The sequence below is a fragment of the Beta vulgaris genome, chromosome 2 (genome assembly GCF_026745355.1).
Source record: "Beta vulgaris subsp. vulgaris cultivar EL10 chromosome 2, EL10.2, whole genome shotgun sequence".
Classification (NCBI taxonomy): domain Eukaryota; kingdom Viridiplantae; phylum Streptophyta; class Magnoliopsida; order Caryophyllales; family Amaranthaceae; genus Beta; species Beta vulgaris.
This window is the reverse complement of record NC_079203.1, coordinates 4,410-207,452: the sequence shown is the minus strand read 5'-3', so window position 1 is coordinate 207,452 and position 203,043 is coordinate 4,410. Positions and strand designations below refer to the sequence as shown.

Genomic DNA, 203,043 nt, shown 5'->3' with positions numbered 1-203,043 from the left:
GTACCCATTTTGTGACCTAGCTTCTCAGGAAATTTCGCAGTCAAATCTGCAAATTGGCTCGCTCATAATTTACCCCCACAAGATCTGTAACACCCCCAAAATCCACACGCGCCTACCACTGCTGCGTCGCATCGACCTCGGGGGCGTTACCGCCGCGATGGAACGCAAGGCATAATAAGAGTTAACGATAACTTAAAACATTAACTTGAAAACTAAAATGCAGCGGAATTAAAATATAAATACAACTCGGGAATCATCAATGACCCCTTTCATTCAAACCACAAACCATATATAAGTCTTAGAAAAACCAATAATACTTATTTCAAAATGCTTTAATGTAAATACCAAAGCCTAATCCCCGTATGCTCGAGATTATGCAGCAGCACCAGCACACCTAGTCTGCTCCCCATTGTAGCATCAATGGTTCATCGCAGTTCATCAAACACATAATAACACACAATCAGCTATGCTGAGTACGTAATGAACCATTGAATACATATAAGCATAAATGATGCACACATGAACAATCTTAAGCATGATGCTACACTATGTTACATCCTTTAACCTTTATATCTTTAATCTTTAATTGGCATCGAACGGGCACCGTCATCTTACTAGAATCATACGGGCTACTGAATCCTTAACAGACACTAGGTCTGTTAGATGAAATGCAAATACGGTTTTGTTCCGTCTCACACCCATCACCTTAGTATGCATACCCCCAAGATCGAACGGAACCTTCCGCCTACTTGAGTGTCAAAAATATAAGGACACTACTGTCGTCACAGTAGGCCTGCGTAGGAGCGTAGGACAAGTCCCACACTCCCCCCATTGTTCATCACTTGTAGGGAGTCCAGCTACAAGATATTGCCATAATTCATTTTAATATTAACCATTCATTTCATAACCACATATAGTCATTTACCTTTTTTCTTAGTTACAATGCTCAAATCGTATCTCTTGTAACACTCTTGTTACACTATGGATACATAGAATCATTTACCTGTACTCTTAGTTACAATGCTCGAATCATATCTTTTGTAACAACCTTGTTACACTATGGATACATAGAATCATTTACCTGTCCTCTTAGTTACAATGCTCGAATCATATCTCTTGTAACAACCTTGTTACACTATGGATAGATAAAAAAAATGCTCTTGTTTATACTACGATAGAATTACGCATTCCAATGCAACATATCAAATTTCAATTACAAATGTCTAACCAGACAATCTCAATCAATCAAACTTCCCTATCATGCTTCTAGGTTCCAATAACATAGATTGCAACCTAATCATGATACTAATACTTGGGATTAAACTGGTACGCGTACGTACCTTGTAACGGAGAATTTTCGCTGTCTTAATCGAACGTTCCGCTTATGAAATTGGGACCTAAACCGTTAAATAAAACTTTAGTGCTATGTCGTTGATAACATTAACAACTACTACGTAACTAAGACTATACGGTTTAGTAATTCGAAGTAAACGATTCATAAACCCCTTGTTTAAGAATTTTCGTTACTTTTCTTATTATAAAGAGTTTAACGTTTTTTAGGAGTCAAAGCTAGTGAACATACTAATATTAGTTAGTGTCATTAGTCCACTATCTTGACCAAACCAGTTAAATTATAAGTCCAACCATGTTTTATGTCCAAATCTTATGTCCAAAACTCTTAGGTCCAATCCAGTATTATGTTCAAAGTTATATTCACAATTATAATCAGAATAATAAAATGAACTCATTAACTTGAATTATTAATTAACTAATTATAATTTAACATAATTATGAAAACAAAATTATAATTAAACTTAATATAATATATTCAATATATAAAATTTTATACCGTTAAGCTCGCCGGCAACTAACTCCGGCGACCAACCTCCGGCACATGGCCAAACCCTGACGAAGGCTCGCACGTCGCACAGCAGCACGCACAGCACTCGCTCGCGCACCCTTTCGCGACCCTTCGCTCGTCGCACAACACGAGCCTCGCACCAGCTTCGCTCGCACTACACCTTCGCTCGCACCAGGCCTTTGAGCACCTCGTCCACCCTCGTCGCTCGCAGCACACGCGAGCCTCGCACCAGCACCGCACTCCTCGCGCAACCTCGTGCGCTCGCTCGTCTCCGCACGCGCAGCAATCGATCCAGCCCTCGACTCGCACTACACCTTCGCTCGCGCGCTCGTCACTCCGCACCCACAGCAGCGTCACCCGTCACGCACCCTCGACGGTGAAGCGTTTAGGGGAGGCAACAAGAGAGCGAGGGAGAGAAGCTGAGGGACGAGCGAGAGGGGTAGGAGGAACAGTGAGAGAGGAAGGAAGAACAGCGAGAGAGAGGAGAGAGAAGAAAGGGAAGGAAATGACGGCTGAAGAGGAGAAAGGGAAATTTAGGGTTTCACAAAGTTTCTCCTCTTACTTTCCCTTTTTATACCCTTCTAAAAGTGGTAACCCTAGATTGAGTGAATTCGGTTTAACCTTTATAAATCCGAAATTAACACAACCGACTCGTATTATTATTATATTCTCATTATTCTGTAAATAATATTAAAATACCTTTTTATTATTTTCTTGGTATTTCTTAATTAATACGAATTAATTCTAAAAAATACGGAGTATTACAAGATCACTCTTGGCCTTTTATGTGGCTTAGAAAAATTTACATTCTGCCTAAATTAAAGATCTTCTTATGACAAATCTATCATAATAGCCTAGGCGTTAGAGCTACTTTAGCCAAAAGAAATATCCCTCTTTTCGACCATTGCGCCCTTTGCAATGTACAAGAAGAATCGGTACACCATTTGTTCCAACATTGCAACCTTTTACAACCCCTGTGGAATCTGCATGAGTTACAAAATTGGATCCCCCATACTTTTAACCAAAGCGACTTCCTTAATACATTAGCAAAACTAAGAACTGATAATCTAGCCATTGTCAAGTTCGTATTTTTAACTTGGAGTATTTGAAAAGAAAGAAATGGCATCATTTTTCACAATGCTACACTAAATATTCAAAAGATTTTCTACAAGGCAAAATTCCTTTTCTCATAATAGAGTGCTAGGAATGTAGTGAATACCTGCCTCTCCACAGGTACACCTTTCTCTTTCTCATCCACCCATCATCATCCTAATGAGGCGCCACATTCATCCATCCTAGTCACTTGGGAACCCCTTCCTTCCAACTTCTACAAGTTCAACTTCGACGGTTCAATACAGGACACCTTAGATCACCAGGGCAATCTCCTCACAGCTACAACAACAAATTTCAGGTTGGAGCCCCCTCGTATAAAGGATCTCCAACCTTCTTTTTTCTTACCTTTAAACTATATCGCTACAAAAATTCACCATATGAAGTTAATATTAATTACTAACTCGATGCGCACTAAGGACAATTTTTTAGGACAAAGTAGCAGGAAAAGAAAAAGAAAAATAGCGTCGCCTGAGAGATTCGAACTCTCGCGGGGAAACCCCATGTACTTAGCAGGCACACGCCTTAACCACTCGGCCAAAGCGACAGGATGAAAATAAAATCAAAAAGTTAGAATAATAATGATTGTACAGCTAATAGTTGATTCCTACGTGCTAGTAAAGGTGAGAAGAAATAGAGACGGAAAAAGGAAAGCTTAGAGAGGAGAAGATGGCAGGTGCAGGGGCAGGTGCAGGTGTGGGTAGTTTGTCGGGAAGCGATCGGCAAATACTGGCGACGGTGAACACGGTAGCGTCAAGTCTATCTTTGTTGGGATCAGGCTTCATTGTCCTTTGTTATCTTCTTTTTAAGGACCTTCGCAAATTCTCCTTCAAGCTCGTCTTCTATCTCGCTCTTTCCGTAAGTAATACAATACAATACGATACAATATAATACAACCAACAATTCTTGTAGTTGTAGTTGTAGTTGTAGTTGTAGTTGTAGTTGTAGTGTAGCTTTTTATTTCTACTTTTAGGACTAGGAATCATCTTTCATATCTAACAATTAAACAACAATTGCAATTGCAATTGCAGGACTTGCTTTGCAGCTTTTTCAATATCATAGGGTATGTCATGTCCATCACTTTTTCTTTATTTGATTTGTTCATTCGAATTTCAATACCTACTTTATGAGCATGTACATCAAAGTAAGTAGATTAGATAAGTAAGAGTGTACAAGTATTAACTAAGCGGTTTCCTTTGATGTACTATATATGTAGAGATCCATCTACAGGGTTCTTTTGCTATGCTCAGGGTTATAGCACTCATTTCTTCTGTGTTGCATCCTTTTTATGGACAACCACTATTGCTTTTACTCTTCATCGAACTGTTGTCCAACATAAGGCTGATGTTGAAGATTTAGAGCCTGTTTTCCACCTCTATGTCTGGGGTATACTATTACTATATATGCTTATTTCTTTTTCTTCCCTTTCTATAGCATTATATTCTCATCATTCATAGATTTATATTCATTTCAGGAACTTCCCTTGTCATGACTATCATGCGCTCCATCGGTAATCATCACGCTCATATACGAGCATGGTGTTGGGCTCAAACAGGTCGTTCTGGTAAGGCAAGTGCACAATTACCCGACTCTAGTCATCCCATCATACATCTATCATCTAACTTAACTATTGCTCTTCTTGCTCCTTATACTGTGCTTCTCACTAATGGAAGGGGAATGACAACAGTACATAAGCATAGTTGTAATGTGGACTGGTAGGTATAAGTTCCTGAAGCTCCTACTATTCTTTCCCTTTTTCATCCTCTTTACTCCTTAGTAAGGATGTACCACATTTTTATCATCTTAGGTGATTCAATGTAGAATGCAAATATAGCCTACTGTTAACTCAAGTAGATAATCTCTTTTGTGCTTGTGTCTCATATTCATTCGAATGCCCTTTTCTGCAGCTTGTTCACTTTGTAACATTTTATGCTCCACTTTGGGGTGCAATTCTTTACAATGGTTTTACATATCTTCAAGTCATCCGCATGCTGAAAAACGCAACTCGTGTATGTACTCACTCATGCTCTATAATTTGCTCTTTTTATCATTAGCATTTGTAGCAGGGACTGATCAAGTCATGCATACTGATCGTTCATCTTCTTATGTCATATGCATTTTCTGAGGCTCAACATTGATATGCTTGCCCTGCAAATTTCAGATGGCAGCTGGCATGTCGGATCGGGCACAACAATCTGATGCTAGACCAGACATGAGGGTTAGCAGTTTTTGTTTTTTCTTTTCTTGGATGGGGTTTATTGTTTATATGACAGATATGTTTTCCTTTTCCCTCCATTGATAAACTATTGGATGAATGGCTTGCTGTATTTGCTTTTGCAATTGCCTTAATCTCTGGAGTATCGTATTATACATGTTGCCGTCTACTACCACTCACCAAATCTGCTTTATGTCTCTACTTATACTTTCAATCCTCTTCTCTTTTTACATTATTTGGCAGAGTCCTTTTTTGTTGCCCAACCTGTCTTATTCCTTGGATTTCATGTTTTCCTTCATGCCTCATATGTTATTGTCAGAAATATGCGTCAATGACTATTGATGAGGTTTATCTACTAGCTTACGCTACTTCTTGCGTGATATTCTGTTATGGAAGCAGTAGGTCCATGTCATTTGAAAAATCTAGATGGTAACATGAAAATGATTACCAGTTATCAGTGACCATTGACTGATTATTTGTGGAACTTTGATGGTTTAAGCTATTGTTAACCCAGGCTGAATTTTCTACTTTCTTTGTTCTCAGGCATTGAATCGATGGGGTTATTATCCTCTGATTCTTATTGGCTCATGGGCTTTTGCCACGATTAATCGGATTCATGATCTGATTGAACCAGGCCATAAAATCTTTTGGCTTTCTTTTTTGGATGTTGGGACTGCTGCACTAATGGTAATTTCGAGATCTTTTTATAAATTTACCATTTGCGAGAAAGAAAATTATGCATCAAGCTTACAATCATAGTCCTCCCTTCTTGTAGTCACATGTACTATTTTAGGATGTCTAATAAAAGTCATGTTTCCTAATATAATCTCTGATCTTATTTCCCGTTATCCCACCACTTGAATTAGGGATTGGAAGAGAAATGGCCCAATTAAGGGGACTTTTTGTAAATCATGTTATGTTCTTTATTACGAGGGGTTGGGACTAATTTGCAATTAGTTTCTCATGCAGGGGTATATATATTCTCTTTTTTTTTGTTTATGCTCTACTATGTTGCGTTTTATTGATAGTTTCTACTGTTTAATTGTTTCCCAGGGTCTTTTCAACTCAATAGCATATGGACTTAACGCTTCTGTGAGGCGGGCTATCTGTGAGAGATTGGATCTGTAAGTTGAGGAAAACTGCAAAAATTATGTTTTGTCTTGAGACAATTTTATAACATTGAATGCAGATGCTTGTGGTCTTGTAGTATACTTTAGCTACACTAACAACCTTATAAGTATTCCTCTATCTCATTATTGGGGTATGCACATTACTGCTGCAAGAAAGATTCTCATGGATACAGTTTGATAACAGTATTTGATGAGTTTCAGCTAACAAGTTCAGATGTTGATCAACATGGTTGTCTTTATCTACCATTTGGAGCATCTAGTGCCATGTTGATTGGTTTACTTGCATGCTTCACTGCACACCAAACTAGATTAGACATGGAGTATGCACAATTGTTTGATAATTGGATTTCCAGCAAGCCACTCTGAGGAATTTCCAAGCATACATATATCAATGGCACTTTGGTCTACTTGTTGGGTGAGGGTACTAGCTCAGTACAAGTAGAATCACTATCGCACTTTATATAGATTTGGAAGTAGCCAAGCTGCAATTTTGTATTGTGACTATGGTTAAACCTTACACCCCCATCCTGGAACTTTGTTTCTGGAATACAATTTCTGAATATAGAGTGTTTCGTATTAATGGTACAGGTCCTGGTTATTGATATTGTGGTCTAACATATAATATGCTTTTCAAAATGATCAGATTTTGGCCTGAACAACTTAGAAGATTAGACCTGCCGCTTCGGAGTTCAAAAGTCAGAGGGAAAGAACAAGAAAGTGAAATGGTTCCCCTTAAAGTTCAAGAACAGCAACAGTAGCTTGATGCTCCTGAGCTCGGAAGATTTGGACAATGTTATTGACATGTACATTTCTAGAACAGTGAGTGACAAAAATGATTTGAGGCACGAACAAGGGGAATCTTGTCTTGTATTCCTATCTGAATGTGTGGTCTCCAGCACGTAGGAACAGGCTCACCTGATTCGGCAGACATATTAATCTAATTATTTTGACTTAAAGAAAGCAGCTCTCGAGACTTGAACATTGTCAAAAAAATACCTTCAACCAATAGAAACGGGTAGAGGTTGTTTCAGCCTCAGGGGGAAGGATTTCACTCCAATTTGAGCAATGTGAGGATGCTAAAAAAATGTTCTGGTCTGGTGTAGTCGTCTTCGAGGGTGGGGATTTTCTTTTAATTTGTTTTTATTGAATTGATCTGGCAACAATAGCTGAGAGCTATTGCAGAGATCACTGGTGTCTTACTTATTTGTGGTAATTCTGATGCCATGAAGTCTAACTAGTAGGATGTATTTTCTTTTCCTTTTAAGTGAATAGAATTATTTGTTTATGCTGTGTGAACTAGTGTTTTGTAGCAATAAGCTGGTAGTAACAGTATTTTTTTGCTTTTAAAAGATGAGTGGGGGTGATTTATAAGTTAACAATTTGGTGAACATTTGTAGTTCAGATGCTGAGAATATCTGCTGTAGTGAGTGATACTCTCGTAAGAAGTGACTTGCCTTTGCAATCAAAGTGAAAGCTGGGGAATATGGAGTTGATAATTTGTCCTCCATGATGCCTTGCATTCAGATGCTGCCCACTTCATCAACACTTCAGCAAAAGCTTAAATTGCCATGAATCATTTTGCAAGCTCCCAAAAAAGCCTGTGGCTCCATCAGTATTTCTAGCAAGATTGCAGATTTGAGGGTTTATCCAGTGGCATATTTTAGCTGAGATACTTAGTCCGAACTTTGTGTCACTCGGAAAGGCCTATAATAACACGGTGCTAGCTTGTTACAAGCCCTTTAGGTCGAGAATTTTACATAGGCCAGTGATTGCTCTGTTGTTGCCTTAACTTTCGAATCACCCAAAACTGCATCTTGCTCACTGCTCTTCTCAAAAGGGTAGTGGTACATTCTCTTTCAAACATATAAGGTGGCTGTGAGGGCTCTCCCCCAATAATGCCTTGAAGGAACTACAAGAGGAGGTTGAAGCGTGGTGGGTTGTGCAGTACAAGCGGTTGACGACCTGATGGATGGTTCCATACCCTTGTTGGCATTGGAAAGAGCTACAAAACGCATGTTCAGATTAAGGTATGAAGGTAGAAGCCTGTGTTGTTGACAAACATCATAGGTTTTTTTGTAACGAGCTTAAAAGTCTTCCTCATCCTAGGCCAAAATCAGTACTCTATCTTTACCTACACACTTTTAAGTTAGAGACTTAAACTAACTAATATAGAAGTTGCAAATATTCTCAATCAAACCATTTGAATAATACCGATTCTACATTTTGACAATATGCTATTAATTGGCTAATCAATTTGAAAGTTACATAAATTGGATGAAAGTGTTTGTCATTAACTATCAATTGGCTGAACAATATGTACTAGATGCAAGGTGCTTTCTACATTTTCACGATATAGTTTGGCATGTATGAGTGTAGGACTATATCTATCGATACAAATATATTAAAAGGCGTGCGAAAACAAGAAATTGTGCCAAGTACATATACTAAAGTTTTAACCACTAGGCTAAGTTGTATTTAGTGTTATTATCATAAAGTATTATATTAATAAATGAAATTTGTTCTTATCCGGGACATAGTCCGGGCCTAATAACTAGTTGTAATGTAAATCATGTTGCTAAATCTCATTCATTAAATTTAAAATTAGACTTTTATTTGGTATATTGGATAATGTAATAGTGAAAGAGTTCTTTTTATTCATTAAGGAAACTAGTGCTTGAAGTTCTAACAAGGTTTCTATTTCCAACAAAATAAATGGAATATACTTCCAAAATAGGGGCGTATTTTAACTAACATAGTAAATGGTCAATTTTATTCTTTATAAATATGATATCCTAAATTAAATAGGGTGATAAAGGATTTATTTATATTTCATTAAATAAAATTATATTGCAATACATCATGAATCATGAAGGATTCAGCTTTTAAGGACTATGAATTTAAGTGTTGAGTTTAGAAACTCCGTTGTAATCATATAGGTTCCCAAGACGAGTTTAAGAATATTTTAGTTGTTAATTTGAGATATTTAGGACCTATATTTGCTTTTGGCCTACACGTCACTTAAATAAATGCTCTGTAGACTATAGGATACGATTTCTAAATTCGGAGTAAATTGTTGTTGTTTAATAAACCCTTTTCTCTTATTCTTGAAAAGTTCACTTATGTCCTTAAATTAGAAAAATCCATGAAAACATTATGCTTCTCTCTTCTTAATTGCCACTGATAACAGTCCGTACTTTTATAATTGTACTTTATTCAATTTGCCCCTCCGTCATTAGTAAAGGAATCCATTAGGATTTTATCGACTAAAAATTTGAAAAAATAGTTAAAATATTTTGATGAAGATAAAATACACTTAGAAATTTATTTTTTTTGACCGATTTACCATATGATAGTATCATGAATATATCTCCCCCTTTTTGTATGTATAACATTTATTGATTTTATAGGAAATTGCAATATTTTAGTTTGATATAAAAAGTACATCTTACTTATTTATTTCATTTCTTAATATAGCGAAATGTACATCTTTAGTAATTATGGAATTGGATTTTAACAATTTTATGAAATCACTTTGAAACATTGAAATCCAAATTGAATGAAATGTTAAACTGTTCCTGAATTTGATAGTCAACCTTCATCAATAGAACAATTAAATTGAGTTTCACTCAAAAATATGATAATAAAATTGGTAAAATGAATTTTACACAAAAAAAAAAAAAAAAAACAAGTGGCAGATTTTTAGAGGCTTAGAAAATAGGTGTCTCATATCAATAGTATTGGTTGGGTGGAGTCTTGATTATCCAAACCCACCTCAAAGACTATCCCTTTTTTTCCCCTCAAAAAAAAAAAAAAAAAAAAAAAAACTATCCCTTTTAGTTTGATGAATATCGCTTAGTGTTTGTCAAGACTATCAAAGACTTCCTCTCCCTGCAAGAGCAAGACTATGCTCCATACTCGCCGATAAACTTTATTAAACTTGTTTTGTTTCTTCAATCTTACGGAATTCTCAAGCTTCAATTCATCTTCAAAGCTCGTTTCCAGGTTTTTGTTTTCTTCTTGGATGAATCTACTTGTTTTGACGATCTTTTGTTCTTATGATTTTTCATTTCTTGCGATTTTTAAGATCTACTTCATGTGATTATTCACGCCATTGATTTTTATTGTTTGTTTCATGAATTCAACTTCTTTTTTTGTTTATTACATGTTTTTAGGGATAATTTATATGTTATAAACTTATGATTCGAATTTCTGGTATTACTTTTTTAATTCATGTCTGTTTCATTGAATCTAATGATATTAATATGCGAATTGGTTATTTATTCTTCTTTGTTTCATCAAATCAATTTTTGAAGTTTTGTGACTGGAATTCTGGAATGTGTTAATTTGTTAATAGTACTATTTTACTACTAGTTGCAGTTGCAGACACACAATTGAATTTGTATTAATAAATATAGAGTAGTACTGTAAGTATTAGCATGTGAAGACCTTTTTACTTTTTGGTGATTAGCACTTAAACAGCTAATTGATCAAGTAGTTAACTTTTATCGGTTTTTGTTGTCAGATTTCTTGAGATCTCCTATGTCGCCTCCTCCTATACATATAGATACATAATAACCAAGTACATAGGAAGTTGCACATATTTTACCTTTTTTGCTTTCTCTCTACTCTCTTCCAACAACCATCTACCTTGTTCATTTTCCGAGCTCAATTTTGTTTTCATATATTTTCATCATCAATCTAATTTCGTAATTCTTTGAGCTTTTACCATATTGCCTTCTCTTTTCTTCTTGTTTCCGCCATTACTCTACTTTGCCGCCCCTTGTTTTTCGATTTATTTTCCTCGCTCAGGTACTCAGGTATGCTCAAATATTACCCTTCACATGTCCTGTACCAACCACTCAGATCTATTTTTCTATTATTGCGCTTCTCCATTTTCTTTCATTTTTTCCTCGTAACTTTATATTTTTGAATGTGACTGAATCTGGTACTTATATGTTGATGCTCAAGAATTTGGCCAGCCAATGGATATCTGCTACCTTTAGTAATTATGTATTATCCTCTCTCACTTGTACCAAATCATCTTAAATTGTTTACTTGATTTATCACTGCTTTTGGATATCAATAAGTGTATATTGATCAAACTCCTTACACAGGTTTTCGGTAGTCCTTGAGAAGGATTTCCTCTTCTTCTTTTTTTGGTTTTCGGCATCTGTATGTCTACTAGATTTTTCTCCATTTTGATAAAGAATGAGTTTTTCCAAGCAAGGGTCTCCAACCAACCTGAGTACGTCCACCAGGGGAACCAGTCTCAATCCTAATGCTTCTGAATTTGTTCCCTCTTCCCTTAGAGTTACGAGCATTGTAGATGCGGCTACAAAATTCCCTGCTTCTGGATCCTCTGGGAAACAGGTGCTAGATCGATCCGAGTCCTCTATTTCAACCAATTCTGATGAAGAGGCTCGTCAGTATTGGCAACAGCAACTCCCTGATGACATCACTCCAGACTTTAGGGTCACGGGAGAGGATGAACCTCATGGAATTGGTAATCTTTCGCTTACTGGCTTGTCATTGCATGGTAGCAGTGAAACAAATAGGTTCTCTGCTGCTTTGGGTACTGGCTACAAGATGAATGAAGCGGTTGAGTTAACTGCTCATCATACGAATGGTGGTGCTTTTAGTGATAAGATGGGATATCCCATTTCTATGTATGGAGATGATCTATCATCAACAAGCTATCTTCATAGGACAAGTAAGCCCTGGGAAATGCAACTTCTTAGTGCTGACCATCACTTAGGTAATGGCAGGGATGGAAACTTTTTTGACGAAAATACAAGACGAGGCAATCCCAATGATGCGGCTGTTGAAAGTGCCATCATAGAGAATAACGACATGAATCCTGTAGACTTCCTGGCTCTACAGTTTCCAGGTTTTGCTGCTGAAAGCCTGGCCGAGGTATATTTTGCCAATGGCTGTGACCTGAATTTAACTGTTGAGATGCTAACTCAGCTTGAGGTATGGTTGTTTCTTCACCTCAAAGGACACATTTCATTTATGTTATTGTTGCTTAGTCTCTTTCTGAAGCATTTACTAAGTTCAGTAAACAGGGTTTGTTTTAGCCTTAATGTAGTTACTAGAGTTATTAACTTATTACTTCTATATTGTAGTGCCTTGTCAAATGAAACGGGCATATTCCAGGATAAGACGTGTTATAAAATTATGGGATTACCTTTATATTTGTGACCTTTTCTGCACCTGGGTCTAATATAGACAGTTTTGTTCTGCTTGGTGAAAGTTGAAATACTGATGGGCATAAATTGTTTATCCGATATAGAAAGAATTCTAGTTTCATAAATGAGCCCGTGAGACATTCCTTGCATATGAAATTGCTAGGTTGGCAACTATATGATTCTACTATGATGTACTGGCTGGGCAGATAATGTGCTGTGTCCATTTGACACATGACTAGGTATGGACATGTAATATGGGATGTATTTACAAAAAAAAAAGCCAAGACCCACCTATATTATCTGCTGCTTTAGCAAAAGGAAACAAGTTACATTCTCTTCCCCTCTTCATTTAAAATCACAAATCAAGAACCTGAAACGTTAAGCCTCTACTGGCTGCAAAAATAACTTACAAAGGGTTAATTAGGCTCATCAACAAAAAAAACTATTAGGAAATGCTGGATATTTTTATTTAACTAATAAATGGGTAAGCGAGAGAATAAAAAAAGAAGAAACTGCTATGAGGGAAACTTTGTTATATCAGATCACTTCTTCTGGTGAAAATCTGCTATATGAGTTATATATTCAAGGTATTTTCTTATGAAAAGAACATTATTGGATACTTCTTAGTTCTTACATGATAGTTTGGTTTATCTTTGGCGTAAGAATACTCCATTTTTAGCTCTAGATTCATACTCCAATTAGACGCCCATATTTGAGTCGGAGTATTATAGCATTTCCAATCACATTGATTAATTAGTGATAAATTGGCTTATAATGTAAATGATACACTGGTGATTCTTAGAGAAATGGGTCGTGCACAAGATTGTATTGAAAAGAAGAGCTTGGAGCCTTGGACAAATATGGTAATGGAGATCTTAGAGAAACTGTATGGATGTATCAAAATTGTTTGGTTTTTGTTGGTCCTTCTTTTAATTAGAAAAATTGATGTGTTGTATTGTGTAAACACCATAAGTCCATAATTGTAGTAGATCTATGTCGAATATTGAACATCATGTTCAATTATATCCCACTTAGGTAATTTCTTTCCTCTTATTTTTGAAAATGACAAGCTTGTTGTCTCTGGAGCATGTGACATTGTTTCTATCAAGCATTAGCGGATACAGGGGAACAGTTGTAGCCTTATTATTTTGGGAAAAATGTATAAAGTATGAACTTGCAAAACTTATGCAGCAATTGATATTTGCTGCAGCGGTAAGAAAGGAACTTGAAAATTTATGCAACATAATTAGAGGCTAGGGACTAAAACAATTGATGATCGTTAGTCATTATGGGCCTATGGTGAATTCTGAAGAAATTAAAAGGTATATGGTGAATTTTGAAATATTGAAGGTTATATTGTAAAAAATAAAATTATTCTGTCGTGGTATATGGTGGAAAATCCCTTTTTTAATGAACTGATTGATTTACCCTTAATGAGAGTTGGGAATGAGGTTCTCGTTCTAATGAGATTCGTCCCCTGTGTGATTTTCTTTTATTAGAGGATCACTCTTTTTAGGGTGAATATATCAAATTAATGAGAAAATAGTTCTTTAAGATATCTACATATCAAAAAAGTGAAAGAACTTCTTGATAACTAGTAAGTGCGAGAACTTATTGGTATATCTACCAAAATTTCGGGAACATAGTGATTAGTGAACAAAATAAGAGTGTAGAGGGGTTCACGGCCTCCCCTCTTGCCGTAAAAAAACCTTAATTCGTAGATGAGGTTTGGAAATTATCTCACAGAGAAAGTGATAATATCTGTGATTTGCTGCAGTGTCGTCTTTTCAATATAGTCAAGCCTTCGTCAATACTGACGGAGACTCTTGCCCACTTCCCCATGACAGGGTCACTTGATAACAAAGTAGCTGTTTGTCATTGACCTTGTAATTTTCATCCGGAATGCAATATAAATATTCCACAGTTCCATTTATCAATAAGTAAGAAGCAGAATAATAAGAAGCATATGCAATTAATTCATAATATCCTTGAGCCAATTAAGTAATTTTGTGCCTGATTGGAAACGGAGCATAGTGGGTCTTATGACCATGGAATCTAGTAGCCTTCTTTTATACAAGTTAGGACGTCCAAGTTCAACAATGCTTCCATTCTTCTGTTCCATGTATGGCTTTTGCTCTCCTGTTGTTTGTATTTTTTAGTGATTGATCCTTATCATTCACGACAGACTTTTTAACTATCATTGTAGCTTCAAGTTGATGGAGCTTTTAATCAAAATATGAATTCGAAGACTGTATCATCCCCAAACCTGACATCAATGGACTTTCCTGCACTCCCTGTTCCAGACCATAAGACCAACCTGCGGAAATACACTGGAGATGAATTCCAGCAAAGTGCTAATTGTTATGGTTCCTCCGAAAAGGACAATATGCTTTTGTTTAGATCCAGTTCTTCCTTAAGTGCTAAAGGTGTGACTGACTTTGCTTCAGCTGTTCGTAAGTTATCGCCTCAGGATTCTTCCTTGTGGAAGTATGACAGAAGTGGTTCAGCTGATGTTGCCGTTGGTTCCAGTAGAAGTTCCCATGCTCTGTCAGGCTCTTACAACACTGGTGCTGGAAGAAGCGCCTATAGTGACAGGATGCAGGGTCGTGGCTCTGCTCGAGCTGCTCCTACTTGGCTTGAGACTGGAGATGCAGTTGGTAGTTTCCTTTACTGTCTTTAATATTTTGGGACTGGTACACACTGTAAATGTCTATGGTTTAACACTTGCCGAGTTTTCAGCCAACTTATATTCTGAAGTCCGAGGAGAAGCCCGTGATCATGCACGCCTACGAAATGTGTGTTTCGAACAGGTAAGTGGATGAGCTGGCATATTTCCTTTTCCCTTTTCTTCTTGTTTTATGGAGGCCTTAGTTATCTCCGGACTTTGGCATATTCAGGAGCTTTCACAAATTATTTTGAATTTAGCTGGAAATTTGTTGCTTTGCAATTATAGGGCTGAGTTTATGGACAGTTGAGCCCCCTACCTTGCCTTATTTGTTAGGTTAGAGCTTCATTAGGCATTGAGGTTAGGCAGTGGAAAATGGAGGCGGTTGTACTGTATGTGAATGTGTGCTCTGTGTTTTATGTGGCAATTTGCTAGTGCTAGAGTATGTAAATTATTAGCGCGTTTTTGTGGAATGGGCTGTCTTGAGATTGAGTAATATATAACATGTGTTTATTGTGGTATGTTTCACAATATATATTATTAGTATGTATTTTTAGATTAGGAATATAATGCGTCTGAACTGTAAGGAAAATCGTCGCATATAGAAATTAGGGATATGTAGGAATTGAGAAGATTGATACTCCCTCCGTTTCATTTTGATCTACACACTTACACTTTTCACGCATGCCAATGTAAAACTTTGAGGACATATATCTTTACTTTTGTATTTGTAAAAATTATAAAAAGTACATATTAATAAAATACATACTAATACGAATCTAACAAGATCCCACAAGACTATGTTTTTATTCACGTATAAATCACAAACGAGGGTCAAAGTGCAATTTGTAAATAGTGTAAAATGTCAAAGTGTGTAGATTAATATGAAACAGAGGGAGTATAAGATATTGACTGTCATCTTTCTTCAAAGATAAAAGTGAACATGTAATGGTGTTTTATGAGCGATGGAAAAAGCCAAAAAGGTCACAGACAAATATTCTAAGTTTCATCTAAATCCTTTACAATTCAACTTTGTTCTTGCTACTCTATGCTAAGTGTACTTTGAGAGCATATTACCTCTGTTTTAAAATAATAGGCCTCTCTTGACTACTGTGGTCAAAAGTGGCCAACTTTAATCATTAATTGTTTATAATATGTTAAGAGTTCTATTGTGAAAATGCTATTTATAAAGATATTTTCATTATATTATTTAATAGTTTTAGATGATGTATAGAGAAAGTCATGGTCAAAGTCGACAATTTTCGATCTCAGGAGTCATATTTGGCCTATTAATTTGAGATTGAGAGGGTTTTAATGTGACTCTAAAATTGTTCAAAGCAGTTTCTCAAAAGAATTTATTCTTCCATTTCAAGACTTCCATTGAATATCTTTTCATCTTGTTATTAATTACTCTTATGTATATCCGAATCAAATAATTATATGAGAAAATAGTAGAGCTGTTCTTGTACAGCAAGCACATACGCTCTCCTTTTCTTAATACTTGTACTATATTCCATTTTTGGGCTGTTTAGAAACACTTTTGCCTTTTTTGGGGGGGCAAGTTTAGTCTCTTACTTTGGGGAACACTTCATTGCTCTTACTTTTTATATATACTTCTACCATTTCTCTCTTACTTGAATCACATGGGTTCAAGATAATTATATGCCTTAAATTTCAACCCTTAAACTCTATGCCATTTAGAAATGGTAGACATATTAAAGAACGGAGGTAATAAAAAAAGCAATTAGCTTAAACAAAAGCAAGTGATTTGTCAGCAGACAAATTATGTATCTTATATGTTCTCTTCTTGTCAAGGATTTACATTCCTACCAAGTTGGTAAGTTCTCTTTTGTGACGATGCTGTATAGTTGGTGTTGTAGTTGGAGTGTCCCTTATCTTTTCTTGATAGTGTGGATAGATTGATACATGATCGCTTATTGGCTCTTTTGGAGTAGACGGGTGATACCCCTTTGTGTGTTTTAATTGATGCAACTATACATTTCTCATCTCATATCCAAATTAATGAACTATTATGATGTACAATCTGTTTGACAAAAAGGTTCAAGCTTGCTCTTTTTTCTTATTTTTGTTGAATACTTGCCCAAATGAGTTACTTTATGTAAATGATGGAATATTGTCTTTCAAATTTAATTTCTTGGTATGCAAAATGGGTTATTTTAATCATACAGTGATACTTAATTGTTGGATGTGTGTCTTGTGATATTGAGGTTGCGGGAATATTTAAAGAACAGAGTATGTTTTGGAAATCCTAAGCCCCACCTGAAAAAAGGAGGGAAAAAGGAAAAGGAAAAAAAAAATCAGTGGGAGGAAAAGAAACTGCTTGCTTTCTTATTGTCTCTTATACGTCCTTAAGTGTGTCCCCTTGCAGCATTGTTATAACTGGCTCTTCTTGGGAGAGGATAAGAAGGATGAAGCATTGTGATATCATTTTGAGGTTGCTTGATGCTAGCATGTGTCCTATCAAGTGCACGGTTGTGCTTGGATGTTATCAGCCTTTCCATGTTTGAGTCATTGTTGATGTTTTTTGCTACTATTCCGAACGTTAACGTTAGTGTTTCATAAATCTTTATTGATTGAGATGTTTGTATTAATCATTCAGGCTCGTCAGGCTTACCTAATGGGCAACAAGGCATTAGCCAAGGAATTGAGTGTGAAAGGACAGCTGTACAACCTGCAGATGAAGGCAGCTCATAACAAAGCTCAGGAATCTATATATCGTCAGAGGTTTGTTGTCATGATGGATTCTTCATAGTGAGCTGCTGAATGGATTAATTGCTTTTGCTTTGGGTGCTAGGTCATTTGTGCTTGTTGGTTCTGTTTGTGCTTGTTGGTTCTGTTTGTGCTGTGGTTGTATTTTTCTCATTCAATCTTTCATGTAATTTCTGATCTCAACGAGGGTATTCTGCAGAAATCCGACTAGTCCAGATCAGCAGGTTGGTGGGAGATGCCAGGAAAAGATGATAGACCTGCATGGACTCCATGTGAGTGAAGCTATTCATATGCTGAAGCAGGAGATGAATGTGTTGAAGAATGCAGCTAGGTTGGGTGAGCAGAGGTTACATGTTTATATTTGTGTTGGGACAGGACACCATACCAGAGGTTCTCGCACTCCTGCAAGACTTCCGGTTGCTGTCCAGCGCTACCTGCTTGAAGAAGAGGGTCTAGAGTACAGTGAACCGCAGCCAGGGCTGCTTCGTGTTGTGCTATACTGAATTTAGGGTAAGAACTTGTGTATGATTAGGATTTTTTTGTTGATGACACAGAAGAAGTCCATCCATCACTCTTTTAAATCATCATTTTTGTGCATCTTTGTACATGGGAAGAAAAAGATTTAGTGCATATTCAGGAGAAAATGAAAGGAAAGAAAAGGGGAGAAACCAAAAGAGGAAACGAAAATGTTGATAGGTAAAGAGAGGAGAGAATGGAGGCAGTCATGTATCATTTTGGTTAGTAGCAGCAACACATTTTGGATGGTATTGCCCGTCAGCCAATCTTTATCTTAGATTGATTGTATCTTAATTGGTTACATTTGGCAAACCCCTCTCCCCATTAGGTTTCACATGTATCCAATATAACTCAATTCATATTAGCAATTCAAAATTCTTATAGTATAATGCCCAATCCTTGTCTTCATGTAGTTTGTCTCTGGACATGACATCCAGAAGCCGAGGCCGACTCCACCATTGTACCGTGTCATCATTCATTTGAACTGCATGGTGAAATTAGTTGGCATCTCATATTACAAATTGATAGCTTAGAACATTGTAGGGTTAACTTAATTTTTAGATTGATAGTTTAGAATATTGTAAGGTATCTTAACTCATCTTCAAACACAGCTGACAGCACTAAGAGATGGAAGGACATTACGTCCCCTTCAGCAACACACTTTGGTGCTATTTAGTTGGATTGAAACAATTCCAATTGGAAAATAATTTTCTATGGAATTAATTGATTTTCCTTTTTCTTTATTCGGCTTCTCACACGAAAAACTAGAGAGATTAAGAAAAAAATGGAAATTAAGGGAAGAGGATGGAGGGGAGAAGAGAAAGGTTCAAGGCCATGTAAACAGTTTATCATTAACTAAGCATTGTAGGGTCTAAAAAAGTCCAAAATTAGCCTTAAAAATATCGTTATTGGAAGACTACAATGAACGCTTTTGATTTTCGAGGCTCGAGCACCCTGCCACTTGGGCTGCATCTTGGAGGAGTAGGGGGTTATTTCAAAGCTGCACTGTCTAAAAACGGGCATATGATCACTATCAAAGCTATTTCGAGGTTCAACTATAAATTTGCAAAATTACACGTAGGAGACATTTCAAGGCAATAAAAAAAGTTTCAATCAATTATCCCAAGGTATGCTAATATGCAAAGGTCTTGTATGCAAAAAGTTGCAAGGTCCGGAAAAGTCCACAAATATCCCCAAAGGAACCAAATTTTAAGTACACCACGACACTTTCGGAACAAAGATCAATCTACAAGCACGGACTGTCATGTTTAAGATTTGATTATCTTGAGTGCAGTATCATGATCAGATTAAGTTACAATATTTCGTCGATTGTTCCATCAAGAGAAACTATCCAACAAATTTTCAACTTCAAATCATACAGAAACAAGCTTTTATTCTTCAGTTCAGAACATCCCGCTCACTTTCAAATTCAAAGTAACGACAAAATCTAGCTTACACATGTCTGTCTCATTCTCTTAAAAGCAACTCATAGACATTGCTATTGTTATCTCCGCTTATGCGCTTCAACATTTCAAAACTTTTCCGGCTTCCCAGGAATTCTATGCGCTTGTACACTACATAGCCGATTTGTTCGGTTCTCTCGCTGCAATAAATTGATCGAAGCTTTTCAGCATGCCTTGAGTCAGTGTGAATTGCAAACTCTATTTCACGTTCCGACATATTCTCCTGCAGAAAATGCCACGAGTCCCCAGTCAAGAGGTTATGTTTGTTCAGTAGACGAAAAAACCTGAGGTCTCAACTCAATATTACTAGGTAAAAGAGTAATGATCCCTCCCTACCCCTAGCTCCCCTCTGCGGAGAGGATACAAGATAAGCCAAAGGATTTTGACCTAAAGCATCAATAAGAGAGGAGAGCTGCTTGGCAAGCAGAAAGCAGTATTAAACACACCATGGGAAATGAACCATATGTTCAAATGATCAAGCTAGAGATGTTAACTGTCGAGCAGCATTAAACACACCATCATATATTAGATAAGCCAAAGGATTTTGATCTACACCCTCTTCCAGAAAGGATAACTGTCAAGCATCTTTCTTTTTTTTTGTCACAACTAAAGCTACTGATAAGGAAGCAACACTATATACCTGGTAGAAGGCATGTATAAACTCCAGCACCTGCAGACAAGTAAATCCAGGATCACTAAAATATGTTCGTGAGGAAGGGCCCAACTCAGAAAATCGATCAACAGGATACAGTATGGTGAGGAAGTGATTTTTAAACACCAACTGATTTTTCTCACTGCAAAATAGTACGAAGATATGAGAGAGTAGTTAAAGTTGAGTAAAACATAAATTTCTAGCCATAAGTAAAACATAAACTCCAGCACCATCTTTTAAAAGATAACTAAATACACTTGATGCCGAAGCAGCTGAAGAAGGTGAAAAAAAATAATAATAGAATTGTTACTTTACTGTATCCCTTAATAGCTAGTATTTAAAGCTCACATACAGCTTGCTTAAATACATATCCAGAATACCTGTAACTACTCCAACTCCAACAAAACTTTTAAACATTTTGCAGTCGAATAAGGAACTTTCTTGAACTCTTTGAGACGGAAAATGTGTGCAAGCACATGAACTATCTGTGTGCTGTGGGTGGGTGATTGATGTGTGTTCAGTGTGTGTGTGTGTGTAGTGTACGTTATCTATAACTAGTGCCAGGCACAGGCAAAAAAAAATTATGGAGTAATTTATTCTGAAAGGAGCAAATGTGTGCTTTTTTATTAAAAATAATCAAATACACGAATCAAAATGACTATTTTGTTAAGAAACTCAGATTAGATGTAGCCAGAACATCAATTGTGTATTGGTTTCAAGAGAGCTATAATTAGCAGATATAAGTTCACCTATAAGTTAAAAGATGTTTTCTCATCCAAACAAAATGTATACTGAAATTTATTCCCACAATTTTGGGACCAAACTCAAGATTTTTTTTTTTTATATGTTCTCTGAAAGAATCCATATCATATTTTATATTAGCTCTTGTTAGAAATATGAGAAAATTTAAATGAAAAATGTACATCCCATATGGTCTGGATTTATTACAAATTTCCTTTCTTCCTCCCAATATCAAGGGGTAAAAGAGACTACATATTTCAAGTACTCATTTTCCATTATATATATGGCTTGATCTTTGTATGAACTATGAAGTATATAGTTTCATTATAATGTTGTTCCATATTTTCACATATTATTGTCATAAACTCATAATGTATAAGATGGACTCTGATACTTTATACATTTAAATGTTGGAATGTTTGCATATTTAAAAGAACAAATAAGTCATCAAACAAACAAAGACTCATAATTATCTATGTGCGCGGCTCTGCGTACAAACAAAGACACACCGAACATCAGTGCACATGTATAACCCACTACTTCAATGCCTCTAAACAAGGCTCTGGTCTAGGACAAGGTCGTCAACTATCAATATTTACCCTAATGCTTCCCCGCCTAGGGAAAAGTAGGGACTTATCAAAGCTATACAGCCTTAGCCCTTGGCCTTACCCAATATAGACCAAATATTCTCTTTTGGCCTTGACTGTACTACTAAGAGGCTATTTCCTTCCGACCCAAAATTCGAATTAAAATACCAAGCCTAGTACTCTATAGGAAATAAGAAGACGACAATTCAGTGAGATGTTGAAAAGGTCCAACATAATCCAAAGAGAAGAAGTTTCCATTATAGAACCTTACAACTTTGTCAAGTACTAATGGAGATTTGTAACAGATTGCTGCCATTAAGCCCTGAGTTTTTGGCAATTGACCTACTATTTCACTAAAAAAAACATATTAGAGCCGGGACACATTTAATCAGACATTTGGTTTAGTCGAATTCTGCCTTCATACTTTTAAGAACTTCCTACAATCTGTTTAAAACTATTTTCAAAAGATCTTCCTACTTTTACTTTATTCCCCATTTGGTAGAGGTTTGTTCCCTTTCCACACTACCTTAACCACTTGTTGGACCCACATAATTTTGCAGAGTCTCCCAAGTCACAACTACATTTGCTCTCCTATTTAAGTAAACAAAAAGGCTCACTCACATTCTCTCTCCTCCTTGCTTTGGGATCCATTGCTACTATAAATAGGAATATCTTTACAAGAATGGAGTATAAGCTTATCACCAAACCAACTAGAACACCTCTATGTTTTCACTTGGAAAATCAAAATATATGTTTGCAAGTATCCAGGTACAGGTAATGCTGATATCATTTCAAAATCAGACCAATAAGGTAAGTTAAGAGAACCTTTCTGTGAGCCGTCGTAATGAGTTTGAGAATGCAGCTTCAGGTTCAATACAATCTCCTCCAACTCCAACAGAGAGCCCATGTTTATGAATCTCAAAGTCATTCTTGGACATAAGAGAGTCTGCATAGACAGCAGCGCTGGAAGTTGGCTCAGATACAGACCAGCAGATATTGTCTAGAAGGCTGCTCGGGTTGATTGGACGCAGGGGTGCTTGACATGACTGCTACCAAAACAAATGTCAAAAAATTGATACGTTAACAGCATCAAAAATTGTGGAAGAGACATAAAAACTGTATTCCAAGGATACCTCAAAAACAAAAATGCACCAGTGCACCATATCTACATAAAATTTCTGAGTGTCAAACAGGCCTCCTAAATCATGCCCCCAGAAAGTAAAAGATACAAGAAAAGGAACTTCTAGTTGTAACCTACCTTTTAGATAGAGATTTTCTTAAGAAACCACTATTACTATAGTTCACAGAATATCCACCCTTCATACAACTTTTCCTTGCCATAAACCACCAACCTGTTAAGTGGGAATGAACAAGGCATTAAGCCTAGAAGAGAATAATTATTTCAGGTTCAGAACTGAAATCTACAGAAAGAGGCCAAACACATCACTAAAGACAGCTATTATGCTAATTGGAAATATTATGATGAGATGATAACCGAGAAAATATTATCAAAAAGAAAAGAAAAGAAAAGAAAAGAGAAGAAAAAGGAGATAACAAACCAGGAGGACAAATCATGATCAATAAGACTCAGCTATAAACAAAACCCTCTGCATATACGAGATTGGGAAACTTATAAATCCATATCATGCAAGTCCACAAGAAAGCTAAATGAGTTACTATATCCCAATCCACGTTGCATGGTAATAGGTTTCCTGAGAAGTGGGACGTTACCTACATCCTTATTTAAAAAATGCACCACAAACCATAAAAGCCACACCACAACTTTTCCTTGGTCACTGGGCATCTCCAATAGTTTTAATAATGTAAAGATAAAAACCAGTGACTCCCAAACCAAAGCAAACTACTCCTCCAAAGATACCCACCCACAAGACAATAAAGAAAGGTATGTGAGCCACAAAAGCTCACCGATATTTTGCCTTTCCAAATACAGTATTCACGTGGAGAGTGGTAGTGTGGCTGTCGCAGCCTTATGCCCAGGTCACAATAAGCTCGATAACCTTTACAATGTGGTCGTGGAGCAGATGTGCCCTATATAGTATATATGATACCATGAAATGGACACTAAAACAGCTACCATACACATATACTCCTCAACTCATTACCTTAGGACGGTCTCCAAATGAAAAAAAAAAAAAACCCCAAGAATTGTTGACATGAAAAACAGGAAGAAGACACATGAAGTTAGAAAGTTCAGGAAAATGACAAAGGGGATTATATGCGGAAAAAACCTACATCCCTCTATCTGCACGTTAACAAAGCCTGATAAATTGACCATCTAAGTCTCAGCTTGCTGTAAAGGAGTTACAAATTTGGACTTAACAGTTAACATTAGTGGATCTGCACTTATCGACCTACCCAAAAATAAAACTTCACTAGAATGAGGTTAGAAGAAATCTCTCAAGTAATAAATGCTCTACCTTGCTAATCAAAACTGATTTTTACATTCTATAAACGAGAGCGGTGCCAATGAGGGAAGAGGGTGGGGGAGGCCTGGCCACCCCAAGGCCCATAAATCATAAAGTTCCCTCCCCCAGCAAACAATACAAAAATGAAGCCTGCAACTATATGATAGTACATTGTGCTTGTCAAGTTGTCGCAGTGGTCAAGCGGCAGTTAATGCTTCCCCATGCAGCTAGAGGAGATTTCCGGTTTAAAGCCTCTTACTTCCTTTTTTGTTCTGATAGTATTCCCTGCTGCTTTGTGCTTTTTTTTGAATTTCATATCTTTCTCTTATCTCGCTTCTTTGTTTTTTTAATTGCATTTGATTCTTATCTCTTTTGAATTGTTTTTCCTTTTATCCAACTAAATTAATTAATTTAGAAAAAATTTATAATATGCAGTCAATTTTTTTAATGACTTTTAATTATTCGTTCTATATTTTTATTGTTCTGTACACTTGTTTTTGTACGGTCTCAAATAATATCTTTGTAGCATTGAACTAATTATTTATATTAACAATTGATAATTTTTGTGACATTGAGGTAAACATAGATACACGAGTACTTAGTATTGGCGCCCCTCCTATTAATAGCCTAGCTTCACCCTAAAGCACCCTTTTGTAATGAGACCCGCAAAACAGAAGAGGAATAGAATTAGCAATTTTAGAGTACTTGGTTAACAAAGACAATACATGCAAATTGGAGAGAATGGATCAATAGAATGGGATTGAAAATTATTTTGTTTACAGTTTATTATGTCATTGTTCTGAAGAAAGTGTTTTATGTCTGCATGTCTCGTATTCTTGTGGGCTGAACCAACTGTAATCAATTTTGAAGAAGCCTCAAAAGCATTAATTTTTTTGCATTTGGGAAAGTGAGACAAAGCTTTACTCCTGTGCTTTATGATGGAAAATTTTAGGTAGGAAAACAGCAGTACATCACCATTATTTTTGAGCTCCTATACTACATCATGTGACTTTAAGGTCTTCATTGGAATAAGAATAATAGGCTAAACCTATTTCAAACCACCCCATCTACCTGCCTCCTGAAGCCAACTTATGCACACTATAATAAGTACAGAACAGGAATGAGCACGCATGACAAACACCATAAATACATTAAGTTTGGAGTTTACACACCTGCAGACGTCGGACACGACGATTTCTAATACCACATTTTGCAAGGTTTGCAGCCTGCAGCCTTTCTTTTTGGTTTACTTTACTTCTATTACATACAGGAACGTGCTCATGGCAGTTTTCCTCCCAAGCTTCCTACAAAAAAAAAATTAAAAGTCAATATATTGTCATATATAACAAGCAGGGAAAAGGTCTACAGATGACTGAAGGATTAGCTGCCATATGTCACATCCATTTACTAGCAACAGTTTAATCACATATATTATATTGCCTTTTTTCTAGCGACTTGAAAAAGACACAGCACAAGAACCAATGCTCGGCCATAATTCATGGTAACACAAGTTGGGTCAACACTCGACAGGGCATGTTAAGTTGATGTACTCTGGTCTCAGAGTATGCAGTGGAAGAACTACAACTCAGAAAACCAAGCAAGGATGTTCGCTTCCCTATCATAGTAATAGTTTGCCAGAATTTTGGTCCTTAATTCCGTTAAATGGCACAAAGAAAATATTTTGGAAGTAGTAATTCATCCATGCCTTAGCCCTGAGGGCTTAATTTTTTAGGAAAAATTGACGTTGGGGGACTAACGATGGCCGGATATTTTTAAAAGGTCCCAACTATCTCTTATCCAGTTGAAATCCTAATTTTCGGTGATTAACTTAGACCTTGTGGAAAAATGACCCTTACTTGCCATTATACTTAGGTTAGTGATTAATTAGGTAGTTTGATTTAGGGGTTTTTGTTTAACGACGCGAAAAACCCTATTATCACTCGTCCACATCCTAATTTTGGATACTTATTAACTGAAGTTAAAACGTAAAACTTCTAATACATACCCTACACAGCTCATGTATCCAAGTCCAAGCATCATTTTTAGTTCCATCTGCATCCCTCTAGATATGTATAATGTCTAGATATGTACCAATCTTGACTACTAGTGTCATACATGGTATAACTAGACATTAGAAAACATCATTTTATGAAATTTTTGCAATATTGGGTCCAAAATGAAGTGTAAATAATCGATACCCATGTCGAGATAGTCAAAATATCACATATCACACAAGGTGAAAGGAACTAGTTCAATTACATAGTCCACGAGTCCTCCAACTACACTTACAGCCAATCCTGACTCCAACTACCCCACTAACAACGAAATAAAGCAGAGATTATTCCCTTAAGGCTTATTGTTAGAACGCAGCATCTATCAAATGCTACTGACGATATGATCCTCACCTCACGTGGTTTTAAAAAATCAATAGGTCAGATCATTTTCTGACAAAATTTCTATTAGCTTATAACATACCTGTCCTGAAGTTACATGTTGAAGGTTTTCAAGCATCACTCCCACATGTCTAGCCAGATCAGCAGAAAATCGAACAAATCGCTGCATCGATCGCTCTTTAAATGTCTTCAGAACCCATATGGGCTGTAACATGTGAAACATACATCGTTTCAGCAATAATATATAGATCTGGATTTCAAGAAATGCAAAAGGCAGAGCCTATGGAAGGCAAATATAAATAAATTTACAACATCAGCACATACACTAACAATGTTGTCACTATGTCCAAGATATCTTTGAGTGGATGACCCCTCACAAACAACATAGCTTGCACCGCAACCAACAAACCATTGGTCGACAAGCACGGCACCTTCTCGAGCAGCCACATCAACCACCTAGAACATAACAGCAAACATTCATCATCAGCAGCAAAAAGGCAAAATCCCCGATCCCCTGCTGGATGGATGAGAGGTGTCTATATAGGGCTTTAGGACAGGGAAGTAAGGTACAAACAAAAATATAAACGACTCGATTTCCTTGGTACCCCCAATAATGTCACTTCGGTAATCGATATATGAAAAATATTGAGGGTTTAGTGTTCAAGATAAGTAAAAGGTAAACGTGAAAAAGACTAAGTATGCATGATTCAATATCAATGACTCTAAGAAGCACATTAATGTGTAAGCGTATCAAATCAGCCAACTCCAAAGGGATGCCAAGATTGGCTTCAACCACATGCATCCATTTTGGGTCCAGGGCTGCTTGTGGAAAATGGTTTTGAAAGAGCATATTCCATTTCTTTCGAGTTCGGTCCTGAATCAGCAAAAAACCTTTTATTTTAGTATTAACGAGGTCCGTTTGCCGAAAGCTGCATTTCAATTTTGAGCTTTGTATACTGATGAGAGGATGTTTATATGTTGGATGTAGTTGCAACTTGGAAGCTATTTGTGTGTGTCTGGCTAGATTCCATTGGACGTCTTTGGATCCTAGGACTAATTTTCCCAATTAGAGGAGGATCACATTAAGAAGGCTAAACCTTTAGAGATTCCTATTTACAATTACTACATATCTACTCAACATGCTTTATATGTTTGGTTTCGTTTGTTCTTGTCGTGTTCTTGTATAAGTCTAATTGAGTTTATGTAAACTGTTTAAGATTCTTTAAACTTGTGTTATAGCTATGTTCTAAAATTGTCCCTATTTGAGCTTTTAAAATTATTTTTAAATAGAAAAAAGAGGTATTTTGGCCATTATGCTGCCCAGAAAAGAAGTTGTTCAATAATTTGGACTTTTGGATTGGATATAAACTTTCATGCCCAAATCCAGATTGGTTTTGGTGGAAATTTGGATAAGATTTATATACAAATTTAAGAAACTGAGTTAATTTCGGATTGGGTTGGATTTGAGCCAAATCCAATACCAAAGACCGAACTAGAATCCCTAAATCACTGGTTAATGACCCTATTGACACTCAACTGTTGATCAAATAAATAGTTGTGCTCCTTACATATTAACTATATTTGCACATTACCAAAGAAAAGGTTGAAGATACCTTACTGTGCAATTCGGCGGAAACATCAAAGTCAATGTATATAGATTGGCCAAATAATTGAGATTCTTTATTTACTTCAAACTTCCCTCCTGAATGACATTGCTTTTGTCCTCCACACTCTTCGGATTGATTTTCTTTATGCTTCAAACCTATCTGGATACAACTTTCATCAGCTGCAGGTGGATTGAGGAGCCTATCTTCCATTTGAACGCTGACTGGTGCAACACTCCAAACTGTATATGGTAATTCACTTAACTTCACTGAAACAAGTGCAAACAACTGTGTCTCAGTCATGCATCAACACTTTAAATTGGTTAAATCAGTAAATATAGATACAAAAGTGGGTATAATAAGTGTTGTGCAGTACACAGCAAGGTTCCTACTTCCTACAGTTGAGTGATGACGCAAAAGAACGCAAAGCATATTAATATATCATAGGTAACACAGTGACAAAGCTCTATGAAGTGGATTGTTAGAAAGCAAGAGGACATGAAAAAACAAGAAATGTAGGTGAGAAGCGAAAAGATGTTACCATTTTTGTTGACAGAATCAATAAACCATCCAAGAGTAACTACAAAAAGGCGATAGTTGAAGGCATGGTCTAATTTGTGTCCCTGAAGACTGTGAAGGGAGTGTCAAGGGAGCACAAATAAAGATTTGGAGATAGCATTATATGATATATGTTATGGTTGAATCAAAAAAGGAGATAAAAGGATATCTGAACCAGCAAGTGAGTGCATTTAGGATGCAGATTAGGACTATATGTACCACCTAATCTCTGAGTAGCTTCCATAACTTGCGTCCTTGCTTCTGGCAAATGGCAATCAAACACATAATTGATAATTTAGTATGAAACCCTAACAGAAATAATTTCAATAAATTAGAAAGAGAAGGTAATTCACCAGGTAAAGGTACCTTTTGAAAGTCCGGAGACGCAAATGCATAGGCCGGAAAAGGGCGCGGAGGCGGAGGTGGAGGCGGAGGAATCTCTTGCTCTTGGAAGTGGAGCCAATGCCATAACAATTAACAATAGGATATCAGTTCAATCTACCTTCTCTATCATCACATTCACTGCTAGTCTGCTACTACACATTACATTTTATCCACTTTCACTTTCAGAACGACTTCTTCCCAAGCGATGCATAACAATCATCATCGCTCGTCAAACGTAACTTCAAATTCAAACCCTGCAAACTTCAAACTTCAAACTTCAAGCTTCAAACTTCAAACTTCAAACTCCTAACTTCTTCTCTCCGCAATACCCCAGTGTTCACTTTCAAATTAGATAACTTCCCGCACAAATCACAATAAATTTCGGCCCGTTTGGTAAGAGGTTATAAATGGTGGGAATGGTAATGTATTATAGTGTAAATTTGTACTAGAAATCCAATGTCATTACCAATGGTAATGTTACTTAATCACAAGATATCCATTTTCTTCCTAAAATCTCATTCATATCCATTACCACTTGGGAAGGTGGTATTAGGTGGTAATGAAAATTTATAAAGGAAAATCCATGTTTTGTGATAAAGTTTCATTCCCATGGTTATGGACATGTGAAAATTTTTACAAATTTACACTAAATTTCATTACCATTACCACTATTTATAACCACTAACCAAACGGGTTAAAACCCATTACTAAAACTCTTAAAAGGAAAAGAGGGTGATTTTAATCAAACAACTTTTTGATCAACTACAAATATATAACTTGGGTATAACTTTTTAGATTCAAGGGTTCACCGTTTCCGGAGATGAGAAATTTTTTGTTAAGCAAATATCCAATTAACTTTTTATGTTACATAAATGTATCATCAAGTTTTTTGTGTAGCTGGTGACACGATTAATATTCATATTTTATGATTGTATGCATAAAAGACAAACTAACTATGTTGAGATATGTAGTAACTCTTGAAATATAAGTAATTCCAAAACATATAAATAACTTTTATTATATTGATCAATAACGTTTAAGATAGGTGATCCCAACAAATACATAAGTAACCTAACAATGATCAATAACTTGTGTAGTAGTAAGTAACTCCTCAAACATTCATTAGCAACTTTATAGTATAGAAGTAATAAATAACTTTATATATGGACCGATCACACCGTTAACTATATATATGGTCAGCCACATATAAACTTAGGCTCAATTTTTAATTAGTGGAGTATTGAATTGATCCAACTAGTATTTCAACTTGTGCAATTCATTGAATGTGTTATGTAAAGCTTAATTAGTGTAGTAAGAAATTAATATAGAATTCCATAAATTTGTGTAATTTTTTCAAAGTTTTATTTCTCTTTATATTAAAAGATAAGCAATAAAGTGAAAGTAAGGGAACTTAAAAACTTTTTGAATATCCATTATTGATTATCAATATAGGAAAACAACATGATAATTTTTTCTTCTTGTTGATAGAAGTGGAAACAAAAAGTTCAAATAAAGGTCAGTTAGGAAAAATTTATTTGTCGTTTGGAGTAACTAGTTTTGGGTTTAAATTGCAAGTTAAATTCTAGCTATATTCATATTGTTGATAAACGGTAAACATAATTGTTGAAGTTGTTGCCAAATACTAGTAGTACACCAAAGAAAAAGATGAATAGAGCCACTCAGTCACTAAACTATAACTTGGGCTTGTGACATAAATGTCAATGCTAAACAATACATCAATTTTATGTTATTTAATATACTTTTTTGAAAGACAAATTTAATTAATTAAAAACCAAACGATATATATATATATATATACAATAAATATTAAAGAAAAACAATATATAATCAAATAAGATTAAATCAAATCCATCTTCGAATAAATTATAATAAATAAGATCAAATAATCAATCCTTTCATATCTACTGAATGAAACTGTTATTATTGGGGAAGTCTATTCATTTTAACATTTGAAGCCCAATTACTTTTTTTTTTGAGTGGTTTTGAAGCAACAACTAGTAACTTGAAGTGTCAAAGATTTTGTGATTATTTCCCATAAAAAGACCTATACTATCTCTTTTTGACCAAAATCTCTATTTATTATTCTTTGGGATGTCATAATCAGCAGTTTGGTCGCACTGTTTCATAATTCTTACAGTTGGGGACTCTGATAAACCCTCTTTTACTTCTCTAGTTGTATTGAAGAGTGAAAACCCTACTTCTTCAGTTACGAAAAGCAGAAATGGTGAGGTTAACAGCAGACTTGATATGGAAGAGTTCTCATTTCTTTAATGCCGTCAAAGAACGGGAACTGGATCTTCGAGGTTAGTCCCCTTTCAATAATCACTACTCACTAATTAGGTTTTTTTCTTTCCAGAAATATTTCATCCCCTTACCTACATTATCAGTAATATGTATAATTATCAATTGCGATGAATGTGATGGATTGTGCCTTGTTGTTGTAGTAGTATGTATAATTGTGAGCTTAGATTTCCCGCTCAACAGATATACTCTTGTAAATTGTAATAGTTAATTGAATATTTGAAAGTAACACTCTAAATCAATGGCGACTAATCGTAAGGCTGAAGGCTGGCGGCTGGCGGCTGGCGGCTGGCGGCCGGCTGTTTTACTGTTATACCGATTAGCAACCCTTTCTTTACGCTGGAAAAACAAATACTCTATATTGATTTAAAACGCTTTGGAAATGGGAGAAACCATCAGACAACAAACAAAATGCCCAAAAGATAAGTAGAAAGCATTAGCAACAAGTGGCTTCAACTTTATGATTTTGTACCAAAGAAGAGGCTAGACACACAACAAGCTTAGCAACAACCTCTGTCTTGTCTTAGCAACCCTGTAAACAACTTTTAGTATGCAATGAAGTCTTAATTGCATTGCTTGTCATGTCTGATGGAATTTGTCCAATACTCACTTGTGAAGTTCTGCTTTACTTCGTAGATTAGAGAATCAAAGATACAAGACAGATGGTAATTTTCCCAACATCTCACCTGCGTCAACACATAATATGTTCTCACTAAACGTGGAATGCTATTATATCGAGTTTTCACGACATATCTTAGTCATCAGCTCATCACCATGTCATCTGAGTAACTACCACATTATGACTATGTATATGCCATAACATATGTAGAAAATTCTAGTGTTAGAATGACACTTGTATACAAGTAAGACATTAATAAAACTGTTAGAACTCACAATCTGATTTTGGGTTTCTCTCTCTTTTTACCTACAACAACGCCTTTGGCTAGGGCCAACTGTGCTCATACTTCTTTTGCATATAGTCCTTTACTGTGCCAGAATTATAACATAACATTATTCCATGCGCGAATCTTGACCTGCGTTATAAAATGGGAACACATTTCTTAACTCTGACTTTTCTGAATTATTACGAGGATTCTCAAATAATAGCTCTCTGAAACGCCCCTCTTTTTTTCAAATTTCTGGGATTATCTATCTTCACTTGTACATATTTGTGTCTTTTTAATTTTGATTGTTGATCACAGTCTTCTTTTGCTTTGCCTTTTGCTCTCAGGGAACAAGATTGCAGTTATAGAGAACTTGGGTGCGACTGAGGTATAGTGGATGCCTAGGAATGATTTTTTTTTTTTTTTGCTTGCACTATGTCTATTAGCATTCCCTTGTTATTCCTGCAAGCTTTATGATGTACATAATGCTTGAAGTAAATTGATGAAAGAACTGTTCTGGAACTAGGAAAATTATTGTTTGAACCCTAATCCTAGCACAGGGTAATTCACATACCCATTAAACCACTGTACAAATTTCAGATGTAATAATTCTTGTCAATTAGTGATTTACTAACATAATGTATAGCTGGATATACCATTGCAGTTTTCTTTCCATACACTGATATTGCTGAATGGCTTTACTTTACCAGTGTGTCCTCATATTTGATGATGTATCCTGTTGCAGAGTTGGAAAACAATTCATGTATTAAAGTACCTTAACTATTACTATTTCTGCTTGACTTTCATATCTGAGCGTTGGTGTGCAGGATCAATTTGACACAATTGATTTGTCAGACAATGAGATTGTAAAACTCGAGAACTTCCCTTATTTGAACAGGTTGGGAACTTTGTTACTGAACAGCAATAGGATAACACGTATAAATCCAAACATAGGAGGTGAGACTACTCGTTCACTCTCACTCATCTTTTATATTCTTTTTGTTTGGGAAAGAGGAGTGGTAGAGCTCCCACATCTTCATCTCTAAGTTTTTGACATTCAAATTTTATGTATTCCAACCACCATAATCTGTAAGGGACAGGAGCCTTATATTTATCAATTTTGTGTGGTTGGGTTGGGGGACACCTTACAACCTGAAATGGGGAGGGAAAACTATTTTCTGCTTGAGTCATTGACAAATATCTGTCCAAATTTGCAGAATTTCTACCAAAACTTCATACACTTGTTCTTACAAATAATCGGCTGGTCAATTTGGCTGAGATTGATCCACTTGCATCCCTTCCAAAGTTGAAATTTCTTAGCTTGCTGGACAATAATATTACCAAGAAACCAAATTACCGCTTGTATGTGATCCACAAATTGAAATTCTTGCGTGTGCTAGACTTCAAGAAAGTCAAGCAAAAGGTAAGGCTAATATCAGTTTTTGCAAAAGATTTATGTTCTTATACTCTGTACAATTAAGATGAAGCAGATTAGCGTTCAAGATGTTTGTGCTCGTGGACTCATCCAAACTTTGTAGTTCTCAGATGGACCTGTTCTCTCTACACTTACATATGTTTAGTGGGAAAACAGAACTACATTCTATTGGCTTAAGATTCATTCTCTCTTTTATGCTTATCGTATGATTGTGCATTTCATTTAATGTTTTTCTCATCATTGTCCCTTGCTGTGATCATTGTTTTTCACGGAACTGCTCACTGGACAAACTAGCTTGGTTGGTTGTGAGCCTAATATGATCCGTTATGCATTTAGAACGAGAAAGTTGTTAAGGAAAGAGTGAGGAAAGAGTGTGGTTCGGTTTAAAATTTGGTTAAGGGTGAAACATCAAATATAGGTGCGGGAATATGGTATTGGGATTTGGGAAGACCTCTGTACCTGTAGTGGTGAAGTTTTAGGGTCGCTCTGTTTGTGCCTGTTTGCCCTTCTTAAGTATTTACACATATGCATGAATTCCATGCCTTATCTTTCTCAGCTCAAATAGGCATCAATTAAGGACTCCTCTGTAGTACAATCTTTTAAATCTCTGTCTGATGTGAACATATGTTTGTGCCTATGGTCTCACCTATTGGGATACGTTCCATTCCAATATTTCTACCCAATTTTTATAGATACTTGAGGTTAAATTGCTGATGATATATATTTAATGTGGGTGTCCACCAAAAAAAATTCTTCACATTTTTCATTTTTGTTATGCCTTCCAATTTTTTCTCAACATTCCTGCATAGTGTCTATTGAGTATTGACTTGATTCTTTTTTCATGGAGAAAGGAACGAGAAGAGGCAAAAAATCTCTTTTCATCCAAGGAAGCTGAAGACGAGGTGAAAAAGGTCCCTGTGAAGACAGTCACATCTACCGAGGTTAAGGAGGTTCCGACAGAAGAGCATGCCCCCAAAGCTGTTGCTCCTACGCCAGAGCAAATCATAGCTATCAAGGTATTTTCGTTAATCTGTTGGTTGGTTTTGCTGTGGCTCAATTCTTCTTATCTTTCTTTTATTAGGTTTCTTTGCTTCTCAATAATGTTGAATACTCACTTACACTGAACATGATGTTTATACGATGTTTTTCTGGTATGAGGGACGAGTGTGTGCACGCACAAATTGGAAATGGGAAGACCACTCATAAGTTGACATTTGCTTATATAATTGACATTAATTTTTCCCTCAATTTCTTTCCAACCTCGCGCTGTCCAGAAATTTATTCCTTCATGTTGCATTTGAAGGGGGGAGGGTGGGGGGTCAGTGATTACCTTGAGTACATGACAATTTCTCATTAGAGTAATGTATATAGACAAATATAGACACTTCATTTATGTATGTGCATGCACATTAGCACATGTATTGAACTCTGTATTTCCATGTCACGCCGTGCTTATCTGTAATATTGATACATACTATATCTTCCAGCTCTATTTTTGCTTATGAGTCATAAGTTATGACTTGTGAAGATATGATTTTTCTGCCTCAGCATCCGTTTCCACAATTAAGGGTTACATATGGAATTACTTATATTAAGATTACTAATTTATATATAACTTGACTTATCTTGCACAAGTAATTGAACTAATGTTTGATTCCAGTATGCAATTAGCATCCAACTGTAGCAATAAAACTAAAACAAGGAAATGACAAATATTTGTATGCACAGTTTACTTGTCATATACACTTTGTCACACATTATGTGCCTTATGTTGACCTATAAAGTCATAGTCGAACCGTTATGTTATCATAATAGAAATGATTTATACTCCCTTTGTCTGTCTGTATTTTTCTTGCAATGAATTTTTTGGTCACATATTTGACGATAAGTTCCGACGAATATGCAAAAGACAACATAGCCATGGCCTCATGGGGGATCTTGTTTGATTTGTCTGTATGTGTATCTTCATAATATCAACCGTTTATAATCGTACGTATGTGTACTTAAATATATCGATGTTCTAAAACGTGCATTATAAAATTGTGTAGAAACTAATAACAAACAATAATGAGAAGGATTGGTAGATAAATTATACGACATATTTTACAAAATAATCTTTTATGGTTTTAAAATTTCAACAGTACTCATTTTGTCCCATTGTAGTTAGAGTGGACTTGTACTCTAGAGAATAAGTCTAGAGGAAAATCTTAGCAACACGTGTTGTATTAGAAGTAATTAGAACGAGCCATATAAAAAGGAGGATGTTAATTTATGTTTGGGATGGAAAGAGTATAGCAACAACAAAGCCTTCCCAAAATGATTTGGGGTTGGCTAACATGAATTTTATGGTTTGTACTTTAAATATGAGTATGTTATATAAAATGTTAGTATGTGTTGCACTTAAAGGGGCTCTTATAGTAAGAAAAAGTACAATGTGTACACAGAATGGGAATTCCAAAGAAACAAAGTCAAGCATACTGGTCTTGTTTACAATAAGTTGGTGTCTATGTGTCATATACAAGATGTGCCCTTTATGACTTATGAGTGTCTGGGAGTGTAGGACGTCCAAATTGTAGTATAGTGGAGAATGTGAAACAACGATAGATACAAATGGACAAGGTTACATAAAAGAATGCATAAAGTAAAGTGCAGATTATATTTAAGTAAATGAAAGAAAAGACGGATAATATCTGAGACTTTGAGCGTAAGAAGTTTGAAGGATCAGCTATAAACTTGTGGAACACATTGCCTTTGTAGGAACTTGGAAGCAAGAAAACCAAAAGGAAAAATGAGGTCATAGATAGATCAACATGCTGGAGTACTTTAGCTATCTATGTACCAAAAAATGCAAAAGAATTAAAATGACAAATACATTATCTTAAAAGTTTTCTATGAGCACCCGAAAAGCATAATTTAAGAGTTCTTAATATACTCTCCTTTTATGGAGTGAGTTAAAATATTATGAGAATTGAGAAAATAGAAAACTTGCTGAATTTATCACATATAAGGAAAGGACAAAGACATTAAAAAATTAATTTGAGATAGAAATATATATATGTGTGTCATGTGAACATTACTATTTTTAAATGCAAATATTATGAGTACATTTCTTGTTAAGATGCATTTCTCCACCTTAGGTGCAGGCTGAGGTCAAGGATAGTTTATAGGGGAGAATTAGTATTTTAGATGTCTCTGGGCTTAAGTTTATTTAATTGATGAAGCCCACAATGGTCACCCTTCAATGAAGGTTTGGTGAGCATATTCTAGTACAAAAAATTCGATGAAATGGCTTTGTAGGGTGTGCTATATCACTGGCTCAGCTGTATCCTTTGCCTGTCCAGCAATTGTCAGAGAGAAGAAAAATTGAACATGCCAGAAGCAATCGACTGATGTCCTTGCAACCTAGATCATCAGTTGATATTCTTTGTCTAGTACAATATCTTGTACTTTGTGCCGCAAGATCTACTCATGTTGGTGTATCAGTGGTAAGAAACTAGTCAACTTGTTCCGGGCATCCGTGATGTGCATTTTATCATCACTCTTAATATCGGGCATACCCGGTATATGTTGAGATATGTTGCGGAGACTCCATTACCATATTCGATTCCCGTACCCCTGTTCATGTAACATAGGTGGGAATAACCCTTTTACTCTGCTTGTTAGTGTTTGTATTGTTAAAGCCGGTCGGATACAGATTTGTGATAACTGCTGTTTACAGAAACCCTTCTAAACTGGCTTGTCTTTACGTCTTACTGAGTGGGCAGGTAGTTTTGTCTTTTGTGTATGGGTAGGAGAAAAAGTAGGGAGAGACTGTGAGGACCATGTCACCTAAACAGGACATGGAGCAATCTTTAAGAGCATACTAGAAAGGAAATGGGGGCAATCTTTTGGAATGGAGGGAGAACCGGACAAGCTTTCCAGAAACAGATTGGGATTCCAGCACCACCTTTATCATGTTATTTAGTATGGTTTTTAGTTTTAGTGCAATTTAGCATTTACCTTTTTCCTTTGACCCTTTTATAATTGATATATGGGCTATCAATTTCTTGAATCTTGATATACTTGAAAACCACGTAATGCTATCATCAATTAAACCTGGGGTAGCAATAAGTAATCAACAATTGTTTAATATAAATCATAATATGACTTTTTTTGCTATCTTGTTAACCAAGTACTTTGTATCCTACTATTTTTCTAAATTACGTGCTGATGTGTTGCTTCCATGTCATAATTGTGTCGATATAGCTATGCTTTGCCCTTGCAACATAATATGAAAATTTATGTTTGTCTAACTCGTTTTTCTCTATGCAGGCTGCTATTGTCAATTCCCAAACACTTGAAGAAGTTGCTAGGCTTGAGAAGGTGATTAGCTTCTGTCTTTTATTATTAAAATGATTAATATTTTCCTTGTTTCATAGATTGGGAGTTTTTTTTTTCTGAGTTCCAACCTTATTCTTTGATATTTTCTTTTTCTGTCGTCTTCTGAATTAATTATTGTAAGCTGGTACTTTCGTACTGGTGGTGGCCATGTAGTCTTGTAGATCCTTACAGATGCTTGCTTCTCAGTGACTCATGGTGGCTAACATTTCATTTGTATAGGCACTGAAGTCTGGGCAACTCCCTGCTGATTTGAAGATTCCTGACTATGAAGAAATTAATACAAGCGCAGATACCAAAGATGACAAGATGGTGACAGATGGCGAAAATGAGATGAATATGCTATCAGATGATGTTGGTTCGGTCAACAAGACTGATGGAGATACAGCAATGGAGCAAGATTAAATGGTACTGCTGCTTTTCTGTAACTTTTAGTAATCTACTATAAGCACTTAATTTTTTCCAGGTCTTAAGCATCTAGGTCTTATGCAACATAATGACACTTGTAATGTTCAAATTTCAACTTGCTGGTAGGAGAAGTAATGCTGCAATGGCCATTATTTTAGATGGACGAACTACTAGAGTGGGTGTGAGTACTGAATACTACCTCTGTTTTTACTTAGTTGCAACAATTTCTACTTGTAGGTGTTTTTTATTAGTTGCAACATTTCCCTTTTTAGGAAAGCTTTTGGGATAATTTGACTATACTAACCTTACTTCACCTACTCTCTCCCCATTTAATTATCGTACTAGTAGTAGGGGTAAGTGGGTCAATTATACTCTCTTTTCTCATTTCTTAAAGTTTGTGCAAAAAGGTGAATTTGCAACTAAATAAAAACAGAGGTAGTATTATAAGGAACTTGGTGATTAATTTTTGCTAAAAAATTAAAAACAAGGAACTAAGAGAATTCAAGAGAGATTTCTACGAGGAAAACATTCCTAGACGCAAATCGCAATAAGACTTATGAATTTCAGCCACATGGGATCTTGACTAGTATTCTTACTATAATAGGCCTACGACTTTGTTACAAGCTATTACTAACTCAGGCCGACTCTCGCAGACCTCTACGGATTGACGATCGCTACAAGGATTCCATCTAATCATTGATCTGATGGACCTCTAGCGAGGCCTTCTCTCTTAACTCTTTGGCTTTACTCAAAGCCTTTTTCTAAGATACAGAGCTCCATGAAACCCATAACTAATTCCCCAAATTTGAAGATTGTTTAAAAATCAAATTCTAAGAAAGAAACGCAGAATGATATAGGAATTCTGGAACTGGCTTAATACGTGGAACACAAAGTATACCAATGTCATATATATATGTCCACTTGAGTCAAACTCTGAAGTCTTTCAATTTATAGTAGTGTAGGTGGAATGAAACACTTCCCAGTTTCATCCTAGAAAATGTGGACATATAGAAAAGTGGCTTCTTCAAAGATTGTTGGCGTTGACTCATGATTTCCAGTTCTTGGGATGTAACAAATGGTACGAGGGTTAATGGTAGATATGCAACTGGATCTGCTGCTTCTGGTTGGGAGGATATATTTCTTTGTGTTTAGGAATTAGAAAGACATTTCATTGGTAAAACATATATTCTTTCTCTGTGATGTACTCTTGCCATCTTCTTTTTCTGTTTGGTACTTAAATAAGGTCCACATTTTGAGTGCACAACCTTTTCAAGTTTATATTTTTCTCGTTCCCTCTAATGAGGGGTGTAGAGAGCTTCCAATGATATGTAGGAGCTCATAATTTAGCACAAGTCTGATAGAAGTGTTTTCTTTCTTCTTTTATTAAAAGCTTGCATTTTTTTTATGAATATAACACGTTTTGAGGTTTTGTAATGGAGTGAAATTTATTTTTTGTGGCCGGAAAATCTAAAAGTTAAAGATTTTGAGTTTTCTTTTCCCCGTTTAGACACAAATCACGGGTCATTCTATTTATCGTCGCATTTGTTGATGAAATAAGAAGCCTGACCCAAAAGTTGAGAATTTTGCACTCGGAACTTGGAAAGTTTATGTGAGTGGAATTTTATGGGCCACTGAATCGCAATTTAGAAGGTGTACCCAAGTGCACAGTGCTCTTCGTGCACTTTGTTCTTTGAGTTTAAACTCTTATGTTCTTTTTATTCAATGTTCTTTTCATTACGACCTATGTTCTTTTGAATATGAATCTATTTACCTTCTTTGTACATACAAAAAGAACATGACTCAATATGAAAGAGAATATAAAGATGTTTAACAAGAAGATGTTAAGTACAATTTAAAATAGGTATGTTTTTTATTTAAAAAATTGATATAATAACTAAATAACATACTGGTTAGTTGATCTGTTTTCAATTTAAAAGGTTGATATAATAACATACTGGTTAGTTTAATTAGAACATGACATTAGTATTTAATATCAAATTCATTGGTGATATTTATTTTCAAATTTAAATTTAGAAAATATATTCTTTTATTATAAATTGTATTTTCTTTTGTATATATGTTCTTTGCATTATGATCTATGTTCTTTGATGAATGAAGATTAAACATGTTCTTATTTATTTTGAACTGTATGTTCTTTTTACTTAGAAAATTTGCTAAAAAAAGTTCATGTTCATTTTGATGAACGACATGCTCCTTGATGAACGACATGTTCTTTCGGGTGCACAAACCATGCTTTGCCATTGAATGACCTGCCAGTCTTATTATATTGGCAGACTTTTGCTAGCATCATTCTATCCCATGGTGTCACCTGCGTTCTTGTGCTGCCTTCTCCCTTCTGTGTTTTTTTAATGTTTATATCTAAAAAAATCTTGTATGTGAGTGCTTGTTGAAGTCAAATTGGCTGATATCATCCTCGGTGCAGGTTGGCGTGATTAGGTGTGTGGACTCTGGATAATGTACTTACAATGTGCGTGCACTAAGCCTTTTCTTTTTACATTTTTGGTGCAGAGCTCTGGAAGGTTTTGCTTTTCAACTTCACAGCTCATACCTTTAACCCACAAGACTCAACATGCAAATCCACCTTTCATGCGTCTTTGATTTGAATTTGGAGGATATGTGAGCTGCTTAGATTCATCAATCATCAACATTGTAATGTGTATTTACTGACATGTGGTCTTAGTTATGAAGAACGAGTTTTTTTTTTTGGCAACAGACTAGTAAAAGAAATATGGAAAGTAGATTCTGGTAGTATTATGTCATCCCTGTACATTTAAGATATGAAACTCTACCCAAATGCATTTCTCTATTTCTGCTGGTTCTATCTATTACTGTATTGAATTAATAATTAGCTCATAGAAGGAAAGATTTGAACCGTTCCTCTCCTGAACTTTCTTTTTGTTAATAGGTTCATATGCTAGACAAGACTAGAGCCAAATGAAGAAAGAGAATTGTTGAGAGGTGTCTCTTGCCCACTAGAGAGTAAAGGCAACCTTAAAAAGGGACCGGGGACTCTGAAGTTTTCAGAATTTTATGCATGATAGAATTTGGAGATAAGGAACTCTGGTTTAAATATCTTTGAAGCACAAAAAATTTAATCAATTTAATTTTTTGAGGAAAAAGGTAGGTTAGATTAAAGACAGATAACGTGTGGAAAGTCCAATACAATCATATCGGAAATCCAACAAGGATCTCCACTAAGCTAAACCTCATCACAAGAACTAAAGATCGCCCACTTAGCTAGCCATTTGGTATTTTTTAGGGTTGTATAGGATAAATGAGAGTTGTATTTAGTCATCATGTTACAAAAAGAAAAGAGAACCTGACAATTTGCTTGGTTTCCTTATTAAGGGCACAAATGATGTTCCTCACTTCACCTTCAAAGATTACATTTCGCCATTCCTGCTCCTTCGCCACCTCTATAGCCCTTTGCCCCTTACCATCCAATAGGTTAATGCAATCACTATTCTCAACATGTGCGCAACAATTTTATTTTTATCATCCCCTCCTGTTAGTATCTATATCATGTCTTCCAAAAAATTTCTTTTTGTTCTCATTAGTCATTACCCCATTCATACATTACCCTCTAGGCTCTATCCAAGTATTATAGTATTACTTTTTGATTCGACATTTCTAAAATGTGTAAGAATTTCATTTTTCGCATTTGGAAGTGACATCGGGGTTTTTGTTTGATCGAGGAAATCAACCTTGGGCAGTAGAGATTATTAGCTTGTGTTAAGTTTAGCTCTTCCTGTGAAGCTTAATATCACGAAGGCTAGAATAAATTCGGTTTCCTTTTCTGTGGTTTGGGGGACCGGCGATTTTTGTATAATCTGCACATTGAAAGCTCAAACTAGACATTCTTCATTGCCTCAGCCTGTATTTTAGTTAGTTGTAGCCCATTGGGTATTCTAACCTAGTAACCTTACCATCTTAGAATAATATATTGCAACAAGAGAGCACGACATATAGAACTCATAGATTGATATGACCTCAAGGTCTCTTCATTTTTCCTTTTTTTGATACAAAGAAGTTCAGAGAAACCGAAGGAACATAAATGCAAAATAGTGTCATATCCACAGTAAAACTAAGATACTCAGATACCAATACTAAGTTTCAAGTAGCTAATGCATACGACACTTATGAAAGAAATAGGGTAATGTCACCACCATCAGACATCAGAACCATAGAAACCAAATTTGCATCTACATTCATCTGTAGGCTTCTGGACGCTTAGGCTTGCTTTGAACAATGGCCTCAATTTTCTCCATTACAGAAGGAGTAAGCATGGGAATGACAGTAATAGCTTTCATGTTTTCTTCAACCTGCATTGGACAAAATGGATTCGCTTTAAAATACAAGTTTGAGTTGAATGCTAGAGTGGCAAAAGCTTACATAGTATAACAGTTTCAAAGTGCAAAAACGCAGATAGTAGATTCGATATTTTAAAAAAATGCATACTAAGGGGCCAAGAAGTTATCATACAGAAGGAAAACAAAATAAAGTGGTAATTGTAATGTGCTTTTAAGAATTATTCATGAGAGGAGAGGTTCCTTAATCCTTCCATTGCATTTCAGAGATAAATGGTAACCCCTTTAATGTATCCAAAAAGGCCAATTCATTGATAACCCTGTCCCCTTGTATTTTTCCAGAAAAGCTAAGTGATTTAGCTTACCTTGAACAATCTAGTTATAAATCCATAGCAACAAAAGTTATAGATCATTCAAAAATTCTTACTTATCAAATCCATCTTTACCTTGCATTATCATCTATTTTGCATCTATCTACCTATCTACATTCAGCATGAAGATGTAACAAAATAGATATATTTGTGTATGAGAGTGAAATACAGACAAAAAGAGTTCACCTGATATTCCTTTGTTGCACCAGTAATAACTGAGGAGACATTGGGATTGGCAGCACACCAAGCAATGGCAAGTTGAGGCAATGTGACACCTAATTCATCTGCAATTGGTTTGAGTCCGTTCACCTTTTTAAGAACATCTTCGACCAAAGACCTGCTGGCTAGATTCTACAATCAAATAATGAAGTAAATCAGGATAATAATTAAGAATCACAGAATAAGCAGCAAATATGGAAATACTATGAAAAATGAGAGAGAGTAGAGACTACAGACCTTGTAATTATCAAGAGCGAAACGACTGTCAGAAGGAATGGTACCCTTGTTATATTTACCAGTGAGGACTCCAGATGCAAGAGGACTCCAGGTGGTGAGACCAATACCATAATTGGAATAGAGTGGGAGGTATTCAGACTCCACCTTGTGCCTTGACAGAAGATTGTACTCAGGCTGCTCCACAACAGGGGCAATCAAATCGAGGCGTTGTGCAATGGAACAAGCTTCAGTAATCTGCTGAGCAGACCACTCACTAGTACCCCAATAGAAAGCCCAACCTTTATCAATGACATAATTCATAGCTCTGACAGTCTCTTCAATAGGGGTAGAAGAATCAGGCCTATGACAATAGATCAAATCAACGTAATCCATGTCAAGTCGCTTGAGTGATGCTTTAGTGCCTTCAATGATATGTTTCCTTGAAAGACCTTTGTCGTTTGGACCTGCACCACCCCAGAAGATCTTGGTTGAAATAACAAGGTCAGAACGTTTCCAACCAAGCTCTCTTATGGCTTGTCCCATGATTTCCTCAGCCCTTCCATTGGCGTAAACCTCGGCGTTGTCGAAGAAGTTGACACCATGATCTCGGCAACATTGCAGAAGTGATTTCGCTTCTTTCACATCAAGTTGATTGCCGAAGCTCACCCAAGCTCCGTATGATAGTTGGCTCACTTTCAGTCCCGAACGCCCTAAGTTTTTGTACTGCATCCTTTCTTCTCGTTTTAGATCCCCAATCTCTCTCTCTCTCGTCCCTTCTAATCTCTCTCTCTCTCTCTAATTAACTTTTAAACTTTTGTGTTTCAGAATGCTCCAGATCTCAGCTGATGCTGATCTGTGTGGTCAGAATTCAGAATCACAGATTGATTCTTTAGCAACTGTAAATATCACTTTTCGGACTTTACCTCGTGGCATATCAACCCATTCACATCTGCCTATGTCGTATGCGCCCACCGAAATTCCTAACCTTTATATCTGATTAACTGATGCACTTCTCTTTTTTATGCGAGAGAGACTTATTCATATACATACATACAAAATATATTATACTTTTATTCATCTCGTTCAAAATTGACACACATATTAAGAAATCTATATTACTATTAAAGTTTGTTCCCCCCAAGGCGCCAACCCAACCCAACCCCACCCCACCCCGTTCTTTGTGTAATCTTTGAGGGAATGAGAAACTTTTATATTTACACATGGTACAAGAAAATGATATAAAAAACAAGCTCATAATAATTGATCAACGAGTTCTTTGCAATCAATAAAAGATTTGTTCATAGACAATTTACAATCATTGTTAAAAGTTCATAGCTCATGCCTGCAGTATGCCTGCCAATTCAATTGAAAAACAAAAAATAAACGAAAGTGTAATTGCATATCAAATGATTTATAAAGTATGAACAATCTCCGACACTTCACCAACTCTTCTCGTTCCTTTCATATAAAAATCAATGCCCTATATTATGTTCGTGTAAATCATCAAAGCAACATTACTTGTCTAAATTACGGAGTCAATATCTTTCTTGTGCTGTTGTACATAACCTTAGACGACGAGTAACAGAGAATGGAAGAAGTAATTACATGGTAGTTAAAAAAACAAGATTAGGATATACTATAAAGTTTTATCCAACTCCAAATTCCAATACATCATCTCTTGAAACATTATCTATGTGTCAAAACAATAATAACAATAACCAAACTTCACATAGGATTCTATGACTTTCAATTTTCCTCCATCCCGCTCCGCTTGCTCGCCCGTCTTCACCTTCATCTTCCCTTGAATATTAGCCAAGGTCCGCACCTCATTTCTTCCTGTGGAACCCACGCCTAAAATGATTGATCTCTTTTCTTTCCGTCAGCATTAAACACCATGAGTCAGGACTCCTTTTGAGATTAATGGTAAAAGTTGCGCAATTATATCTTTACACAGTGCTGAAGTGCCAGGTGCCACCATCTGTCAAGAACCAAAATACAGCAAAGCAGTCTAATGGCACATGGATAACTATAAATAATTTCAAAACCAGTTCACTGATGTCTTGCCCTTTTAAGTGCTTCCAGAAAGCTATTACTGCTTGAGTATCTCAGCTATGTTGCTTCCATGCATTACATAACGAGAGATGATATCTGAAGGACCTCATTCCTGAATAAAGATTACAAACTTTTATACAAAATGTAAAATGTTAAATACATATGATGTTCCAACAACAAAATTCAAATATATAGTACATAAAGGAATACAATTAACAGTTAGGTCCATGGTTAAAGATCAGCACCAACTTAACAACAAATAAAGATTCCCATCCATTTTCGAACATGTAAAGTAGAACATTGGTACGTGACAGAAACAAAACCCCATTAAGTTTGGCCACCATAAAGAGAAAAGGAACATCCAGATACATCACCAAAATAACACCAATTCTGCATCGCTGTCGATTAAGCATTGGCTGACACTATCATAACTTGTTACTACGTAAACAAATGCCACAATACTGCTCCTAAATTCAAGGAAAAAGTGAAGTGCTCACTGCTCACATCATCGTACTGTGAAGCTTCCCTCTTTCCACCCCGTCCTCTCTTCCTTCCCCTGCCGGGCTCTTCTTTTTGTTCCTCCACTCCATTCTACAATCATTAGGCACATGAATAAGCATATAGATATGCAACATAGAAAAATAAATCAATAAGATTAGATGATAAAATAAAGCTAAACACATACTAATGTAACGTGATCCATCTTTTCCAACAAGAATGCTGAGTAAAGCTGCTTTGAGTTCAAAATCATCAAACTTTAAAAAACTGAATCTCATTCAAATGGCCGGCTTCATTTGCCAATTTCTCTTCTTCCTTCACTCTCGCTTCGAGCAATTTCTTTTCTTCTTCCGCCATTGCTTTAGATAAAAGAGCAGTATCTCCATTATTTGCATCAAGAAGTAAATTATCCTCTAATTTGACTTCAGGTTCTTCCTTGACAACATTCTGCAGGTTCGCAAAAGATTCAAAGTCATCATGATGGTAGTCGACATAAAAGCAACCACAAAGTCCAGACAAAAAGAGGAAAATGCAACAGCAAGACGAGACGAGACGTTTCAATAATAATGCTAGATTTAAACGTAATCACGATGGTAAGAAACCTATGAGCAATCCCTGGATACCAAGAAAAACAATTAACAAAAGCAAGTTTAAACGATTTTTTTTTTTAAAAAAAATATATACAAATTTGAGGAAATGGAGAGGGCTTTGAGGGAGAAGAACAATATTACAGAAACTTTAGGAGGACAAAGAAACTAATAACATTAACCATGAAATCCCCTAAAAAGATGTATAATTATTTGGGGTTTATCAGAAATTGAGAAAAATTGAGGAGAAAAGAGAAAATTATAGCTGAAAGACTTTGAGAGGAGAAACCTATAACTGACAATCTGTATTTTAGAGTGATGGAATCAAGATATGAAAATGAGTACAAGGATAGAAATTCACAATCAGTAGAAAACATGGACAAATACAAACATTGACTATGAATAGAGTCTACACATTTTGTAAGTCAGCTAGAATCCACTTACGTAGATAACAATAACAGTGTAGTCAAGTTCAAAGCCACTATAACTTCGTAGAGAGGTATTGATGGACATCAAAGGTTACTGTGCATATCTGGAAGTCATAATAAATATGCTTCAAAATGTACCAAACATGGAGGATACATGGTTGAAGGAAATGCAGGTTAATATGATATACATGAAATTCAGAAACATGAAATCATAAAAATCCTCCACCTTCATGCACACAACTAAAACATAAAAGCCCTAATGTCTTTGTACAAAATTGTACACATAAACGCAATATAGCTTAACGAAGTTCAGAAAAATCCATGTGGTAGCCTAAGTGATGCACTAATGTACGGCAGCAGCATTAAAGCATATGAATAGTGTAAAAGTGCAAAAATGTAAAGTTTAAAAGAGAACGAAGGGAGAATAGCAATGGTCTAAAAGCCAAGAAAACTGTGGTCAGCCAGCTATGAGAAAAGTAACCCAATTCACACCACCAAAAAATGCAGCCACAGAATATCACCAAAATATCTAACAGCAGTAGCAGCTGCAGAAAATCCACCTGCACCAGTGGCAGGTTACAGACTTCCCAATGTTGGAGCACAGCGCCAAACCCTTGAGAGATTGCAGGAGCAACTACTCCTGCAAAATAAGAGTTTGAGAGGTGAAAATTAGTTCCAAACAATTGCGAGAACAGTACTTTAACCACTGTCTATAGAATACAGACACCGGAGATTTTACCTCCGATTACAGTCAACACTACCCCTCCAGCCAAAAGCAGCTCTGCCAATAATGCCTCCTTGCTTCCATTTGACCCAAGGATCACTATCATCTCCCTTCTCGAATTCTCCCTTGATTACATCCATCAAGGAGCAGACCAATATTATCTCCAAGCGTCCTATTAGAAAACATACTCCAATCACTTTAGTTTAATGAAGTAATAGGAAACCGTAATGTGTGATGCCAATCAAGCATTAATCATAGAATTCCTGAAAGGCTTCTTAATTAAATGTCTTCATAAAAATAAAGTACGCCAACCAGGCTTCTTAGTTTGAGAAAGTTTGCATGGTTATTCTAAATCAGGTATAACTGAAGACAAATTCTTCTAAATTACAATAATGGCAAGTGGACATAGATAAAAGCTCTATTGTGATCGCACATTGTCCAAAACTCCAATTATGTATGATCATACGGTTTATGCTCTTATGGTCATTCTAAATCAGGTATAACTGAGATACAAATTCTCCCTCAATATTTACCTGCATCTTGTTTAACTATCTCAAATGTATTTTGTATCAAAACTTAACCAAGATATTCAAATTGCAAAGAAGCTCACCAATATTTTAAATCATGAATCAAACAGTCCGAACAAAAGATATGGGAAGCCATACTGAGTCTCAACTCTCAAGGTGGCATTAAATTTGATTATATGCGTTAAAGGTCGTAGTACACACAGCAAAAGTAAAGCCCAGTAAAACTATCTAGTATCTAGCATAACAGCTGAACCAAGTGTAGTACATACTTTCCTGCAATATACCGTGATATAACTCCTCTAGTTCCTACTCCACCAACTTCTGCCTCAACCAACCTTCCGATTCTTCAATACCAATCGATCCTTCAAGCCCAAGCCCTCCATTTCCCAATATTCTCTCCACCTCTCATCCTCAACAAATATGACAGTCAATATGCCATGATATTGATTGTTATCCTGATTCCTGGGTATTCTTCTCAAATAAAACTGGAACCAAAAAGGGTATTGCCATTGACTCACCATCTTTTAAGAGCATCAACCTATCTCTGGATATATGAATTCATTATTTTGGTAATAGATAATAGATAGACATAAAGCTAAACTAAAATTGATTATTTAATTACAAGCACTAATGTAGATCTACCAGTATACATGCAGCAAGTCAAAGAGAACCCAAACACAACCACACCATTCATATATAATCAGAATACCGGACCTTAGAAGTCCAAAAATGCAACTTTTCTTGCCTCAAAATCCAGCCTCTGAAACCTTGAGTCACACAAAATGTTCTTAACCAGGTTACTCTTAGTCAAAGATATATAAGGGAAAGGAAAAGAAAAATAATATGGTTACTCTTAGTCTCTTACTTAACAAGAATAACCCACGGTAAACAAGTTAAGTCAAAAGGTGCAGTTACCTCAGTCCACTTCATAACACAATTAATGTGGAAATTCAAAAATAATAGATGGCAAATTGTAATTCTATCAGGAAAAATTCAAAATAAAACACAATCAAAATTTTAATTTTGGAACATAAACTGAATGTAGCAACTACAAAGAATTAAAGAAAAGCATTTTGATTTACCTGAGTACAGGAGAATGGAAGGCGAAGATGAGAATAGGATAACAAAGATTAACATTAGAAATACATAGTTAGATGAAAATACAGGAAGCTGACTTTTTCAAAATTGAGAACAATATCATTTACTCCCTCTGCTTTTATTTATTTGCTACATTTTCCAAAAAGGGTTGCTTTTTTTTATTTGCTACATTTCCTTATTAGGAGACTTGGCCCACCAAAAAGTAATAGTATTATATTTGTTTCCCCTCTTCTTCCACCAAAAAGTACTACTTTTTTCCCTTTTCCCACCTTATTTAATGCTAAAGGGGTCAAAAAGTACACCAAAAAAGAATGAAAGGGACATCTCCTAAATTCTTGTGTAAACAAGAATGTAGCAAATAAATAAAAGCGGAGGGAGTACCAATTAGTTAATTCTAAATTTTCTAAACTGACTTGCCTTACCTTTTGTATATCTCAAGCACACCTTCTTTAAAGCATAAAGTTCCATCCTATACTCCACAAAAAGGAATAAGAATTAGAAGCAAAATAGAATGGAAAACACAGGAAACCCTGATTGAAGATCAAAATTATAATAAACATGGTTTCTTAAGTGATTGGAAAAAGAAATAAAATGCAAGATATGAGCTGACCTTTCTCTCATAGCAAAAGAGAAGCACACACAAAAATAAAGCAAAAGATGCAGAAACCAATTAAACCCAAAGCATTACCATCTTAAAATAAGCATATATAAAGAAAGAGAAGTTAGAAAATTAAGAGAAATGAAGAGATACCTTTAGGAGGAAGCACCACTGATAGTTGAGCTGATAAACCCTGAGCAAGAAAAAAAACAACAAAAACAAAGAAGAGGAGAGGAGAGAGAAAATGAAGGAGAATCATCTAGGTTATAGAGAAGGATGAAGATGGAGGAGATTTATTAGGAAAACGGGGAGGAAAGAGAAAGTAAAGAAAGAAAAGCAGGTACAAGCTGAAGAGAGGGAAGCAACAGCTACAGGGACAGAAAAAAGGCAAAGCAAGGGCAAAACCAGTTACCTTTTGTCTTTGGAAGGAACAAGGAACACAACGGGCAAAACCACCCATTCACTATTATATTGCTACAGCAACCAAACTTCTTGCTTTTTAAAGAGTAAGGAAATAGAAGTTTGTTCGGCATTTTAAGTTATGTGTCACTTAAGGTGACATTTCCATAAAAGGAACCAGAGAAAGTATACTAAAGAGTTAGAATGATATAAGACCCGTATTATATAATCTAAAATCATCCTAAATCATTAAATTTCCATTGTCATATTTATTTACGAACATCATAGAAATGTTCATCCGTGTACAAGTATAGAAGTACTCAATTAGGTAGACTTAACAAAATTAACCGTGATTCTAAAGGTAAGATTTGGACTCAAAATTAAGAAACGACATTTAAAACTATATGAAATAACATCTTCAAAGCTACAATGCAATTAACAAATTATAATATCGTGATCAATTAGATACCAAGGGGAAGAAAAACAAAAAAGAGAATTTACAATCTTAATCAGTATATTCGGTATCAATCGTGGAAAATACACAAAGCTAAGATACAAGGCCTTTCTAGAATGCTCTATACAAATCTGCACAAGGATGGACTAAGCTAGAAGATTCTACAAGAATGTACAAGGGTCCTCCAGAACGCTCAAGAATGCTCCGAAAGGCATTGATGTCATGCATGATCTCATACTTCTGGACCTTGATTCGAAAAACCGTCTTACCATTATCTTCAGTCACCTGAAATGTGTTTGGCCTCCAGAGAATCGAGATATCCCCATTATTACATTGCTGCAAAGTGAGTGCTCAGTGGTATTTCACGGCATCTAAAAGATAATGTGATAAACCAGTTTATAGGAGACTGGTGGCCTAGCAGCTCATGGGCGCCTCTAGAGTAACAATGATGCCTAGGTGTCAGCAATGAGTCGTGACAGGGAGTTTACTCATTTAGTTAACACAAAGCATTAAGGACAACATAAAGTGCAAGTGAAGAACCTTGAGCAAATATTAGAGAGCGTACACGACTACATGACCCTTTCGACTTATACGACAAAGATATGACACGTTTGGAGAACTTCATTAGCGAAGAAGGTTGGGGTAAAGTTTTAAGACTACCCAATTTGACCAACTTTTTTATCATAAAAAGGCGGATTGATCCACTTTGATCAAGGAAAAGGCCAAGTTAGACACCCATTTGGTCCAGTCATATGGCCTACTTAGCCTGTTACTTAGAGGATATAACATAACTTTAAGGTTCCCTTATCTAATTATATATACATAAAGTTGAATAGATAATTAGCAATCTAAAGAAAGATACACTACTTCTCATTAAAGTATTAAGGTCTCAGGCAACTTCCACTAAAATCAACAACTTGAATTGCTTACCCACTTGAACCCATGTCAGGATATTGATCCTACAATCTCCCCAAAAAGATATGGTAATTTTGCAACAGCAACCACCCTGTCTATGATACTCTATACCAAAGGACAATTATTTTAATAAGCATATCTAAATTTTACAATCACGAGGATCAAACCATTAACTACCCTTTCCCTGAATTACAAAAATATCTGAGAGCTATCTTAAAGCTTTGGTTCCTGAAAGGCAATGGTTGGAACTTGGAATGTGTAGTTAGCCTCCTCCTCAAGCCACAAAATTAGTTCTCAAAGACTCAATCAAAGCTAGCTCACCACACACAATAATTTTACGAGACTCAAAGGGTCATCTCTTCAGTGCCCGTAACCATGATTTATAACTCTCCATGGTCTCATTGGAGGAAGGCAGGGAGCTCATATTGACAGAGATATTAGGGTAGTGGAGGAAAGAAAGGGGAGGGGGAGAAAGGTCAAGGCAGAGTAGACAATGTAAAACACAAATGTATAAGTACATATTTAACTGAATCATCGGGATAAAACATATTAATATTGGTTCGATTAGAGAAAAGAAAAAATCATTGTTGAACTATGTGCATAGCATACGAAGCCAATGTCAATTGTCATACAACTTTATGATGTTCCAAATAAAGAAACATGAAAATATGGAAGTAGATTACTATCCCTTGTAATTGTCTGTGGTCTGTGTAGGATAGGCCCACCACCAAAGTGGTCATCCTGCCTACCTACTCCTATATTTACACGTAAGTATAATGAGAAAAGACGTAAAGATGAGCAACTATATGAATACTAACCACAAGTTCAACGAAATTCAACTGGCAGAAGCTTGACATCCATCTTTGTATGTGTACCATTGACTTCAAAGCATATAAGTCCAGACCAGGGTTTTTTCATCCGTATTAATTCAAAACATCAGCACAAATAGCACATCTTGGACAATATTTCTTATTCGACCATCACTACGTGTATCAACTTGAACTGGTGAAAGGCAACAGTCTCCAATACACATGGTCAGTTCGTTTTAACCTTCTAAAGCCACAGTTTTGCTAGGAATAGAAACGGCGGAGGCTTGGATTGCTTCTTTCTTGCCTTGGTTATGCTGCCCTCTATCTAAATCAGCATTTGGAAACACTTCAGCTTGCAAGGAAGGTGCAATTTTATTCACATGTGACCATGTCAGTTCCCATAAGCTATCTCCACCCGAACCACTACCCGGTATAAGCAGCCCCCCTGTCTTCATTATAAGCAATGAGTTTTTGAGGAGCTCAGGAACTAGTTCACGGAGCTTCTCGCTCTTCTTTCCTCTAATGTTGACCTTCATATAAGTTTCCATCTGGCGTAAAACAGCCATCCACAAGTTGTTAAATGTTGGTAACTGCATAACTTCATTGAGAGAGAGCAGAAACACTTTAGATAGGAGCTTGATGGCAACCAAAAGCATGGCTTCCAGGTTTCTGTATGCTTTTGAAGATTTCCCTTGCGCAATTTCGACAAAGTCGTCCAGCAACGGAAATATGACCACATCAAAACACTGTAACCACAAGTGTGAAAGATAGATCTCTTGCACCCCGCTCAAGCATTTCTGTAGAGAAAAAAGAGCGTGGTTCCGAACAACTTCCCTGTCATCCAAACAAAGCTTTCTCAATCCTTGCGCAAGTCTTAACCACATCTCACCAATATCCTTAGAGACCATAGCAACTTCATTCACATTCACAAGTTCCTTGCTCTCACGTGCCCACCGAACCAAACAACTCAATGATCCTGACATCAGATCCAATGCATGGACAGATCGCTCCACTTCACCCACACGAGACCCCGCAAATTGCGTTGCTCCATCAACACAAAGAACAAAATTTGAAGGCAACAAGTGGGCTCCCTCGCTCATTATGAAAGATAGTGCTTCAAATCCAGCTTCAGAAGCCTCTGGATGTCGTGCTGTAATTGCAAGAAGAGACAGGATCACACGCCAACCCATCTGTGATCTGATGCGATTGGCATTTGTCTTCACTAGCTGTCCTACTTCCTGTGTAATTTGTTCACAGTAAGCATCAGCAACCCGAGCATCAAGCTTCAAAACTAACTGCAGTGACTTCAAAATTTCATCAATTAAATCTTCTTTATAGGGTATTAAGCGTTGGCATATCCGAAGAAGCCCAAAAACAGCCTTTTCCACCAAAGCACACGGAACCGTAGTTGATTGAACAATATTAGAGATGTGCTCATAGACAGACTGCCATAGAAGTGAGATCCTATCTCGGTTGTTCAGAGTGATGGCAATCAATAACTCGAGACAAAATGCAGCATTAACTTCATTCTCCGAATAACTAGCTTCCGTTTGTATTTGCTCTGCCGCCACAATTGCACATACAAGATGCATCAAGGCATCAGCCTGCAAAAATTTGCTCTCAATAAAAATATTGTTGATTTGGCACTTCTGAATTGTCTCTTCGATACGCTGCTGAGCAAAAACTTCCTCTTCAGAGGGCTGTGCACTCGGCTCCTCGATCTCAAAGGATAGGAGCTGACTAAAGCGGCCCATGAGCCCTGAAGGTTTCTTAGGAGCAACACTTGATTGTATGTGAGGCAAAGGTAATGAATTTAGCAGAGGCTTTACATGTCCAGCCACTCCAAGAATAGCAGAGAAACCAGGTTCATCTGCAGTGTCACACACGGAAAAGGCAGAAAGAAAGCCAAATTCATAAAATCGCAAGATGCAGGTTAGTATGTTTTGCCAGCCTGTTCGAATATAATCACCATATATATTTGAAACAGTGAACACTGTCATTGTCGCCATCCTGGCCCTTGTGTCATTACTATATGCCAAAAGAAACTCCTCAAAATATGACGGATTCAAGAGTGTTGTAAACTTGCAAAGAGAAATGACAATATCATCAAGCACAGAGTCGAGATGGAAGTGTGCTGCAATCTTAGCAGCAGCTAAGAAGCCATCGATGCAAAGTTGGTAAACATCCTCATCCTCTGCATGATCAAATACAACAGAGATGGCAGCAACAGTTGGGCCTGCTATTAAAGCAAACATATCATCATCAAGATACGGCTTATCAACTGCTACTATATAAGGAGATGTATTACGGGATTTTTGCATCAGATCCATCCAATGGCTCTGTCTCATTTCACAGGAACCAGAACCTTGCTCTGGAGTAATACGTATCTCATGCTCACAGATTGAGTTGTACAACTGGGACAATAATTCTCGAGGGAGGTCATTACCATCATTGATACGCCTATTATTTCGTATAAAATCCTCCTCTGTCATCTTCTTTTTCACTTGTGCATTATGCCGATCAGTATTCAACAATATAAGTGAATAAGACAGCACTAGAGCAGCATCTTTGTTTGCAAAAATATGTGGCGACTGCTCATAGTACCTCGCTGAGAATGCTTCAAGCACTCTCTGTATCTTTTGTGACTCTCCAGGGAGTCTGAAGGTCTCCAAAAAGATCCTTAATGCATTATCCAAACTCATACCCTTAAAATCAAAAGTCTGAGCAAATTCATTAAGAACCTGAACACAAAACTCCTCATGATCTCCCAGGAAGTCTCCAACGAGATTCTTATCTAACCCACCAGTATATCTAAGAAAGCAAGCTACACTTTGAGCATCAAGTTTCTCAGGCAACAAATGTGTTCCCTGAAGAAACTCCAGTCCTTTCTTGGGGCCAAGATTGAAATGATCGGCACCAGTCATCAAGCGCTGCTTGATATACTTCATTTGGCGAAGAAATGGAACCCAATGACTCGGTTCCTCGTAACTATCACACTTGAACAACCAATATGGTTTATACACTTCAAGCGTGGTGGGAGTGTTGCCCAGACGAACTTCTTCCTTTGTCCTTCCAGCCATTCCCTGGATCACTGCAATCAAGCCTTCCAAAGCAAGAATGTGCATCGTGGAGAGTGTACTATTCACTGGAAATGCACTTTTTGACAACACATTAACCAACTCTTCAAAAATATTTCTAGAGGTTAGATTGCAATCAAAATTAGCATACATCTCCATTATAAATGTCTTCTGCCTACAGAAATCAACAAGGGCCTCCATTGCAACCTCCTGCTGCTGATAAGAAGCCCCGTAACTACTCTGTGCAAGCCTCAATATCACAGAAGAAAAGAAAGTCTCCAATTGTAGTTTCAGCATAACACGCAAGTGCTGATATAAATTGAGAACGATGCTACAAACCACAGAAAGAATAAGTGGGCTCATAGACAAGCCAAATTGCATCAGATTGCAGAATAGATCATCCTGAATCAAGTTTAGCAACCTTGGGTGCCTGTGCAATGAAGGACCACCTAACTCTATAGCTGAATTAATCAAGCCCAAAGCAAAAAGGGGTACATCTTCATCAAAAGCCAAAGAGTTGGATTTCCGACTCGTATCAACATGCTCTGTAATGTTCAACAAAGAACACAATAAACGAAGTACCTCAACCATACATGGCACTCCGAATTGCTGATTCATGAGAAGTGAATCATAATGCAATACATCATCCATGGTTCCATTAGTCATACCATCTACCAAAGGAATAGAGCTGGAAGTAGAACATCCCACGAACACTTCACTGTAGTTTGTAGTGTTATCATTAAAACCAGGTTCAGGAGCTACTAAATTGGGATCACTATTAACCTGCTGAATCTGCACAATATAAGAAATATTCAGAGAGTATTTTATCCAGAAAACTGAAATATTCTAATATGCTTTCCAGCCTGCAGAGAGTTCAACACTTCTGAGCAATAAGATAGCAATCACCACCAAATAAGGATCCTACCATCTTGAGGAGTCGAAATCTATGCAGCTTACAGACCAGTACAAAAACTATTTCTTATGATATGGGGATGGTTCGGAAGAGGAGGTACCTATTTACTGCAGGATCTCCAACTATCTACTACTAAAAATTTGTTGATTACAGCCACTAATCAACATGCCACACTCACAGTTGAGTCAAACTACAGACAAAACATCTCTGATAAATAAGTATATAGGACCACAACTCTAAAATAGGAATATTACAGAAAAAAACAATGCAGGCAACTGCAGCTTTAAAAGTAGGTTGCAGGAAAATTACCCCGAGATTGAGAAGTGGCTTTGTTGAGGTATAAGGTACCATCATACCAGTGTCATAGTTTCCATGCTAGCATTGCCCAACTTTATGTGTCCTTTGTGCTGTACTAGATTGTTAGATGAGGACCCTTTTCTTCTTTCCTTCGAATTTTGGTTCCAGTTATTTGGTTCAATTTTTTATCAGTATTCAGTAGGTTAAATTGTTTTTAAAAATGTATATTTTCATTTTAGTAATATCAAATTATAAAAGGATATGACTCCTTTTTTTCTCAACCTCGCATAGTTTAGTAAGAATTACAGTAGGTCAATAGCTTCATTTGAAAGTGTAAACAACTATCCTAACACAAGAAACTGATGTAACCTAGCTGAAATTGTCGCCAGCTTCTGTCCGCAAATACATAACACGCTAAAAACACATTGTGCTGCAAGTAACTTTTTTTTATCAAACCCCCAACCCAGCCATCCGCACAAAGCCACAAACTACCATCTATATCTTACCCATGTCCTGATATGTATAATATCAAAAAGAAAAGAGCATTAACTGGAAATGGAGAACAAAGCCATCTTGCTACTGAAATCACCCAAACAAAATTCACATCAACCTAGAAGACGAGTCAATTTTTAGCCATGATTACTCATAAAACAGGCTAGAATATTGTATTCCAAGAAGCTTAATGTTGAAAATTGGTCAGGCACGGAATGTGTCACTCACTTTTATATATAGAATCGGATTAATAGATCAATCTATCAATAGCTCATATAACCATGATCCATTCAAGGAACGACAGTAATACTGAAACCTTAAACCAAAATATGCAGTCGGGCTAATGATCCATTGAAGGAAATAAGAGCCTATGAGGACATTAGAAATCAACTTATGTTCGAAAGATGATTGAGTGGCTGAAAGCTCTGGTCTTAAGAGAACCATAGCATTCAACCTCCATAGCCAACATGTTCCTGGGTGAAAAGGGGACGCCAACAAGTCCATGGAAAAGCTTTCAGATTTTGTCCCACTGCCCAATATTTGGATATAGTATGGATGATGAGAGAGGCCATAACTCACAGCCTTTCCCCCTTTCTGTGTCCTGCCCAAGGTTGTATTGATCTGATTATGGCACGGTATTCACTGGAATACTTTTGTGTTGTCTCCAAATTACTATTTGCTAGTACTTTGGCACTACTAAACCAGTTAAGCACTTGAATCCTCCATTCATTAATTCAATATCCTAATTATGATTCTTTGTTAAGGGAGAAATCATGTTGTATAACCCGTCAAAGTCACTATGAATAAAGAAGAAAAAGAGTGTAGTCCAATGCACAAAGCAACAAGGAAAAAAAATATTAATTACACTAGCTCCAATTTATTAGAACAAAGATAATAACAAAATGGAAGCTATTGGCAAACAAAATGGCATGATGATAATCCTTAGATACAGCGCATAAGGTGAGATTTCTTCACTGAAAATGTCAAAACCTCCACAAAGTTTTCTAAAAGGACATGAAAGCAGGAGGGGGAAAAAGGACCAATACCTCATGATTAATTAAGTTGCCTCCACTAGTCAACTCATGATATGTGCGGTTTGCTTCTGGAAGGCGTGAAAAAATAGAACGAACAAGTTCATGCATTGAGTGACGAGCAATGCGCTGCACTAACTCACCCTTTGAAGCTGTTTGCTGAACAATCCGAAAACAAGTTTCCACTATATTGCAAACATGTTGATTACTCAAAGCAAGTGATGCTTTACTTCTTACACATGCTAAAAGAACCTGAAGAATCTTCATTAGTACGACTTCTTCAGAAGCTGGATCAGTAACCTCAAAATGACAGGTGGTGACAGCTTGAACAATCAAATGCATTGTATCTTGAATATTAACAGTATGTATATGAAATAGATCTAGTGTTAAGATCTTCAAGACAGACGACAAAGCAACACTTGTAATGGGAGCACCGGTTTCTTCAGATTGAATGACAGCAAGGAAAGGTTGGAGATACATGACAGGATTAATGGTGTGGCAGTGAGCATGCCATGTGAATACTTTCTTTCTCAAAGCCTTAAAAGACTGAATGAGAGTGTGCTCTTGTTGGTCATCAACTGAGGTAAAGCGACTCCCCCATCTGACATTCCTTCTCATTACTGCCAAAACAGCACTTATTTCTGTATTCAGCATACATGCCAAGGAACCAGATTCCATCTCCAAACAACTCATAATTACTTCACTCTTGAGTATGTTATTTTGCCGTGTGACAAAATTTGCATAGCTGATACATGGAATAAAAACACCAAAAAGTTGCTGAAAATCAAATGAAAATAACTAGATTTAGGTTACTGATGATATTATAGCGTGCACCTGATCCTAACATCTTATACCTAGGAATAGGATCCAAAAATATTTATTATGTAAGTGAATTTTCATGGAATAATCGTAATACAATTAGGCAATTAGGTAAATCAGACGAACTTACTTTGAAAATGGCAACTACTAGATCATGACGATGTTAATCTTCACTTGTTCAGTTGTTCAGTTGTTCAGCTGCTGCTGCAACGCCCTTCAGTATGCCGGTGCCCCAAGGCCAAGGGGAGTCGATTTCGCAAATTCAACATCCCCTTTCATTTTTATTTTTAACCAACACCCATCTACGCATCTATCGTCAATATTCAATTAGTCTTCAGGCTTCCTATTAGTTCCCCTCAAATGCCTAAAATATTACTCTTTCACTTCCTTTTTTTTTACTTTGATGGTAATGGGATTAAAACAATTAAATGTTACATTTAGAAACAACGTAATCGCTGTGTTTTTTAAAAATTTTACATAGTATCCCTAATATTTTTTAGGGAAATTTCTATTGGTAACCTTGTAGTTTTTCGGTTTTCAATGGTGATTCTGCGGTTTTCAAATTTCCAAAAATGACCTTGTACTCTTATTGAAATTTCCAAATGTGACTTTTTTCGTAAATTGAGATGTTTTTGACTTTCTGAAATGCAAATTGAGGCGAATCTAGTCATTTTTTGCAAATTTCGACCTTTAATTTGACCCATAAAGTGCTAAAATGCCCCTCACAGGGCTATTCCTTCAGAATAGTTTGCGTTCCAAAATATCTTGATTTGCATGCATTATTTTGCGAACCAAAAAAAAATAGTCAGGTCAAGGTTTTGGAGTCAATTTAGCCCTTTATGGGGTCAAATTTGAGGTCGAAATTTGCAAAAAAAATAGATGCCCCTCAATTTGTATTCCACAAACATTTCGATATGCGTATTGATTTAACAGTTAGATATAACGAAAATTTAACGAAAAAAGTTACGTTTGGGAATTTAACAAGAGTACAAGGTCATTTTTGGGAATTTTAAAACCACGGGATTACCATTGAAAAATCGAAAACTACAAGGTGACCAATGAGAATCTCTCTAAACTGACCCCAAAATGAACATACAAGGTTCCCCTTCATAACTTATATCTCTAAACGTTTTTTATTTATTCTGAATATATGCAAAAATAAGTTGTAAAGAACATACCCTAGGACATTGGAAGTAATTAGTTTCAATAACAGTTTTTGACTTTTTGTTGAATGTAGACGTGAAATACCAATAAGGACATGCACTTTATCCCAATTTTTGCTAGTGAGGATTTATTTAAGTTGTTGCAAGAATTGTACTCTTGTTTATTTTAAAATTGAGTAGGTTAACATTAATATAATAATTAGACTTTGCCATATCAATAAAATTTATTATATAACATAGATCTCAAGCTTGGATTCCTAAATTGAACCTAAGTTCAAACCTCAAATCCAAAATGAAACTAAGTTCAAATCTCACGTATCCAAAGTAAGGTCATGTAAATATGAGGTACTTAAAGTGTAATTTTGCAAAATCTTGGGTTTTCTTATCGAAACTTTCCTTTAATTCATAATTGTTCGAACATCGTCATATATACATAATCAATTGGAAATAACAAGCACAAAATGGATATTTACCTAATTTTTCATCTGATCTAAAAAAAATCACTTTCATTACCTCACAACTCAACAAATGATAGAGTTTGATTGACTTTAAAATACTAGTCGTTGTTGTGAACAGTGATTTGTGTTCAAACAACAAAGTGGGCAATCGAGATAGTGAGAAGTCTGAGAACCAAGCATGAAGTAATATTGTGATAACAATTATAATGGATTAGGTTAGGCACATAACGATAGCAATTTAATGATGCACAACCTCGTTCCCCTCCCAACTCTTCATCGCACCAATCCACATCAAAGTTGAGTTTACTAGATCTAGTGATGGCCATTGGTGCGGGCTGGTGGGCCGGACCGCGGGTCGTAATGGGATGGGCTGAGATTTCATGGCCCAGGACCGGACCGTGAAATTCATGGGTTGGGCGGACCGGTCTGCGGGCTGAAAAATCTTGGACCACACCGGTCTGTTATCGATTTTCACGATTTGTGGGTCTAGTGGGCTGGACCGGGCTGACGGGCCGGCATAAGATTTTTTTTTTCAAAATTAATTAATCATTGAAATTATTCATTATTGTTACATAAAATCTTTAAAATGAACTAAAAATATATACAAATATTAATATTAATGAATAATTTCATTATTTTTAAATTTGATTGAATTACAATATATGCAATTTGATTATAATATATACAATTTGATCAAAATATACACAATTTGGTTTAATATTTACTTGGATTGGGTTGGTCTGGTTCATGGGTCGGGTTGGACCAGTTTCATGGTCCGGGATGGGTGGTTTAAGTAGTGGGCTTTAGTGGGCTGGACTCAAGAAATCTGGACCACGACCCACCCACCAATTTCACGGTTCAAGCTGGACTGGATCAGACTTTTTACTGGCCCAGCCCACACGACCCACAAGGTGGGCTGGGTTGGATTGGGCCACACTCTTGGCCATCTCTAACTAGATCATTAATTAATTTACATTTCATGTAGTTTTGTATTTAATGTAATGTTCTATTGCAATAATTATTCTTTTTTATGATGAATGTGGCATGCTATCTGACAAAATCATAAAAAATTGCCTTTGAGGGTGTTCATGAGAATAACAACACATTAACAAATTTAACACCCTATTGTTTTCCAAAAAATAAAAAAGAAATTAAAATCTACATATATATATAAAGCTAGAAAATTTGCCTATGTGTCAAGCTATTACTCATTTCGCCACATGTCATCATTATACTTATTCTCATTTTTTTAGTGCCATGTGTAAAATGGATCAATTACAATCTTATAAATTTAAGTTAATAAGCAGGTTAGGGTTGGAACTTTGACCGATTTTCTAACCCATTGATTAAACAGGTAGGTTGAGGTTGACATTTTCGACTCGAAATTGACATGCTTTGACTTTATTAACTTACATATATGTAGAAAATTCTCGAAAAATTTATTGATATATCTAAAATTTGGCTTAAAAAGTAAATATTGCTAAAATTGGTCACAATTATTATAAGAAATATTAAACATGCATACTTTCAACTAGGGGTGAGCACAACCGGGTACCCGGTAGAATTTCATAGACCCGGACCCAAACCCAGACCCACTGGGTATTGAAAATCTGGAATTGGAATTGGAATTGGTCCAACTGGGTCCTAAATTTTTGGACCCAGACCCGAAACCGGTGGGTACCAGGTGCAGAACTGGGTACCCAGTTGTAAGTTTAACAACATACTAAGATGGGCCAATTGAGCTATAAAATATTTTTAAAAAATAAATGGGCCTAAAGGCCTATAATACTAACTTTTTACTTAACAACTATTATCCTATTACTAATTCTATATGAGTATATGAAAAAAACCAATTCTAAGTACTGGGTACCCGGAACTATCCCCGTTCCAACCGGGTACCCAGAGCCGGAACCGGTCAAACCGGGTACCCACCAGGTACCGGGTCCAAAAAAATACTACCCAGAATTGGAACCAGATGCAACCGGGTCCATTTTTTGGACCCGGACCCGACGGGTCCATGTCGGGTCTGGGTCTGGGTGCCCGGAATTTCTGCTCACCCCTACTTTCAACAGTGAACTCTCTCATATATACTTTTAAGAAAATAATTAATTTTTTGTATAATACTAATTATGATTAAATGGGTTCAACGGGTAATTCGCTTATCAAATAGGTCGGGTCAGGGTTGAGTATTTCAACCTGATTATTAAATGTGCAGTAAACCCGAAAGCAAATCCAACCAAACTTGAATTGATTGCCAGCCAAACTTGCTGGTTGCCTGCTCTACTTTTATGTTTATACTATTTCATTACATATTTATATAAATATAGGTACACCATGATTTCAAGGGACATATTATATAATTTTAAATATATATTGTCATATCAAGAGTTATTAGCAAAAAGGGTTTGAAAAACATTAATAGCTGATAAAGAACGTGAAAACTCAAATGTTACCACAGTACAAATGTATAGTACAAAGACGTGGTTCAAAATGTTTTTAAAATACTCTTATTATTATTGTCATTTAATAATTCATTTGTGATGTTCATTCACTTCGTTGAGATAAAAGGGTTTTTTCGTGTTTTCTCTTCAATGAATGCTACATGTAAACTTGCAGTGTTTTACCATGTATAACATAATATATACACATTCTTATTTGATATAAAAAATTAAATCAAAAAAATAAATTTCCCGTGCATTTTTGCACGGGTGAAAAACTAGTTAAAATATTGAAGCGCAAAAATAATCATATCATAGTAGCGTTGATTATAAGGGTGAGGAGCTAGCTCATGTGGTAGAGCACTCCCCTCTGATCTCTGAGATTAGGGGTTCGATCCTTACCCCCAACATTATGTTGGGATATTTCCTTAGCATGCTTTGCATGCTTTACCAGCCAATGTGCTGGTAGTTCCTACAAGGCTAGTAGTCTTGGTAGGGGTTAGCCCTTGAGCTAACTAAATTTCTTAATCAAAAAAAAAAAAAAAATAGTAGCGTTGATTATAAATTATAATCAATCAAACTAAGACTATTTTAAAGTTGCCTATTACAAAGAAAATAAGGAAACAACTCCAAAAGGAGGGAACACCAAAAAAGAAAGTAGCAAAGTTGTTCCTCTCTCTTGCAAATAGCCAAATAGGAATATAAAAACCGAGAAGTAACGAAATGGAGCGTATGAATCAATACTGAGATTAATCAGTCGCATAATGGAGTCTGTGTATCAATACAAATCTCTATCTCTTGAACATTCTGGAGGAATGGTGCGGTACCTAAGTTTATCCTTACAGTAATTATATATAGTAGAGTGTTTACGAACCCACCGTAATCTCCTGTATTGATATGCATCAAGGTCTTGGAATTCTTTTTGGTCCCACCATCTCTTTCCTTGAGTAGCACAATAACTGGCCTTAACTGAAGCCTCGCAACCATCAATATGGAATCCTTTATAGGATGCTACAAAAGGAGCCTTTGACCAATTTGTCTTCTCCAGACCACCTCTTGTAGCCCAATCATCTGCATTCCACAAGCTTGAGTATATTTTCATTGGTTGGTTGAAGGGAAATTTTACTCCCAAATCCTTGCAATTTTTGAACACTCTAATCGGTGTCTCATCCACAAAGAAGCTGCTTATTACCAACAACAATAATAATAATAAGAGTGCACCATTATATATATATAGGCATTTATTGTCTAGAATTGGAGAAAATTAATCCTAAATTCACATAGCTCTCAGTTTATATAATAGAAAAATGGGAGAAGAAGATTCTTGAACAAATGCAAAACTCACGCAGCAAGTTTTTCATTAATTGTTTGTTGCTTTCTGTAATGGAGTACTATATACCAAACAATAATTGTTTAAAAGCTACGTTTTCGATTTAGTATTAAGTGTATAAACACGAACTAAGTAAAAAATAAAGTTAATGTTGTAACTTGTAAACTTGTAATTGAAAGAAATCATAAAAAGAGAGGTAAAAACTTACACTATTTGATATAGATTCCACAAAACTGAGTATCTATGAAAGGTTTTGGTTGGATCAAACCATAAATATATTCTTTGCTCTCTGTCTCCCTTTCCTCCGGTGAACACATTAGTTTGTAATATATATGGTTGTCCCGTCCTGTTTCCCAAGAACTCAAAGTCTATTTCATCATGCTCCGAGGTTTGTGATGAGAGCTGGTATAAAATGTAGAAACCTATTTAATAAACATATAGAAAAAAATGAAGGAAATTGATCTTTTTAACTTGGACTTTTCAGTTTTAACTTCAAACATAGATACTTCTCACCATTGATCTTCTAATGTTAATAGTACGTACTATATTTGATAAAGGTATGTGTATAATAGATAGAGTGTGTAAATAAAAAAGTGGATCATTGTTTTAAGGTAATAAATTCCTTATAATTATTTCTTAGTTTTACTACTTCCAACATTCTCTTCTCCTATGCTATTAGTGCTTCTTTTATCTCATTTTCACCAAATAGAGTAGGGAGTATCTAATAAGAATTGAAACAAAAGGAAAAATGTTTCTGAATTCAAGTTTGAACCAAAAAAGTATATATTTTTGTTTGAAAATAAAAGGAGTGGAGGCTAAATTAGTAATACTAACGTAGAAAGCAGTGACGGTTCCTGCCGAATCTCCAGCTACTAATTTGATAGTCATGCTGAAGTGACCAAACAAATAAGAACCTTTAGACTGGAAGCCTGTACCTGCGAGACGAAATATTATGAAGTTGGCAATAATTTTCACTAATCAATAAGTAGTCATGAGAATAAATAACATTCGGTGGCCGTTTATTGTTTGTAAACAGTAATCTACTGACTCATAGATTATAGAGTAGGAGGATTCTCATTTCTCAAATCTCAAGCAGTTTAAAATAGTTTTAGAAAAGAAAAAACATTAGATAATAATGGAGAAGGAAATACTATAGTACCAGTGTAATTATCAAGTAGGAGCTGAATCTGAGAACCTCCATGGAAATACTTGATGTGATCAAAAGCCCATGTAGGCGCATAGTTCCTCCCAAAGGGTACGTCGACGGCCTTCCTCGGCGGTGCTCCCATGACTCTGCCGCCGCTAATAATGCAGCCCAGTGTCATCAAAACCATCACCACCACTGTCATCCTTTTTTTGTCGATCCAATGACTGAGCTGAACTTCCTATTCCTATTCCTAACCCACTAAATGAGTAAATGGAGTATATAATCTCTTCCTTCTTCAACTCATGAATGAGATTGCTGCTGCCTGCTTGTGACTTGTGAGAGTGGGTAAAGCAGCTGTTTATACTCTATATGTATGCAGTATGCCTTAGCTCAGCTATAAGTTATTCATCTGTAGAATTAGAACTAGTACTTTTTTTAAGCTAGACCTTGGTAATGAAATTATTTCCCACCTCAACAGTAGTAGTACCTCAGAAGTCATGACTAGAATAATTATTTAATTACATTAAAAAAAACAATTGTACTGTGCTTGATGGTATTGGTAGCTAGAGTACTAGCTAGTGTTAGTGTGAGTGTGTGACAACACTGCACTAAAGTCTAAACTCTGAAGAGCAAACTCCAAAGAGGAGCATGTGCTATTTGCTAATAGCCAATTGGAAAACAAAGTAGATTTTGTTGCACAAAGAACAAAGTGATAAAAAGTTACTCAGTCAATACTCATAAGTCATATACACTCATGTCATACACTGTCCTCCGCAACATCGGTTCTCTCGCACGCGAAAACAAACTGAGACAGATTTTATTTTTTTTATTTTTTTTGAGGGGAGACAGACTGAGACTGATATATGCATCTCTCTTTTTCCTGCCAAACCAAGAGGAACCCATGAAATATGAATGTATCTTGTTGTCTAACGTATGGCTCTTTGTACCTAAAAGGTTTTCTCCCTTACAATTTCTTTTTCAATTTTAAAAATTTAATCGCATATTTTCACCAATATTATACAATAAAAAAAAAACTCTATATTGAATTTTTACATTTCTTGAAATATGATCTCTCGGTGAGTGACTGAGTGGTCCTATGCGAGGGCAATTCAGAGAAAATTCATTTTACCATCCAAAAAAATCTTGAAGTACATATTGATTTTTACATTATTTATATACTTCCTCTCTTCATTCATAGATGTATCATATTGACTAGAAATTCTTATTGATGCATAACTTTGACTATTAATATCATTCATTATATACAATATTATTAAAAATTATAGAAAAGATAATAATTAGAAAATATACATTGAGATAACCCAACAACAATTAAAAATAATGATATCTTTTTTATAAAATAATAATTACATATGGTCAAAGTTGATATCCAAAGAGTATGAAAAGTCAGTATGATGCCTTGTTTTTTAAGATGGAGAAGTATTGATTTTAACTATATTTAAGTATTAAATAGTGAATATTTTGGTGAATATATGGTTTTGTTATTGATGAGGAGAAAATGAGAAGAAACAGAAGTAATAGAGGGTTGTTGTTACGAATACGGGATGTAATGCAATGATGAGGGTGAAGTTGAATGATGAAAGAATGTATAAAGTGATAGCTCATGTGCTCGTGCACGATCATGAGCTTACTCGTCCTATGTGGTAGCATTACCATCGTTCGGTGAGGGTCATTATTAGGAATGACAAAGCGAAAGAGATTATTGTAATTTGTAATGACACAAGCATCAATGCGACCTGTTGTACAATATCACTATGAATGTTACCAGTACGTACGATGGCGTGGAGGCATTTCATCATACTTCTCATGGCAACTACAACTTTGTGAATAAAGTTAAGATGAAGGAATTGAGGGAAGTGATGCATAAGTTGTCATCAACAAGCTTAGCCAGAAGGCCGCTAAAGAGGATGATTTTGTTAATAGAGTGAAATCAGATAGCTCTAGTAGGTTGTGTAATATGTTTTAGCGTGATTTTACGACGAAGGATGGTTATGAACAGTATGGGATGTTATTGTTTTTGGTACCATGTATCATACAAATAAGTATAGTTTGATATGTGGTGCGTTTGTTGGTATGAACAACCATTTGAAGAAAGTAGTGTATTGGTGTTGCTTCTTGTCCAATGAGACAACTGAGTCACTTGTGTGGCTTTTTGAGGTATTGAAGAATTGTATGGGAGGAGTTCGTCCTGTGTCAAAATATACAGATAATTATCAGGCCATCGTTGAGACATATGTAATTAACGAAATAAATATTAATGAACAATCGACATTATAAGACTTAATGTAGTTCACCAACAATGTGATAGCTACGTCCACAAGCGTACGAGAACCAATTTTATTAAGTTTAGAAAATAATACATAATACATAATATGGAGACAAATATTAATAATACTGCCTCTTTTCCAAGCTGGAGATAAGATAGGCTGATAACCGGGAAGATTTATACAACAACCTACTAATTAACCTAAAAAGATGGACCTCAACCCGAAACTAAATTAGACTCGCTATAATAAACAACATATACCAAAAGGTTAATCCCAGCGCCAGGTAAATAATTTATGGCATAGTTCAACACCATTAGTAATGCTTTGGCTCAAGTTTTGTTGAAATTATTTAGTCTTTCTGATAATGAAAAGGGTATTTAATTTGTGGCTTTTGAAAGTGATGTTTATTAAATCTTGTGCCCAATCCCTATGTTTCACTTAGGGGGCGTTTGGTTGGGGGTATTGTGGAAAGGGTAAGGGAATCAAGAGACTTGATTCTCTTACTTGTTGTTTGTTTGCTTAAATCAATGAAACCCTTTACCCTCTCCTTACCCCCAATGTCCTCTACTTTCATTCCCCTACCCCCCCCAAGGGTTTCACTTACCCTTTCTTTGACTTATTATTGACCTTCTCTTTGACCACCCCAACCACCCATTGACCCAACCATTGAACCACACCCGACCGCCCAACCACCACCATCTGCGCACCCTACCACCGCAACCCGTCCCCTCCACCGCAACCAGCCAGCCGCCGGAAACACCCTAATCATCCAACACCTAAACGACGCAGGGGAGGGGAGGGAGAGAAGGCGGTGCTGTAGGGGAGGGGAAGGGGAGACCGCGACGACGCAGGGGGAGGGAAGGAGAGACCGCGACGCCGCGACGCTGTAGGGGGAGGGAAAGAGAGACCGCGACGGTGAGGGAGGGGAGAACGCGACGGTGAGGGAGGGGAGAACGCGACGCGCAGGGGAGGGGGATAACTCGACGGTGCAGGGAGGTGAGGGGGACGACGTGACGACGCAAGGGAGGGGGGAACCGTCGCGGGAAGGGGAAGACCGGGGGGCCGACAAAGTGGTGTTACTGGGGTAGGGATAGGCAGCGTGGAGAATAGTAACAGAGGGAGGAGTGGTGGTGCTAGGGTGGAAGAAGGGTAAGAAAGAGGAAGAAAGAGAATTAACATTATCTTAACCAAACACCACTCTAAATCTAAGGGTTTTCTTTTCCTTTCCTCTCCTCTCCCTTTCTTGATTCCATTCCCTTTACCCCGTTGCAACCAAACGCCCCCTTATTATGGACCGGAGGAAGTATGTAGAGATGGTCACAAAACTACTTAAGCTGGTAACTTATAAATATACTGGGTATTAAATGAATTAAGTGGCCACAAAATGACTATAAATTACTTCGTAATCTTTAGGAACTATGTTGGTCACGAAATAACATAAAACTGGTTATTTAATGGCTTTATTTAGGTACTGCATTCATAAATATATTTCTAACATAATCGTGGTATGTAGGTGTTTTATAACACAAGGATTAGGTTACACCAATGTCATTTTCATTAGAATGTAGTTAGAGTCACTTTGGAACTTTGAAGAGTGATGACACATTTTTATTATGCTTTTATGAAATGTCTTTGTGGTTTTTATGATAGTATTGAGTTTAAGGCAAGTTGGAAGTATATGATGGAGAAGTACAGTATATAGGTGACAATTGGTTTGCTTGTTTCTATGAGTTGAAAGATAAGTAGTACACGACACTGAGCAATGACCTCTTCTTAGTTGTAATTTTGTCTTCTCGACGTAGTGAAAGTACAAACAAGATTATGGCTTTCAAGCTTCCAAGATAACGAGATTGTATGAATTTTGTGGTGTATTTCACATCATTGTTTTACGTTGGAGACAAACTAAAACCAATGATGAGTTTGTGGATTCGAGATTTGCCCCTAAGTCTTATTTACCCATGGCAAGCATGCTGAAACATGTTAGTCAAACTTACACAGCTACAATGTTTAGGGATTTTGAGCAAAAAATTTGGGTATTCTTTGGGTACCATTATGTGAGTTGTTGACTATGGATTAAACAAAATCACTATATAAAGTCTGGAATGAGAAGCATCCGCAATTGACACACCATGTCACTTTGATTGTTTCAACAAGTTTATTAGATGTATTTGTAGGAATTTTGAAGAGGCGGAGATGTTGTGTTATAATTGCTTTGGAGGTGCTTCACATGCACTCTGTTAGTGAGACATCTTCAGCTTATATTTTAAGGCGGTTAGTGAGTATGATTTTTTTTTTTCAAACTTTTCGATTTCCATGTAATTAAAAAAGGTGTTTGATAAATACATGTTAAGGTAGCCAAGAAAAGGCAACTTTCAAACAAATAAAAAAAATTAAGTCGCTTAATCATTTTTCCAATTACTTTTTACTTTTAACACCTCTTATTACTGAATCTATAGCCGTTAAGAATGCATTTTCACGCTCATACATGCAAATCAAGAACCTCCTCATTGAAGGAGATAATTTAGTCCTCATAAACCACGTTAAAGACATTTTTAGCATCCAGAGAAATTTCGATTCAGTTAAAATTGCATCTATAACCAGAGAAACAAATTCAGATGTTAGTCAGTCCAGCTACATAGGTCAATGCCTGAGAGTTTAAAAGAATCCGTATCCTTAAGCATAAGTAGGTATTGAGGTGAGTTATAAAGGTAAGTTACGCACCACCTCCACCAAACAAGTGTGGTTAGAAGATACATGTAATCGTTTATTTAGAGTACTATTTATAAAAAACTTTTTAACTAGAAACAGTTGTTTCATTTTGATATAATGTTAATTAGAATTCCCGAGCAAGCAAGAAGGGGATATAAAGGATAAGGAGGGCGAGAGAGCGAGAGAGAGATGAAATCAATGGCGTTATCAAACTGCATTCCACAGACACAGTGCATGCCATTGCGCAGCAGCGGGCATTACAGGGGTAATTGTATCATGTTGTCAATTCCATGTAGTTTAATTGGAAGACGAGGTTATTATTCACATAAGAAGAGGAGGATGAGCATGAGTTGCAGCACAAGCTCAGGCTCAAAGTCAGCGGTTAAAGAAGCAGGATCAGGATCAGGTGCAGGAGGATTGCTAGACTGCGTAATCGTTGGAGGTGGAATTAGCGGGCTTTGCATCGCGCAGGCTCTTTGTACAAAACACTCCTCTTCCTCGTCCTCTTTATCCCCAAATTTTATAGTGACAGAGGCCAAAGACAGAGTTGGCGGCAACATCGTCACTGTGGAGGCCGATGGCTATATCTGGGAGGAGGGACCCAATAGCTTCCAGCCTTCCGACGCGGTGCTCACCATGGCGGTAATTCTCTCTCTTTATTATTCATAATCATAATTCAATTCAATTCAATTCCATTCCTAACGTGGAATGTGGAATGTGGCATGTGGCATAGGTCGACAGTGGCTTGAAAGATGAGTTGGTGCTCGGAGATCCCAATGCTCCTCGCTTTGTGCTGTGGAATGACAAATTAAGGCCCGTACCTTCCAGTCTCACCGACCTCCCTTTCTTCGACCTCATGACCATTCCCGGCAAGATTAGGGCTGCTCTTGGTGCTCTCGGATTTCGCCCTTCTCCTCCAGTTTCGTCCTCTTCCTTCTCTCTCTCTCTCTCTCTCTCTCACTTTGTCTTTCTTATTCTAACTAGCTTTCTTTTCTTTTCTCATTAAAAAAAACTATAAAGTGACAGCCTCATGAGGAATCTGTTGAACACTTTGTGCGTCGTAATCTCGGAGATGAGGTCTTTGAACGCTTGATTGAACCCTTTTGTTCAGGTCTATTTCCTAATCCCTCATTCACTTGCTCACTCTAAAACTAAATTCTTATTTCTTAGTCAAGGTATAAAGAATTGTAAATTACATTCAAGTCATAGGATTTCTTTTCTTAGAAGCCTAACTCAACTAAGACTAAATGCAATCCACTAGTTAAACTCAATTATGGATTCTCAGTATGATTGAGGAGGAAATCAGATTCGGGTAGTTCAACCTTGTAGTTCAACGAGATTCAAGACTTAAAGCTCTTGGAAGTCGGAACTCGATGTTATTTGGGGTAGAGGATGCATAGGGAGTACATAGAGTCCTTGCTGGAATTCAGCTATTGAACTATCAACCTCGAAAGGCAACTATCAATCTACAAGCTTTTACCTCTATATTAACAATAGCATACTTATGGTACAAAGTTGTGTAATTATAGTTTAACTGGAGGCTTGCAGTTTCCCACATCGCACACCTTTAGAACTGACACACTTCTAGTTCTAGACTAACTTTTTTACCGTCTTCGGATGCCCGTTTCTGAATTTTCTCTTCTTCGTACCTAACTCCTATTATTGTTTTCCTCAGGTGTGTATGCCGGTGATCCTGCCAAGCTGAGTATGAAAGCTGCTTTTGGGAAGGTCTGGAAGTTGGAGCAAAAGGGTGGCAGCATAATTGCTGGCACTCTCAAAGCTATACAGGAAAGAGGGAGTAATCCTAAGCCGCCCCGTGACCAGTAATGACATTACTCCACTCCCTATCTATTTTCTTTTAGTCTCATCAATCATGGACCTACAAGATGTAATGTTTCCTTTGCTGTTATAGTGTTAGTGGTACCTTTCATCGTTTTACTCTCTGCATACTGCAGGCGCCTCCCTAAACCAAAGGGTCAGACTGTTGGATCCTTTAGAAAGGGACTCGTTATGTTGCCTACCGCCATTTCTGCTCGGTATCTTTTCTCGAAATGTGTTTGCTATAAGATCATAAGCTGTCAAACGTTCTCTGCTCCTATGCCAAAAATTTCTCTTCTTAGTAACTTATTATATTTTTTGCAGACTTGGCAGTAGAGTGAAACTATCTTGGACCCTTTCTAGTATCGTAAAGTCACTCAATGGAGAATATAGTCTGACTTATGATACCCCAGATGGCTTGGTTTCTGTAAGAACCAAAAGTGTTGTGATGACTGTCCCATCATATGTTGCAAGTAGGCTTCTTCGTCCACTTTCAGTAAGTATTGTATCTTCTTACGTTCGTAGATAATTGCAGCTTGATATTATTTTATTTGGCTATAATGGGTTTCCTTCATCTATTCTAATAACTCTACGTCTCTCCTGAACACATGGTTTCCTCAAAGAATATATCTTGCCATCTTTCCTCCCATGTTGCAATTAGAATGGAGGAAGTACTTTGTTATAAAATTGCCATGTACATTCCTTTCTTTTTTTTTTTTTATAAAAAAATAGAATTTCATATAATTACTTCTATTCACTAGGCCACTTTTTGAATTATAGCTTTTTCCAAAAATAAGTTGTAGATTACCTTCCCAAATGCCATCTTTTCTAACTGATCACATTTACTTTTGTTACTTCTTGCTATATATGCTGGCTTTTTTCATTTTGAGGCAATCATTAATCATTTGAATGACTTCAAATTTTAAATATACATTATGACTTCATTTGGGGCCAAAAGAAAAAAATCGACTAAAATTTGGCAAAAGGTAGCAATAATAAATCTAATTCGTTTGAAAAGATAGACATTGACATATTTTTCCCCCTAATATATTTAGAACCAAGTGTCCTATTGAATAGGTATTGATTTTATTGGAAAATTGGATCAGAATAATCTCAACTATGGTGCTTTCAATAATGCCAACTATAGGTTATTTGAAAATATTTCCAAGTTCCGATTACGAAAATACATCGTGACCAAGTGAACAAGTAATTTTTCCCTTTGTTTCTCTTTCTATCCGTCTTTCCAGCCAACATACCTCTTCCTTTCCATGGTAGCCACCGTCACTGTTCCTCTCCAACCTCCCATCATTCATCAATTCAAACCATACTTCACTCATCCATGTGTTGTTCCCCATCCAACCCGAACCCCTCAACCTCAGACTCCCTCTTGAGGGACTTGTTATAAAGCTCCCACAACTTATTGTACAAATCAACAAAACAAAAACCGATGTTCAAGAAAACTGCTTACATCTAACAACAGAAGGAAGAATATTGGACCTGAATCAAATCATCAAACACATCAGCACAAAGAGGAAGCTCCTCCATACACAAGACCTGAACAGAGGCACAAACAATTTCACTAAACGACTTAATTTTTCTCCTTCCTTCCCCAATCTGTCAACATCATACGCCCTACTCCCTCAAATTTTCTTCCACGATTTCGTAACTTTACTCAGTGGCATCAATCTCCAGTGTGGTTGCAATCATTTCTTTCGGGTTGAGAAAGAGGCCTTGAATTTCCCAGTGCCAGGCTGCGTTTAGATGTGGAGGGAGGTTTTGACTTTAATTAATGGGTGATTGGGTGTTAAATGTTGTTGATCTATGGCAAATGGCCTTGGCAGGGAAGGAGGTTGGTTGGTGGTAGAGATGGAGATGGTATGGGGAAGGAGAGAGACTGAGAGAGGGAGGAAACAGAAAAAAGGGAAATAATAAAATTAGATTTAGAAGTATTGAACCTATAAAGTTTTGACGCACCATGTATATATCTCCTATACCATTTTTTTCACGCCATTGGAGTGTTCTTGGAAGACATCCCTATTAGTTGGGATTATTTTGGAATAACCGATAGTTGAGATTATTAAAAGTGAACGTGCAAGGAATCAAGGGGCACACAACATAATTACATATGTGAGAAGAGGTAAAAAAGAGAATGCCAAATTGCCAACTAAGGGTGAACGTACAAAGGCCAGCAGGAGGCGAGCAGAGTATATTTCCCATAATAGTGATTATTCCTTGTACTAGCTGAGTGAGTGGAGAAATAGAGACGTTGGTATTAGGGCAATACCTGAGGTGCTTAATCGTAGTAGTATAAATAGCAAGCATTAGAATAACTCTCTCTCATGGAATATATTGTTATCTTTTAAGTTTCCTTTTGTGGAGAGAACTCACCTCTCGAAAGTGAGCACTTGTTTTGATTTTGAGGTCATTTGATCCAGTTAATATAACTTATCCTCTAATCTTTCCCTAGAAATCTTTGCATTAATCTGATTCCTAGCAGAACGGTCTCTAGTTGGGATTATTATGATCCGTTTTTCCTCTTTAGGGAGTTACATCGAGGAGAATTTTTTTGGATGGAATTATGTGGTTAATGCTTTGCAATATACGAGAGACACTACTAACTGCTAAGTGTGGAGCACTATCTTGAGTTGAACTATGAAACTGGTGTTCTCTCTATCTCTACTTGAAACACTCTTCTTTATCATCATTTATCTCAGCATAGTTTGAACACTTAATTTTTGGGAATGATCCCACTAGTATTTTGATACTTCTCTCTTACCGCCTTTAGCCCACTACTGACATTAGCTCTTCCAATAAAAAACATACCCTTATTTCTCTCTTTTTGAATAAAAAATACCCATTATCTCCTATCACATCTAGCTTTTTGATAAAATAACAAATTAACACTACCATTCAATGATTTATCTCCTGAAACTACGTGTCATGATAATTGTTTGAACCAATATGAGACCGAGAGAGTATTAAAAAAGAGGTCTTTGACAAAGTGGTACAAGAAAAGGTCTTTGAGCAACATTTTGGTTTGAGAGATGGGAATTATGTGGCATATTAATATAAGGACAATTCTCGTGTCATTTAGACCTTAAGTTTCTAAATTAAGCTTTATATATCAGATTGGAATGACATCCTTTTATCTCCCTTTTCCCCATTTCTCCCTGTTGATGATATAAATTACTATCAAATGGCTTAGATCCTCTCTACTAGTCCTCCCGGATGTGCCTCCTGGATGCAATTGGCTTAGATCCTCTCGACTAGTCCTCTCAAAAATAAAAGAGAACCTCTCTACTTAAGTCAATAAATATGATGAAGAATAAGAGTTTGACACGTAGTTTGGTGGGTTTTTTTGTGTGTAACACATTTTCAATTAAATCTACTTGTTTGTAAGTCTTTTTAAGTAACATTTTTCCCCAAACGTTGCCCTGTTTCCTTTTCATTGTGATTGCCACCTTCCCTGTTTTCCAAAATGTTTCCGTTTCTGTGTTAGGTATGGGGCACTGGACTCCAATATACTAAAAGCTTCGTGCCTTCGCCATACTTGTGAATATTTTTTGTAGATGTTGGATTCTCAACGAAATCATAGCTGGATTTTGGTAGTTATAGGCTGTCTTGTTGGCTGACAACCCATTTCCTGAATCATTTTGTTGCATTTTGTTGACTCAAGATGCAGTTATTCTTTGATTTGTATTTCAGATACTATTGAAATTCTGTCCATTAATCCCATAAAACCCACTTGAACTGATATTGTTAACAAACTCTAACACCATCTTTTCACACAGTTCCATGCATTTAATCACTTAGAGCCACTTTTTGGATTCAATTGTGTGGCCCTAGCAACAAGGAATGTGGGGAACACCAAATTTTGAATGGTTATATGTCATGCTACTGTTTGTTTGAAAAGTCTTTTTGACTAAAGCAATGATGAGTGTGCACTGATAGCTATGGGGAGGTTTACGTTCTCTTGTATAGGTGGACGTGTGTTAACTAAATGTGTTAGATTGAGAATGCAGGAAAAAGATCCATATAGTTATTTCTTGGTTTATTTTGCAACTCCATTCTCAAAATATGCACCGGGGAGATGTCTGTAGATGTGGACAAGTAACTGTAGCAGCTAGACTTTTTGTTTGTTGTTTTATTGCTTGCCTTGCACTTTGAATTTTGTGCTAAGACCTCACCTATCCACCTATACTCTACACATACACCAGAAAGAAGAAACATAAGGGCAGAGAGGTCACCACTCACCTTTCAACAGCTGGCCCAACCTCAATGGTTGGGGGAGAAATATTTTCTTTCCCACAACAGAATTAGCTATGTGAGAATGAGCAGTAGGGCAGTAGAGAGAAATTAAGAAAGAGAAAGTAAGAAAGTTGTAACAGATAGGAACTTTAGCTCAACAGTAGGATTTCGTTCAGAAATTGAGATAAGAAGTGGTTTAGGAGGGAGAGACCTTACCTCCCGAAAGTAGTGTATTAGAGAGATATCTCTTTCTTAATACAATATCTATCCTACTGTTTTCCCTATCTCTATTGCTTAATTTACCGTTTTGGTCAGCTAAGTGAATTGGGTCTTAGAATTTTGGAGTTTGGATTATAGAGTAGCAAGCTTCATTCCACGGTGCTAAACTGCTAATATATTCTGCTCAGGACTCTGCTGCAGATTCTCTTTCAAAATTTTACTATCCACCAGTTGCAGCAGTGTCACTTACTTATCCTAAAGAAGCGATCAGATCAGAATGCTTGATTAATGGTGAACTTCAAGGTTTCGGGCAACTACATCCCCGCAGTCAGGGTGTGGAAACCTTGGGTAAACACTCCAGTTTAACAATTCAGCTGTATTACATCAGTTAGGAGTTTATTTTCTTTGCTAAGAATGGTGTCACTAATGTAGCATATAATTCTTTGACTGGACTTTTCAGGAACAATTTATAGTTCGTCTCTTTTCCCTGGTCGAGCACCACCTGGTAGGATCTTGATCTTGAGCTACATCGGAGGTGCTAAAAATCCTGGCATATTAAACAAGGCAAGTCATTTTCAGGAGCTTTTCTAATTCTAAAATATTCGTACAGGATTGATGCTTTGTCGCCTTGAAATATTAAAGCATCAGAACTTAAACAGGGTGCCTCTCCATATAATTTGGTTGTTCATGTATTCCCCACTGAGAACTTTCAATATGTTGTTCATATTGTTGGTTCTGTAAGGATGACCTACTTTTATCCTTGAGCTTTTTATGTGTATCTTTGTTGGTCCTGTAAGGATGACCCTACTTTTATCATTGAGCTTTTTATTGTTGATCTAATACCCTGTATTTATCTTTTAAATGTATTCTTCTTATGGAACATTTCTCACCATGCAGTCGAAAGATGAACTTGCCGAGACAGTTGACAAGGACCTGAGAAGAATGCTTATAAATCCTGATGCAAAACTTCCTCGTGTACTGGGTGTGAGAGTATGGCCTCAAGCAATACCCCAGTTTTCTATTGGGCACTTTGATCTGCTCGATGCTGCAAAAGCTGCTCTGACAGATACAGGGGTCAAAGGACTGTTTCTTGGTGGCAACTATGTTTCAGGTGTTGCCTTGGGGCGGTGTATAGAGGGTGCTTATGAGTCTGCAGCTGAGGTAGTAGATTTCCTCTCACAGTACTCAGACAAATAGAGCTTCAGCATCCTGTGTAATTCAACACAGGCCTTTTTGTATCTGTTGTGCGCGCATGTAGTCTGGTCGTGGTGCTAGGATTGATTAGTTGCTCTGCTGTGTGATCCACAAGAATTTTGATGGAATTTTTCCAGATGTGGGCATTATATGTTGCTGTCTTATAAATCCTTAATTTGTACGTTTAGTGAATTACACCGCATTTGATGACTATCTATCTTTTTCATGTCTGGCTGGAAAAAATTGTTTCGAGTAATAATGAAAAATCCGACTATCCTGTTACTCATCATCATACATTGTTTAACCTAGTGTGATTTAAATTTAAACATTGAGGTACAGAGATAGTTTAGGGAGCTCAGCCTAGCTTGGATAAGAAAGTATTAGCGGCGTATTAAAAAAGACGAATAAGAGATGAAATTGGAAATTTTTATTGATGAAGCTGTAATACTGAACAAGCATCGGAGAGACTTCTATAGTTCCCAACAAATGCAAGCTAGTTTTGCGTAGATTTGGTTCACGCTAATATTAGCGTGGATCAGAACCACCTATATGGCATAGTGTTTATTTTTGTAGAGTTATCTTTTTCAATCTAAATTTACACTAATATGCCATTATAACATTATAAATAATCATTCATTACAATCTATGGCTATATCGGTTGTTTTTTTTTTTAACGTAATGACCCTCTTTTCATAAATTACACGTTCTAGCATTAGGTCCAAACTAAATTATTGTGGACCAGGTTCATGTAAGTATTTTACAACAATTGCTACGTAATAGTAAAAACATTAATTTGATATTTTTGTACTTTATACTATTTCTTATTTATACGAAGGTCGTGTTCTTTTGAGTTGAGTTGAACTGATTGAAAATGTAAAAAAAATAGATGCATGAAAGTGAATCGAAATTGTGAGCAAAAGAATAGGGCCTAAGTTCCCTCCTCACTATTCCTATCAATACGATAAATCTTCTCTCTAGCGACAAGTTTGACACAGTTAGTAATCAACTAATCACTCAATAACAATTAGTAAACTAATTTAATTAAATAATCGATAGACTATACCTACCACATTTGCTACGTATATAAAAAATTGTTAGAAACTATGTATCGTTGAATAAAAGAACAAAGACAAGAATTAGAGATGTTGTTTTGTACATCACGGAATCCCCATTTTACTATTAATAATTACTAATTACTAAAACTAATTAGTATCGAGTATCGAGGGAGTACTATACACATCTTCACATAATGCTTTGTACATCATCAAATCCCCATTTTACAAGAGACTTGAATTTACATTGAAAAAATAGTACTGTAGGTATACTTAGACGTTACACGGAACCTGAGAATAAAATTACGGCCTACAACATAAGTCGCAGCGACGCAGGTGGGGGTGCAGGCAGGTGGTGTCAGGTGTGGGCGGTGAGGTTTTGAGTGTTAAATTACTACGAATTACGATGCAAGACGCAGATGTGACAGTGACACTGAGAGAACAATGGATGGTGGAGAGTCAGGTCTTCGGCATCTACGGCTATTTCAGGGAGCTTCCTAAGAGAGCTCAAACAGTCATGTAATTTTCTACCTTTTTCTATTCTATTGCTTTTTGTTGTTGTTTTTGTTGTTGTTGTTGTTGTTGTTGTTGTTGTTGCTGCTGCTGCTGCTGTTTGGAGCTCATGTATTTTGCTGATAATGTCTGAAAAATGTCTTTTTTCAGGCTCGAAATTGCGACTGATACGCACATCGGTTACCTCACTAATGGCCTTCAACGCCTCCCCCCTTCTTTCTGCGTTCTCGATGCCAAGTGTGTTCTTTTTATTCTAGAATTTTACCCATTATGATTTATTCATTGCTGCTCATCAATCATGATGCCAACTTCAACTCCTGTATCTGTATGCTTGATATTTCACATTGAATAGGCAAATACTCGTATTTTGTAGACTGGATAAAATGTTAAACCAACTCCTTACAATTAAATCATATTTTTTGTTTGGGCAGTCGACCATGGCTTTGCTATTGGATTCTTCACTCACTTGCTCTTTTGGGTGAGTCTATTGATGACAACCTGGAGAATAGCATTGTTGATTTTCTCACTCGGTGCCAGGTTTGCCTTCTTCTCGTTCGTATTCGCTGATTGTGTTACAAAGTATGAGAACCTTTTGGATGGATTATGTAAGATGCTCTTCTTTTAATTGTTCTGCCCTGGCTTGGTGTCAATTTGCTCTATTATTGTCGCTATACCAATTTTTTTTGAAATTCTGGATTTTAGTCATTAATTTTGAAACTTATTTTGAGTTTGCCGTCACAGCTTTAGCATTTGATGTGCATTTGAGTCTAAAGTAAATGAAGTATACTATACTTTTTCTCCCATCTTGCGCTCATATTGGAGAGATGTGTAGGCGTGTAGCTTGTAATTAGGACGAGCATTATGTAACCAAGAGACACATAGTTGGGATAGTTCGTCCTACCTTTAGTATCATTTTGTGGGGTTTGCCATGTTATTTGATTGGATGAAGGATTAATATATCGTTGCATAATCCTTGCCACCTATTGGACTACTACCGTTGCTTATAATTAAATTGATTGATTATCAAGGTTAACAACCAATGGCTATTAGAGGAAATTGATATGAATAATGTCAATGATCTATAAAATTTGAGGAATCGAGCTTAGGGACTTTTAGAGATGAAGGTTTATGAAGATAGAGAGGAGTTATAGTTATTTTTTGAATAATGGCTGTTTTTTGAAGTCACTCTTTATCATACAAAGATCTCACATCTTTTATTGGTACACATGCCTTATTTTAGAGCTACTGTATCACTAAGGATTTCCTCTCAGTTTCACAGTCCGGTAATAGTTATAGAATTATCAAAACTATAAGAGTTGCAGGCAAGGACTATTGCAGTTGCGGCAATTTACTCAAAGGGTTTCTCTCCTTAGAAGCTGTAGTGCTGCATTTCCTTAATAGCATCACTCTCCCCATGGTGAAAATACTCATTATATGAGAACGTGAGAACTAGAACAGTAATCCAATGTTAGTAAAATTGTAATCCTTTATTAACATATTACATGGTTATTTTGTAACCTGAAAATGTAAAACTTTTGAAAGATTGTCCATGCAAGGATTACTACTTAGTGTTCTCACATCCTCATATAAGAGTTATTTTCACCGGAACTCGACCTTGTAGAGTTGAATCTCATGAGAACAATCCTCGTACAATTATATACTTTTATGAGAACATGAGTACACAATCTTTCTTAACCAATATGTAATCCATTTTAGCTAAATTGTAAACATTTTTTTCTCTCGTGGGGACAATCCTCCAACAGGATTACATTTTGAAAAAAAGGATTATCATGGAATATCTTAAAAAAAGATTACAGTTCTACTAAAATGCATTACAATTCCGCCGTCCGCACGTTCTCATGTAAGGACTTCTCACTTGAACTTTATTCTCTAACTCTATAGTATTTGGTAAAGTACTACTACTAACTACTCTAACTGTGCGAACCACCTTTATTTCAATGTTATTTTTGTATGTGTCAATTTAAGTGTTTTGGTTCATTATTATAAGTTTCATTTTTCAAACTTTCCCGTGTCATTTATTTTTTCTGTCCTATGTCAAAATGTCAATGTTAGTTTTTGCGATCTGATTGTCATTGTTCAAGTGTTTTCCAGTCATCTTTAAAGTGTCATTTTTCAAGTTTGACATTTTTGAAATTGCCATTTACAACTGTTCTATGTCATTTTTATAAGCGTCATTTTTCAAAACTTCAATTTCATTTTATGAAATTTATTATCATTTTTAAAAGGAAAATTTGTCAGGAATAACATTTTATAGGCAACTTTTTGTCATTACATCCTTTTAAAAATTTTTTTGTCAAGAGAAACCGTAAACCTAGAAAAAACTTTATCAGAGGATACCTGATAACGTCATTCCATCATTGACCAATATTTTATGGCATTGACTCACTTAATGACCCGGAAAATTTGTGAGAAGCAACCTTTTACAATGATTTTTTTTGTCAGAAACAACCTTTTATAGATTTCTTTGCAAATTAAAACCTTAAACTAAATTTGTTTGTGAGATAAACCTTATCAAGTTTTCCAACGCTGACTAAGTGATCTCAGATATTGACCTATGAGAGTGGCACTTGTCCTCGTTTCTTTTATTTATTTTATTTCCACCCTTTTCCCCAATCACCATACAAACTATTCTGCTTCGCTTTCTCTTTTCCATTTGTGATATCCCTTTTTTTAGCTTTTCTTATTCAAATCCTCCAAAAAAATTGCTGGTTTTGCAATTCAAGTATTGTCCATCTCAATTCAGCCTAATTCGACCAAGATAATGTTTGTTACCCTCTACAATTTCTCCTATTTTTTTTGCATTTTATGCATTAATTGAAATTAGGGTTTCCCCCCAAAATTTTCAATTAAATCAATAGAAAAAACAGGTTATGTAATATACAAGCGTGGGTCAACGTAGGAATAGCTTAGTTAACACCGGAAAATTAGTTAAGGTTTCATCTCGCAAAAAAAAAATTTAGTTTAAGGTTTTAACTTGCAAAATGAATTATAAAAGGTTATTTGTGGCAAATTTTTAACTGAGTCACTGCTGGAAAAAAATTGGTCAACACCGGAATGACGTCATTAGATTTCTTCAGACAAAGTTTTTAAGGTTTAAGGTTTCTCTTGACAAAAATATTTTAGAAAGTTGTTTCTCACAAAAAGCTACTTAACAAAAGTTGTTTGACAAATTTTCCTCTTTAAAATGATATGTTTCATTTTTATATGTGTGATGCTACTTTCCATTCGGTTCATACTGGAAGGACAATTCCCCGCCTAAGAAGAGAGGGCATTAAACAACGTTACCTTAACAATCATAGTTTGGGTAGTTGATAGGTTGTACTAGGGCCGTATGAAAGTGCATTAATGAAATTGCCTTCCAAATTATGCATATGCGTGTTTGTGTGTGTCTGACCCTAGGTAAATTTGAAAAGGGATCTTTCCCTGTAGGCTTGAACTTCAACAATTCAATCTATGACCATGTACTAAGGGAGGTGGCTGAATACACTAATTTTTCCTTCAAGTAGCTGTTTCTATTAGGATCAGCATCATTGTATTAATCAAAGTCAGAAGACAAGAGCTCCGTGTCCTATCAAAAGTGTGCACGCGCACGCGACTGTTTCACTCTAGTCAAATTGATATAGTGGTGTTTCGCACAGGGCTTCAATCTATGACCATGTATTGGGGGAAGGGGGCTGATAAACATACATTGGTTTTTCCTCCAAGTAGCTGTTATAAACAGGTAAAGCATCAGCTTATTAATTTAACGGTTTTTTCACCAAATATGCCCAACAAATTAAAAAATTCACCATATACCCTCAATGTTTCAGATATTCACCATATACCCTTAAGTTTTTGAAAAGGTACACCAGATGCCCTTTTTCTAACTTCCGTTAACTCACCATTAGCTTTATTTACCATTTTGCCATTATTAATCCTAAACCATAATTCTAATCTAATCCTAACCCTAATACTAAACCTAAACCCTTACCCTAACCCTAATCTTAAACCCTTACCCTAACCCTAACATCACCCCTAACCCTAACCTTAATCTTAAACCCTTACCCTAACCCTAACACCACCCCTAACCCTAACCCCCTGCCAGCCCCCCTCCCCTCCCCTCCATTCCACCCAGCTGTAGTTGTCTCTTGGTGCTGGCCTCCCTTGACTCCTTGAGCTGACATCTGGGCTGTGTCAGCATCTTTTTGGCATTGGACTTGTTAATTTTCATGCGTACATCATCTAGCAAATGATAAGATATTAGCTCCTTTGCGTTTGTTTTGAACACTGGTGGATTGCAAATTCATCATTTATGCTGTATTTAAATGCAGGACCCACTTGGTGGATATGGTGGTGGACCGGGACAAGTGAGTAACTAACTCAGTTTCACATAGCTTCGCAATTTAATATGATCATTTTTAATTTATTGGTTGATCAGTTTAGAAAATGAGATCCTACCTGGTAATAGATCTTTGAAGAAAGTAATATCAGTGTTGTTTAGGTGATGAACTGTCATTCTCTGTGCAATATTAAAACTTGAGATATTAATGATAAAAATACTTGATATCTTTAGCAAATATTATGTCTCCTCCATCCAAAGCCGTCTCTCGCTTCTCACAGAAGAAGGGTCTTAGAATGAGTAATCTTGAAGGTATAAAAATCGAGTCACCAAATGTAATGAAATGACATTTTCAATTATAATGCAGAGAACGACATACATCTGCCTTTTCATAAGGGTTTCTGTTTCACAGAAATGTGTAGTCAACTAGAAAACACGCGATCATATAATCAACATGGAAGTAGACAGTTCGAATATTTCCATTCATGTCAATTTTCCTTGTTCCTTGATGTTTGTCTATATATTCGAAACACTTGTCATTTTGGCTTACATGTATTTTGTCTTTGGTTTTAGAAAGGGACAAAGTTTTGCTTCTTTACTCTTTGTCTAGGAGCACATCATAGACCACCATTAACACCAAGGAAGAAAACTTTAGAAGATCCTTCTACTTTCTGGATCTAAATTTTTATTGAAAACTTGCTTTCTCTAATCATACAATTTTGAATGTTTTCCTTTTTTTAATAATAAGTTAGAAATAATTAAGATATAAAGGAAATTGAAAATGACGATGAGCTTTACTTTAAACAACACTACAAGAGTAAAACAGCCTAAAAAAATTAAACTTATTGAGAAGGCAGAGGTGGAACTAGAAATTTGAGAATGGGCGTGTATCGTGTGAATAATATGAAATAAACCTATTAGCACAAAGGCCAATTCCAAAATCCAATCAACTGTCCGAACTACTCAAAAACCTTAAGTAAAATTTTGTTTTGGAAATGTGTCAATAGGCGTGAAAGAATTTCATAGTTGGGTGGTTTTCGCTCTTGGTTCTTTGGTTCCCACGTTAAATTTCTGTGTCGCTCTTATCGTTGTTTTTGTGTGTGTTTATGGTTCACCTTACCATTGCTTGCTAACACTCAATTCGGTAGGCCACTGATCCTAACACATTTTAGGCTTGCTTTTCAGATGCCTCATCTTGCAACCACATATGCTTCTGTCAATTCACTTATCACATTGGGAGGACGAAATGCATTGTCATCGATTAATAGGTAGTCTGCTTGCTACATTCGAAGAGTTGAGGTCCATGGTTGTTCTTTTCATGTATACACATGTACAAACACCAATCATGGTGTAATACTTTGAATTTCTACTAACTAAATGGTCACTTAGAGTAAGTGCTTTATTATCCACACCGTTTATCATTGGAAGGGCTATTTAATTAGTCCATTTTCTTGGAATTATATTACTTCAATCAAATTTGTGTTGGAAGAATAACAAAAAGAAATAACATTGAATTGTGAAGTAGGATGTGCACAAACTCATTTAGATTATCAACATCAATTATAGTTGACATTAAGACTATGTATTGTTATGCAGAGATAGGTTGCAGGCATTCTTGCAGAGGATGAAGGACCCAAGTGGGTCATTCAGGTAAATAGCTTTTATCTTTTCACTTCAATAGAATCCTGTCTTGTTACAGACAGTGACACTGTTGCTGGGATCTGCTTCCATCCTCCTACAGTGATTCCTTTTTCATCTTAAAATGCATTCCTTTTTCATCTCGTTAGGACCCATGGTTAAATGCTTCTCTGTTGCATTCCATTATGTCAAGGAGTTATATAAAAAATAGCCAGTTCCTATACAAAGGAAACTCATCACGAGACCTCTTAATCAAATATTAGTCTTTTAACCATTATTTTTTTAAAAAAATTATTCCACTTCCTTTTTCACAATTTTCCGTTCCAATCTTATTATCACACTCCTTAATTTTCAGTAAAATATTGTAAGAACTGAGATAAAGGTAAAAGCCTTATTTTTGGGCTACAAATGTCATATATTATACACTGGCAGGTGTGGACCTGTATTTTTGTCTAGTTTTTTCATGTCTTTCTCATGTACTTCTTTGTCACTCTTAAGAAAGAGGGTTTGCATGACAGTTAGAGGAAAAGCTAGTAGTATCTAAAATCACCCTTGACTTGTTATTGGGGAAATGAGTAAATTTTTTGTTTTGATAAGTTTGGCAATTGCCATATTGTTGATGCTGCAAATATTTAGTTTCTATGGCAGGTATCCTGGAAAAGAGTTATTGGGATGATAACAATTTTTTAGGGATGTAGAGATTACTGTTTTCTAACATTTGTTCTATGAGACTGGTTTTATCATTTATGTTGCATGATTAGATATCTTTTGCTCTTCAGGATGCATGAAAAGGGAGAAATTGATGTTAGGGCATGCTACACCGCAATTTCTGTAAGGATGTTTTTTTTCCTTTTCACTTGTGCTTCTTCTCTCTCTACCTTAAGTTGTGTCACATGGTGTTACATGATATACAAGCATCTTTGCATACTTTATTGAACCAAACCAAACACAAGTTGTAACAGCACAAATACACAATGAACTTTGATTGATTGTTATGGAATGTGGCAATCAGGTTGTTGGAACTGGGTAGTGAGGTTCTTGCTCAGCTTGGCCTGGCTATGACAAGGGGTTGTCTATTCGATTTTTTGGGGTCATTGCTCATCCTGAATTGCTGGTTATATTAAGTATAAGTTAAGCTTGTGATATTCTGTTTTTGGTGGCTGATTTTGTGAGTAATTTTTTTCTACTCTCTCTATCTCAAGGAAGTGGGAGATATTTGGTAATTTGGGACAACCACGTAATTAGTCTTTTATCATCACAGATCATGTTAACTGCTTTTATAATTCAAAATTATCTGGAGTTATTGCTCATCCTGAATTGCTAGTTAAGTATAAATCAAGCTTGTGATATTCTGTTTTTGGTGGCTGATTTTGTGAGTAAATTTTTTGCTACTCTCTCTACCTCAAGGAAGTGTGAGATATTTGCTAATATGGAACTGCGTAATTAGTCTTATATCATCACAGATCATGTTAACTGCTTTTATCATTCAATAGCTTTAGGAATAACTTATTTTTGTGATGTGCAAGGCGCGAGGAATCCCTGAACCCTAGGCGCAATGAGAAGGGGTTCCCATATTTGGTTACTTGTATTTGGTTAGAGTTCCCTAAATTCATTACAATTTCATTGTTTTTAATAATGAGAGCTCCATAAGGATATAGTACTACGCAAATTCACCCAGATTTTGGAAAATAGAAGTATACAAACCAGAGGATAAAAAATAATACTTCCTACGTTCTTTAATAATTGTAACATATAGGGGTTGCACATTTTTTAAGGAGAAGAGAGAGATAGAGAGAGATGAAAAAAGGGATCCATGTGATAAGGAGAGAGATAGAGAGAAATCATTTCAAATTTAGTAATGTTGCAATTAATATGAAACTTCCAAATGAGGGAAATGTTGCAATAATAAAAGAACATAGGAAGTACAAATTAATAAATACTCCTTTGATAATAGAAAGTTGTGGGCTGTAAGCTTAGGAAAATTTTAAGAAATACAAACAGAACAAAGGTAAGCTCAAGGGTTACAAAATGGGGGTTTAAATAGGTGGCTGGAATTGGCCTTGAATTAGAATAGTCAAATTAATGCCCCTCCTCATTTTCAGTTGAGTGGCTATGTTCTGATAGCTGGATGAGTTTACTAAAAATTGGTCTGGATTGATTTGTGATCTCAGGTGTTTATTCAAAACTGGTGATGGGGAGCTGGGGATAGAGTTATTGATATTATCAAATTTTCTGTCATCGTATAGGCCATTTATATAGGCCAATTATTAAAAGTTATGTCCTAGGCCATATTAGAAAGGGCGATTCTAGTGTCTTGGAATGTTTCCCTTATTCCAAGAAGATATGGATATAATTATAGAGAGCTTCCTGGGAGCAAGCTTCGGCGCAATTCGTAACTAACAGCAACACAGGTACTCATAAGCGTCACCTCTAGCCGCTTTTGAGGGACGCGGGATGCACGGCAGCCTGGGCATTTTGTGTCATTTGCAGAAAGGGCTGGAGATTTTAGTTTAAAACAATAATATGATCAAGTTTCTCCGAATTAAGTCTTATGACTCAACCCAAAGCGTTGTATGAGTTTGATAATTTGGACCCTAAATTAAGTGTCTTTATTTAATAAAAGCCCTAATTTGAAAATCAGTCAAAAAGTATAGGTCTCTGATAAAATGATATGTAACATGTGACGGAAGTGAGTAGATACTAATGACTTCCTTTACCCATGATGCTTGGGCTATGTTGGTCGGACTCAGGTACTAGTACCCAGTATGGGTATGGATCCGAGTGTATGATATGGTAATATTGATAATTTTGGATATGGGGACAATCCTAAATTTTGGCAGTGGTATGGTGGTACGGCAATTATAAAGTATATCATTAACAAAATCCATATATAGTAATCTCAATTATAATTTTCTTAATCAATAATTTCTCTTCTGATCAACAGCAATATGGTACATATTTCATAAAGCATATTCATCTAAAATCTAGTCGTCATTTCTGGCTTTTGAAAATGAAGAGGGAGTAGAAAAGTTATAGCATTATGTAATTTGTTAAGATTGACAAGCAGTAAGCAGTAACCAATCTGCTTTCTCCCAGCTAAGGCCCACATGGTTTTATAGTACCCTAAGAAAAAAAGTTAGAGGGATGACTGATGATGTACAGCTACATGGCTTCACATGTTTCTCCCTCTCAAGTCCCATCCCCTTCTTAACCTAGAATAAGGGAAAAGAAAGAGAAAGAAAAACACTGACTGGTCTGTTTCTCTTTGCTCCATACTGGGATCCAATCATCCAACAGGTTAGCAGGAAGATAGAAGAAAAATAAAATAGCAGAAGAAGAAAAATTAAATATAAGTTTGATACCCTGCCCAACCCAGTCAAAATGTGATTTGGGCCCCTCGACTAACCATCTTTTTTTTTTGGACTCTCTCTTTCTCTCCGCATAACGACGTGAAGTGGGTCCTCACTAACACAATCAGTTTATCTTCTTCTTACTTTTACACTATCTACTTGAATAGCTTACATTAATACATTCTCACATTCTCACTATGTACTCTTAATATGCGTGCAATAGCTTTAGAGGACATCTATCTGTGGACGAAAGGAGTTTTTCTTTTGTATGTAGCCTATCCTTGTTAAGTTACCTTCCTGAAACAGCAATCTGTTCTTGAAGCCTGGACTAATATTTCCAACATTGACCAGGTTGCAAGTATTCTGAACTTCTTGGATCATGAGTTAATGGAAAATGTTGGGGATTACATTCTAAGGTTGGTTGCATATGGCTTTTGTTTTGTTTGTTTGCGCTATTATTCCTCTAGATCTAATTCCTATTTTTACGGAAGTGTTCTGTTAAAGATATTCATTGAAATACATAAATTGTTTTGACTACAATTGTTCTTTTTACAACATGATAATCCACTCTTGCTTAATGTGGCATGGATGTTTCTCCAGTTGTCAGACATATGAAGGTGGCATTGCTGGCGAGCCCGGTTCTGAAGCCCATGGTGGGTATGTATGTTCACTATTAATGATTAGATGTTGTAATTGCTGTTTAATCTCCATCTTTGCTCTTTTGCCTTGTAATGTAACATATACATTTGTTTTGACTTGCAATAGGTATACCTTTTGTGGGTTGGCCACAATGATACTTATCAACGAGGTTCATCGATTGGACCTGTCTGCTCTAATTGTAAGACTAATTCTTTCTTGTTACTCATTGTTTCAAATGTTTCACCTGCTGGTGAACAAAGAGGACGATCTTGCTTGTGTTCCTTGATTTCTGATTTTGAGATACATCTATAAGCATTTCAAGAAAAATGATACTTTTTTCACTTGAACAAAGTTGTTGGCATCTAATCTTTACGATGGTCAAGCAAATCATACACATGTGGGTCAATGTTGTCGAGGGAGGTTTGTGTAATTTGGCTAAAGGGGGGATCTTTATATATTTGTTGGGTAGACAATGTTATTTATTCATTTTGTTTCCCTTTTTTCTATTCTTGATTACCCCTGATTCCTGTTTTGTTGTGTATGTCGTCCAAGAGACTTAAACTTTTTTCTCAGTTCTGAATGATTCTGCCTCTGGTTAATGCATAGTGTTTCTGTTTATTTTGTTATGTGAACCAATCTGCTTATATTCATTAACTATAGAAGAATTGCACCTATTTGACTGTTGGAGTTTGGACATGGTGAAGCTTCATATATTTAAGGCATATTGGCTAAAAATAAGATGAATTTTCTCTCATATGTGCAAAATAGTACGAACTAAACTATTTGCTATGATTATTATAAACTTCATAATACACTGTCAGAAAACTATCTAAAAAGGATGTTTTAGAACTTTTTTAAATTTTTAAATATGTTGTTGTGTATGTTCTATTTATACTGTCTTTTTTTTAATTGGTATTTCAGCACAATACACGTTGGAATATTACTTCGTCCATGAGCCCCATATCATTTTGCACAACTACAACAGTTCAGTTCGTATTTTCTGCACATAACAGTCATAGTTCAAATAAATTTTAGCCAATTGCCCTTTAATTAATAGAGAAATCAAGAAATTCAGATCAGACTTAAGGATAAGCTTGTGCGACTAAAGTAAGATAAGCTGTTTAGTATCCTTGTGAATTTTTTGTCGCAAGTACTATAATCTTTTCTATCTTGTTATTATTTCTGATCATATAAATGCTGAACCAGAATTGGGTTGTATTTCGTCAAGGAGTTGAGGGTGGATTTCAGGGAAGGACAAACAAATTGGTCGATGGTTGTTATTCCTTTTGGCAGGTGATTGTTAAACATGTATGTCTGCTGGTTAATTTGTTTTCATGCAAGGGACTGACATTTAGGAAATGGATCTAGGGAGGTGTTTTTCCACTTATTCACAAATTGCATCAACTTGTTGAGGAGCAGTTGAGGATGCTGGATTCTTGTGAGCATGAACATGATTCTTCACAAAGATATCTTAATTTACCTGAGGAGAGATGTCAAATCGACAGGAGCCATTTTGAACAGAAAGGTCTGGAGTTGTCTCAATTATTGCTTTTTCCTGTTTGTCTAATGAGGCATATTATTTACCATGTGAATATAGTGATTTAGATACGTTAGGTAGCTTCGATTGGTTAGTAGATATCAAATTATTCCATACCCAAAGAGATACCAAAGAGCCACCTCTGAAAGACCATGCATAGTTACTTAGGAAGCAACCTTAGGCATCATAGCTTCACAACCCTAGGATCTCTGTTTTAACATGAAGTAGGGACCATGGGTAGTTTGTCTGTGGTATTCCTTGGGTGGCTACAGTATTTGAGTATCCAATATCTATCCCAGTAGGGATTTTGTATGTGTATTATACGCCACTGATGCACTATTTTCATTTTTGAGATAAGTTACCTAAATTTCAATTACTTTCTTCCTAAAGAAGGGTTAATAGCGCAGATTTATTTTCCAATATAATTTCAGACTTCATACTTTGCTTTGCCGAAGTCCATGTAAAAGGAACAAAGCTACACTAGAAAACAACCTGAGGGCGTGTGTGTGATACCGGGTGTGTGTGTGTGTGTGTGTGTGTGGGTGCATGGGCATGTGGCTGTGTGCAGGTGTGGGTGGGTACGTGCAGGTGGGGTGTGGATGGGTGGGTGTTTGTGTGCGTGGCGTGGTGTGTGTGTGGGGGGGGGGATGCGCCGGGGAGATGGGGGTGCGTGTGTGTACGTGAGGTGTGGTGTGGTGTGTGTGCCGCATGCATGCGGTGTGTGTGTGTGTGGGGGGGGGGGTGCGGGCAGTTGTGGGTATTTGTATGGGTGGGTGTATGGGCGTGCAGCCATCAGCATCACCAGAGCAAGGCCTCCGCTATTATCTGCCAACCTTAAATTCAACACCAATTAATTCCCGTTAATTTGTTTTAAGCCTATATTGTTACCGCGAAATCAAGAATCGTCATTCCAACAGATATTTGAGACTATACTGATTGATCGGGATAAGAAATGATTGTCCTCAAAGGTATGGCTGCAGTGGCGTGGATAATCTAATCTATTCGCATTCTGTCTAATGCGTCAATACGACCATAAGTTCGAGATCCTAATGCAGTTGCGTGATAGGTGCTGTTGCCTGAGCTAAACTGAGTTGCGGGAAAAGGGATCAGTGGCTTGCGATGTCTCTTGGAATGAATTCCAAGGGAGCAACAGTGAGATTAGAATATGTATAAGCTTGTGTATCCTTCTAAAACCCGAAAAATCACAAAGGCAATGATTGATAGAGGTTTGGGTGATTGGTTTGTGCTATGATGTCATGAATCTCACTCTCATCAATAGACTCCCTTTGCCATGATAACATGCCCCAAATACAAATTCTATTCTCAAAATGAGCAATTAGAATGTTCAAAATTTGAATGTACTTAAAACTTGTGATAATCAATTAACTAGTACTCCCTCCATTTCTTTTTGATATACACACTTTACTTTTTAATCTATACAGTGTTGCCTTTTCTATTCTTGGTAACATGCCCCATCTACTTTCTTCTCTTTTTTAACCCGTGTCATCCATTTAATATTCTAACCCACTTTTAGTTTCTCTTTTTTGAGTTTCTGTCTCCACCTTTGAGTTTTCTCTCTCATACTTTTGTACTTCCTCCTTGGTTCTCTCCTAAAGTGAAGTGAGTAAACTAAAAGGAAATGGAGGGAGTATTACTTATTAGAAAGGGTCAATTTAGATTAAAATATCACCAAAATTAAGAAAATCCACTATAAAGCATTTTCATTTTCAAACATTGTCGAAATTGAACCAAGCAAAACAAAGAACAGTCAAGATTAGGTCGCCGGACCCGGATGAATGTTGTATTGTTTGATAAGAGTAATCACACAAATTACGACCCTTACTTTCAAGAGGTAAGGTCTCTCCCTCTCTAGAATGATCTTACCAGTTTTCTGAATGACTTTCTCTGAATCAGTACCTCAGTGACCATGGGACCCTTGGCGTCACTCCTGACCCCTAGAGTTGAGTAAGGATGGTGCAGAAACAGGCAAACGCCCAAGCCCCAACAGCTTGCTTGAGCTTGAGAAGGATGGTACCAGCTCTAGTTTATAGGTCACTGAACCAATCTTCTGAAGTACCTTATAAGACCCATAAAATCGAGGAGCTAACTTCTCGTTAGGTCTTCTAGCCAAAGATTGTTGGCTACAAGGTTACAGTTTCAAGTAGACCATGTCACCAGGACCGAACTGAACATCCCGTATCTTCTGATTCTTTTTAAACTGCATGCTTTCCTGGGATTGAGGGAGATGGAGCTTCAACTCATCGAAGATGGCATCTCTCTGTTGCAAGACTTGTAACTGCTCTTCCAACGAGAAACAGCAGTGCTGCCTATTTCAAACTTGAAAAGGTTTTTTGGGGGCGGTCTGCAAATGAACCGCCTTACTGAGTGAAAGAGTGGGAAGAAGTATTACACCAGTACTCTGCCCATGGTAACCAAGCATCCCAGGTGCGAGGTTTGCCCGGAAGGAAGCATGTCAGGTAATTTTCCACATTTTGGTTGACCGCCTGTCCGATGGCCAGACAGGGGATGATAAGAGGTGCTTCGATGCAACTGAGTACCTTGCAATCTGAAGCATTCCCTCCAATGAAGCACTCATGAAAACCTTCTTTCTGTGGAGGGAAATCCATGTAAACGTACTACTTCCATAATGAAGAGTATGGCCACTAATTGAGCTGTAAAAGGATGCTTAGGACTCTAAACATGCCCGTATTTGGATAGTCTACCCACCACCACCAGAACAGTGTCCGCCCCCAAGGATTTTGGTAAGCCTTCTACAAATTCTGTTGTCACATCCTTCCGTATTCTAATGGGAATGAGAAGGGGTTGGAGATTCCCGCCATGGCTCAGGGTAGATCTTTTCTGTTGTTGGCAAGTAGAACAGTATTGCACAATCTTCTCAATGTCCTTCCTCATCCCCTTCAAAACCGTTCAGCTGCCATCGTTTGATGGGTCTTATGCACACAAGAACTCCCTCCAATGGGATAGGTAAAATATTCTGCAACAGGGACTGAATAAGAGGGGACCCCTGGGCGAAACCAACCTACTCGATGCCTTGCTCAACAATGTAGCCCTGTAGACTCATGGTGCCAGCTATAACCTCATCCGTCTTTATGTTAGTTAGATTAAATCTTGCGAGAGTCTCACGAGATCGAGATCGGAGACAACTTTTGGTCTCTCCTGAGATGTCACATGAATTCTCGTGAGATTTTTGTTTTATTTGACATATCTCGTGAGATTGTTCTGATATCTTCTCGATCTGAAGTTCCTATATATCTCACGAGATTATTTTATATAATAATCTTGTGAGATTTCTCTTATATTCACGTTCTCACGAGAATGGAGACAAAAAACTTGGTCTCTCGTAAGGTGTCACATATATTCTCGTGAGACTGTTCTATATCTCACGAGAATAAACACCAATCTCGAGGAAAAACATATATGGCAACTGAAAAATGATGCTGCGCAGAAGAACGTAATGTGTGTTTTCGAGTTGGGTAACGTATATGAATGAGCGTTTATTTATACGAATAATAGGATGGAGCACTCGTGTTTTAAGAATTATTCTCGGACAATTCCTGATATTTCAGTATTTCCATTTATCCCCCTGTTACGGAGGTGTGCATAAAATTCATGGCAGGAAGTATCGGAATTTGTCGCAGTTATTTTGTTACGGAGGAAATTTTTTTTTTTTTTTTCCAATTTAGGTTCACAATATTTTCTCGTGATTGAAATTTAAAATTAAACTCATTACATTCATTCCATAAAGTAAGTACATCCAATTTTAAATTCTATAATCAGAAGCAAATTGCAAAATACAAGACCTAACCTAAAATAGTAATTCATAGCAACCTCGATCTAAGTTGAAAGAAAAATGGGAAAAGGAAATTCATATAATGAAATGAGTTATGAATTAGTAAATGAGGAAGAGAGACTAAAAGAGAATGCAAGGTAGAGAGAGACTCACAGAGTGAGAAGAAGTGAGGAACTGAGGAGTGACTTGTGAGGAAGATGATTAAGTCGGCTACTAGGGACTAGGGTTAGAGATTTATCACTTATCGTAACAAAAGTTTTCATTTGCGATCTTGTCAAATTCGTTTCTTTGCCTATTTCCAAATTATCAACTTCATATTTCCCTGGCCTAAATGCATGATTAAATATATTAATGGCTAAACATGTCGCTAAGAGATAGTGTAAAAGTAATCTAGATAGAGCATACGACTTAGGACGGAGGCGATACTATATTTTGTATGTCCCAAAAAGTTTTTTGCCCCTTTTGAATAGAACTAATAGTTGGTTATTAATTATTTTTTAATCCACTGCATGAATTCTCTTACCATCTCTATCGACACATTTTTGAGGTGGTGGTTGTCTCTAGCCTGATGTTCTCTTTACCTTTTGTCCTCTTTCCATCGACTTCCAACTACGTGATTACATTTAACACTCATGAAATTGGTGCCAAAGTCGATTAGGAACTTTATTTTCCGATAGGAGGAATGTTCTTGATACCCTTTTAAGCTATGTTAATTGTTACGAAGTGTTTGGTACTTTGGTTCATGCACAGGTATGGTTTTTTTGTGGTTTTGGAATCACTCAAACAGTCAAACCCATACCACATGTTGCTTTTGTGCTTTAACAGATTTGGTGCCAGTGGAATCCATCTTGAGAAACCTTTGAGGCACGGAATTTTTGAACTTAAAAAGTAGGTTGGTTTCATCGAGAAATTCCTTTATATGGTTATAGTGTTATACTTTGATAATCAGCAACATAGCGAGTCAACCAGACCTGTTACAATTGTGACCAACAACCACCTCTATACCAACCGCCAGCTCGTAGCAAAGCCCCCAATTTCTATCTCTTTCCTCTCTCACACTGGTTCTCTGCATTTAACTGCACATCAACAGATCAACTACAGCAACTGAGATAAAAAAAAATGGAACATTTCTTTTGATTTTTCCTAGTTCTGCCGCTCTATCAGGGAAAGGGAACCGGGGATAAGGGTGATTAGTGTTGGACACAACAATTGTAATGGTTTTGGCCTCACTAGAGAAAAGGATGTGGTGGTTGAATGATGGTTTCATGTGGGATTAGAGAGGAGAGGGAGTAATGATTGAAGAATCGAGGATATGGGAGGAGGTGAGATATTTTATATTGTATGTTTTGAATTTAAAGTCTTGATCATATTTCAACCATGACCAGGTATTAAGTATGGTTATGTGGGATGAAAGATTGGAAATTGTTTAGGAAGAGTTTATTAGTTGGAGAGTGTTTGCTTCATTTTCCATATATCAATGCACGTTATTTTGTGTAGAAGCATGTAAGACATACTGGTGGTTGTACTTCTATCTGCAGGTCTACAAAGTCATCCTAATATTGTGAACCTCTCTGGCGTTGGTCTTGATTTTGTGAAACGTTCGGCAAATATTGGACCTCTCTTTCACAACCTTGCTCTGCAGCAGTACATAATTCTTTGTTCTCAGGTAATCTCTTACTGTAAATATTTTGGTTTGTTGTTCAAATGGATAATGTTCTGCTTGCTATTTCTATTTTTTAGGATATCTGTAATTAATGTTGCTCCCTTGTAGCATGCTTGACTGTTGTTTGGGTAGATTTTTCAGCAGTACAGATATATATTTAATGGGTCGCAACATAGTCATATGCATATATGCACACATTCTCCAGCTTTATTTTCCCTTTGAGTGTTCCGTAAATTCTTTTCTTGCTCGAGGAAGAGGTAGATTGCATACATTCCTCAATGCAGGGTCACTAGATTGTTTTATTTGTTGTGTGCAAACACTCTCAGTGTCCAACTGTTATGTGAATCCACATAGAAAGGACGAAATCAAATGCAAGAAACAAGAGGTACAAGAAATGTAGTCTAGTGAAGCTCCATGCAAGGCAGAAGCTCTATATGCTCTATTTTTGAAGTTCTTTCTACTAAGTGGAGCCATGATCAGCTGATCGATCTCCGAGATTGGTAAGAAGTAACTGATATGGATGCTATTTCTTTCAATTCCCTGATTTAATTGCTGGGGTTGTTGGGGGAGACAGTGAAAAGAAGGGGCGCTTTTTGGAAGTATATAGGGTGAGCTTGATAATGATCATCAATCTCAGAGATAAACCTATCGTTTCTATGAAAGTGAAAATGGGGGTTTTTCCCCTTTTGCCTTGTAAAGTCACTACCTTTCCAGGGCAGGTTCCATCTGTTTGTGGAACAGCTATTGCGTAGCTAGAATTAAATGCTCTATATCCAGCTGCTGACATCCTGATGGAATTTCTTTGGTTGACGATTATTGTGATTTTCATGATGTTTCGATCAATCTTTCTTAGTTCTGATTTTGTTCATAATTTTTTTTTGGAAGATGACATTGAGAATAAAGGTTTAGATTGCAGATATGGAACATTACTTTTGTGATTTGCTTCCATAGTTCCATAGGCTTGAGGCTTTGTTTGTTTATATCTCCAGTTATCAGGTTAGGAATCAAGTCATGTGTTTTAGAATGGATGACTTACCAATACCTGATAATGGTTGGTAAAAAGAAAATTCCTTGTTCCTTCACTTTTGTTTCTCTCCTTCACCTCTCTCATCTTCCTCACTTCCTTCATTGCCTCCTTTCTATCCCCTTCCACTGCCTCTTGTGTATGGTGGCTAAAAGATTAACTTTTGAAGTCAATATTTCTCATTTAAAATTTGGGTGACAAAAAACCACCATTAGTGGTCTAGATAAAAGGAGATGCCATATTAAGGTACGAAGATTTTTGTATTCAGTTGTCATTTCAATCTTTTCGGCCATCAAGGTCATTGTGTGTTTGTTTGTGGTGGTGATAAATGCTGATAATCATAGGGGATGAACATGGTGGGTATTGAGGATAAGACAGTGGCGGATCCAGATTTTTAAATTCGGGGTTGCACCATTGTGAACACATAAAATGGAATTCCAGCTGAAAATCAAGATTGCCCATGACAATACGTTATTGTGCAGACAAAACAAATTACTTATTTCTTATCATATATGATATCTCAATGAAACGTTAAACATTAATATTTTACTTTAATAATTTCATCCTTTTGACAGAGATTACATATAAAATTAAAGCAAACAACGATAATCAAACCAAATACAATTACAATAGACAATCATATTATACCAAAAAAATTGACAGATCAAACAACGGTTATATACAAATTAAAGCAATAATAACCCGGATCTTAATTAAATTTAATAATTCACAATCCTGAAACAGAGGAATAGAACTTGAGTGCTTGCAACAACGATTGTTTGTCAGTTCATCGGTTCATCCTTTATATTGATATAAATCGTAACTGTGTTATTGACACTTGGAGCGTCTTGATACAAAAACTTGCCCGTTGGACTCCTTAATTTTGGGTGGGTTATCTCCTTTTTTTTTTGGAGAAAAGGGGCCAATGAAGATGTCCGTTGAAGTATTGGGTGGATTGTTTGAGAAGATAACTTAAATCGAGTAATAGAGGAGAAAATGAAGATGAATGATTTCTTCCTGCGTGAGACGCACGGTCTATGGCACACCATTTATTTTTTTGCACGAAGAGCTTTTTTCTTCTTCCTAATTGAGCTTTATATGTTGACAAGTTTGTTCTTGCTGGCTAGCTTTGTCATGTAGTTGAGTCGACTGGCCAGGTGAGTAGAGGTCCTTTCTTTCTACATAAATCCCCTTTCTGGATTTGTTATTATTATATGTGAAATTGAGGATTGCCGGGGGAATACCTGTCGGGACTCAGATTGAAGGAAGAGGCATTGCTTATTAATGTGTTGGGAAGATTGGTTTCTGAATTTGCTGTTTAGAAATATATATAGCTGGTCACAAAAATAATTAACGGGGTTTCCTTTCGAGTGCACTTGTTTTATACTATGTTGTTTTTTTAGGCATATGGAGGAATTGGTGCGGCGCTTTTATGCAATGTCTTAAATATTCCTTACTGACCTAGATGTCTTTTCTTATAGGGGGTTTTGTGGTGCTGTGGAGGGAGAGGGGAAGAGGGGGGGGGGGGGGGTATGAACGAATCTTTCAGGAGATATTTGGCAAGGGGGTTTGCTGCATGGCATGTATCAGTTTTTGGGAGGAGTATTGATTTAGATCCGCAGAATGTGGTTTGAAAGATACCATTCTCATTATCATGAATCATGATCTTCAAAAGTCCAGATGAAGATTTAGGTTTGTGGATTTGTGTGGTGGCTTTTCGGCTATATTTTTCTAGAACTCTCTTAGTTAGAATTTCGAACTTCCTAACAAGGTCAAGACTTTCTGTGGAATGAGATATTTGATAATCAATACTACCAATTACTGTCTTCCTTTGTTGCTTACTAGGGCGGACAAGTAAGACGGTTTTGGCTGTAAACTTTTGTGGATTGAGATAAGAAATCAAAATTCCTTAACAAGCTCACTATCTTTCAAACCATTTCTTGCATTGCAATTGGCGCACTGGTGCACATTATCCGTGGAAATCCATCTCCCCATTTGCCACTGCAGGCTTGTGTTAGGTAGCCACATAAAATTGTCTTAGCTCCCTTCCCTAATTTTTGCTGAAAAATTGTTGCAGCTGATCTTTATATAGTGGATTAAGGTTCTGCTTTGATGGTAGAGTATGCACTGACCATGGGTTTTGTGAAGATTATCTTTGTGGATCATGAGCCACATTATTTGTTTGTTGTTGAAGCAAAATATGGTTTTGCTGGACACACTTCCTTTTGCGCTTTAAAAAAATTGAAGAATAACCCCCTTCGTCCACCCCTTCCAAAAGAGGGAGCAAGACAAAAAAAAGGGAGAAGAGAGAGGGAAATGCCTATTAATCATCTTTTTTCTTGGATATTATTGATGTACAACCTCTCCGCTGCTTATTTTGGCTGGTTAGGCGCATAAGTTAAGGTTGTGAGTTTTTGTATGTCAAATTAGCAGTGGTGGTGATGTGATGTTATTGTTGCAGGTTATGGACGGAGGATTTAGAGACAAACCTGGAAAGAGCAGAGATTTCTACCATACATGTTATTGTTTAAGCGGTCTTTCACTATGTCAGTATATCAGTTTGCAGGATGCTGACTCTCCACCTGTAGCCCAGGATGTTCTTGGTCCTTACTCCAATCTCTTGGAACTAACACACCCTCTGTATAATGTTGTTCTTGAGCGCTACTACAAGGCGCATGAGTTCTTCTCCCTCTCTTAGGTGGTTCTATCTACTAAAACGTGCATGTCTGTGACCTTGGTATTCTGTGTTTTGTTATGATTTCCGAAGGGAGCAGTACATAACCACCTTATAATCCAGCTGCTATAAAGTGAGAAAATATATATACATCTTCTGTTTCTTAATACTTGTGACATATATTCTTTTTTAATGTTTTCTAGTATTTCTTTTTTAATTAATTTTAATACAAAGAAAGTCTTATTAACTCTAAAAAACAAGTCTTATATTAGTGTTTTTTGTTCAAAACAACCTTTTGATTGATATTTTATCAAGATAAACCTTATATACAAAAAACTTTGACAGTACGTGTATAAGTTTGCAGAATATTAAGAACATTTACCAAGTCAATAAAAAAACAAGATTATATGTACAAGTAAACTACAATCATCTAGATTAAACGATAGAACAAATTTATGTTTTGCGGTAACAATATGCTAAGGCACGCTTAGTAGCAATATGCTACATTCTTCTGTAACAATAAGCTCTTTTTGTATTTTCTGATAACCTTGTATCATTATATTCAGTAGCATTATACTAGTATGCCGAACAATTACAGGTTCTTAAGCCGAAAATTCACATTAGTGAGGCAGCAGAAGCTAAATGGCCAAGTTTATTGATCTCGTTGGAATAATTGGTGTTAAAAATGATCATAATGGCTTTATTGATATACACCAAATCTCCAAGCTCTCGGAGGTTGAATCGCAGCATGATGTGTTCGACTGGGTCAGTAACAAGGCACAGAAGAAACCCGGCTGCAACGAACGATGCCTTCTTTAAAGAGTCACAATGAGGCAACTGGAACCAAGCATGATGTCTCTGATCTGGTTCCATTCCCCTAATTGCATAGACCTGCAAAATCAAAGCCCCCAACAAATAAGTAGTGAATTTTTTTTCTTGCTTTTGTTAATGTTGGAATCAACTTTTAGCTGTTTGAGTGTACCAGATCATACGTCCAATCTGTATTTCCTACGAAGACTCTTGAACCCTTCTCCGAAATGTCCATTGAAACTGTCACATGTGATTAAAAGAAAGAAAAAGAGTAAAAATGAACATGTAATCTTGACATTCCTTAATTTCCTTTAAAAATAAACAAGAAAAGAAGTTAGCTAGGACCTAGTTTAAAGGTGTTTGCTGCCTGATATACTTGAATCATCTCCCTCAAGTGATCAGATAGTATGACAGCCTCACAGGCGTAAGTAATGTTGGGAAATTTGTCGAAGCTAGCTTCCATTTCGAATAAATCCACAGCAAAAGAAGCATTTCCTGAAATAAATCATCAGAATTAGGAAATGTTCAGGATGAAGTATCAAAAATAGGACATCACCCAATTTATAATAAAATTCACTAACCAAAGAAGAAGGTGAGTTGAGAAGAACCATCAAGATGATGACAGGTGATGGTATCATTAGCAGCAGCATCAACAAGATTGTCGAAAATGTGATTCAAGTTAATGATCTTGTTATGGATGGGCTTGCTAAACTCGAAGTTGATCAAACCAGTGGATTTCAGGCAAAGATGGCCATCGACTCTGGTTTTAGCGTTGCAAACTGTGATCTCCAAACCAAATTCCCCAACTTCGATCAACCCTAAACCTTGTGGATTGAAATCGACATCGCTTAGAGATGCTAATGCTTGCTTCAATATGCTTGCCGGCCGTAATTGGAAGCTAAAGCTATTAGAATTACTTGGGAAAGATTCAATGATGGAGGTTGGATCATCTTTTAAAGGTTGTTCAATAATGGAAATTGGGTTTTTTATTTCTTGGGAAGAAGAATCGACATTGACGATTACGAGATCTTTCAAAGACTCAACAATGGCGGAGATGGCGGTTTGTTCAATTGGGGTTAGGGATAGATTTTCTTGTAAAGTCATAGTCATAGTCATAATCATGGCTGTTAAACGTATAGTCATGGCGCCGGTGGCAAAGTAACAGGGGAATCAACAGAATTTCAAACCCTTCTATTTATTATATTATTGTTGTTACTGTCACTGGACACTGGGTTTAAATAAATTAACAGCAATGCACAGTTGATATGGTTTTTTTTTTTTTAGGGGGAACAGGTGATATGTTAGTAGCTGACAATCATATCATCTATTGGGCGAATTTATTTTATCTTATTTTATCTTATTTTATTTGATGAAAATTCTTAATACTTTTATAAAAAAAAACATTAAAACAATACATTATATACTATCAATAATACAATTATAAATTTTGATATGTTTGTTTACATCATTTTATCCCTCTATTTGTGAATTTGCAATTACTCATATTGTTTTTAGGTGCAATATTTTTGAACTTTGTATAATCATATTTTGGTTAGTTTTCTATGTTTTTTGTTAACTTTAAGCTTGTAGTATTATCGTTGGCGAGAATATAAAACATCATTTTTACAAGCGTATAGATTAAAAAGAAATAAATGTAGTATATTGGAATATGCACATTATATCTAATATTAAAGAAAAAGGAGAAAAAGGATAATGTGCCTATGCTCCTGAGTCATCATTAAAGATTAAAATTATAAAAATATACATTGTTACGAATCCAACAAAATCTCTCATGACAATATTTTTCACATGTATTTCCTCCGTTCTTTTTCTATTGCAACAATGTGTTTTGGGTTTGATTTTTAAGGAAGTGAAAAACTTTGGTAATTTAACATATAGGTACTCTACTTCTTTAATTAACTAGAGTAGGAGAAAGAAATAAAATCTTAATAGAGTAAAAACAACTTTTTGAGGCAAATTGAGTGATTGATGATGGTTGTAGTTTGATCAAGTAAAGGTCAATATTCTCAACTACGGTTGGATTTTTTTTTTTACCAAAAGTGAAATTATTACAAAAAATATATAACTACCCAAAGTAGTAATTATTATAGAATTATAATAGAAAAAAGAGAGAGAAAATATTAATTAGAGCATATAGTCAAAGTTTTTAAACATTGACCTTTTCAATAGCGAATGTAAACATCTTCAGGAAATAAGGGGAGTAGAGGTTTATTTTAGTAAAACATTTACCTCAAATAACGATTTACTTCAGGTACAGTACAACTCATATTCGTAATGGTTGAAATATGTTTCAAAAATCTAAAAAAAATTCATAACCAAAACTACTAAGGTTAAGTGACATATTACATAAATGTTTGTAATCCCTAGAGATGGGATTATATTTTGTCTTTAAAGTAAGGTGAGAACTATTTTCAAGTTGCATCATTTTAGAAAAAATATTTGTTGTTCTATGATCAACATAAAAGGAAAATTAAAATCAAAATTCTACAAATTTGTAATTTTTAATTTTTTTTTTCTCAAAATTTCAAAAAAGATATGGTCAAATTTTTAGAGTTAATTAATTACTAGATTGTTCCCGTACTGATGCACGAGTTATATAGAAAAAAAAATATTTTTTAAGGGGAAAAAATTACTCATCTTATTCAAGAATTAGGAGAATCGAAGTTGTTGAGGTGTGAGAAAACGAACAAACTCAAGGGTGAGGTGATAGATTAAGTGACAACAGCTATCAGCTATGTCCACTGTTCAGTGTCATCCCTGAATTTACTCCCTATTAGGTCATAGGACAAAATATCTACGCAATCCCAAATAACAATTGAATTTACTCCCTATTAGGTCATAGGACAAAATACCAGCACTTTTTCATCTAAAATTCTAAACCATAACACCCCCAACGTCAGCTGCAAATGCCTGCAACAGCCTACAGTGCTGCAAGCACCAACAGGTGCTTCAGGCTTAATAAAAGAAACAGCAAATACGATTCAACCACAATTACACTGCAAAGAAACTTGCAAGTATTCATTTTAGAGCTAATATATTGATTTCTATTGATTTCAGAATCAAAATTCAGCTCAAGCAACTGATGTACAACTCAAACTATGCTAAACTGATGAGTGGCCAAAGACGAACCTGAAATTACCATCTGACAATTGCAAAAAAGTATTGTACAAAGTTTGTGCATATCTAGATGTATTTTAATCCTGAAATGTATTGTTGTCTTGATATTAGATACTGAGCCAAGGAATAAATAACTCCCAGTAGCCCTAATATTTTGACCTTGATCACATCTGTAATTATGATGGCTGGCAGATTTAGAGGTAGAGTAAGCAAAGGGGCCATATCCTTCTGCTTCGCATAGCTCCACACAAACTGGTTAAATAGAATATGGCTTGGGAATGTCAGAATCAGGAGAGCCACGTTTTTTACTGAAAAAAACCAGTCTGGTCCACCTATCTCCAACCCCCAACCAGCATTTCCATGCCACACTTCTTCCCAAATACTGTGTAAAGCAGTTAAGACTAAATAGGATGAAATAACAACAACAACAGGAAAATACCGTTGTTTGTCACCAAAGCCCGCAACAAAATCAGAATCCTGATTGAGTAGCAGCAAGATCGGTGCCAGCAAAAATATAGCACGATTTGAACCACCAGTGAGATTAACATTCAAGATCAAGCATATTGCAAAGCACAAAACAGTAGCAACATTACCAACTGCCGGCATCCAGGATCCCTCGGCAGCCATCCTCCTAATAGTAAATGTTGGCACCATGGAAGCTCTACGCTGCTGCAAAAATCTCATTTTTGCAGGGAAATTTGCCGAACTGCTTTGACCAGATTGACTCGGCTTATAGACACCCCTCTCAAGAGCTTTCTCCCGCACTAACGCAGTCAGCTCAAACTTTACTTCCAATGCGATAAGCATAAAAATTGCAGCATATAATCCAAGGAGCGACGTCCTCAAACCCTCAACAGCCAATATTGTAGTTAGTCTTCTTTCTTCTTCTGTGATGTCTCCACCATCTATGAGGCTTTTAATTCTAACCTGACCTTCTAATAAGTAGGTCACAGGAAAAAGTGCAACAAGGAGAGCAAAAACCCATGGCAAACCTCTTGTGCTAGAGGCAGATGGGAGATGCGTGAAGACCACGAACACGGAGGTGCAGATCATAGTTAAAACAATTAAGGCTTGCAGGATAACAGCTTGAGGGAAGAACTCAAAAGATATGTAGACACCCACAGCTATACCAATAGCAATGGAATAAAAGGTTCTTAATTCAACAATGTACTTGATGGGAATTAATGAGGTTGTTGCAGCAAGTGTGAGCAAGATAGCCACAATAAGGAGCCAAGACGGCCATGTTGGTCTCGCCGCCATAAAGCCATAGATAGAGATGTCATCTCCAGTCTGATGAGCAGCTCTAATGAGGTCAGAGTGATACGTCCATGAAAATGGAATAGGTGGCTGCAGCAAGATAAAGAGAAACCCAGTTGCCACCACCAGTACTAAGCACCTTTTGGCAATCTACACAAAACACAAATAGAAATCATTAGATCATTACTAATTAAGACACCACTATCCCAGAACGAAATATTCACCATTGATCTAAGGAAACACCCTTTAGAATATTTCCAAAACATCTAAATGAGTACAGAATGCCACAGCCCAACATGTCCCCAAGAACTTCTAATTCCTAATACTGCTGTGTCTAAGAGGTAACTGAGTTAACTGACTAGAAGCCTGTACTGCATCTCCTCATCAATCCTCAATGTGAAGAAGAACAAGTAGAAGCATTTAGAACTAACTTAATAAAAGAATAAAAAGTTGAACATTTCATGTCTTTCATTATTTTATTTTATTTTGAGAGATGAATAATTGAACACTTCATGTCTTGAAAGAAGGTGTCATGTATAGATGTCTATCATGAAGTAAGGTTTTGTTCATATCACATTTTGGTGTTTCACTATTCACACAACACTATTGAATTTGATTCTTGGAGCTGATAACTCCCAGCCAAATCCACAGCATACAAAACCTTTGATCAAGAATTGACTTGAAAAGCTTCCAGGACCATCGAAGTACAGGCATTGATCTAGGTTTTTAGGTAAGGCATGGCACCACTAGAAATATCTCCATAAGAGTGCAGTAATGCACTAACTGGAAATAGAAATTTTAAAAAATTACTTTGAAAACTAAATATACACATTTTCTATCAAGAAAAGCTATAATACCAAAATCACATGCATGCCCAATCACCACGTTAAACATATACTGGAAATTTGGCATCAAACAAGGTTTTTAAAAGAAGATTGGTTTCTGAACCTACAAGATATTTTACCTGAAAACAGAAGAGAGAATCACTATCTGTAGCATGCACCTCATATTACATGATCACCATATTATAAAGGACAACAATGACTTAATAATAGATTTTAGACAAGATCTTCCATTTCTTTATCCTATCCTCAAAAGGTGTCCATGTAATAAAATGAATTGAAAAATCAACATACAAAAATCAAGCCAGCAGAAAGATATCTGATATTTCAAGCAATTCTGTGAATTTAACATATGCTGTATCAAACATCAGATATCTAATTGTTCCAATTCTCCATGAACTGAAATCAAGAACTAAGTATAACTACAACAATATGTATCATACCAGCACATGGGAGAAGTGGAGGGCTACTATAGGAATGCAAGCCACTCCTATCAAAAGGATGCAGAAACCCAACAGTAGGCCATCAGGGGGTGGTCTGCCATACCACCATTGAAGAGATTCAAAAATGGCTTCACGACAAAACCAGACAGCCAAAGCAACCACAAAAGCATGCATATATCCTTGCCAACGTTTCATCTTTGAGGCTGTTTTTGACTTGTCCCTGCAAGATACAAAAGGAGATAGTTCATTGACTCTCACCAGAAGTAGCAAAGTTCAAAACTATGGAAAGGGATTGAGAACCAGTTCATACTTGTAAAGAAGCAAGGGTGGAGAAACGGCCAGTAATAGGACAGCTGAGACCCATACTACAGACTTCGACGTGATGAATAACATTGCTAGCTTTGAAGCATACAGGCAAGTCAAAATCCAAACTGCCTTGGATCCAATTCTGCTATCCAAAGTAAGCCTCCGTACCAGGGCCAAGCCCAGAGAAGTTGTTAATATAACCATGTAGCTTGGATACATCACATCGTCCTCCAGACCATAATAATATATGCTGCTATAATTAAAGAATCGGTTCTCAATATGGCACAGCAGCACAGCGTGGCTAATTAAAGCAGCCTCAGTCAAGAACTTAAGCTTAGGAGGGAAAAGAGCCAAGCCAGGAGTAGCCACAGCAAGGAAAACACCTGCAACAATGAGCTTACAAAAGGATTTAAGAGACATGCCTGCCAACCATATGTTGAGATCCCAGAAATTATGCATCACAAACCACATAACCATCAGGCTCCCAAGCACAACAAAAGCAAAATACGACGGCAAAGACTTCTTAATGAAAAAACGAGCAAGGTAAAATCCCGACGCTGCAGGAAGCGGAAGTAGCTGCAAATAATGGAAGGAGCCAAGTTAATGTGAAGAAATGTTAGCAGGAACAGAAACACATTACAATTTCATTATACAGATAATTCTTTATTTTCTTGTCTATTTCTTAATTCCCTTCCTCAGGTCAAAGTAGGAAAAAAAAAATTCAAGGTAAAACACAAGTACATAAAATATAATGAGACATGCATGCGCGATTTAAAGAATATTCTCTAAGGCTCGATTACCTTTGACGAACAGAGCTCTTACATAAATTACAGCCGCAAGAATGAAGACATCTACCACTAAACAAATACAGACTCAGCCCTTTACAATTCTAACCCATAAGTAATGTCATAATCAATATCTAGCACAAATGATTTACAAACCTTTCTAGACATTTTCGTCCCGAGTCTTTAAAAAAAAGGCAATTTGTCTATAATAACACATGATCTGGGTCTCTTCAAACATTGGCACCAACTTGATACTCTTTTAGGTTATAAGATATAAAACAAACTTCTAATACTCCTAGTTCCAATAAAACTCGAGTGCTTATAGAACTAAGATTGTACCATAAATGCTTACATGGCATGAGAATCTCATAGATTTAAAATTTTGTAACATTAAAAAGATGCTAATATTCCTAAGGAAAATTTATACAAAAAAAAAACCCTTTTAAATACAATTTTTTGTGAGAAACAACCTTTTATTAAAAAAACTGGCAAAAGAAGACCTTTAAATTTTGTAAGGAACAACCTTGACCCATTATTTCGACATTGACTCATTCAACCTAACATGTGTAGCACATGTGACCCATATTTTGTATGTTTCAGCTTATTTTTTCCATAATACTCATTTAAACCCATATCTTCAGCTCGAGTTTCGTTTATATGTGAGAATTATCAATTATGGATGGAAATGGGCTTAAACATATGAAATACGGGTCATGTGCCCTCAACATGTTAGGTATTGATGAGTCAAAGCCAGAAATACTTGGTCAATGCCGAAAAAAAGGTCAAGGTTGTTCTTTGCAAAAAAATTATTATAAGGTCTTCTGCCAGATTTTCCTTCAAAGGTTGTTTTCTCACAAATTTTCCTATTCCTAATTTTAGTTTCAAACATTTATTTCTTCCCAATCAGTGTCTCATTTCCTCCTCAAATCCAATGAGGGAGGAGCAAGAGAAAATAAAATGTATTTGGCGGGCTTGGAAGAGGAAGACTGAGGTGATAAAAGTTTGCATTATTGGTCATAAGGTGTCACATTAATGCACAATGCCCAAAGTTTGTGTTACTAAAGAGAGTTTCCAAAGAAAAGTAAATAATAAAACGAGGCAAAAGACACTTATCTAATAAAATTTACAAGACACAGTTGCTGTAAGCAACAACTCTTCTTGGATTCTTAAGAAAGTGATGGCAGAGACCAAGTACAGGCTTATGGAGGTTGGCAATCAATGTTAGTGAATGGAAGCTTTAGCATTCATAAAGCTTATCTTAGAATGAAGGCAGTCTCTGATAGAGTTTCTTGGAGAAGGGTGATAAAGGATAACAGAGCTTCCCCTATTCTTTGGCTAGCAGCACAACAAAGGTTGGCAACAACAGACAGGCTACTGAAATGGCATATCCAATGCAACCCTGTTTGCAAACTTTGTGATGATAAAAACGAAACAATTGAGCATTTGTTCTTTGATTGTCAATACACCAATACAGTGTGCAGCCAGTTCCTTAAGAGTTATTAATATTCACATAAGAGGGCAAGGATTCAATATGGAATTGCAGGCAGCTTGTAGAAAGGCCCATAGCAAAACTAGACGAGCAAGAGTTTATGTTATGCTATTCACTGAGGCAGTTTATATGTTGTGGCACTAGAGAAATCAAAAGATCTTGTGTAACACACTTATGCATCCTGATAGAGTTTACAAAGAGATCCTATTTAGAGTGGCAGCTAGGTGTAAAGAAGAGGATAGACATATGCTAGTTGTTTGATATTTTGTGTTTGCTTGATTTCCCTCTACTACTAGCTTGTTGCTGAGTATTTGGGATTTGTATTTTTGACTCACAACCAAGTTTTTTTGGTTTTCAATAATAACTTTGATTTGCCAAAAAAAAAAAAAAAAAAAAACGAGGCAAAGACTTGAAATATACAATAAAACCACACAGGTTTTAAGTGGAAGATTTAAGGGTGGGAGAGGGGCTAGCCCCATCAGATTTTGGTCCAAAAATCAATATACAGTAGAACTACACAGAGAGCCCGAAACTAACCATATTTTAACGCGTTTGCAATACAGCAAGACCCCAAATTCCAAATTCCTTGCCGCTTATCTCTTTTTTGTTCTTGTTTGCACAAAGTGCAATACATGTAACTTTATGGCTTATACCACTTCAAAAGAGTCAAACCCTTTGTATCACTGCATCTGCTATTAGCTTTCCTTTTCAAAGTTTTCTTTATCTTTTTCTTATGTTAATTGATTTAAGTGGACTTCATTTTGAAAGGCTTACACTACAATGAAATGGTTTTGGGTGATCAAGTGCTCAATTAATATAGGCCATGAAGTTTCTTGATTGCTTTTCCAGGTTCTTTGTCTAAGAAATGATTTGTTCATTTAAATTATCTTCTTTTTTTTTAGGGGAAAAGAGATGTGCATTAATCAAGGGACAAAATGTCCATCAATACATAAGGAGCGACTTCCCTTGGACAATGGTTCTCCCAGGCTCCACACCAAATGGCACAACTCTAGCAAGATTATGGGTAAAAGCATTCCCATCTCTCTTGACATGCTTGAAACTAATGGAATTAAAGTTCCTACTCAAACAAAATGACATCTCCTAAAACTGAATCTAAATCTGAAAAAAATAGAGAACCTTTTGACAGTCTAGAAATAACTACGAGGGCATCGGACTCAACTATAATGTCATATAGACCATGAGACCTGGCAAGGCGAGTAGCGTGCAATATAGGCTTACATTCCGCTACATCCGGGGGCCACCATGCTCGCTGCCTTCTAACACTCAATGAATCCCGAGCTATCGCCGCTATGCTTAGCCATAAATCCAGATATTGTACTCATTGTGTTCCCCTACCTGGCGACACACTCGTTGGCTAACAACCGCTAATGGCTGGCTTGTATTGTCAAAAACAAAACGGTTCCTTTCAGCCCAAATATTCCATGCCAAATAACATCCACGCTGAACCATCTTCTTGAGCTTTGACCATCTCTCCACCATCTCACATCCCCCCTCCTCGCCATCTTCACTTACCGTTGCTCCACAACCATGCTCCACCCACTGCCCACTGATTCTCGGGCACCCAAAAAGGGCATGGTGCTGCGTTTCCAGCTATTAGGACACCATGGGCAGCAGCCGTTGTCAATCACGTGACGAGCTCTAAGCATATCTCTCGTTGGCAGCAACATCGTGCAGTGTCTCCATAGAAAGTGCCTCACCTTAGGCGAGACATCAATACCCCTACAAAACAACCCAAGCTCGATGGAAGTCGTCTAAATTTCCACCTTTACCTAACATATACGCCGTCTTTACCGAGTAGAGGCCATCTTTCGTCAGAGCCCAAGTCAATTCATCCTTCACTCCTCTTGAGCTTAATGGAATCGACAGGACACATTTTTTATCTTGTTCCCCAAAATTCCTCTCAAAACAATCAACCTTCCATTCGTTCGTCTCTTCATCAATCAACTCATGTACTGCACTCAAACCCTCTTTTCAATGAATTTTCCGTTCTCATCGCCGATCCAGGGCTCACTCCAAATATTTATGTCCCGTCCATCTCCCACCCTCCAAATAATCCCCTCCTTCACTAGGCTTTTCGCACTCCAGATACTTCTCCATGAAAAGTTGTTAGAATAACCTAACCGAGCATTCGTCACATCACCATCAGGGTAATATTTTGCCCTCAACGCACGACCCAATAGAGAACTTTTTGCATGCAACAGGCGCCAAACTTGCCTACCCAGGAGAGCATCATTGAAAACTGATAGAATTTTAAATCCCATACATCCCATACACTTTGGCTTGTACATTTTTTCCCAACTAAGCCAATGCATCTTTCTTTCCTGACCCTTCCTACCCCACCAAAATCAAGCCATCACAGAATGAATAGCCTGGACAATTGTCGCAGGAATCTTGTACACACCCATGAGATATGTAGGCAAGGCTTAGATTAAAGCTTTAATCAACACCTCCTTCCCAGCACGAGACAACATTTTTTCCTTCCACCCTCTCATTCCATATCCTATCTAAGAGGTCTCTAAACACTAGCTTCTTCGATCGCCCACTAGTAGTTGGAATACCTAGGTACTTTTGGTGTTTGTCAACCTGCCTCATCTGAAGAATACCACTCAAGCTTTCTCTCCGTTTGCAACAGCTTACTCCTTTACTAAAAGACACCTCCAACTTCTCATAGTTAATTTTCTGGCCGGATGCTGCTTCATACTTGTTGAGAATATCAACTATTTTCAAGCATTCCTGACAGGTGGCTCTAGTAAACAACAAACTGTCATCTGCAAACAGAAGATGAGATATTACAGGTCCATTCCTGCTAGCTTTTGCACCATGTATCTCCGTGGCATCATCTACTTTCTCTTGTATCATATGAGAGAAAGCATCAGCTACCAATATAAAGAGAAAGAGATAATGGGTCTCCTTACCTCAAACCTCGTGAGGGAGTGACAGCCCCACAAACTCTTCCATTAATAATAAGAGTAGGAAACTGATGACATGCAACTCATCACCAAATTCACCCCACACCCATCAAAGCCCATTGTCAATAAAAGCTTCATGAGGAAACCCCATTCTACTTTATCATATGCCTTGCTCATATCCAGCTTCATTGCTATCAAGCCTTTCTTGCTATTATTCCTTTTCTTCATGGAGTGAAATATCTCCAGAGCTATCACTAATTATTCTTCCAGGGATAAAAGCACTCTACTTTTCTGTCACAATTTCAGGGAGGAATTATTTCAATCTAAGCACAAGAGTTTTAGAGGCAATTTTATACAACACATTACATAAACTGATAGGTCGAAACTCAGAGACAAGAGTAGGAGACTTAACTTTAGGAATGAGAGCAATATTAGTAACTTAATATACTCCGAGGAGGAATAATTATGCAACATATTACTAACAAACTTAAATACCTCGTCTCTAATTATATGCCAAAATTGCTGATAAAATATTGCATGGGTGCATCTGGCTGCAGCATAAATCTCGTCTTTTGAGTACGATTTCAATAGTATTGCATTGTAATCAACAATAACCGAATATTTAACATGTAGCACTTCATCCATATTATCACCTGAAGGCTCGGTCGACGAGAAAATGTTTCGAAAATAATTCCCGACCTGAGTCTCAGTTTCCTCCTCTTCAATTTGTCATGTGCCGTGGGGATCATAAAGGCCCTGAATTCTATTTTGTTTCTTCCTCTGCGATGCCTTATGATGGAAATATGTTGTGTTGCGGTCCCCATCTTTTATTTCCGCCACCCTCGATCTCATATACCAATGTGCTTCTAATTTCACATTCAAACTATCAAGCTCTCCTTCAAGCTCCCCACATTTGTTGGGTTTCCTATCTGAAATCCCCTCCTTTTGAGCATTATGAAGCTCTTTCTCGACCTTATCGACTCTTTTTGCCAAACTACGATCCCCTTCCTTATTCCACCCAACTAAGGTGCGAGCAACAACCACCAACCGCCCCAGTATAGTCTCGCCAATCGAACCCTCCCAAGTGAACAATATCTTCACAACTTTCCTCCAAAAGCCATCATGTCTCAAATTTAAAACATCTCTCTCGATGCCTAGAGGAGCTAGGCACCTCACTCTTAAGCACAATCGCTGCATGATCCGATTTGTATCTAACAAGATGCTCTGCACCCATGTTTGAGAAATGAGAAAATGATCCAGTCTCTCTCTAATCTTCGTCTCCGGCCTATCACCTCTCCCATGTATACCATTGACCAACAAAACGTAAATCATGCAAATCACAGTCATCAACAACCTCTCGGAAATCCCTCATTGCCCTTCGATCTCTCTCTGCACCACCTTCTTTCTCCCCATACGGCAGTATCTCATTAAAACCCCCTCCAAAAACTATTGGACCATCACATTCAGCACATAAACGCCTTATAAGCTCCCATGTTAGGTACTTATTCGACTCCTCCGACCAACCATAAATTCCACAAAACCTCCATCTCACTCCTCCTCTACTAACCACGTCGCCACAAATATGATTATGGGAAAAAGACTCCAACGAGAAATCTATAGTATCATTTTTCCAGTAAATACACAACCCTCCAGAACGACCCATACTCGACACACCAAACGCATTTGAAAAAATCAATACGATCCTTCGCTTGTTCTGCTATCTCTTTTTTTATCATTGTCTCTGACACAAACAGGATGTCGGGGGTAACGGAAGAATTCCATCTTCTGAGTTGACGAACTGTCGAGGGGTTACCCATCCCCCGACAGTTCCAACATAAAATATTCATAATGCCCGGCGGGGTTGGTCACCACCAACCTCCGCCTCGACAGTTTGAGACACACTGCCAACATCAACATCGCCTGCACATTTAAAACACTTCTTTTCCGCATCATCACAAATGCCCTCATTTACAATCATATTGGGTCAGGCCACTTGCTTTTCTCTCCACTATTCCCCTCATGAACCGATTTATTGTATCCAAGTGGCTAGTCTACATAAGTCACCTTTGTTTAATGAATTTTCACCTTCATTGATTTGCATTTATCAACCCCCTTATCCTTAGATGCAGTAAAGGAAAAGTTAGAAAGAGGTAAATCACCTGTAACATGGGTTGGTACTGTTTCTTGAAAAACAGTTTCGGGATCCCTCCTCTCGTAACCCTCCTCCATGCTCCACAACGAACTCGGCCACTTCCACTTGCTGCTACACCATGTTGTTTGACGGAGCCACCTCGGTCTCGGTTTGACGCACCAGATGATCGGTGATAACGTGCATGCTTCAAGAAACTTCGAGTCTCCTCCTCCAACCTAAGCCTCCCTTTTCTTGGTGAAGCCTGAAGCCAAGCTCCTCCACCATATCATCCTCAACTTGACGCATCGGGCAATCCCGTTCGATATGGCCGATCAAACCACACCCATAGCAGAAGGTGGGTAATCTTTCGTACTTATATTCAATAAGGGCCGAGACCCCTTGCTTAACAGACACCCGTTGCACTCTTCTCAATGGTTTCTTGACATCCATAAAAATGCAAACGCGGGCCGACGTATCCACCTCCATAACATCACTTAAACATCCTCCCACTCTTCGAATATGGCCCTCCGATCAACACCCCATTGGTAGGTTGTATAATCTGGCCCAGAAAGGGAAGCGATCAAGTTTGATATTTGAAGGTTGCATGGAATCATCAATTTCTTGCATCATAACTAAGTTTTGATCGAACGTCCATGGTCTCCCATGCAAGACCTTTTCTTTATCGCGGCGGCACGTAAACCGCACCACTAACAACCCATTTTCTATTGGACGAAACAACTATCGCCCAAATTTGGTTCAATGTTTTCTTTAGCGCCTCGAAATTGAAATTTCTAATTGTTAACACCTTGCCTATAAAGCGCCAGTTCAAGATTGAGATTATTTTTCGAGGTTTCAATGCTATCAAAATTAACAGTCGCATCTTCTTCTTCAGTTATTTGCTATATCATCAGCCATGAGAGCTGACAATCAACCCCATAAAGAAAATCACCACCCGAAGGATCGAGAAATCTTGATGGAAAAACCCAAAACTTACCACTCAAACCCTAGAGAGCCCTAATGAACCCTAGAGAGAGACTTTTCGAACTCTAGGACTCTAAATATTATTATATAGATAGAATTATTATTTCTAGTCCGTTCTCATTTAAATTATCTATTAAAAGCAATAAATGGTTCTTCTCTTAAATTATGTTATGGGTTACGAAAGTAATTTGGCGGGTTTGTTCATTACAAAATGGAATTAGGTTCTTAAATTAATAATGGTATTTCATACTCTGTAATTAGTTGTGATATAATTAAATTTTGATACTTGTTATCATCGCTTAAAACTTACAAAGTGAAATTGGGATTGTCCCCCATGAAGAAAGTTGTCAATATTGCATGTAAGCATACAGCAATAACATATAATATTTGAAAACTACATTCACATAAGCATCTTGAGTAAAATCTTTAATTAGGAGGAACATTCACAATTTGTAGTACATGCTACAAGGTGTGAAGTTCATGTCAGTTGTAGCAAATTACCAAAGTTAAAAAAAAAAAAAGGACATGAGGCACCTCACAACATACACATCGAAAACCTAAGAACATACTTAAAGCCATTCCTCTAACAATCCAAAATCTCACTAGTAATCAAGCATTAAATTTTGAGCTTTTCAACACAACTACCATGTATTAGCTTCTTGTCATCGTGGCCCCTTAAATGGAGGTTTTCGATGCATAGCAAATATCTATCTTGTTGAAAACATATTTAATATCTACATTAGCTTCTGCTCTCTCCTTCATATATTCAATATCTTGCTTTTGAAAGGTTATACACTCCATCTCTTTGTACAGCTAGGTTGCACATAGACGGGTACGGATACGGGTGCGGATTCGGGTACTGGGACAGAAAACGGCAAGATTTTGAAATTTTTGGAAAGGGTACGCGTACCCATACAGGATACGTATCGTATCGGGTACGGGTGCGGGTACGAGTACGTAACCCAGAAGAAGTACCCATGCTACATAGTTGTACAGACTTCACCAGAAAATATAAGATTATGCCTATGAGGAAGTCACAAACTGCTGGAATAATTTCTACCTTCATACCATCTAACAATTTATGGGTATCAAATAAACGGACTAACATGTAAATTAATGGAACAGGGCTAAACTACTCGATTATTTAGAAATCCAAATCCATGAAAACAGGGAGACACAAGTGTGTAGTTCTCATTTTTTTTCTAGTTCCTTAGAAGTAGTTTCAAAGGAATGAGTAAAAAAAACAAAAAAAAAAAGCTGTATAATGTTTTTATAATGTGGTCTGTCTTATCACGAGAAGAGAAAAACAGCAAAACTATAAGTGCAAAAATCAGAGAACATACCCAAATAGGGAATCCCACAACAAGGGCACCAGCAGCACTAGCTACAACAGCCAAGGTGACGAAGGCGAGAGAGGAAAGAGCATCAGCAATGATACCCAAGGCAAATGCACCCACAGCAGCTGCTCCACCAAGCATTGTGACAGTGACAAGGATATAACTAAAAGGAGGAGGGAGGTGGATGTAACGGCCGAAAGAATGGAAAATGACCCTGACTTCCAAGCAAACGACGACAACAAGTAAGGCAATGGCTCCATTGACAATGCGGATAGAGTGGAGGTGAGTGGGATTAGTAGTGAGCCACCAAAGAGAATTTCTGGTGGATGCATAAAGCAAAAAGAGGAAAGGGAGAAAGAAAAGAAGGAAGAGATCGGCAAGGGAGGAAGAGGAAGAAAAAAGGATGGAATAGTGAGATGAAATGTGAAAGAGCAAGGGAAAGAAAAGCAAATGGAGAAGATGGAAACAACTTTCAAGAGGACCTAGAATGAATAAGTGATGAGGAAGTTGACCACCATGGTAACGAGGGGAGGAAGAGTTGAAGGAAGAAGGACGAGGAAGAGAGAAAAGCCAATAGAAAATACAATTAAAAGACATGAGATAGTAAGAGGAATTGGACATACCAAGAGCAGAAACAGTGGCCCAAGTGAAGATGGAAGAAGAGACAAGAGGAAGAGAAGCAAAGAGAAGTCGTTCTAAAGCAAGTAGAGTAGAAGGATTCTGGAGTTGAAGCCATTTGAATTGGAGAGAAGACCAAACACCAATGAGGAAAGTAGTTTGGGAACATAGCAAAGAGGAGAGGATGGAAAGAGAGGTGGAATGGAAGACGGAAGAGGATGATTTGAAACCGAAACCCAAGAAGAAGGCGATCTGGGCGAATATTAGAGAAAACCAAACTCCAAAGAATGCGCCGGGCTTGTAATTGAGGGAATCGAGGATGTAAGAGCACATCAGCCCAAGGATTAAGACGGCAACCACGGGAGTACCACCAAGGTCAACCAGGAAGGCGGCGCAGGGGATAAGAGCAATGGCGACTCGACCATTGTGAGCGAAACCTAAACCTTTCAGTACACCAGACCTAGGGTTAGGGTTAGGGTTAGGGTTAGGATTCAAAGATGAAGATGAAGATGCCGGTGATATGTAAGGACGATACTGTAACGGTTGGAGCTCCGGTGGTAACATCTCAACAGTAATCACTAATCACTAATCACTAATCAGTAATGTAATGCCAACTCTCAACTCTCAACTCTCAACTCTCAACTCTCAACTCTCAACTCTCACTCTCAACTCCCAGCTCCCAACTCCCCCCAGATCAAAAGATCAGAATCAATGGAGAAATGCAATACTTACCCATTTCATCCCAGATCCACCAACCTTTTACTGTCTTTAACCAAATCCCAAGTTTAAGGATTAGTATTCCCCATTTTCTTACAACTATTTTTATATTTGAGAGAAATTATACATCATGATTTCCTAATTTCAATTTTTCTATTTGGGGCCCGCTAAAAAGAATTATAACTTTAAGCAATTATGATCTTAATCCACTTAAAACTTGGTTAATCATACAATTAAAGGTATATTACTAACTTGCCATAAGTTAATTAATTATCATAAAAAAAACCTCCTCAATTTGAAACGTTTTGAATTATTACTGTAATTTCGTGAATGATTTACATGTAAATCTAGGTAAACTCGTATCATGATGAGTACAAGATGAGAATATGTGGCTTTACCTGATTATAATAGTCAATTTATTATGGTTCTATGTTTATGCACGTGTGCGTTGCATTGCATAATTTGGGATGAAATTGAAATTGACAACCATGAAATAAAAGAACCAAAGAATAAACATTATGAGAGAATATACAAATTTGTTGATTGATGAGCACGTTAACAAAATAATATGTTGAACTTTATGCGTTCGATCAGAAATTTAGATAGATTTGATTTTGTACAGTAATCCAAAAAATGGGACATAATGATAGCCATGAAAGAAAATAATCAAATAGTAACAATGTTGAATCATCCTATTGTTAATTTGCATAATGGATGAAATTGTGTTGAGATTCAGATGTATGGGTAACACTGTTGATTGATGATTGATGACATTGATAATTAATTTAGGGATAGGTTAGTAATTAACCTTTAATTGTGTGGTTAGCCAAGTTTTTAAGTGGATTAGAGTCACTGCATATAATTGCTTAGTAGGATGTCACTTTGTATAAATCTATTTTTAGCCTGCCACCAAAAAGAAAATTTGAGAGTAGGAGGTCACCATATAGAATTTTCCTTATATTTATTTTTATTCTCAAATAAGAATATCATTATTCATTAATAATAAGCGGAGTACTTTAATCTTTATAAATATGTTAAGCACGAAAGCATGAATTTTTGGTGTTTTTAAGAGTTAGAACTATAATACTATGTTATAGCTTATGAAAATTGAGTACTTTAATCTTAATAAATATGTTAAAGTAACACTAGTAGAATAAATGCTATTTGTTGCGGTGATATTGTTGCGGTTTTACCTATACGCAGCAATATAACACGCAAAAAAAAATAAAAAATAAAAATTGACAATATTGTTGCGGTTCCCACCCAAAACCGCGGCAATATTGTCTAACGGTTACCATTTTAAAAACATGTGGGGCCCTTTACTGCTAATATTGATGCGGTTTCCTAGTAGGACCGCGGCAATATATTAAAAAAAATATTTTTTAATATATTGTTGTGGTCCTACTAGGAAACCGCAGCAATATTAGCTGTCAATTACCCATAAAAAAAAGGGGTTCTTTCAGCGCTCAAAATAAAGTAACATTTTCTCTCTCTCACCCTCAGTCTCTCTCAGCCCCTCCGTCTCTCTTCTCACTCTCATCCTCTCAAGCCCCTCTTCTCTCTCATCTCTCTCAACCTCTCAACCCTCACTTCACGAAGCCGGCGACTTCACGAAGCCGACGAAGCGACGAAGCCGACGACGCGACGAAGCCGACGACGCGACGAAGCCGACGAAGCGGACGCGATGAATTTGTGGATGAATTTCCGGCGACGACGCGATGAATTTGTGGATGAATTTCCACGAAGCCGACGAAGCGGACGACGCGACGAAGCCGACGAAGCGGACGCGATGAATTTCCACGAAGCCGACGAAGCGGACGACTTCCTTCTTCGGGTTTTTTTTCGTTTTTTTTTTTTCATTATTTAGATGAATTTCGTCCCTTTCAGATCTGAATTTTCGAAGTTCCTTTTCGAAGTTGTGGATGGGGTTTGTTCGAAGTTTTGTCCCTTTCAGATCTGAATTTTCGAAGTTCCTTTTCAGATGAATCTCCGGGAAAGAACATACGGCTAGATCTTATTGTTTTCATTATCTTTGTTTCTTAGATCTGATTGTTTTCATTATCTTTATTTTCTTTGTAAGTTGGTACAGTTATAATTTGGTACAATTTTTTATTTAGATTTTACTGCATAATATAATTTTCTGGTTCTTATTGTTAGTTTTATCTATTGTGAATGAGAAGTGATGTTGGTTTCATTTTGATTTTGGTTTCTATTAAATGATATAATGCTCATTTGTGGATGGGTTTGTTATCGGGTTTTATTTTTCAAATTTTATGGCAAAATGCAAAAAAAAAAAAAAAAAAAAAAAAAAAAAAAAAAATTCTTGTAGGACCCTATTGCTGCGGTTTTGGGCTAAAAACCGCAGCAATATTACCTCTCAGCCACCTTACTTTTCGCCAAAAAATTCATATATTGCTGCGGTTTGGCCTAAAAAACCGCAACAATATTGGTATATATTGCTGCGGTTTAAAACCGCAGCAATATTATTAATACCTATTGTTGCGCCCTTAATTGCTGCGCGGCCCAAACCGCAGCAATAGGGCACTTTTTAACCGCAGCAAGTAGCCTTTATTCTACTAGTGTAAGTTTTAAATAGTTTTAAAGATGTTCTATCTTGCTGAATTTTTTATAAGATACTTATGGTAGATTTTAAATATTAAAGGAGTGATTTTTAAGGGTTTTAATTAGGGTTGTTCAGAGTGTGGTCTGGACCGCACCAAACCGCAATCCAAACCGTTTTTTCGCGGTTTGGGTTATTTGCGGTTTTAAAATTGCAGTTTGGGTTATGATTTGAAGCAAATCACGGTTTGCGATTTGGGCTGGGTTTTAAATTTTTTAAACCAATACCGCACCGCAAATCGCAATTTTATATGTTTTTTTAAAAAAATTAAATACACTTGACAAGGTGGCATACAAGTATAAAACTGAAAAAAGAAGTTTGAGGTAAAGAACTTTAACACTTTTGATAAATCATTATTTAAGTTTAATTATGAAGTCAACTTCATATCTATCTGGACTCTTATTAACAATTTTTTTTACTCTTAGATTACAAAATTAATGTCGCGGAGGTAAAATTGGTTAAACCGCAAACCAAACCGCACCAAACCATTTTGCGCGATTCGTTTTGGGGAAAAGTGCAGTGCAATTTGGGTTGGAAAAATGTCAAACCGTATATTTGCGGTTTGGATTGGGTTCTATCCCAAACCGCACCAACCCAACCGCGAACAGCCCTAGTTTTAATTGGCTAGTATGGTAGTACTATATTAAGGGATACTAAATGTTGAAGTTCTAATGTTTAAGAGAGTTTAGAAATACTTTTTAAGAGAGTTTCAAGTATTTTAAAGTTGTTGTAATCTTTATTAGAGTATTAATACTTTGATGTGTTTGGTATTTGGTAGGCAGAGACTTTACTTTGAGTGATTTCTAAGGTTGAGAAAATGGCTCATATTGTCCACACAAGGTACGTACATATTATGTGTTATTAGACTAATATCATGTCATAAGGTTAGAATTGATACAGTATCATGTATAGGAAACCTTTTATAGTTAGGAAAAATTCACATAAATAATATCAACTATGCCCGATCTGCCAATATTAATCCGAACTAATGATTATTTCGGTATAATCCAGAATATTATGTCTTATCCACAATATTAGTCCCTAAACCTGATTAATTTGTTATAATCGGTTATTGTGAACTAAGTTACCTACTTGCCATATATTAGGTAATTTCCCTCATTTAAAGCAGTTGAAACCATTTGAAAGAAAAAAAAAACAGTTGCGAAAAATTAGAGAAGGAAGAAAGAATATTGCAAGTGATTCTTCCTCAGTTGGATTACAATGCTTTTATCGTCTTCATGCTGTTGTGAAGGTTGTGAAGCGAGGAGAAAATGTTGGGAGACGGTATTGAGGATGCCCTAAATTTCCACCGGTTAGTTTCACTTGCTTGAGAAGACAGTTGGCTGGCTTGCACTCTACTACTAAAAGTAGTTGGATTACCTTGTTCATCAAACATCACTCCTTCACCCTTAACACCCCTCCCACCTCTAACACCCCTCCCACCTCTCCCTCTAACAATGTTGACCCCTCTTCCACCCCTCCCACTTTCTGCCACCTCTGTCACCTCTCCCCCCTCTAACAACATTTTCCCCCCCTCCCACCTTTTCCAACACTATTGTTTTCAGCTTTTCCACTCTGACACCACCTCCTATGCTCCCTATACCCCTTCCCCTTATAATTGTTCTCCCATTTCTCCCTAGAGCGGAAGGTTTTGCTGTTTGTTGGTGATATTGTGCTTGTGATGATTCAGCTCCATCATTCTTGAACCCTACTTTTTTGGCCTTCCCCTAGGTCTCTTAGGTTTTGGCTCAACTACATTGTCCTTGTCAGGACACCTTCTCTTATTATGGTCCTTTGATTTGCACACACTACAACTCATTTCTACACCATGTTTGGTCAACTTCCCTGGCTTCTTGGGATCTTTAAATGGAGTTTTTCTTCTGTTCTTCCTTGGTCTTCCATGACCTATCTTAATAGGAGGAGGGTCTAATGACAGTTCTATCTTTGGCCGGTGTTTTTCTCCAACACATGGTGGGATTGAGGCTTCATAAATCTTCATGTATGTATCCTTAGTGTAGCACTCATGCACATAGGCTTCAGACTCCCCATGTTTGAAGAAGATATCAGCACAACCATGGTAGCATGGGACACCAGTGATATCCCACTAATGTATTCTAATCTTCACTCCAAGCTTGATACTTCATCATTCGAACATATCACTTCGATCTTTGATTAATTCTCCATTTTAATCTTCAATTAAGTATTCTCTTTGCTCGAGAATGAATTACCTAACAATAACATAAATAAAATACAATATGTCTTTTGTGGTTAAGTCATCTTCAAAACTCAAGGGTCAACAACCCTCTCCATTGTTACCTCCCTCAAACGCTTCTTGCTCTCACTCACTTAATTTGGCTTGTTCTACCTTGGGTTAAATTCAGGATCAGTAGGATCATAATCTTCAAAATTATCCCAAGTAGGGACTTCATCAGTCCATGAATCTATCCAATCATATGCAAACCCACCATCATGGTCTGCCTCAAGTGGTACTTCATTAGTCCTTGGACTGTGAATGTTATCTTCAGTAATTTGTGAAGATAATTGAGTGACTTGGGTGATTTGTGGAGATTGAGTTTTTTCTGGTTCTTAAGAGGTGTGGGCTCATTCCTTTGTTGTGAGTTATCAGTATTTTGGGGAGGTTCAACAGTTGAGGAGCTTGGTTTTTTTGCCCACCTCAGAAACCCTAGGTGTGGAATGGTCAAGAGTTGAGTCAGCACCCTTTTTAGTCAAGGTTCACTTGATTGTTTGACTTTTGTTTTTCTCTTTCTTTTTGGGGTGTATGGTTTTCTCCTTCCAACTACCCCTTTAGGTGAATTTCTTATTTCACCCTCCCCTAACACAGGTATAACCTCAGGAATGCCATGAATGACATAACAATCAGTACACCTACCCTGTTTTGTTTTCGCATGGGAAATCAACTCCATCACCTCCTCATCACTCTTAACCCTTCTAAGTCCCGCCTCAAGATCCTTCTCCCCAGGAATCATATAGTGAACCCAACAAGTTCATCATAATTTCCACATTTCTTAGCTAACTCAACCACGAAAACCAACACATCAAATCAAATTAATAAGAAAGGTCCTATATTTTCCGGCATAATATCGAAGAACATCATGCTTATCCTTACTAAAAAAAAACCCCATGCCACATTTTAAGAGTCCCCAAAATAGTAGCCATCCCCTAATCAAAGAAAATAACAAAATAAAACTAAATCAATTGCAAATTTTGCTATTCACAACAGCCCTAAATCATAATCAACATAAAAAGTTCAACCTTTTTCATCTCTATATTAATACATAAATTTGCAGAATTTATCCATTTCCAAAAGCTAAAATTCAAGCGAATTACTAAGTATATAAAAGAGAGGAATTAAAAAAATTACCTTTTTGTTGTTGAAATACTAGACGAAATTGCGTTTTCTGCTTCTGAAAACAGCTTCTTTGAATGTCGTCAATGGTGGCCGTACTTCGTCTCTTCCACGCAACTATAGCAAAGTTGCAGTAAATTCAAGGGTTTTACTTGGGTAGTTGGGGGTTTAGTTTAATGAAGTCATTTAAAAAAAAAGATAAAATAAAAAAAATTAAACTTTTGGAGGGAAATAGGAAGTTAATGAAATCTTGTGACTTATTTAGTTATTTAGCATGTAACCAGGTTTAGGGACTAATATTGTGGATAAGACATAATAATTTGGATTATACCAGAATAATTATTAGTTGGGATTAATATTGACAGACCGTTCATAATTGAGATTATTTATGTGAATTTTTCCTTATAGTTAATATGTGGCTTATATTTAAGTGAATTTGCATATTTTATACTATTGCGTAAAGCATGTCGCTTATGATGAATATTGTGTGTTTGTATGGATGATTGATGCAAGCATGTGGGTTGGAATTTTTTTTTTTTGATTAATTTACATGAGGGATTAATAAATATATTGGTTATTGGATCATGAAATGTATCATGTTCTTCCCTTGACATGTTGGTTAGTTGTTGATTTAAGTCAACATATACAGATTGGTTGGTTATTAATTAATGAATGAGATTATTCTTGGATTAATTATTGAGTTGTTGATCACCATATTTAATCATAAGATAAAATGAGAATTTTGTGTATATATTCATGATATTTATGTTAATTGTCTTATTATTTGTGAGTCACAACAAATAAATAATTTATTAATACTTAAAGTGAAAAGTGAATTCCCCTTAAAAAAAAATAAAGTGGAAAGTGAATATCAATAAGATTTACACTTGTGCACGTCTGAAGTGTTAGACTAGTATGAGTTGGAGTACATGGTGGTAGCCTATGACTTTTCTGGAGACTTGATTGATCACCTTGTTCTATTTAATTTAATTAGTACCTCGATGTTGTTGGTAGCAATAGTACGGAGTCGCGCTCGTACTTCATCTTCTATATTCAAGACGTGGTTTGGTCGGACAACTCTATCCATTGAGTATTCAATTTAATTATAATTAATCTATTGGTTTGTGGAGTCAAGTTCAATATAGTGAGTCTGTTATTTTGTTATATATATATATATATATTTTTTTGATTTAATGCTTATCAGTATCATGTTAGGTTATATGTTTTATTTATTATGTAGTACTCAGTTTTGCTGATTACATGCTTTTTTGTGTCGATCATGGTTGTGCCTCATTGATCCCGTAATGACTCATTTGGTGAGCAATCGTTTAGGATCAATAAAGCATCAACCATTACAGGTTTGAAGATGATACATCATTAGGATTCTGGGAACATTGGAAAGCTTGTGTTCATACTTATTTAATAATTCAGTACTTTGGATTTATTATGTCATGAGTTTGACTTTTATGATGGTTTGACGTTGGTTTGGGTTTGGAGTTTAATTATGTTTTCAAAGTTACTTATTTAGTTCCGCTGCAAAATTCTAAATAAGCCGATACATCATCACACGGATAATACTTTGGTAATTTTCTATGTTATGTGGAAAAAGGGTATTTTATAAAATAGAGAATTATCGCGACGTTATAATTATTTTTATTGTTACACTTTCCTCTTTAGTCCTTTTTTTATTGTTACATTTTGACTTTTTCCTTATATGATAATCTAACATTTTCATACTTTTCTACCTCATATGCCTCGCAACTCGTTTTATTTAGGAAAAAATGACAAAGAGGTGTGAACTTGAATGATAATATTTAAAAGTTCTGAACTATTGATTAACCTGTATCGGTCCCTCCTTTAGAGGGTCTTAACTTTTAATTGACATCAGTGACTTGAAGTAAAAAATATGTGAGATTTTTAATTTCAAGTTATTGAGGCCCACTAGAAGTTAAGATCTCCTAAGTAAGGACATGTAGGTTAATCGATAGTTCAGACCTTTAAAAACTATCGTCCAAAGTTCAAATCGCTATCAATTTTTCCATTTAATAATCCACGTAAAACTTTCCCACCTACCCTTATTTTTCTGTTTTCTATATTATTTTAATACTTATTTTACATTTTCAAAACCAAAAGTTCTTTTATTGTTATCGTATTTCTTCTTTGTTTTTTGCACAATTTTCTTGATCCTCGAGACTAGAGTGTTAAAAAAAAAAAAAGAACGAGAGGAGTAACGTTGTTTAGAAACCTCTTTAGATTTTTGGGTAGTGTGAATTGTGTTTTTTTTTTTTTTTCTCATTTGTAGCTTTAGACAGAAGAAGAGAAAGAAAGAGCAGTAGCGAAGCCCCACTCCCACTCCCACTCCCACAGTTCCACTCCATCTCAGTGATTTCTTTTCTCTCTCTCCTCCTCGCCTCCTCTTTCAAAATTCTAAGGCGTTCAGAACTTCAGATCCATGAATATGTTGGCTGGGAAGTGGCCTGTTAGTGGTGCCTGGTGATCCTGTGACTGGCTCCGCGCTGGTGCCTGGTGGAGTCTTTCCGTGCGTGTTGGATCTTCTGCCTGCTTCCCCTGCCGCCTTACGTCGTTGCGTTTTGCAGCCTGCAGGTCAGCCTTTTCTTCTCCTTTTATTTCCGTTTTGCATCTGATTTAATTCTTGATATTTAGGCTTACGGTTTTACGAATTCATTTTGAATTTTTGGATTCGTCAAATCTGTGAATTTATGGATGTGTGATTAGTAAATTATTCTAATTTATGAATTGTCAGTTGTGACTAGTGAACTAATTGTCATGTTTATGGGGTTTTCTTATAGTTTTTTTCAATGCGGAATCGAAATGGCAGTAAAAAATACTAGTTGATATATTTCAGGAATTTTCTCTATAATTGTGTTGTTGATTAAGGCTACGATAAATTAGCAATAGAGATATGACAATTAGAAAAACAATTGACAGTTGAAATTTTGATGTTTGTTCATAAATTAGACTATAATTAAATATAATCACCATATCTCAGAATCTGTAAGAGAAAACAAAAGAGGAATATTTCAATTCCTATTTCCAAAAAGGACACAAGATGAAAGTGGCTATAATTTTAATCTAATTCTTCCAGGGATTACCCTGGTTGTTCGCGAACACTTCGGGATCGGGTCGGTCAAAGCTCGACTCGTGGTGGCTCAGCTCGTATTCAATCTCGAGTCAAGACTTTAACCAGCCGAGCTAGGCAAAACTCGCTCGAAAGCTCGTGAACATGCTCGATTATACTTTTATGTAGAAAAATAATATATTTATATAGATATATGAATATATTAACCTAGATATCATACAGTGATAAGTTAATAGTTCCATTATCTAAGAGAAGACCTATAAATTTCAAATATTAATAAAGAAAAAACAAATAAACATGTAAAAACTAGGGGTGATAAAGAGTCAAGCCTGTTCGTGAACAGTTTGAGATTGGCTAGTTTAACATTTGGCAAAGTTCGGCTCATTAAGTTTCGAGGAGCTCGAAAAAAAAGTAAATGAAACAAGCCGAGCAGACCACAATTTGGGCTCCGCTCAATCGGTAAGCAGCCCGTTCCTCCAACTCAATTAAGCTAACAATATTTATCTACGTGGAATAGCATGGAAGATCAATTTTTTTGGTGATAGTTTACTATATCTTGAGAAAGATTTATCTATAAATGTATGAACTTTTAGGTTGTATTTGGATTTTGTATCTTTTGAATTTAATTGTTTCTGTGTTTGTATATTGCAATATTATGCTACCCTTGACCCAAATTTTCGGATCCGCCAGTCAAAGTAGCGGAGGAGAGTCAGCATCAGCAATCACTCCAATCCCCCCCCCCCCCCAAGGCAGGCGTAAATTAGCAAGTAGCCACAGAGCTCGTGCCGAGGCTGTCCACCCACCTCAGCTGAGCTAAGATAAGAAGCTAAGCTGAGCAGCTCTCTGACCAAGATGGGCAATTGCGGCACTAGAGAAGAATCTGCTGTTGTATCTCATGCTCAAGGTGGGTGGACCACTCATTTTCTCCCTCCAGATCTAAGGCCTTTTCTGTTGATTTTTTTTTGATGTGTTTTTCTTGGTTGATTTGCAGTTCATCAGCTTCACTTGCTAACCTCATTGCAAGCAGCGGCAGCAACAAATGGCAATAGTAGAAATGGTCATGGTGGAGCATTGGAAAAGAAACAGCAGCATAGTAGCAATAGGTCAGTTTCAGATGTGAGCGATCCTTCATCTACTCCTCGGTTGATGGGCGTGGAAGAAGACTCGAGGGAAAACGTGGGACTATATACAGATGTAATCGCTTTTACATTGTATGAGTTGGAGACCATCACCAAGAGCTTCCGTTCAGACTACATCCTTGGAGAAGGCGGCTTTGGTACCGTTTACAAGGGTTACATTGATGAGAATGTCCGTGTTGGCCTTAAATCTCTCCCAGTTGCGGTCAAGGTTCTCAACAAAGAAGGTCTTCAGGGCCACAGGGAATGGCTTGTATGTCGTCCTACTTCTTTTGAAAATTTCTTTTCCTCTTCGGTCTCAATCCTTGATAGTTGATGTCTCTTTCCTTCTTTTCTCGCAGACGGAGGTCAATTTTCTTGGCCAGCTCAGACATCCTAATCTTGTCAAGTTGATTGGTTATTGCTGTGAGGATGACCACCGCTTACTCGTCTACGAGTTCATGTTTCGAGGAAGCCTTGAAAATCACCTGTTTCGAAGTATGTTATTTCCGCCTCTTCCTCTTTTCTTGTGTGTTCTCTTCTTTTCACATTGGAATATGTTCAATTGTATTTTGCTAAATTATGAATCACCAAGATGATAACCGTGTGAGTGCACTTAATTTAGAGTCCAGGTTATTGTATTTCTTCGAATACCTTTTAGTGTCCCTGTTATCAGTATATGATCATTGCGCAACTCGTAAACAATGTTATGCTGCTCCTCTAGTTCATATTACTTAAATACATTGTTGCTGGACGTTGTTAGTTTATATGTCAGCTTAAGTTGTTATGGCTTTTCCTGAGGCACGCAGAAGCAGTTGTTCCCTTATCGTGGTCGACAAGAATGATGATAGCCCTTGGAGCAGCTAAAGGACTTGCCTTCCTTCACAACGCTGAAAGGCCTGTTATTTATCGCGATTTCAAGACATCTAATATACTTCTAGACTCTGTATGTTTCCTCATCTTTTCATTTATTTGAAATTTAAGTGGATCAAATATTTCACATCTTCCGGGGATTTTTTTTTTGGTTGTTATGTTTGATGACTGGGAAACAAACCCGTGTCGGTTTGTTGTTCTTGTTCTGGACAAACAGTTGCTGGTAAACTTGCCTACATGTATCTGTGTGTGTGTGTGTGTGTGTTTTGGGTGGTGGTGGTGGTCGTGGTGGTGGGGTATTAATGAGAACAAAGTTGATGATAAGAAAATGAGAGATGCACTTGCTGGGAAATCGATAGCTGACACTTAAGAGTAAAAGCCAACTGATGACACATCTGTCAAAAGTCCTTATTTGTGTGGGCAAAATTTTGTTTGGGCGTTCAAATTTTCTTTTGATACTTTTGTATGATTGAAGCCATGTATACCATGCGCTTGATCTTTCTTTCCTCTAGTTCTTCATATAGGGGTGTTTCCATGTGTTTGAGGGGTTGGTAGTTTGTCTCTTAACCATCCTTTAATACATTGGTGACACCTTCTTGATATCCTTCATTCATGGGTTCTATTACCTAGCCTCTTAAAATCCATCAATGACCGTCCCTTTCAATCCCGGGGGAGAAGGCTTGGTAACCTGGCGGGGGAAAAGAGAAAAAAAACGAAGGGGAGCTGTGAGGAGCAGTTTGCTGTTAACTGATGACACTCATATCACTGAGTGTAAGGAGGATGGAAGGAGAGAGAGCCAGGAGAGGGAAATAAAAGGAACCAGAGGGGGGGGGGGTTAGTCCACCTCAGGAGTGAGGTGCTTAGTGGTTGGGTGCACTGCTGGCATGGCAATGGATTGAGGAGAAATGTTATTTTCCTGTTCCTTTTTGGGGAGAGGTGGGGGAAAGCAATAATGAAAGCTGATGAAGGACATTGGGCCATTGGCAGGTTCACAAATGGACTCCTTGCTGTGGCGCAGGGAAACTCTTGACCTACCTGGTGGACAAAGGAAAAGGGGGATCATGGCTATAAGGAAGGAGGGAGTTGGATGCTATGTGCAACATGGCACCTGTTGGTGTATATTTTTTTGGAAAAATTGTTAGAAACTACCTATTAAAGACACTTTTTTAAAAAAAGCTACCTTATATCATGTTTATTTTACAAAACTACCTTATAAGTGGAAAAACTTTAAAAAGCACTACCAAATTCAAAATTTACTAACTATGATTAACTACTCTATCCAATTATCCCTCTAATATAAGATTATGAAAATACCCCCTAAATTCAGTACGTTACAATATGATATCATCACTTTCTTGATCACTTGATGCTCTATCTCTCAAATATACATGTGGCAAGTACAAGCACACCTTCTCTTCCTCAAAAGTTAATCCCAAAAACAAACCAGGAGTAAAAGTGTCTAGTAGAGTAAGCTTTGCACTATCATCAAACCATATTCTTCATCATCAACGACATCAATTCATGACCAAAAACCCAATTTGTATATGCTTTTATTACTCATAAAATTAATTGGTGAAGCAAAAGGTTGGGAGAAGAAATTACACAAACGATTAAAGGGGTATTCAATAGTTAAACGCTGTTGTGAGGGAAATTAACAAAGAGGGGTTGGGGTAAATAAGGGGATATTTTAGTAATCTTATATTAGAGTGATAATTGGAGGAAATAGTTAACCATGGTTAGTAAATTCTGAATTTGGTAGTGCTTTTTAAAGTTTTTTCACTTATAAGGTAGTTTTGTAAAATAACTATGATATAAGGTAGTTTTTTTAAAAAAAGTGTCTTTAATAGGTAGTTTCTAATAATTTTTCCTATTTTTTTTTTTTCTTGTGATGGTGATGGTTTTTTTGGGGGGGGGGAGGGGGTTGCTGACACACATTAATCTTCTATTGAGTCATGTTTAAAGGAGAAAGGGACTGAAAGGGTTTCATTTGGGGAATTAGTTTCACATATTGGTGTACATTTTTTTTTCTTGTGATGGTGATGGGTTTTGGGGGGGGGGGGGGGTTGCTGACACACATTAATCTTCTATCGAGTCATGTTTAAAGGAGAAAGGGACGGAAAGGGTTTCATTTGGGGAATTAGTTTCACATAATTTTGTTTAATGTAGAAGCATTGCCCTGAATGTCTGATCTCTACCCACATGTAGGGATGTTATTGATGTGCAAATACCTCTCATTTATTTCTTGTGTGTGCTTTCTGCCTCCATTTAGGATTATACGACAAAGCTCTCTGATTTTGGACTTGCAAAAGCTGGACCCCAGGGGGATGAGACCCATGTATCAACTCGTGTTATGGGAACCTACGGATATGCTGCTCCGGAGTATGTGATGACTGGTATGTATGGCACAGAGCTTAGGCAGCCAACCAAATAATAGACTCTTTTTTTCCCCTGAGGCTTTTTCTACTAAAATTGTCTCATATAACGGGGACAAAGTGCTATAATCTTCTCCGTAATTTTATTATTCTTTCTAAATTAAAAAATACAAGCTTAGAAGGTCTGACAGAAAGTGCTTAATACATGGTACCCTCATCTTTTTCAAATGTCGACCAGTTGAAGTATTTATGCCATAATGTTATCTTTTCATCGATTAATATGATCAGGTAGATGCTTTTTTCATTCAATCTCATTTTTGGGCATGAAATCAATTTAATTAGGCTAAACTTCTCTATTTAAAGTGGGAAGGAATAAGTTTGAATTTAAATTTTCCCTACTTAATGACAAATTGGCTAATAACATCACTTTCAAAGCTCCGAATTGAAGTTAAGAACACAAAGAGCATCTCCTTAACGTAATTTATTATTGAAGAGATTATAGTATATGCATCATTGAGACACTAACACATAGAGCATCTAACTAACGTAATTTATAATTGAAGCGATTATAGTATATGCATCACTGAGACACTGGAAAAGGTGAGGGTACAATGTAGAATTTCAATGAACAAGGGCAGACCATAGAAACACCCAAATACTATTAGTGAGGATCATTATTTGTAAACACCAGTAATTATGACAATTTGTATTAAACTTCCCTCTAATTTGCCTTACTTCTCCAATTAAATACATAAACACAATTTCTGTCATTAGCCATCAGACTTCGAGCGAACTTCCCATGTCGTGAATACTATTAGCTGCGAGCTTATTGTAGTAAGTATTAAAAAGATAAAGCCTCATACAAAACGTTATAAAAGTAAAAAATAACCCCCCTACTAGGGGCATCCAAAAACCTTTCATTTTCCTTCATGTTGCTATATGCTCCTCCCTACCCACCTCCATCCCCGCCCCCCTTGACCAAGCTAGATTCCCCTCTTAATTCTCAACCTCCTATTTTCATCTTTATCTTCTCCTTCGCCTTTCACATATGCCGATTTTGTCATCATGGAACTAGGGTCTGCGTATAGTTCCAACCCTCTTGTGTTTAAGATTAAGAACAGAGATCTCAATAGCCAATTTTAACTAAGAAAATGTTCAAATGGTTGATTGAAGCTAAGCGTGTTTATGGTGCAGGTTTTCACTTCCCCTCTATCTCTCAATGATAAGGTAGTTTATCCACTGAGGATTTGTTTGAGGGGTCACACTTAAAGCATAATGGTTGGAATATTGGAGGTGGCTGTTGGACATAGGCCAGGTGGTGGTAGAGGCGGGGTGTTTGTGGAGAGAGAGGAAAAGGAGGTGGTCACAGAACAATGATGCAAGTCAAGCTCGAGTTTGACTATACTCAACTCGAACTCGAAAACCCATACCCAAACTCGATTTGACTCGAAAACTCGCGAGCTTGAAATTTTCAAGCTCGCGAACTCTGTTTTAAGCTCCAACTCGAAATTGGTTAAAACTCGAACTTGGTTCCAGGTATCCTGTCCGTGGGCTTGCAGCGTGAACGCATGGTGGAGTCTGGCGTGGACGCGTGGTGCGCGAGGCCTTGCAGTGTTGCCTGAAGTAGTGGCCTTGGACGCATGGTGGGCTTGTGAAGTAGTGGACGCGTGGTGTGCGACTTGCAGCCTGAAGTGGCCGCTGTCAGCATGGTGGGCCTTAAGCGTCGCTTGAATTAGGGTGATGGAGTCATGGAGATGGAGATTGGAAAGGGAGGCGTGCAATTTGCTACTGGTGTGATTTTGTTTAGGGTTGAGTTATGTCTTCCACTCTTTCTTTATAATGGACGGCTAAGATATATTGTTGGATTTCTTTAAATCCCATCCATTAATATAGTTCTATTTCTTATAGGAGAACTTCCTTCACTTTGCCTTTTAGTCATCTAATGTACTGTTTTTCATGATTTTTTAAAAGAAAAGTTAAAGTATTTTTTTAAATAAAAGGTTAATTTTTTTTTTTTAAATAAAAAGTATATGTATATAATGTTTTCGAGTATCTCACGGGCTTTTTGAGTCGAGTATTGGGTTGCTCGACTCGACTCGTTAACATGTCGAGTCGAGTTCGAGTCCAGCTGACTTGAGTTTTGATCGAGCTTTGATCGAGCTTTGACCGAGTCGAGTTTGAGTAGCTCGCGAGGTGTCTCGACTCATTGTGAGCCCTAGTCACAGAGTGGTATGGTGAAGAGAGGGATAATGTCTCTTATGCAGTGGCGATTCTGGCGATTGATGGCATTGAGGAGGTGGGACTTTTTAGTCAGAGTTAAAGGGGGGAATTTAATGATTTATTATTATATTAAAAAGCTTTTACTTGGGTGAAGTGAGATTTCATTTGTAAAGTTAGCAGAGTTGGATCGAGAGCTAAGGCGTTTATTATATCTAAGATTCAAGCTCAAGGGTGATTTAAGTTGTATTTATGTTGTGGAGTGGCTTTGAGATCAAAACTTCTACTATACGGTTTTTTCACCAGGTACCCCTGTACTTTATCAAAATTCATGGGGTACCCCTAATTTTTAAAAAATGCACAAGGTACCCTTATTATTTTCACAAAATGCATGAAATCCCCTTAATGACTAACGGTGTTAAGTTTTCGTTAGTCATTCCCTTTAACCCTAATTAACCTCTCTAATCCTAATCCCAAAACCCTAAAAGTAACCCTAACCCCCTAACCCCTAACCCCTAACCCCTAACCCCCACCTTATACCCTAACTCTAATCACCCAACCACCCCTTCCCCACCCCACCCCTTCCTCCACCGTAGCCCACCCTCCCCCACCCCCGTTGCCACCCCCTCCCGCACCTGCCGCAACCCCTCCCGCACCTGCCGCAACCCTCGCACCCCGTAGCCCACCCACCCTTTTTCCCTTCTCTCATCTCGCCGCGAAACAGCAACCGCTAAGATGGGGGACTTTGACGGAAATCGACAGGGAGGGTGGGGGACTTTGACGGAAATCGACGGGGTGGGGGGGAAGTTCGTCTAATTAATTAGGGTTTAAAATAATTAATTAGGGTTAATGACTAACGGAAACTTGACACCGTTAAGGGCATATCATGGATTTGGAGAAATAAAAAGGGTATCTGGTATTAAAATTAGGGGTACCTCATGAATTTTGAAAACCCACAGGGTTAGGTGAAAAAACCCAAAAGTATAAAATCACATAAAACTAAACTTTCTTCACATTTTCGCATCCTGCTGAGACCAGAAGAATGAAGTTTTAGTATGTCACAACTTTCTCTAGTGCTTGTAAAATGGAATTTTGTTGGAAGAATTGGGGTTCTGATATGTGCTTCAGCTTAACCAGTCTTCCTTGATTTCTCCATGGGTCTCTTTTTTCTCGTTTCAATACTTCATATGACAGGGATTGTATTTATGCCAATTATATTACTATCTGAATTGGACTATACTGTTGTCTGACCTGGAATTGGCTTGAACGTAGGATGTAGGTGCTAAACCATGTCTGCTCTCAAGTGCATCGACTAATTGGACCCTTGACTTAAGTTTTTCCACCCCATGAATTTGCATATTTATCCAAAGTCCTCAAATGCAGTCTTATTGCATCTCTGGTGCAGAAAGAAAGTGGGTCTAGCTCATCTTAGAAAAGAGCTCTTTTTCACTGTCATCTTTCCTTTTTGATGATAGTTGCAAATTACAGTTGTTGCTTATAATTTTGTTTTCATTTCATCTTTTGCCTATTACATAGGGCCTTTCTACGTGCCTAATATTCGTTATTGATAAAGAAGAGGGTTTTTTTAAACATGTTCTATTGACTATTGGGAACAAGAGAAAGGGGTAATTTCGTAAATTGTATTTTGAAGTGGGCACCATCACCTCTCTTCTCTCTGTTTCTCTATAGAACATGTTCTCCAATTAGTTTCCTTCATAAAGAAAAGGGCCTGCAAATTCGCCACCTTTGTCGTTTACCTTTATTGTTTGTTTGGACTTCTCTTTTAATTTTTTTGGAGTATATATAAGTGGGGATTCTGACTAGAGTATATGTGAGCAGGTCATCTCACAGCTAGAAGTGATGTTTACAGCTTTGGAGTTGTACTCTTAGAGCTGTTGACAGGAAGAAGATCGGTTGACAAGACCAGGCCAAGTAAGGAGCAGAACTTGGTGGATTGGGCTCGACCAAAACTCAATGACAAGAGAAAACTTTTGCAAATAATAGACCCTAGATTGGAGAGTCAGTACTCGATACGAGCGGCTCAGAAAGCCTGCAGTTTGGCATACTATTGCCTGAGCCAAAATCCCAAGGCAAGACCCTTGATGAGTGACGTAGTTGAGACTCTGGAACCTTTACAGAGTATTGGTGATGGTGTAGGTGAAATGTCATCTACATCCTCGTCGTTACCAGTATCAGCATTCAGAAGTAAGCGCACTACTCAATTTACCACAAGAGGAATGTCGGATTACCCGATACGACAAAGATGTCACGATAATGTTAGTGCTGCTGCTAGTTGTCGCTCACCTAATCCAAACTGTTCTCCAAGTGTTCCTGCACCTTGCCGAGTGAGATGACTATTAAATGTTTAGTGTCTACCTTACACGCAACCTTTATAGCAAGTTAATCATCCACCTGCTTGATGTGATGTAAATGGTTTATTTGAGGTGCTTCCAATCTATTATGCAGATGGCCAACGTTTGTTTTCTTATTGCAGCTTTTTCACATACCATTCCGTTTTCGGTAATTCTGACGTTGTTTCGTCATGATGACGAACTCGCTCTTACACGCAACCTGTTATAGCAAGTTAATCGTTGTTGCACTCTTTATCATATGTGTAGTTAAAATATTTTTTTGTTTTTGGAGGGAACTAAAATAGGAGTTCCTGCTTCTAGCTAAACTCAATCAGTGCGCTGGAGTTCCGTCTTTTTAATCTCTTAGCCAGGGAAGTTGAAGTCTTCCTATTCTTGGAGCCAATGAATCTCTTTCTAGTGGTTAACTTTACCAATCTATATAAATATATTAAAAGGCGTGTGAAAGAAAGTTTATGTGTCACGTGACACTCTTTTCACATTTCTAATGCAAATGTTTTATGTCTATGCGTACTTCTCACTTTTAAAAAAAATGTGTAAGTGCAAGGTATCGAACATTTGACCTTTGAAATGAAAAGTAAGAGCTTAACTTTTTGAAACAGACCCAACATCACAAGCACGTTCGTTACCCAAAAACTCTCTTAAGCGCTAGTTCAAACGTTATTGTCAAACAAGCCCATTACCTCTTTTTGTACGAGAGACTAGGAAAATTTTAGCTGGTTTAATAAAAGATACATGTTACCTCGCAAATTACCATGGCTGTATTAATATTTGGATTATTCCCCCTCGATTTCTTATAATCAGGCCACTTAACTAACCTCGGCATCTTGCTGAGATTAATAGATATGCAGGACGATGAGGAGAGTACTTATAGATTTAGGAAACAATCCTATTTTGCATAAATATAAATTATCTTTGATAAGAAAAAAAGCTATGATTTTAACCGAGGTGTTCATAATACAGATCATATAGGCCACTTAGCCATCTTATCATTATCAAATGACTACAATATTGTACCAAGTTATTAAAAAGTCTACAAAAATGCCATGATATGGGATAAAATATCTAATTTCTCCGTAACAAAATAACTGTAACATTTGCCATCTTAGACGGTAACAAAATGACCAAGATAATGCTAATTGGGAAATGTAAAAGCTAGTTATACATAACCAAATCTATATTACTATATAAACCTAAGATCATTAATAACCCCCACCTTAATTATCAACCAACCACCCGTCACCACCATATCAACCAACCACCAGTCACCACCATATCAACCAATCACTAGTCACCACCATCCTTAACCCTACCACCAGCACTAACCTACCACTCGACCACCAACCACAACCACTCGATCACCATCATTAACCCTAAACAAACCAGCAACAACGATCACAACAAACAAGCAACAACAACCAGCAACACACCCATCCACATCACTCCAACCGCCGATTTCAACCACCACCGTTGAAATCATCAACCCCAAACAAACCGCCGGTTATATTTACATTTCTTTTGCATTTATTTGATTTTCTTCGATTTCTTCAATTTACTAGTTTGCTCGATGTGGATTAATTTCGTTTTCTTCTTGTAAATTACTTGTTGAAGATGATATTTGGATTGGGGTTTGATTTTTCTAGATTTTGGGTTCAATTTTGAGGGTTGGGATGCTCGAATTTTTTGTGTTTTTGGGATTGGGATGCTCAAAATTCTGCTCAAATTTCAATGTATTTGATTGGTTCTTAGATCGGATCTTGGAGTTTTGCTTCTTGTTCGAATGGTTCTTAGATCAAATTTTGTGTCTTGTTTGAATTTTGTGGGTTTTTTTTTTTGTTTAGTTGGTGGTGGTCAATAAATGTGGTGGTTGTTTCGATGAAAGGGCAATGGTGAAGGCAGCGATTGTTGTGGTGGTCAGTGGTGAAAGTGTGGTTGGCATGGTGGTTATTGATGAAGGTGGAATTTGATTATGTAATCTTCTCTCCTCTTTTTTCCCTAATACACCTCTTAATCTATAATTGCCATTTTCTCTCTAGGAGTTCGTGCCAAGGACATTTGTTGCACTTATTTCGTTACGGAGGAAGTGCTTCTTTGGATCTATAATCCTACACTGTGAAACAAAGATATCTAGTTCTTGAAATGATCCAAGAGTACACAAAAGTGATGTAGAAGTCAGTCAGTCAGACAGTAGAACAAAATTTAATTTTTCCTCAAGTGCCACAACCATCCAGACAAATCATCGCATGCTGCCTTCACGCAAGACATCAATCATATTGAAGATCCGTTTTGGAGCCTTGGATTGAACCTGTACTTAAATTCGCTGTTTTAGTTCTCAGGGGTCACATAACATCATCATTAGAGAGAAATTGAAGATAAGCAACCTATTTTCATGCCAGAAAATTGAATTTTGTAATAACTGAATCGGATCCAAATTACATATTGATCTAAACTGTTTCCAAATTTACAGATTGACCTATTTTATTCAGGTCATTAAACCTAAAGTCCTAATCCATCCACATAACAAACTCCAATAACATCATATTTCCTAGTTCCATCCTTGCATCACCATCATAACAGGTAAGCATATTTCACTATACCAAAACCTTAGCACCCAAACTAGTAATTGAATTCAATGGAAAAATTGTTAGAAAAAACCTTATGACATGTCCACCTTGCGAAAAACAACTTTATAAAAAAGTTTCTTGTCACTTACCACCTAAAACTCCATTTTTCGTGCTGAATGAAACCTCGAACTTCTTTTCCGGTGTTGATCGTCACTTTCCAACATTTACCCACATTTTCCCTCTTATTCCCCATCTCGCAAAGAAGTTGAAGTTAAAGGATGTAGTAACAAAAAAACTTTTATAAGGTTGATTTTCGTAAAATGGACATTTTAAAAGGTTTTCTTTGACAAATTTTTCTAATTCAATAGATACTTAATTGAGCATACAAGTATAAGAGCACTTTTCCTTCTCAACGACATGTCATGTTTAAGAATAATTTTGAACTTATATAACCCGGTAGTACATTTTTTTAAATCATGAGGGAGGAAAAATCAAACAGAAAAAAGGGAAAGAAAAAAAAAACAGCAGTTTACCTTCTTTGCAAGGAAAAGCGTTGCATCGACAGTGCCCTCCGCATATATAGATCTTCCACACACATTGTGCTGAAACTCAAATGAAACACTGGAAACAAATTGCAAAACTTTTTAGTGGGAATAGATAAAACGTAAATCTAGAAGAGTTGATTAGACAGGTGCAGGATTACGTTTGGTCGGGTGACATTAGGTGGTACATGTGGAATGCATGACCAGACACGTGTTCTTTCGGGACACCAACCATTTCAACTTGCAGCTGCGGATCCCTTATTAATTGTATCTGGTGAAAAACGAGCGAAATATTGGATAGAACATCATATTATGATCAGATACAGTTGATAAACCAGCAAGCCAAATCACACAGGAAAACAGGTTCTTCAATATGTTATACTGCCTCTGAGAAAGTTGTAGAGATATCTAAGCTCGTATATCATAAAATACAAGAGAAATCATGTAGAGCGAAGCTATACCTATGCTATGCTTTAAAGGTTAATGATTATAGTGGAAAAAACAGTATTCCAAAAATTCACATAGGAAACAGTATGCTTTTCTACAAATTATCATATTATCCAAGAAAGCTCCTAAATATACTTCCCCGTCTCAAAATACTTGACACAGTTTGACTTTTCAATATTCACACTCTCCCTTGATCGCGTTTTGTGATTTATGTGTAAGTAAAAATATACGATTTTTTCACCAAATACCCCTGACAAATAAATTAATTCACCAAATACCCCACTTTTAAAAAAATTCACCAGATACCCCAAAAGTTGACGAACGTTAGTCACCGTTAGTGTTTATTTACAATTTTGCCCTAAGTCAACCTAATTAACCCTAAGTCAACCTAATTAACCCTAAGTCAACCTAATTAACCCTAAGTTAACCTAATTAACCCTAACTAACCCTAACTCTCTCTCTCCCCTTATCCACCAACCCCCAGCCCACCACCCACCCAACCCCGGCACCACCAGCCCCGGCAACCCCCCTCCCTTTCCCGGCAGCCCCTCTCCTTTCCCGACGGCCCCCCTCCCCTCACCTCCATCGCGCCTCCCGGCCCTCCCCCTCCTCCTTCCCTCGCGCCTCCTCTCCCCCTCCTTCTCTCGCTAATTTTTTGCTCTTCAAACTCACTAAACAGTAAACTCGAACAACTCAACAATGGTGATCATCACTGAACACGAAGGCAACCGGATTGACCAACCAACTTCCCTTTCCAAACTCAAACCCAAACCCAAATCAAAATCCAAGCCACAATCTAAACCCACAAAAGAATTCAAATCTCAACCATCAAGAACCACCACAACCCATAACCCATTTCTTCTTCGTTTCTCTCTCCTCTTTTTCCTCCCCTGACCCCAAAACCTGGTTTTTTAAGATTACCCACCATTCGCTTGTCGTCCTCTGTTTTCTCTATTCAGTTTTGCCAAACGACGAACGCCATTCGCGACGCTAGAGGTGCGACGCACCAGTTGTGTTTCTCGCCGTACTTCTCTTTCTTCTTCTTTGCGCTGTTCGTTGCTGGCTAGAGACTTTTTGTTGTGCGTCGTTTCGTCGACGAACGACCGCCAGAATCCTGTCGTTGGCGTCGGAGAATGAGGGAGAGTTGCGGGGAGGTGGAGGGGGAGCTGCGTGAGAGGTGGAGGGGGAGGGGGAGGGGGGCTGGTGGGGATAGGGTTGTTAGGGGGTGGTTTGTTAGGGGAGAGAGGGGGGTTATGGTTAGTTAGGTTTTTTGAATTTTTAGGGTTAATTAGAGTTTTTTAGGATTAATTAACACTAATGAGGGTATTACTTGTCATTTTTTTCAAAATTTGGGGTATCTGGTGAATTTTTTTAAAAGTGAGGGGTATCTGGTGAATTTTGAAAAAAGTGGGGTATCTGGTGAATTTTGAAAAAAGTTGGGGTATTTGGTGGATAAATTTATTTGTCAGGGTATTTGGTGAAAAAACCGAAAAATATACTTCCTCCGTTTTCTTTTACTCGCAACATTTTGACTTTCATGTTTACCAAATGTATAACCTTTTTTTTTTTTTTTGACAATGGGTAAATCAAATAATAAAAGAAGATCAATTAGCCTTTTCTAGCCCTTGAACCAGAGACCTCGCCCGTGAAGTAAATCATCGCACCTACGGTCCAACCAATTTGGAGAGAATTAATAGATTCCTTTTCGATAACGATTCATCCTTCCCGAACGCAGCATACAACTCTGCACTCCAAGTGTGCCACGCTGTTTACCACGAGATTTTGAGTCTCGCGTGTCTACCATTTCACCACCAAGGCATCTTGAAAGTGATTCGTATTCTATGAATATGATATCTATCTAGTGTGATGTATGAAATATATAACAAAGGTGGAGTGTTGGAGTACTATGTAGTCCTATTCCTAATAGATATTCACGTTCTTGCATAATGCTTGGACCACTTCCTTATTGTCCGTTTCAATTATTAGGTCCGAGCATCTCCATTCCATGTCCTTTATTGCCCTTAGGATTGCGTAAGCCTCCGTTTGCTGTGCTGAATTCGCAAAAATTCTTGTTGCTTGTTCCTCTATCGAGCCCGGGTTGATATTCTTCCAAGCAATTGTGGCGTACCAAGAATTGTTTTTCGTACTTTTTTTCCACGCGCTATCTACCACTAATCTGTGGTATACTCAAGCTTATTTTCCCTACTTTCCAAACTAGTGGTTCTTCTCTGTTGTCTAGGACTTCTCTGTGTCTCGGTTTCCTAACACTTTCATTATATCTTTTGATCTCTCGTTCCTATGAAGCCAGATTCCCCACAATGTTGATATAAATTCCTTTCTCAACTCTTTGTTTTCCTCTTCTTTCTTCTTTCTGAGAGGAAGTTTCTAATCCAATCTTGTATTGAAATGTGGTTTGAATGCGTTGTATTTATCCCCATTGTTGTGCTCCAAATTTGTTGTGATATTTGACAATCCCTAAATAGGTGAGTAGCGTCATAATGTTGTAGATAACAAAAATTGCACAGAGGGTTGACATTCTTAATCTTTCTTGTGATGAGGTTATCCGCTGTAGGCATGGTATTAACCATTATTTTCCACAGGAAGTGGGAAAATGTAGTAGTTCCAAAACTATGATTCTATCTTGGCGTTGTTGTTTTCATTTTGCAGAAACCAATAACCTGATTTGATTGTGTATCTTCCCGATTTTGTGAGGCTCCACTCTATCTCGTCCTCTAAATCTTCTCTTGGAATGTGTTTTGCCAGGATTTCTTTCGTGTCGTCTTTAGAGAAATTATTCCAAATGGCACTTGCCTTCCAGTTTTTGCTAGTGTTAATCAAATCCGCTACCACTTTTAAGTTTAGTCTGGAAGGATGTGACTATGTGGACCGGTTTAAGCCGTCGGTTTGAGCTCCATCTGTTTGTCCATATCAATCTTTCTCCCATTTCCTAATCTTTTGTAGAGACCATCCTTGAACGATAAGCAAGCTTTAAATAGGCTTCCCACAAAATAAGAGCATTTTTTTGGAGTTTGGTTGTCTATAGCCAATTGTAATGTGTCTTTTTTGTACTTGGCTACGTAAATTTTGTGAATCAGCGAGTATTTGTTTTTGTGTATTCTCTAGTTAAAAAGAAGAGATTTGTTAGCTTGCGCTATGTTCCTTAGGCTCAGGCCCCCTTGGTTTTTGCGTTTTTCTAGTAATTCTCTTTTCCTCTAGTAGATTGGCGTTCTGTGAAAAAGCTTGAAGACCACCAGAATTTTAGAAGAATGGAACTGATTTTTTTTTTTTATGTTTTTTTGGGGGAGCACGCAGATGGAGATAATATGGGAGGCTAGAGAGGTGAGGATGGTATTTATGAGAATTAGTTTCCCTGCTTGAGACAGGTTGGCAAATTTCCATTAGAGTATTTTATCGACTGTTTTTGTGATGAGAGTGTTGAAGCTCCAGGTGTTCCTACCATCCACTTCCATGGGGCAGCCTAGATAGTTCCCTATAGTGGACTTGCTTTCTACTCCTAAGGGCCTCCTCATTATTTTCATAAATTTGGGGGGCGTGTTAGGGCTGAAAATTACATGTGATTTGTCAAAGTTGATCATTTCTCCAGAAATATCACAAAATCTAGCTAGAACGCTTTTTAATAGCCCAACAATTTTGAGGAAGAGCTTTGAAGAAAAATAACGCATCGTCAACAAAAAAGGATGATTTATTTTTGGAACATTCCTCGCAATTTTGAGTCCTTCTAGCTCTTTTTTGTCTTGCATTTGTGTTAGTTACCTTGAAAGTACTTCCATGCATAGAATGAAAATATAAGATGAGAGATGATCACCTTGTCTTAATCCTGCTGTTTGGTTTGAAAGTTGTTGATGGTTCCCCATTGATTAGATTAGAACTGAGTTAGACACTGTTGTGATGCATTGCATGATCCATTGTATCCATGTTTATGGAAATCTCATTTTCCTAAGAATAGCTTCCACGAAGTCCCATTTTATTCTGTCGTATGCTTTGCTAAGGTCTACTTTGAGGATACCTGCAAAGCTATTCCCTCCTTTTCTTTTTCTAACCCAGTTAAGAATTTCATGTGAGATGAAGCAGTTGTCCATCATTTGTCTCCCTCGAACAAAGGCGTTCTGATATTTATCTACTAAATCTCCAAGAATCCCTTTCAACCTATTCACAAGAGTCTTTGAAATTATCTTATAAGAGGAATTGCATAAGCTTATAGGTCTGAAGTCCTTGATATCTTAGGGTCTATTCTTCTTTGGAATGAGACTTATGAACGTTCTATTTTGTTCCTTTAGCATGAACCCAAAAGAAAGGAAGGCATTGACACTTTTGAGAACATCATTACCTACTGTTTCCCAATTCTTTTGGAAGAAGATGGGAGGAGTACCATCAGCAGTGGGCTAGAGTTGAAGCAGGCCTCCTTGATTTCCTGATTAGTGAACGGTATATTTAGATGTTCAATGTGTTCTTCTGTCACACACGCTATAGGAGATAGGAAGGGGTCATTCTGTTGTATTTTAACTTTTGTTGTGTTGTTGCATTTGTAGAGCTCTTTGAAGCTATCTAGAATAAGCTTTTGGATTATCAAATGTGTTGTTGCATTTGTAGAAGAAAGACGATGTTTTATTCCCTAATTCATCCCACTTTGATTTTGCTCTTTGTTTCCAATATACCATCTTTTCCTCTACATCCTTTAAAGTTTCATCCCCTGATTATTTGGTCTTGGAAAGCTTGGTTGATGGAGATTATGCTTTTCTGTTGTTCCATTAGCCTTTCATTCACTTCTTTCCGGTCTATTCTCTTATCCAATTTGTAAGTCAAACACCATCTTGTGATTTTTCGTAGCGTGGACTGGATTTTCCTTTGTAGCGCATGAGCTGAAGATCCTGTGTAGGATTTTCCCCATTCTTGGTTGATGATGTTGGTCACCTCTACGTGGTTTAGACTCCAAGCGTCTCCTCCTTGTATGATTTTCTTGTAAGTGGAGTATTATTGGACTATGGTCCGATAGAAGAATGGGAAGATTCCAGATTTCAGCATTGGGATATAAGTCTCTCCATTGTGAATTGCTAAACGCTTTGTCTATTCGCTCATATATGGCCTCTTGATTATTTCTGTTGTTTGTCCATGTAAAATTGATCCCTTGGTAAGGTAACTCGATCAAATTGTTATTTAGTTTCCCGTCTATGAAGTTGTTAGCTCCTCTTAATATCCTTGAGCCTCCTAGTTTCTAGTCACTACTCTCAACTTGATTGAAGTCCCCTAGAAGGACCCATCTACCTATGTTGCTTTTCATGATATTGGTTAGACCATCCCAAATTGGTTTCCTTTGTGAACAATAAGGCGAACCATAGACAAATGCTATATAGTAGTCATTACCAGCTAAATTTGTAGTCTTACAGCATATATAATTAGCATCTACTAGCAGAATTGAAATCACTACCTTCTGGGTCCAACAGAGAAAGAGACCTCCTATGTTGCCCTCAGAGCTAATCCCCGTACACCCATGAAACATAAGTCTACTGAAAATCGCCTCTAGTTTAGAGACTTGACTCTTGGTTTCAAATAGAAAAATAAAATCTAAACTGTAAGAAATGGCCATATTAGATAAGAACCCTAAGGTTGCTGGCGCTTGGGTTTTTCAGCTCCCTGCAGTTCCAGCTAAGACTCCTCCTTTCACTGAAGGCTGTTGGTCAACCACACCATTATTGTTCTTCTTCCATTTGTTCCTTCCTGGGGGTTCTGAGATGTTCGATCTTCCTAGAGCTTGAGCTTTCTTAAGCTGATCCTCTCTGGTTAGAATGTTCCCCGTCGCTTTTGTCTTTTTTTTTGTATTTTCAGCCTCTTGGTTATAGCAGCCTCAGATTGACTCAAGTCCTCGTTAGGGGGAAGATTGAGGTCAGAGGTGTTTTGGGCACTGATTTTGATAGCTTCTCTTTCGAATTGTATCAAATGTTGAGATAGGAATCTTGTTGACCTCCAAGCCCTCTTCCTTCTCTTGACCTTGTGTGGAGGCGTTTTTAGATCCTTCTCTGATGGGATGGGTTATGTTGGTGAGAGATGGAGATTTAGGTCCATGGAATCTATGGCGAAATCCCACTCCTCTAGTGGGAATTCTGAGAGAGTCGAGTTGAAAGAGCTTTGAGAATTGGGGGTATTTGGTGGAGTTTGTGAAAGAGTGTGGGAGTCTGTGGAGGAGGTTGGGGACATTGTAGTTTTTTGAGGGTTTTATAGTTGTTGTTGTGGGCTTTGGAAGTCAGAAACTCAAGTGGTTCCTGTTGTTGGTTTTCTTGCACCGATGAGGCCTGCTGTAGTATTTTACCCAACTCGTCCTAGTCTAAGAAAGAAATACTTGTGGGCGTGGCCTTTCGTTTATGAGAATTTAAGAGTGGGCCTGAAGGGCTTGAACTTCATTTTGTGGCAAGTTTATGTTATTTTCAACGGTGGGCCCGAAATTTTGAAACATAGGGTCCCCGCGCATATGGATATCTAGCCCTTGGTCACTTGGGTCCTGAAACTCCAAGTTTCCTTGCAGATTTATGAGAAGTAGTGGGTCGAATTTGTTATGGCAGGGTACAAGTGTTTGAGTTTGAAGGGGAGTTTGGTGGGTTTTTCAAAATTGATTCGTCATCCTCCATGGAAACATCCATAAAGGAGGGAGCATTGAAAATGTGTTGTTCTCAAGGTACGTGAGTAGAGATGGCAGTGGATCCGCGGACCCGACCCGGATCCGCGGACCCGAATCCGTTTTTCCGGGTCTGGATCCTAAAATTATGGACCCGTTGGATCCGGGTCGGATTCGGGTCCACTTGTCAGATCACGGATCCGGGTCCGGATCTGTACAATAGACCCGGACCCGAATCCGCAGATCCGTTTTTTTAAAAACAATCTCCACGTTGGCTGGGCCTCCTAACCTCCTCTCCATTTTATTTCCTCCTTGTGCGTCTCCTGTCAACAAAATTTATTTCCTCCACCGTTTCTCCACCGTTTCCGGGCTCCAATTTCTCAGATCTTTCTCTCTCTTTCTCGAAACAACTAAACAAGTTGTCAAAATTCGTAGCTAAGGCAAGTCCAACTCTTAAATGTAGACTGCTAAACAAGACAAGAATAACGAGGCACAAAGTGATGTTTTGGGTTCTGTTGACAAGAAAAACGAGGCATAACAATATGGCATTGCTAAACCAGAAAGTTAATGACTAAATTCCAATAAATAAGGGTTGAAGGAACTCAGATTAAGACTTATTGAATTACAATAAACAGAAGCAAGACATGCGTGGCAGAATATCAAAACTTGGGCAAAAATTGCATGTGTACGTATTGATGTATGAGATGATTCCCTAGCATTTATTTCACAAAAAAAATAAGTGTATAAAATTTGAAAACGATTCAATGTCAGCTAAATGAATTAGTTTCAATGTGATTTTGACAGATTAGAATATATCCGGATGTGATGTAGTTTTCTCGAGTCGAAATCAGTGATCTTGCAAAGGGAGCAATGATACGAGTTGGATCCGTTTTGGACCCGGATCCGTAGGATCCGTCGGATCTGGATCCGGGTCCACCTTTTTTAGACCCAGTGGATCCGGGTCGGATCTGGATCCAGGGTCTGAAAACGGATCTGGATCCGGGTCCACCTGGACCCGGTCCAGATCCGACCCGTTGCCATCCCTATACGTGAGGGAACCAAATGGGATAAAGGAGTCGTGCTCTGTTATCTGCACATGGTTGAAGAGAGTTGCGAGATTGACTTCCTCATAAGGAGGTAAAGTGGAGGATGGGTGGACTTTGCTATGAAAAGCCATTTTTGTTGTTAGGCTTCTTTTTGGTATTCTTGGAAGGGATGAAATGATTCCTTTGAGGGAAGAGAGGTATAGATAGAGCCGAGTGTGAGTGTGAAGTGGTACTGATGTGAGAGAATTTTCAGTAGAAGAGCTTCTTCTTAAGAGAAATGTCAGTAAATGTATAACCTTAATCATTCATATCTCTAATTATAGATATGTAAAAATTATAATAATTCGATATTGTGAAAATATACATTGCGACAAATTCAACATAATCTCAGATGACTAATTTTGCCTTACTTATAAATTACCAGAGGTAGTCGAAACTCAAATATAAGCAAGTGAATAGCGCTAAATCTCAAAAGTTGCAAGTAAAAGAAAATGAAGAAAATAACTATGTAGGATCTTGTTAGATCTCGACATATACTTTCAAAATATCAACTTTTTATAATCTATACTTATAGAAAAGTAGGGATATTAACGGTTAAATATATGCATTGGCAAGCGTCTCAATTATGATTATGATCCTGATTACCGCTCATGTAAAAAAAAGGCAATGCAGGCTCAGAACACTAACAGAACCGAACTCCCTCGTGCTCACAAAGCACGGAAAAGTCTAAAGATTACAGTAGCATACTAAGCCAGACTTGCCTCCATCTATAAGGTTTTCTCTCAAGGTCCAAACATAAAGTTCCCCAGAAAAATAAGGCCAAAAAGAAAGCAAGAGAACAGTCCCCACATCAATAACATACTGAAAAACTGGTGATAGAGGTCAAGATTAAAAGAGAGAGAATAACTGACAAAGTAAACATGTATGCTTGCCATACAAACTTCTTAGACCTTCACAAAGAGGTGGAAGTGATGACATTGATACATCTACAGTAGTGTCAAATTTTACTAATGAAGGTAATAGTAGAAAAATACTCTGGAGTTCCTAACCAGACTATTGTGATAAGATAGTCCTAACAAATACTCAATAGTTAAATGAGATAAATAGGTTTCAGCAAGGTACTTAACGCACACCAGAAATACCTACCTGATCCATATCAAAGTCCACTCCAAGTTTCTGAAAGCACGAGATAACAGCCTTAGCAGTCCCAGATGCATCCTTCTTGTTGGATTGATGAGACTCCATTACCTTTAAAAATAAGGTATCAGTTCTATCCTATATAAAAGCAGTTAGGCTATTTCATCTAACCAAAACAATATAGTGGCAGCAGCAAAACCAAACTCATAGGTGGCTGCCAACTATGGAACTACTCTACATCATACTTCATCTGCTCAAAATTATTGCAACACTTGCCTTTTTTTAATAGTTCTTTAATTAGGGTCCTTTAGGTTTGATGGAAAACCATTTTCCATTGGAAAACACATGAATAATAGTTTTCCTTTGTTTGGTTTGGTGGAAAACTATTAAGCTAAGAAGGGAAAAATGAAGATGTTGGGAATGAGAGAGTAAAGAAAAATGGTTTTCCTTAAAAAATTTGGTAGAAAATATTTACAAAGGGATGGAAAACTCTTTCCACCTTGTTTTCCTTTTTAAATCTCTTGTCCAACCAAACAACGGAAAATGAGAAAAATTGTTTTGATTGAAAATGTTTTCCTCCAAAACAAACATAGACTTAATACAACACTTCTATACATGGAGAAAAAAGATTTATCCACACATGGAACCACTTACATTAAACAACTAGATACATGTTGATGCGTATGAGAAGTGTTAATTATGTAGTATTCTAGTTCTGTTAGAATTCTATGTCATTTAGGCGTTCTAACTTTTAATTCTTAGTTTGTTAGGAGTCTTGGTAGTTTTTCCTAATTCTAGTAGGAATAGGACTCTTAAAATCCTAATCCTAGTAGGATTAGAACTCCTAGTTCTATTAGGAGCATAAAAGTTTAGTTTATTTGCTTAGATGAAGAAGATAGAAGGAAAGGTATTCTCATTTTATTTGCTTGACAATATGCATTGCACTTCTTAATTACTCCTTCCAACCGTCCATAATCACATCCTGCTGTCTTTTCTTCTTTCACCTTTCCTTCCATCTTCTTCATCATCATCTTCATCTTCATCTGCCCCTAATTTCACTAGCTCTCTATATTCAAGAACATGCACAAACAGCTTAGTTCCTTTCGTAGGATATTTTAAGTGAAACGTTTTTTGATTGAGTTCGTAAATAAGAGATAAAGAGAGCAGAGAAAATGGTGAAAGGGGAGGAGGTACGCCGGTGATAGAAACATTTAGTGATAAGCTAGGAAGAGAGAGAAAAAGCTGATGATTAATAAAGAAAGATGGAGTATGATGTTTGCTGACAAGGTTGAAAGTGTAGAGCCAAAAAAGATTATAAACCCACTTCAGTCTTTAAAGTAATTTATGTGTTGGGAGTTGGGACATTTGAGTTTATATTTTTGGGAAATAAATTCTAAAATGCATGGCTATACAGGCTTTCACGGTTGGTAGCTAGTATTTGATTAAAGCTCTATTTATTTAATACTATAAGCAGGGGGCTGATGTGATTTTCGTGGTTGTTTCGAACTCTTTTTGTGATTTTGTGATTTATGGATGAACTAACTATGAAACTAAGGGATATTACTCTTAAGTCACGGTTAAGAGCATGGACAAACAAGTCTCGGTTGTTTGTTTAGGTTTACTACTCGGAAACCTAGTGTTAGCTTGCGCTCAACATATGCAAATATGCACGTTCTTTAACTTAAACAAATCTGATTCTATTAATGAACATAAAAGCCTTACATAGGCATGAAAACAATAAACCCTAGTCATACTAGAACTAGGAAACTAAAACAAGATAGGAAAAAAATAAAAAACTCCCAATCCAAGTGGAACACGCTCCAACTTAGGGCGGCAAGCAAGCCTACACGCCTACTATGCTTATTCTCCTATTATCATTAGACTCCTAATGCTAATATAATCCTACACCAATTAGGAATCCTAATCCAACTAGGATTTGGATTTCTAACTCAACTAGAATTATGAACAAACTAAACTTTTATACTCCTAACAGAACTAGGAGTTCTAATCCTACTAGGATTAGGATTTCAAGTCCTATACCTACTAGAATTAGGAAAAACTACCAAAACTCCTAATAAACTAAGAATTAAAAGTTAAAACACCTAAATTACATAGGATTTTAACACAACTGAAATACTACATAATTGAGACTTCTCATACGCATCACATGTAATACTCCTATTATTAAAATACATCTAGAATAAGGTCACTGCACAAGATAATGCATAGATCTTAGCTGCACAAATACCGAAAAAAGTTTACTACGAATGACATAAAGCTGTTGTAGTATAATACAACAAAAATTAAATCAATCTTAAAGCATCAAATATAATTGTAGATGAGTTTGCCAAGATATGACCACTAAATTGGAGAATCTTCAATCCAAACATTTGATGGATTTTTCACATCAAAAACTAATTAAAGTGTCCATCAAAGAGGAGGGTTTGAAAGAGGGGAAGTACCTGTAGAGAATATCCAGAAAAAGCTCCAGGGAATTGCTCAGCCATAATTTCCATGGCTGCAAGAAATGCCACCACCTTAAGAAACCAAGAGTTCGATTATTCAGTGAAGAGAGCTGTGATACATGTTTTTGAAACTGGCTTAGGCAACAAGACTCTAAATGAAAAACCTGCTTTCCCATCTGGGGTGATATAACAGCATAATTTTTCGAGTCTTCGACAGTCTTATGAAGCCTCTCTCTGTCTCCACCCGTGGTTCCAATCACAAAAGGCACCCCAATTTTGCAGTACAACTCTGCATTATCTGCATATCATTTTAGCCAAGATGATCACCCATACTAAAAGATTTAAATCCAAGAAGATTGGATACTTCTCAAACAAACCCTCTTCATAAACCCTCCTATTGAAACGTACATCAGCACTTGCAATCTAGCTTGGATTCCATTAGACAATCAGATTATAACATCCACTAATGGTCAATTTATCTACTGCATGCACTAAAGAATAACATCCATTCAATTCGCAGTCATAAACAAAATGGACGGACTTCAGTTGGTGTTATTGAAATTCAAGCAGGGCAAATTAAAGATTACTAAATATGGTTTCATATATAACTTGTCAACCTATAGAAAACAAGAGTAAGAGCACTGGGCTTGTAGAAATCACAATGTTTCACTGGTAAAAACCAAATAGTAATAATCAGAAAACCTGAATATTTCCCATGACTTTATTTGCTAACAAGTCAAACTAGCGTAAGAGGGACGTAGCCTCACCCCTCCAAGCATAGAGCCACACACCATGATCCCCCCCCCCCCGGTCCCCAAAAACATTAATATACAAACAGAAATGCTGCACATACATAAATAAATGCAAAGTTCAGCAGGGAAAATATTTCTAGAACTGAACAAAGAATATGCATAATCATGAAGTGGAAGAAAATATTCAGCAGAAAGAAGAAATTCAATCAACTTCCATGTATTTATAGAATAAAAGTATCCCATCATCAGCGGTCACATGTAGATGATAATTGTTATTGTCAGATGCAAGCTAGCCAAGGGCTCATATAAACAAATTCATCTTTATAATAGCAAATATATGTTGTTAGGGTCAACAAACTAGCCAAGGGCTCAAATAATACAATCTCATCAATCAAACAGTTCCAACTTATCTTTTGCTTCAAGTGATAGGAAGCAAGTTTAGAGTTGAGTTTTATCTGTTTTGTATACCATTCACTGCAGCCGGCGTTGTGTAGTCTACCACAATCAGATCTGGATATTCTTCATAGACAGAGGCAAGGATATCTTCTCTATCTGACGGACTGTGGACCTGAATTTCTTTACCACCTACTTCGACAGACTGTCCACTCTCCTCCTGAGCACCAAATGATACAGGAATAATATGAAGGCCTGCACAAACAGCTGCTTCAATAACAGCCTTTCCCATTTTGCCCATGCAACTATTGACCTACAATCAGAGAAGCACATAGCACAAACTTTAGAAGAGATGTTCAGCCTAAAAATGAATCATATGATGTTGTTACAGCCATGACATCCACATAATAACATCTCTGACAACATAGGAAAGAGGGAAAAAGAAAAAGGTCAGCAATGAAAACTTAACATCTGTCAACATCAGTCCAAATGAAGCACAATAAAGAATAGCAATCTTTTATTTGGCTGCTAAGCAAAGTGAACATCTTTTAAAATCTAAAAATCAAAGATAAGTATTGTTAATCTATAGTAGACCCATTTCCCTTCACTAATTGTTGCAAGTGCAAATGGAAATGTCACAGATGAGCAGGTATTAGTAGTGGTATAAATCCAACATCTTCCTCTAACATCCACGATTGTTAGACATGCATGATGGTATAGTAGAATCAGTCAAGCGACCAACCCCTTTCACGAAGATTCTAATGTCAAGCACTTCAGTCCTTTCAACGAAACGAATAAGCAAAGAATCAAATCAATGCTTGCTAATTGATGTTTGAATATCGTACAGACCATAATGATCAAGCTAATATAAGATACATGCACAGCAACATAATAAATCATACAAGTGACAAACATGATGACATTTCAATTTCGAGTTGCAATGAAAGTCAGATTCAGCAGATTATTTCGACACTAGAATATCAGTGCGAAACCAAAAAAAGTCAAGTTTGATTTCTAGGATTGACACTTCTTAGTTTCTCACATTCGTATAATATATTGATACATGACGCAAACACATTCTAGCTAGATTCATCTTAACAAGTAGCCAAGTGCTTAGATAGGTCCATAATTTTACATGTTCAACTCACAATTATAAATCAATAATACGAAAAATTGTTAGAAATAAGCCAACTTTTGTCCAGTTTACACAAAATAAGTCAAACTTTCGATTAACTCAGAATAATCAAAGCACGTGGGGGTATTCGCATGATCCTAATATATAAACAACCTGTTATAACAGGTTACTATCCACACGTCACTTTTTGATTGGTTTAGTTAAATTTTAATTTAATTCTCTAAAAAAAACTCCCCTCTCCCTCTACTCTCTCTTCCCTTTCACCTCTCCCATCGCCAGTGACACTCTTCTCCTCCCCTTCCCCCCCCCCCACCAAACCGCTGCCAACATCATAACACCACCAATCCTCATCACCACAGCACCACCCAAATTTATTTAACAAAAAAACCCTTTTTCTCTCTCCTCCCTCCTCTACACACCAATTTCAGTTCCTTCCTAATAGTCACAAATAGAAAAATGAACCAAAATGGGGAATGAAATCCGAACATCTAGGCAACAGATAATGCAATCCTCCTACTACTTCCGGCGACCTTGATGCACGGCGACATGACAATTGCAGTTTTCCGGTGAAGGTTCGTGATGAGAGAGCTTCCACCGAGGGCATTTTGGGGATTTAAATACCGCCGGAGCTCCTTCTTTATATACCATAAAACATGTGGATGATTCAACTGATGAACAAGTGACTAAAGGGTGTTGGGCCAGTCTTGGATGAGGTGGTTGTGAGGTGGTGGCAGTGGTCCTCCCTCTTTTTGCTTAAGTGTCTATGGTGGTCATGATTCTTAAAGGGTGGTGGTAAACTGGTGATGGTGGTTTAAGGGTTGTGGAGGTGGACAAGAAAGAAAAAAAATATTACCTATTAGCTCAGTGGTCACCTAAACCTATTAAAAGCAAAACCCTCCACAAGCTTAGAGTGTTCTGAATTAATTAAAATTTTGACTTATTTTAACCACACTGGCCAAAGTTAACTTATTCTTTACAATTTTTCCTCAATAATAGCAATTTCAACCACAATACTCAAATGTCACAAATATTTAGGATTAGAAGCCTAGGTAGCACGGATACGGATACGTATACGGGGACGGATACGGGTACGGGAACGGAAAACGGCAAAATCAAAATTTCTGAAAACGGGTACGGGTTGGATTCGGCAAAAAATAAAAAAATATAATGCATTTATTAAATAATACTGCCTTAAAATTTTTCAACATATAATCTCCATATAAATTTTGCATAAAAAAAATTAAAATTAGATAATAAATTTTGCACCTTCGTAGAATATTAAAAGATATAGGGGTCAAAAAAAAAAAAAAAAAAGAAAAGAAATATGTTAGCTGGACCTGGACACCCATAACCTCTTCCCTAGATAAGTCAGACCATGAGAGAGAATAGAAGGTTGCAGCACTACAACTCATACAAGTACAACTTTACTAGAAAAATAAACAAATATGTTGTACAGTTGTACTCTAATGACTCATGCTCTACAACCCTTACTTTTCACCTTCTCCTCCAACTGAAAAATTAAATAGCAAAGAAAATTTCGAGTATGACTGGACTGAGTGCCGAGCATTTGGACTGACTGCCGACGATGACCGGCGAGATGACCGGCGAGACGACCGGCGAGAAGGAGCAACGAAGAACTTTGAAGGAGTTTTCAGTTCAGGTGAGAGAGAATTTAAATTCTCCAAAACCCTTGGATCTGATTTTACCCCATTAAAATTTCATATATTGACTGGGTACGTTTCTCAAGCTCCAAAAACGTACCCATCCCGTACCCATTTGCATACCACCCGTACCCAATTCTTGCTGCCGTACCCACCTTCCCAGATTCGTTTTGGGTACGAATCCCAGACGAATCCGTCCCGTACCCGTTCCGTACCCGTACCCGGTACGGAAAACGGTGCCTGGGAGGAGTACCCGTGCTTCATAGTTAGAAGCAGTATACAAGATAAAGGTATAACATAATATATTAAAAGAACCAAATAAGCAGCAACCACAAAAGTACAAGAAATATGAGCTCAAGAACATTACGACAACAAAGCCTTAGTTCGAAAATAATTCGGCGTCGACTAACATGAACCGTTATAAGAGATCGTTTATTAGACAAATGAAACAATAAAAGTAAAGGAGAGCAAATACCATAATAGGCAATCCAATATTTTTAGACTTGATAGAAAGATTTTCCACATTCTGGGCAGGGCTGCTTGACATTACTGCTGACACCCATGACCTACGCACACTCTGAAACCCAGATTTTCTAATTTCACTCCCACAATATCCTCCAAATTTCCCTTGTGAAGGGAAACTCACACTCACAGGAACTTTTACTACAGACGCCATTTATCTAATTTATCTGCATCAAAAAATAGATGTACTCATTTCGTAAGAACGCAGTCTTTTACCAATATAATTGATATTCTACAACAAAAATGGGTAAATACAATTGAAAAGGATGAACTTTGCAGGACAGTACAAAAAAACAAATAGGAAGAGAATATAAAGAAAGGAAGTTGGTTTGTTATTGTTAGAACTTCTAGACAGTACAAGCGCACAGAATGTAACTAAACAATCTTAATTCAAAAAGATCCAGTCAAGCCGAGACTTGAGTACGTTCGAGGTTTGACTCAGCTATGGCTCAGGTTCAGTAAAACAAAGCTGTACTCAAGCGCACGCCCAACTTTCTTCCCTAGACTACAAGTTTACAGCCTAGCTATTACCAGGAAAGCTAGCACCTGTGTAAATTTAACAAGAGAACTTATTTTGATGGTATGGCTGGACTATTATGCAAAGTCCAATCCCTGGATTCTAGTAACATTGTCAATGCTGATTTACTTATCCAAGTACCTGACTCCTCAATTCTTTCTATGTTTTGCTTATCAATTCTCATTTTTTGCTCCCAATACATCAACAGAATTGCTTTTACGCTAGTAAGAAAATGTAATGAACTGGAATCTCATATTAAAGAATAAAGAAAGTTTGATGATTCTTTGACTGATAATCTGGAAATTAAACAGAAAATAAGGATAATTTGCCAGGTTTCTAAGTGACTTGACACACTCCCAAGCTAACCACTAAAATGAACTCTCGATAATTTTCTTCATCTACCTCCCACTAACTATTCTATGTATAGAGCTAACTTACTTACTCTCCAAGCTAACCTAGTTATATTATACCCCCTATATTACCCCTCTCCATAAACCCAATGCATAACATAAAACCAGCAAATGCATCTACTACTTCCTACTTCTTTTTTAATTTCCAACAAGGCTGTGACATGCAAGGCCAAGCAAGTAGGCCCTAGATTTCCAAAGATGGTACTATATATGAGCACCAATTCTATTACTGCCAAGAAAAGTCAGAACTAATAGTATGATCTTAATTAAAATAAACCAGTAAATATCAAAAAAGTACTATTAAGAAGATATGAACCTCGCTCATGAAAACCACTCTCACTAAGTTTCTGAAGCACATAGAGAAGCTTCTTCACTGGTCCAGCTTGAACATCTCCATAACACAAAAACTAAGCACATCTGGGCACCCTTAAAAGGTGTAGGAATTGACTTTTGAATATCAAAGCCTTCAACAATTTCTCCTAAAACAATGGCAACAAAACCTACCCATTCTCCATAGGTAATGGAATATGCATTATTCTGCCTCATTCTTAAGAAAAATTTCACAAAGGGGTTTCAATTACTAAGTTAGCAATAATGTTAGGACTTAAAAAAGCATATATGATGTTAAACCTTGAACGATAACTAGCAATCATGTTCAAATATCAAATATTCTCTTGTTTGAAGTTGAGGAAATTAATGTTCAAAGGCTTGCGTACTCAACCAGGATAACTTAATATTAGAATTAGCAACCATTATGCCGAAATATGTCACCCCTTCTCTCGGTATTACAGGGTCATTTTGTCGAGTTCCTTCGACTCACCTAAACAGGAAAAGGAAAAGACCTTTACAGAAGGGACCGCGCAGAGCATAGAAATGGCGCAATCCCTTGTTACATTCAAAATTCCTGCTATTTATACAATATAAATAAAAACAATTAACACATTGCTCAAACGATAACTAATAGAAACTCTATTTATAGATTCAAAATTCCACCTTTTTCCATGATTTAAAGAATTTCAAACATCAAGCAAGACTGCAAGAACAACAATTGTCTCACCCATATACCCAATTACTATCTACTACTGACTAACTATAATTAATAGAAATTCTAAACAAATTAATACATATTCTGATGTTTAAAACCTGAAATTTATATATTCTAAAATTTAAATCTGAAATATAAACATTCTAGGATTTAAAATCTGAAATTGAAATATATAGATTGAAGAAAGAGACTCTTACCTTTGGCTCCGGGGACCAGCGAGCAACGGCGACGACTGGTCGTGGCCAGCTGTGGAACCGTGGAAGATAGGCTGCTTACACTTTAGATACAACCGAAAGAAAAAAAACTTCTTGTTGGATATGGAATTTCGGATTTCCCTTGTAACCGCAGCAAATTCTACGAATTTGAATTTGGAGGATTAGGGACTTGGGTCTTAGGGTTACAAACTTCCTTTTCCGTGTTTTTTTTTTTTTTTTTTTTGTGTAGATGAGTGTTACAACTTACAAGTGACATCCTTTTATTATTAAAAAATAACCACATATTCATATAAGTAACTAGTATTTGAGTCTTAACATTTTTCGGATTGGTGTTGTGTTTTCGAACTTGATATGCATTTTTTTTTCATTCCCACTTAAATATATTAAGGAAAACTCAACATTTAGGGCTTGTTCTCCCTAGTTTATTTTCAGTTCAGTTCAGTTCAACTCCAATAAGTTCAGTTCAGTTCAGCTCCAATAAGTTCAGTTCAGCTGTTTTATGCCAAAGAGAACAAGCCTTTAAAAGGTACAAATATAATAATGTGGAAACTTAAAACATGATTAAAAGTTGGTTGAGATGGTAATTGTGTCAAAAATAGTAAAAGGTTACGGGTTCAAATATTGTTACAAGCTAATTTTACTTTTGTTAATTGACACGACTTATGTACAGATTGGACAAATCTAGTGAAGTAACAGAGGTGTCACGTGGCATGCATACATTATCACGCACACCTTTTAATATATTTGTATAGATTTCATTTGTTAATAAGAATCCAAGGTCTTTCTAGAGAGAGGCCCCCCTTCTCTCTAGGAACCCTATCCCCCAAATCAATCTATGCGGAAAATGAAACCCTTATATCTAGCCATTGTTATGGCTTAGTTTATCAAGTAGTCCATTCTCTTAATCATGAGTCGTACTTTGGTTCTACTAGCCTTTTGATTAACTTTCTTATTTTTTAAAATTAATCAATTTGGAAATATTTGCTCATGGTTTGCGGTGGAGCCGGTGGTTTTGGCTTGCTGCGGTGTAGTTTTAGGTCGAAGCAGAGGGCGTTTCTTCTTCTGCATCGTCGACTGGGCTCCAGTCGGGGGATTTATTTCTTCTTTGCTTAGAAGTTGTTTGTTAGTCGTCCTCATCTTTTGGTTTATTTTCCTTTTTTTATTTGTTTTAGGTTTTTTCTTCCATCTATGTCAGTTCTTGTTTTTATTTTGTTAGTTTAGTGGTAAGCTAGTGTGGTTTTAAGTTTTTACGGTTCCTTTGAGAAGATTTGGTGGCTTATTTATTTTCAGTTGTGTTTGTCTTACCCCCACGACGGGTTACAAGAAGATGTCTTCGGCTAAGCCTGGGGAGAAGGAGTGCTGCCGCGGAGCTTCTACTTGAATTCCTTCGTGCTCTTTTTCTTCTAATTTTCTTGTACTTGAAGCTTATAAGTTGTAACCATCCTCATGGTTCTTTAGGGGGTCTCTCGTGTAGACATCTCCTAGTTTTCCCTTTCTCGTAAAAAAAATAATTTGTTCATAAAGTTCAACTTCAAAAGGCAATATCTCATAGTGCATCAATATCTTTGAAAAATTCAAGTTGAAAATGAAAATGCCATATTGATATAATGATTTCTTAAGTAGACGATCAATGCAGAAGTAGATTTAACTAGCACACTAAGCATCTAGGGCATTAGGGACTTTAAAGTGGAATTTGGAATTATTACTAGGATATTTTTTTGGCAACAAGTATTGTAATTATAATTTATGAAGCTGATGGGATATAGGTGAATTGGGAGTAAAAGAGTCGTATTTGTCTGAAATCTACCAACCTTGCCATAGGGGTAGTAATTTTTGTGTTACAAAGACTAAGAATAAACCAATAAAAATTTTGTGACGGATAGAGTGAGGCTTGTTTGGCTTTTTAGTTATATGATCATAATTGAGAGAAAATATAGTGAATTGTATACTTGTATGTAATCTTGAACATGTTATCTCATGTGAATGTCCGTGATAGTCAGTCCCTTTACCAAATCCATGTTCTAGGTGGTAGTAAACTAGTAACTCGTTAGTAATGCAAAATTGGACATTTGTAATGAAAATACATTTCCGTAGGAAATTAAATGGAATTTCTGTTTATAATGAAGTATGCGTGTATTGCCATTCGCTTATTTAATGGTCTTCTAGCAACCAAGCCATAGTTAAAGCTGAATGACCAGAACCCTTGTCAGTAAAGATGTGGTGTAGATGATTACTTGAATATTACCTTGTTTATCCTAATACAAGCGATCCATGTTAAAGAAGAGGGATTCTGAATCCTAATGCATGTTGAGGAAAAACGACTAATTGAAAATAGTGCAAGATTCCAGTAGGTCAGAAATTTTTTCCTTGATTAGGCGACAATCATGGTCTAAGCCTGCTATGTTATTTATTCTGAATTTGTTGTAGTTGACATGATTAAACTATAGTGTTTGACTGCCTAAATAGGTTGTGCTCCAGAGTCTAATAGGTTGTGCTAGAGAGTCGAGTTAAAACTGATTCAAAAAAATTCTTTGTTGCCTTTTTGCTAGAGGTGATCATTTTGGCCCAGCCCGTTTTTGGGCCGGGTTTTGGGCAGAATTTTTCGGCCCATAGGCCGGGTCCGGCCGTATTTTTTTGCTTTGGGCGGGCTTTGGGCAAGCCAAAAACAATTTTTTAGTCTATTTTTTGGCCCGGCTCATTTTGGCCCGCAAAAGCCCGTTAATTTAGGCCCGAAGTAGCGGGCTTTGGACACAAAAATTCGGCCGAATTTAGGCCCGGCCCGACCAATGGGAATTTTTTTTTTGGCCGCGGCCCGACCCATGATCACCTCTATTTTTCTCATATGCCTGCTTCATCCATTTCCTGTTTCTTTTTTTCGCCATTCCAAGAATATTTGTTCTGCTAAGTTCCAGAATTTATTGTTCTGTAACGCCACAAAAATACATAACATTATCTGTAACGCCCCGAAAATACATAACTTTGACAACGAAATCATAGCTTAAGCCTGTGGGTATGGCCCACAAATAAAATATTAGCCTAAAATGGTAATTCAACTATACTATTACTCATTATAAAATAATACTTGTTTAACCATCATACAAAATATCCTAAACCTTATAGAATCATATATAGTCTCCTCAATTCATCTCATTATAATAGTTATATATACTGCAACTTTTCTTCCATACCTAAAACATAAAACAAAACGTCATGGATCTAAGTCGTTATTAACTTATTACAGTGACTCTTTAATCAACTAATAAGTGGTATAACTCTTTTAGTTCCATTTATAGAGTCATTGAATACTTATAATTGCAATTCATATCAAAATATAACCATTTCATTTTATAAGTACATTGTTATGTTTATAGACTATTATGTGAGTCCAGAACTAATACTAATTAATCATAGATTATCAATTAAATAGATTAAATATGTCTATTGCTAAAATAGAGCCATTAACATTATCATATTATTGATTTGTTTAGAAGTTGACATAAAAGGGTTCCTTAGTACATACTATAGTGACTTGTCATTAAGCTAACCATTAAATAAGTTTATTAGCATTATATCATTATAGTAACTTATTTTAGACATTAGAAATGGGTCATATAAGTACAATCAACTTATTAAGGTTTATATTATAAGCATGCAACTTTATGTTGTTCTAATATTAACAACCAACATGTAATGAGTTTAACTCATTAGCTCAATATCAACAACATATTCTAGTTTCTAATCAAACCCTACTATGTTCATTCCCAATTCAGATAAATAGACTAGACTAATTGATTAGGTGAATCAGTTTTATTTTAAGCGAGTTAAGCATATTAAAGGGTACTAAACTTTGCATAAAATTGTAGTTTACTCACCCAACTTTCAAAAGTTGCAGTTTACTCACTCGAAGTGCTTTTTTGTTAACATGGCCCACTAACTTTCACTAATTTTTGGATAATTAATTAAAATAATGAAATGCACAAGAATCTAGAGAGGTGTAATGAAGGGGTAATTTAATCCCCACACTTTTTTTACCCATTATCCTATCAATTCTCTCTCTCCTCATTTCTGTTTTTTGACAGGAAATTGATAACTTTTATTAATCGGTTTTCTCACCAGGTACCCCTGAGGTTTTTTAATATTCACCTGGTACCCCCGCGTTTTTCCAATATTCACCGGGTATCCCTGAGATTTGGTAAAAATTCGTGAATTGTCCCTGCCGTTAAGTTTCCGTCACATTCTTAATTCACCAAATACCCCTTAGGTTTGATAAATTTCTTAAAATATCTAACAATAGCTTAACTAGTGATTTTTATTAGTTTTTAGTTTTTTCTTTTAGCTTAATTAATATATAGAGTGGTTTTTATTAGTTCCTAAAATGTCATTATCGCGTTACCCATCGGGACAGGAGACCAAATATAGGTGTCTACACCACACAAACCTTGCCTTAAACAACACTACAACTTGAGTCTATCCTATACCACACACACCTCACCTTAACCACTATACCCACATGAACTCCCCATCCCCTCCCCCTATCCAAATCCACACACACCTTACCTTAGCCATCAACCCTCACATGAACTTCCCAACCCACCACCACCTCCCCTCCCCCACCCCCGCAACCCCCATCACTCATCCCTCGCAGCCCCGCAACCCCCTCCCTCTTAGCCTCGCAACCCCCCTCCTTCTCATCATGAACATGAGAAGAATCAAGAGAACAAAAAGATTCAAGAATGAGCGTAGGAACGACATGAGCTATTTTCTCCCTAGTATGTGCCGCTTTATCCAGAAAGTGAAGATTTTCATTTCCAGTCTCTTCCATTCCCCTGTTACTCATCGCTCTTCGTTTCGATTTCATCATTTTCGCCGCTCCACTTTTTCTCTCTCCTCTGTTAAATTGAATTGAATTGGGGGTGAAATTGAAAACCCTAGGTTTTGTAACTACGAATGTTGTGTGAATAATTGCGGGGGGAAGGTGTGTGTGCCACTGGAGTAATTGCGGGGGAGGGGGTGGGGGAGAGTGCCAATGCTGTCGCAATTTCAAGGTGGAGGGAGGGGGCTGTGAGGGAAAGGGTGGGGGTGTAACACCCCGATAATTCTCTCTTTCTAGAAAATACTTTAATAACAAATCTAGAGAATTACCCAGGCATTATCGCCCGTGTGAAAACGTTTCGGCTTACTCAGAATTTTGCAGCGGAAAACAAATACTAAATAAAATCAACTTTATTAAACTTATGAAATAATGACAACTGTTTCAAACTAAAGCACACCAACTAAAACCTCAAACTTAGTAAAGATGTCCCTACGAAAACAACTTCAACTATACTAAGATAAGCCTCTCCATTCCAGATTCCCAATGCAATGCATCTGCAAACCTGTAATGTCAATGCAATACTGACTCTGCTCACCAGAAGGATCATCACAGGATCAATAGGCAAAGCCATGATCACACACAAAACACGCACGTAATCAGCAAAGCTGAGTACTACATATCAGCATAAATAATCCTAAACATGATACTACAACATAATAATAATAAGCATATAACAAACTGCAGATGACTCTTACTGAACTAGACTCTAAACTTTTATTTCTTCTTTTAAATGGAATAGTTATGGGACGAGTTGTCTATACTGAAGTAGGAGATATGGGAGCTACACATATTCCAATTGACCTGCGATATCGAGGAACCTTTGAGCTAAAAAGGAAAGGTGATCAATCCAATCCTAGGAAAATACATACACGGCGGACTATGTATCCCAACCCTTAGTGTCCAACTCTAGACGTGCACCAGTCTAAAGTCTATAACCTATCTCGTTTCACTTTACGTTGCATTCATTTTATACTTGTGTTGACACCAACCAAGCACACAACATAATAACTAATAATCACATAAATCACAAAACTCCTTTTTATCTTAGAATTAACAAGTTACAACTTATATTCAAGACTCTTTTAACTTCTTTTATTCTTTCTAACTTGCCTGTTGAACCTAGCCAACAGTAAACTGTACCTTTATTAGGTATAACTCATAATTACCAAATAAGATCCACGGTTCTTATAAGATAAATAAATAACTCAAAGAATCTATGTAACACATGATTCCAATTACTTACATTAATTCACTCACGAATTAATACCAAACTAAACTTATCTGCTTGCATCAAACTTCCATACAAACAATCTTACTTATACATATTCTTAGTTTACATGTAGCACACAGGCAAGTAACATGTAAAGCAATCTCAGTAAATCATATATATGAACAACAAGGTCCTATACATGATACTACAAAATAAAAACATCCCTAAAGCATGTTTCTAACCATATAGCACGTAGACTATGTACGTACCTTGTATAAACGCAACGGTAGGCCACTTTTATGTCTAAAAGTCCCCTACTATAATTCTCCGCCTACAACAATAAATAATCAAGTAAATACTTGAACTAAAAAAATACAGCAACTTTAAAACGTCCCAAACCCTTTTAAACGTCTTTAAAAATCGTTTTTATAATTTAACTCTCGTTATTTTTAATCCCTAGTATAGTACAACTATTCAAGTGATTAAAAATCATTAAAAACCTTAAAATACTAACTTTATGACTTTCCAGCATTTATAAAATTTTCTAAACTTCTGAAAATATTTTAAATGCATATAAAAATCGTATTCCAATCAAAATTCATATTATACTCTAAATATACGTTTCTAGTGATTTAAAACCCTAAAAACCATATCTTTCATGATTAAAACTAAAAATAATAAATCTGAAATTTTTTTCTTTTATACATATGAACCGAAATAATTTCTTCATAATAAATAATAACTCAAATCATAATCATGTAAAATAATAAAATAACAATAAAAATTAGACTTTAATGGAATCTTAAAGGAGAAGTAAAGAAAAACAACCAAATGGAGGAGGAAGGCAGCGCCGGACTGAAGGCAGCAGCAAGGATGGCGGCAGCAGAGTTTGGCTTCAAGAAAATATTTGTGACGTTTCTTGTTCAACAAGAAACGTTACTTAGCGAGAAGAAAAACGTTTTTGAGAGAAAACGATGAACTCACGCACAAAGAAGGAGAGAGAGAAAATGTCGAGTGAGGGAGAAGTATGAAGGACGTGATTTTGAAGTAAATAATTGGGTTGGATAAAATAATTGGGTTTTAGGATATTTACAAAAAGACTAATCCTTTTTGGTTTAGGAAAAGAGATAAGATTAGAATTTAGGAAAAGAGAATTTAAAATTTATTTGATGACTAAAAAGATGATCAACTTAGGACTTTAATCATCAATAGGACTCTTTTCCTTTTTATCTTTTTAGGAGTTTCGATTCCATTAAACTTCTTTTTAAATAAATATTTTAAATGCTTAAAGCTTTTATTAAGGCATGCTTAATTAAAACATTTTCAATTTTATTAAGTCATGCAAATATTTTTAGTTGACTTTTAAAATAGTCAACCCTTTTTAAAAGTCAAACCATTTCCAAACTCATTTGGATTTAAATATAACTACATAAATAACTTAATATATTTATGAAAATCCTTTAAAAATGTGGGGGATTACAGGGGGGCTGCGGGAGAGTAAGATGCAGGTTGGTGATTTTCGGGGCTGGGGGTAGTTTTTAAGGGGGTAGGGTGGTGGTATGGTGGTTTTTGAGACTAGGGGATGTGGATGGGATGGGTTTCAGGGGATAGGGTGGTGGGTATGGTGGTTTTTTTGGAGCAGGTGAGGTGGTAGGGATTGGTTTCAGGAGTTGGGGAGGTGGGTGGGTGGTTTGGGGGATTGGGGAGGTGGGTGGTTTAATTAGGATTAATTAGAGTTTAACTAGGTTTAATTAGAGTTAAATTGGGTTAATATGAATGACTTGGACGGAACTCCAATGAAATTGACGGAAACTTAACGACAGGGGCATTTCAAGAATTTTTATAAAACCTCATGGGTACCTAGTGAATATTGGAAAACGCGAGGGTATAAGGTAAATATTAAGAAACCTCAAGGGTACCTGGTGAAAAACCGTTTATTAATTACTCCATCAAATCTGCAAAGTGTATATTTATTTCTAAAAGTGGACTTATATTAGCAATTTACTTAACTTCAAACACCTAAAAGTGGACTTATACTTAGCTCCACACTAAATATACACTTCAACATTAATAATTAGCAGTAGCAATTTCAGTTGGAACATTTTCCACCCACACATGCAGACCTTCAACCTCCATGCAAACATTCTCATCCATAAAATGCATTAGTACTATGATGAAGTTGACTTTTGGGGCCGAGGAGGAGAGAGATTAGGGGGGGAGGGAGAGCAGCGAGAAAGAGAGGATGGAGAAGAGGAGGAGTGTAGCGATGTAGCTCAGGGGATGGAGGAGAAGGCGGTGGTGCTGGCGGCTGGTCCGTGACGGTGCGCGTGGGGAAGGGGCAGACAGGTGGTGGTGGTGGTCGGAGTTGTAGGTAGTTGGAGTTTGAAACTTTCTGATTTTTGGGTAGAAATGAATAGTGAAATTAGCATACTATTTATAGTAAATTTTAGGAATTAAACTTTATTAAACTAATAGATACTTAATGTTGAAGAATACTTGGGAATTAAGGTGTTCTAGAATGTCTTGGGAAACAAGGAGAGAAAGCTTGAGGAAGAAGATGAATTGTGTGGTCATGGCGATTTTCCATTTTTGGAAAATTTCTAATTCTTTTGCTATTAATAAAATTAGTACTTTCCTACTTTCTTTTATTATACCACCATACTAACTTAGCTTATTTTATCAAATACTTGATTTTATTTTGTTTCAAATATATTAGAGAAGTGATTGTTGGGAATTAAATTTTTGTCCTGTAAAGTATAACTGCCATTCTCGTTTTTTAGCCACACAACTTTTTCTGTATATTAAATTCAAAGTTAACAGAGTTGTACTTTGAATGAGCAAAGTGCAACTTTTGAAAGTTGGGTGAGCAAACTGCAACTTTATGCCTTTTTCTATATATTAAATTCAAAGTTAACAGAGTTGTACTTTGAGTGAGCAAAGTGCAACTTTTGAAAGTTGGGTGCGCATACTGCAACTGCAACTAATTATAACTAATTGTAATTCTTGGTAGAGAGGTTTCCAACTCCTTGTTTACTCCTATCTCTTAGCTTCAAAACCCAAAACTTTGTTTTTTGATGATTTTGTTGAGTTAAACCAAGCATTAACATGTAAGTTTCAAAAACCTACCCTACTATCCCCGAAAATATGAGCAACACTCTGCCTTGGCAGAACCTATTACTCATGTTCTAAGGCTTTATAGGTGTTGTATGGAAAAACAATTAAACTCAATATTACTTTTGGGGACCTAAGTTTACGAACATAGTCAATTAATAGTGAACACATGAATTAATTAACCACAAAACAAACTTAGAAGCAAGCATTTAAACAAAATAAATGCAAGAAATTAATAAATTAAAATTATCTAGTATGACCCCTATACTTAGGAAAATAACTAATCTTCATGAATCTTCTGTTGAATCTCCATGGATTACCATCCTTGAAACTCCTTGGATCCTCCTACTTGATTACATAATTTGAATTAAATAGATAATGAATATTTTAAAATTACAAACGATTCGCAGATCGTATTTAATTTATATTCAAAAATAACGATTCGCAGATTGTATTCAATTTACATTCAAATTTAACGATTCGCAGATTGTATTTACTATCTTAATTTGGGCCATACTAGTCAAAACATACAAAATATAATATCATACATATTATATTAAACATCCACGCATTTATAATATCAAAATAAAATAAACCCGAACTATTTACTTATTAACAATTAATAAGCAAATAAAACTTTCCATAATAATTACAGAAACTTAACAAATGTAAGCTATAAATTATTTAGAAAACTTTATTATTTTTATTCAATTACTTATTCATATATGGCATTAATCAATATCAATAACTTAATTTGCATTATTGGAAATAATTGATTTATGCTCAAAAGTCAAAATTTAGAAAATCAGCTTTTCCAATTTTTTTTTAAAGAATCTGTTGACTGCTGACCCGCAGCACAAGGTTGCGAGTCAACAGCCAAAACACTCAATCACCATGGGTTCCGAAACCCCAGACATCACATTGGGTTCAACACAACCCCAACCACCACACACACGACATAAGGCAACAACGAGTCCACCATGTCACACGAGCACCAGCGTTGCACATCAATGACATCGTCGGTCTTTTCCCACGACGCGTTGCCTGCCGGCCTCGTCGGTCAGCCCTAGGCCGCTAGCAATCGTTGGCAGCAAGGGCAACAACGCATCACAACATCGAGCCATTGCACGTCAAACTTGCGTGGTTTCAAGGCAGCTTCCCGACCGTGACTCCACCGCCCTCTGTCGGGCCTACTTCCGGTTCTCCCGCCAGCCACCGTGGCTTCACCGATAGTCGTGGGGCCACCGAACCATGGTTGACTTCCTCTTTAATTTTTGTAACAATTTACATAAATATAGCTAATCTATTGTTAAAGATTAAGGGTTTAATTAAGTTTTATAATCCGAAAATTAGGGCAGAAAACTTTAATCACTTAACAAATTCAAATAAAATTTTAGGTTTGTTAAGATTAGATTTTCAATGGTTAATCTTTATTAAACATTAACTCTAACAAAAATTCAAAAATTAGGCAAAAAATCAAATTATATCCAAAAATTTAGAATATTAACAATTAAATTCTGGAAAGTTTGAAAATAATTTTTAGGGTGATCTATTGAATTATTATAACAGATAAAATCAAAAAATTTAATTGTTGTCCTTAAAATTCGTGAACAATCAAATTAAACATAAAATTTAACTAAAATTCACAAATAATATGATAAAATCCGAAAATTAGTGGGAAAATAATCAAATTATTTTCAGCCATCAAATTATTCTAGATCTATGTGGTTTCTGAACATTAGATTTATTTAACAAGTAAAAAATCAAATCTTTTAATTGAATATTATAGAGAACTCCATCTAAACATGCCATGTTATTCTTTTAAATTTCTTTGAAAAAAATAACGTTCAATATAGATATAAATACATATAAGGTATTTTGAATAAGGGAAGATTACAGTCTAGTTTTAAATAAATAACCTAAATTATTATACTATGTAAATTGAACTTAAATTATTATACTATATTAAATGTTGTGACTAACGCTTATGTCTTTCTTTATTATTTCTATCATGCATCTATTAAATTATTACCCTCTATACTTTTCAAGTATCATTCCGGTATTCTTCATGTTAAAATTGTGTTAACTATAATTAGTCATATCAATTATTGAGATACTATTCAATAATAGACTTAGCTACAATATTCAATTGAGTTTTCAAAAATATACAATTTATATATCATAGTAACAAACTTAAAAATTAGAGCATAATGACAAATACTTTCTCCATTCTTTTTGTACTACAACACTGGATTTGGGCATGGTTTTTAAGGAAGTGAAAAAAAAAGGGTAGTTTAGCAGAGAGGTACCCCTTTAATTAACTAGAGGAGGAGATAAGTAAATCACCATATGAGCAGTTAATGATGGTTTTTATTAACATAAAATAAATGACAATATTGTCAACTGTAGTTGCTTTTTTAATCAAAAAGAAGTGGTCCCAATAGATGAAATTACATAAAGTGATAATCATTGCAATAGAAAAAGAATGGAGGAAGTATGTAAATACAATTGTGTTGAAAAATCTCATTTTAAGCAACACAAAATCAACAATGTCAACAAAAAATTTGAAATAAAATAAAATAAAAAACAATTCGTGCAACAGGCTTCAAAACTAGTCTACACAAATATATTGAAAAGTTTACAAGTAAGCAGAGGAGCAAGATCTGCTATACTACAGTTGCTGCTATGGTGTACCATTTGTGGAAGGCTAGGAATTTTGCTCTTTGGAATGCAGCTATTATGCAACCTCATGTTATTAGCAAACGAATTCAGTTACATGTTTATGGTAGGTTTAAGAGCTTTGTGGAGTTCAACTGGTTAGATGAGGATAGATGTTGGTTTCATCAACCAGTGAATACCTGTCTGAGCTAGTATGGTGTATGTAATGGTTCTGTTTTAAAGTCTGTTCTTTTGTGTTGGTTGTAGGTTGTTTTAATTTGGTTGTGTGTGTTGTTGGCTGTTGTGGTCTGGTGTTGCAGTAAACTATGTTGTAGCATCTTAGGTTGTATTGGTGGATCTTTTTGCGCAAATTTGGTAATACACTTACATTTTACCAAAAAAAATAAATATATATTAACAAGCTTTCTAAGCAACTCAACACACCACGTGTCACTCTCCCTTTTATTGTTTCATTCCATATCATCATTATGCACATTAAAAAAAAATAAAAACATTCTCCATATAAAATTCGACCACGTGACCTCAATTTAATATAGTAAAGTTCTAACTAATAAGCTATGCAACATTAGATGACATTTTTTTTACATAAAAACTAGTGTGTGGCCTGGGAAATACCCCGGATGTTACTGTTAACATTTTTACATGACTTATCTCTTGTGTTTATCATTTAAATGTAATTTATTGTGTTATCGGTCATTTAAAAAAACTTTTTCCAACAACAAATTATGCATTTAAGAAGGGATTCCAAGCATAATATAGTACTAAGGAAAGAGCTTCATGGTGTTTATAAACTAAAGAGATTAACAAACAAAACTAAGGTAAAACCTCGGAGTCTTTTATTCTAATATTTTTAAAAAGGTGATGCGATTCATTATGCTTTATTGCTGCAGGACATTCAATGTGCTCCTCATTCTACAAAAAGAGAAGACAAAAAAAATTAAAATGGATAAAGATTATTAATAAGGCCATTAACAAAGAAAATCTAATGAAAGTTGAAATAGTAATTACTTAAATAAATATGCACATTCTTCTACCCAGTCGATATAAGTTACATAGTCTACTATATAAGCCGATAGATAAAGAGGATGAAATACGAAAATATATGCATTGCGCACACGTGTAAGAAGCTTGGATCGTAGCAAAACTCTATCATGCACCTGTAATAAATAAATCAAAATAACATAATTAATCTGAAAAATTACAACGTACACTATATTTCAATTTAGTCATGTTATCAATAAGAGTAAAGTTCATAAAATTATATAGTACCGCATCAAACATATGCTTCAATTTTGCTTTAGTTGAGTGGAGTATAAACTCAATCTGTTTTGTAAAGAGCTTGACACTCATTGTACTGGTAGAGTCGAGTACAGTCATATATTCAGAAATATGCATTTTTTTAATCGTTGAAATGTAGAAAAAAAATATACAAAGATAGTAAGCAGGTTAATAAAAAGTAATTATAACTTTAACACAATTATAAATTTATATCCAAATAGTATAAAAAAGAGAGTACCTAATAGTTTTTGGAGGCTTTTCTTTGTTACAATTACTACAAATGATATGCTCACTAACTTGTTGAATATCAAATCCACAAAATGTGCAAGCATTATACCCTGTAAAACTATCAACATCGATATCAATTAATCTCCCAACCACTATGTAGTGCTTTCCCTGCGTTTTAGTCAAAATAGTAATAATTTGGATAGAAAAAGTACAATTCTTCTAGAAAATGATTTCGACGTAAATAATTGTGTATCACATACTTTTCTTTTTCGTTTGTAGCTCGTTATAGTAGTCCGGATTGCATTTGAAGTTGACAATGCCCGATTTATTGATAGTCCACAATTATTAAACCACTTCATCTTCCTCCTGGCAAAATTATCACAGACAAACCTGATTATTAACCAGGGACAATGATTATAAAAACACACACACACACACACACACACACACACACACACACACACACACACACACACACACACACACACACACACACACACACACACACACACACACACACACACACACACACACACACACACACACACACACACAGTGGCGGAGCCAGGATTTCAAAATCGCGGGGTCACAAGAAAAACAAAAGATATTCAATATTAAAAATTTTACAATGCAAAAAAACATTGTCTAATATTCATTATCATACATCCCAAACTAAGAAAAAATGAATCAACACTACCTAATTTATGCAAATTCACATTTCACAAATTCACACATTAAAAAAAAAAATTAACAACAAACCGACAAAGTGCATCAATCACACTTCATAAATTCGAAAATTCACACATGTGTGCAAATATTACAATTAACATCAACCAAATAAGATTTTAAATATACAATTTACGAATTAAGAAATAAATAATGTAAAAGAATTAAAATTTAAACTCTTTCAAGTTTCAATACCTGATTGCTCATGGCTGCCGTGGAGCCGTGGAGGTCGGAGGAGCGGCGCGGACATACGACACGATGGTCTCCTGGTCGGCATGCAATCCGGTGGTCGACGGACTCCGGCGTCTGAGGAGACTGAACTAGTGAATTCGTGAATGTGAAGGCTGAAGCCTGAACTGGGCAATTAAATTTTTTTTGCAGCGTGAGATACTGAGGTGTATATTGGGAAAGAAAGGAGAAAGTGAAAAGTTTTTTAAAAAATAAATAATTTTTGATTTAATTAAAAATTTGATGGAAATTAGTAGTTGGGACCCACTATCATTAATAAAACTAAACTGAATCTGTAAGTGGGCCAAAGTGACAGACATGAATACAGGGGAAATTGAAGTAGCGCGCTGAACTCCTAGTCTCCTCTTGTTGAACGTTGCTGGCTTGCTGCTGATTTTTTTTTGATTTTTTTTTTACGAAAAATTCTTTTTTTTTTTTTATTCGCGGGGTCACGTGACCCCACGTGACCCGTACTAGCTCCGCCAGTGCACACACACACACACACACACACACACACACACACACACACACACACACACACACACACACACACACACAAACCTGATTATTAACCAGGGGCAATGATTATAAAAACACACACACACACACACACACACACACACACACACACACACACACACACACACACACACACACACACACACACACACACATATATGGCAAGATCACATGAGAATTCTCCTTACATGAGAAATGAGAATGAATCTCAACCACACGATTGGATTAGAGTTACAACACTTGTTCATTAGAGTTATAGCCCCCTAAAAAAATTTGAGCCCAATTTTTTTCAAAAAAATTTTATTTTTCTAATATTTTTATTTTTGGAGTTACATCACTTTTTCATTAGAGTTACATCACTTATTCATAAGAGTTATAACGTGTAAAATTCATTCTCATTTCTAATGTAAGTATGCACTAGTGGAGAAAAACGGAAGGGCTGCGGTTAGGCCTGAACAGGCCTAACCGCAACCCTTTTGACCCAAAAAAAAAATTTGTTTTTGGCAATTTTTTTACTCCTAAATATATCAAGAAATTTACAACAGGAAAAATCAAAAAACGAATCAACAAACAAACAAAACGAAATTATTTATTAACAATCAACAAGAACATCAAATTACTATTTACAGTTAAAAAAAAAGAACAATTTAAGGCACTAACTATTAAAAAAGCGAACAAACAATAATAGTCGAAATTATATATCAACAAGAACGAACGAAAACAAAAAAATGGAATTACATATCAACTAGAACAATGTCACTAGGGAAAAAAAAGGAAGGGCTGCGTTGGAAGGACTGCATATTTTTCAAAATGCATCCCTTCTTTATTGTAGGGCTACGATTTTAAATAAAACGAAGCCCTTTTTTTTACAGAAGGGCTGCATTTTTAAAGAAAAGCGCAACCCTTTAGATAAAGGGCTGCGATTGACTAAAAAACGCAGCCCTTCTAACTGTAAGAAGAGCTGCGTTTTTTAGTCAAGCGCAGCCCTATTGGGCCTTAAATTCTTTATTATTCTATTTGCCCTATCCCCCTATACTCCCTCCAATTCTTTCATTATGTCGCTCCCCCTTTCTCCTCCCATTTCACCTCCTCAACTCACAAAAAGCACTGGGAGGGCTTCTCTTTCACCCCCATCTCATTTCTCTCTCACATTCTGTCTCGTCGTTCCTCACATCACCGGCTTCAATTCGTTCCTTTTCCATTCGTCGGCGTTCCTTCTCCGTTCGTTGTTCTCTGTTGTTCCTCGTCGTTCCTCGTCCGGCTTTTCGTTCCTCGTCGGGGTTCCTTCTCCGTTCGTCGTTCTCTGTTGTTCCTCGCCGTTCCTCGTCCGGCTCTTCGTTCCTCGTCCGTCGTTCCTCGTCCGTCTGTTGGTCGAACTCCGCTTAAGCAACACAGCAACAACATGCACGACAACAACAACTTCAGATATATAATTTTAGGGTTCTTTTCATTTTCGTTTACATATTTCATTTTTAGATTAGTTTATTTTTTTAGGGTTATTTTTTTTCATTTTCGTCAATGTTCAGATTTGTTCATTTTCAGATCTATAATTTTAGGGTTATTTTTTTCATTTTTTGTTAATTTTTGTTAATTTATGTTTCTATTTCCGTTCGTTTTTTTTTTCTATTTCCGTTCGTTTTTTTTCATTTCAGCACTAAGATTTCTGGAATAATCATTGGGTTTCTTAATGAAAATCATAGATGTATACATAATCATACAATTCTAAACATTGAGGCCAAGAACACCTACAAGGGCATCTCAACCATCTCGCCTTCTAAAAAATTTTTTTAAAATTTTTTTATAGGTCGAAAGGGTTGCGTTTTTTGGCAAAATCGCAGCCCTTTGTACAAAGAAGACCTGCATTTTGGGCCCAAAAACACAGCCCTTCCATAATTGGAAGGGCTGCGTTTTTAGGCCTAAAACGCAGCCCTTCATTGTGAAGGGCTGCGGTTTAAAAACACAACCCTTCATTGTGAAGGGTTGCTATGGAAAGGCTTGCTGTCAGAATACGCAGCCCTAAGGGCCTTTTTTAGCGCATCCCTTCATGTATTTTTCCACTAGTCGAAATTTATAGATCTAAAAAAGAAAAATTATCTGAAAAAGAAAAATTTATAGTCAAAATTTATAGTCGAAATATATAGATCTGAAAAATAAAAAAACGAAATTACATATCAACCAGAAAAATGAACGAAAATGAAAAAGAATGAAAATGAAAAAAAACGAACGAAAATGAAAAAAAGCGATCGAAAATACAAAAGAGAAAAAATTGTAGATTTGAAATTACATGAACATTAATCAAAACAAAGATCAAGAAATTATAGATCTGAAAAAGAAAAATTATCACCGACGACGACGACGGCTTAAGCGGGGCTCGACGATGAGGAAGATATGAGCGGAGTTCGACCCACGGCAAGGAAACCCCATCGAAGCAGTAGCATCCACGAAGCACGGTGGTAGCAGGAGTACGATAAAGCCGCCGGCAAAAAAAAGGCAGTACGAGGAGTTTGAGGAGGAGGACGGGGAAAGAAGGGCTGGGCTGCTGGTGATAATTTTTCTTCGTAGTGATAAGGCGGTTAGGAGGTGGCGAGCGTCGCGAGTGGTGGTTGCTGCACGGCTGCAGCTGGCAGGCGGAGGTATGGCTGTAGTGCTGGCTGCATGGTGTTGCAGCAATGGACAAGGGAGGGTGAGAGAGAAGGGAGGTGGGTGAGAGAGAAGAGGGAGAACTAGTGAAGGAGGCGTGAGATTGAGTTTGTGAGATTGAGTTTTAATTTGTGAGAAACCCTTAATGCCCCCGCAATTCCTTTTAAATTAAAGTTATTTTAAAAAAAAGCCCATAAAGGGTTGTGTTTTTAAAAAAACCGCAACCCTTTATTACTTATATGGCTGCGGTTTTCGGCTAACCGCAACCCTTCACTAAAAGGGCTGCGGTTTTATAACCTTGTGTATCTTCCTGTGATTAGAAAATAAGCTGAAATTAAACATGAAATTTAAATTAAAACCTCAGCTATAAATATTACAAAAGATAATTAATATTATTACTTTTAAGAAAACCATTATTATCACTTGTAAGAAAATTATTTTAATTTGTGTACAAATCGCACCATTCATTTTCCTAACATACACCCCACAAGCCAATAGTGTGTCGTACTGCCTAGCACTTTGTTGAACCTCGTTTTCATATTCACTAACAAATTGGTTCATAAGAATCAATCTAACAGCAACGCAACTACATCAACATTGGAAGATGGAAAAATACATTATTTCAAGTTGAGAATAAATCACTATAGTATCCAAAATAATAAATTTGAATATATCGATAATCAGTACTCAATACGAAACTAATAAAAAAGAGCAATAAATATAAGTGTGAACACCTTCTATCTAGAACAACAACCTCTTGCATACGGGTTGCGTCATCGTCACAAACAAAAGCTTTACATGCATGTACGAGAATCCCCAAAATATCTACAATATATATTTTAAGAATCAACGCGTTAGAGGGAAAATAGTATGGCTAATTGATTTGTTACAAAATTTGATACACAATGTACCTAAAAGTTTGGTGTCATTGTAATTGCAGATTTTTATTGATTGAAGGGAAACCAACTTGTACAAAGCTTTGGGACACATCCAATCAACTATATCACTCTTATAGACCTTAGTTTCTTTGTGTTATATGGAGTCGATATTGATTTGGAACAATGACACAATTCCTGTGAAAACAATATATCGTCCATGCAGCACTTATACATTAAGTTTCATTGTGAAAATTGGAGCGAAATGAATATTAGGTACACCAGTAGTTCCATATTACTATAGGCATACTTTATAAAGACATGTATATTTTCCAAAAGCAGCTGAATACAAAAGTAAATAAAGTCACATTCCAAATTATGAAAATCAAAAAACCTTTTCATTCTTGAAACCAAGCAAGACAATATGCCTGTAAGTTCGATTCACCCTTTTTTAAGACCATGAGACAGTAATCGTAAGCCATACTCACAAATTACATGTTTTACTATCTTTGTAATTTTAGCAACTATCAAATGCCTTGTCAAAAAGTTGTGAAAATGCCAAAACCTACCTCGTAATTTGAAAATTCTAAGAATTAAGAATTCTAGCAATGATAACAGATATAATAAGCAACACCAGCTAACTATGAGGACTTGGATAATAGTCGTATCAATATTATGAGAAATAATCTCGCAATTACAACCCTTAATATTTGAGACTTGACAATACATCATATATAGAAATGTTCAAACTGAACTAAGAGTACCAATGTATTAGACTTGACAATATATTATAGACATGACCTATCATTAGAATTAAACTGTGACAAATGATAACTTATCTTGATCCCAGTACCAAAGACTCTTAATCATTTATCTCACAAGTCAGTGAGTCACAAGATCTCTCAATCCACACTTTCTCTATATTGTTTTTTGTAAGAAATCTCTCCAGGTAGTACAAGCATAGCAGTCATGCTTCTTAACATACACCTTCTCTAAATCTATAAAAATCATATGTTAACTCCTTGCTCCCAGCCGTAGAACACTTCATGAACCAAATTGTAGTAAGAGATGTTATGCCCCCATTATGACTTATGAGCCAGAAGAAGTTAAGACTATAGTGAAGGCAACCAGTTAAATCTAAATTATAAGAAAATAGTTTACATGCCTCATCGTAGTATACGTACTCGAAACAAACAAAAAAAAAAGTTCTACAAAATATAAAGGAACAACATATATACTCTTGTCAGAATGTTTAAGTGGCATAGTTGATTGAATGATTGGTGCCTCTTCTAAATCAGCAGATAAATTATTATCATTCAGAAAGAAGAATTATCATATCAGGTAGATGCGCTTCTTGATCTGAATGTTAGATGTAATATGAACACCTCTGGTTGCAATCAGGATTAAAAGAAAATATGCCTGTAAAGTGTTGGAGTTGTTAAATCAGCTTGATGGTTGGCATAGATAAACTTAGGACACAAGAGCTATACTGTGAGGCAGCCAAGATAAACTAAGCTATATGGGAACCCCTCTAGTTGAAGTCATTAGCGATAAAGTTTAGACTGAAAATCCTTAAACTGTCAATCTCTAAAGTATTAAATTCCCATCCCAATCTGGGAAGGCGCGATATGTGATCTTTTAGTTTCAGTGCAACAGGGACCAAACTTAACTACGTGAGGCAAACAAAATGCTCAGGTTCATCTATGAAAATAAAGTTCAATCTATTCCAATTAAAAAAGGGCAGATTAGATAATACCTTTTTGAAGAGGAACAACAAAAGTTTAAGGATCATAAATTAACCCTAATTGTTATATATATAGAGAGAGGGGAGTATTTTAGTACAAAATTATGCAATAATTGAATGTATAATTGAACTTAATGTACAATGAGAATACTAAGTGGAGGATTTAGGAGTGATTCGTGAATTAATTTGGGTTTATTTTGCTAAGATTAACAATTTCACTAAACTTTATGGCGTTGCCCTCCGAAATCTGACCTTTACAGGAGATGAATGGAAGCGTGGAACTTTTAAAGTAAGTGTTGAAACTAACGTTATTCATTAAAACGTTAATCTAAATTTATGGAAACATGAATCAATAAAAAACGTTAGATCAGATGGTGGTTACATGGGAATCCTTACATAAGGTCACTGGTTCGAGCCTGGGGGCTGGGCATCAGCGCATATTTTTTTTTTCAATAAAGACACACGTGACTAAAAACTAGTTATTATATAGATGTTAATAACCCGAGAAATTGTCCGGGACTAAAAACTAGTTAAATACTTACAATGAGTAATTCCATAAGTGGAATTAATTTAAGATGATGATTGAAAGTTCCAATTGTTCATGTTATCTTTTTTCCTATCTGAGAGTTGCCGAGACGGATAGCAAAAAAAGACATACACCAAAATCTATATCACATTCATCAGAAATGACAAAATAATTCCCCCAACTAAATATTGATCCATATCGATCTAAAAAGCAACATCCTAATCAGAGGTATTCTTTGAAGAGAGTATTTTCAACATGATCAAAATCCAGAGAAGCAAAGACCTGAACCATATACTTCTTACACTCAAACTTGTACAAACTCTTAAATGGGAGAATATCATAGAACATGCCCTTCATAGGAAAGGAAGGAGCCTTCACTGCTCGATCACATGTTTGGCGCCATCCAAGGTATTTCTAAGTAGCATGGCTACAGTCATGGGACCAACACCTCCAGGGACAGGCGTTATCCATCCTGCTACTTTACTCACTTCATGGAAATCGACATCCCCCACCAGCCGGTAGCCTGCCTTCTTACTCGGATCATCCACTGCATTTGTCCCCACATCAATCACAGCAGCACCAGGCTTTATCCAGTCACCTTTAATCTGATTATGAGGAAGATTAAATCAAACATGCACACGTACAAATACACACACACAGAGCATAACAGAACAATCAATGAATCTTACACACATAGAAAGCATAACAGAACAATCAATGAATATTAAACTTTCTTCAGGGGAAGATAGCACATTATATAGCTGGTGGAACTGAGCAGAAGAAAAGCTCTTTTAAAGTTGCTTGCAATATATATTAATAGTTTGCCAGAGATAAACACTATGGGCAATGGAGACAATGAAGAAGATGAAGATTAGTTAGGTGGTAGTGGAAGAGATGATGTAGATACTGCAAAGAGTAGAGATGGAAGAGGGGAACTACTATACTCAGTTTGGGGGTAATACATTACCCCTAGGGGATGGTGATTGGTGGCTAGCTAATTACCCCCAAATTAAAGGTAATAATACCCCTGCCTTATACAATGAATACTTAGACTCATCTATCACAGCCTCCATCCGCCTACATTTTCTCTATTTTTTCTTCTATAAACCTTATGTGCATTATCCCCAATCCAACATCCCTTATGGGTGAGATTTGTTTAATAAGTATTGTCTGACAAGTGACAAGTCTGAGAGTAGAACTCAAAAATTTTGTTGATTAGGGAAGTAATTGCAAAATTGAGAGCATGGGGAAGTAGATCTTTTCCTACGCTAACAAAACCTCAAATTTGATTCTTACAAGAATAGTAATTTTCTTTTACCTATAACAGTTTTGCATGGTAATGATGTGTTCAAATTATTAGTAAGATGGTAAGATTGTAAGCTCCGGGCCTCTACCAGTTGCTTGGGAGCTTCTTTGCAGGCCCAAAAAGCATGGAGGCTTAGGGATAAAAGTTTGCTCCAAAACATACATCATAACCATGGGTATGCTTTGAGCATAACCAGTAGAGATGGATAAGTCATATACTCATATTTACCTGCAAGGGACTGATTGGCGGTGTTACCAACCTCCAATGCATGCTTAAGAAATGCGGTATTAGATGATAAGAATTGTTTTGAGAATTAGTAATTTCACAAGTGTTGTATTGTTCTTGGTGGTAACTTTTTTTCATGGCAGTGGAAGTCCCTTCCTACAGCATCCCTTCCCGATGAAAGTTGTTAATTTAGTTCCTTTAACTGTGTTATACAGTTCTTTCTTCCTTAGCCCACAAAGATAGGGGGAGAGAGGAAAAAAAGTGGATAGTCTCAGACAACAGAACACAATTACAACAGAAGTAGGCAACAACAGGGGAAAAAAAGATCTTTGAATACCATCATGGCTTGTCCTGCTGCAGCTATGACGATGTCAGCTTCACGGATGATACTTTTAGGATCAGTGGTATGAGAGTGAACAATACTAACGGTTGCATCTGCTTTCAAGAGGAGGAGTGAAACTGGCAATCCAACAATATTACTACGACCTACAACAACTGCCTTCTTGCCTTTTATGCTGATGCCACTTCGAGACAGAAGCTCAAGACAGCCCTATCAAAAAAGAATCTCAATAATGCAGAAAATCCGGCCAGTGGGCATTCAGCAAAGAACAATGACAAGTTTCACATTGTTAAAGAAGCAATTTGGATTTCGGTCAATTACCTTCGGCGTGCAAGGATGAAACAGGGGTTCTCTGCCTTTCATTGCAAGTTTCCCGATGTTCAGAGGATGGAATCCATCTACATCTTTCTCAATGCTTATTTCAGTTAAAACTCTTTCTTCATTAATATGTTTGGGCAATGGAAGCTGAACAAGTATACCTGGAAATAGAAGCGCAAATGTGAAAAACAGCTACACCACGATTCTTGGGCATATCAAACAATAAGAAACACACAAACAAGCAAAGGCCATAAACCAGTGAGAAATAGGTTCCTCCAGCATTTCACTTGGAGCCCTCCAACTTCAGTTGCCACATGAGCTCACAATTTTAGAGCAATGTCCAACACTCCAACACCAAACGTCCTACCACCCCCCCCTCCTAAAGAAACACAGGGTAAGCAGCAGAAGAGAAAACAAAACAATCCCCCATTTTGACAAGTCTTGTTCCACTGATGGCATTCTTATAATGACTATTCTTAAAAGCATTGGACTTGAAGAAAACTTGTTGCTTTAGTTCCGATTTAAAATATTTCTACAACCATCTTTATGAAAATAATTTTCAATACAGGAAAAAAACAAAACATTAATTGAAGAGATGTACAGAAATACCATATGCAAAAGTGGCAAGTGCTATATCAAATTTGCTTTCAAGAGTAACGAACCATGTACTTCGGGGTTTGCATTTAACTCATGAACCTTGGCGATCAATTCCGGCTCAGAAACCTGCTCAGGAAGGTCTATGTCCAAAGAGTTAATTCCAACCTCAGCACATGCTTTTCTTTTCATATTAACATAGCTTTGAGAATCCTTCCTGTTGCCCACAATGACTACCGCCAGTCCAGGGACCTAGTCGCATTAAGCATGAAGGATTTAATGTCTTCCTCAACAGCGAGGATACAAACAACAAATTGTGGAACTTAGCGCAACATATATTCTTGGAATGGCGAAAAAGAATAAACAGCAAATGGATGAAGCAGGCATATGAGAAAAAGCAACAGGGAATTTTTTTGAATCAGTTCCAACTCGACTCTGTAGCACAGCCTATTAGACTCTGGAGCACAGCCTATTTAGGCAGTCAAACACTATAGTTTAATCATGTCAACTACAACAAATTCAGAAGTAAATAACATAGCAGGCTTAGACCATGATTGTCGCCTAATCAAGGAAAAAGTCTGGCCCACTGGAATCCTGCACTCTTCTCAATTAGTCGTTGTTCCTCAACATGGATTGGGATTCATAATTCCTCTCCTTTAATTTAGATCGCTTGCATTAGGATAAACAAGGTAATATTCAAGTAATCATCTACACCATATCTTTACTGACAAGGGTTCTGGTCATTCAGCTTTAACTATGGCTTGGTTGCTAGAAGATCATTAAATAAGCGAAAGGCAGTACATGCATACTTTATTATAAACAGAAATTCCATGTAATTTTCAACGGAAATATATTTTCACTACCAACTAGGTTTTTATGTCCAAATTTGCACCAATGACTAGTCACTACCACCTAGAACATGTATTTGGTAAAGGGAATGACTATCATGGCCATTCACATGAGATAACTCATTCAAAACAAACCCACTATCTTTTCCCTCAATTATGATCGTATACACAAGCCTCACTCGATCTGCCACGGAATTTTTATTGGTTTATTCTTAGTCTTCACAACACAAAATTAGTACACCTATGGCAAAGTTGGTAAACTTCAGAAGAAAACAACTCTTTTGCTCCCAATTCACCTATCTCCCATCAATCTCACAAATTATCATTACAATACTTGCTGATAACACCAAAAAAAATACCCTAGTAATAATTGCAAATTCCACTTTACAGTCCCTAGTGTCCTAGATGCTTAGTGTGCTAAGTAAATCTACTTCTGCATTGATCATACTTAAGAAATCAATACATCAATAAAATTCACAATTTTGCAGTCTAAACAAAATAAAATAAAATAGTAGTATATATATTTCCTCCATTTCGAAATAAATGCAATATTTGTATAGTAACCACTGTTAATCTACCAACCTTATCACATATTCTCTCACAAATTTACAAGAAAAATATAGTCAGGTGTGATCTTCTTTGATTATGCATATTTTATAATATCAGCTTTCATTCTATTTATATATAATTGGAGATCAAAGTAATGCATTATTTAGAAAATGTTGCATGTATTTAAAAACAAAACTAGTATATGAGAATTCATACTAGAAACAAAAACGGGAAAAGGCCTAGAAATAAAATCAGTCCATGAAAATCGATTTAAAACAAATTGCTTTACTCTGCATAAACAAAAGTTTCTAAATAGATGGAAATGACATTGAATTTGAATTTTGACACTAATATCGACAAATTGAGCAGTAAATTAAGTAGTATACCTTTCCATACTTTTGAGAGAGAAGACGAACTTCATCGGCGATTTCTGATCGGATACACTGAGCAATGGCTTTTCCATCAATTAACGATGCCTTATTTTCCGACGACGTCGCCGCCATTTTTTTTTATTTATTTAAGCTTTGGTAGGATCTAGGGAGGAGATGCAGAGAAAGTGAGTCTGCAGATCAGCTGATAAAAGTCTCCTTTGTGGTACATATATGTTTGCTGATTTTTACAAGTTGACATTGACATAATGACTTAAGAGCATCTATAATGGGTGGGTGGGTTTTTGTTGGTCTTTGTAGTTTTTTCATTTTCTCTCCTTTCCTCCTTCTTACACCTCACATCCCACTAGGGATGGCAACGGGTCGGATCTGGACAGGGTCCAGGTGGACCCGGATCCAGATCCGTTTTTAGACCCTGGATCCAGATCCGACCCGGATCCATCGGGTCTAAAAAAGGTGGACCCAGATCCAGATCCGACGGATCCTACGGATCCGGGTCCAAAACGGGTCCAAAACGGATCCAACTTGTATCATTGCTCCCTTTGCTAGATCACTGATTTCGACTCGAGAAAACTACATCACATCCGGATATATTCTAATCTGTCAAAATCACATTGAAACTAATTCATTTAGCTGACAATGAATCGTTTTCAAATTTTATACACTTATTTTTTTTTGTGAAATATATGCTAGGGAATCATCTCATACATCAATACATTACACATGCAATTTTTGCCCAAGTTTTGATATTCTGCCACGCATGTCTTGCTTCTGTTTATTGTAATTCAATAAGTCTTAATCTGAGTTCCTTCAACCCTTATTTATTTGGAATTTAGTCATTAACTTTCTGGTTTAGCAATGCCATATTGTTATGCCACGTTTTTCTTGTCAACAGAACCCAAAACATCACTGTGCCTCGTTATTCTTGTCTTGTTTAGCAGTCTACATTTAAGAGTTGGACTTGCCTTAGCTACAAATTTTGACAACTTGTTTAGTTGTTTCGAGAAAGAGAGAGAAAGATCTGAGAAATTGGAGCCCGGAACCGGTGGAGGAAAGAAATTTTGTTGACAGGAGACGCACGAGGAGGAAATAAAATGGAGAGGAGGTTAGGAGGCCCAGCCAACGTGGAGATTTTTAAAAAAAAGGATCCACGGATTCGGGTCCGGGTCTATTGTACAGATCCGTGATCTGACAAGTGGACCCGAATCCGACCCGGATCCAACGGGTCCATAATTTTAGGATCCAGACCCGAAAAAACGGATCCGGGTCCGCGGATCCGGGTCGGGTCCGGGATCCACTGCCATCTCTACATCCCACTAACTTCCCACCAACTCATCTTTTTTTTCTCACAATGGCTAGACTAGTTCTACTTGGCTTTTCTAATTCTCTCTCTTACTTTTGGTATACTCCATCATATACTCTCTTTCCTATTGAAAATGTTCTTATTCTTATATAGAGTAGATAATTTTTATTTATGTTTTAATTAGTGATATATTAATTAATTTATATACATTTTGAATAATTTTAGGTCGGAGAAAGTTATTAGAAAGAAAAGTAGGTTGTGAAAAAATATTATAAAATATATCAAATTTAGGCTCAATTTATAGATAATTTTTTTATAGTTGTAATGTAATTTTTTTTAAAAAATTATAAGCTGATTTTATTTACTTTAAAACAAAAAAAAATCTTGTAAAAAAAAACAGCAACAATAAAGCAATATTGATACATATGGCAACACCCCATTTGTTGTTATGCACACCATCCAAGGCATGGTTGGTCTAGAATTCCAGACCAACCAACTCCAAGGGCCAATTGCTCCAATGGTAAAGCTAAGTAAAGCTAGCTTTACTTTTTGCTAGACCAACCAAAACCAACCCCATTGCTCATGCTCTAAGGACCTTAATATTAAGATGCAAGACTAACCGCGAAAGTACGACACAATGACTAAGTTAGCCAGGCAAGTAACTAATGTTCCGAGTAGTAATGGCCACTAGTGCGGGTTGGGCAGGCCGGACCGTAGGCCGTAGTGGGCTGGGCTAAGATTTCACGGTCCAGGGTCGGACCGTGAAATTCATGAGTTGGGCAGGCTGGTTTGCGGGCTGAAAAATCTTGACCCACACCGGTCTGTTACCGGTTTTCACGATTCGTGGGTCTGGTGGACTGGACCGGACTGACGGGCCGACATGAGATTTTTTTTTCAAAATTATTTAATCATTGAAATTATTCATTATTGTTACATAAAATCTTTAAAATGAATTACAAATATATAGAAATATTAATATCAATGAATGATTTCATTATTTTTAAATTTGATTGAATTATAATATATGCAATTTGATTAGAATATATACAATTTGATTAAAATATACACCATTTGGTTCAATATTTACTTGGATTGGGCTGGTCTGGTTCATGGGTCGGGTTGGACCGGTTTCATGGTCCGGACTGGGGGTTTTTAGTAGGCGGCTAGGCTCAAGAAATCTGGCCCACGACCCACACACCAATTTCACGGTTTGAGCTGGGCTGGACCAGGATTTTTGTTGGCCCGACCCACACGACCCACAAGTTGGGCTGGGCTAGATTGGCCCGCACTGTTGGCCATCTCTAGTTCCGAGAAAGAAGGGTTACAATTTGAACGTGCTTGACCAACAAGGCTGCGAGCAAGCGACAGTTGCACGAAGCTAGGAGGCGGATGTGATCAGTTGAGCATAGCAAGGAGAATCTCCTAGATTTAGGGAAAATAATCGTTGTAAAATCCTAGCTTAGAATTATAATACTTAAGCACAGAAAAAGCCATAAAGAAACACACGGCATTATTCAGAGAAAGAGCATACAAGTAAAAGCTATTTGCCATTCGCATTCATCGATACTATTCTTGTACTTCGATAAAAAAGATAAATTGTAACAATTGTTATTCATCTGAAACGACGATCATCGATGGTTTATTGGTGGAATCATCTCCACCCGCGGTTTTTACCCACCTTCATTGGGGTTTTCTGCGTCACCATTTCCTTGTGTCATTCCCCTGAATTTCCCCTTTGCATTATTCCTTTAATTTGATATATTAGTTCAAACGTCTGGTTGTCAAGTCCCCAACTTTAATTCTGTCGTAAGGCGAATTTCAGCATATATATATAAACAATTTGGCGCCCACCGTGGGGCACAACCAGATTAGCTACTTTCTTCTAAAACCCATCCAATGGCTGAAATCCCAAATCTCGACGAGATGCAAAAGCTCTACGATCAAATGAAGGCAGAGATGACTGAGATGAAAAAAGTTAATGAACGCCTGTCCTCTGACTTCTCTACGTCTCAAGAAAAAATCCAAAAGCTGCAAGAAGAGCTAGCTTCGTCTAAAGCGTCCAAGGCTAAACGTCGTGCTAGTGTGGAAGATATCCCTTTCATGCAAAATCTAACCGATTCTAATGGCGTCGATTCTGAAGGCGACGAAGAGCTCGAGAAGGAAGATCCCCTTAATGATTATGAGAAGACTCCCGACATAGGAGATGCAGATCCCATGGCAAAGCGGATGATCCTGATCGAAAAGCAAAACCAGCGCTTGATGAAGCTCATGTCCCAGCTCCCAGGAGCACCAACGCCAAGCATCGTCGAACATCCTGATGGCTATGCAGAGTCACCGTTCGTGGAAAGAATTTCAAAGTCTGTGCTCTCTAAAAAGCTCAACTTGCCCGTCCTTCTCGCCACATATGACAGTTCAACCAATCCAGGTGAACATGTCGCCCAGTATAAGCAGCGAATGTGGCAAGGCGTCAATCCCCTGACATCTTGTGGAGGCATGCATGTGCAAATCTTTCGGAGCCACGCTGACCGGCCCCGCTCGCAAATGGCTCGGTTCTCTCAAGCCAGGAAGCATCAACAACTTACACTTATGCTTTCATATTCTATGTTTATGCTAAAATTTGTCTTTTACGACAGAATTAATTTGGGACGATTTAACCAGATTATGAGTTTGATAATGCAAGATATGAATGCAATGGGGATCAAAGGGGAAGAACACGCAAAGATGGTGACGTGGAAAACCCCAATGAAGGTGGGTAAAAACCGCGGGTGGATATGGATCCACCAATCTACTATTGTTGACTGTCGCTACAAGTTAGTGACAATCGTTACAGCTTATGCTCTCTTTTTCTCTTAGTACAAAAATTGTCTAGTGGTCTCGTCTAATGATACTCGTTTTCCTTTTTGTATGTCCTTGGCCGTATTTTTATCTTTTGGCTTTTTCTCATTGAATGCACTAATGAATTCCTAGTTTATTACAAAGATAACGGTCTCTTGATTATAGGAGATCTTCATAATTACACTCCAACGTCGCAATCCCCTTTCCTCCTTTGTTCAATTTACTCTCACCAACGGCTCTCACGGCTGATTTGATGCCTTATTGAACTCCTTCCTTTTTCAGAAAATCTGTTATGGTCTCTCAACTGGCTTTATCCTCGTGTCTCTCCGTCGCGTCTTCACGTCATAATCGTCACGTCATCATGTCATCATGTCAATGTCACCCTGTAAAAACTTAGCCATAACAGTTTGCCCCCAATTGTCGAATCAGGGTAACACAAAAACCATGAGACAATCAATAAACCAAGCGAAATATCTCAATGTAATCAAGATACTTTAGCAAGAAAGCATAGAAAAAATCTCATACAACAAATATAGAAAATATCTTACAGAAAAACATAAGGAAGGAAGGAAGATCCACTTAAGCGGTTATATTAGGCAACCCAAAGGTCTCAAATCGAAAAGGTAGTTTTTTTTTTAAATAGCCGTTTAATTCTAACCGTTGGCCCAAGGTAATGATTATTTTCGAAGGCATAAATATCGTGGGCGGTTGAGAATTTCAAGCCACCAAATCTTTCTCTCTCCTTAAGCAAGATAATTTCCATAACTCCCATCATTCTCTCCGTCGGAGAAACGATCACTAATACCAGGTATTTTTTCTACTTTTCGTTTGTCAATTCCTTTAATTCGCATTTTTTTCTCTCTTCCTCAATCGCACTCATGGCACCTAGTAGACGTAGCATTAGGACGTTCGTAAAAAACTAGGAAAAGTCGAGAGGCAAAGAAAAAGTCGTAGAACAAAGGAATGAAAATGAGGACGAACTGTCAACTATGTCAGAAGAAGACATGCTAAGGTTTTTTAGACTTAGGGAATTTGCCCGACAACACTGTTATTAGAAATGCAGAGTCGGACGAACCACCTAGGTGGTGCTTTATGAGTACCCTTTCAAAATAGGCCTAAGACTTCCCTTCACCCCCCTAGCAAGAGACCTGATGCAGATTTACCAAGATCAGCCCTGGGCAGATTATGCCCCAAGCTGGCGGATTCTGAGAGTCATCGACAGGGTGACGACGTCGTGGGAAGAAGCCTTCACCCTTCACGACCTACTGCTATACTATGAAATTAGGGTCAAAGCCAAAAATAGAATAGCCCTACATGCAAAAGCGAGGTTAGAACCTCTGGTTGGGGGAGTTCAGTCGAACGACAGAGGTTGGAAGAACAGATATGTGTTTGTGAAGAAATCATCGCTAGGGGAAGCTGGGAAGTCCTTGATTGGCGGCTGGAACACTAAAGGTGTGTTTATTTTCAGTCTTTTTACTTTCGTGTCGCATCGTTAACAATACTCTTACATCGTTTCTACTGCAGGTCTTAATCCCAAGTTACTGTCGCATCGCGACGAGTCTCAGAGTCTTTGTGACAAGTTTCTAAAAGAACCAGAAGAAGACAGGCAGTTCAGAAGAATTATATTCGCTATCCAAGACAGTTGTTCATCTATGGCATCTGGTAAGTTTACCTATTCTTTTTGCTTCAGGGTATAACATTGTCAGAAAAATTCATTTTACTGACTAAACGCTCTTGGACAGGTTCATCACAATCGCGCCCTAGGGGGAGTCTGGATAGCCAAGCACTGGCTGAAATCCTGCACAAACGCAAGAGGGAATCCTCTGCGGACACTGTGTCCCCGTCGACGACGTCGACAAAGAAGGATACAACGATCGTCGTCCACTTGGATGACGAACAAGATGTCGTGTCTAAGACGCACAAAATTGATTTTTTGGCCCCTCCGGACAAGAGTGGGACCTCGTACACTGTGACCGTCCCTAACGACTTTATGTCGTTGGAGAGGTCCATATGACCTGAGGCTGACAGGTTCCTTTTTCCTAGTGCTATGGAAAGGATAAAGGAACACACTCTTCCCCGCATGATGTCGGATGGATTAGAGCTCCTATTTCAGGTATAGTTGCTTAACTCACTTTATGATGCTATGTTATTATGATAATAATTTATAACTACCAAATGACACACACTCTCCCTTCTTTATGCAGTCCTCTCAACATCTCCTTATGGCAAAGTGGGAGATCTCAGCCTTGCTGAAGGGTCATATGTCCATGAAGCAAAGGATGGAGAAGACCGAGTCGGACGCGAAGTCCAAAGACACTGAACTGGAATCTTACAAGCAAGAAGATTGTGGAGGACATGGGGGAAACTTTGAAGAAAAACGGAGAAGAGCCGGAGAAGATTAGGAAGAAAGCGGCTAAGTTGGAAGAATCATCGCGTCGGGAGATCGAAGCTCTCCAAGCGAACGTCGATGCACAGAAGAATGAGCTGGACCTTCTTGAGGCTGAGGTGACCACTAGGGTCAGGGCTAAGTTCATGTATCAGTTTTTGATGAAGAAGACGGCGTCGTGGACGCCACAAAAGGATATAGACCTGTACCTTCAGTACATGGGGTCGATTAAGGATCTGATGGACGAAGAAGACTTGGCTGCGACGGTGGATTCTTCATCAAAGGTGGATGAGAATGCTCCGTCTTGCGCCGGGTTCATTGCGTCGGACGTGCCGCCCAACCCAGAGACTGAGAAGGAGGTCCCAGCCATTACTCCGTTAGTTGCTGTGTCGCCGGAGAAAGAAGCTAGCAAGATCTCGGACGCTTAGTTTTTTATCACTTTACATTATGCCTTCTTTCTTTAAACTTTATCAAACTTTGTTTTGGGTCACTCAAGGGAGTGACTCTTTGTTTTGTACTTTTTGGGTCACCTACGGGGGTGACCATAACTTCTTATGTTTGTGCTTTTGGGTCCCCCATTGGGGTGGCCATAACTTTGACAATTATGCTTTTGTTCTCCAGCAAATTTAATCTTATGTTTTCGCTTTGTGCGACATGCATGTGTTTCAGTCGTTATTCTGACGTTTCTAGAGAATAGTCAGGCGCTTTGTAAGCCTTCATTGGTCGTTTAGACGTAACGTTTGGACTCAGCAACTTAGAATACACATAGGAAATATATAAACACTTACGTGCGATTGCCAGAAAAATAAATGGAACGTCGCAAACAGTTGTGGCTTTGAAATGGTAGTTCCCCGGTTGTAACGTTTAGCTGGGGTAGGAGAAGATCGAAAGACTTTGAATAGTGACGACCGCCGCCTCTTGTTCTATTGTATAATAATATGTAAGTCTACTTGTCGCGTCGTAAAGATCGTCGCACTGTATCGGAACAGACGGGAGTGACTTCCCTGAAAGTCAACAACACACAGTGAGAGAACGCTAAGGTCGCTAACAGTTAGCGACGCAGATATTATGGCTGAATTTTTTGACAGGATGACATTGACGCAACGACGTGATGACTCGATGATATCTAGGTCGTTCACAAGTTCATCGCAGTTCTGTCGCTCCGTCGCTAGACTACATCTCGCAGTCGGGACGCTCACTTCTGAAGGCAGGACAACCTCGCAACCATATACTAGTGAGAATGGTGTTTGTCCAGTCGCAGTGTGCGGTGTCGTGCGATTAGCCATAAGATGGAAGGCAACGCCTCCGCCATTTACCCTTCTTGGCTGTGAGTCGCTTCTTAAAGAGTCAATGATCGTCTTGTTACTGGACTCAGCCTGTCCATTGGCTTGCGGGTATCTTGGTGTTGACGTTAACCGTTATGCTCCATCGTGCAGAAACGTCTTGTCTCGTTGCTAATGAATTGCAACCCATTGTCGCATACTATCTCGACGGAACACCAACCTGCAAATAATGTTAGTTATATAAAAGAAATCACTTCCTAGTCACGTACCTGTTGAAAAGAACCTGCTTCAATCCATTTAGAAAAGTAGTCAGTTAGTGTCAGCATAAAGACCTTCTGGCCTGGGGCTGGGGGTAACTTATCTATTATGTCCATTCCCCATCTCATGAAAGGCCAGGGTGTTAGAGTAGGATGCAAAACTTCACAAGGTTTATGCGTCATACCTGCATGTCATTGACAGCTATTGCACTTGGCGACATACCTTATTGTGTCTTTTTCATTGTTGGCCAATAGTATCCATGCGCAACACTCTGTTGGATAAACTGCGTCCTCCAGAGTGATTTCCACAAGTGCCTTCATGCATGACCTTCAGGACTTGCCCCCACTGATCCTTCTCCAAACAATGCAGGTAAAGGCCTGCGGCAGATTTTTTGAACAGTACTCCTTGAATGAGTATGTATCGCGACGCTTTGAACCGAATTCTACGTGCTTCTGCCTTATCGATGTTACTGACGACCTCATGGTTGTCTTGAAGCCGTTCGACCGTCGTCGTGACAACGTCCCCAACTCTCCCAGCGATAGCAGGATTTGCCAAATGAACTATAGGGACGGACGTAAACGAAATGTCCCTTAAAGAAGATCCGAGATTGGCCAATGCATCCGCTTGCGTATTCTGGTCCTTGGTATCTGCAAAATGTCAAATGAATTAAACACTTTACTTTTACGCTGAGCTATTTCTAAGTACATGGCCATTTTAGATCCTTTGCCGCGAATTCGCCCTTGACTTGGCTGACTATCAGCAGTGAATCGCTGAGACTTTCAATGCTTTTGCTCCATATTTCTGCTAGTGCATTCTGCTATGAGCGCTCGTATTCGGCTTCGTTATTCGTCGCTCTGAATTCACAGCAAATGGCTCGTACTATCTTGCCCCTTGTGGCGACTTTAGCACAATGCCAAGACCCGCACCACGAAAATTAGAAGATCCATCAACAAACAGTATCCAAGAGTCGTCGTTTACTTGATTAATCTTTGCGACTTGGTCGTCCACAATCTTTTCTAGCTCTGGGCTAAAGTCTGCCACAAAATCTGCCAAGGCTTGAGACTTGATAGCTGTTCTTATGAAACTGGATGTCGTAGGCACCGAGTGCTATTGCCCACTTGCTCATTGGCATCCTGTCAATTCTGGATGTCGCAAGACAGACTTGATAGGATAGTTAGTCATAACGATAACAATATGTGTTTCAAAATAGTGCCTAAGTTTTTTAACAGCTACGACTATGGCTAAAATGAGCTTCTCTAATGAGAGAATAACTGGTCTCCGCGTCTAGCAAAGATTACTGACATAGTAGATTGGTAGTGTTGGCTTTCTGCTTCCCGCGTCAGGACAACACTGACGGACACATTGCTTACCGCGAGATAAAGCTGCAACGTCTCTCCGATATTTGGCTTCAACAGCAATGGCAGCGACACTAAGTAGCTTTTAAGTTTCTGTAGCGCGTCTTCGTGTTGCTGCGACCAGTCAAAGCCCTTATTCTTTCTTAGGACGTCATAAAATAGATGGCATTTTTCAGACGACTGGGATATTAAACGATTCACCGTGGCTACACGACCGGTTAACTTTTGCACCTCCTTGACGCTTCGTGGAGATTGAATGTTAATGATGGCTTTTATTTGATTCGGGCTGGCTTCAATTCCTCGTTGCGTAACAACGTACCTAAGAACTTTCCTGCGACACTACCAATGTGCACTTAGTGGGATTTAATTTCATGCCATACTTGCAGGACATCAAAGCCTCCGACAGATGCTGGTGTGATCGTCTGCTCGCTTGGATTTGACGAGCATATCGTTATGTATACTTCCATGGTGTCGCCCAGTTGGTCTTTAAACATTTAGTTGACCAATCGCTGATATGTGGCACTGCGTTTTCAAACCAAAGGTGAACTTATAACAATATATACCTTTATCAGTGACAAACTCGGTCTTTTCCTGATCGTCCGGATGCATCAATATTTGGTTGTACCTGGAATATGCGTCCATGAACGTTAAAAGCTCGTGACTTGCCGTCGCGTCGACCATTGCATCTATATGAGGGAGAGGGAATGGATCCTTGGGACACGCTTTGTTCAAATCTGTGAAGTCGATGCTGACTCTCCACTTCCCGTTCTTTTTGCTGACCACCACGACATTGGCTAACCAATCTGGATGCTTTACCTCACGAATCTTTCCAGTGTCGATCAGCTTTTGAACCTCGTCATTGATGACTTGATTCCTTTCGGGTGCGAATTTGCGTCTTTTCTGTTTTACAGGCTTATGAGCGGGGTCGACGTTGAGCTTATGCGTGATGACGTCAGGACTGATTCCTGTCATATCCTCATGGGACCAAGCAAAACAATCTTGGTTAGCTTTCAAAAAATCAACTAACTGACCTCGTATTTCTTGCGACAACGTCGCTCCGATTCGAACGACACGATCGGGGATGGATCGAGCATCACTTCATCCACGTCCTGCTCGCTGGGCGCGTCGGGCGTTGATCCATCCTTTAATTGCTAGATGGACGCTTTTGGGGGTTTGAGCGACGAACTATAGCATTCTCTTGCAGATTTCTGCTCGCCCTTTATTTCCTGGACACCCCATCTGGTTAGAAACTTCAGCGACTGATGATAAGTTGAGGGACGGCCTTCATCTTGTGTATCCATGGAGTGCCGAGAATGATGTTATACGCGGACGGGCAATCCACAACGTTGAATCTAGTTGGCAGGTTGACGCCTTTGGCTAGCGTTGGCAATGTGATCACTCCGTCCGACAGTATGTTGGGCCTCTCCACTGAATCCTACCAAAACAGTAGATTTTGTAGTAATATCTTTATCGCACAAACCCATACCTTCGAGGGCGCTCTTGAATATGATGTTGGCTGAGCTGCCCCCATCGACTAACACCCGCTTCAACAAGCAATTACTGACAGTCAGGGATATGACTAGTCGATCGTGATGCTCCACGTCGCAGACGTCGTCGTCGTCAAAGGTTATTGCCATTGCTTCGAGCTTGCGTTCTTCAGCTGACCTGCAAGATTTAAAAACGGCGGACGAGGGAGTACCCTCTCTTGCTAGCCTTTTGGCTGCGGAATACATTAGTCCACATACATCAGACCCACCAGAAATAACGTTGATTACCTTTACGTGCGTGGGTGACGCAGGAGGGTTGGACTGCGCGGTATTCCTACCGAAGGACGCTTTACCTTTATCGCTCAAGAGGTCTTTAAGGTGCCCCTTATTAAGCATGAACGCGACCTCTCGTCGCAACGCAATGCACTCCTCCGTCTTATGGCCATGGTCATGATGGAACTGGCACCACTTTGTTTGATCTTTTTGCGCTTTCGGCCGGTCGCTCTCTTTTGGCCAACGAACGGGTGCTCCAGTTTTGGACAAAGCATTCACGACGCCTCCGACATCGACGGAAAATCTGTAAGAGTCTAGATCTGGGAAGGTCGACGACTCCGTCCTTGCATCGTTACCTGCATTTTCGACAACGTCAGTAACATTGTTTACCTGATTTGAGCGACTATATGGGTGGCTTCGCCAATTATTCTTCTTGGGGATGAAAGCCATCCGGTCAGCAGGGGTCTCTAGTGCACGTCAGGTTGATATGGTGTTGAGGATGGCATCATCTTCCTCCAATCTCATCTGCGCTAGTGCTCGCGACTTGACTTACTCGAACGTCTGGCACGGGTACTTCGTCAAATGGTTGTAAAGCTTTGATCGCAAGATTAATCCTTTACTGAAACATTCAATAGCAGTCTTAGTATCAAGATCTTTAATGCTAATCATTTCTTTATTAAAGCGATTATAATAATCGCGAACAAATTCTTTAGGTCCTTGAACAACGCCATATAAGTCGCTCGTCTGCTTTTCCAGGCTACGACTGCCTTCGAACTTCTCATATAACTTATTGACTAGGGTGGAAAAATTGCCAATGCTCTCTGTCCTGAGGGATCCGAGCCATTTGAAGCGGGACCGGTGAGCGTGGCTCCAAAAGACTTGCACATGCAGGCCTCTACCAAATGCCAAGGAATTGACGCTTGCCACATCCGCTGCTTGTACTGGGCGACATGCTCGCCTGGATCGGTTGAACCATCATAATTAGCAGCGAGGGTAGGCAGATTGAGCTTTTTGGGAAGCACACCCTCGCATCCTTTCGACGAATGGTGACTCTGCATAACCGTTTGGATGCTCCACGATGCTTGGCGTCAGAACCCCGGGGAGCTGGGACATGAGCTTCATTAAGTGCTTATTCTGCTTTTCGATCTAGACCATGCGCTTCGCCATGAGATTCGCTTCTCTTCGCCTTGATCGTTCTCTTCATTGTTTAAGGGATCTTCATCCTCGGGCTCTTCGTCATTTTCAGGCTCCTCACTATCTGACTCAGAAAGGTTCCCCATGAAAGGGATGTCGTTCAGGTTAGCGCGACGTCGGACCTTCGAAGCTTTGGACGACGCTAACTCTTCCTGCAATTTCTGGATTCTCTCCTGCGACGTCGTGAAGTCGGTAGCTAGCCGCTCATTGGCTTGCTTCATTTCAGCTTTTGCTCACTCATTGTTCATATTGTCTCTGCATTTCCTCGAGGTTAGGTGTTTCTCCCATTTGATGGATTTTGAACAGTAGATGATCTGGTTATGCCCCACGGTGGGCGCCAAATTGTTTATGCTAAAATTTATCACTTACGACGAAATTAAAGTTTGGGACGATTTAACCAGATTATGTTTAAGACAATGCGACAAACGAATGCAATGGGGATCAAAGGGGATGAACACACAAAAATGGTGACGGGAAAACCCCAATGAAGGTGGGTAAAAACCGCGGGTGGATGGAGATCCACCAATCTACTATGGTTCACTGTCTTTCTTAGTGAGTGACTGACGTTACAAAAGTACTTTTGTCTCGAGTGTTCTTTCGATAATAATGCGTAAAAAATGAATAATGATTCTCTAACCCCTTTTGTATGCCTCTTTTTCCCCCTTGGCTTTTTCTCAACGAATACATAAGAAATCCACTAATTATTACATTAATTTCGGTCCTTCAATCATGGGAGATCTTACTCATTTATGCTCCAACGTCATGATCCTTGCTCTTTAACGGCTGAATTTATGCCTCATTACACTCCTTACTATTTTAGCTGAACCGTTACCACTTAAAGCTCCGCTCCCATCTTACGTCCTACGCTGCGTCTTTAAGTCATAGTTGTTTCGTCATCATGTCAGATGGCATCATGTCATCGAGTCATCACGTCATTGCGTTAATGTCATCCAGTCAAAAAATTCAGCCATAACAGGCCCCAAATAGTGAAAGCCAAAGTCTTCCAATGATTTCGTGTTGCCCTTTTAGGATAATTTTAAGTAATAACGAAAAATGCCTCACAGGCGTGTACCGGGGGTCACCGAACATAGAAATTTTAAAGAATTCTTGAAATCTTTAGAAAATGGCATTAGCAGGAACTTCGACCGTCTAGAAATCAATACACAAGAACCCTAAGTCTACTCGTGGACCAGAAGAGGCATCCTTAGTTTGATTTTATAAATTCTCTGAAATAACACTCAGGCGTGTACCCAGTTCACTAACTCGGAGGATTTTTGAAAATATATTTGATTTCTCATAAAATGGCATTGTAAAGCACATTTGACCAAAAGGGCCCCAAATAGTGAAAGCCAAAGTCCTCCAAAGGTTTCGTGTTGCCTTTTTAGGATAGTTTTAAGTAATCACGAAAAATGCCTCACAAGCGTGTACCTAAGTCTACTTCGATCGTCTAGAAATCAATACACAGGAACCCTAAGTCTACTCGGGGACCACAAGACGCATCCTTAGTTTGATTTTATGAAATCTCTGAAATAACACTCGGGCGTGTACCCTAGTTCACTAACATGGAGGATTTTTGAAAATATCTTTGACTTCTCATAAAATGGCGCTGTAAAGCACATTTGACCAATAGGGCCCCAAATAGTGAAAGCCAAAGTCTTCCAAAGGATTCGTGTTGCCTTTTTAGGATAGTTTTAAGTAATTACGATAAAGGCCTTTCAGGCGTGTACCGGGGGTCACCGACCATAGAGATTTTAAAGAAATCTTGAAATCTTTAGAAAATGGCATCAGAAGGAACTTCGACCGTCTAGAAATCAATACACAGGAACCCTAAGTCTACTCGTAGACCAGAAGGGCCATCCTTAGTTCAATATTATGAAATCTCTGAAATAACACTCTGACGTGTACCCCAATTCACTAACTTGGAGGATTTTTGAAAATATTTTTGATTTCTCATAAAATGGCACTGTAAAGCACATTTGACCAATAGGGTCCCAAATAGTGAAAGCCAAAGTCTTCCAAAGGTTTCGTGTTTCCTTTTTAAAATAGTTTTAAGTAATCACGAAAAATGCCTCACAGGCGTATACCGGGGGTCATCGAACATAGAGATTTTAAAGAATTGTTGAAATCTCTAGAAAAATGGCATCAGAAGGAAGTTCGACCTTCTAGAAATCAATATACAGGAACCGTAAGTCTACTCAGTGACCAGAAAGGCCATCCTTAGTTAAATATTATGAAATCTCTGAAATAACACTCAGGCGTGTACCCCGGTTCAATAACTCGAAGGATTTTTGAAAATATGTTTGATTTCTCATAAAATGGCACTGTAAAGCACATTTGACCAAAAGGTCCTCAAATAGTGAAAACCAAAGTCTTCCAATGGTTTCGTGGTTCTTTTTTAGGATAGTTTTAGGTAATAAAGAAAAATGCCTCACAGACGTGTACCGTGGGTCACCGAACATAGAGATTTAAAAGAATTGATGAAATATTTAGAAAAATGGCATCAGACGGAACTTCGACCATCTAGAAATCAATACACAGGAACCCTAAGTCTACTCGGGGACCACAAGACGCATCCTTAGTTTGATTTTATGAAATCTCTGAAATAACACTCAGGCGTGTACCCCGGTTCACTAACTTGGAGGATTTTTGAAAATATCTTTGATTTCTCATAAAATGGCACTGTAAAGCACATCTGACCAATAGGGCCCCAAATAGTGAAACCCAAAGTCTTCCAAAGGTTTCGTGTTGCCTTTTTGGGATAGTTTTAAGTAATCACGAAAAATGCCTCACAGGCATGTACCGGGGGTCATCGAACATAGAGATTTTAAAGAATTGTTGAAATCTTTAGAAAAATGGCATCAAAGGAATTCGACCGTCTAAAAATCAATACACAGGAACCCTAAGTCTACTCGGTGACCAGAAGGCATCCTTAGTTTGATTTTATAAAATCTCTGAAATAACACTCAGGCGTGTACCCCGGTTCACTAACTCGGAGGATTTTTAAAATATGTTTGATTTCTCATAAAATGGCACTGTAAAGCACATTTGACCAAAAGGGCCCCAAATAGTGAAAGCCAAAGTCTTCCAAAGGTTTCTTGTTGCCTTTTTAGGATAGTTTTAAGTAATCACGAAAAATGCCTCACATGCGTGTACCGGGGGTCACTGAACATAGAGATTTTAAAGAATTGTTGAAATATTTAGAAAAATGGCATCAGAAGGAACTTCGACCGTCTAGAAATCAATACACAGGAACCCTAAGTCTACTCGGGGACCAGAAGAGGATTCCTTAGTTTGATTTTATGAAATCTGTGAAATAACACTCAGGCGTGTACCCCGGTTCACTAACTTGGAGGATTTTTGAAAATATCTTTGATTTCTTAAAATGGCACTGTAAAGCACATTTGACCAAAAGGGCCCCAAATAGTGAAAGCCAAAGTCTTCCAAAGGTTTCGTGTTGCCTTTTTAGGATAGTTTTAAGTAATAACGAAAAATGCCTCACAGGCGTGTACCGGGGGTCACTGAACATAGAGATTTTAAAGAATTTATTAAATATTTAGAAAAATGGCATCAAATGGAACTTCGACTGCTAGAAATCAATACACAGGAAACCTAAGTCTACTCGGGAACCACAAGCCACATCCTAAGTTTGATTTTGTGAAATCTCTGAAATAACTCTCAGGCGTGTACCCGGTTCACTAACTGGAGGATTTTTGAAAATATTTTGATTCTCATAAAATGGACTGTAAAGCACATTTGACCAAAGGCCCCAATAGTGAAAGCCAAAGTCTTCCAAAGGTTTCGTGTTGCCTTTTTAGGATAACTTAAAGTAATAACGAAAAATTCCTCACAGGCGTGTAACGGGGGTCACAAAACATATATATTTTAAAGAATTGATGAAATTTAGAAAAATGGCATCAGAAGGAACTTCGACCGTCAAGAAATCAATACACTGGAACCCTAAGTCTACTCGGACCAGAAGAGCATCCTTAGTTTGATTTTATGAAATCTCAAAAAACACTCAGGCTGTACCCCGGTTCACTAACTGGAGGATTTTTGAAAATATTTTGATTTCTCATAAAATGGCACTGTAAAGCACATTTGACCAAAGGCCCCAAATAGTAGTGAAAGCCAAAGTCTTCCAAAGGTTTCTGTGTCCTTTTTAGGATAGTTTTAAGTAATACGAAAAATGCCTCACGGCGTGTACCGGGGGTCACGAACATAGAGATTTTAAAGAATTGTGAAATTTTAGAAAATGGCATCAGAAGGAACTTCGCCAGTCTAGAAATCAATACACAGGAACCCTAAGTCTACTCGGGACCAAAAGCATCCTTAGTTTGATTTTATAAATCTCTGAAATAACACTCGCGTGTACCCCGTTCACTAACTGGAGGATTTTTAAAATATGTTTGATTTATCATAAAATGGCACTGTAAAGCACATTTGACCAAAAGGGCCCAAATAGTGAAAGCAAAAGTCTTCAAAAGGTTTCGTGTTGCCTTTTTAGAATAGTTTTAAGTAATAACGAAAAATGCCTTTCAGGCGTGTACCGGGGATCACCGAACATAGAGATTTTAAAGAATTGATGAAATATTTAGAAAAATGGCATCGGACAGAACTTCGATAGTCTAGAAATCAATACACAGGAACCCTAAGTCTACTCGGGGACCAGAAGAGGCATCCTTAGTTTGATTTTATGAAATCTCCGAAATAACACTCAGGCGTGTACCCCGGTTCACTAACTTAGAGCATTTTTGAAAATATGTTTGATTTCTCATTAAATGGCACTGTAAAGCACAATTGACCAAAAGGGCCCCAAATAGTGAATGCCAAAGTCATCCAAAGGTTTCGTGTTTCCTTTTCAGAATAGTTTTACGTTATCACGAAAAATGCATCACATGCGCGTATCGGGGGTCAACGAACATAGAGAATTTAAAGAATTATTCAAATCTCTAGAAAAATGGCATCGGAAGGAACTTCGTCCATCTAGAAATCAATACACAGGAACCCTAAGTCTACCCGGGTTGTAGAAGAGCCATTTAGTTTGATTTCGTGAAATTTCTGAAATAACACTCAGGCGTGTACGCCGGTTCACTAACTTGGATGATTTTTGAAAACATGTTTGATTTCTCATAAAATGGCACTGTAATACACATTTGACCAAAAGGGCCCCAAATAGTGAACACCAAAGTCTTCCAAAGGTTTCGTGTTGCCTTTTCTGGATACTTTTAAGTAATACCGAAAAATGCCTCATACGCGTGTACCGGGGGTCACCGAACATAGAGATTTTGAAGAATTGTTGAAATCTTAAGAAAAATGGTATCAGAAAGAACTTCGACCATCTAGAAATCAATACACAGGACCAATAAGTCTACTCGGGGACCAGAAGAGGCATCCTTAGTTTGATTTTATGAAATCTCTAAAATAACACTCAAGCGTGTACCCCGGTTCACTAACTCGGAGGATTTGTGAAAATATGTTTGATTTCTCATAAAATGGCATTGTAAAGCACATTTGACCAAAGGCCCCAAATAGTGAAACCCAAAGTCTTCCAAAGGTTTCGTGTTGCCTTTTTGGAGTAGTTTTAAGTAATAACGAAAAATGCCTCACACGCGTGTACCGGGGGTCACCGAACATAGAGATTTTGAAGAATTGTTGAAATCTTTAGAAAAATGGCATCAAAAGGAATTTCGACCATCTAGAAATCAATACACAGGAACCCTAAGTCTACTCGGTGACCAGAAGAGCCATCCTTAGTTTTATTTTATGAATTCTCGTAAATAACACTCAGGCGTGTCCCCCGGTTCACTAACTCGGAGGATTTTCGAAAATATATTTGATTTCTCATAAAATGGCACTGTAAAGCACTTTTGACAAAAAAGGCCCCAAATAGTGAAAGCCAAAGTCTTCCAATGGTTTCGTGTTGGCTTTTTAGGATAGCTTAAAGTAATAACGAAAAATGCCTCACAAGCGTGTACCGGGGGTCACTAGACATAGAGATTTTAAAGAATTGATGAACTATTTAGAAAAATGGCATCAGATGGAACTTCGACCGTCTAGAAATCAATACACAGGAACCCTAAGTCTACTCGGGGGACCACAAGACGCATGCTTAGTTTGATTTTATGAAATCTCTGAAATAACACTCAGGCGTGTACCCCGGTTCACTAACTCTGAGGATTTTTGAAAATATATTTGATTTCTCATAAAATGGCACTGTAAAGCACATTTGACCAAAGGGCCCCAAATAGTGAAAGCCAAAGTCTTCCAAAGGTTTCGTGTTGCCTTTTTAGGATAGTTTTAAGTAATCACGAAAAATGCCTCACTGGCGTGTACCGGGGGTCATCGAACATAGAGATTTTAAAGAATTGTTAGAATCTTTAGAAAAATGGCATCAGAAGGAATTTGGACCGTCTAGAAATCAATACACAGGAACCCTTGGTCTACTCGGTTGCCAGAAGAGCCATCCTTAGTTTGATTTTATGAAATCTCTGAAATAACACTCAGGCGTGTACCCCGGTTCACTAACTGGAGGATTTTTGAAAATATTTTATTTCTCATAAAATGGCACTGTAAAGCACATTTGACCAAAAAGGCCCAAATAGTAAAGCCAAAGTCTTCCAAAGGTTTCGTGTTAACTTTTAGAATAGTTTTAAGTTATCACGAAAAATGCCTCACATGCGTGTACGGGGGTTACCGAACATAAAGATTTTAAAGAATTGTTCAAATCTTTAGAAAAATGGCCTCGGAAGGAACTTCGACAGTCTAGATATCAATACACAGGAACCCTAAGTCTACCCGGGGTGTAGAAGAGCCATTTAGTTTGATTTCGTGAAATCTCTGAAATAACACTCAGGCGTGTACCCGGTTCACTAACTTGGAGGATTTTTAAAATAGTTTGATTTCTCATAAAATGGCTGTGTAAAACACATTTGACCAAAAGGGCCCCAAATAGTGACAACCAAAGTCTTCCAAAGGTTTCGTGTTGCCTTTTTAGAATAGTTTTAAGTAATAACGAAAAATGCCTCATACGAGTGTATCGGGGGTCACCGAACATAGGGATTTTGAAGAATTGTTGAAATCTTAAGAAAAATGGTATCAGAAAGAACTTCGACCATCTAGAAATCAATACACAGGACCAATAAGTCTACTCGGGGACCAGAAGAGGGATCCTTAGTTTGATTTTATGAAATCTCTAAAATAACACTCAAGCGTGTACACCGGTTCACTAACTCGGAGGATTTGTGAAAATATGTTTGATTTCTCATAAAATGGCATTGTAAAGCACATTTGACCAAAAGGGCCCCAAATAGTGAAAGCCAAAGTCTTCCAAAGGTTTGTGTTGCCTTTTTAGGATAGTTTTAAGTAATCACGAAAAATGCCTCAATGGCGTGTACCGGGGGTCATCGAACATAGA

The 203,043-nt window shown here is 37.2% G+C and overlaps 14 protein-coding genes, 1 long non-coding RNA gene and 1 other non-coding gene across 39 annotated transcripts; 6 read left to right on the top strand and 10 right to left on the bottom strand.

Moving 5' to 3' along the window:
* Nucleotides 1–3,436: 3,436 nt before the first annotated feature.
* On the bottom strand, nt 3,437–3,518 carry TRNAS-GCU (transfer RNA serine (anticodon GCU)). The gene has a single exon. It is a non-coding gene; the product is annotated as a tRNA-Ser (tRNA).
* A 99-nt stretch (nt 3,519–3,617) lies between these two features.
* Nucleotides 3,618–7,695, top strand: LOC104906029 (G-protein coupled receptor 1). 2 transcript variants are annotated; one of them, XM_010694722.4, is made up of 9 exons: nt 3,619–3,829; nt 4,003–4,034; nt 4,188–4,357; nt 4,446–4,540; nt 4,879–4,980; nt 5,133–5,189; nt 5,730–5,873; nt 6,240–6,310; nt 6,960–7,695. In XM_010694722.4, exons 1-9 carry the CDS (start codon nt 3,641–3,643, stop codon nt 7,072–7,074), a joined length of 975 nt encoding a protein of 324 aa, XP_010693024.2. In that variant the 5' UTR covers nt 3,619–3,640; the 3' UTR covers nt 7,075–7,695. The 2 variants fall into 2 exon arrangements, with proteins under 2 accessions (XP_048493973.1, XP_010693024.2); XM_048638016.2 differs by lacking the exon at nt 4,879–4,980 and having other exon boundaries at nt 3,618–3,829.
* A 2,415-nt stretch (nt 7,696–10,110) lies between these two features.
* LOC104906030 (polyadenylate-binding protein-interacting protein 7) lies at nt 10,111–18,804 on the top strand. Its single transcript, XM_010694723.4, has 6 exons — nt 10,111–10,318; nt 11,431–12,289; nt 14,711–15,161; nt 15,244–15,314; nt 17,790–17,914; nt 18,099–18,804. Exons 2-6 carry the CDS (start codon nt 11,525–11,527, stop codon nt 18,400–18,402), a joined length of 1,716 nt encoding a protein of 571 aa, XP_010693025.1. The 5' UTR covers nt 10,111–10,318; nt 11,431–11,524; the 3' UTR covers nt 18,403–18,804.
* An 858-nt stretch (nt 18,805–19,662) lies between these two features.
* LOC104906031 (uncharacterized) lies at nt 19,663–29,591 on the bottom strand. Of its 3 annotated transcripts, none has more exons than XM_010694724.4 (10): nt 29,206–29,591; nt 29,009–29,100; nt 28,823–28,913; nt 28,291–28,550; nt 27,002–27,133; nt 26,760–26,882; nt 25,457–25,588; nt 22,684–22,907; nt 20,519–20,672; nt 19,663–20,101 (listed from the first exon to the last, which is right to left on the bottom strand). In XM_010694724.4, exons 1-10 carry the CDS (start codon nt 29,306–29,308, stop codon nt 19,883–19,885), a joined length of 1,530 nt encoding a protein of 509 aa, XP_010693026.2. In that variant the 5' UTR covers nt 29,309–29,591; the 3' UTR covers nt 19,663–19,882. The 3 variants fall into 3 exon arrangements, with proteins under 3 accessions (XP_010693026.2, XP_010693028.2, XP_057248376.1); XM_010694726.4 differs by having other exon boundaries at nt 22,684–22,904; nt 29,206–29,589; XM_057392393.1 differs by lacking the exon at nt 28,823–28,913 and having other exon boundaries at nt 29,062–29,100.
* A 1,721-nt stretch (nt 29,592–31,312) lies between these two features.
* LOC104906032 (U2 small nuclear ribonucleoprotein A') lies at nt 31,313–41,476 on the top strand. Of its 2 annotated transcripts, none has more exons than XM_048638015.2 (8): nt 31,313–31,547; nt 32,777–32,817; nt 33,257–33,386; nt 33,647–33,852; nt 34,716–34,880; nt 38,176–38,226; nt 38,464–38,649; nt 41,093–41,476. In XM_048638015.2, exons 1-7 carry the CDS (start codon nt 31,466–31,468, stop codon nt 38,644–38,646), a joined length of 858 nt encoding a protein of 285 aa, XP_048493972.1. In that variant the 5' UTR covers nt 31,313–31,465; the 3' UTR covers nt 38,647–38,649; nt 41,093–41,476. The 2 variants fall into 2 exon arrangements, with proteins under 2 accessions (XP_048493972.1, XP_010693029.2); XM_010694727.4 differs by having other exon boundaries at nt 31,316–31,547; nt 41,179–41,476.
* Nucleotides 41,477–42,634: 1,158 nt separating this feature from the next.
* LOC104906033 (probable voltage-gated potassium channel subunit beta) lies at nt 42,635–44,729 on the bottom strand. Its single transcript, XM_010694728.4, has 3 exons — nt 43,805–44,729; nt 43,535–43,699; nt 42,635–42,992 (listed from the first exon to the last, which is right to left on the bottom strand). Exons 1-3 carry the CDS (start codon nt 44,510–44,512, stop codon nt 42,879–42,881), a joined length of 987 nt encoding a protein of 328 aa, XP_010693030.1. The 5' UTR covers nt 44,513–44,729; the 3' UTR covers nt 42,635–42,878.
* A 666-nt stretch (nt 44,730–45,395) lies between these two features.
* On the bottom strand, nt 45,396–59,856 carry LOC104906034 (hypothetical protein). Of its 12 annotated transcripts, none has more exons than XR_007270851.2 (10): nt 59,632–59,856; nt 58,698–59,427; nt 52,882–56,741; nt 50,449–51,484; nt 50,120–50,166; nt 49,242–49,366; nt 48,088–48,244; nt 47,909–47,988; nt 46,521–46,780; nt 45,396–46,426 (listed from the first exon to the last, which is right to left on the bottom strand). XR_007270851.2 is itself a non-coding variant. In XM_010694731.4 (3 exons), exons 2-3 carry the CDS (start codon nt 59,373–59,375, stop codon nt 53,109–53,111), a joined length of 4,311 nt encoding a protein of 1,436 aa, XP_010693033.2. In that variant the 5' UTR covers nt 59,376–59,427; nt 59,632–59,856; the 3' UTR covers nt 52,665–53,108. The 12 variants fall into 12 exon arrangements, 1 of the variants encoding a protein (XP_010693033.2); XR_008967871.1 differs by having other exon boundaries at nt 49,314–49,366; XR_008967869.1 differs by having other exon boundaries at nt 49,242–50,166; nt 58,698–59,459.
* A 4,419-nt stretch (nt 59,857–64,275) lies between these two features.
* LOC104906036 (xyloglucan endotransglucosylase protein 34) lies at nt 64,276–66,486 on the bottom strand. The gene is made up of 4 exons (XM_010694733.4): nt 66,050–66,486; nt 65,725–65,825; nt 65,099–65,292; nt 64,276–64,741 (listed from the first exon to the last, which is right to left on the bottom strand). The coding sequence occupies exons 1-4, from the start codon at nt 66,237–66,239 to the stop codon at nt 64,339–64,341; spliced, it is 888 nt and encodes a 295-aa protein (XP_010693035.1). The 5' UTR covers nt 66,240–66,486; the 3' UTR covers nt 64,276–64,338.
* Nucleotides 66,487–71,138: 4,652 nt separating this feature from the next.
* On the top strand, nt 71,139–78,802 carry LOC104906038 (protoporphyrinogen oxidase 1, chloroplastic). The gene is made up of 9 exons (XM_010694734.4): nt 71,139–71,676; nt 71,768–71,953; nt 72,061–72,145; nt 72,710–72,857; nt 72,990–73,070; nt 73,177–73,348; nt 77,508–77,667; nt 77,780–77,883; nt 78,217–78,802. Exons 1-9 carry the CDS (start codon nt 71,224–71,226, stop codon nt 78,514–78,516), a joined length of 1,689 nt encoding a protein of 562 aa, XP_010693036.1. The 5' UTR covers nt 71,139–71,223; the 3' UTR covers nt 78,517–78,802.
* A 999-nt stretch (nt 78,803–79,801) lies between these two features.
* On the top strand, nt 79,802–100,920 carry LOC104906039 (protein farnesyltransferase subunit beta). Of its 5 annotated transcripts, XR_002041204.3 has the most exons (15): nt 79,802–80,084; nt 80,229–80,315; nt 80,510–80,615; nt 84,410–84,445; nt 85,603–85,685; nt 86,014–86,067; nt 86,835–86,886; nt 89,757–89,821; nt 90,006–90,062; nt 90,171–90,243; nt 91,251–91,337; nt 91,413–91,569; nt 96,931–97,058; nt 97,410–97,555; nt 100,541–100,682. XR_002041204.3 is itself a non-coding variant. In XM_048638012.2 (14 exons), the coding sequence occupies exons 1-14, from the start codon at nt 79,972–79,974 to the stop codon at nt 97,397–97,399; spliced, it is 1,116 nt and encodes a 371-aa protein (XP_048493969.1). In that variant the 5' UTR covers nt 79,802–79,971; the 3' UTR covers nt 97,400–97,512. The 5 variants fall into 5 exon arrangements, 4 of the variants coding, with proteins under 4 accessions (XP_048493969.1, XP_010693038.1, XP_048493968.1 ...); XM_048638012.2 differs by lacking the exon at nt 100,541–100,682 and having other exon boundaries at nt 97,382–97,512; XM_010694736.4 differs by lacking the exon at nt 97,410–97,555 and having other exon boundaries at nt 79,806–80,084; nt 100,541–100,920.
* A 199-nt stretch (nt 100,921–101,119) lies between these two features.
* Nucleotides 101,120–102,774, bottom strand: LOC104906040 (hypothetical protein). Its single transcript, XM_010694738.3, has 4 exons — nt 102,145–102,774; nt 101,909–102,058; nt 101,736–101,803; nt 101,120–101,644 (listed from the first exon to the last, which is right to left on the bottom strand). The coding sequence occupies exons 1-4, from the start codon at nt 102,704–102,706 to the stop codon at nt 101,369–101,371; spliced, it is 1,056 nt and encodes a 351-aa protein (XP_010693040.1). The 5' UTR covers nt 102,707–102,774; the 3' UTR covers nt 101,120–101,368.
* A 1,765-nt stretch (nt 102,775–104,539) lies between these two features.
* On the bottom strand, nt 104,540–118,643 carry LOC104906041 (hypothetical protein). Its single transcript, XM_010694740.4, has 4 exons — nt 117,209–118,643; nt 107,554–108,125; nt 107,244–107,463; nt 104,540–106,108 (listed from the first exon to the last, which is right to left on the bottom strand). The coding sequence occupies exons 1-4, from the start codon at nt 118,382–118,384 to the stop codon at nt 104,768–104,770; spliced, it is 3,309 nt and encodes a 1,102-aa protein (XP_010693042.1). The 5' UTR covers nt 118,385–118,643; the 3' UTR covers nt 104,540–104,767.
* LOC125494612 (uncharacterized) lies at nt 110,665–117,199 on the bottom strand. The gene is made up of 2 exons (XR_007270849.2): nt 112,760–117,199; nt 110,665–112,612 (listed from the first exon to the last, which is right to left on the bottom strand). It is a non-coding gene; the product is annotated as an uncharacterized LOC125494612 (long non-coding RNA).
* An 8,171-nt stretch (nt 118,644–126,814) lies between the features above and the next one.
* LOC104906042 (probable serine/threonine-protein kinase PBL8) lies at nt 126,815–136,800 on the top strand. 2 transcript variants are annotated; one of them, XM_010694741.4, is made up of 7 exons: nt 126,820–127,128; nt 128,315–128,528; nt 128,616–129,013; nt 129,102–129,237; nt 129,549–129,685; nt 131,882–132,005; nt 136,041–136,800. In XM_010694741.4, the coding sequence occupies exons 2-7, from the start codon at nt 128,477–128,479 to the stop codon at nt 136,553–136,555; spliced, it is 1,362 nt and encodes a 453-aa protein (XP_010693043.1). In that variant the 5' UTR covers nt 126,820–127,128; nt 128,315–128,476; the 3' UTR covers nt 136,556–136,800. The 2 variants fall into 2 exon arrangements, with proteins under 2 accessions (XP_010693044.1, XP_010693043.1); XM_010694742.4 differs by lacking the exons at nt 129,549–129,685; nt 131,882–132,005 and having other exon boundaries at nt 126,815–127,128.
* Nucleotides 136,801–138,385: 1,585 nt separating this feature from the next.
* LOC104906043 (4-hydroxy-tetrahydrodipicolinate reductase 2, chloroplastic) lies at nt 138,386–158,271 on the bottom strand. Of its 4 annotated transcripts, none has more exons than XM_010694743.4 (10): nt 158,032–158,270; nt 155,816–156,029; nt 152,620–152,857; nt 151,564–151,697; nt 151,397–151,471; nt 148,944–149,045; nt 139,838–139,947; nt 139,668–139,755; nt 139,284–139,375; nt 138,386–138,875 (listed from the first exon to the last, which is right to left on the bottom strand). In XM_010694743.4, exons 2-10 carry the CDS (start codon nt 156,014–156,016, stop codon nt 138,839–138,841), a joined length of 1,077 nt encoding a protein of 358 aa, XP_010693045.1. In that variant the 5' UTR covers nt 156,017–156,029; nt 158,032–158,270; the 3' UTR covers nt 138,386–138,838. The 4 variants fall into 4 exon arrangements, with proteins under 4 accessions (XP_010693045.1, XP_019107836.1, XP_010693047.1 ...); XM_010694744.4 differs by lacking the exon at nt 138,386–138,875 and adding an exon at nt 138,955–139,186 and having other exon boundaries at nt 158,032–158,271; XM_019252291.3 differs by lacking the exon at nt 155,816–156,029 and having other exon boundaries at nt 158,032–158,271.
* Nucleotides 158,272–178,815: 20,544 nt separating this feature from the next.
* Nucleotides 178,816–183,449, bottom strand: LOC104906044 (bifunctional protein FolD 2). Its single transcript, XM_010694747.4, has 5 exons — nt 183,253–183,449; nt 181,538–181,721; nt 180,879–181,036; nt 180,555–180,767; nt 178,816–179,291 (listed from the first exon to the last, which is right to left on the bottom strand). Exons 1-5 carry the CDS (start codon nt 183,367–183,369, stop codon nt 179,061–179,063), a joined length of 903 nt encoding a protein of 300 aa, XP_010693049.1. The 5' UTR covers nt 183,370–183,449; the 3' UTR covers nt 178,816–179,060.
* Nucleotides 183,450–203,043: the final 19,594 nt, after the last annotated feature.

What these genes read in the sequence shown, in the direction of transcription:
- LOC104906029 (XM_010694722.4), top strand. Translation starts at nt 3,641, where the DNA reads ATGGCAGGTGCAGGGGCAGGTGCAGGTGTGGGTAGTTTGTCGGGAAGC. An exon ending in ATGCTAGACCAGACATGAGG is followed by an intron (nt 5,190 to 5,729) that starts GTTAGCAGTTTT and finishes CTTTGTTCTCAG; the next exon opens with GCATTGAATCGATGGGGTTA. An exon ending in TTGGGACTGCTGCACTAATG is followed by an intron (nt 5,874 to 6,239) that starts GTAATTTCGAGA and finishes ATTGTTTCCCAG; the next exon opens with GGTCTTTTCAACTCAATAGC.
- LOC104906030 (XM_010694723.4), top strand. Translation starts at nt 11,525, where the DNA reads ATGAGTTTTTCCAAGCAAGGGTCTCCAACCAACCTGAGTACGTCCACC. An exon ending in AGATGCTAACTCAGCTTGAG is followed by an intron (nt 12,290 to 14,710) that starts GTATGGTTGTTT and finishes CTATCATTGTAG; the next exon opens with CTTCAAGTTGATGGAGCTTT. An exon ending in TGAGACTGGAGATGCAGTTG is followed by an intron (nt 15,162 to 15,243) that starts GTAGTTTCCTTT and finishes CCGAGTTTTCAG; the next exon opens with CCAACTTATATTCTGAAGTC.
- LOC104906031 (XM_010694724.4), bottom strand. Translation starts at nt 29,308, where the DNA reads ATGGCATTGGCTCCACTTCCAAGAGCAAGAGATTCCTCCGCCTCCACC. An exon ending in ATAGTGACAACATTGTTAGT is followed by an intron (nt 26,883 to 27,001) that starts GTATGTGCTGAT and finishes CACATGTTACAG; the next exon opens with CCCATATGGGTTCTGAAGAC. An exon ending in AACATGTAACTTCAGGACAG is followed by an intron (nt 25,589 to 26,759) that starts GTATGTTATAAG and finishes TTTTTTTTGTAG; the next exon opens with GAAGCTTGGGAGGAAAACTG.
- LOC104906032 (XM_048638015.2), top strand. Translation starts at nt 31,466, where the DNA reads ATGGTGAGGTTAACAGCAGACTTGATATGGAAGAGTTCTCATTTCTTT. An exon ending in AGCAAATCATAGCTATCAAG is followed by an intron (nt 34,881 to 38,175) that starts GTATTTTCGTTA and finishes TTCTCTATGCAG; the next exon opens with GCTGCTATTGTCAATTCCCA. An exon ending in AAGTTGCTAGGCTTGAGAAG is followed by an intron (nt 38,227 to 38,463) that starts GTGATTAGCTTC and finishes TCATTTGTATAG; the next exon opens with GCACTGAAGTCTGGGCAACT.
- LOC104906033 (XM_010694728.4), bottom strand. Translation starts at nt 44,512, where the DNA reads ATGCAGTACAAAAACTTAGGGCGTTCGGGACTGAAAGTGAGCCAACTA. An exon ending in TCGCTCTTGATAATTACAAG is followed by an intron (nt 43,700 to 43,804) that starts GTCTGTAGTCTC and finishes ATTTGATTGTAG; the next exon opens with AATCTAGCCAGCAGGTCTTT. An exon ending in GTGCAACAAAGGAATATCAG is followed by an intron (nt 42,993 to 43,534) that starts GTGAACTCTTTT and finishes TGTCCAATGCAG; the next exon opens with GTTGAAGAAAACATGAAAGC.
- LOC104906034 (XM_010694731.4), bottom strand. Translation starts at nt 59,375, where the DNA reads ATGAGTTGTTTGGAGATGGAATCTGGTTCCTTGGCATGTATGCTGAAT. An exon ending in GCAACTTAATTAATCATGAG is followed by an intron (nt 56,742 to 58,697) that starts GTATTGGTCCTT and finishes TATATTGTGCAG; the next exon opens with ATTCAGCAGGTTAATAGTGA.
- LOC104906036 (XM_010694733.4), bottom strand. Translation starts at nt 66,239, where the DNA reads ATGACAGTGGTGGTGATGGTTTTGATGACACTGGGCTGCATTATTAGC. An exon ending in GAACCGTCACTGCTTTCTAC is followed by an intron (nt 65,293 to 65,724) that starts GTTAGTATTACT and finishes ATTTTATACCAG; the next exon opens with CTCTCATCACAAACCTCGGA. An exon ending in TGGAATCTATATCAAATAGT is followed by an intron (nt 64,742 to 65,098) that starts GTAAGTTTTTAC and finishes GGTAATAAGCAG; the next exon opens with CTTCTTTGTGGATGAGACAC.
- LOC104906038 (XM_010694734.4), top strand. Translation starts at nt 71,224, where the DNA reads ATGAAATCAATGGCGTTATCAAACTGCATTCCACAGACACAGTGCATG. An exon ending in CCTACCGCCATTTCTGCTCG is followed by an intron (nt 73,071 to 73,176) that starts GTATCTTTTCTC and finishes TATTTTTTGCAG; the next exon opens with ACTTGGCAGTAGAGTGAAAC. An exon ending in GGCTTCTTCGTCCACTTTCA is followed by an intron (nt 73,349 to 77,507) that starts GTAAGTATTGTA and finishes TATTCTGCTCAG; the next exon opens with GACTCTGCTGCAGATTCTCT.
- LOC104906039 (XM_010694736.4), top strand. Translation starts at nt 79,972, where the DNA reads ATGCAAGACGCAGATGTGACAGTGACACTGAGAGAACAATGGATGGTG. An exon ending in CATGCTACACCGCAATTTCT is followed by an intron (nt 86,887 to 89,756) that starts GTAAGGATGTTT and finishes AACATTGACCAG; the next exon opens with GTTGCAAGTATTCTGAACTT. An exon ending in TGGACCTGTCTGCTCTAATT is followed by an intron (nt 90,244 to 91,250) that starts GTAAGACTAATT and finishes ATGCTGAACCAG; the next exon opens with AATTGGGTTGTATTTCGTCA.
- LOC104906040 (XM_010694738.3), bottom strand. Translation starts at nt 102,706, where the DNA reads ATGACTATACGTTTAACAGCCATGATTATGACTATGACTATGACTTTA. An exon ending in TCAACTCACCTTCTTCTTTG is followed by an intron (nt 102,059 to 102,144) that starts GTTAGTGAATTT and finishes GATTTATTTCAG; the next exon opens with GAAATGCTTCTTTTGCTGTG. An exon ending in AGCAAACACCTTTAAACTAG is followed by an intron (nt 101,804 to 101,908) that starts GTCCTAGCTAAC and finishes CACATGTGACAG; the next exon opens with TTTCAATGGACATTTCGGAG.
- LOC104906041 (XM_010694740.4), bottom strand. Translation starts at nt 118,384, where the DNA reads ATGTTACCACCGGAGCTCCAACCGTTACAGTATCGTCCTTACATATCA. An exon ending in TTGTGGGATTCCCTATTTGG is followed by an intron (nt 108,126 to 117,208) that starts GTATGTTCTCTG and finishes CATTATTTGCAG; the next exon opens with CTACTTCCGCTTCCTGCAGC. An exon ending in CCACCCTTGCTTCTTTACAA is followed by an intron (nt 107,464 to 107,553) that starts GTATGAACTGGT and finishes TGTATCTTGCAG; the next exon opens with GGACAAGTCAAAAACAGCCT.
- LOC104906042 (XM_010694741.4), top strand. Translation starts at nt 128,477, where the DNA reads ATGGGCAATTGCGGCACTAGAGAAGAATCTGCTGTTGTATCTCATGCT. An exon ending in TGTTGTATCTCATGCTCAAG is followed by an intron (nt 128,529 to 128,615) that starts GTGGGTGGACCA and finishes GTTGATTTGCAG; the next exon opens with TTCATCAGCTTCACTTGCTA. An exon ending in TGAAAATCACCTGTTTCGAA is followed by an intron (nt 129,238 to 129,548) that starts GTATGTTATTTC and finishes TGAGGCACGCAG; the next exon opens with AAGCAGTTGTTCCCTTATCG.
- LOC104906043 (XM_010694743.4), bottom strand. Translation starts at nt 156,016, where the DNA reads ATGGCGTCTGTAGTAAAAGTTCCTGTGAGTGTGAGTTTCCCTTCACAA. An exon ending in ATATTGGATTGCCTATTATG is followed by an intron (nt 152,858 to 155,815) that starts GTATTTGCTCTC and finishes CTCTGATTGTAG; the next exon opens with GTCAATAGTTGCATGGGCAA. An exon ending in AACGCCGGCTGCAGTGAATG is followed by an intron (nt 151,698 to 152,619) that starts GTATACAAAACA and finishes AATGATATGCAG; the next exon opens with ATAATGCAGAGTTGTACTGC.
- LOC104906044 (XM_010694747.4), bottom strand. Translation starts at nt 183,369, where the DNA reads ATGGCGGCGACGTCGTCGGAAAATAAGGCATCGTTAATTGATGGAAAA. An exon ending in TCTCTCAAAAGTATGGAAAG is followed by an intron (nt 181,722 to 183,252) that starts GTATACTACTTA and finishes TAATGCGACTAG; the next exon opens with GTCCCTGGACTGGCGGTAGT. An exon ending in TTCATCCTTGCACGCCGAAG is followed by an intron (nt 180,768 to 180,878) that starts GTAATTGACCGA and finishes CTTTTTTGATAG; the next exon opens with GGCTGTCTTGAGCTTCTGTC.